Raw genomic sequence first — 242,981 nt, 5'->3', positions numbered from 1 at the left:
ACGTGAAAGAACTAAAGTTGTTTCTGAGGCTCTTCTCACCCTTTTTCTTTCTTTCTTTCTTTCTTTCTTTCTTTCTTTCTTTCTTTCTTTCTTTCTTTCTTTCTTTCTTTCTTTCTTTCTTTTTGATATTTTATTTATTTATTTGACAGAGATCACATAGGCAGAGAGAGGGGAGGAGGCAGGCTCCCTGCTCAACAGAGAGCTGGATGCGGGGCTTGATGCCAGGACCCTGGGATCAGGAACTGGGCAGAAGGCAGAGGCTTTAACCCACTGAGCCACCCAGGCACCCCATCACCCTTTTTCTTCTCTATCTTACTGCATCTCACTAATGAAGGGAAGGTACGATTCAATAACAAAGTTTAAATACTAAATCACAGTGCATAGTTTTGCCAAAGTAGATTTCATTTAGAATCTCTAACCATCTGTATTTGCAAAGGCAGTCCTAACAAAATGCCACAGATTGGGTGGGTTAAACAACAGAAATTTATTTTTTCACAGTTTCGGAGACTAAAACTCAAGATCAAGGTGTCCACAGATTTGCTTTTAGATTTTTTGTGGCCTGTAGATGGCTCTCTTCTCTCGGTATCTTCAGATCCTTTGCACTCTGTAGCTTCTGAATCTCAATCTCATTAAAAGGACACAGTCATTTTGGATTAGGGCCTATGCTAATGACTTCATTTAACCTTAATTGCCATTTTAAAGATTTTGTCTCCAAATACTGTCATATACTGAGGTATTGGCGGTTAGGAATTCAACGTGGGGATGCATATATCTTTTTGAGTTAGTAGGGTTTTTTCCCCCTTCAGATAAATACCCAGCAGTGGAATTGATGGAGCATATGTAATTCTATTTTTAATTTTTTGAGGAACCTCCATACTGTGTTCCAAGTGGCTGGATGAATTTACATTCTTATCAACAGTGCACAAGGGTTTTCTTTTCTCCACATCCTTGCTAACACTTGTTATTTCTTGTTGTGTTTTTTGTTTTTTGTTTTTTTTTTTTGATACTAGCCATTCTGACTGGGGTGAGATGATATCTCATTGTGATTTTGATTTGCATTTCCCTGATTATTAGTGATGTTGAGGATCTTTTCATGTGTCTGTTGGCAGTCTTTATGTCTTCGTTGGAAAAATGTCTAGGGATGCCTGGGTGACTCAGTTGGTTAAGCATCTGTCTTTGGCTCAGGTCATGGTTTCAGAGTCTCTCCTCAGGAGAGAGTCTGCTTCTCCCTCTCCCTCTGCTGCTCCCCGTGCTTGTGCTCTCGCTTGTACACACTCTATTTCTCAAGTAAATAATTGAAAAATCTAAAAAAAAAGTCTGTTCACATCCCCTGCCCATTTTTTAAGTTGGGTTGTTTAATGTTTTGCTATTGAGTTATATGAGTTGTTTATGTGTTTTGGATATTAACCCCTTATTAGATATATGATTTACAATAATTTCTCCCATTTAGTAGGTTGGCTTTTCATTTTGTTGAAAATTTCCTTTGCTATGAAGAAGCTTTTTAGTTTGAAGTAGTCCCACTTGCTTATTTTTAGAGTCAGATCCAAAGAATCATCACCAAGATCATTGTCAAGGAGCCTACCACCTATGTTTTTCCCTAGGAATTTTATGGTTTCAGGCTTACATTCAAGTCTTTAATCCATTTTGAGTTCATTTGTGTGTGGTGTAAGACAGTAGTCCAATTTCATTCTTTTGCATATGACTGTCAAGTTTTTGTAGCACTACTTATTGAAGAGACTGTCCTTTCCCATTGCATATTCTTGGCTCCTTTGTTGTAAGTTAACTGACCATATATGCATGGGTTTATTTCTGGGCTTTCTATTCTGTTCCATTGATCAATGTATCTGTTTTGTTTATTTTTTTTTTAAGATTTTTAAATTTATGTTAGAGAGGGGAGGAACAGGGAGAGGGAGAATCTCAAGCAGACTCCCTGCTGAGCATGGAGCCCAATGCCAGGCTAGATCTCACAACCCTGAGATCATGAAATACCTGTGCCAAAATCAAGAGTTGGGTGCTTAACCAACTGAGCCACCCAGATGCCCCCGTGTGTCTGTTTTTATGCCGATTTCTTACTGTTTTAATTACTATAGCTTTGTAATATAGTTAGCAACCATGGTGCAAGAGGTCTCCAGCTTTGTTGTTCTTTCTCAAGATTGCTTTGGCTATTTGGGGTCTTTTGTAGTTCCATGCAAATTTTAGCATTGTTTGTTTTAATCCTGTGAAAAATGCCTTTGGAATTTTCACAGAGATCTGTCAAATCTATAGACCGACAGCAATCTGTAGATTGCTTTGCATAGTATGGACATTTAAACAATATTCTTCTAGTCAATGAATGCAGAATATCTTTATATTTACTTATATCATTTTCAGTTTCATTCATCAGTGTTTTATAGTTTTCAGTAAACCAAGGTTTTCCACCTTCTTCACTAAATTTATTTCTAAGTATTTTGTTTTTTTGATGCAGCTGTAAATGGAATTTTCTTATTTTCTCTTTGTGATAGTTCATTATTTATATATAGAAGTATACTTGATTTTTACATAGTGATCTTGTATCCTGCTACTTTACTGAATTCATTTCTTCTAACAGTTCTTTTTTGGGTGGAGTCTTTGGGTTTTCTATATGTAATATCAGGTCATCTGCAAGAAATGACACTTTTCCTTTTTCCTTTCTGACTTGGATGCCTTTTTTATTTTTCTTACCTACTTGCTTTTGGCAAGGACTTTCAATACTGTGTTGAGTAGAAGTGGTGAGAGTGAGCATCCTTTTTTGTTCCTGATCTTAGAGGAAGAGCTTTTACCTTTTCATCATTGAATATGATATTAGCTGTGGGCTTATTATATGTGACCTTTACTATGTTGACATATGTTCCCTCCATACATACTTCCCACCTTGTTCAGTTTTTAATCGTAAATGGGTGCTCAATTTTAATATATTTTCAGGTGTAAAAATACTATTCAGTTTTGAGTGCTTTGCTTGAATATCCCTTGTTGTTTGAAACTTTTCATTACTCTAACTGAATTTGATTTCCTTTTTTGACACACTATAGTACTTGGATTTTTCTTGTGGTATCTTTATTATTTTATAAACGCCCTGTGAAGGACTGTGTCTGACTCTTACTTAAAGTGCCTGTCAGGGGCACCTGGGTGGCTCAGTGGGTTAAAGCCTCTGCTTTCGGCTCAGGTAATGATCTCAGGGTCCTGGGATCCAGCCCCACATCGGGCTCTCTGCTCAGCAGGGAGCCTGCTTCCTCCCCTCTCTCTGCCTGCCTCTCTGCCTACTTGTGATCTTTGTCTTTCAAAATATAAATAAATAAAATCTTAAAAAAAATTAAAAAAATAAAGTGCCTGTCAGAGTGACTCATATTAAATAAGCATGGAATTGCATTATGGAATGCTTTGAGGCAATCAGTATATGTTTTAAGGAATTGAGAAAGTTTTATATTTATTTTGAAAAGCTATTTTTTACCAGGAGGTGGAGTTTGATCCCCTTTCTCTCCTCCAACACCAAATTGAGTATGGGCTGCCCTTAGAGACTTGCTTTCAAAGGGTAGGGTAAGACAAGAGGGGGAAAGTATAGCTGTATGGTGGAGAAATATAGCAAACACTACCTAGACCAGGTGATCAATAGTAACAGAGTGTGAGAAGTCACAATGATAGTGTATTCCTTGGTAAGATGTGATGAAAACATTTTTTACCGCTTTTGTGTTATTCTTCCACAAAGCCCTAACCCTAGTCAAACCATGAGAAAAAATATCAGACAAAATCAGTTTGATGGACAGTCTACAAGTTACCTAACCAGTACTCAAAATTGTCATGGTTTTAAAAAATAAGAAGTCTTTGAAACTGTCACACCAGAGGAGATGACCAATAATGCCTAAATGTAATGTGGTATCCTGGCTGGAAACCGCAAGCAGAAAAAGGACATTTTTGGAAAACTAGTGAAGTCTGAATAAAGTGTGAAATTTAGTTAATAGTAATGTGCCAATGTTGACTTCTTAGTTGTGATGGATGTATATAGTATTGTAAGATCTTAAGAGTAGTGGAAATTGGATGAGGGATACTCCTGTGTACCATTTTTTCAACTTTTCTGTAAACCTATAACTGTTTTAAAATAGAGCTTAATAAAACAATCATAACTTTCTAATCTTTAATTTTTGTTTTAAGACAAGTTGTGCTTTAGTGATGGTTTCTATATACTGTTAGTGTGAAATTTGTGGCTGAGATAGTGATAATCCGTATTTGTGGGCATTTGAGATGAAGCCTAATGAATTTAGCCACTGTTTCAGCCAAATCTTTAAGACTTAGAATACTCAGTAGACATGTAATAATATATAGAATTTAAAAATTTATTGTAAATGAAGGTTGGTTTAAAGATTTTAAAGATAGAATGCAATGTTAGAACTCTAAATGTTGGTGGGACAATGCTTTGGTCCTCATTTGATACACTAAATGAAACAGCTCATTATAGAATACTCATTCAATTATGCTACTTCTCCCTACTCTATTTCCTTTTTCCTTTTGTGGTTTTAACTGTAGTAATCCTCAGAGAAGCAAAATTAACACAACTGCACATCTCTCATGAATGTTGAAATGAGTGGGAGAAAATACCAGGAAATGGCCTGTGGATGTATTTTCATTTTAAGATACTCAGGGAACCTAAGCCTGCAGTTGGGTTGTACTAGTAATGTGATAATGCTAAGAAAATTGTAATAAAACTACAATGTCTAGAAGAGAGGAAATGAGAGTTCTCCTCTATTTCTACTGGAATATGGTTTTTGGTTCTGAACACTTTGTTCAGTTGTTAAACATCTATAGGACTCTCAAATGTTTATTATGTAGATATGAGCCTTGCCTAAAAACTTCAATGGAATTGAGTAACTTATAATCAGTGATGTCGCCAAATTATTCAAAACTCAAAGCCTAGGAGTCAGCTTTGATTTCTCTCCATCCTTCATTTTCTTTTTTTAGATTTTTAAAATTTATTTATTTGACAGACAGGGAGCACAAGTAGGCAGAGAGGCAGGCAAAGAGAGAGGAGGAAGCAGGCTCCCCGCTGAGCGGAGAGCCCGATGTGGGGCTCGATCCCAGGACCCTGAGGTCATGACCTGAGCCAAAGGCAGAGGCTTAACCCACTGAGCCATCCAGGCGCCCCCCATCCTTCATTTTCAAGTTTTAGTGTATTTCTGTATTAGTCCATGTATTAGTTAGTTATTACTGTGTCTCAAATTAGCCTAAGCATCATGGATTAAAACAATAGGATTTATTATCTCACAATTTTTGTGGATCAGGAATCCAAGAGCAGTCTGTCTTAGTGTATGTATCTCATGAGGTTGCAGTCAAGATATTGACTGAGGCTGTAGGATCCTCTCCCAAGGTGGCTTGCTTATAAGCTTGCCAAGTTAATGTTAATTGTTGGCAGGAGGTCTCATCCTCAGCTTGTGGATTTCCTTTAGGCTGCTGGAGTGTCCTCATTGTATGACAGCTGGCTTCTTTCAAAGTGAGTGATCCAAGAGAGGAAGTACCAATGATTTTATGACCTAGTCTGAGAAGTTAACATGGTATCACTTGTTTGAAGTAAGTTATTAATTCCAGCTCACACAAAAAAGGAGAGAAATTAAACTCCATCTCATAAAGGGGGGAATATAAAAATTTGTTGACACACGTCAAAATGTAAGAATGGATGAGGTTATGTTACAGTTACAAACAATCTAAAATCTTTGCTGTTTAAGACAGCGGGTGTTACTTGTGGTGTTCTCCATTTTAGAGACTCAGGCTAATGAGGCCTTCACCATTTGTAATGTTTCTAGGCAACAGGAAGGGAGATGGGAAGATAGAGAATCACATACATGTTTTTAAAGGCTTCCATTCTGAAGTGAGAGTCTTCACATTGCATCATACTGCGTGGACAAAAGCAAGTTGCACAGTTACACCTAACTTTGAAAGGATGGGGAAATGAAATCCCACTCTGTGCTTAGAAGGATAAGAATCAGAACAATCATTGAACACCACTATTGATTAATGCAGTTGCCATCTTACCACTTTTGGGACAATTATTTTTAGATTTACCTTTTCCTTTCCTATCCTCTATTGTCTTAATCTAGGACAAACCAAAGATAGCTTGTCTGAACTATCTTCCTACTTTTTAAATTCCTCCTTTCCAGTCAACCCAGTATATTTTTGAAAGATTAAGTTTCCTGAAATACCATTTTCTTCAGATTAGTCACTTGCTACAGAAATTGTAATAGGTTCCTACTTCTTATCAGGTTAAATGTCTAATCTCTGGACATATTGCCATGCATGTTACACTTAGCATGCCCATTCTTAGTTTTGTTCATGCTGTTTTTAACCTATATTTCTCATTTTTCCTATTCATCCATTAGGACACATCTCAGTTCTTTTTTTTTTTTTTTAATGTTTTTGGTAAAGATTTTATTTATTTATTTTTCAGAAAGAGATTGAGAGCACAAGCTGGGAAAGTGGCCAGCGGAAGGGGAAGCAGGCTCCCTGCTGAGCAGAGAGCCCAATGTGGGGCTCAACCCCAGAACCCTGGGATTATGACCTGAGCCAAATGCAGTTACTTGATTGACTGAGCCACTGAGGCATCCCCAAATCTCAGTTCTTAATTATTTTTTACAAGAATCTTTCTTCCAGGGGCACCTGGGTGGTTCAGTGGGTTAAAGCCTCTGCATTCAGCTTAGGTCATGATCTCAGGGTTCTGGGATCGAGCCCTGCATTGGGCTCTCTGCTCAGCAGGGAGCCTGCTTCCTTTCTCCTCTCTTTCTGCCTGCTTCTCTGCCTACTTGTGATCTCTGTCAAATAAATAACATCTTTAAAAAAAAAAAAAAGAAAAAAAGAATCTTTCTTCCAGAGCATCAGTGAATATTGGCTTGTTCCCTTTCTTGCCATCTTTAATATTTATTTTTTGTGCCTTTGTTTTTAAAAGTTGTTCATCACTAAATATTTAATGTTCCTACCATGTGGTTTTCTACTGTATGCTGAGCCCTGTTCTTGGTGTTGGGGCAGGAACAGTAAACAGACAAAATTTCTTTCTCATGGAGTTTATATTTTAGCAGTACAAAACAGACATAATAAGAGTATTAGAGTTATATCAGAGGAGCAGAATTACTAGGATATCGATATTGATATATCAAGTGTAAAGTCAAACATAGCTGTCAATCAGGAAAACTGGCAACTGCAACAATGAACTAAAATCCATGAAACTGTGGAGTGGAATCTGCATTGATTTCTCCGTGCTTGCAAGGTTCAACTTTGATAAGAGAGGTGATCTGTAGGAGGAGCTGGTCCATTGTCACAGACCCATGAGTTGCAGAAGGTACAGATCTGGCTGCAGCCCCACATGGACAAAATGAACTAGCAGACTAAGTGACAACTTACATAATCCATAACATTGCCTCATGCTCTAAACTGACCTTCCAAGTGTGAAGGTATATGACAGCTGTTTCACTCCCAGCTACTAGGCAAAATGTCTCTTGTGGCCTATGATAACCTGTAACTATTTAGGCAAGGAAATGGAACTACAGTACTAGCTTAGCTAAATTAACAAAATCGAAATCAACCACAATAAGTAAATTGTAAGAAAATTTAGAGTCAGTGCTATGGAGAAAAATAAAGAAGGGGATGAGAAATGTTTGCAGTGAGGATGGGAATTATAATAAAAAAAAAGAATTCAGGACAGATCTCCTTGAGAAGGTGATATTAGGTCAAAATGACTGGAAGAAAGTGAAGGAATAAAACATGTTGATATCTGGGAGAAGAATATTTTTTTTAAAGATTGATTTATTTTGGAGAGAGAGCGTGAGTGGGGGAAGGGGCAGTGGGAGAGAGAGAATATCAAGCAGACTCCATGTGAGTGTGGAGCCTGATGTGGGGCTTGATCCCACCACCTGAAGATCACCACTTGAGCCAAAACCAAGATTTGGACACTCAACCAACTGAGCCACAGATGTTCCTGGAAGAAGAATATCCTAGGTGTCCACTGCTTCCTGAGTGGCACCATACCTGATGTGATTGACAGCCTTTTACAAGACCCCCAGTGACTGCCACATCATGTTACCCCCTCCTTTATGTAATTCCCTTCCCTTGAGTGGCAAAGTGATGAGATGTACCTTCTGAGGTTATGATATAAAAGACTGACTTTTTTTTTTTTTTTTTTTTTTTTTTTTGCTACCATTCCTTTTCTTGTCTTTTTGGATTGCTTGCTCTGATGAAGCAAGCTGCTACATTGGAGAGACCTATGTGGCAAGGAACAGAGAGTGGTCTCTGGCCAACACCCTATAAGGAACTGAGGCTGTCAGACCAATAGCCCCTGAGGAAGTCAATCTTGTTAACAACCATGTAAGTGAGATTGGAAGTGGATCTTTAACCAGTTGAGCCTTGGAATGACTACAGCCTCAGATGTTGATTGCAGTGCAGTCTGCAAGAGACACTGAAGCAGGGAATCCAACTAAACCAGATAATACTGTTTTAAATAAGTACATGTATAGTTTGTTATTCAGCAATTGATAACTCATATATGTGGCATGTTCAAGGAATAAAAATGAGACCAGTTTGGCTGGAGTGGGGTAACCAACTAGCAAGTGAAGTTAGAAAGGTAATAGCTTTCCTAGAGACTTATGAATCATTAAATGATTTTTAGGTTTTTGTTTTGTTTTGTTTTGGTTGTTGTTGTAGTTTATTGTTTGTTTTGGAGTGAACTTGGTAGCTTTTGGAGAGTTTTGAGTAGAGGAGGGGCATGATCTAACTTAGGATTTATGATTGATGATTTTTTTCCCCTCAAAGCTCTATTGAGAAGACGCATAGTGTCTAGGGATAGGGTTTGAGCAGGGAAACCAGTTAGGCTAGTGCAGTGACACAGGTGAGAGAATGGTGATGAGAGAGAATGATCCCAGTAGAGGAAATAAATGATTCAGTTTTTGATATATTTTATGATAGGGTTGACAGAATTTGATGATTGGTTTAGGTCATAAGAGAAATGGATATAGAATATGAGAAAAATAGTTCAAAGGTTTTTTGTGAATATTTGCTGAGATGGGGATGACTTCTTCAGGCATGGGTTTTGGGGGAAGTAATATGCAGGAGCACAATTTTGTATATGTTAAGCTTGATATATATTTTAGATATCTGAGTAGAATTTTGGAGTAGGGAATTTAATATAGGAGTATGGAGATCTGGGGAGAGGAATGGGCTGGGAGCTGTCAAAGTGTAGAAGGCATTTAAAGCCATGAGATTTTTTGCTAATAACACAGGATTAAAGGATAGATAGAAAATAGATAAAAAATTTAAGAGGGAGGGTGGGGAGTTGTGGGGGTCAGGGAAGGAAAAAATCAAACAAGATGGGACCAGGAGGGAGACAAACCATGAGAGACTCTTAATCTCACAAAACAAACTGAGGGTTGCTGGGAGTTGGGGACATAGTGATAGGGTGGCTGGATTGTGGACATTGGGGAGGGTATGTGCTATGGTGAGTGCTATGAAATGTGTAAGCCTGATGATTCACAGATCTGTACCCCTGGTGCAAATATTACATTATATGTTAATAAAAAAAAAAACAGGATCAAAGACTGAGCCCTTGTACATTCTAAACACTTACCTACTGGAAAGAGTAGCAGGAAGCCGCAAAGGATATTGAGAAGTGAGGTAAGGAGGAGAGCAATTGGTATCCTGAAAGTCAAATAGAAAGTTTTTCAAATAAAAGATGATTCATGTTCATGATAAAAGTAAGATGGAAGTTGAGAAATCGCCATCGGATTTAGCAATATGGAGGTCATTTGGGATCTTGTTGAGAACAGCTTCGTAGAGAATGGGAAGACAATTGGAGCCCATGGATTTGGGTCACCCATTTGCAGAGTTATTCTAGAAAAGGGAAAAGAAATGGGGAAGTATCTGGAGAGGGATGGGGATCAGGAGAGGACTATTTTTTTTTCTTTTTTCTGGAGGTATCATAATCCCAGATTTCAAGATACAGTACAAAGCCATAGTAATCACAACAGTACGGTTCTGGCACGAAAAGACAAGGACAGAACAGAGTTCAGAAATAAACTCACACTTTTATGGTCAATTAATCTTAGACAAAGGAGGTAAGATGTCTCTTCAGTAAGTGATGCTGGGAATAGTGGACTACTTTCTTATACCATACACAAAAATAATTAAAGACCTTAATGTGATACCCGAAACCATAAAATTCCTAGAAGAAAACATAGACAGTAATTCCTTTGACCATAGAAATAATTTTCTAAATATGTTTCCTCAGACAAGGGTACTGGGACTATACCAAGATAAAAAGCTTTTGCACAGTGAAGGAAACCACCAACCAAACAAAAAGGCTACCTACTGAATAGGAAAAGATATTTGTAAATGATATATCTGAATAGGGGTAAATGTCTAAAATATATAAAGAATTTATACAATTCAATGCCAAAAACCCCATGTAATCCCATAGAAAATGGGTAGAGGTCCCGAATAGACATTTGTCCAAAGAAGACATACCGATGGCCAACACATGAAAAGATACCCAACGTCACTAATCTTTAGAGAAATGCAAATTAAAGTCACAATGATATATCACCTCACACCTATCAGAATGGCTAAAATAAAAAAAAAAAAAAGGCTAAATAAAATAAAAAATTTCCTGCAAGTAATAGCAAGTGTTGGTAAGGATGTGGAGAAAAAGGAACCCTCATGCAATGTTAGTGGGAAAGCAAACTGGTGCAGCCATTGTGGAAAACAGTATGGAAGGTCCTCAAAAAATTAAAAAAATGGAATTACCATTGTAAGGGCCTATTTAGCCAGAGGTGCCCCACCTTGGTTGAACAGCCATTTGGTAGTTTATGCAGTAAACTTAAATTGACCCTGCCCCCCCCCCCCCCCCCATTACTTAAAAGCAAGACCGGGAAACCAATCCCAGGTAACAAAGCCCAAATACAAGGGTGGGTCAGGTCAGGTGGAGATAATGGCCCGAATGCAGGGATGAATCGGGTCAGGTGGAGACATCCAATCACTAGAGCGCCAAACTGTCTCCCTAGCTACCAAGGAGTGTGGGACCCACCTTTTGGGCGCCAATTCTGACCAAGGTGATAGGCTAGTTCAAATAGCTACTATGAGGTGAATTGTAATTCAACTGGCCACCTGGGTGGGACCTAGCATGACTGTGCAGCTTTCTCTGAGTGTTACAATCTCACTGGCCACCTGTGTGTGGCCAGGCCCAACCACATGACCTTTGCTCTATAAAAGTTAGTCTATAAGGCAGGGAGTGGTTGCCTCTTTGCAAGAGATGTCCCTGGCCAGTCAGTTCGATTCTTGATGCTTGGCACGAATTAAAGCTTTGCTTGACCTTTGCTTTGTAGCAGTCTTGTTCCTTTGACCATGGACCCAGTACCATATGATCTAGTAATTCCACTACTGGGCATTAGTCCATAGGAAATAAAAACACTAATTCAAAAAGATGATATGCACCCCTGTTTATTGCAGCATTATTTACAATAGTTAAAATATGAAAAGCAACTCAAGTGTTCATCAGCAGATGAATGGATAAAGAAGAGGTAGTATAAATATAAAATGGAGTGTTAGTAATAAAAGAACAAAATATTGCCATTATCAACAATGTGGGTGGATCTAGAGGATATAAGACTAAGTGCAGTGTGTCAGAGCAAGACAAAAACCATATGATTTCACCCAAATGTGGAGTTTAAGAAACAAAACAAACAAACAAAGAAAAAAGAGACAAACCAAAAAACAGACTTTTAAATAGGGAAAACAAACTGGTGGTTGCCAGATGGGATATTGGTGGGGGGATGGATGAAATAAATAAAGGGAATTAAGAGTACATTTATCTTGATGAGTACTGAGAAATGTATAGAATTGTTTAATCATTATATTGTACACCTAAAACTAATATAACGTTTAATCATTATATTGTAACCTGAACCAATACAACTTTATATGTTAATTATACTTGAATTTTAAACAAAGGAAAAAGACAAGTGGATTATTTCTTAATAAAGTAAGAAATTGGGAGAATGTAAAGCATGCTTGTGTTCTCGGAAAGATCCAGTGGAAATAGACAATAGGTGCTGTAGGAGAGATTGGTGAATTTCTTATGCAATTGCTTGTGGGATCTTATGCACAGAATAGGATTTGACCTAAAATGGTGGTTCCAGCAAGTTCATCTACAGAAACAGGAGTATATGGGTGTCTATGCTGGTAGGTGAGTGATGTGGTAGTGTGACCTTTTGAATATTCTTTTATATTAATGTCCCCACAGTAATAGAAAGTAAGGTCATCAACTGAGAAGTTGGGGGAGGGAGTTTTGGATATTTGAGAAGGGAGGAGAAGGTATAGTCAAGAAATAGTGTGAGTAGACTAGGAAATGTAGGACTCCTGGGACACATTCAGGAGCCACTTGAATTCTCATAATGAACTTAAGTTCATTTAAATTAAAATACTAGTGTGATTGTATATTTTCTCCACACCAATCTTGTTTGCATAGGTATAGGTGTAAAGCTGATGAGGAGTTGGAATTAAGATTGAGGTTTGCCAAGAAAGTAAGCAAGGTGAGCAGTGGGAAAGGGACTGTATGAAGGCTGTGGTCATATTGATTTGCTATGGAATTTAAACTAGATAAGGAGCCATGATAACACAACAGAGTAGTGCGGGACCTGAAAATGTTAGTTGAATTAATGAATTTCAAGGTAATGGTGAGTCAAAAGAAGTTTGGAGCTTGGGTGCTAGAGTAAATGACACCATGAAACATCTGTAGTGTGTATATTTATTGGAAAGTATAGCAAGCAGCATACTGAGCCCTTTATTGTTTAACATAACAAGTTGTGGAGTTGCCCAGTTGTTCTCTGATCTTAAACTGGACTTCATCACCTCAAGAGTGATTGCTTGGCTTGGCTGTAGAAATGCACATGTCAATGAGAAGTTGTACACATATTTCATTAAGTATTTAAAATCTCAAAAGTCCAACTTTTTCTTTTATCCCTTCCCAGGTGGCTTGTGATCATTGCTCTTCGGTATATTTACTAATGAGGCATTATTTTGGGAGGACTTGCATGCATTTATGCAAAAGAAGATGATTTATGTAATAATATGGCAGTATAGTACATTAAAATGGAAGGTCTTATTACTGTCTTAGAGTATAAACTATATTTATAAAATATATAATGTAAGCTGTATACACATATTAAAGCAATTTGAAAATTTAATAATCATTGGCTAAAATTCTGTTTTTATTTTCTCCTGTAATACACTTCATAGATGTTTCATGATGTCAAACAGTTACTTTAGTACTTGGACCCCCATTTTTTTTTTCAAAGATTTTTTTGTATTTATTAGAGAGGGAGAAAGAGAGAGAGAGAGAGAGAGCAAACACACACGAGCAGGGGAAGGGGCAGAGGGAGAGGGAGAGAAGGAATCTCTCTCTCTCTCTTAAAAAAATGATTTTATTTACTTATTTGACAGAGATCACAAGTAGGCAGAGAAAGAGGAGGAAGCAGGCTCCCTGCTGAGCAGAGAGCCCGATGTGGGGCTCAATCCCAGGACCCTGGGATAATGACCTGAGCTGAAGGCAGAGGCTTTAACCTAATGAGCCACCCAGGGGCCCCAGGAGAGATGGAATCTCAAGCAGACTCTGAGCTGAGTGCAGAGCCTGACGTGGGACTTGATCTCACTACCCTGAGAGCATGACGTGAGCCGAAGTCAAGAGTCAAATCTTAACTGACTGAGCCACCTGGCACCCCTCAGGCCCAAAATTTTTATGATCTATCATCCATAAGAATTATAAATATCTATGTTAGTGAAAAGATAAACTTAATGGAATGAAAAAGTTAAGAAGCAACCAATTTTTAGAATGTGCCACTAGGTGGCTCTGTTACCCTATTATTTAAGTCTATTTAAAACCCTGGAAGGTTTTAACTTAAACACATTATTGTCAATGAAAGTATAAGTGTTATAGATAATAACATGAAAATGTCATCATATATAATGGGTCTATCAGCTATCCTCTGGACTCCAGTTTTGTATAATAGTCATAGTAAATATTGGAGACTTAGATTCTACTAGAAAGGAACGACTTTCCCCTAGATGTAGATTCTAAGAATATGATTGAAAAAAATCACAGACCTTTTTTATATTTGAACTTGATGTATAAGTCTTTAAAAATACTGAATTAATCAGGTAAAGATTTAATTCATTTCCTACTGTCTGAAGTATTTAAGTTGACATGTATTTTAATGTGGAGTGTATCAAAGTAGACAATGATTGTATTGGAGGAATAAAATATTTCTGCCCAAACTACCAGAGGACAAAGATATAATCATATTCATCTTAGCTATAGCAGTACTCGGTTCATGGTGCATGCTCAATGAATGTTTGTTGAATGAGGAAGCTGGCATGATAAAAGCGAAAAAAAAAATCTGGGAAATTAAACACAATGTTCAAAAGGAAAAATGAATTTTAAGTTAGTATTTTTTTGAAAAAATTTTCTTTATGTATTTGACACAGAGAGACAGCTAGAGAGGGAACACAAGCAGGGGGAGTGGGAGAGGGAGAAGCAGACTCCCTGCTGAGCAGGGAGCCCGATATGGGACTCTATCCCAGGACCCTGGGATTGTGACCTGAGCCGAAGACAGATGCTTAACTGACTGAGCCACCCAGGTGCCCCATAAGTCAGTATTTTAAAACAAAAATGACAAGTGTTTTTTTGGTCCTGGGCATACCTAACCTCTGTCTTTGCCAAAAATTTTAAAGTGAGATTACCCCCCCCCCACCCCCATTTAGGGATATATTTTAAATCTTACAATGGAAATCATTTCACAAAGAAAATTTTATGACAAACTTTGAAACTGATCTTTATAGGTCCATATTTGTAATTGTAATAGTCTTTACTATCTTCACAATCTTGGTATTAGAAGTTTATATTCATTAATTCATTAATGGATTTCTATTTGACTCTCAAACAAATGGCAGGACTTGTATAATTCTCTGAAAAATTTTCGCTTGAGCTGAATCTAGAAAAATTGTAACATTCCTTTTTTAGAACTAAAATCCTAAAACTATAAAACACTGATGTAAGAAATTGAAGATGACACAAACAAATGGAAGATATTCCATGCTTGTGGATTGGGAGAACCAATATTATTAAAATCTCCATTCTACTGAAAGCAATCTACAGATTCAATACAATCCCTATCAAAATACCAACAGCATTTTTCATAGAACTAGAACAAATAATCCTAAAGTTTGTATGGAACCACAAAGGACTTCAGATATCTAAAGCAATCTTGAAAAAGATGAACAAAATTGGAGGTATCACAATCCCAGATTTCAAGATATACTACAAAGCTGTAGTAATCAAAACAGTATGGTGCTGGCCAAAAAATAGACACATAGATCAATGGAAGAGAATAGAGAGTCCAGGAATAAACCCAGGCTTTTATGGTCAAGTAATCTATGACAAAGGAGGCATGAATATGCAATGGGAAAGAGACAGTCTTTTCAATAAATGGTATTAGGAAAACTGGACAGCTACATGCAAAAGAATAAAACTAGACCACTTTCTTGCACCATGCACAAAGATAAGCTCATAGTGGACTAAAGACCTAAATGTGAGACCTGAAACCATAAAACTCCTAGAAGAAAACAGTAATTTCTTTGACATTGGTCATAGAAACACTTTTCAAGATATGTCTCTTAAGACAAGGGCAACAAAAGCAAAGTTAAAGTACTGGGACTATACCAAAATAAAAAGCTTTTGCACAGTGAAGGAAACCACCAACAAAACAAAGAAGCAACCTACTGAATGGGAAGAGATATTTGCAAATGATATGTCTGGATAGGGGTAAATATCTAAAATATAAGGAAGTTATATAACTCAATGTCCAAAAATAATCTCATAAAAAATGGGCAGAGGAGTTGAATAGACATTTGTTTGAAGTGGCCATACAGATGGACAATAGACATGTGGAAAGATGCCCAACATCACTAATCATCAGAGAAATGCAAATTAAAGTCACAATGTTGTATCACCTCACACCTGTCGGAAGGGCTAAAATAAAAAAAAAAAAGCAAGAAATAGCAAGGGTTGGTGAGGATGTGGAGAAAAAGGAACACTCATGCACTGTTGGTGGGAAGGCAAATTGGTGCAGCCATTGTGGGAAACAGTATGGAAGTTCCTCAAAAAATTAAAAAATGGAATTACCATATGATCTAGTAATTCCACTACTAGGCATTAGTCCATAGGAAATAAAAACACTAATTCAAAAAGATGATATACACCCCTGTTTATTGCAGCATTATTTACAATAGTTAAAATATGAAAAGCAACTCAAGTGTTCATCAGTGGATGAATGGATAAAGAAGAGGTGGTATAAATATAAAATGGAGTGTTAGTAATAAAAGAACAAAATATTGCCATTATCAACAATGTGGGTGGATCTAGAGGATATAAGACTAAGTGTAGTGTGTCAGAGCAAGACAAAAATCACATGATTTCACCCAAAGTGGAGTTTAAGAAACAAAACAAATGAGGAAGTGTGCTTGGGTGGCTCAGTTGGTTAAGCAACTGCCTTCAGCTCAGGTTATGACCCTGGAGTCTTGGGATTGAATCCTGCATCAGGCTTCCTGGTCAGTGGGAAGTCTGCTTCTCCCTCTGCCCCTCCCCCTTTCATGTTGTCTCTCTCATTCTCTCTCTTTCAAATAAATAAGTAAAATCTTAAAAAAACAAAACCCAAAAACAAATGAAGAAAAAAAGAGACAGTAATCCAGACTCTTAACTATAGAGAACAAATTGATGGTTGCCAGATGGCAGGTTGCTGGGAGAATGGTGAAAAAGCTGAAAGGTGACTATCTATCTATCTCTCTATAAAAGGTGAAGTAAAAAACTTAAAATGAGGATGCCTGGGTGGCTCAGTTGGTTAAGTGACTGCCTTTGGCTCAGGTCATGATCTCAGTGTCCCGGGATCGAGTCTCGCATCAGGCTCCCAGCTCCATGGGGTGTCTGCTTTTCCCTCTGACTTTCTCAGCTCTCATGCTCTCTCTCACTCTCTCTCTCTCTCAAATAAATAAATTTAAAAAATCTTTTAAAAAAAAGACTTAAGATGATATACAAGAATGCTCAAAGTAATATATTAGATATTTTAATAGTTATTTTAAAATTCTGAATAAATTTATAGAAAACCAAGTAGAATTAGAACCAGAGAAATGACGTTTATATTTCTCTAATTTAAGGCACTTTTATTTGTATAATAATTTAGGTAAATGGAAATGGATAGTATGTGGTAGGTAGGAAGGAGGGCACGCATTGCATGGAGTGCTGGGTGTAGTGCATAAACAATGAATCCTGGAACACTGAAAAATAAAATATAAAAAAAGTAATCAAGAATTCTAAAAGAAATCCTTGGAATTCAGTAAATTTGATAAAAGCAATAAGAGTTTTTGAACATTCATCATTCTTTAGGGCACTGGCAGTAATTGAGAGGATACAAGAAAAATTATACAAAATGAGCAGAGAAAGTGTTTCTGAAAAGAACAATTAGTTACTATTCCCTCAGTAGGTAATAATCAATGATAATGGTAATAGCTAATGTCTATTGAGTACTTCCATACTTAACTCATTTCATTCTCACAACAATTGTACAAGGATATACTATTGTTATTTCCATTTAACAGATGAGTAAATTGAGGTACAGAGTATGAATATAAGATTAGATCTAGGATTTGAGTGTTGTGTCACTGGCACAGAGTTCATATTCTTAACTGGTGTGTTATAAAAAAGGAAGAATGATATTAGGTATAAGATAAAGATAAATCTTCAACTTTGCTTCCTATGGGACCTTGGGGAAGCTAGCTATCTTTTTTTTGTTTGTTTGTTTAAGATTTTATTTATTTATTTGACAGACAGAGATCACAAGTAGGCAGAGAGGCAGGCAGAGAGAGAGAGAGAGAGCGAGAGTGGGAAGCAGACTCCCCACTGAGCACAGAGCCGGATAACAGGGCTCCACCCAGGACTCTGGGATCAAGACCTGAGCTGAAGGCAGAGGCTTATCCCACTGAGCCACCCAGGTGTCCCTTAAAGCTATCTATCTTTATCAAAACTTTTTATTCATTTGTAAAAGGGGACTAGTGATATTTCCCTTTTTAGTATTTTTATGAGAATATTTTACATGAATAATGTGGCAAATAGCACTATTCAAAGATTGGTTTTGTTTGTTTTACCTGTAAACATTATTTTACTAATTTTAATTCTTTGTTAGAAATTCATTACTATTTAAAGTCTGAATTAGTTTATTGTCATTTAAAAATTTTTTTGAAGTTTTTATTTATTTGAGAAACAATATGCATAATCAGCAGGGAGGGGTAGAGGGAGAGGGCAAGCAGACCTCCTGCTGAGCAGAGACAAACTTTCCCCCACTCCCTGAACCCCCTATGCAGGACTCAATTCTAGGACCCTGGCATCATGACCTCTGCCAAAGGCAGGCATTTCACAGACTGAGCCCCCCAGGCACCCTGTTTATTGTCATTTTGAAGAAAGCCCTGGAATTATAAATTTTTGCATGATTGGGGAAATATATATCTTTCTTATTCAAACTTACTGGTTTGTATATTTTTCCTAACACTTAAATGTAAGAACACATGCAATTGTTTAAATTATAATCATTTGCCTTTTTTCCTTTCCTAGTTTTTATTGCCAAATGAATTCATTCAACAAAGTATTTATTGAACACCTATTATGTGTCAGAGACTAGATATGTAAATGTGGGGGTACCCTGATGTAAGAAAACTGATGTGAGAAACTTACTTGAGTAGAAGACAACAGATACAATAAAGTTGTTAATTATATAGTTATGAGATCATAAATCTAATGGTAAACAATAAAATTAGGGTAATGGGAATCAGGAGTGCAGGGGAGAAGGAAAATTTTATAGGTAAGGTGTTGGCCTTTTCAAAAAAATAAATTGCAGGGGTTAGCCATGTGGGCATTTGAGGAAATGTCAGTACGAAGGCCTAAAAATAGTCAGCAAAGAAACCAGCGCAACTGTTGCGTAATGAGAGAGGGGGAAGAAGAACTAAGATCATAAAGGCAATGGATGTCAGATCATGTAAGTCATACTGTGACTGGAAAGGAGGGCTATTACAGGATTCTTAATAGAAGATTGCTTTGACTTACTTTGTGAGATGGTTCCTTTTGGATGTTGAGTGACAGTAGATTGTTGGGCTTAGAGATAGAAGCAGGGAAGGTATCCAAGATAAAGATGGTGTTATTTCAGAACAGGGTGGAAGCAATGGAGTTGCTGAGAAGTGGTAGGTTTGGGATAGACCTGAAGATAGAGCCCACAGGTTCTTGACAGAGTGTATGTGGGATGTGCGAAGAGTGACTATCCTTTTTAAAGATTCTACCAACTCTCCAGGCAATTTTATATGAGGGCATGACTCTTAGGGTGTGTCCACCACAGGATGGAACAGATTACTTTGGAGGAAGATCACAATTGGCAGATGTGTTCCATCTGTACATTCATGCCTACTACATCACTGTGCATGTCCCCAGCTCTTCTTAGTTGAGGCTGTGTCTCTCAGTCTGTCAATAGTCAATGCTAGTTATTGCCTCTTTTTCCATGAGTTTCTCCATTGTTGCTAATTGAACCTGAGATGTATGGGTATATATATGAGTATGAATTCCATAATCCACAACCTGTGCAGAATGTAGTTTTCAATAATTGTCCCCACTTGGGATATATTTCATCACTGGGAATGTTTAGGTCTATTTCAGGAAATAGTCAAATTCAGGATTCTTCTATCCTTTTCTTCCCAAGGTGGTCATGATAACGGACATGAAGTGAGAGGGTGACATCTGGGCCTCAGCTGCAATCTGTCATATGCTGGCATTGGGTGAACTTTCTCAAGTTCCATCTTTGGTAAGTGACATCTAGCTTCCATGGTCTGGGTTCCTCTCATGCCTTACAGTCATCAGTTTGGGAAGGTCATTAGGTGTCTTCCTGGTTCTAGCTGCCCAGTCTCTTTGGATCTAAAAGGCCTGTTAGTGATTTCTGCAATTTCCATAGAGAATGGGAACTTTTATGTTCCTGTGCCATCCTAGGTCATATATGCTTAGAACACCATGTGCTGTTTTAACTATTTTGCTCCCACACCACTGAGAGCAGAGCACATAGAAGAGGTGGCTGCTTTGCAGAGTTTTAGATGGAAAGTAGGACACAGCTTTCTCTATTCTTGGATCCTCAGATCCCTAATCTTTCATTTTCAAACTCACTTTCATGGCAAGGAGAAAGGGCAAGGGGAGAAGAATCTCATTCTCAGGTGTACTTCTCTCTTTTCCCTTTTCAGTATTTTAAAATTTCCAGCCAGGCAATTTCTAGTCTGGGAGTGGAATGGTAAGGTGGTAGGAGGTATAGTTTGGATTTCCATCTATTTTCCTTCTAGTCTGTTGTTTATGGTGTAAGTCTTGGCTCATGGTACTTAAATTACTTCCAACTCCTATGTCAGTAGCTTTCACAATTTTTGATGTGAAATCCCTTTATATTTAAAAAAATTATTGAGGACTCCAAAGGGGTTTTGTTTATAAGGGCTATATCTATCAATATTTACTGTATTAGAAATTTAAATTGAGGAATTTTAGAGTATTACTTAATTTAAAAGTAACAAGAACAAACCCATAATAAAATCATGGTTTTAATGAAAATAACTGTTTTCCAAAACAAAAAAAAAGTAGTGTTTTTGTGTTACATTTTTGCAAATCTCTTTAATATTTGGCCTAATAGAAGATAGGGGGATACTGATACTTATTTTTGTATTCAATCTATTTTGATTCACCAGTTTTGTTGATGAAGAAAATCTGACCCTACACAAATATGTATTTGGGAAAGGGAACTGTATATTTATAGCCTTTTCAGATTATTGTAGATATTTTTCTTTGATTCTACACTTAAACTTGATAGGTAATATTTTCTTTCTTTTTTTTTTTAACCATCTTACATCCAGTTTTTATTTTTATACAACTCTTAGCAAAATATTATAGGTGGCTACTTCCTTAATATCTTTTTAAAAAATAAACTTATAATGTATTTTTTATCCCCAGGGGTACAGGTCTGTGAATCACCAGGTTTACACACTTTACAGCATGATAGGTGACATTTTCTTGAAAGATATTTGTAATATAGAGTTTGAAACCAACATAATAAAGTTTTCACATTCTGCTACATTTAAAACTATTGGTTTGTCTTGCCCTAAGGATTGAACTTTTACTGTTTTTTAAAAATATTTTATTTATTTATTTGAGAAAGCATGAGAGAGAGAGAGAGAGAGAGAGAGCATGAGCAAGGGACAGGTTTAGAGGGAGAGGGAGAAGCAAATTCTGTGCTGAGCAGGGAGCCCGATGCAGGACTCGATCCCGGGACCTTGGGATCATGACCGGACCAGAAGGCAGATGTTAACAGGCTGAGTCACCCAGGTGCCCAAACTTTTACTATTATAATGATGTACCATGAATAATGATTCTGTAACTTCATGCATAGGTCATTTGGAAAATATTGGTTCACTGAATTATTCAGGTCTTCCAAATGTTAATGTTTCATTATATAATATTAGAAAATAATATTTGTTAATATCACCATCAACCTCATCAGAAAAAGTATTTAGATGTTAGTCTGCTTTTAGCATCTTAGTAGCAGATACAAGTTCTACAAACTTTAAATTTTCACTTGAAAGTTCAAGTTTAATCATTGGCAATAAATACAGTCAATTGTTTTTCTTGAAGTGACAGGCTCACTTTGTTCATTTTCAAAAAAAATCTTTACCAGTTACTGAAGTCTGTATAACCAGAGTTCTCTGTCAGTCATTTTTTCAAGTAAAGATAATCCTCCACAAATGAAGTAGCTGGTTTTCTTTTAGTTTCGATATATTGAATAAAAATAAGAAGAAAACGAAGTAGATCGTTCAATTTGCAGCTCAATTGCTCAAGTGCTTTTGCCTGAGACAACAGTACTTCGGTAGGTGGCAGAAGTACTCTAAGCTTACTTCCCGTTTTGTCACAGTGAGTATTAAAAAGACAGGTACTCAAGGTTGAAATTTATTAATATTAATAATTCTTACTGCTTCATCAGGACATTCTAAAGTGCAGCTGAATTTTCTTTTTTTTAATGAGTGTGTGTAATTGTGAAGAATATAATGACTACTAGTACAGATTAATGTCACTATCTTAATTTATGTTAAAGTACCAACAGTTTCATCTATTATTGCTATTGTAGAATTGGGGAAAGATCAATAAAAAAGGGGATATAATAAATTAGTATTTTTATAAAGATATTTTGACTCTGCAGACCCCCTGGAAGAGACTTGGTTTGGCCAGAGGTCCACAGTCTCTATTTTTATTTTTATTTTTTTTTAAATTTTTTATTTATTTGACAGAGAGAGAAATCACAAGTAGGCAGAGAGGCAGGCAGAGTGAGAGAGTGGAGGAAGCAGGCTCCCTTTGGAGCAGAGAGCCCGACGCTGGGCTTTGATCCCAGGACCCTGGGATCATGACCTGAGCCGAAGGCAGAGGCTTTAACCCACTGAGCCAACCAGGCGCCCCCGGACTCTATTTTTAGAACCACTGCAGTAATGTTCTATGTAAGGCTATGCACTAAGATGGAGGTCTTACCTATTACTCAATCTGGGTAATATCCAGTATCTGATGTGCTGAAGTCAGCTGCTGCTTAGATCTCCTCCTCTGTCATCTTCCCACTAAACTGGGTCCTGAATATTTAGACTTTTTAAGAAAAATGGTAGATTGGGGCACCTAGGTGTCTCAGTGGTTAAGTGTCTGACTTGGGCTCAGGTCATGATTCTGTGGTCCTGGGATCCTGCCCCTCATCAGGCTTCCTGCTCAACAGGAAGCCTGCTTTTCCCTCTCCCACTCTCCCTGCTTGTGTTCCCTCTCTTGCTGTGTCTTTCTCTGTCAAATAAATAAATAAAATCTTTAAAAAAATGATAGATATTGCTGTTGTGATAAAAACAGTGCCTTTACTTAGAATAAAAATTCAAATATTTCTCCCTTGTCCCATAATCTAGTCCCACTTAATAAAGGTAATTCCCTTTTACCTTTTCTGTTCAAGTTATTGTTGATTATCTCCATAATTCTGATTATCTTCTACCTTAATTTCTTGGTTTGCCAACTTTAAGCAATATCTGTTGGTTTCCCACTGAAGGATCATTTAGCTCATTTATATTATTCTTCTTATTTATACTTTTTTTTTTTAAAGATTTATTTATTTATTTATTTGACAGAGAGAGATCACAAGTAGGCAGAGAGGCAGGCAGAGAGAGAGAGCGGGGAAGCAGGCTCCCTGCTGAGCAGAGCGCCCGATGCAGGACTCCATCCCAGGACCCTGAGATCACAACCCGAGCCGAAGGCAGTGGCTCAATCCACGTGTTTCCTTATTTGAGAGACAGAGACAGAACACACAAATGGGGGAAAGGGCAGAAGGAGAGGGAGAAGCAAACTCCCTGCTGAGCAGGGAGCCTTATGTGGGGATTGATGCCAGGATCTTGGAATCATGACTTGAGCCAAAGGCAGACACTGAACTGACTGAGCCACCCAGGTGCCCCCTTCTCATTTATACTTGTTCATCCTCATAATTTTTGAGATATATTCATATTTTCATTTTTGTTTCTAAGTTCTTTTTGTTGTGTTTGTGGCTTTAAATACTGTATTTAAACATAGAGTTCTGCTGAAATTTCTGCTGTGAAACCACAGGCCACAAGCAACCCAGAGTGTTCTCCCAAGAGAAGTGAGGGGTGACAGGTTAACCTACTTCGGCCCAGTTTCTGCTTGCAACTTGACCACCTAGGTCATTCATGGCTCCTGCCTGGTGGGAGGATATGTGAGAGACAGAGAAAGCCAAATGTTATAATAACTAATGATAAAGCAAGGGGAGAACGGGTTTACAGTGATCACATTTGACTTCTTCCATTAACAGATGGAGAAATTGAGGCAGCAAATGTAAAAGTGACCTATCCAATGATATTTAGTTAAGGATAGATATTGGACTACAGTCTGACCTATCCTCACTGCTACTCTAGTTGTCCTGAGGATATCCCTATAATAAACTGGGGATAGAACAATATGGTTTTATCAAGTTGATCCTAGATGGGAGTGAGACTTTCTCAATATTATATTTTCCTAGCCTTTTGTTATTTTTAAAATGATAATCTTTAACTCTGTAAAAGTTTTTTGAACATATTCATTTGTATGGGATAGACTTTATTTTCTGATAGTAGGTTTTGTGGGCCTTTAGGAATTGTGTTTGTTTTCATAATTATTAAACTTGTTCTGGTGATCTGTGATCAGTGATTATGACTTGCTGAAAGTTCAGATGATGGTTAACATTTTTTTTATCAAGAAAGCACATCTTAATTAAGGTGAAAATAAATAAAAAAAATAGTTGTGTTTGCTTTAAAGGACATAAATTTCATAAATTCTGAAAAGATACATTAGAACCCTAGGAATATATAACATTTTGAGCTTGCATTTCTGTATAAAGTGTCTGAAACTTAAAAAAAGAATCAGATTCAGAATATTATTTACCAAATAGAGAAAAAAAGAGCAATCTTCTCTGGTCCGACTGTACAAATTATGCATAATATTTAAGAGCAAGATCTGGTTTGCATTTTAGTTATTGATTTGAAATAGAGCATTTTGGCTTCAGATATGTAGACAGCAGGCAGTTCCTGTACTTAATTTATCCCCTCATCACCAAGAAGCAGCTTGATGTAGACAGTTTTATGTAAGGTTTGTCACAGATCCTGTGTGCTTTGGAAATGTTTCACATTTCATTAAGTTTAATTCAGTTTTCTGTATGATAAAATGTGGGTAAATACATTCTTCCTAACAATATCTTGGAGACTTTATGCTGCGGGTAATAAATTTGTGAAATTTTTTTTTTCACTTCCTTGAAAGGGATTGCTAGGCAAGTAAAATATTTGCCTAGATCTGGAAAGTAAACGTCTTTCTTTAATACTTACTGACACTAGTCATGATTCCTTTCTCTAAGAGGTGCTCCAGAGGAGATGGTGAAAATATAGTGGGTTCCAATTTTAAGATTTACTAGTCTTTATAATTATAACTTTTGGGCAGAGGCTGAGAAATTATAGAAACTCACAGATTGAGATTGATATATGATTAATGGAAGAAGGTCCAAGGGGGTACCTTTGAATAATAATAAGGTACGAGGAGTACAATTCGTATAATAATAAATAAGTGAAGAAATTCTTTGTGACCTTTGTTGAGAGCAGTGAATGTATAGAGAACTCTATCAGACAATTTATTGAGGACAATAAATGGCAAGAACTAGTGGTAGCACTGGGTAGTGGGACGTGACCCCCAAATTCTGTTAGGTACCCTTGGCTGCAGGTGAGTGGCATACTCAAAGTGGAGTCTAGGTTTTCTTGAGAATGGAATAAATGTCACACTGTCTTGGCTTGACCAAGACATGGCTTGACCTTGTAAATTCAGTCTGCTCTTAGGTAAAGTAAGTGAAGAGAAGGTAGATATTTCTATCCAACACAAATAATTTCTTAAGTATTCATTGCTCTCTCCATGACTGCCAGCTATTTCAGGATGGTGGTATGTGTACTTGGGGTGGGATGGGCAGGAAGAAGGCAGCAGCTATGTCGTAGGTGGTAGCCAAGAAGAGTCAGCTTTGGGAGAATAGAATTCAGTGATAGAATTTAATTTAAAATTAGAGAAATTCCTCCATACCAAACGTATGAACAGTTCAGTGCCTCCGCATTAGTTAGACTTCGGGTTAAAACATCTCTCTTGGAAATTGCAGTACTGATATCTCTAGAAAGCATAATATTTTAAGTCACAAAAAGCCACTAACATTGATGCAGTTGGCTTATTAGCCATCACCAGTTGGTCTTGGAGTAGATGGAACATAGGATAACATATTTAGAGAGAAAATGAGTCGTCCGATGTATTCCATTCTAGAGAACTCTGTGTGTGGGAGACAAACCTATGGGGAAATGGAATGGTGCATGTATTTGGGGGTGGCTGGGGGGCCTTGCAACATGAGAAAATCTGATTTCTAGGGAAGAAAGGGGCTGGAATAGAGGAAAAAAAGTTTGTGGAAGATCTGGATAAATGGCTGCCTCCCCGCACATCTGTTTGTTTGTTTGGTTTTGTGTTTTTTTGGGCAGAGATTTTTTTGGATAGATTTGTAATAAAAGAGAAATTAGTTGACACCTTTTAAAGCTCTAAAGAAAGGAGACCATTTGTGGGCAGCAGAACAGAGTACTGGAGGTAAGAAACACTGTAATCATTCAGGTTCTCAAGTTTAAGTAACAGCTGTTTCTCTTATTCTCTGACTCTAGGATCCCACAGTGACCCAGTTGTTGCTTCTTATCTATTAGAACTAAAAAAAAAAAAAAAAAAAAAAAAAAAAACGGCTACTATTGATTAGAGGGATCTGTGCAGGGTTATATTATTAAAAATAAACTTACCTATTTTCTAATTGGAAGTTTTCCATGCGTCTCTCCATTTTGAGTTATATTAGTGGTACTTGGGTTCTATAACCACCTCCCACTCTGTCCCCGGCAAACACAATCAATCAAATACCTGCTTATTACCTAAAATCACCAGGCCCAAACTTTTCATTTTCTTATCACAGTTTATTGTTGTACATATGAGGTACCATGCTACTATCAGAATTATATTCAGCTTTTTTATTTTAAAAAACTCAGAGAAAAAATGTTTCCAGTAATTTTCATTCAATGTGAATGACAAGAATATCATAGCTATAAACATTGAAATAACCATTTCATTTCTTCCTGAGGAAGTTCCAATTTTAAGCAATGAAAAAGGAATTCTATACAAAGCCAGTTTTAAATCACATTAGCTCTCATTCTTTTCTCATATGTATTTATGTTACTTTTAGAATATCTTAATAACCAGCTGGAGTATATAATGTAGAAAGTATGTATGTACTCTAGAATTTGATGTTGCCTCCAAGATATATTAAGTGGTCAAAAATCCTTTCAAAGGTTTGCTACTATAGATAGCATAATGCCTTTCCTGTGAATGAGTAAATTTTGGTATGATCTTTTCCTTTTTCCTTCATTATACAAGCATCCAGTATGTTTTTTAACATTTATCTTAAAGGGTATGATGTTCCCTTGACTCAGTTTACCTAGACAAAATTGTGCCAGGAGCAGCTTTGTTTAGAAATTTAAATACACGTCTCATCATTAAAACACAAATGTATCATTTTTTTCTTTTTCTTTTTTTTTTTATCAGTAGAAATGCCAAAATAAAACCATGATACTGTATATAACCGCTGGGGCTTACTCTCACTATGTGTGCCCCTCTTAAGCCAGTTTTCTTAAATTAGTGGAGGTGAAACACTACATTCATTTTCCTACCATGCTGGGCAAATGCTGCTTTAAAAAGGCTAGCAGTAAGCATGAAGATTGAGTTCACCATATTTGTCCAAATGACTTTGATATTGCTTTTACAGTAGGGGTCTTGAAAACTTTTTCTTTCTCCAGTTCTTTTGGCTATTAGAGTATTTGTTTAAAACAGTGTATCATTTGGGAGCATAAGACCTTAAAAAATATTTAATAACTATAATGTAGTAAGTGGAAGGGTCTCAGAATTTGTTTTCTAATTAGTGAGTAATTGATAGAGTTTAGTTTCACACATTATAATGACCAAGAAAATATTTGGGCTATGACTTTTCCTTGCATATCTTTTTTTTTCTTGATCATACTTATGATAACATTTTATAATGGCTTATGTAATCATAGCAGGGAATTTGCTACTTAATTTTTTTATATGTACAGTGAATTTAAAAATTAATTAAATGTAAGCATAGGACAATAAGTATGATTCTTTTCTGAATACTTTATTAACCATATGATCAATTAAAGTTTAAGTTAAGGAATCATGTCTGCCTCATCTTTGTACTTCCTCCATTTAATTTGGTAGATAATCTTTATATTTAACTATGTTTTATTGCCTTTCATGAGAGAACATACAAAATATTCTAAAAAAAGGGAGACATGGCCCTGGCTTATTTTCTTCTGCCTTATATTAAAAGTATCATGGGAAATATGAGATTAAAAATCATATATCAATTTGTTTTTTTGTTATAAATCTCTACATTATACAATTTCATTTTGAACTATCTGGAAAGATGCAATTTTTCTATAATTTAAATGTGAATAACATCATCTAAAGACACTGTGCTTAGTTTTCATTTAATAGGTCTTGTTCTGGAGAAAATTTTTAAAAAAGTTTTTACTTTTAAAAGTCAGTATGTTTCTGGAGATGACACATAGCTCACATTCTATGCAAGTGTTTCTGTAGAACCAGTGAGAACTATTGGAGTAGGTTTGTAGCTCACAAAAAGAGAATACAAGTTGTCAATGATAATATCTTCAGACCCCTGCAATTTCTCCCTTTTAGAGGATTTCGTGAGTACAATTTACATTACCATTTACTGTTTTAGTATATTCAGCATGTTTCCATATACGTTTCGATGGCTTTACAACATATCTCAGTATAACAATTACTACAGAGGAGTTAGTAATTTTTACATAAATGCACTAGAGTATGTGTATGAAAAATCAGGTTTTTTTTTTTTTTTGCTATAGCACTTACCTTTTTATTTTGATATAGATAAACCTCGTAGAGAACTTTTCCACTCTCTGATCTAGCAACAAATTATAATTTACAATTCTTTCTAAGTATCCAGTGGATTTATATCTTGGCAAGCATTCTTCATGGGTATTACGCCTTTGGCATTTTATGCTACATTATGATGTTTATTTTGCTTCTTGTTTTGTAGGACACTTTATAGGATCAAAGAATAAGAAAACATTTTACAGGCAAACAGTGATCTAAAAATCTACAGAGACACAATTTTAGTTGATATATAAAAGTGTAAATATTACTATGAAATGGAACAATTCTGCATTTGCATCTGACACGTATATTGGTTGCAGTTGACTTCCACATGAGTGCACAGTAGTCTACAATAATCCCACAGGCTCAGATATGGATTAAGAGAAAGGCCATAGGCCTCAAGGCTTGTAACAGGTATGTTTTCTTTCTTTCTTTGTTTTTTGTTTTTGTTTTTGTTTTTTTCCCCCAGTCATCCACATGCCAGCACATGGAAGGAACTTTGTTCTTTTTTTCTTATTTGAAGAGGTATATTTTTAAACAGCCTTTTGGTAGCTTCTGGAAGCTTTGTGAAAGGTGAATGTTACATGGCAGATGGATTCTCGAGATGTTTTCTCAGTGCTATCTCACTTTCTGCAGCTCCTGTCTCAGCCAGGATGGCAGAGGCTGCCCCAGTCTGTGTAGCAGTTTGGACAGTTCCACATTGTGATCTCGGTAGTAGCTTGACAGAAATGCTCTGCTCTGAGGTGGGATATAAGAGGACATTTCACTTTGAGGATTAAAGTATATTTCATCTACTGTGATGACATTTAAATCTGCATCAATTATACCATACCTGGGTTGAGATTTATATTAAGCATGTGGGCTATTTATTTAGCACAATACAAACACAGCGACTCTCTTCTTCAAAATAGATGCTCTAGGTACATACACTGTTTTTAGCAGGGAAAGAGATTTTGTAGTAAGCATGGGATTTACTTGATTGTGCAGAATTAAATGTTACAGTAACTTGATTGAGTTGCTAGAAAAGTAGCTGTGACTTCAAATCACTTCTGCTTTGGAAGATGTTAGTTTGGTACATGCACAATATCAAATACTCCTTGGTCATCATTAATTTACGTTTAGATTTTGAAGGTATGTAATACTTTCTTAAGAGAGTTTTAAGGTGTACAAAGGCATACTGCTAAAACCAGTATTGTGGTAGGCTTGAAAATGCAGTAGGTAAACCAGGTTAACCTCTAGCTTGCTGTATTTATGTGATTTGACCCAAGGAAGGAAAAGAATGCCTTGTAAACTATCTTGACTTGGAGGGAGGTAGATTTATCTTCACTAAAGAAAAGGTTTTAATAATTGAATTTGTCAAAACTGGAAAGGGCTGTGCTGTGAGATGGCATTTAGTGGCATTCACATATAGTTGGATGACTGTTGTTAGGAATGTTGTAAAGGGAGGATTTCTGCCTCTGTATCTGTACCTCCAGGCTTTGTACTACTCTGAGATTTTCAGCAGAGTTGAACCTTTAAACATTTTGTTATTTAATTCCTTGTGTTATTCTTTTAAAATGTCATATCTGGTACTCGATTTTAAATGCCATAGAAGAAAGTCTCATTTGGTATGGATTGATGTAACAGTGATTTTTGTAGGAATCATGATCACTGGAATTAAATAGAATAGTTGTGCTAATTCTAACCACTACCGGGATCAAGGGAGAACCCAAACCACTGTGTGATTTGTGCCTGTCTGTCTCATTTCTGTTTTTGGTCTTCCTCAGTCATTAGCTCTAAAACCACCGACAGGCTGAGCTGGCACACTCAGACAAAAGAAAACAGTACAGATAAATTTTATTTCCCAGATACTATATCTGGGAGCCTGATCATTCTGTGCCTCCTTTGCTGCCAGCCAGACCTGGAATCTAGGGAAGAACCTTACATCTTTGTCTCTGAGTTTCTGTACTTCCCCATTTTTTTCTCTCTTGCCAGCTTGCACCCAATATTTTCATATGGTAAGTGATTGCACAACATCTTATCTAGGTCTAGGATTGAACTTCCTGGGATCCATTTCTACTGTCCATCCCTTTGGTGTTTGAATTGAACCTCTGATACTGAGGATTATCTCAACCTTACCTCTACCTTTTGGGCATCATTTTCAAACCTGTCTGCCTGTGTCAATGTGCCATTGCAGACAAACTTTGTCCTGTGTCCTATTGTGTATATGCGTGTCCCCGTAATCATGTCCACTTACTCAAGTACCCTTTCCTCTTGTTGCTTTGCTCCCTCATTATGGCAAGAAAAATGAAACGAGATTTGCAATGTATGATATGTTCTATTTTGGAGTCTAGTATGTTCAGGCCAAAACTTACTAGGATACAACTTTGTGGTATGCAGAATTTATTGAACATAAATTGTTATCTCACAGTCATTCAGAAGGGGGGATATTTTAGATAAAACCACAGATAGGATATATGTGAATGTAAGTAAATGTAATCTGACTACTTCATACAAACTCATGTAAAATAATGTAATAAGAGGAGATAATATATACATTTATAATATAAAAGTATAAAAAGAAGGAATCATATAACACCTTCAATATCAGGTTATTTATTGGCCTATTATTAAATTAAAGAATCTACTACATACTTTTGATCTGGAGAGATATTAGATTTAGTGGTTTCTTTTTTTTAAGATTTTTATATACTGAGGATTATCTGAGGATCACAAGTAGGCAGAGAGGCAGGCACAGAAAAGGAGAAGCAGATTCCCTGCTGAGCAGAGAGTCCGAGACAGGCCTCAATCCCAGGATCATGACCAAAGCCAAAGGAAGAGTTTTTAACCCACTGAGCCACCCAGGTGCCCCTAGATTTAGTGGTATTAATTTAGAATGTCAGGTTTTATTCTTCTACACTGTTATTTTCATAAACAAAGTAAAAGTAGGAGTAGGCCAACAACTTTCTTAATTTACCTGGATTAAATGCATTCTATGATGTTTTGGTGAGTTGGGTGCTGGCATTTTTCTGTAATAGGGGGAGAAGCAAGCAACGTGATAATACTGCCTTCTCTCAAACATTCTCACATTCGTGTTTCTGTGGTCTTTAAGAAGCCTTCTTTACTTTACTCTTGCCTTCTCTCTGGTCTCTATTTGCATAAAATCAACCACTCTACGCCTTCAAATAAATCCAGTATATACTTGATATTGTGACATAATAAGAAATATATATAATTGGTTTTCATCTCAGGTTCCTGGCACAGAGCTTCTAAAACCATTTTTTTTCCTCAGTGATAGGGGTGAAAGGAGTGTGTTTTGTTATTCATAATAAGCCCTTTAAACCATACCCAAGTTTATGCTAATGAGGTGACTCTTGGTGGGACCACAGATAGTGTCAGATGGAGAGGGTGGGATGGTAGTTGCTAGAGGAACCAAACATAATATTAGAGGTTGGGAACTCTCAGCTCTATCCTTTGACCTCCAAAGATGGGAAGAGGGACTGGGAATTGAGGTAATGACTAATGGCAGGTGATTTAATCAATCATGCCTATGTTAATGGGACACCCGTAAAAACCTGAAGTGAAGATTCTGGAGAATGTCAGGGTTTGTAAATGCATCCGTGTGCTGGGAGGGTGGCACACCACAAACTCTACAGAGACAGAAACTCCTGTGCTTTAACACTCTTCTGGACCTTGTTCTATGTGCCTCTCACTCTGGTTATTCATTTTTTATCTCTTATAATAATAGAAAATAAAGTGTTTCCCTGGGTTCTCTGAACTGTTATAGCAAATTTTAAAACCTGAGGAAGGGGTCATGAGAACCCTTGATTTATAGCCACTTTGGACAGAAGTAAGTAACCTAGGGACCTGTTACTTGCTATTATAGTCTGAAGGAAGGGAAGGCCTGTGGTAGTAAGTCCTTTACCTGTGGAGTCTATACTGGTTAGTGTCACAATTGAGTTAAACTACAGGGCACTTAGTTGGTATCTGTAGAAATCTGCATACTTGGTTGGTATGAAATGTGGCACATTTGGTGTCAGAAGTGTGAGTTAATAAACTCTTGGAATGTATTACACAGTAACGTTTCTGGAGTATCAATATGGAAGTACTGATATTCTTTTTTTTTTTTAATTAAATTTTTTATTTTTTATTTTTTATAAACATATATTTTTATCCCCAAGCGTACAGGTCTGTGAATCGCCAGGTTTACACACTTCACAGCACTCACCAAAGCACAAACCTTCCCCAATGTCCATAACCCCACCCCCCTTTTCCCAACCCGCCTCCCCCAGCAACCCTCAGTTTGTTTTGTGAGATTAAGAGTCACTTATGGTTTGTCTCCCTCCCAATCCCATCTTGTTTCATTTATTCTTCTCCTACCCACTTAAGCCATCCATCTTTTTCAAAGAAATGGAACAAATAATTCTAAAATTTATATGGAACCAGAAAAGACCTCGAATAGCCAAAGGGATATTGAAAAAGAAAGCCAAAGTTGGTGGCATCACAATTCTGGACTTCAAGCTCTATTACAAAACTGTCATCATCAAGACAGCATGGTACTGGCACAAAAACAGACACATAGATCAATGGAACAGAATAGAGAGCCCAGAAATAGACCTTCAACTCTATGGTCAATTAATCTTTGACAAAGCAGGAAAGAATGTCCAATGGAAGTAGTACTGATATTCTAAAATTTGTTTTTCTTATCTTTCTCTACCACAAAATCTAATATTATGTCTCATTATGTCTGTGTTTGATAGGAGTAAAATAAAATGCTAAGAAAGATGTTCTACAATGTCTTTTAAACATTTTAGTTTAATAAATAGAGAAATAGCCTGGACATAAATGAAAGTGATGTATTTTATATTACTTTCTTGAAATACCATGGAAATACCATGAGTTTCTATTAATGTGTAATTATTAATTAGTGTGTATTAATGTGTAATTATTAATGTGAAATACCATGGAAATACCCTTGAGTTTCTATTAATGTGTAAGGGTTATTTTTATAGTGCTCTAAAGTAAATTTTAATAATCATCCAAAGAAAACTGTTAAAGAAATAGTATTATGCAGACCACATTTACTACTATAGGATGACTTAATGGGGGAAAAAATAGAAATCTTTTGGTCCTGTTCTTAATTTCCAGTTGATGTATTTCCTGTTTTGGTTTAAATTAACATTTTTAGTGCTAAAATTTCTATGAATGTATCATTCTTTTTGTAATCAGACGTTGCCTTCTATGTTCTGCTTCAAAATAGAAAATTCTGTTGTTTTCCTTTATTCCTGCTTGACGTGTGTAATTGGAAAAATCCAAATAAACAACCTAGATACACTGAAATCCACATGTCATTTGTAATTTTTAGAAGGCCTAATTTTTTATTTTAACCACTTTTATAAGAAAATACATATTATTTATTAGTTTGCTTATTAAGTTTGTATTTATAAGCTTTATACTTACATCAGGATCCATTGGAGGGTATTTTCTTCCTTTGCTCTTTCCTAGGCATTTTGTTTTACCTTCTTCCAATAATTGACACCAGAAACCTTTATGAGAATCAAACCTAAAAAAATTAAAAACACAAAACACAAAAAAGTATTTTTAAAGAAATTTATAAGTTATAATGGCCAAAACCATGAATATATTTTTGGATCTTAATCTATAACCAGAGAAACTGGCATATTTTTTGACTAAGTCACTTTGCATAAATTCTTTTGGTATACTTCTGAATTCTTAGTCCATCTGTCATATTTGTAAGTTTGCCAGATTCCTAATAGAAAAATTGTCAGCAGAAGGTCTTCTATTAATAGAAATTAATAAGCCTACCTCCTTCAGCTGGAAGGAAAAAGTTTTATGAATTTCAAGTCTGTTCTTTTCCTTTGTAGCGTTTAAAAATGACAAGTCATGTTTCATCCATATCTATGGACTTAGGTAGTATTTATACCATACAATTACAGAATAATAGAAGAGAAAGTGTTTGGTGTGCCATGGAGTGATTAATTTTAGGATTCTTCAGCTGTCATCCACTTAATTTTTTTCCATAACCCCTTTCTTATTTTGGTATGAGCTCTGTATTAAAGTCACAATACCTATAAATGTGGATTTTCATGGCATAACTATAATCAAAATAATAGTAGCACATTACATTTATATTTTATTTATTTTTAATCTTTCACATGGTATTATTTATTATTTAATATTTTCTTACATTTTAATTTTAATTCCAGTTAGTTAACATACTAAACTTATATTTTAGTTTGCCAAAATGTATTTTTTTAAGATTTTATTTATTTATTTGAGAGAGAGAGCCAGAGAAAACAGGGGAGGGTTAGAGGGAGAGAATCTCAAGCAGACTCAGTGCTGAGCATGGAGCTGAATGTGGGCCCTATCTCATAACTGTGAGATCTTGACCTGAGCCAAAGCCATTGGATGCTCAACTGACTGAGCCACCCAGGTGTCCCAGTTTACCAAAGTATTTTATGTAATTCTTTTTCCTTTTGAGTTTTCATTAAAATCCCTTAATAATATGGAGTACAGGATTCTTCCCATTTTATGGCACTTAACGTGTTTTGGCTTTTCATCAATGTTCACTAAAAGTTAGCTGAATTAAAAAATGAAAAAGAAAAAAATGTTTGTCAAGGTTTATTTCTCTTGGACTATATATTTTTTCCATACCCGGGTCATGACTTAAATCTAGGCCTCCTTACTCTAAGTCCAGTGTCTTTTCTTCTCCACTGGTCTCTGGTTACATTTTATAGTATTATTCATTATGAATAAATAGTAATTTCTATGCTTGAATATAAAAAGTAAGAGTCAGCAATGATAATTCTTTCACATTGCTTTTGTAATTTGATAATTCTATTGCCTTACTTTCTTCTTCATTAGAAATAATTATCACTTGGGGTTACTTTTTCATTTTGTTTTAAAATCCACATTACTAAAAATATTGTTTCTGACTTTTTCTTAAAATTATAGTGTGAGCAGTGAACAACTGGCAACTGAAATAACACATTTAAGTTAGCCTAAAAATGTGAAATACCTAGGGGAAAAATTTAACAAAATATTTGCAAGATCTGACACTGAAAACTATAAAACATTGTTAAGAGAAACTGTAGAAGACACAAACAAAGAGGCTAAACCATGTTCACAGATCAAAACAATAAGTATTTTTAAAGTATCAGCTCTCTCCAAATTTATCTATAGATTCAGTGTGATTCCAATAAAAAACCCCTGTGGATTTTGTAGGAATTGTAAGGATCATTCTAAAATGTGTATAGGAATGGAAAGGACCTATCAAGCTATAACAATTTGAAAGCACTATGCTAAATTAAAGAAAATAGATGAATGTTTGCTGGGGATCGGGAGTGAGGGGCAAAGGAGCATGAAGAAACTTTTTGGGTAAATGGAAATGTTCTGTGTCTTGATTGTGGTAGTATAGACAACTGTAACCATTTGTCAAAATTCATCAGTCTGTACAGTTAATCCATCCAGGCATCTGTAGGCATAAGCTCACAGGCAATGGCCTAAGTGTGTTGGAGTGGAAAAGGAGAGGAAGGCAGAAGAGCGATCATGTTTATTTTCCAGGTGACTTGTGCTAGAGGTGAAGGGATTGATGTTCACATTATGAGTTGGAAGACATCAGCAATGCAATTTCAGAGTTCAGGTGAAGAAGCTTGACGTGAAAGAGAGAAAGATCTCCCCGTATCTGTTTAGAATATTACAGTATTTCTCTTAAGATTACCCTTGGTACCACTGGTATCTGGTGAGACAATAAGAAACCTTTCTTTGGGTAAGCACTCAGTAGTCATGGCTAGGACCTCCTTTAGAGGACTTCAGGAAGTGAACCTTTTGGGGGAAATTTTTTGTGTTGTTTACTTTATCATATGAGATCCTGTATCATTGTATCCAGAGTCTTGCACATAATAGTCATCCAATAGAATCTTGTTGAATTAGACTAAAACAAGAATGAATTGGTTCTTCTCTCAATCAAATAAATAAAACCTTAAAAAGGTGGGGGCACCTGGATGGCTCAGTCTGTTGAGCATCTGCCTTCGGTTCAGGTCAAGATCCTGGAGTCCTAGCATGGAGCCCTGCATTTGGCTCCCTGCTCAGCAAGCAGAGTGCTTCTCCGTCTCTCTCTGCCCCCCTCCCCCCACTGTGCATGCTCTCTCTCAAGTAAATAAATAAAATCTTAAAAAAAAAAAGAATGGATTGGTTCTTAAATTTCTATAGAATATCACCTGGAGATGTCTAGAAATAACTGGAAGAGACTTGTAGGCAGGGACAACTGAAATTCTCCAATGATTCAGCCTCCAACTGGTAACATTTGGGCAGGTGAATCCTAGGGAATATTCAGATTATACTTAGAAGTTCAAGTATGTTTAAAATAACTTTAGATTGAAATAACATTTCCATGGGAGAATAGTGAGTTGCAAACAGTGCTGGTAAATTTCAGAATCAAAACACCATCATTCAGGTGTCACTAATATGGAACAAACACGGAAGTTAGTTTTTGTTTGTTTTTGTTTTTTAAATCAGTTCCCTCTCCACAAATATGCTTTTATGATTTAATGAACCACTTTGCTGATACCTGTTTTATTTGTAACAGTTTTTTTAAGGTATAATTTACTTAGAACACCCATCTTAAGTATACAATTAGGTGATTTGTAGCAAGTTTATATAGTTGTATAAGTATCACCACAATCCAGTATTAGAACATTTCCATAATCCCCCCAAATTCCTTAGAGCCCACTGGAAGCAATCCCTGCTGTTACCTCCAGGCCCAGGCTAGCACTGATCTGCTTTGAGTCTGTCTTTTCTGGACACTCCCCCCCCCTTTTTTTTTTTTTTTGGCTGGGGTGGATATGCCAGATTTTGTTAATCCATTTACCAGGTGATGGACATTTGGGTCAGTTCCAGTTTTTGGCATTCATTCATTCATTTAATTATTTATAATTTTTTTTTGTCATTTCAAACACATAGATTTCCTTACTTCATAAGAGCATTCTAAAAGCAGTATCAATAGCATAAAATCACAATGCTGGAGAACATTGACTAAGCATGAGCCTTAAAAAAAATCACAGGGCAGGCAATGGGATGATAAACTGTTAATTTAAATTTATGAAGTAGAGTCCAACAAAGTAGGAATCACTTGTGGTTCCCACCATGCGGTTATCAGTTTCTGGCTATTATTAATAATGCTTCTTTGAACAAGTGTTTCTTGGACACAGGTTTTCATTTCTCTTGGGAGTGGCATTATTTGTAAGCCTCTGTTTAGTTTTTAAGAGAATGCAAAGTTGCTTTTCCTAGTGGCCATATATTATACATTGTCATCTGCAACATATGAGGGTTCCAGTTTCTCCACGTTTTGGCTAACATTTGGTATTGTCTTTTGGATTATAGACATTCTAGTTGTCTTTCAGTGTGATTTTAATTTGCATATCACCATGATCGCACATTTACTATGCCAAGTGATTGTGTGTCTGAAGATGGATTCTTTTTATAAGAAAGCCTGAGGCAACTTAAAAAGCTCATTTTAAAGTTTCAGTCTTTTAAAGAAAATACTTCCTGTTGGTATACTAGTCATTAGTCACAGTTTACAGTATTGTTTTTCTCTGGTTCTAACATCTTGCGCCAACTTAAAGAGCTTAATAGATTGGCAGCACAGTTCAGTGGGCTGATTGAATTTTAGTCCTGACTCCTCAATTTATTTGCTGAGTGACTTTTGGCTTAGTTTTTTCTGTGCTTGTTTTCATTTTTGTTTTTGTTTTTTGTTTTTTTTTTTAGCTGAAAAATGGAGCTAATAGTACCTATCACATCTGTTGGTAGGAAGAGATATATGTAAACATAGAAATGTAGAATATATACATGTATATTGATTTTCAAATGTTATAACCAACCACTTTTAAAACAAATTAATCTTTAGAAATTGGGACACACTATCTTTTTCACTACTTACCATTGTTAGGTGCTTCTTTCATGGGTCATCCAGGGAACCAACAGATTTTAGCTACTATGGCTACTTTTTCTTTTTTTTTTTTTAATTTTCTTTTTGCTACTGAAAAAGTTTTAATGTGGCACCTTTTTACTCAAATTCATCTAGAATGGGATAGGAAAGACTTCCTCGGGAATATAAATTTGGTTGCTAGGGGAAGTGGGATGAGACACAATTGAAGACCTTCTTGAATTCTAAAGCAGCTTTGATTCTTTATGACTTAGTTAAGCCCTACCCACAGAACAAAACAAAACAAACGCATTATCTTTATTCAGGCCCTGGCCTTCAAATTCCTACTGTTCATTTATTGAAGTTTCACAGGAAATTTCTATTAAAAATTCATATAACTCAATCCAGTTTCATCTGTGTTAACAAATAGGTTAACTGACTGAGAAATAAAGATGTCAGGTGCAGGTGTTTAACCAGTATTTCCACATATGAAACCTCTTGTTATGGTCATTGGTGGCTATGTATAATTGTGAGTTCATAGTTCATGGAAAAACAAAAAGTTTATATTTTTCGTAAATTAGTTTATACAAATTAGTACAGTTCCACGCTAAACATGATTTTTGCTGGTTTCTCTCAAATGATCAATCAGCCTAAAACATATGTAACATATAACATGAAAGCTAAAATAGTTTGATTATATCAATCCTATTTACACTTTAAGCATGACGGTTATATTGAACAAGAATTGTAAAATACTCATTTCCTTAATTGATTTATATTAATCATTTATATTGTTAAAACTTTTATATTATTTAAAACTTTTCTGCTTATTTAAATCACATCCATCCTGACCAAGAAAATCAGATTTTTTTTTTACATATTCACTGGTCATTTAAAATTCATTATGCCAGTACTAATTCATATTAAGACATCATAGACTATCCAATGACTGCATTGAAATTTGGAAGTCGTGAATACGTTTTTTTAGCAATTGCAGAAAGGAATAAAGAATACTCTTACAATAGAAACTTACTGCCATTTTTCTTGAAAATAGTTTTGAAATTGGAACTGTTTTTATATTGAAGAGAATCAGTTTATAGAATGCTTAAATTGGCGTACTTTTTCATGCCAAGACTGTATAGTAAAATCTTTGTGTAGACCTAGTTTCATTCATTTATTCTTCTATGTGGAAAAAAAAACCCTGGATTTATGTGGTTAGTTGAGAATTCATATCTCTGTTTGCAGTTCAGTACATTCTTAGAGGATTTTAATTATTTCTTTTTAAGTACTAAAGAGATAGTCTTCACTACCACTAGCAGAAAAAATATGAAGCAATAAATTACATTCCTGAGGACATACATTTTGTTTGACTCCTGCTCATCCTTGATGAGAAAAAACGTATCAGTATAGTTACTTTAACAAGAGTAACTAAATGATCAGGGCAGGATTTGGAACTGCAAAGGGCTTGGTGAAGGAGGATATGCATCAGTTCAGACCCAAGACAATGACCTGAAATTCCAAATACTCTACAACAGCTCCAGGGCTGATGTGTTTAAGGCCAACTGATGATTGACAAGAAAATATAAAAAGAAACTGAATGGCTGTACCTTATCTCTATCAGCAGGGTGAGAGCTTGGGCGGCCCTGTAGGGCGAGAAGCTGTGGTTTCAGAGACTACACATACCTTATCTTGCTGCTTTACCCACTGAGCCCCATACCAGGCTAGAGCAGCATATAACAGGCAATTTCAACCAGATACAACCCAGGTGCAAAGTGATCCAAAGTTCTTTGTATAAAGTATGTTCCTTTGATACTACTTCTCTTAAGTTTACACTCCCTTTTCTCGGCAGTGGAGGTGAATAAAAAGCTTGCCACTGAGCTGGATACAAAGGGGACAAATAACACAGCATGCAGGTCAAGGACCATTCTATAAAAAAGGAGATTATGTCTTTATAGGATACTTCACTTCTTTTTTCTGAAATACAGTGCTTTGCTATATGCTCTATAAAAGAGACCCAAAGATAAACCAACTTGAAATAGAAAACTGTTTAGAAAATAAAAGCTTTCTTTTCTGAGAGACACTTAAAAAAGATATAAAGCAAAGGGGACTTGAATTTTTAACTGCAAACTACAATCACTCAGGTTTCTTTAAGGTCAAGCTGAAAGTTAAATACCTAAGGCGAGTAGTGTCTCTGTTAGTTAGTACTCGAACTAAGCTCTACAAAGCTCTAACAGTTCTCGTAGTATAAAAACACCGAAGGCAGAAGGTTAATAGTAATAACAAAGTAAATGGCTCTTGGGAAGGAAGCTCAAAATCCAAGTTCCTTTGTCCTCCATACCAAAATGTCTTTCTTACATATGTCGCTATATATGATTTGTTCAAGACATAAGCAGAATTTGATGTTTTTCTGCCAATCTTTGTTGTAAGGGATGCTGAGAGGTAAAGGAATCCTCCTGCCTCTCACAGCTTCTAACTTGCTATATGATGCAGCACACAATGAAAAGAAAATCAGTTGATCTATAGAAGTGAGTTTTATAGGGAGAAATACAATGGAAGAATTCCATAACAGTCCTTTTCAGTTTCTTTAAGGTTCAGTCTATGACCCTAAAATTAAAAAAGAAAGTGTTATAGTGGGGGTCAGGTCCATGGCCCATCCAACTCAGTATCTTCCACTTGCTCTAGGGGTGTGAAATAGGAACAAAAACAACCCTCAGAAATTTGATTGCTGACCATAATAGTGGAGAAAGTAAGATGGAGGTCTTATTTAAAACGCTAAATGGAGGCCAAAGTCAGGATTAAGGTAAGAGAGGGACATGAGGTGCAAAGATTTAGGAGGCACCCATGCTCAGGCATTTGCATGGACCTGAGAGTGAGTGCCTCCTTAAATCCTAATGCTTCTCTTGTGTTATCCTAGTCCTGGCCCAGATGGAGTCAGCTACCTAAGAAAATCAGAAAAAAAGAGGAAAAGAAAACCAAACCAGAGCTGTAATTGCTTTGGCCCCTGAAGAGCTGATGGGGTCAGATAAACAGTGAGTAAAAACACAGAAGCAAAAAGCAGAAGCATGTGTAAGAGCACATCTCCCTCTGACAATTCAGTCACCTATTGGGTGATTTCTTGTTGCTTGACTTTGGTTTTGAAAATTGCACAAAAGCCCGTAGAGAGAGTTCATAAACCATCTAGTTAATCATCTCTTTATGCTTCCACCGAGTTCCCACTATTGTCTGTTGAACAGGCTCAGGACTTACTGACTTAAGTAGCCTCTTTTGTGGTTAATTGTTGGTTTTAAGATTTACAATTATTTTGCTTTCCTACTTTCCTTCTAGGGGAAATTTTTCATAGTTAGATGTCAACAGAGGACTTAGGACGTTTCTTTGCTACACTGTTGAATTTTGTTCCCAAGTAGTTGATGTCAGACTAATCAGAAAATAGTCAGTATGTAAAGAACAGTTAAGACAATAGCTGCATCACCAGTTTTTAAAAAAACCAATTCTCTCCTGAAATTTCAATAAGTTAATTAGAATATAAACTTACGTTAAAGCTTCAGAGTAATTATAATGAGGAGAGACTCCTAGAAATTTCTGTACTTCATCCATCACTGTAGCAGGATCCATCCTTAGCTGTTGCCCATCGATAATTAGCAACTAAATTACCGAAAAGGAAAAAAAAGACAATGCACATTGAAAAAAGATGTTTAACTGTATAATAAAAAAATAAAAAACTCTTGAATTTATTCAATGAGAGAAATTCTACTGAGGGGATTTGCACACGTTGTTGTGTCCTTCAACAGGCCCTTTCATTAATGACCTGGAATAAGAAATAAATCACATTAATTGAATTCAGTGATGTTTTTGTAATCTGAGAAGTCCTGAAAATACTATGAAAACAAAAAAATTGGTTTTTTGAGGGAACCAAAAGAGCTTAAGAAATGTGCTACACAATCACAAGTAGAAACCAAGCAAACAGTGATTCCATCGCTCAAGCTGGGAAGGAGCACTGTAGAAAAGAAGAAAAGTTGGAATAAGACCAGGTGTAATGAGGCAGAGGACACGTCATTCTCCATGAGTCCATTCAAAGGAGTAGCACTGTAAAGTTTTAAGAAATGATTAGATAACCCATTTGGAGAAGAAGGCAAGACTCCCAGAGAACCTGAATGTGGACAGCAGTCCCTCAGTTGACTAAGGGGAAGAATTTGCTTGTTACTCTAAGGAAGGAGACAGGTGGCCAGAAAGATAAAATGCCAGGAGACCATGATGGAGGACCACAAAGTGACCACACTCTGTTCTTCCATTTTGCTCATCCCTCTTCTCCAGTATTTCTGTCTAGTCTAGACTGACATTGTTCACTAGGATGTTTTGTGACTATGGGCATCTTCTACAGTTGTGGAATCTAACAGGTAGCTATTGAGCATTTAAGACATGGCTAATGTGACTGAGAAACTGACTTCTTAATTTCATGTAATTTTAATACAAATTTAAATAGCCAGATGTAGCAGCAGCTGTCATGCTGGACAGCATATCTAGACACATAGGCATGCACCATGTCTGAGTGACTGGACTGCTTTATGCAATCCAAAATTGGGGCTGAGTTTGTAATCTAGGTTGGTGCCTGGCAAAAGAGAGAAGCAAGGAAGGCAAGAAAAACACATGGGTCATGAAAAATTCAGCAAGATGGTTCAAAGGGAAATAATGGCACTTAATTAAGCAAAACAATATTTGCCTTATTTGGTTAAGAGGTTCTCAAGCTTTACAGGCAGACTAAGAATCAGGGATATGAAGCTTTTGAAGCACTTTACAATCAGGATGGGCACGCGCTAGAAAATGCAGCAGGGAGAATTATCCTGAAATACTTTTAGAAAGAAAATTAAGCAGTTTGTCTACCTCTGCCTAACCAGTATTCTTTGCCACAGTCTTATTTACAACTACAGAGTAAAAGCTAGTAATGTTTTAATGAGTAAAAATTTCCTCTATCCTAGAGGCAAAGTCATCAACTTAATGAGATTGTAACATGATGTAAATTCTTATTGCTCAGTACCTGAAAGGAAGGGAAATAAACAAGCCATCTCTCGATGTGGCTGGCATACCACCCTGGGACCAAGCATCTCTTCTGCAAGGCTCTAAGCTCGGAGGGTGCACGGGGCCCAGCTGAGATCACTTCGTAGAAGCTAAACTTCAGAGCTGCAGGGTCTTCATGTGATCGCTGATGCTATGATGAAAAGGTGGATAATTAAACTAACTTGAACCACAGGCATGAATAATTAAAAACCAATCTCTGTGACAGGTCTTGAAGCTAAAGGAAGGAGCGACTCACTGCTGGAGAGTTATTTGTTTCGCTATTAATAAAGGATGAAAATGTTTGCTTGGAGCCTCAGGATTTAAAGTTATGATGCTGATGAAGATATCTTTTTTGAGAACTTGTTTGGGAGAGGCTGAATTCTTATTGATAGGCCTAGTTAACCAAACTTACTGAGTTTTTCCCCTTAGTGTATGTATCTATTCTGAAAGTAAACTTTTCAAAGTTGCATTAATGCCCCCTTTGCAGCCCATAAGCAAACCATTTGTTATGTCCATTGAATATCCATAACACACAAGCACTCTGCTAGTTCTGCCATATAGTTTTGCTCCATCTAGTAACGCAGTTTTAGATTAGGAAAGCCCTACTGGCTATTTTAAATGGAGAGACTACTGAAAACTCTGACATGTACATTATCTGAAATCCACAGCTTTTATCACATACCACCTAGCATTTAAAAGCCAAGATTATTGTACCTAATGGTAACCTTCCTTTGTGATGAATCAGAATCATTTATTGTACAGAAATGCAGAAAGCAGCAATCCAAATAGGAAAGTGTTTCATAATGGCTCAGGCTGAGGCCCATGGGTTTGAGGAAATCACCTTTTCCCTAAATTGACCAATAAATATTCAGGCTTAGTGGTAGGTTTGTGGATGTTTACCACATCTAGTTGAATAGCAAATTTGCTGCAATTGAGATTCAAATTACTATAGTACAACCACTACTAGACTTTGTTAAAGCCTGCATTTTGCTACTATAGAGTGATTTATTTGTAATATTTAGGACATTTTGTTAGCTTACAGCCTTGAAATCTCCCTTTATGGTAAATTCTCAATTTTTCAGGGGCTAAGCGGTTGCCAAGTTCCAATTTTCTTTTCTCTTTGAGTCAATTAAGGCTTATTTCTCTTTTTCTCTAGATACCTGGTGGAAAAGGTAAAAGACCCAGAATCTAATCAGTCATTTTGCAATTTGCTATATACTGTGATTTAAAAGATGGCTGTAGGAGTTTGGCATCAATGCTTAGTGTGGAGTTGTGGATTTCAGCTTTCCAGGCTGTCTCACTTCCTATTATGCAGATTATTACCAACATGCCTATCTAAGATCCCATCTGTTTTATCATGACCTTTTCCCACCCTGTCCCGGGCGCAAAACCTTTCCTGACAATCTGTTCTTCCTTTTCCAATCTGGAAAAACTACTTTTGTTAAATAACAAAAGGACCTGTGGTGAGAAACTTTATTGTCTAATATCTTAGATTGTCATGAATTATCTTTTTGAAGTCCTATCAGTGGGAATGGAATAGACTACACTTGTCTGGAAGATCAGAGCTATGTGCATTCACTTTAATACAAAGAGGCAGCCTTATTTCCAACCCAGGTACAGAGATTCAGACAAGGAGTTTTTGGTTTTGTTGTTTTGCTTTTGGTTATTACCTTTGTCATTATGCGGTATCCTTCTTTGCCTCTTTTTGTCTCTTTGTCTCTTGTTTTAAGGTTTATCTTGTCTGATATAAGAAGCATTGCTACCCCAGCTTAATTTTTGCTTTTTGCATGTTAAATGCTTTTCCGTCCCTTCATTTTCAATCTGTATGTGTCTTTAGGTCTGAAGTGACACTCTTGCAGGCAGCATATAGATAGGTCTTGCTTTTTTATCCATTTATCTATTGATTAGAGCACTTCGTCCATTTACATCTAAAGTAATTATCGGTAGGTGTGTACTTATTGCCATTTTATTACTTGTTTTGCGATTGTTTTTGCAATTCTTCTCTGTTCCTTTCATTTCTTGCTGTCTTTCTTTGTGGTTTGATAGCTTTCTCTCTTGTTATGCTTAGATTCCTTTCTCTTTATTTTTTTTGCATATCTGTTACAGGTTTTTGATTTATGGTTACCATTAGGTTCATACGTAACATCTTATGTGTATAGCAATCTATATTAGGTTGATGGTTGCTTAAGTTTGAGCCCATTTAAAAAACACTAAATTTTTATTCCCCCATCATGTTTTACGGATATGATATCTTACTCTACATCCTTTTATTTTGTGAATCCCTTGACTGATTTTTGTAGGTATAATTGACTTTACTGCTTTCGTGCTTTAACCTCTATATTGGTTTTATGAGTGGTCAACCTACTATCTAAATTGTATATTTTCATTTACCTGTGAATTTTTTCCTTTCATAAGTTTCTTACTCTTGATTATGGCCTTTTCTTTCCATTTTTGAGTGGAATTCCCTTTAATATTTCTTGTAAGGCTGAATTAATGGTGATGAACTCCTTTAACTTCTGGTTGTGTGGAAAGCTCTCTCTCCTATTCTGAATGATAAGCTTTCTGGGTAGAGTATTTTTGGTTGTAGGTTTTATTCCTTTTAGTGCTTTGAACATGTCATGCAACTTCCTTCTGGCCTGCAAGGTTTCTGCTAAAAAATAAGCTGATTGACTTATGGTGTTTCCCTTGTATGTAACTATTTTCTTTTCTTGCTGCTTCAAAAATTCTCTATCACTACTTTTTGCCATTTTAATTATTATGTGTCTTGGTGTAGACCTCTTTTTAGAAGCTATACTAGCCTAATAGCAGGTGAGAAGTTTTTGAATACAGGTTTTCACATTTATCTCAACTTTATATTTTCCAAGCAAAAGGGACCCTTACTCTATTTTTCAGTCTATTTTTTTGAAATGTAGATGTGTAGAAGCATAGATATACATACATGTACATACTATTTTGTTATATTTTCATTTAATTAATATATTTTATTAAATTAATGCAAAATTAATAAAAACTTAAGGAGAAAGTTCGTTTCTCCAGAAACAACGAAAACTCTACCCACTTTTATGCAGATATACAACTAGCAAATCTCTTTTATTGAGACTTGAGGTGGTTGCTATTGCTGTAAAACATCCTCCCTTCTTCATACTCTCCTTCTTACCTGTTAGATTCTGTCTGTATTTTTCTTACCTGATACCAGGAATATGCTCGATCTGAGGGGTCGATGAGGATGGTTATGATCTTGGCTTTGGGCACCAGAGAAGCTGCTCTTTTAGGAGCTTCCTCTGAGTGGAAGTAATTGGCACTCTTTTCAAACAGAAAGTCAGTGGTGACATTAGATGGGACTGGGAAGAAATCCATATACCTGGAAAAGGAATATTTCTCAAAATAAGACTGGTTTATACTCATACTCTTGTGATTATAGATGTCAAAGGTATCCCACAAATTCATTTGTTTCCTAAACAAAAGCACTTTTCTATAAGGCATATGTTCTATATAGTTAGCAAGGGAAAAGTATACAGGACACTAATAATGTATTTTGAGAATGCTTCTCTAAATACATTTTCTTTTTGTTTTGCTTACTATCAGGAAAACAGGTTTGGGAGATAACAAAAATGTAGACATAGAATGATAGAATTGGACCAATAATCAACCTAACTGTGTAAAATGTATGTAAATGCAGAAATATTTTACAGAGAAAAATGTGAGTGCTCAAACAGAAGGAAAATTTGATCAAAACAGATGATAGGTACATTTCAAAGACATTTAGAAAGGACTTAGATAATTTTTTTTTTTTTTTTACTTTATCACAAGTGAAATAATTTCTTTTCCACTAATGTGCTGTGCTGTGGTTATATTCAGCTATAAAATGTTAAAGGGCAGAACACATCTGGGTGTAAATATCACCTATTTGCTTAACCTTTTTCCCATTTAGAACCAATTATATTCTTTAGAGTATTTATAAAAGTTTAAAAAGTATGTATATTTCCACATGTAAAATCCTATCAAATTTCCCAATATCTGTAAGTGGGCTGAGAATGTAAATCGCCAGCAGTGTGAACACAGGAATACCTGAAGCCTTAAGCACAGATATGTAGGACATAATTGATTTTGTATAATGTCCCATCTGTACAAAAGCTGTCAAACATAAACTAATTCAGCATGTGATACCATATATTTCTGAGGCCCTAAGGCCAAACTCTTGAAGGAAAAAGAGCCTTTTTAGAGAGCATATGCAAATTTAACTTCTAGGATTTCTTACATTTGATCATAATGGCTTCTTCATCTTCCACTCCCACCCTCTTCAATTATAAGTCACCAAAACTTTGGGCTACCAAAGCAGTCACTCAATAATTAATTAAACAAGAGAGAGATTAACATTATGTGATGACTTCTTGATGCAGTATGTTGTTTTCTTTTGCCATCTCACATGTTAAAGCTTCTGGTAAGATTCCAGTTGTTAACATATTGAAAAATTTGGCTGACACATCAAAGTGATGTCTTGAAACCCAGGACAGTAAAGAAATCCTTTTATATTTTCTGGAAATTGCCTTGGTAATATGTCATTCTGGTATCCTTTTACAGGGAAACAGATAAATAAACATTTCTGGAAAGTTTGATCTGCTATCTGTTCTTGTGTATAATCTATTTACAGAAAGTGCCAAATTTTAAGGTATTTCTTAATTTAGATGCTCACCTTGGTTCCAGGGATGCTAAGGTTATGCCAAGTGTCTAGTGGTATCTTATTTGCTCTAAGCTTGTCTTAGCCATTCTTATTCTGAGAAAGGCTCTGAAAGCCACAAAACAAGGGCATAAAACACTGAATTTTGGTAACTTAGTTCCTGAAAGTGGTCCCACTTTCTCAGCAGTCCTATCTATAGCTGGAGCAGTTTTGGCCTTAAAAACTTTCTCATGCAGTTCTGGATCTTGGATCTATAATGTGTTGATCTGGCCTGGCCCCCAAAGGCTCATGGAAAAAGCAGGGTTCAGTTCTTGTCCAACTACTACATTCCTTTCCATTTTTAAAGCAGTTTTTCATCACTCCCTTTTGTCCTGATGTTAATATAGTTTTATTCTACCATATACAGGCATATATATTTGAGTCACTGGTCAAATAACCACTGAAGTAGTTGATGCTTTCTTAGTTCTCACAGTTGTTATCTAACACCACACAATTAATCAATATCAAGTTCTGTACTGAATTGGCAATGAAGGATATTACAATTAGAATATCTGTAAATCCTAGTAGCTGCTCAAATTATTCTCAACTCATTTCTTTCCTTTTGGACTACACACAAGCAACTCTCGAGGGGGTTGGTACTGATAAAATTGAGATCATGCAATCTGACAACAGAAGTTAATATATAACAACTCTTTATGCTAAAATACATGCAAAATGTTTATGTTTATGCTCTAGAATTATTACAGTAATTCCACCCTTTGAAATCACTTTCTGTCTAGAATTTACACCTTTAACAGCAAGACTTATAGATATATTTTATTATTAACATGTTCATGTGCAACATCTATTCCTACTATATTACTGTATTTTGTATATATTTGATATTTTAACTTTAACTATTTTCCTCAGATCATTGATATAGTTCCAATTTCAATTCAAAGACCAAAGATTAAATTTTGTATATTATTGATAGTTTTTTTGTTTTCATTACTTATGAAATATATACACATTTCTAGTTCTAGTTGTTTATTTACCTTTTATGACAAAGCAAAATAGAAAATTATGTACGTGGACTGTAGCCTCACTGTAATGCAAAGCATTCAAGAAGAGAAAGCTATGAAAGTGTTTTCTTAAGAGTAGAGAGGAACGAAATTCCTGGGTCTTATGGTATTTCTCTGACTTTATAATTACCATCCAAGATAATTAATGCAAATTGAAATTACATATGGGCCCCTTGAGGTGACAAGTCCCTTAATAAACTGAGAAAAGTTTCTTATGAATAATTTCTGTGCTTCTTGATTTTATTCAATCCATTTCCAAGGCACAGAGGATAACTTTTATTTGTGGCTACAAACTTATATGTTTATAAATATTAGCACTAATTTTAACTGTGCACAGTACATATACTTTTAGATTTATACTAATAACCCATCTTACCAATCAATCCCCCTGTGGTAGTTATTTCTATTAAAGAACTGTACCTCCTCAAAGGTTTTTGGGCTGGGGGAGTTACTAAAGATGGAAGGATGCATAACCAGGAACAAATACAAAGCAGTGGTTCCTGAAAAGACAATAGAGATTTAGAAATTAATGAAATGAAAATAAAGTTTCCTATTACTAGCATTTCAAAGTCATTAATAAACTAAGTATTGTAATGATCCAAACAGATACGTATTAGTACTCCTTGAGTTAAACTGAATAGATAACCAGCATTTTAAAAGAAGCAACTTCTAAAAAACTGGAGATAAGTATATTGTGAGGAGAAGAGGCCCATTGGGGGGACTGTTTGACTGCATCTCTGTCACTGATTTGGTTTGTGACTTTGGCTTTTCGCTCCTCTTTGTCTTGGCTTTATCAGTGGAAAATCACCTGCCTTGCTCATTTCATAGGCTTTCTCTGAAGATGAAATGACATTTTGTGCCTGAAGATATTTCAATTTTAATCAAGAATTATATAAATGAAAGATCCCATTGTCTCATATAAGATATTACATCACCAAAACCAGTACTTGGGTTCTATAAAGTTCTTCTAGAGGCCCAAGAAAGCTTATTAAATTTGAGACAGAGTTTAAACTTTCAACAGGTCTGTTTAAATTTGAATGTACTTACCTATATAAAAAGGGGTGTCAAAAATAGTTTTAAAAAAATTTTTGTCCTTTCCTAGTGACACAACTTACAAAATCTGCACTTTTGGAAAGAGAATGGCCTATCACAGGTGTCCATATAGATTTGTGACTATTGGGAATCAAAGGTGTGATTTTTTTCAAAATGAGCAGTGTTATAAACTGTAGAATTAGTATATTAGAGCCTAAATTAGTTAAAGGGCATAGCTTAGATTGCATAAGAAAAAGTGAGGCAATCTGAGTTCAGTTTCCCTAAAACTTAATCAGGTGCTTGTAATTATAACTATATTTATAAAATCATAATATAAAAATATTTCTGGTCCAGGTATTTAGGATTCCCAAGATCCTAGTTTCTACTTCTCTGCTCTAATATGATTTACATTATTATGCAGTCTGAGGGAGTGGGACCTGTTAATTATATTCCAGGCCAATAGCTAGCAATGGTCTTCAGACACAGCCTTATAATATTTTTCTCATTTGGAGAAATCACTGCTCTAGTTTTCTTTAGTAATAATATTATGTTGGAGCCTGTATTAAATTTTGAAAATTCTGGTTTCTCTGACCAGCTTTATTTAATATTGTATTTAAATCTAACATACCAACACAATAGAAAAGTTGTTAAAATAACTCTGTCAATAGCAAAATTGTCTAAAACAATGAATTGAAAGAGGCTGTGTTCCCAGATTAATATTTTCCCAAACAATGAACATTTTATCTCTAAAGATGGGTAACTATAGGGAATGAAACATAGTAATCTGTGGTATGCAAAATAAAAATGCTCTTCACAAGCTTGACTTAAAACAGTGGTTCTCACACTTCAGCATGCCTTAGATTAACCTGGAGGGCTTGTTAAAACAGAGAACCTTATCCCAGATTTTCTGATTCAGTAAACTTTGAGAATCATGACTTAAAAGAAATCTGGAACAAAAGCTAACACTTACTGGGGGAAAAATGTTCCATACTTGAAATCCAGAGTAGAATAAAGCTTTCTTGAACATGGTCTTTAAAGTTAGGTAAATTCTAGGATCAGGATTTTATTATAACACTTATCAATTGTGTGAATGTGAACAAAAACGTCTAATGTGAGGCTTAGTTGTCTCATTTGTGTTGTGGGGGAAAAATACTTAGCTATCTATCAGGGTTTCAGGAGGGTTAAGAAAGATAACCTATATGAAATACCTAAATAGCTTCATATCTCAGTATTAGTAAGGTATTCATTTAATTTTTATATTTATTTATTTATTTACTTGAGAGAGAGAGAGAGAGAGAGAGAAAGAGAGGATGCATGTAGTGAGGAGGGGCACAGGGAGAGGGAAAGAGAGAATCTTAAGCCTAGCACTGAGCTCCACACCGGGCTCTATCTAACAGCCGTGAGATCATGACCTAAGCCGAAATTGAGAGTCAGATGCTTAATGGATTGAGCCACCCAGGCACCCCAAGAATTATTTTTTAAATAACAGCTTTTATGAGATAAAATTCAGTAATGCTTTAAAAAAATTGAAAAGAATGAAGTCTTTGTAAGGATAGGAAGTATGACCATTGTAATGTGAAAAAAGAAAACAGAAAACTTCCTCTCATTGATCAACTGGAAACATACTTTTCTGAATCTTATTTTTTAAAATTGTATTAAATCAAGTTGTCTGCTTTTAATGGCATGACCAGGATCAATAAGCAAACTGAAAAAATGTTACACGGTCAGTAAAAGTCATAATGTAATGTATCAGTGGCCAAAAAATTGTTAGATTGTGGTTTCTGAATTCTTTCTTTACCTTCTCACATCCTTGGGTCTGAATAAACTGTCTGGTGTGTGTGTGTATGTATGTATGTGTGTTTGAATGTATATAATGTATGCATGTGTATAAAACAACCACCTAATCATAGACACACCCATTCAAATAACCATCCATAAATCTTGTTTTATTTTTTGTCAGTTTCAACACTAAAAATATTTGAATGTGCAGAAGATTATACATCTATGCAAAATTATTCAGAAAAATGCCTTTGCTAAAAATTGAAGTTAAAATGAAGCTCTTTTATTTTTATGAAACTGATCAGAAGATGTTTCTCCACTTAAAATATCAATTTCATAAAATATTGCTATACATAGTAACATGGATGAATCTCAAAAGCATTATCTTAAGTGAAAGAAGTCAAAAACAAAAGATTGTACATTTAATGCTTCCATTTATATGAAAGTCTAGAAAAGGCAAAACTGTAGTAGCCAAAAGTAGTTTCCTGTGACTGAGGATGGGGAGGGGCATTGACTACAAAGCATGTGAATGGAGAAACCTTTTAGGGAGACAGAAGTGTTTTTTTTTGTTGTTGTTTGTTTGTTTTTGAGATAGAAGTGTCAGTGTTGTGGTGGTTATACAACTGTTCATGATTGTCAAAATTCATAAAAATTTGCACTAAAATTGGTGAATTTTTTTACATGTAAATTATATCACTACAAAACTGGGGAAAATTTAGTTTCTATAAAAAGGAGATAAAAATTTTTCTTCCAAAGTTAAATGTCATATACAATTGTAACTAAACATTTGGAAATCCAACTGAGTTTAAGATGGCAAATAATGGTTTTGCCATCTATCCCTGATTTTAAAATGTCTGCACATCTAGCAGGAAACAAGAGGATGTACTTCCTGTGGGGCTTTCTGAAGTGAATTTGATATGCCAAGCTTCAGGAGATGTGATCAGTAATTACAGTGGGAGTTCCTGAAGAGACTTCAGTTTAAATGTTTTTCTAGTTGTCTCTTGACTTTAAATAGATACAGACAAATAAATAAGGATGAGAAGAGTTTTTTTTTTTTTTTTTTTTGGATTATGGTGTATTCTTTTTTTTTTTTTTAAGATTTTATTTATTTTATTTGACAGACAGAGATTACAAGTAGGCAGAGAGGCAGGCAGAGAGAGAGAGAGAGGAGGAAGCAGGCTCCCTGCTGAGCAGAGAGCCCGATGCGACACTCGATCCCAGGACCCTGAGATCATGACCTGAGCTGAAGGCAGTGGCTTAACCCACTGAGCCACCCAGGCGCCCCGATAAGAGTTGTTTTTTTTTTTTTAATCACATTTATTATTGTTTTCAAATTGATATTGGCAGATGGGACCAAGAGAAAATGAATAGGCTAAACTTTCTGTGTACATTACATAAAATCTTCTCTAGTTATTTTTGGACAAATGAGGAAATGGTAGGTATTCTCCTCAGAATGGTATATGGCTGAAATGGCTGTTTTCTGTGAAGCCAGAATCCAAGAACCCCAAATAATTTATCATACAGGATACAGCATGGATGTCTGGCATTTTAAAGTTTCCACTGGGCTTCATTTTAATACTGATTCTTAAAGAAACAAGAAGTTTATGGAGAAAAAATTGCATGACAATTTAAGAAAAGGTGCAAAAGATTTCTCCTGGGTGTGAGTAAATACCTTTGGTTAGCACAAAGTTTTGTTTATGTCTAGAATTCTGCTTGTCAAACATCCTTTAGATTTTTAGAAAACAGTCATCTCTGCAAAAAATAATTTAGAAATAAACTACATCAGGAAGATGGCAGAAAGAGGCTGTTTTTCTGGAAGGGATTGATTATAAAGAGTTGTAGATACTTATATGTATCTGCCTTGACTCTTGATGAATTCCTTTAGATGTGATTCATTTTGATTTTAGAAATGTTAGCAACAACACCTTTCAATTTAGGTCTTAGGAAAAAAAATTAACATTTGCTGTCAAACTGACAAACATCCAAACCACATGACACTTATTTTCATCGTTTTCACTTAAAAAAATTCCTTTACAAGCATTTAAGTACATTATCAAGCTAAACAGATTATATCAGAGAACAAAATGTGTTATTCATTCATCAGTACTTATAAGAATTTTGAAAACACATTGTGACTTGAACTCACTGTCTAGTCATTGGGAGTTTTGCACTGTTTGGTAATCATAACAAAAAGCTCTCACCAGTTTTCTGGGGTCCTATTACCAAGAATTTTGGTAAGCGATCACAGGTTTTTTCTTTTGACCAAATGTCTCTGTGGCGTTTGTCATCACAAGGATTCTAAATGGGAGAAGAATATAGAGATGTGTTTTTTTGGTGAATGTCCAATTGTGCTAAGAGTTTCAACTTTTTCTTTTTTTTTAAGATTTTATTTATTTATTTGACAGAGATCACATGTAGGCAGAGAGGTAGGCAGAGAGAGAGGGAAGCAGGCTCCCCGCTGAGCAGAGAGCCCGATGTGGGGCTCGATCCCAGGACCCTGAGACCATGACCTGAGCTGAAGGCAGAGGCTTAACCACTGAGCCACCCAGGTGCCCCGAGTTTCAACTATTTTTTAAAAAAAAGATGTACTTATTTATGTTAGCGAGAGAAACAGGGAGTGAGTAGGGGGAGGGGCAGAGGAAGAGGGAGAGAGAGAGAATCTTAAGCAGACTCTCTGCTGAGTGCGGAGCCCAAGGAGGGACTCGATCTCATGACCCTGAGATCATGACCAGAGCTGGAATGAAGAGTCAGATGCTCAGCCAAGTGAGCCATCAGGTGCCCTGAGTTATTCAACTCCTGTCCTTAAAGAGATATTCCAGGAAACAGAGTCATGGTCATGTGTCTTCTTTTAAATGAAGGCCTTGAAGTGGCATCAGGGAAGCTTTCAAGTAACTCCTTTCCATCCTGAAGTTGAGTTTCTACTGAGGTGTTGGGGGAGAGGAGGCATTTCCACTGTGGGTAACAGCCTCCTAGCACTGAGGATTTAATATTTCTTCTGCTTTTGGCAGTTCAATGTCTTAATTGTGTGTGTGTATGTTTTAAATCGTGAGCCCCAACACAGTGCTGGGCAGAGATTGTGCTTCCTGCTAACACGAAGGAAGGTATCCTCTTGCCATTCAATAATAACTGAAATACAAGGTGTAAGGTTTTTATTCTGAGTAACTTTGAGTTATCTTGCTGCGCTTCAAAGAGGTACCCATCTGGCCATAATAAAACTATTTAAAGAGATAGCAAAGACTTTTCAGTTGCCTTCAGAGGTTGGTAATTGTATATAAAACTATAACTTTACAGATTATAATCTAAAAAGCACCAGATTTTGGCAAAAAGGGTAAAATGAAGGTGAATTACCACCTCAGGGACCTGCTTTTGGTGTATAGTACCTGAACCAAAATGACTACATAAGATGGATCTAGTACATCCTTAATTTAGTACATCCTTAATTTCAACCACAAAGCACACATTATGTGAAGAATTGAAGTACCCTTTAATACTATTTTAGATATAGCAATCAGGACAGTCCTCTATTTCTATTAATATTACGGATGTATGTAGTTAAATAAACTCTTTGGTTATTTACAATAAGCAACAGATTAGTTAAGACTAAAGTGAGGGTGTTCTTGTTGGCTGCTGTTCTGGAAAAAAAAAGAGTTGTTTCAAACCTGTCACCTCATAATGATTTCAGTTTAAAAATAAGGTATTGAGGTGCCTAGGTGGCTCAGTCTTTTAAGCACCTGCCTTCAGCTCAGGTCATGATCTTGGGGTCTTGGGATGGAGCCCCTTGTTGGGTCCCCTGCTCAGTGGGGAGTCTGCTTCTTCCTCTCTCTCTGCTCCTCCCCTTGCTCATGTTCTCTCTTTCTCTCAAATAAATAAATTTTTTAAGGAAATAAAAAAAAATTAAAAGTGTTAAATCCGCAGGAAAATTGCATGTCTTTCCAGTGGCTAACATTTGGTGATATTTTGTAGTGGTTAAGAAAAAAAGACATGTGTTCTAGCAACTGCAAAGTAATATGTACTGATAATTCCACAAGCATCGACTTCCACATTCTAAAATGTATAGTTAAGTCTCCTGGAGTATCTGTTTGTGGTCAGGCAGCAATCAGATAGATTACATTCAAAGCTGAATGAGCTGAGTATATAGTTCAAAGCTTACTTTGACTTCAGTCTGTGAAATTTACTCAGTTCCACTTCTGATGATTGTTATTATCATCAGCTCTGTTAGTAACTCTCTAGTAACTCAGTAACTCTTGTTTAGAAGAGTGATTAAGAGCACAGCCTCTGGAGCCAGATGGCCTGGAACTTGCCTAGAATCCAACCTGTTTACCACTCTTCTACTCTTTTTAGCCGATTGCAATCTGCAGATTGATCCCTCACTCCTGACTGAAAACACTGCATCTATGAAACCCTTAGTGGAGGTTTCAGAATTTCATAATTCCTAATGGGCAGAGGGACAGAATTTTGCCCACTATGAAGCAATAATGTAAGACTGCAATTCAGGAAGAAATCGACTAACATTTCCAAAATGCATTATTTGTTTTTCCCCCAAATGCCTTTACTTTTCAGATTTGGATTATCTCATTGAACTCCAAGATATGTTTATGTTTATGGGATTAATTAATTATACCAATTATTGAAACCATTTTACCTGCCAGAGAGGGTCTTTTTGATCAGGAAAGAGCTCAAAATACTTGTGAGCCAGCTGCGCTGGGGGCAGGGTCTGAAGTCGCAAGTTGGTCCAGCTCTGCACGAAGTTGGCCAGATTAACAAATGTATATAGTCCCAGGCGGTCATTCCCATAGTTGGACAGATGTGTCATGAAAATGCTGATCTGAAAAAGGCAAATGACTTCAGTGTAAACACGAGTTATTTTAACCCTAGGGGGCAGCGCAATCATAGCAATGCTAGTTTTTTTTCAGTAGTCTTTGCACAGGGTTTCAATTCATGTTGTATTTCTGAATTGTGGGCATATCCCAGATACTCTCATTATATTAATGCACATTAGAGGATGTGTTATTAATAAGACTTGGTGAACACTTTTTTTGAGATTTTAATATATTTCATAACAACAACAACAATCAAAACAAGTCCAACTGCCATATATCCATGTTGGTGCAATTACTTTGATGCTGAATAGCATCCTAGATGCTCACACATAATTGCTTCATGATATCAGTGACCTAATTTATAATTTGTGGCAGCAGAATCCCAAGAGATTGGAATTTTATAATTTCAATCTACTTAATTTGGCTTATAAGGTAGTACTTCCCATTAAAGAATATAAGTAATCAGAGTATCACCATTATTAGCATGAACTGAATATCGTCTGATTTGTATTTATTAGAGACCACAATGACACCAGTCTAGGGACTGAATTTTTCCTAAAATAAGTATTGACTATTTTCCATCAATAACACTCTCAAACCCATTTCCATAGTCATTGGGTCTCTTATTTCCAATATCAGATACCTCCTTTAAGACAAGTGTTCAGTGTTTAGCTAGATAAAATCAACTCTTCCTATGAAAGCAGCTGACCTAGATTGAATTCATGCATTGAAAACAAAATCACAGCATTTTCTTCATAATAAAATAAATTTAAATTCTACAGGTTTGATTAAATTGGTCTGGAATGTAGAATGGGCTTTTTGAAGCTATTGCTTCAAGTGAATGCAAATAGTTTTTGCTGGTGAAGTGCTGACAAATGGAAATAATTCTGCATGAAATTTTCTATGGCAAAGAAACCACTGTCGCATTTATGCTGCTATGAAAAAGATCATAAAAATAATTCATGTGATAATAGTACTTTCTTAAAATATATAATGTCGTGTGAATGAATAGTAATAATAGTTATTATAATCATTATAATAATGAATATAATAGGTTCATTCATTAGAGACTGAAAGAAATGTTCAAGGAAATTTATTGAGGTAAAGTAGGAGAGATGAGAGAATGGTTACATTAAGATCTGATACAATGAATCAGAAAAAATCTAATTACAACTATGAATAAGAGGAAACAGCGATATCCTTTATTCTATAGAATAAGTCCTGTTGGCTTTTATATGAAAAGCTTCAACTGTGATCAAGAATATTGAACTGTATTTCTATTCACTCTGCCTGAACATATTTTAAGTCCTAGAACTTTCACAAATAAAATACGTTGAGAGTGACTTTAAATAGCTACCAGGGAACTGATGCAGTCATGGAATTGATAAACAAGACTTTTACTATATTGGGTATTTCTGAAAAATGAGACTTCTAAAATTTAACCTTCTGTTTATTTTTATAGTAGCTTCAGTTCTATGTGTTGTTCCCCTTTCCTTTCTTCTCCAAAATTTATCAAAAAATCACCTGTTGAGAGACTCAAGACAATCATGTTACATTTGAAAATTCCTTTCTAATGTCTGTTAGAGGCAGTCTTTCATCATTTGTTTGTTTGCTTATTTATTTATTTGACAGAGAGAGAGAGAGCGCGCACAAGCAGGCAGAGAGGCAGGCAGAGAGAGGGAGGAAGCAGGCTCCCTGCGGAACAGAGAGCCTGATGTGGGGCTCTATCCCAGGACCCTGAGATCATGACCTGAGCCGAAGGCAGAGGCTTAACCCACTGAGTCACCCAGGCGCCCCCATCATTTGTTTTATATGCCACATTTTTCAAGTAGCTCAACAACAGCAGAGTACTTCAAGTTGCTTATTAAATGAAAAAATGTTAACACAATGTAATATGTATATATATATATATATATATATATATATATATATATATATAAATTAATCTACTTATCCACTGGTTTATATTTCTTGCTTTATTTGTGAGAAATTTATCAATTCATCTATGTGTCTCTATTTTCACTTGAATAGCATCTGCATTGGGCATAAAATGGGATATGTGGAGATACTGTGTGACTTTGTGATACTAACACATTTGAACTCTCTTTGAATTTACATTTCAACCCCGAAAACATTTTACTCTGACATTTAAAGCAGAGTGTCACTGTTTTACCTATATGAGTATAGAAAGTAAAAAATGCTACTCTGTCTACTAAAGACAGAGGCACTCCAGAATGAGCTGTGAGCTAGTTAATGACAATGCTTTTGATGAAAGTTAACCTGATTGGAAAAAATTAAGGTAATACTTTTAAGGTGTTAGACTTAATCTTGTAAAAGAAAAGCTACTTAGCTGCTAGCCATGGAACCTTCCCCAGGTTTTCAGCTCTTCTTTTGTATATCTCATTAACATAATGCAAAGTGCATCATTAGCAAAAGGACTGTTTCAATGTGATGGTTTTGTAGTATGTGTTACCTCAAGACATTTTCAGACTTTGAACTCAAGCCTGGGATTGTTTTGTTTTTCTAAGAAATACAGGGTCACGGAGGGAATATAATTGGTCAGAACATAAAATAACTTCTTTTTAAATAGTGTGTCTGTAGGGTGTGTTTGTGTGTGTGTGAGTGTGTATCGCAATATTCTCTCTACACATGGAATATTCTATATCTCTTGCTGAACATGTAACCTCTCCAAGTTTTCTTTATTAATTTTTAGTTAGGAAGGTATGCACTACAAAACAACAGGACTAGTGAGAACAGATGTGTAATGACAATATTTTGGTAAAGTAATTAGTTTGTTTTCCAGACAGTATTTCTTTCTTACTCTTGTTCTGACCTATGACAACTGTAATGTCGCTTTATTTCTTGGCAATAGTTTCTGCTGGAATAGAAACAAGGAAGCTTGAAAGGGTTACCAGTTCAGGGAAAATAGATACTAATCATTCCCTAGAGAGGATGCCTTTATAATTTTTGAGTGCTTCAGAACTAAGGATTTGTTTGTCTTTTTAAAAAGTGTAAATGTATCAAAATAAATTATCTTTATCCAACATGTAGAATCTAATAAGAAAGAAAACGTCATGAAGTTACAACTGCATTTCTACAACAGTTTTTGTTTCATGCATACTATAAGTAATTGTTACCAAAAGGACTAATTAGCTGCTTAAAACTCAAATCATTGGAAACTCTGGAAAAGGTATAAATTTTGTTTAACAGTTGAAAACATTCTTTCTAGCCTGATAGACACAGACATGTTTAACAACATACTCACTATGATTATTTTTCTGTAAAAAGCAAAAGCTAAATGCCAAATAGCATATACAGTGGTATTTATGGAAGAGGAAGCAGATTATCATTTGTAAAAGTGTGGCTAAGAGAAAGGTGTGGGCAGCTTTATCTCACTTTCTAGCCTCAACCATATGAATCTAGTAAGTTCCAGGTACTGGAGATGCATGAATCACTACCAAGAAGAATAAGGAGCAAAACATGTGTCCTGGTGTAAAAGCAGTTGACAGCACAGTAATCTGTTTCTTTTGAGGTCAAGGGGAGGGGAGAGGAAATAGGGTTGTAAAAAAGTGTGTTACTTCTAATATTTATTATAAACCATGCCATTTATGACCAAATCCACAAACATTTTTCTTATCCTACTGTTAGAAATGCTCTGCCGGGTCTGGGTGTGAAAATATAAATATGTGATGCCCATTCTTGTAAGTAGTATTTGTGGAAAAATGCAGAATTCAAAAGGCACAGAAGAATTTACAGTGAAAAATGTCTGCCTCCCACTTCTGTCCTTCAGCCAAGCAGTTTTGTTTGGGTATTCTTCCAGTTGAGCAAAGAATCAAAAGCCTGAACATATATAACAGATCCCATAGGCAGTTTATAAAAGTTCAGGTCACCAGACCTTACACTCAGTGATTCTGATTTGCTAGATCTGGAAGATGCCCTGGTACCTGCATTTTATTTTATTTTATTTTAATTTTTAAAAAATATTTTATTTATTTATTTGACAGAGATCACAAGTAGGCAGAGAGGCAGGCAGAGAGAGAGGATGGGAAGGAGGCTCCCTGCTGAGCAAAGAGCCCCATGCAGGGCTCGATGCAGGGCTCGATGCAGGGCTCGATCCCAGGACCCTGAGATCACGACCCGAGCTTAAGGCAGAGGCTTAACCCACTGAACCACCCAGGCGCCCCTGGTACCTGCATGTTTTTAGATCATTCCCATTGTCTTGATGCAGGTACCACTGAAATATAATTTGAGGAAAACTGGCTAGACCCATTGTTTTTTCTCATAGAAAAGATTCCATTTGCCAAAAGCCATTGTCTTTTTGTAGTTTGTTTTGAATACTTTTTAAAAACAGACGTGTCCTGTTAAGTCCATAAGTGTAATTTGATGTCCTAGCCTCAGAACTATCCCTAGCACAAAGAACTTGATAAGTGCTCTTGGCCTGCCTTTTGAGGGTTTCTGTACTGCTGACATATGTATGTAGATGCACAGAAAGCTGATTAAAAAGAAGAGAGAGAGAGGGAGATCTGGCCCATATAGACATGTGCAACTGGTTCCTAATTCCCCTTCAATCCTATGTTTATTATTATTACTATTACTATTTTTTTTTAAAGATTTTATTTATTTATTTGACAGACAGAGATCACAAGCAGGCAGAGAGGCAGGCAGAGAGAGAGAGAGGAGGAAGCCGGCTCCCTGCTGAGCAGAGAGCCCGATGCGGTGCTCAATCCCAAGACCCTGGGATCATGACCAGAGCCGAAGGCAGAAGCTTTAACCCACTGAGCCACCCAGGCGCCCCTATTACTATTATTTTTTAACCAAAGCAAAATTTTTCTCCATTTCCACATGTACTTCTCAGATTCTTTTTTTTAAATTTTATTTTTTTTATTTATTTTCAGCATAACAGTATTCATTATTTTTTTCACCACACCCAGTGCTCAGATTCTCATTACCTTATCACGTCTCCATTGAAAAGACTGATTTGTATATTTATTTTTACTTTTTTTCATGGCATTTAAAATGTTGTGTGGCAGAGGACAAACATACAGTAATGCTTTGGAGAAAAAAAAGGAAAACAGTTTATATTTATGAGGTAGTAATCAAACTCTGGGAGTTCATTTTTACTATCATGAAAATATATGAGTTCCACCATGGGCAAGATTGCCCTCCATTACATAAGCACATGTCTTTCTGGAAAATAAATAAATAAAAAAAAATCTGGATTAGAAGGCTATTCTAATGATGGTTTGAACCCACAAATAGTTCCTCATTGCCTTCTGAATTAAATAAAATTCAGGATGTCATCCTTAGTGATGACATCATTCCAGGTGACCTTTACAATCTTCCCTTGTATCCTGGTTCTGTTCCTCAGGCACCAGTCAGCTTGCCTTCCTTACTCCCTGCCGGTGCTTCCTGGTCTTGCCTACGTCTTGGCCGACCTCCACGGCTTTGTTTATGCAGTTTCTTCTGTCTGCACTTTTCTACCTATCTCAATTCTATATATATATCCTGCTTCAATTCTATATATATATATGTAGATATAGATATAGATATATCAATTCTATAGATCTATCTATCTATATATATATCTCTACGTCTTCAGATCTCTCCAAGCAAATTCAGTCTTTTAACAAAATGAGCTCCAGAGCACCACTGTTAGGTCTTTCCAACATTTTCTTACTCTGGCTTGTATTATCCTTTTTAAAAAATTATTGCTTTATTTGTGTCTAGATTGCTAACTTCCCTGGGGCTGACACAGTGCCATTTCAACTTTATTCTCCGAACTACTTGTGATATTTGGCATGTGCCTTGAGTTGGCACCACTTGTCTCATTTGTAAGGTGGGGAAAATCTAGGGTTAGTTGTTTTTTCAGTGCCATTCGTTCTGGTAAATCCTTAGCACCATTCAAATTGTGGCCTTCTTAATGATTGATTCTCACCTCTTCTAACTTTATCCCTGTTTACCTGTAGTCCTCTGCCCGAATCCTGCCTAGTCTTCACTTACCCGACCACCATCCTGCTTCTGTTTCCTGTGAAACTTCCTTTGTAAATAAACTAGATCTTTTAGGCCTTTGACTTTGGCCTGCACAGTGGTTAAGACAAACCACAGAGGCCCTTAACTCTAGGAAACAAACTGATGGTTGCTTGAGGGGAGATGGGTGGGGGTTGGGGTAACTGGGTGATGGGCATTAAGGAGGGCACTTGAAGGAATGAACACTGGGTGTTTTATGTAAGTGATGAATCCCTAAATTCTACCTCTGAAACTAATGATACACTCTATGTTAACTAAATATAATTTAAATAAAAAATGTATAAAACAATAAATAAAAATGCCCAATTTTCATTTAAAAAATGGGTTCTGCTACCTACTGGTTTGTTGATTTTTAATTTACTCGTCTAAAAGAAAAAAAAAAGATATAAAAAAGTAACTACCTCACTGTGTTGTTTTGTTAATTGAGTTCAATAAAACAAAACATTTAGAGAACTGCTTGACACATAGTAATTGCTTAATAAATTATAGCTATTTATTGTTGTTATTGTCCATATATTATTAGTATTTTGGAGGAATACCATTTCTCACTTATATCTTCCTTCCAGCGGTTCATCAACCGTATCTATATCTCTAGGATCTTAATTCTCTCGTTTTTTTCTGCATCTGTCAGGGTCCATCTGATCACTTGCTCTAGCAGGCAGGATTCTGGGGTGAACAATTAGAACTTGTCTCCTACTATCACATTCAGATATCCCAAATCATCTTTTTATATCAATTTTTCATTCAGTTCTTTCAGTTTCCACATTCCACGTATAGATTGTTCAGCACGCTAGAGAAAAGAACACATAATGTTTCAGGACACACCTCATGCCCAGTCTCAGTGACGCCTCCATACTCCTGGAGATTCTTACTCAAGATCTTCAGTTCCCTTCAGCGGCTCCTTCAATCTTCCCTCCTGCCCTTGAGGCCTTCCGTTTCACCTCCACTCTCCTCAACCTTCCTAGGTATCCCTCGCATGATCAGCTGGGAGTAATGGTCATCAGGCAGGAGCTCTTTCAACTTTCTAGTGCCCTTAACAGACATTCGTCCTTTTCCCCCAGTTTTATTGAGAAATAACTGGCATACATTATTGTGTAAGTTTGAGGAGGACAGCGTGATGGCTTGATTACATATATTGTGATATGATTACCACAGGAGGTTCAGCTAACACCCATCTTCTCTTATAGATACAATAAAAAGAAAAGAAAGAGGAAACAAATGAATGGAAGAATTTTTTCTTGTGATGAGAAACTGAGGATTTACTCTCTTAACATTTTATTTACCATCCAGCAGTGTTAGCTCTAGTCATCATGATGTACTTTACATGCTTAACACTTATTTATTTTATAACTGGACGTCTGTACTTCTTGACCATCTTTCTCTAGTTCCCACTCCTCCCACTTCCTGCCTTTGGTACTCTGGTAACTACAAGTCTGATCTTTTTATTTATTTTTTTTCTATGAGTTTGTTTTTCTTTTTAGATTCCACATATAAGTGAGATCACACTGCATTTGTCTTTGACTGACTCATTTCACTTAGCCTAATGCCTTCAACATCCACCCCTGTTGTCACAAGTATTAAGATTTCCCCTTTTTTGTGGCTGAATAATATTCCAGTGAGTTTGTGTGTATCACGACTTCTTTATCCCATTCGTCCATCAGTATATACTTAGGTTGTTCTCATGCCTTGGCTATTGTAAATACTGCTGCCATGAATATGGAGGTACAGACACCTTTTTGAGTTAATGTTTCATATATTCCCAGAAGTGGAGTTGCTAGACTATAAAAATTAAAGACTGTCTTTAATTTTTTGAGGATTCTTCATACTGTTTTCCACAGTGGTTATATAAATTTACAATTTACACAGGGGTTCCCTTTTCTCCACATCTATGCCAGCATTTCCTATGGCTTATTCTTTTGATGATGGTCATTCTAACAGGTATGAGGTGATAGCTTTTTGTGGCTTTGACTTGCTTTTCCCTAATGACTAGTGATGTTGGCATCTTTTCGTGTACCCATGCCTTTCATATGTCTTCTTTGGAAAAATGTCTATTCAGACCCTTTGCCCATTTTAAGTTATTTTTATTTGTTGTTTGTTTTTCTTTTCTTTTTTATATTTATTTTCTATTGAGTTGTGTGAGTTCTTTAAATGTTTTGAATATTGACTCCTTATTAGATATATAGTTTGCAAATATTTTTTCCCATTCTGTAGGTTGTCTTTCCTCTTTTGATGGTTTCTTTTGCTGTGCAGAAGCTTTTTAGTTTGATGTAGTCCCATTAGTTTATTTTTGATTTTGTTGCTTGTGCTTTAGGTGTCCTATCCAAAAAATCATTACTGTGACCGATGTCAAGGAATTTTGTTCCTCTGTTTTCTTCCAGGTCTTACATTTAAGGCTTAAACCATTTTGGGTTAATTTTTGTGAATGGTGTAAGAAATAGGTTCACTTTCATTCTTTTACATGTGAATATTCAATTATCCCAACATCATTTTTTGAAGAGACTCTCTTGTCTCCACTGAGTATTCTTAGCTCCCTTGTCAAATATTAGTGGACTGACTATGCTTGGCTTTGTTTCTGGGCTCTCTATTCTATTTTGTTACTCTCTTTGCCTGTTTTTATGCCAGTACCATACTGTGTTCATGCCCATAGCTTTATAGTACAGCTTGAAATCAGGAAGTATGATACTTCCTGCTTTGTTCTTCTTTCTCAGGGTTTTCTTTGGCTATTTAGGGGCTTTGTTCCCAATAAATTTTAGAGATTTTATTCTACTTCTATAAAAAATGGCATTGAGGCCACGATTGCCAAACTATGGAAAGAGCCAAGATGCCTTTTAGCAGATGAATGGACAAAGAAGATATGGTCCATATATTCAATATTCATATATTCAATGAATATTCACATATTGAATGGAATATTATGCCTTCATCTGAAAGGATGAATACCCAACTTCTATATCAACATGGATGGGAGATTATGCTGAGTGAAATAAGTCAAACAGAGAGAGTCAATTACCAGATGGTTTCACCTACTTGTGGAGCATAAGGAATAACATGGAGGACATTAGGAGAAGGAAAGGAAAAGTGAATTGGGGGAAATCAGAGGGGGAGACAAAGCATGAGAGACTGTGGACTCTGAGAAACAAACAGGGTTTTGGAGGTGGAGGAATAGGTGAGCCTGGTGATGGGTATTAAGGAGGGCACGTATTGTGTGGAGCACTGGGTATGGTACATAAGCAATGAATCAGGGAACACTGAAAAAATAAAATAAAATTTTAAAAAGTGCCATTAAAGGCACCTGGGTGGCTCAGTGGGTTAAAGCCTCTGCCTTAGGCTCAGGTCATGATCTCAGGGTCCTGGGATGGAGCCCCACATCAGGCTCTCTGCTCAGCAGGGAGCCTGCTTTCCCCCTCTTTCTCTGCCTGCCTCTCTGCCTACTTGTATCTCTCTCTCTGTCAAATAAATAAATAAAATCTTAAAAAGAAATGCCATCGAAATCCTGATAGGGATTGCATTGAATCTGTAGGTGGCTTTCAGTAGTAGTGACACTTTAACAATATTAATTAATGGAATCCATGAACATATGGTATCTTTCTATTCATTTGTGTCTTCTTTGATTTTTTTCACCAGGGTCTTGGAGTGTTCAGCATAGAGAAATTTCACCTCTTTAGTTAAGTTTATTCCGAAATATTTTATTGTTTTCGATGCTATTATAAATATGTGACTTTATTTCTTTTTCAGAAATTTTGTTAGTGTATACAAATGCTACTGATTTTTGTATGTTAATTTTGTATCCTACAAATTTACTGAACTCATTGATTATATTAACTTTTTTTTTTAAATATTTAGGGTCTTCTCTATATAAAATCATGTTATCTGTAAATAGAGACAGTTTTATTTTTTTCTTTCCAATTCTGATAACTTTCATTTCTTTTTCTAGCCAAATACTCTAGCTAGGACTCCTAGTACTATGTTGAATTGACGTGGTAAGAGTGGGCACCCTTGTTTCTAATTTTAGAGGAAAATTTTCATCCTTTCACCACTGAGTATGATGTTAGCTCTGGGCTTGTCGTATATGCATGCCCCTTATTATGTTGAGATATGTTCCTTTAATGCCTAATTTGTTAAGAGTTTTTATCATGAATGGATGTTGAGTTTTGTCAGGTGCTTTTTCTGCATCTATTGAGATGATCGTTTTTTTTTTCTTTTCTTTTATTCTGTTACTGTGCTATATTAATGTGATGTGTCACATTAATTGATTAGCTTCTGTTGAGCCATCCTTGCATCACAGGGATAAATCCCACAAGATCATGGTGAATGATCCTTTTAATGTGCTGCTGAATTCAGTTAGCTGGTATTTTATTGAGAATTTGTATATCCATGTTCATCAGAAATACTGGCGTATAGTTTTCTAGTAGTGTCCTTTTCTGGTTTTGGTATCCCCTTACTACTTGTCTCATAAAATGAGTTAGGGGTTTTTCAAAAAAAATTGAGAAGTATTAGTGTTTTTTAAGTGTTTGGTAAAATTCAGCAGGGAAACCATTTGGTCCTAGGCTTTTCTTCATTGGGAGATTTTTAATTACTGATTCAATTGTCCTACCAATAATTGGTCTATTCAGATTTTTAAAATTTATTCCCGATTCAGGTTTGGTAATTGTATGTATGTTTTTAAGAATTTTTCCATTTCTTTTTAAGTTGTCCAGTTTCTTGGCATATAGTTCTTCATAGTACCTCTTATGATCCTTTTAATTTCTGTAGTATTAGTTGCAATGTCTCCTTCTTCATTTACAGTTTTGTTGATTTGGGTCCTTTCTCTTTTTCCTTGGTTAGTCTAGCTAAGGCTTTGTCAATTTTATTTATCTTTTCTAGAAACCAACTCTTGGTTTTCTTAATATTTTCAAATTTTTTCTGTCCTCTATTTTATTTATTTCTGTTCTAATTTTTATTATTTCCTTCTTTTTGCTCACTGTGGGCTCATTTTGTTCTTTCTTTAGGTTTTTTGAAGTATAGAGTTAGGTTATTTGAAAACTTTTGCTTCCTAATATTGGTGTTTCTTGCTATAAATTTCCTTCTTAGAATGCTCTTGATGCATCGCATAAGTTCTGGTATGGGCACATTTCCACTTTTGTTTGTTTCAAGAAACTTGTTAAAATTTATTTTTAAATTTCTTATTTGATCTAGTGTTTGTTCAGAAAAGTATTTTTTAGTTTCCTTGTGTTTGTGAATTTTCCAGTTTTCCTCTTGTTACTTATTTTTAGTTTCATGCCATTGTATTCAGAAAAGATACCTGGTGTGATTTCAGTCTTCTTGAATTTGCTAAGACTTGTGGCATAACATATGGTCTGTCCTAGATAATGTTCCATGAATGCTTGAGAAGAACGTACATTCTGCTATTGTTGGGTAGAATTTTCTGTATATGTCTGTTAGATCCTTTTGGTCTATAGTGTTGTTCAAATCTGGTTTCCTTATTGATTCTCTGTTTGGATAATCAATTCATTATTGAACGTGGAGAATTAAAATCTCCAACTATTATTGTATTACCATTTAGTTCTCCTTTTAGCTCTGTTAATTTTTGCTTTAAATAGTTAGGTGCTCTAGTGTTGGATGCAAAAATATTTACAATTGTTATGGCTTCTTGAGTTACTGGACCTGTATATAGTGACCTCCTTTGTCTCTTTTTACTATTTCTAGTTCAAGTCTACTTCACTGATGTAAGGATAACTACCTCTGCTTTTTTTTGTTACCATTTGCTTGAAATGTATTTTTCTATCCCTTCCCTCTCAGCCCATCCATGTCTTTAAAGCCAAAGTGAGTTTTTTTGTAGGCAGCATGCAGTTGGATCCTGTGGTATTTTTTTTTCCCCCCTAATGGAATCTTTTCTGTATCTTTTGATTAGATAATATGCTTATGTTTAAAGTAATTATTGTTAGGGAAAGACTTTTTATTGCCATTTTATTCATTGTTTTCTAGTTGTTTTGTAGATTCATTTTTCCTTTCCATTTTCATTTTCCTTCCTGTTGTCTTTTTTTTAATGTGTTTTGATCTCTCTTGATATGACTATGTTCTGGCTTCTTTATCACCTTTGTGCAATTATTGCAAGATTTTTCTTTGTAGTTGCCATGAGGCTCAATAAAATATTTAAACTTATAACACCCTATTTTAAACTTATAATAACTTAAGCTCAATAAAATTCATATACTCTACACTTTTACTTCTCTTCAGCATATTTTACATTACTACTGTTACAATTCACTTGTTTTTCATATTGTGCAATTAATAACAGATTATAGTGTTTATGCTGATTTTTGGTACATATATATATATTTAAACTTTTAAGCTAGAATTGTGAGTTATGCACCACTGTTGCCATATTGCAAAATCTAACTTTGACATATATTTGCTATTACCAGTGAGATTTATGCTATCTTTTTTGTGTTTTTAGGATATTAATTAACGTTTTTTACTTCCACTCAGAAAACTCCCTTTAGTATTTCTTGTAAGGCATATATGATGGTAATGAACTCCCTGTTTTTGTTTGTTTAAGAACATTTTTATATCCTTTATTTCTGAAGGATTGTTTTGCTGGATATACAATTTTTGGTTGAGTTATTTTCTTTCAATATTTTGAATATGTCATCCCATTTTCTCCTGGCCTGAAAAGTTTCTGTTGAGAAATCCACTGATAGCCTAGTGGAGGTTCCTTTGAATGTAACTTCTTTCTTTCTTCTTGCCCCTCTTAAATTCTTTCTTTGTCTCTGACTTTTGATAATTTAACTGAATGTGTTTTGATGTATCCCTATATAGGTTTAACCTATTTAGGATTCTTTGGGTCTCACAGATTTGGATAGCCTTTCCTTTCCCAGGTTTGGGAACTTTTAAGGCATTATTACTTTAAATATATTTTCTGTTCTTTTCTTATCCTCTTCTTTTTCTGGAATTCTCATAATACAAAAATGTGTTTCTTTTCATTGTGTCCTATAATTTTCATAAGTTTTCTTCATTCTTTTTCATTTTTTCTTTTGCTTCTCTCAGTAATTTCCAATGTTTTATACTCTAGGTTGCTAACTCTTTATTCTGTGAGGTTGAGTGTACTTTTGAAACTCCATTAAGTTCTTCAGTCCAGTCATTGCATTTTTCTCTCTCTTTTGATGGTTGCTATTTTTTTTGCCAAGCTTCTCATTTTGTCATGTACTGTTTTCCTAATTTCCTTTAGTTGTCTATCTGTGTTTCCTTGTAGTTCACTAAGATCCTCAAAAGGATTATTCTGAATTCTTTTTCTGACAGTTCTTAGAGTCAGATATTGGAGATTTATTAGGTATCTTGTTTTGTTTTGTTTTTGGTAGTGTCATATTTACCTGATATTTCATGGTCCTCGATTCCTTGCATTGTATCTGTATATTTTCATAATGGGACTCCTCTTCCAGACTTAACAGTTTTCCCTGGCAGAGACAGTTCTTCACTAGCCAGCTCAGTTTGGGTTTCTGGGTATGTTTGTTGGTAATACCTTTGGACAAGTGGGGCCCGCTATGGTCTATTTGTGGGTGAGACAACTGTTGAAGCCCTGAGAACAGGGATGGGGGATTTGCCAGTAGTTGAGAACAGCTGGATAATCAAGTTGGCTTACTTCTATACCCAAGAAAGGCTGTAGGTTGGACTCTGCAGTTGCCTGAATTCTCTGGTCATGTTTACTAAATATTTGACACTGAGTACTACATTCAGTAGTGGATAGGGCTGTGAATTAGCTTTCCTGCCCTGGCAGGGCAGCAGGCCAGGGCCCAGGGCCTATACTCATTGTTAGGGGGCTCCAATCAGATCTGAGTGTTCATGGAATTCCCTGGTCTGAAGAAACTACCAGTTTTTCTCTGTAGACAAGGCAAGCCACAGGCTGTGCTCTCTGTTCAAATTCCACTGTACATAGGGCTGTTTAATGGTCTGTACAACTTCCTGTTCTCTGATTAGTTTCTCCAGTCAGATAGGCTGAAGGATTTATTCAGCAATGAGTGGAGCTATGAGTTAAATTCCCAGAATGAGAGCAATGGAATAAACAGCTCTAAAACTGGTAGAGCACTTTGTTGTTATAAGTTCCCTGGCTGCACAGGGCCACTGGCTTTGCTCAGTAAACCATTGGTTCTGTCTGTTCTTCTCTTGGCTTGAGTGTCCCTAGGCCTCAGAGATTTCGGGTATTTTTGTCAGTCCTTCTGGTCAGATGGGGCTGGAAGATGGTTAGCTGGGGCTTCTCAGTGTGTTGGGCTACATCTCAACCCCTTGTCTGGGTTGAAGCCCCTTGTCTGGGCGACTGCAGGCTACTCTCAATATTCTAAATAGGCTGTCTAGTTGGGATGGGCCAGGAGACACTCTTAGCTGTGGCTATGAATTAATTCCCCTGTCTGTGCATAGCATGGAAAGTCTCCATATCTGGTACTGGCTTTGCTCTGAGGGTGACTGACTCTGCTCTCCTACCTCTTGGCTCAAGTACCACTGGTCACATAGCTTCCAGGAGTTGTCACCAGCCTTCTGGTCAGTGGGGCTGAAAGGGACTCTTCACAGTTGGTGAGGAAGTGACTCAGCACTTAGCCTGTGTGGGCAAAGCAGGCTGTAGGGCTGGTAGAACTCTTCATTTGAAGATCTGAATCAGGCAGCTTTGTATCCTGCCAAATTCCCTGGTCAGAATGTGCTCCCAACTTGGTCCTGCATATGATCAGAGCTATGGGTGGGGATTACTACTTGGGTACTATAGGGATGAACTTGGACTACCAGGATCTGTATGCTGGTTGTTCCATTTTACTCCCCACTTCTCCAGCACAGCCAGATTTCCAGTGGCTGGGCCCTGCAGATTATCCTGCAGTCCCTATGGTATGAGATCAGAATAAGGGCTCCCACAAAGTGGCCCAAATGCTTGTGCAGGTTGGTTGTCATCTCTGGGTTCTCTTTCCCCACTAGGGGAACTGAAGTGTTAGGAAAGACATCTCTATGAGGTGATATGCTATCCTGTGGGAGGAACAATGTGGCAAACATATGTCACTTCCTACACCAAGTGAGGATGCAGTCTCACTTGGTCTATAAGGTATAAGGCTGTGCTTCAGCCTCACTGCCATGTTCTAGGATTCTCTCAGTGGTGTCTTGCTCTTGAATAGATGTTAGTTGTTCTTGTGAAAGTGAATGAAGTCAGGAATGATCTATGTTGCCAACATGGTCAGCCAGACGTGTTTTATTTTGCATCCAGTACTAATATATCTCCCAGTGCTTTCCACTCCATCTACTTTCAGCTCCCAAGAGATCTCATTCTATCACTTACACCTCTGTTTTCCTCTCTTTTTAGTTCTCTCTACTTGTCCCTCCCTTATACCTGAAAACATGCCTCAATTCCCTCTCATCTTAGGCTCTCACCTCAGTGCTTATCTTTTCTAACTACTGTCCATCCCAGCCAAATTCTTCAGAAGAGCAGTGTATAGGTGCTGTCTTTAGTCATCAGTTTTGTCTTCCAATCTGGCTTTTGTCCACACCATGCCACTAAAAATGCCCTGTCGAAGACGAGCAATGGCCTCAAATTACATAGTCGTGTGGATATTTGGTAGTTTTAATCCAGGCTGCTGTATTTGGCAATGCTCCATTCGACCACACATAAGTTTTTCTCTTTTCTTGTTTTTTTTGGGTCTGTTTTCTCCTATTTCTCTTTTCCCGGATTCCTCTTTCTCCATGTTCCCCTTGAATAGCTGGTGTTTCTTAGGGTTTTATTTTTTGCTGTCCTTAGGTGGAAGCACCATAATGATTCTCAAATCTCTAACTACCATTCATATATTTGTCCTAAATTTTATACACAAACATCTAAGTTTTTAGTTAATCTGAATATCCCATAGCATCTCACTTTAAACATGGCGAACTTGAGCTCACTATATGCTCACAGGAAAGTGGAAGTAGGTTCTAGGAGAGCAGAGCTCTCATTTACTTCATCATTGCTAGATCCCTGGTACCTAACCACTGGCAGGTATTCTGTAAATGAATGTTTGAATAAATGAATCTTTACATCAGGAGTTTGTATCCCCAGGACCTCGATCCCAGGATCATGACCTGAGCTGAAGGCAGAGGCTTTAAACCACTGAGCCACCCAGGTGCCCCAAAGAGTAGCTACATTATTCTGTTTTGTCTTCTTAGAGCAGAGGAAAAAAAAATCAGTTTTTTTCAGAGATAGCCAGTCTAGTAGTTGTTGTTTATTTATTTGACAGAGATCACAAGTAGGCAGAGGCAGGCAGATAAAGAGAGGAGGAAGAAGGCTTCCCACTGAGCAGAGAGCCCGACGCAGGGCTCGACCCCAGGACCCCGGGACCATGACCCTAGCCGAAGGCAGAGGCCCCAACCCACTGAGCCACCCAGGCGCCCCAAGAGTTTGTATTCTTTTTGTACTCTGTTTTGTCTAAGGTCACTACTTATCATATTGTCATCAAGCCAAAAAGCTTAGAGTATTCCAAATACTTATAGCTCCTTTTCATAGTTAGCTTATCTGCTTTGTCAATATAATATTTTTTTATAAATCTATTTCTTCATATAAATCTATTTCTTCCTCTCTATCCCTATGTGTACTTGCCTAGTTCAGCCCCTCTTTGCATTTTGTTCTGTGCTCTTTAAAAGCCTTCTAACTGGTCTTCCTTCTTTCAGTGTTGTTCTCTTCTAATCTGTCCTCTAAAAAAGTGCTGTCCCACATAAATAATTTAAGATTTTTAGTAGTCATATTACAAAAATGAAAACAATGGAAATTGTAATAATATATATAATCTGGTATATTAAAAATATTATCATTTCAGCATGTAGTCAACATAAAAATTATTAATGAGATTGTGGCATTTTTTGGGGTAGTCTTCAAAACCTGGTATGTTATTTTTATACTTCCAGTATGTCCCATTGTGGGATAGCCCCATTTCAGGTGTTTAATTGTCACCTGTCGTTTGTAGCTACTATACTGTAGAGTGCAGCTTTAAAGTCTGTGCCCTTAATGCTTCTAGAGTCCTTCTTCTCATTTCGTATCTTTCCGTTTGCTTTCATTTACTTTCCATTCCAACAAATGCCTCCATGCATTTGTAGATGTTTCTTCTTCCTCCTACCTGGAATACCCTCTTGTCTCTTTCCAATCTGTGACATTCCCAGTTTTAAGTGACCGCTACCTCTTATGTATCTCTAATGTATCTTGTGCTGTTTTATAACAACATTGATGTAAGTTGCCTTTGCTCCTTTATGTTACTCTGGCTAAACTGTGAGCTCACCAAGAGCAGGGACCATGTCTTTATAGCTATATGCATGTTTCATTAAAGAAACATTTGTTGAACTTAATTTGATTACAGAATAGACTACTAACGAGTGTTTGTTGAATTGAATTGAAGTCCACCTCATTATGGGTGGGTTTTTTTGGCTGTTAAAAATTACATGTTTAGGGACGCCTGGGTGGCTCAGTGGTTTAAGCCGCTGCCTTCGGCTCAGGTCATGATCTCAGGGTCCTGGGATCGGGTCCCGCATCGGGCTCTCTGCTCGACAGAGAGCCTGCTTCCCTCTCTCTCTCTCTGCCTGCCTCTCCATCTACTTGTGATTTCTCTCTGTCAAATAAATAAATAAAAATCTTTAAAAAAAAAAAAAAAAAAAAATTACATGTTTAATGTAAGAAATTGGAAAATTTTTAAAAAAGCTAGAAGAAGCCAAAATTGCCTCAAGTTCACCACCTACCCGGAAAGTAATCTATGTTTGCATGTATGTGTGTATGTTTATATATATATGTGTGCATATGTATATATATGTGTATATACATGTATATATATGTGTATACACACGTGTATATATACATATACATATATATGTGTGTATACACATATATATACATGTATATACACATATATATACACATACATATATACATTCACACATACATATTTGCAAAATTTGCATGTACTTTTTAAAATATGGCATAATTTGGTACCTAGTGTTTGTTACTTAGCAGTATATCTTTAGCAGCTTACTACATCATTAAAAATGTTTCTGAAATATGTATAGGTATATTTTAATGGCTATATAGTAACCTATCTTATTAATCATTGCATTTTACTTTCTACTATTGGCCTTTTGGGTTGTTTGTAACTTTCCCTATTATAAACAGCAGTGGATTAGTTATCATAGTTGATATATCTTGGTTTGAATCTTTGACTACATTCCTAGGAAAGTTTTTTTTTTTTTAAAGATTTTATTTATTTATTTGACAGAGAAAGATCACAAGTAGGCAGAGAGAGAGAGAGAGGGAAGCAGGCTCCCGCTAAGCAGAGAGCCCAATATGGGACTCGATCCCAGGACCCCGAGACCACGACCCAAGCCGAAGGCAGTGGCCCAACCCACTGAGCCACCCAGGCACCCCCTTAGGAAAGTTTTTTTTTTTTTTTTAAAGATTTTTTATTTATTTATTTGACAGAGAGAGATGACAAGCAGGCAGAGAGGCAGGCAGAGAGAGACGAGGAAGCAGGCTCCCTGCTGAGCAGAGAGCCCAATGAGGGGCTCGATCCCAGGACTCTGGGATCATGACCTGAGCCGAAGGCAATGGCTTAACCCACTGAGCCACCCAGGCGCCCCAGGAAAGTTTTTAATGTGGGTGAAATTACTGAGTCAAACAATGTATATTTTAAAAGCAGATGTCTTTTGAGTTACTTGACTTATATTCAGCACTGTGGTCCAATTCCCTGGGCTTTATTCCTATTCACCAGGAACATCAATAGAAACAAAACAGGAGAGAGGAAGCTGTCTAGTGGAGTTCATGAATGACGATAGTTTATGGTTGAGCTCTGAGGAATACTGCCTTCTTCATGTCAGTCAAATCACACCTCATTTTGCCAGATTCTCACTTCTTGGGAAGAATTATTCAGACACTGGTTTAGTTTTGACTATATAGCTTTAAATTGGTAATGAGCTATGGGTGGGGGAGGTGGGAGGAAGAGAAACCAACTGTGAATGAGGAATAATAAGGAAGGTAGAAGAATGGTCTTTCATCAGATTGTGGAGGGGGAAAATAGTTACTTCTAAATATCTCCAGTTAAATTACTTGGAAGGCTTCAGTGAGATAATACATGTGAAGGCCTCAACATGGTATCTGACAACAGAGTAAGCATAGACATATGTTACCTGAAAAAGATGCAAGACATAATTTCACTGGGTAAAATATGATATTTAGATTGTCTTTAAATTCTTGTCATCAATTTTAAAATTAGAATTGTTAACTCTATGTGCATATATTTTAGAGTTCTTTTTGGTTCTTGCCTCATATGTAGGAAAAAGAAGTCAGCATTCGGAGCACATTTAATTTTTTATATTTATTTTTTAAATCAGGTTGGACTTCAAAGTGGTAGGACTGTTCTGCTGTAAATGGTCATATATACTCTCAATGTCATGTTATATGATTATCAGATATTATATTGAGTGTAAGAATGTATTTTGAGTACAATAATGTATTTTGTCTCCTTTAGCATCAGAGTCTACATGTCTCTATCTGCTCTATTTATAAAAAAGAATGAATGTATTTCACTTTATGGCATATTTCTTTATCAGGTCATCACGAAAACAAATATAATATCTATGTTCTTTAAAATCCTTGTGTAACTAATACACATTAAACATTTAGGATTCATGGGGAGTAACCATTAAAGTAACCTTATTACTTTTTTTGTACACTCGCTTTAAAAACTATGCAGTGTCGGTGGTTTTCTCCTTATCTCTGAATGAAGGCTAGGGCTGGCAGCATGGCCTCCTTGGTTTCTTAGGTGACAGAAAGTTCTCCTGTAGCTTTAAGTTGCTAACAGTGACTTGATTTAGTAGTTTAAATCTCTTGGTTCAGGAAACAATCAAAACACCAAACTAGTTGCAATATTAAATCTTCTCTCTCCCAGCTGTGACCTGGTGTTAGGGAGAATCTGTGAGAGGGGCTGGGAGGAGAGGCTGATTGATTCTCCAGTGGGTGATTTTATTCTTTGTCTTGCTTCCTGAGGTTTCTGACCCCTTAGTGTTTGGGACGTGGAGATGAAGGAAGGAAAATGATGCAGGGAATTATCAGTTGACTTATAGATGGCATATCTTTAAAGCCATCTGAAATTTTTGGGGATACTCCTTCTAGGCCCCACCAATGCAATTTCCTTTAGTAGGCTAGTGCTTTCCCCAGTCCTTTTGAGCAGGACCCCTTTTAAATGGATTCCAGGGTAACATTCCTACTAAAAATTCCACAGCTGGATCTAGGATTTAGGGGCCTTTGTTTTGACTTTGGAAAAGACGGTGCCCACTTCCCAGATGTATCCTGTCTTTTCCTGACACAGACCATTTTAGCCAAACTCTCTCTCATGCTCTATAGTCTTACCAGTCAAAAGGCAGACACCAGCCTAATATGTCCCTTTGTGTGGCGGAACCCACATCAAGCTCTGTGATGGTTCCAGTGATGCTCATGCCAGAGCTGAGATGAGCAGCAGGGCAATCATTCACCTCTCTGCTCTCGCACAGATAGAAGGCAGTGGAGATTGTGCTCACTGCACAGCACAACTCTTTGTGAATATCTTCCTCCTTAATTTTGAGAAACTTGATCATTTTATCCTGGGGTGTAGGTGAGACATCTGACATTTTTGCATGGTGATTCTGCTCACAGCTCATTTTGGTGCCTGACGCCTTTCAAATTTTTGTGCTATTACAACAGCTTTGTGTTAAAAATTACTTTCATTAGTTTATTACCATGTCTAGTGGGAGAAAAAAGATGTCACTTTCATATCTAAGGCTTAAATTCATTGAGTACTGTTTTTCTACCTGACTTGTAGCTTAGTCATCATTTAAAAACCCAAAGGAAAGCTCAATTGCAAAACAATTTGGCAAAGGGCTCTTAACATTTTGAATGTGGGATCTGATGGGTTTTAAAGGAAACCTGGAAGGGTAAATCAATTGCTCTCAATTAGGGACAGGTTTCAAAGGTACACTGATGAGGTCAATGTAATTTAAAGCAATTGAGCTTAGATCATTTGTCTTTCTTTATCACATGTATGTCTCTCACTTAATTTTTCTGGCTATATGTTCAGAACTGCGAGTTCAGCCCTTTTTTATAAGCTAATGATTGATGATCAAGTAACCTTTCTGTTAGGTGCCGGAAGAAGTAATTCTATTGGTTTAATTCATTGTCATTACTTCAGGTGCTGAACAAATGTTTGCATGTCACGTGGGTGTCTCCAACTCTCAGACCACTAATTTTTGATTAATTTTGCACTATGTACCTCAGATGTGCTGTTCTGATGTTGTTCCTACATTACTCTGAAAGAAACCTGTTGCAGTTAGTTAGAGCCCCCAAACAGCTGTTCTTGTTCTATTAGACTCAGAAAGTGACAGGTTAATGATACAGTTATAACTTATGATAGATTTAAAACTAAGAGAAAACCCGATTTAAGTAGCAGTGTTGCACAAAGGTAATATTCAATTTTGCACTGAAAGCACTTTTTTTTTGGTAAAAAAACATTCTTTTAAGTACTGCCTCCATCACATAATGAAAATATATAGAGAAAATGAAATTAAACTTCCCTGAAGGTGTTTACCTGAAAAAACGTTATAGAATTGAAAAAAAAAAAAAATCCTTCAAGTAATGGACCCACATGAAAATCTGATTTGAGCTCACATGTGAATGAATTAAATGTAGGTATTTACAAAATCAGCTTCATCATTAGGAAGTTTCAATTAATTGTATTTGCTCATAAAGCTGAATTTACTTTTGTTGGGTTGGGGGTGGGGAGAGTCACTAGCTATTAACAAAGTCACTCAGATATCTATACCTTCAATAAGAAGGAATACAGTAGATCTTGACTAGATATACAAAGTCATACCTTACTGTTTTGATTGAAAAAAGATATTTTAAGATATAAAGTTTGACACAAGATAATATAATCGAAGTAGTTCTTTCAGCTTTGAAGGGATAAGAAGACTGACCCAGATACATGAGCCAGCTAAGGTACTCGATAAAACTTAACTACATGCTGCGCGCCTGGGTGGTTCAGTTAGTTGAGCGTCTGACTTGTGATTTCAGCTCAGGTCATGATCTCAGGGTCATGAGATTGAGCCCTGTCTGGGGCTCTGTGCTCAGTGGGGAGTCTGCTTGAGCTTCTCTCTCTCCCTCTGCCCCTCCCTTGGCTTGCAGGCACTTATGCTCTCTCTCAGAAAAGGAAAAAAAAATTAAGGGCAAGGTACCTAGAAGGTACAGAGTTCCTGTATCTGTGGCTCAGGGTCCCTCCCCAGTGTTAATGTCCAATGTCACCAGGGTATAGTTGTCACATCCGAGAAACTGACATTAGTATGTTATTATTAACCAAACTCCAGTGGTTCAGATCCCACCACTTTCCCCACAGACTCCTTCTGTTGCTCGGTCCCAACCAAGGCACCTGGTTACAGGGAGTGGGTATGTGTTTTAAATTACCCATTAAACCACACAATCAGGAGGAAAAAAAAATTAAAAAATTAATTAAAGGCAAGATACCTAGAAGGGCATTTCCAAAGAGATGGGGGAAAAGCAAATACAAAAGATTCCAAGCATTATGGATCAGCACAGCTAGAGGCACAGATCGCCAAAGCTGCCAGCAGCTGGAAGGGTTAGTTCGATGTTTTGGTGAGAACACTACCATGACAGAGTTTTCTAATTCTAGAGATAAAAGGTGAAAAGGCCACAAAAGATTGCAACTAAACCAGATATCTATGTCAAAAAGTTTTTTGTAGTAGAAGCCCAGCATTAGACCTATAATTTTGTTATTCTCTCATTAAGCTGTAAGTCCTTTAAAGTAACTCATTTATAGATAAGCCAATCAATAAGTAATACTGTTACATAATGAGGAATTACATTTTCTTAAAGTGAATTTTCTTAGGAACTAGGTAAACTAGCTTGTTAAAAAGAACTAGAGTTTATAAATGTTTCTGTATCAAAACTGGCAATCCTTTCACATAGCAGCAACTACCCAGAGCTGAACCTAACAGATACAAGGAGACTGGATGAGGTTTTGAAATCTGAAGTAGGTTCCAACTTCTATTAAAGTTCAACATTTCCATAGTGACTTAAGGGGAAGCCTAAAAATATTTGCTTGGATATTATTATTATTATTATTATTACAGTAAGGCAAGCCTTGGACACATTAGAATTTTGGAAGAACTGCACAGGTTTTTATAAATGGTCTCATTAATACCAATGTATAGGGAATAGTGCCTGCTGAATAAGAAAATTTGCCTTATTAGGGAGGTACGTGGGTAAAGGGGAGATGGGAGGAGGACAGGAATCTTCTGTCCCTTCCTGCTATGAAGGCAATTTTCTATGCTTTTCTAAATACCTCTTTAATTTTTTAAGCATTTTATTAATTTATTTGAGACAGCTAGAGAGAGTGCAAGCTGGGAGAGGCAGAGAGGGAGGGAGAAATAATCTAAAGCAAATTGCACTGAATGGGGAGCCCAATGCAGGGCTCAATCCCACAACTGTGAAATTATGACCTGAGCTGAAACCAAATCAGATGCTTAACCAAATGAGCCACCCAGGCGCCCTTGTCTCTTAAGTTTTACTTAGAGCTCTACTCTGACACTCAGTGTGCTACTTTGGGTGAGGCAATAAACCTCCAGGTGTTTAGGTGCCTCATCATTAAGTTGGGATAATAATTATATTCCCCAAAGGCTCTTGCTGTAACACGTGATTTCTTAAATTCTCTTTCTGCCTAATGCACATGAACCTTTGGTTCTCTACTTTAGGTTGTGTTATAACATGATACAATATTATTCAGTACTAGGCTTTCCACAAATTTCTGTTTTTATATGTCCCTATTCTTCCCTTATAAATATTTGTCCCTCACTATAAACTTTTGATAGGTCATCTCTCCAACCCTATAGCTACCACTATGACCTTAGGTCTCATTAATTTTAAAACGTATTTTGGTCTGACTTGGGACTTAGCAACTTTTCCTGAGCTTTTGTTACCCTTCCCTCCTGAGGCAAGGGAAACAAAAACAAAAATAAACTATTGGGACTACATCAAATAAAAAGCCTCTGCATAACAAAGGAAACAATCAACAAAACTTAAAGACAACCTACTGAATGGGATAAGATATCTCTGATAAAGGGTTAGGATCCAAAATATGTTGAACATCCAGAAGGCCAACAGACACATGAAACGATGCCCAGTACCACTCATCATTGGGGAAATACAAACAAAACTACAATGAGATATCACCTCACACTGGTCAGAATGGCTAAGCTCAAAAACACAAGAAACAAGTGTTGACAAGGATGTGGAGAAATAGGTATCCTCTTGAATTGTTAGTGGGGATACAAACTGGTGCAGCCACTGTGGAAAACAGTATAGGTATTACTCATAAATTTAAAAATAGAACTACTGTATGATCCAGCAATTGCACTACTGGATATTTACCCCTGAAATATACAAACACTAACGTGAAGGGATACATGCACCTCTATGTTTACTGCAGCATTATTTACAATAGCCAATTTATGGAAGTTGCTCAAGTATCCACTGATGGATGAATGGATAAAGTAGAAGTGGTATACCTATACAACAAAATGTTATTCAGCCATAAAAAGAATGAAATCTTGCCATTTGCAACAACATTGATGGAGCTAGAAGAGATAATGGTAGGTGATATAAGTCAGTCAGAAAAAGGCTAATACCATATAATTTCACTTATATGTGAAATTTAAGAAACAAAACAAATGAGCAAAGGAAAAATATAGACTCTTAACTACACCAGAAGGAAGGTGGTGGGGGGATGGGTAAAATAGGCGATGGGGATTAAGAGTACACTTATCATGATGAGCAGTGAGTAATGTATAGAAGTGTTGAATAACTGTATTGTACACCTGAAACCAATATAACACTATATATTAACAATACTGGAATTAAAATTAAAAGCTTAATAAAAAACATTTTGCATGGGTAATATTGCATCATATAAGATTCTAAAGGTGCAAGAAGGTACACAGTGAAACATATTCTCACTTTTGTCCTTCAGCCCCTCAGTTCTTTCAGCAAGAAGCCACTAGTACCACTGGTATGTGTGTGTTCTTCCAGAAATATTCTATGTATATAAAAGCAAGTATACATACATATTCCTCCTCTTTGTAATATTGACGGACATATGTGCCTTTCTAATTGATACATATGTATATTGATACTTGTGCCTTTGTAATATTGATAAGTATTGCCAAACTGCCTTTCACAGAGATTGTAGCAATGTACATCTCTACTAGGTAAGAGTTATGCCTTATTACTTTTTTGCCTGAATGATTCTAGTAAATTCCTAAATGATTTCCTCACTTTTGTTTCTCCCAACTCTCTTATATCCCAAATGCTAACACAGGAGAAATCCTCCTAAAGCAACACTCCTTTGCTTAGAAAATACTAACTCATTTTCCACTAAACTAAACTCCTTAATTTGGCACTCAGACTGCGTAACAAAATAGGCCCATACTCTTTCTTGAGTTTTAGCTTCCGCCACATATACTCACTAAGGAGTAAGCTGAACTACCCCTTATTCCTCAAGTGCTCATGTGTTAGGCCTGGTATCCATTTCCTCTACAAAGTGTGCTTCTCCACTTGTAAGTCTTCCAGGCTAAATTCTATCTTTCAAAGACCATCTTAAATATTACCTACTTAAAGTTCAGAATAGGTCAGCCCTTAGATTTATGTTCTTTATTCTTCTAATAGTGTCCACTTAGAATAAATACTTCTACAATAATCGTTGCCTTTTGGTTTAGCTGTAATTCAATCCCTTTTGGTTGTGTAGTTGCCTAGTTCATAGATGACATGTAGGAAGAGGTCAGAAGTGCATAGGTGCAAGGTTTTTGGTGTGAGTGTTGTAGAGGATGGTAGCAAGGAACACTACATCTTAAATGTTCAATATGTGCCAGGTACTGTAACTTGTTACATGATGATGTAATTTGCATCACTCATAAGAAGCATTCCTGTGAAGTTAGATGTAATGGATCTTTATTTTATAGTCAGACAAGCCATATAGCTCGTAAATACTGGACTTAGCCCCTAAACCCAGGCCTGTCTGTATGCAGAGCCTGGACTCTCTCATACGACACTGTGTGGACATATCTGGAAGCAAGGAATGGCTAATATCTTGTATCTCTGAAGACAGAGAAAAAAAAACTCTACAAAAAGCTGACCTATGAATATTAGTGTACTGACCAGAACTATCTAATGTAGAGGCAGGTGCCCTACACTCTGGATGTCAGTGTATTAAAGCACAATGAAATCAGTAAATCATATGCAGAATGGTCTTATTTAGAAGGCAGGGAAAGGTTTATTATATCTAGCAAGACTTTCATTCTGTTCTTTAAAGTAACGTAATTACGGGTCAACTGTATTGGAAAATGAATGTACTTGTATAATGTCTGTCATTTTGTAAATAGAGGGTAAAACAGGAGTGTGTGTGTGTGTGTGTGTGTGTGTGTGTGTGTATGTACACACTTTGATATTTATCTCTTTGTCTTTGAGTTTGTTTTTATGTCTTGAAGTCCATTGCCATCAAATAAAATTCTACCGTCTTTACAAATGGACTGACATTACTATAAACTGGGAAATAAGGCATGTTCAACTCTGGAGAAATGTTAAGCACACAGAAAACAGAAACAGTGATAACATTAACAATATTATTATTAAATTAAAAAGAAATTCAACAAAATTAAAATATTTTTTAAAAAAATTAACAATTTTGGAGTTAACAGTAAGTAAAGTTAAAAGCTACTTTAGTATAATAAATAAGCCAATCAATTATACACAGGTACAGAGTGAATAAATGCTCACAAACCACTAAGTTTGTGGACTCTAATTTCAGATTAAACATGATATAGACAATTGTACCATGTAAGAGTTAGTTCCACTAATTCTTTCTCTTTTTTCCAAACCTAACAAATCCATTGCTCTTAGGCTCTAAATGTTAGGCAAAAAATACTTTAAAAGGGCGCCTGCGTGGCTCAGTGGGTTAAAGCCTCTGCCTTCAGCTCAGGTCATGATCCCAGGGTTCTGGGATTGAGCCCCGCATCGGGCTCTCTGCTCAGCGGGGAGCCTGCTTCCCCCTCTCTCTGTCTCTGCCTGCCTCTCTGCCCACTTGTGATCTGTCAAATAAATAAATTAAAAAAAAATATTTAAAAGAAGGGACAATGTCTTAGGATTTTTTGTGTCTATAAATAAATATGTCTATTTGCTCATCTATATACATGTTTACACACACATAAGCATATATTATAAAATTATAAATAATTTAAAATAAATATATGAGATATAATAGGATTATTTACCATTTTGATTTAATCTTGTGCTTACTGGCTTTAATTTACAGGGCTTTATCACCATTTCAAATCTTATGTATTGTGCTAAGTTTGGTTCAGTTGATTTATTTTCATGTTAAGGCAAACTAAATTTGGTAAGCTTTTCTTATGTTTATAAAATAATTAAAATGAATAGAGATTATTAAAAATGTTTTATTTTGCATATACATATGGCATGAAGTAAAATGCTTTCTAAAATATTAAATAATGATAAAACATCTCATTTCTCTGAAATCCAATAGGAATTTAAAAATATACTTTAGCATATGTATGTATTATATTTCAATTACATTTTAATATTTGAGTTACAATTAAACAGCTATTTCCCATTTCATGTTTCCATAGAATTTTTCCTTAAGAATATTTCTTAAGAAATATAAGAAACCAACAGGATATTTTGTACTGAATTTGGTAATTTATATTTACTGTCCTTGAAATAAAGTAGATAAGTCTTATTCATTTGTGCCTCACTTCATTGTGCAAATTGAGTAAGAATGCAGGAAAACAAATAACTGATAGAAAACACACACTTCATGGAAAATTTAAAGACCTAGAGATGGTTTATAAGCATTCAGCTTTCACAGTCAGAGGGCACAGATGGGAATGCAGACCACAAACAGACATAAACATGCTTAGAGAAGGCAAGTATAATTTACTTCTTTGGAACATAAAAGTATACTTATACTAATCAGTTATGCACACTTGATATTATGTATTATTTCAAAGTATCAAGAGTGTGTTAGTGTATTAAGAGGGGTTTTCCAGAGAAAGAGAAGTAACAGGGGGTGTGTTTATGTGCATGTGTGTGTATGTGTGTGTGTTAGACTGAAGATTCAGGGAAGAGTTGCAGTTTCAGTCCAAAGACAGTGTGCCCGCAGAGTTTCTTCTTGTTGCAGGGATATGTCTTTCTCTATTCAGGCTGTTAAATGATTAGGTCAAACCAACCCATATCATGAAGAATAATCAGCTTTACTGGAAGTCTACTGATTTAAATGATATCTAAAAATAAATCTTCTTAGAAACATCTAGAATACTGTCTGACCAAATGTCTGGATACTGTGACCTACCATAGAATTTATAAAATTAACCATCACAAGAGAGGATGAATATTATTTTTTTAAAAGTTTCATTTTGGGGGCATCGGGGGAGGAGCTCAGTTGGTTAAGTGTCTGCCTTCAGCTCAGCTCATGGTCCCAGAGTCCTGGGATCCCTATGTCAGGTTCCCTGCTTAGCAGTGAGCCTGCTTCTCCTTCTCCCTCTGCTGGTCCTCCCCCAACTTGTTCTTTCCTTCTCTCTCAAATAAATAAATAAAATCTTAAAAAAAAAGTTTCATTTTTTCAGTACTGTGTGTAACAAAACAATTTGTTAGATTATTTTGTGTCATGTGCATTCTCCTTACACCTAGTTTTTTGAGAAGATTTTATTAGGAAAGAAGAGGGAGAGAGATATGAGACTCTGCAAAACTAAGAATAGGACCGAGGTTTTTGAAGAAAGGGGCGTGCCTTAGCCACCCCTTTGACTATTCTGGGTTAGGGGCAGTACCTACCATGTGAGTGAGTGCTTCTGTGGTACATCTACACAGGCTGGGTTTTAAGCCTCTGAATTTCCAAACTCAGTCCAGATTCCTTCATCGGACAAAAATAAAAGTTACAGATTCTGCTGGTCATAACAAAGCCATGCAGGCTTAGCCAATGAATAATTAAGAGGGTGTGAAAATGCTATTATTTTAGTTTGATTTTCAACTGAGACCCAAAGATAATAGCTGTTAAATCCTAAATTCCAGAGGGAGGCTCCGAACCACTTGTCTTTCAAAAACCTTTAGCCATTCACCCACTTGAAGATTAATATATACTAAAGAATTGGACTGAACTTTGTGCCTGGTTCCCGGGAGGAAAGTTCAAAACCCTTGCAATTTCTCAAATGATTCGAGTTCTTTGTTAATTTGTGGGTCCTAATACTTGATGCTAATGAGACGACACAGGATATGCATAGATTGAGCCAGAAAAACCAACAATGTAATTAGAAGCTGGAGTTTTAAGCTGCAGATAGACTGAACTCTTTTTAAAAAAGAGAAAGAAGGGAAGGGCTGGATACTGAGTTCAGTCATGTGACCAGTGATTTAATCAATCATGTCAAGGTGATGAAATGCCAAGAAAATCTCTGGACACCAAAAAATTAAAAAACAAAACAAAACAAAAAAACTTCTGGACACTGAAGTCCAGTGGAACTCCTTGGTTGGTGAATACTACCAGAAGGGTGATGTGCCCTGATTCCACAGGAGTGGGCATAGAATCTCTGTTATTTCCCAGAACTTGCCTACATGTATCCTTTGTAATAAAACTGTAATCATAATCATAGTACATTACTGAGTTCTGTGGGTCATTCTAGCAAATTACTGAACACAGGATAGTGGAAACACATGGAATTTATAGCCAGCTCTTCAGAAGTACAGGTAGCCTGGGGATCCCCCAACGACTTGTGGCTAATATCTGAAGTAAAGGCAGTTTTGTTGGGAACCATGCCCTTAAACCTATGGAGTCTAATGTTATGCCAGGTGGTTTCCACTATTCCCTGTGCTTTTGATTTGCATTTCCCTGAGGATTAGTGATATTAAGTATCTTTTCACATGCCTGTTGGCCAGCTGTATATCTTTGGAAAAATACCAATTCAGGTTCTCTGACCATTTTTTTTTTTTATGATCAAATTATTTTTGGGGGTGCTGAGTTGTATGAATTCTGTACCTATTTTGGGCATTAACTCCATATTGGACATAACATTTGTAAATATCTTCTCCTGTTCAGTAGGTTACCTTTTTGTTTTGTTGATGGTTTCCTTTGCTGTGCAAAAGTTCTTTAGTTTGATGTAGTCCCAATCATTTATTTTTGCAATAAAAATATTTCCCTTTATTATTTCCCTTGCCTGGGGAAACATATCCAGAAAATTATTGCTAATATTGATGTAAAAGAGATTACTTTTTTTTTTTTTTGAGATTACTTATTTTTTAAGTGGCTTTATGGTTTCAGGTCTTACATTTAGGCCTTTAATTCATTTTGAATTTATTTTTGTGTATGGTATAAGAAAGTAGTTCAGTTTCATTCTTTTGCATGTAGCTGTCCAGTTTTTCTATTACCACTTGTTGAAGAGACTGTTTTTTCCCCATTGCATAGTCTTTTTTTAAAAAATATTTTTATTTATTTATTTGACAGACCAAGATCACAAGTAGGCAGAGAGGCAGGCAGAGAGAGGAGGAAGCAGGCTCCCCGCTGAGCAGAGAGCCCGATGTGGGGCTTGATCCCAGGACCCTGGGACCATGATCTGAGCCGAAGGCAGAGACTTTAACCCACTGAGCCACCCAGGTGTTCCTCCCCATTGCACAGTCTTGCTTCATTTTATTTATAGATTAATTGAACATATAAGCATAGGTTTATTTCTGGGCTATTTTGTTCCACTCACCTTTGTATCTGTTTTTGTGCCAGTACCATAGTGTTTTGATTATTATAGGTTTGTAGTATAGAAATCTGGGATTCTGATACCTCTATCTGGGATTCTGATACCTCTAGCTTTGTTCTTCTTTCTTAAGATTCTTTTGACTATTCGGGGTCTTCTGTGGTTCTATACAGATTTTAGTGTCATTTGTTCTAGTTTTTTGAAAAATGTTGTTGGTATTTTGACAGGGATTGCGTTAAATCTGTACATTGATTTGGGTAGTACAGACATTTTAACAGACAATATTAATTCTTCCAGTCCATAACCATGATATATATATATTTTTAAAGATTTTATTTATTTATTTGACACAGAGAGCGAGAGAGCACAAGTATGGTGGACAGTGAGGAGAGAGAGGGAGAAGCAGACTCCCTGCCACACAGGGAGCCCAATGCGGAGCTCAATCCCAGAACCCTGGGATCATGACCTGAGCTGAAGGCAGACACCTAGCTATATGAGTCACCCAGATGCCCCTGTAAGCATGGTATATCTTTCCATTTACTTGTGTTGTCTTTGATTTCTTTCATCAGTGTCTTGTAGTTTTCAGAGTATAGGTCTTTTTGCTTCTTTGTTTAAATTTATTTCTAAGTATTTTATTCTTTTTGGTGTAATTATAAAAGGATTGTTTTCTCAATTTCCCTTTCTGCTATTTTATTAGTGTATAGAAACACAACAGACTTCTATATATTGATTTTGTATCCTTCAACTTTACTGAATTCCTTTATTCTAATAATTTTTTTTTGATGGAGTCTTTAGGATTTTCTATATAGAGTATCTTTTCATCTGTAAATAGTTACAGTTTTTTCCTTGCCAATTTGGATGACTTTTATTTCTTTTTCTTGTTTGATTGCTATGACTATGACTTCCACTAGCATATTGAATAAAACTGGTGGGAGGGACATCCTTTTCCTGTTCCTGATCTTAGGATGTTAGCTGTGAGTTTGTCATATATGGCCTTTATTATGTTGAAGTACATTCTCTCTATACTAACTTTGTTGGGAGCTTTTATCATGAACGAATGTTAAATTTTGTCACATGCTTTCTTTGAATCTATTGAAATGATCATATTATTTTTATCCTTCATTTTGTTAATGTGGTGTATCACATTAATTGATTTTCAGATATTGAAACATCCTTGAATCTCTGGAATAAATCCCATTTGATCATGATGAATAATCTTTTTAATGTATTTTTGGAAGTGGTTTGCTATATTTTGTTGAGGATTTTTCCATATATGTTCCTCAGGGATATGGATCTGCAATTTTGTATTTTTGTAGTGCCTTTGCCTGGTTTTGATATCATGGTAATACTGGCCTCCTAGAATGAATTTGGAAGCATTTCTTCCTCTTTTATTTTTTGGAATAGTTTGAGAAAGATAGATCTTAACTTCTTTAAATATTTGGTAGATTTCTTTGTGTCTTCCTCAATTTCTTTCATGAGTACTTTATAGTTTTCTGAGTATAGATTCTGTGCCTCTTTGGTTAGGTTTATTCCTAGATATCTTATGGTTTTGGGTGCAATTGTAAATGGGATTGACTCCTTAATTTCTCTTTCTTCTGCCTTGCTGTTGGTGTAGAGAAATGCAACTGATTTCTGTGCATTGATTTTATATCCTGACACTTTACTGAATTCCTTTATAAGTTCTAGCAGTTTTGGAGTGGAGTCTTTTGGGTTTTCCACATATAGTATCATATCATCTGCGAAGAATGATAATTTGACTTCTTCTTTGCCGATTTGGATGCCTTTAATTTCCTTTTGTTGTCTGATTGCTGAGGCTAGGACCTCTAGTACTATGTTGAATAGCAGTGGTGATAATGGACATCCCTGCCGTGTTCCTGACCTTAGCGGAAAAGCTTTCAGTTTTTCTCCATTGAGAATGATATTTGCGGTGGGGTACTGGCACAAAAACAGACACATAGATCAATGGAACAGAATAGAGAGCCCAGAAATAGACCCTCAACTCTACAGTCAACTAATCTTCAACAAAGCAGGAAAGAATGTCCAATGGAAAAAAGACAGCCTCTTCAATAAATGGTGCTGGGAAAATTGGACAGCCACATGCAGAAAAATGAAATTGGACCATTTCCTTACACCACACACAAAAATAGACTCAAAATGGATGAAGGACCTCAATGTGCGAAAGGAATCCATCAAAATCCTTGAGGAGAACACAGGCAGCAACCTCTTCGACCTCAGCCGCAGCAACATCTTCCTAGGAACAACGCCAAAGGCAAGGGAAGCAAGGGCAAAAATGAACTATTGGGATCTCATCAAGATCAAAAGCTTTTGCACAGCAAAGGAAACAGTTAACAAAATCAAAAGACAACTGACAGAATGGGAGAAGATATTTGCAAACGACATATCAGATAAAGGACTAGTGTCCAGAATCTATAAAGAACTTAGCAAACTCAACACCCAAAGAACAAATAATCCAATCAAGAAATGGGCAGAGGACATGAACAGACATTTCTGCAAAGAAGACATCCAGATGGCCAACAGACACATGAAAAAGTGCTCCATATCACTCGGCATCAGGGAAATACAAATCAAAACCACAATGAGATATCACCTCACACCAGTGAGAATGGCTAAAATCAACAAGTCAGGAAATGACAGATGCTGGCGAGGATGCAGAGAAAGGGGAACCCTCCTACACTGTTGGTGGGGATGCAAGCTGGTGCAGCCACTCTGGAAAACAGCATGGAGGTTCCTCAAAATGTTGAAAATAGAACTGCCCTATGACCCAGCAATTGCACTATTGGGTATTTACCCTAAAGATACAAACGTAGTGATCCAAAGGGGCACGTGCACCCGAATGTTTATAGCAGCAATGTCCACAATAGCCAAACTATGGAAAGAACCTAGATGTCCATCAACAGATGAATGGATCAAGAAGATGTGGTATATATACACAATGGAATACTATCAATAGAAATGAAATCTTGCCATTTGCGACAACATGGATGGAGCTAGAGCGTATCATGCTTAGTGAAATAAGTCAAGCAGAGAAAGACAACTATCATATGATCTCCCTGATATGAGGAAGTGGTGATACAACATGGGGGCTTAAGTGGGTAGGAGAAGAATCAATGAAACAAGATGGGATTGGGAGGGAGACAAACCACAAGTGACTCTTAATCTCACAAAACAAACTGAGGGTTGCTGGGGGGAGGGGGTTTGGGAGAAGGGGGTGGGATTATGGACATTGGGGAGGGTATGTGCTTTGGTGAGTGCTGTGAAGTGTGTAAACCTGGTGATTCACAGACCTGTACCCCTGGGGATAGAGTATTACGCCTCCATCAGAAAGGATGAATACCCAACTTTTGTAGCATCATGGACGGGACTGGAAGAGATTATGCTGAGTGAAATAAGTCAAGCAGAGAGAGTCAACTATCATATGGTTTCACTTATTTGTGGAGCATAACAAATAGCATGGAGGACATGGGGACTTAGAGTGGAGAAGGGAGTTGGGGGAAATTGGAAGGGGAGGTGAACCATGAGAGACTATGGACTCTGAAAAACAATCTGAGGGTTTTGAAGGGACGGGGGGTGGGAGGTTGGGGTACCAGGTGGTGGGTATTATAGAGGGCACGGATTGCATGGAGCACGGGGTGTGGTGCAAAAATAATGAATACTGTTATGCTGGAAATAAAAATAAATAAAAAAAAAAAAAAAAAATAAAAAAAAAAAAAATATATGATAGTAATATGATACTTAAGAAAAGAATGGAAGTAAATGGAACTAAGAGCAAAAGGAGCTTTAAATTACTCAAAGCATGAATGTGTGAAAACTAAGCAAGATTAAAGTGGGGAAAAAAAAGAAATTGGGAGAAAAAATAATTCATGGTATTATGGTTAAATGGAGTTTAGTTGGATGTTGGTGAGGTTGCAGAGAGAAGGGAACCTTCTTACACTGTTGTTGGGAGTGCAAACTAGTGCAGCCTCTCTGGAAAACAGTATGGAGTTTCCTCAAATTTGAAAATAGAGCTACCCCATGACCCAGAAATTGCACTACCAGCTCTCTGCCCCAAAGATACAAGGGACACCAAAGAATCACCTGCACCCCAATGTTTATAGCAGCAATGTCCACTATAGCCAAAATATGGAAAGGCCCAGATGTCCATCAACAGGTGGATGGATAAAAAAGAGCTGGTGTGTATGCATATATATATATATATATATATATATATATATACACACACACATTTATATATGAATATTACTCAGCTATCAAAAACAATGAAATCTTGCCATTTTCAATGATGTGGGTAGAACTAGAGGGTATTATGCTAAATGAAATAAGCCAGTCAGAGAAAGACAAATACCATATGGTTTTAGTCATGTGTGGGACTTAAGAAACAAAACAGATGAACATAGGGAAAGGGAAGGGAAGATAAAATAAGATGAAAATTGAGAGGGAGACAAACCATAAGAGATGCTGAACTCTAGGAAACAAACTGAGGGTTGCTGAAGGGGCAGTGGGTGGGGGATGGAGTAACAGGGTGAAGAGCATTAAGGAGGGCACTTGAAGGAATGAGCACTGGGTGCTACATGCCACTGATGAATCACTAAATTCTGCCTCTGAAACTAATAAAAAGTATTATTTGCTTTACCCCTGAAACCAATAACACACTGCATGCTAACTAAATTGAATCGAAATAAAAAATTAAAATATTTTTAAAAAGGGAGTTTAGTTGTAAATACTGGCATGCATAGGCTATTAGATAAAAAAATATTCTGATGAAAAGTTTTTTGACTCCTTTCTGTGAGGCAAGAAAACAATCAGGGAAATCAAGGCTACATGTTGGAGCATTGAATTGATGAAATAAGCAAAAGGGTTCATAGTCAAGTCTGAGTGCTGCTGGTAAAATAGGGGCATTATTACAGGTAGCATGAAGTCCTCTGAAGACTAATGAATGATCAGGGTTCTGATCATGAATGTCAGCTGTTAGTTTTATGAGGGTCATGGAACAGAGTGAAAGGAAAAGATGGCTCTTATCATAGCACGCTGGTTTAGAGCAAAAGAAATACAAAATTATAGGTAACAACAGGCAGGCAGTCACAGAAAGGAATTCTTACAAAAGCTACTGAAGATGAACTCAAGGATACTTGCACCTGGGTGAGGGACTCTGGAGAGAATTCTTTTGAAGCTCAGGGAGATAAGGAGCAGTAAAAAATTAGAATCAGAATTGTGCCAAACATCTTGTGAATGCTCATGAGATTTCCTGAAGTGGTGGGAGCGTTTAAACACAAAAATTACATGCAATAGAATTGTTTAAGTTCGCAGCATGCTATCGAAATATTCCATCTCCTTTCGCTTGGAAATATAAATGCCTAGCAGCATGCTGGGCAGCACTGTTGAGACCTTTGTACACTGATAGCTCACTGTCCAGTCAGCCGTTCAGAATTATGAATATATATTTTAAAATTGGGAACAAAATGGGGCATTACTTTCTGTATCGTTCATCAGATCTGATTTCTCTTGTAAATATAAGTAGGGATCATTTGTAAAATAACAGAGTAGAATTTCCTGTGAAGACAGATGCTTTTTATATTTATAAAACTTGAGTTCCTTTTTTCTTTTTAATGCCCTGGGAAACTGCAAGCTGATAGGATTTTTCATATCAAGTTTAGTTTAACATATGGCAGAAATCTCTGTGAGACTATCTCCAAACTTTGCAGTTAACAGTTTCCAGCCTACACAGGAAGTGAAGCTGTGCTTCTGACGCATTCCCATTATATGGGAAGACCGCAGAGAACAGCCTCAAGTTAAACCACAAAAATTATGTTTATATAAAGTGTAGCATTCAGTTGAAACCACAGTTGCATAGAAAGCTTCAGTTGGTGCTTCAATTCCATTTTTAAGTTGTCTAGCAAAACATTTCAAGGCATAGGAATAACCAAGTACCTATTAAGTCTTTTCTTCAGCTTTTAGATAGTTAGATAAGCAAAAATGTTCTGAATCTGGATATTGCCAATTTTGAGGGGCCTCAGTTTAGTAACTGCCTTGTGTTTGTAAGTCTTCTACTAGATTCTTAAGCATAACCAAACCAAACTGATGAGCACCTCCTCTACCCAGAACCCATGGAAGAGAGGGCTAAGATGACCTTTGTGCAAAATAAATTTTAGGTGTTACATTCCTCCTATGTTACATAGTATATGGAAAATAAAGCATTGCTTTGATAATATGTGTGTGTATATATATATAACATATATATAATATATATCTCATATAATAATTACTTCAGCACTGCATAGAATTGTATGTCTTGTCACAGATCATTCCATTGCTACCATAGAGTTATGCTTCTTGAGTTCTTCTATGTTTTTTAAAAAGTTTTCATTTCAATTCCAATTAGTCAGCATACAGTGTAATGTTAGTTTCAGGTGTACAACATAGTGATTCAGCACTTCCTTACAACACCTGGTGCTCAGCAGGAGTGTGCTTCTTAAACCCCATCACCTATATTCCCCTATTCCCCCATCCACCTCTCCTTTGGTAACCGTCAGGGTGTTTTCTATAGCTAAGAGTCAGTTTCTTGGTTTACCTCTCTCTCTGTTTCCTTTGCTCATTTGTTTTTTAGGTTCCACAAATGAGTGAAACAATATGGTATTTTTCTTTCTCTGACTGACTTATTCTTGTAGCGCAACACTCTACAGCTCCATCCACCCTATGGCAGATGGCAAGAGTTCATTCCTTTTGATGGCTGAGTAGTATTTCTTGGGAGCTTTTTAATAAATGTTTTGTTGGGGTAGGATGTCTACTTTTACCAGCCTTCCCGGTGTTACTGCCCTAGCCATTCTTTCTCTCCTTTGTCTCCTATATCTCTTAGATGAGGGACCAGATTAAGAAATGTGGCTTAATTCTGCTAAAAAATGAGGCTTGTCAAGGCTATGGGTGTGGGCCAGGGAGATGCTATCAACAAAATACAACGACAGTAGAAAGAATGAGGACCATTCTCTTACTTGTTTCCCTTTGGCCAGATTTCCCTTTGGAATCTCTTTGAACCCCAGTTTCCTCATCTGTAAAATGCCTCATAGAATTGTTTTTTCAGGTCAAATAATATACATATAAAACCTCACAGAGTAATTGCCCAAATTAAATAAGGTCATGTATAAAAAGCACGGAGCACATGGCCTAGCACAAAGTAGGTTCCCTTTGTCTTCTTCCCTCCCTTGTCAAGGGCACTTTATTGCTTACTTCCCTGTTCTTGCTGCAGTTATTAAAGGAAAAAAATAGAATTACAGTTAATTGAACTATTATTATTCTGTGGAATTTTAGAAGGTCTTAATTTCAAAGCCCAAACAAAAGGATATTTTAGATACTCAAAAAATATTGTTGAACTGAATCTCTTAATACTTTGTCTTAAAATAATTATATAAGTATGAATAATAAATTATATAAGTATTAATTCATAGTTAGACTGGTTTGATAATTTTTTGCAAATAAAAGCTCTTATGTTAGCAAGTAAGTTCTAGGCCCAACATGGGGCTTGAAATCATGACCCCAAGATCAACAGTTGCATGCTCTACCAACTGAGCCAGCCAGGAACCCCTTGTGATTTAAAAATCAGTGCTTTACTACTCTGGTAAAGAAGTGATGGAAACTCATTAAAGGAAATTTGCAAAATATACAAAAGCAGAAAAAAAATACCTATTTCTCAACATTTAAAGATGCATTTCTTTTCAGTATTTTTACATATAATTTCTTTATTTATTTTTAAAGATTTTATTTATTTATTTGACAGAGAGAAATCACAAGTAGACTGAGAGGCAGTCAGAGAGAGAGAGAGGAGGAAGCAGGCTCCCTGCTGAGCAGAGAGCCCGATGCGGGACTGGATCCCAGGATCCTGAGATCATGACCTGAGCCGAAGGCAGAGGCTTAACCCACTAAGCCACCCAGGCGCCCCATATAATTTATTTAAACAAAGTTTTGATACTTTATATATAATATTGTATCCTATTTAGATAAAACAAATGCCTCCCTTTTCATGTTATTGCCAGATTATTCACAGGCATAAATTTTTAAATTTGTATAATAATATAAGTGGACATAATTTATTTAAACATTTTCCTTCAGTTGGACATGATTTGTTTCCATTTTATCTCCCCATTACAATGTATTTTTCTGAATTTAGTACTCTTTCCTTAGGATGGATTCCTAGAAGTGGAATTATAGTATTAAAGAGTATAAAGACTTTTTTAAAGGCTTTTGCCAAGTTGGAAAATGGCAATCTCAGAATCATAATTTTACTTCAGAGGACACCTAGCCAAGCCTTCCTGGCATTTAACTGTCCTGTTTCCTCCAAACGAATGTGTCAGCCTTTTCTGCTTCACTATCCATAGAGAATATCACCTGGGGTTTGCTCACTTTACTCATGATAGTGCAGTGAGTATTCAGATGGCCTGATAATGGTTTTTGAACCTTGATTTATAATGTCTATTAAATATCTAATTTCTAACAACAAGGACCTGTGTTATTATTATTACCTCTAGTATTATTGACATTTTATAAATGAGCACATGGAAGCACAGAGCAAACTCTTCAAAATCAAGGGGAGCATGTCCTTTCTTTGTTGTCTCAAAACCTACACTGGTCATTGGCCCCATGTCTGGCTGTGAGCTGCGGACACACTGAATTTACCAACCAGCCCTAATTTAACACAACGTTCACTGATTGGAAGGGAAGATGTGGCAATCCCCCTCATCTTAGAAACCTGAGGGCCCAATTATTTATGTGACTAACACCTCCCCTGAAGGCTGTATAACATGACTTTCAGAAAGAATCACAATTCAGCTGAGACCCACGGCCAAAACATCGGGAGCAAATGTGTCCGAATGCAAATATGGCTCCAATGAGGGCCTCGATCCGAGACAGGAAATTACTAATGTCTGCATCAGGCAGCACCATGCTTAGGGCCACAGACAAGTGAAGTCTGACAGAACACTGAGTAGTAGCCAAAGGCAAGAAAGCCAGTAGATTAAATCCTGCAAAGTACAATCTTGTTAAGACCTACTCGTTATTACAGGGCAGGCTTTGGCAATCTAAACCTCAGATATAATACAATACAGTGTGCCCTGGCGGGGAAACTGAAACTGTGTATCTTACTTCCTGAGGGGAATACCAAATTGGTGAAATCCCAATTTGAATATAACTGGGAACCTTCTTAAATTTTCCTTGCTGGCCCAGATTTCCCATTCCTAAGCCAAATTCTCAGGACTCTTTGGGGGTAGTGAAAAAGGATCTGGCTTTGACTGAGTTCATTTAGGACTGTAGTTCTTATAATCAAGAAAGAAGTGAATGGGCAGGGAATTGAGGTTTCACATCAAATCAGAAGCTCTCCAAGAATTGTACACAAGGATTTATGCATGCGATGTATAAGAGCATCAATTAAAATGGGATATCATAAACAACTTGCTGTTTCTAAAATGTGCAAGCATACTTGTGGGGCTTTTGTACTTGCTGCTCCCTCTGGGGAACAAGGGTTATGTTCCCTCCTGGGGAATAGGAGGTAAGGGCTATGGATCACACAGAGTCCTGGAGGTCTTGGTAAGGAGTATGGCTCCTACTCTGAATAGGGAGGTTTAGAGGATGTGGGCAGAGAAATAATGTAATCAATTTATATTTTATTTCCTCCTCAATTATTTGAGAAGCATATATTACATAGAGAAAAGAAAACTATTAGGACAAGGAATATCATATATCCTTCATCTTACTCTCTGATAGCTTACATTTCACTACGTTTGCTTCATATTTTGTTTCTTTCTCTATTTTATTTTAAAAAATTTAAAATTTATTTATTTGACACTGAGAGATTGAGAGAGAGAGAGAGTGTGTACAAGCAGGGGGAAGGGCAGAGGGAGAACCAGGCTCCCTGCTGAGCTAGGAGCCCAAGGCAGGACTCAATCCCAGGACCCCAGGGATCATGACCTGAGCTGAAGGCAGACATTTAACTGACTGAGCCACCCAGGCGCCCTTCTTTCTCCCTTTAAATGTCTTTTATTTTGCTAAATCATTTGAAAATAAGTTGCAGATATCAAGACACTATTGCTAAATCCTTTAGCATCCATCATCTAAGTACATGTATATTATAAAATCAAATAGCATTATCATGCCTAGGAAAACATTGTTAATTCAATATTATCTGCCATACAGTCCATATTTACATTTCCCCAATTTTTCCTAATTATGGCAAATTATAATATCCAAGGATAGCCACCACAATTTCTCTATCTTCTAGAACTTTGTCCCTCCCCTGTAAAGAGGTGGAGTCTAATTCTCCTCTCTTTGAATGTGGGCAGGGTTTTGTGAAGCATGAATGATGCTGTGACTTTTGGATCCAAGGCATTTCTGCTTCTGCTTTGCTTGCTGTGACACTTGATGGAGCCTTAAGGCTGTATGATTGCCCTGTGGTCATCCTGATGTGAGGAAACCCCTAGAAGCCCATGTTTATAGATCACATAAAAGGCCCGAGACTGATGCCCAGTCAGATCCCTGCTGCTCTAGCTGTCTAGTGTTCTAGTTTCAATTATTATTAGAACTGTAACCTCAAGAGAACCTCAAGGTCAGAATCACCAGTTTAGCCCTTCCTGAATTCTGACCTACAAAACTGTAAGAGGTGATAGAAGGATTAATTTTTTTTCTTCAAGACATTATATTTTTGGTTATTATGTTACCCAGTAATAACACCTAGAAAAATGAATTATTTAAAAAGATTCAGGATCCAATGAAAATTTAAACAATCTACAGATTTAAAATTAAATTAAATTAAAATTTAATTTAATTTAATCTCTATCAAAATGCCAACCTTTTTCACAGAGCTAGGACAAATCATCCTAAAATTTGCATAGAGCTACAAAAGACCCTGAATAGTCAAAGGAATCTTGAAAAAGAAAAACAAAGCTGGAGGTATCACAATCCCAGATTCAAGTTCCATTGCAAAGTTGTAGATATCAAAGCAATATGGTTCTGGCACAAAAATGGACACATAAGTCAGTAGAACAAAAGAGAAAACCCAGAAACAAACTCACAATTCTATGGTCACTTAGTCTATGACCAAAGAGGAAAGAATATGCAATGTGGAAAAGAGAGCTCTTCAAAAATGGTATTAGGGAAACTGGAAAACTACATGTAAAAGAATGAAGTTGGACCACTCTTTAACACCACACAAAAAAATAAACTCAAAATGGATTAAAGTCCTAAATATGAGATGTGAAACCATAAAAATCTTGGAAGAGAACACAGGCAGTAACCTCTTTGACAAAGGTCACAGCAACATTTTTCTAGATATGTCTTCTGAGGCAAGGGAAATGAAAGCAAAAATGAACTATTAGGACTAGGTCAAAATCAAAAGCTTCTGCACAACAAAGGAAACCATCAACAACACTAAAAGACAACCTACTGAACAGAAGAAGATATTTGCAAATGGCATCTCTGATAAAAGGTTAGTATTTAAAATATATAAAGAACTTACGCAACTTAGCACACCCAAACCAAATAATCCAGTTAAAAATGGGCAGAAGATATGAATAGATATTTTCCAAAGAAGACATTCAGATGCCCAACACTTACGTAAAGATGCTCAACATTGTTAACATTGCTCAACAATGTTAACAATTAACATTGTTAATTTGCAGGGGAATGCAAATTAAAACTATTATGAAATATCACCTTAAACTTATTAGAATGGCTAAAGTTGAAAAGTCAAGAAATAATAAGTATTGGTAAGGATGTGGAGAAAAAGGAACCCCTGTACACTGTTGGTAGGAATGGAAATGGTTGCAGCCACTGTGGAAACCAGTATGGAGTTTCCTCAAAAAATTAAAAATAGGAGTACTGTATGATTCCAAAGTTCCACTATTAGACATTCATGAAAACACTAATTTGAAAAGATATATGCATCCCTATGTTTATTACAGCACTATTTACAATGCTAAGATATGGAAGCAACCTAAGTGTCCATTAGTAGGTGAAGGGATAAAAAAAGGTGTGGTATATAAATACAATGGAATATTATAATGCCAGAAAAAAGGATGAGCTCATGCCATTTGAGACAGCATGGAAGGACCTAGATGACATTATGCTAAGTGAAGTAAGTCAGACTGAGTAAAACAAATACCATATGATTCTACCCATATGTGGAGTCTAAAAAAAAAAAAAAAGTAAATGAATAAACAAAAAGCAGAATTAGATCTGTAAGTCAGAGAACAAACTGGTGGCCAGAGTGGGGGAGGGTTGGGATTGGGTAAAGTAGGTGAAGGGGAGTGAGAGATACAGGCTTCTAGTTATGGAATAAGTAAGTGACAGGAAAAAAAGGCACAGTATGAGAAATATACTCAATGATTCTATGATAGCAGTTTATCAGGACAGCTACAGTTGTGGTGAACATAATGTCATAATGTCAAATAAACTTGTCAAATAACTAAGTTGTACACTGAAAATATTGTGACATTGTTTTTCAGATGTACTCCAGTAAAAAAGTATTGTCAAGAATACAAAAAGGTATTTTTAAGGTTTTTTTTTTTTTTTAAACTCTGGTAATAAGTAACATGAATTTTGCTCTGTTAGCAACTCTTGAATGTACATTACCGTATTATTAACTACATACACATTGTCGTGGAGCAGATATCGAGAATTTTTTCATCTTACATGACTGGAGCTCTATACCCACTGAACAGCAGCTCCCCAATTCCCCCTCCTCCAACCCCTGGCAGCCACCATTCTGCTTTGTTTCTAAGAGTTTGCCTACTTTAGATACCTCAAGCAAGTGGAATCATGAAGTATCTGTCCTTTTGTGGCTTATTTCATTTAGCATAATGTCCTTGAGTTTCATCCATGTAGTAGCATGTGACAGGATTTCCTTTTCTTTTTAAAGTTGAATAATATTCCATTGTACACATATACCACATTTGTTTATTCATGCATCTGTCAATGGACATTTATTTCTACTTCTTGGCCATTGTGAATAATGCTGCCTGGAACACAGGAGAGCAAATATCTCTTCAAAATCCTATTTTCAGTTCTTTCAGACAAATACCCAGAAACTGGATTGCTGGATCATAGACTAGTTCTATTTTTAATTTTTGAGGAAATACTATATTGTCTTCCATAGCAGCTGCATCATTTTAAATTCTTGCATTAGGGACCACTTTGCACAACCACTAGGATATATGAGAATACCTGTTTTTCCACAACATTGTTAACATATTTTAGCAATATTTTGAATTTTGGTCAATATGGTAGATAAGAAATAATATCAGTATATTTAACTTGCATTTTTCTTCCCATGAATGAAACTGAGCATCTTTCATGAATGAAATGACTTTCAGAAGAATCTGTCTGGATGCCATGTTGGGAGATCATTCTGCCCAAGTAATGCAAACTCTCTTGAATAAATTCTGTGATTCTGTGATTAGGTACTTTCCAGGCAACCAGATTTCTCTTCAGATTCAAAGGATATGACATATACAGACATCATAAATTAATTCACTGTCATTTACTGAAAACTATGTGCCCCCAATTTTGCAGCATACTGTGGTTATAAAACAGAATTAAGACATGATGTCTTATGGACACCTGGGTGGCTCAGTGGGTTAAGCAGCTGCCTTCGGCTCAGGTCATGATCTCGGGGTCCTGGGATCGAGTCCTGCATCAGGTTCTCTGCTCAACGGGGAGCCTGCTTCCCTCTCTCTCTGCCTGCCTCTCTGCCTACTTGTGATCTCTGCCTGTCAAATAAATAAATAAATAAAATCTTAAAAAAAAAAAAGACATGATGTCTTATATCAAGGAATGCACAAACTATTGGATGAGAAAGATTACTGGTTAAGGTGCTATGGCCAGGTTATGTTAGGGTTATGCCTGGGTGCTATGAGAATACAGAGGAGAAACTGGAGAGTGGCGGGAAGTCTTCTATAAAAAGATGATATATGAACTCAGATTTGCTGGAAAGAATCAAGTTGAACCCAGTAGTGTCCTTGAAGGTACAGAATGAAACAATAGGTCCTATTTAGGGAAACTATGGGTGGAGTGAAAGATGCATGTATGATTATTGAAAGAAGGGGAGACTATCAAAGGATTAAATAAGGAATAACAATATTCATTTCTTTAACTTAATACCTATTTTTTATTTCTTAATATCCATTCCAAAGACTTAAGGATTTATCATATTTCTTTTTTTCTTAACTGTGGATATCAAAAGGTCTTAACCATGCTTTCTTGTAGTATGTTAAATCTCACAGTGGCAAGTAATTATGTAACTTGCAGTTAGTTGTGAAGAACATTACTGATAGAAAAATAGGGCTGATATGGAGGATAGCAAATAAATGAAATAAAATAATATGGCTTTACAAGTTTAAAAGTCTTATCAATTTATAAGTAGCATCAACTAGATAAAAAGTGATTCTTTTATTATTTATGATTTATAGATCTTTAAATGAACATTCAACATTTTCCCTTGGCTATAAGTGCTTATTAAAGCCTTTTACAAAAGCACTTTTTTTTGTCTTAGTTTTTTTTTTTTTTTAAGATTTTATTTATTTATTTGACAGACAGATCACAAGTAGGCAGAGAGACAGGCAGAGAGAGAGAGGAGGAAGCAGGCTCCTCTCTGAGCAGAGAGCCTGATGTGGGGGTCCATTCCAGGACCCTGGGATCATGACCTGAGCCGAAGGCAGAGGCTTTAACCCACTGAGCCACCCAGGCAAATTTCAGGTGTGTAGCTTTATAATTTGACATCTGGACACACCACAAAGTTATTACCACCACAAATCTAGTTAACATCCATCACCATATAGTTGACCCTCTTTGGCCATTTCACCCACCTATGAACCTCCTTTTCCTTTGGTAACCACTAGTCTGTTCTCTGTATCTTTGAATATATTTTTATTTTTTGTTTATTTTTCTTAAATTCCACATTTGAGTAAAATCATATGGTATTCGTTTTTCTCTGACTTATTTTACTTAGCATAATATCCCCAAGATCCATCCATGTCGGATTTCCATGTCAGAAATGGAAATATTTTATTCTTTTTTATGGCCAAGTAGTCTTCCATTATATAAGTGTACCACATCTTCTTTACCCATCCATCTATTTCTGGACACTTAGGTTGTTTTGGTATCTTAGCTATTATAAATAATGTTGCAATGAACAAAGGAGTGCATATGTCTTTTCAAATTAGTGTTTTTGTATTCTTCAGATAAATACCCAGAAGTAGAATAGCTGGGTCATATGGTAGTGTTATTCTTAATTTTTAAGGGAATCTCCATACTGTTTTCCATACTGGCTGCATCAATTTACAATCTCACTAACAGTGCATAGGGTTCCCTTGTCTATATATTCCTTCTAACGTGTGTTATTTCTTGTCCATTTGGTCACAGACTTTCTAACAGGGGTTAGGAGATAATCTCACTGTGATTTTGATTTGCATTTCTCTAACATCAGTGCTGTTGAGTATCTTTCCATGTGCCTGTTGGCCTATGCCTGTATGTCTTCTTTGGAGAAATGTCAGTCCCTGAGGAGAGTCCCTGCTGTCCTGCCTCTCCAGTGGATGCTTTAAGGGTTGTAAATGAGTGTCCTTTATCTATCATCTATGTGCTTTACAAATTGGGTGTTTGGGGCTGGTTTCTGGGTCAAGTGCATTTGCACACAAGCCATTTAAGAGTGGGTTTTCCATTCTCCACAGTTTTGTAATTTTCCTGAACATAATTCCCATTGGTTTTCAAAGTCTGTTGTGTGTGGGGGCTGTTTCTCCTGTGTAGGATCTGAGGGTTGGAATGCCTCATGTGGAGCTTTGATCTGCCACTTCTCAGGAAAAAGTTCTGTATCCTTCATATCCCTCTTGATTGTGACTTGCTGTGGCTGGGGTGTTTTTATTCCCTCAAGAATCCATGTCTCTGCTTCTGTTTCCCTTGATGCTACCCTTTTATTGGCTCAGGTCATGTACATGTGTGTGTACATATATATACATATAGTGTATGTGTATATGTGTGTGTGTGTGTGTGTGTGCATATAAAATATATATATATATATATAATATACATATAATGCCCATGCTATTGGGAAATAAAAAGAAAATTGGGTTTCTCAACAGAATACTACAGAAAAATTAGGTGGTTGAATAGATAAACTCTGTGGCTTTCTTCAGCTTTAACTGTCCACTGTTCCATGTCAGGCTAATTCATCATCATGTGTGAAAACTTACCACCATTAAGGGTCAGTTAAAAATTTCCTGGATCATGAATTTCACTTAGTTATAAGCAGAGAATCTTCCAGAATGTAGTCGTATAAAACCAGTCTTGTTATTATTCACCTTTGGATATACTGTAAATCAAGCAATGCTCCTAACTATTCATGTATTAAGGCAATCATTTTAAAAAAATTAGTGACCTCTTATTACATTCAAGAGATTGATCTAGACACAGTGGGGAACACGAAAATGAGACACACATAGATCATTCCTGCAAGAATGTCTCCTTATATTAAAAAAAAGATGAAAACTCAAATAATCAAGTGATCAGGTAGGTGTTAGGTGACATATGAGACTTACAGATAGAGAACAACTGGAACTGAGTAAATACTAATTCTATCCTGGATAGGTCATAAATAATATAACATAAATTATGTTTTTAACAGCTGAATGTATTCTATTATGGGGAAACATAATTTGCTTTACCAGTACCCCATTTCCCCCTTTTTGGTCAATTAAGTTCATTCATTTATGAATTTTTTTTTCTTAGTGGAAGTCATAAATAAGCAGCACTAGCAGAGAAGTACTTTATAGTCTATAGAAGACACATTCAGACAAAGGAGAAGAATTTGAGCGTTCGTATTAAAGCATGATGGCAAGATCTGGATTAGTAATTCTAATGTTTATGGACCCTAGAGTTGCTAAGACTCAGAAGAACACTTTAGGTCCCATGGGCCCTGATTGTTCAGTTGTCTGCAGACAACACACCCATTGCTTGAGGTAACCTGAGTGAGTCCCTCATCCTTACACCTGAGGAGCTCAATGAGAGCAAGTCTTTATAGTGAAGAGAAATTACATATGTGAAACACAGTATATAACAGTATGTAATTTAGCCCCAGCCAACTCATGAAATAGGTCCTACTTATGTTTTTGATTTGAGAACTATCTTACTAGCATGCAGATTTCCTTTCTTTTTAGATTCATTGTCTTTTTTTCATAGCAGGTTATTAGAAGAGCTAGTTTCTCTTTCTCAATATATGTTAAATAAAAATTAGGTATAGGACATCATGTTTAAACACGGGAATGGTTTTGGAGATGAAAGACACATTTTCTACCACAAGAAGCAAGCAGACTAATAGTAAACCCACAGTTACAGTGGTACTGTGGAGAGAGTCTGCAGAGCATGCTATGGGAACAGAAGGCTGGCCAGAGTAGATTAGAGGCCGGCTTAGCTTTTTAAAAGCTAAAGTAGTTACCTCTACTTTAAACTCCAGTTCAAGTTAGAGTTCTCTGTTCCCTAAGAAAAAAATTTATTATTCTCATTGTTTTTTAAATCCTACTGCAGATCTGAGTTCATTTTCAATTCTGATACCTTGATCTTAGGTCCATGATTTTTATAGCAGTTTTTAGTAATTCATGATTACCAACATTATTTTTCCATTTTCTTCCTTCGTAGTATTTCCCAAATCTGCCTGATCTTAAGAATCAACTGAAGCTCATGATAAGTATTCAGGTACCCCAAAACGTTCCCTGAAGATTCTGATGCATTAAAGTTTGGATTTTTAAAAAATCAAGTGTCTCAGGTAATACTCATTATTAGGCATGTTCAGGAATTATTTTTCTACTATCTAAAGTTGTTATTATTATCATTTATTTAATTTTTAATAATGGGTTTTCTGTTACCCTTACAATTTTTTGCAGGATTAATAAATAATTAGGAAAGAAACAAAATTTCCCATTAGGAAAAATAGTTGCTTCCTTTTAGATGACTTTATAGATAAGCACACATAACCCCTACTCATATAAGTTATAGTTTTAAAAATATTTTTCAGTGTGGGTTAATTTCTGCATTTGCAGCTATGTTGTGTGAATTTTGTTTAACTTTCATTGTAATCCACTCAAATATGGCTTTTTGTTCCAAATAGGCTTTTGTTCCATTTGAATTCCAAGCAAATGTGGTAGGAGCATGAAATCTCATGACTCTTTTGGATTAATAAGTGAGGCAAGCACTGACTTATTATCAAGTATGTTTAAGGGAGGCCAAGCATCCCACAGATATCCATTGTTAATGACTCAATACCTAGCATCTGTTTATTAAATAAGAGCAGAAGCAAAGACTCAGAACAATTTGTAATTAGAAATAAGGACACTGGAGCAGGAAGGTGGTATCTTTTTTCAGAGCTATACAAGATAATATGGCTTCCACAAGAACAATCATGTCTAATCTAGAACTATCCCATTTGTCACACCAGTTAGGTATTTTTCTATCTTCTTAAGATAGGTGGAACAGGAAAATCATGTTAAAATATACAGTATACTCTTACTAGCTCCTTTTCTATGACAATATCTGTCATAGATTTATAGTATTTGTTGAGGGCAGTGTAGTCACTGTTGATGAATATTTTTTGTCATCTTCATAAGTTTCAGTTCTTAATATCCTTCTCCATAGTATCTTATAGGTATGTAAAGTAAGTAGACTTTTTAAAAGGGTATAGGAAGGTACTTGTAGCACCATGAATTGATCAGGAATATTTGTGTCTGAGTATAGTGTATGCTTGGTAGAAATTTTGTCTATAGCTAACAGCAACTCCAGGATAATTCCAGTGTCTCTCTCCTCTGGTATATCCATAAATTCATTCTTGTTACCCTCCTGAATCAATCAAAAAAGAGTTCAGAATCTGCTGCTTAGCAAATGGGCTCCAAAATCTGATTCAGTACACTGACAGAGAGCTCCCATTTCTTAGTGGTGTAGAGTCAAATTAGCAAAGACCATGAAATTAATAAATAAGAATAGAATGCCACTTATTAGTTTAACATGGAAAATTGTAAATTATGGAGGGGCTGAAATATTAGAATATGTACAATTGGAAGGGATCTTCTTCTGGTAGGCAGGTTACACAAGAAATATTCACCAACTGAAAGATCTATAATAAAATTGCACTGCAAATTACTGTTCTAGTGAGTTCAAGTTCTTATGATTGACATATTCTTTTCCTATAGGAAAGTGAACTATAATCAAGAAGTCACTAGGGGCGCCCAGGTGGCTCAGTGGGTTAAGCCTCTGGCCTTTGGTTCAGGTCAAGATCTCAGGGTCCTGGGATCAAGCCCTGCATCAGGCTCTCTGCTCAGTGGGGAACCTGCTTCCCCCTCTCTCTCTGCCTGCTGCTCTGCCTTCTTGTACTCTCTCTCTCTCTGTCTCTGTCAAATAAATAAATAAATAATAAAATCTTAAAAAAAAAAAGTTGTCACTGGGTGAGTTTAGAAACAGACACACACAGAAAAGAAAAAAATTCTTAATTTCTTTGTGGTCCTTGGGTCAGATAGCCTGATGGGCCCACCTCCCAACTGTACCTAAACTTCAAAGTCAATATATTAACCAAAATCTCTGTATCCAGTGCATATAAGAAGAGGTGTCTAGGCCTGTGATATTGGAAATATCATTAGGAGAAGGCTGAGGTTTTCTCTCTCTTAGATATTGCTAATATTTGTTTTTATCTATATTAAATTTATTTGGTGAGGACTTTTTTCTTAAACAATAAAAAATACTTTGGTAACAGAACATTTCAGGCTTGAGTGTTATTCTGTCTTCGCTGTGATCTATTCTGTTTTAACTCTGAGAGGTGCAACTCTGTTGCAGCTACCTCTCACCCAGATACTGGCAAAACTTACTGTAGCACCTTGATACTATGTTGACATGTGGGCAGAAAACTTAAAATACGCTACTAAATTCCTTAAAGTTTGTATTTTACTTAAAGTTTATATTTTAAACTTAAACTTATATTTTAAACTTAAAGTTATATTTTACTTAAAATTTATATTTTCTTTTTTTAAAAAATATTTTATTTATTTATTGGACAGAGAGAGAGGGATCACAAGTAGGCAGAGAGAGAGGGAGAAGCAGGCTCCCCGCCAAGTAGAGAGCCCGATGTGGGGCTCGATCCCAGGACCCTGAGATCATGACCTGAGCCAAAGGCAGAGGCTTTAACCCACTGAGCCACCAGGCACCCCTGTTTATTTTCATTTCATCTCCAGTGTATTTGAATATATTTGAGACATAGGTATGTTTCAAATACACCTATGCCTTTTTGCATGTTGGAAAACTCATTCAGCATTCTCAGAAAATGGCACTTCTAATCAAGGACTAGGGTATTACTTAAGCTTATAATGGCTATCATTCAAATCCACTATAATTAAATTTCATATCTTTCCTGCAGCTAATACGTACTATGGTTCCATCAAGGTTTTCTCATTCTTATTCTGACCTGGAAAAGAGTGCCATCTGACAAATCAGTAGCATGCCTCACTGCACCTGGACCTCTCTTAATTTTAACACAGATTTACCCAAACATGTAATTTTGGGATGGATAATTAATGTGAAACAGGTCACTCCTCCTCAATCTGCTCTGCAAGGCAAACATCACTAACTAATGATAGTGGTCTTCTCTTGGGTGAGAGACTTGGGCTAAGTTTTAGAAGTGGGCTTCTCAACCAGAAATCTCCGGGTGACACTAGTTGCTTCCAAAAATTGGAGTTGGCATATCAGATGAAATTAATTTGGATTCCTTCCCTATCTTATGGTGTCTGACAAGGATCTTTCAATTTTGAATTCCAGCATTTATCCGAAAGTAATTGTCTACTGAAAGTTTTCTGAATCAGGAAAGCACAAGTTCTCTGAAAAATTTTTTTTCCTCCCCTTTATTCCCTGTGGATTTTCTCATCAAGAAAAACAAAACTGCCAATATTATCTATAAAGGCCTGAAAAGCAGCTAGGTTTGCTAAACATTTAAAGCATTTGCTCAGCTAATTATCTCAAATTAGTATCCATGATTCATACAAGATTTACTGTAAGATTTTTAAAAAATAATTTGGGGGGTGCCTGGGTTGTTCAGTTGTCAAGCATCTGCATTTGGCTCAGGTCATGATCCCAGAGTCCTGGGATCAAGCTTCTTATTGGCTCCCTTCTCAGCAGGTAGTCTGCTTCTCCATCCCCTTCTGTCCTCCCCGCCGCCCCGCGCTTGTGCACTCTCTCTCTGTGTCAAATAAATAAAGTAAAATAAAATAAAATAATTATTAAAAAAAGAAAAGAATTTGGTTTTGAAACAGTGAAAAACATTTCTTATAAATCTCTTGTATATGAATGATCTAATATTGAATTTCTTCCATGTTAAATGAAACTAATTTCCTCTAGGAAGTTCAGAAATTATAATACCACTAGGAATTTCTTAAGCACCAAAGCAACAATTGGGTCAAAGAATCAAAGAGGGGTCACCTGGGTGGCTCAGTCAGTTAAGTGCCTGACTCTTGATTTTAGCTCAGGTCATGATGTTAGGGTTGTGAGATCAAGCCTCAAGCCAGGCTCTTTACCGGGTGGTGGAGTCTGCTTAAGATTCTCTCTTTCCTTTTGCCCTCACTCCCACCCTGGCCTCCAGGCCTGGCTCACGCTCTCTCTCTCTCTTTCTCTCTTTAAGAAAAAAAAGAAAGAATCAAATAGACATTATCTGTTCATAGTCATATTGCTCTATGATGAAAGGAAATATAAAATGTAAGAACTGTATACTTTACAGATTAAAGGGTCTTAAAATAATTAGTGAAAATTTTAACTTATTAAAAACATTTTAACTTAGTCTTTAGTTCATAATCAAGTATTTGTTTAACTCTTTTACCTGTGTATTACTGGCTGAGTTGACCAAAAAAAAAAAAAAAAAGGGGAGAGAGAGAGAGAGAGGAAGAGGAGGAGGAGAAAGCCGTAAGAGATGATTCCAAAGATGCTTCCATTTGTAAAGAATAGATATGTTAGAAAAATCAGATTACTTCTGATGTATAAATCAGAATTGCTTACATTTTGGGGGTATGAAGATGGATAAACTTGCAAAAGGGGAAATGGCATACTGCCTGAAATCATCTTGAGTTTTGAATACACATGATGATTTTTCCCAAGGATGTGTCGCCCTTATGTCTAATCTCATTTTCTAGAAGCCAAGAAATAAATATAGTCATTAAATACAAGAAGATGATGAAAAATACCTGTAATTTTATTTGCAAGACCTGTAAAATTAGGATCCAGAATGGGGCTTCTCAAATTTTATTCTCTTTATTTCTATCTTCTTCAACTTTTATGCTAACAGGCTTTTTTCATATTTGGAAAATTATACTTTTTCATCTTTAATATTGCTAATGCCAGAGGCAAACCCATACAACTGATAAATAAACCTATTTTATTTTTTTATGTTAGTGATATTCAGAAGGGAAATAAAACCCCTTCTTTTCCTTATACACCTTACTTCAGTTAGTTCGTCTTTTTCTACACAAATTTATCACACTAGCCTCCGGCAGATATATGCGCAAATGGTTATTGTAGCGCTGGCACACAAGTATTAAGAAGTGAAGGAAGAAGAGCAGCAGCCAGTTAAATAGGCTGCTCTGCCGGGCCTGAGAACTAACAAGACAAGCTCTCACATAAATGTATCCAAAATGACCATATTTACTCACCTAATTCCTCTTTCACTTTGCTTATACCTTTACTTTAAATAGGAAGGGGAAAAACAGAATCACAGTGTTAATGGTCATTTAAATGAGAAAACTGGTCCACAGTGGGAAGAGGAGAATTTTGCAGGTAAAAAATCTTGTTCTTTGAAAAAATGTCTATTCATGTCTTCTACCCATTTTTAATTGGGTTATTCATTTTTGGGGTGTTGAGTTTTATAAGTTCTTTATATAAAGAAGACAGACAGATGGCTAATGGACATATGAAGAGATGCTCATCATCACTAATCATCAGGGAAATACAAAACAAAACTACATGAGATATCACCTTATACCTGCCAGAATGGCTGTAATCAACAAAAGAAGAACCAACAGGTGTTGGTGAGGATGTGGAGAAAGGAGAACCCTCTTGCACTGGATGCAAAATGGTGCAGCCAGTCCCTCTGGAAAACAGTATGGAGATTCCTTAAAAAGTTAAAAATAGAACTAACCTATGATCCAGTAATTATACTACTAGGTATTTACCCAAAGAATTTAAAAATACTAATTCAAAGGGATACATGCACCACAATGTTTATCAATGTTTATAGCAGCATTATCTACAATAGCCAAATTATGGAAAGAGCCCAAATGTCCATTGATGTATGAATGGATAAAGAAGAGGTGGTGTGTATATATACTGAGTAAGATATATATATAATATATAATATATAATACATATGTATATATATACATATATATATGACTATTACTCAGTTATAAAAAAGAAGGAAGTCTTGCCATTTACAATGATGTGGCTGGAGTGTGCTCGCTTCGGCAGCACATATACAATGATGTGGCTGGAGTTACAGAGTATTATATGAAGTTAAATAAGTCAGAGAAAGACAAATACCATATGATTTCACTCGTGGAATTTAGGAAACAAAACAAAGCAAAGGGAAAAAGAGAGACAAACCAAGAAACAGACTCTTAACTATATAGAACAAACCGATGGTTAGCAGGGTGGAGGGCATCATGTGATGAGTATCAGGTGTTGTAGGGAAGTGCTGAATCACTATGTAGTACATCTGAATAACATTATGCTCTTTGTTAACTGAATTTAAATAAAAACTTTTAAAAAGATCTTGTTCTCCATAAAAAAAAGAAATCTTTGAATTCTGAACACTTTTCAATGCAAAGGAGGTCCTGGAGCACTCTCCTGGCTTTCCATAAGTTCCTCATGTCACTGCTACTTGTAGAATGAGTTTGCCTCCTTCTCTAGATTTGGTTCCAAATTGAATTTTTTTCTGTTTTGAAGCTAGAACTTCGTATCGAGTTGGCTGAAACTACCCAAACTCTGGCCTTTTTGTCAGGGTAATTTTCAGCCACCTGATCATTTTTCACCTTTAAAAAATTTTTTTTTGTTTTTTTTTATTTTGAGATTAACTCAAAGTACTTACTGGATTGAGAACCACAGTGAAGAAAAGTTCACCTCCTTGGATACTCTTGTCCAGCTCTTTAGGACCTCCTGGATATTCCTTGTAGAAAATTGTGTGAGTGAAAAGCCCACAGGTTTGTCTTGGAAGAACCTGAAGGAAGAATAAACAAGTAAGGAAAAAGTCCCTTCGACCAATTAATTTGTTGAAACTTGGGTTTTTTCTCATGGGAGTTGTTGATGCATAAGCTGGTGTCATTTTATTCAACTCTTAACTAAGACCCAGAAAATCCTTCACACTCTAGGAAAGCAAGAATGACATCAGCACAGAAAGAATACTGAAGAAAGTTGAAGAAATATTTTAAAACTAAGATAGACTTTGAATTATTTTAGCCACTTATTTTAAATCTCCAAGTCAGTACTGCTGCTATGAAGCCTAGTATGTTCCAGCATCTTAAGAAATAAAAAAGAAGTGAAAATGAGACTTTAAAAATATTGGAATTGTCTACCCTGTAATCTAGTAGGCAAAAATTTTAAGGATAATACTTTCTGCCAAATTCTACACATGCACTAGAAAATGAAGTCAATCATTAACAATCTGATTCTTAAGAAATGGCGGTATTACGCTGAGCGAAATAAGTGAATCAAAGACAATCATCATATGGTTTCACCTGTACGTGGAATATAAGAAACAGGGCAGAAGGCCATAGGAGAAGGGAGGGAAAACATGGGAAATCATCAGAGAGGTAGAAAAACCACGAAAGACTCTTAGCTATAGGGAACAAGCTGAGGGTTGCTGGAGGGGAGGCAAGTGGGGGGATGGGGTAATGGGGTAATGGGCATTAAGGATGGCACATGATATGATGAGCACTGGGTGTCATGTGCTATCGATAAACTATTGAACTCTACATCTGAGACTAATGATGTACTATATGTTGGCTAATTTAATTTAAATAAAAAAAAAAGAAATGACATTTTAAATTAGAACAAATATTTGAGACACAAATCATAGCATCTTTTCTAGTCTGGAAGAACAACTGCCCCAGATTTTAAGTCTGAAGGCTGCCAGTTCCAAAAGTTAAAAAGAGATTATGCTTTTGACTATTAACTTTTATAAGCCGCCATAAACAAAATGATAAATCATCACTTAGGAGAAAGCTTTGTTTTCATCCTTTGTATATGAAAACCATTATTTGTTTCAATTCTACACATTCATGATAAGGATTTTTTTTTTCAATTTCTCAAAGCTTTTCTGGTAAAATAACAGTGCAATTATAAAAGAAAGTGTGAATTAATGCTGTGCAGGATGGTACAATCTTTAGCTATATCTTATATAATGACTTTGTAATGACCTGTGTTTCTCACTATATACTTGAAGGAATAGTCAATTAATGAATATACTTTGGAGAGATACCGGCTTACAGAATCTTAAATATGCAAGTTTTCTGCTTATTGTACTCAGTAAATTGATCTTCATTTTTTGGTCTTTATTCTTAAAGCACATTTGGCTCCGTAAGTGCTTTCAAAATATTACCTATGTAGGACTTTTCATGCTTTGCAACCCTCTACAAATATACTAGTTCTTTTTCTTTAGTTTCTATATTATAATAAATTTCAATCTCGTCCTTGAAAGTTTTCTTACAAAAAACACAATTCTTAGCTCAATCAGTATATCATACATTGCTGTGTAAATTGGAACTTCATATATGCCATTTATTTTTGTAAACTGGTCAAATATCCTTGAGAGCTGTTCTATCTTGATGAAATAGTTAAATGAACTTCAATTTATTGCTGAGTATTAACTCTGGTGATATTTATGTTTAAAAGTACCACATTCTTACAATGTTATGCACAAAATCAATGGCAAACAAGAACCCAGTGCAAAGATATCCTAGCTGAATTAAATATATTCCCTAAAAATTCATGAAAATATCATTCTCCAGGAAATCAAAGCTTTATATAGCATTTGTTCATTTTTAAAAACAAGTACATATTCTTAAACTCTATGTAAGTCCATGTGGGAGAGCACAAAGATACATTCTTTCTACTCCCGAAGAATTTAAGGTACACTGGAATAAAGAGAAATACTCCAAAGCTAAATAAATACCCACAGGTGATTAAAAGGTAGGCTAGTTTTACATTTTAAAAGTGCATGATTCTGAATCACTTTCGGGATTCAGCTTGAGTATCTTGCCTGAAGAACTCTGGAAACATAAAGAGCTATCTTTGGGACTTGATTGTCTCGCTGATTCTATGCAAAATGGAGAGAGAAAAGAAATTGGGATTTTGTCTATTTCTCAAATTATTTGAGTTTGAACACAGAGAAGAGGACGTGCAAAGGCTTTACCCTTCACCTCTGGGAAGGATCGCACCTGCCGAGAGGGTAAGAGCTAACGTGAGCCCTCGGATGATCAGCGGGCCACCACAGGAGGGTGAGGAGATACTCAGAATGTGACAGGGTCATATTCCATTGTCTAACTCACTGAGCTCAATGCTACAGGACACTGAACATATTCCTTCAAATAGCTTTCTTGTGTTAGAGAAGGAATGAGAGAGGGTTTGTTGATTGTTTGTTTTTTGTTTATTTTTAGGTGTTTTGCTAGGGACTGTCCTCTAGAACTGATTCTAGGAGTGTGACATTATCAAATTCAGCTTGGAGACATTGAGGAGACTATGGAAACCTTCCTGACAGTAAGTGGGAGATGGTTAAGAAAGCCCTAACCAACAAGAATCTTGACCAATTGGACCTGAAGCCAATACCCTGTACTTAAGGCCTAAACCTAGAGCAGCTGTCAACAAATGCTTTTAGGAGTTACCATTTAAGACCATCCAGGAGGCTTCCAGCAGGGTTAATAGGAACCTTTATCAATGGGTATCTCCATTAGAAACAGAAAGCGGACAATCAGGATCTGTAGTCTAATTGTTTAGAGGGCTCTGGCTTTCTCCAGAGAGTCACATTTAGCAACCAGGGGTTAGGGTAGAGAATCCTGGTTTTTCCTTAATTTCTTACTGAATGAAGATCGAATTTGTCCAGCAGACAGTGCACTAAGACTGGAAACTCAGAGACTCTGGTTAGGGCACAAATGCCTTGAAATGTCATAGGCTTTTATATTTTTGTGGAGTTATAAAACGATCTGTTATGGGAATTCACAGGAGAGCAGGCTTGAGCTGCTCAGCTGTTGTACACCAAGATGCTTTACAATAAATTATAGGACATGGAGTTGATATTGAGGAATAAAGGGAATAAGAGTAGGTAGAGAGTGGTCAGAAAATCTTTTGAGGAAGAAAAAATAACAAAGATATGGACACAGCAATACTGTTTTAAAATTTTTGGCTGGAGTGAGTCTGTATTAGCTACAGGAAAATAGAAGGTAGAAAGGTAGATTTAGACTAAATTGTTTTCAAGTACCTGAAGAGCAAGTTAAGGGGTGTGGAGATAATTGGATGTATCAAGGTTAGGAAGACCAAAATGACAGCAGTGTTCTAAAAAGAATTAAAAAAAAAAAAAAAAAAAAAAAAAAAAGACTGGCAGTATCTGTGGAACAGGCTATAGTGTGGGGGGTAAATGGAAGCTATAAACAAAGTAGGAGCCAGCAGCACATTTTACACATGAAACCAAGGCAGTGAATTAAGTTGTGGGAAACTAAGGGGAATAAAAATGCATTGTAAAGGAATTATTGTTGGAGTGCAGAGGCTGGAAGTTGGAGGGCCGTGGCCAGCATCATGTCCGAGTTGCAGAACTGAATCAGGAATAGCAGGATCAATAACAGCTGGCTTGAAGGGAAGTAATGCGTTCAATTTAAGGCCTTTGGGATTTGATTTATGAATATTAAAAAAAAGTTTCCCTCATCTCATAAAACAAAATATGGGTGTGATTTTTTTTTTTCTTCTTTTCATTGTCTTCCTAGGAGAGCATACCGGCTCTTGTGGTCTTACTTGCATCTCTGTTTGGATGACTCCAAGCCATGTTCTCTCTCTTTTGCTGCACAATCAACGGCCTGCTGAGCATTTCCCGCTTGAAAATTCTCATCCAAGAGCCCACAAAGCAAATATAGAGGGTTTCCATGGATTGCTACACAATTGGAGCCATAGGAACAATTCCATCAAAACAGAGCCTTTATTACCTGTAAGGTTTGTGCATTTACAGTACAGTTAAAATATGTTTTTGGGAGAAACAAAAAATGAACATATCCCATGGGACACAGCCAAGCAAATTTTCTGGCAGTATTGGCAGAAACAGAAACAAAAGAGGACAATGTTTAATAAAATCCTTAGAGACTTAGATTCACTGTTCTACCAACACTGCATATGATTTAAAAATGGCAGGAAGTACTGATACTCTTCAATTATAACCCAGGTCTCCTAAACGCTCTCTGGTCAACAGGCTGGCAGTTGAGTCATAGTGAGTTTATCTTCAGTAAAGAAGAAGGGCAGACTGGGATGAAATAGAGCCATTATGTCCCCATCTAGCATTTATAGCAGTTTTTATTGAGGGAAAAGTCAAAATGGGAGATGATCCAACTTAAATGTCATCATCCATTCTGTAATTTTTGCAGACATTGGAAAACTGTCTGAAAAGAAGTCAGTTACTCCTAATTCTAGAGTAGAGATCTGGTCAGACATAGTCTGACAGGGTGTAACAATGCTTCATCGCACAGTGTTTTTCTCTGTAGTATTCCTTCCCAGGATGAGTCGAAATCAGAGAGCCCCTTCCTAATGTCAAAACTCTTTGGGTTTTCTAGTATGGAAAAAAAGTTGGATTTAGTTCCTTTGGAAGGCCTCACAAAGTATTAAGTAATAACATATCTTGACAATAGGCATGTGTCACCATTGTAAAACAAAACAAAACAAACAAAAACATTAGGGAAGCTTTGGAGAGAATTTGACAGTGGATGAAAATGACTTAATTAACATCGTCTGTTGCATTTGTACTCTATATTATGATCTGTTGGTAATTACGCAGGGCTTCATGTGTGGCTTCTTGTTGTAAGTAGTCGAGTTTTTCTTTGTTTGCTTGGTCTGACATGATAAAGAGAAGAACAGTTTGACTTGTAAAAGAGCAGCACATTAACATAGGGAGAGCTGGTTTTCGTTTTACGTACTAAATAACTTAAAAAAAATTTTTTTTAAAGATTTTATTTATTTATTTAACAGACAGAGATCACAAGTAGGCAGAGAGGCAGGCAAAGGGAGAGGGGAAGCAGGCTCCCTGCTGAGCAGAGAGCCCGCTGCAGGGCTCGATCCCAAGACCCTGAGGTCATGACCTGAGCTGAAGGCAGAGACTCAACCCACTGAGCCACCCAGGTGCCCCTATTTTATGTACTAAATAACTTTTTGAAGAGATGGTGGCTTCCGTAAATTACCAGCAAGATATGTTGTTTCCTTAGTATTTTCACATCAGTTTCTGGTTAATAGTATCAGTTTAAAAAAAAAAAAAAGAAAGAAAGAAAGCATTTTGTATTCAAAGAATTGTGCAGAAGTGACTTTAATTAAAACATCCTCTGCTTAGATGCTTAGATATGAGAAATATACTTCCTGCAGTAGGAAGCTTTTCCTATAGTTAAGAGCTCAACATTTTGCTCTTCCCTTTTGTTCTTTCTTCAAATGAAGAATGTAAATCTTAAAAAATTAGTTCTACCCTATGCATACCAGAGAGGCTCACCATGATGTTTTTGTGGATGAAGCCCCTCCGGTGTCTGGCTGGTTTCAGATGCGGATATTCTTCTGTGCTGGTGATTCTAATATTCCAAACCTTCTTCCAAGCCTCGTAAAGCTGAACATGTACAGGGTAGACGCCCGAATGGTGAGGGGCCACTGCGTAGCCCATGTCGGTTGGAATGCCGTGCTCCTGAGACCAAGCAAATATTGATTAGAATGTGGGAAGATTTACCTTGATCCTATTTTTACCCCCCCCAGATTTTTCAAATGTGCTATAAATGCATTTGTTTAAATGCATCATTACTTAATTGCATTGTAAAATTAAGGTGACAAATATTATAACCTCTAGGCGTCATGAAGCCTGGTAACCTTTCCACTCGTCTTGATGTTAATACATTTGTTTTTAAGAGGGGACAGAACAGGATGATGATTTTAATGAATAACTTGAAAGAGTCTGCACTTAGTACATCTTGTCATAGTCACCCGTCCTTCTTTCTGTTCTCACAATTTCAATAAATTAAATGATAGGCACTTGCAACAAACAACACTCAGCACTCCCCACAAAAATAAGACCAACGTTTATTAGAGGGATAGAACATTAGATTTCATTAGAAATCTAATGCTAAGGGGATTTTATTTTGCCTATTTCCCAGGTCTACCAAATTTGCCACATTTCTGCTAGTCCTTCAGCATGTGGGCCGGTAATAGATTATGTTCCCTGCCTTGGAAGAAGCAGGCACCTGCAATGAAGAAATGTATTAAATCTTATAGAGCAATTTTCTTTGAAGTTGAAGTCCTGGTTATATTAAAAGTAGAAGGTACTGAAAGAGCCAAATAATCTGGAAATTTCGTTGGTGTAAAGTCAAGATTTTGTGTAGAAAATGAGTCCAGTTATAAAGAATAGTTTTAAAATTGCACATACAACACATGTGGATACCACTTGGCCCTGACTGGGTCAGAAAATTCCAAAAATAAATTTATGTGTTATCTGGATATATTGGAGGATGTTTGGGGAAAATTTGTATAATTGTCATTGTTCTTCTTCATTTGAGTTGGTCCCTTAATCCTGATACATATAGGCATCTTGGCACACAGGGAAATTGCATAGGCGTAAAAGATGAAACATCTTTTATAAAAAGAATACCCATGGCTTCAGCAGTAGACGTGTATTTTTTTCTCCTGAAAACTAGTTTATTTTTCTATCTGTATTTTCAATTGCTTTATAGTCTTCAAAAGTTCCACCCAAATAGGCCTCCTTTGAATTAGTCATGGCTTTTCTTCATGCCAAAGGACAATTTCACATACAGAGAACCATAGTTATCAGGCTTCTAAATGTATTGAGTTACAGAAATACGCTCCAAATGGATGTGGGAAAAGAAGCTAGCTTTGTCTGGCTAATTTGTAAGGCTAACTTTTTTTTTTTTTCAACTTAGATAATGACAGGAGGTGAAGGAAGTATATGAAGTCCCTGAAAGAAAGAAAATGGGTTGCCAGTGGTTTCTTGTTCCGTAAGTATCTGTCCGACTCCCTCACACAGCGTAAAAGGCCCTCAACATTTGGTCCCTAGCCCGTCTACACAGCATTATCTCCTACCAGCATTCATCCTCCCCACCCACAATTTCTGATGATTCCCTTTAAGTCTTTGCTGTACACCGTATACACTGTCCCCCTCAACTGAATGTCCTTTGCCCCTTATCTTGTAAATTCTATTCATCATTTAAGAGTGAGTTCAGTCAGATAGAAGTACTGGGATTGCTGAAAAGAGAAGCTGCCACATTTGTACCATGAGAAAAGAGAATGAGTACTATTAGTGTTGAGTGGCCCATGTCTGTGTTTCTGAAGGATGACAGAGAAAGTTTTGTGTTTTTCATTGTATTTGCATCTTTGTGGAGCTGGCCATATTTAATGGAATTACTATTATATCATTTAGAATTTTGCTAAAAACTGAGCTGAAATATCTCGCTGCAGTTCTTTTACTGGTTTTTAGAAACTCAAACTAAAGCAAATTTTTTCAACTAAAAATAATTCGCCAGTGCATACTTTGTGTTAGACTAGGTCAGTGAAGTATTCATCTAATTTGGTTTAAAAATAGGGGTGCAGTGATCATGGACCAGATGAAAGAAAATGAATTTCAGTCATTGAGATTTAAAGAAAAAAAATTAACAATTACAGATTAACAGTTTCTTAAGAAGCAAGGATGAAATTCACAATGATAGGAACTGTACTTTAAATTCAAATATCTCTAAATTTGTAAGAAATTATGCTGATAGAAAGCTCAAGGTAGTTTTCAATGCCCATAAGTAGTAGGTTCTGTGTTCAGGAACCCCATATAAGAAAAGGATGGCCCTGCACAGCAGGGACACTTCCCTCCTTTTGGAATATTCCCAAATATTTGGGGACCAATGTATGTGCAATTTTGTTTTTATTTCCAGCTTTTAACACTGAAGAAATACTGAGGCTTCTTAGTCTCATCTTTGTGTGCTGGTGCCAGTGTGTCATGATGGTAGAAAACTCCATTTCTGGAGTCAGATCTATCTGGCCATTTCACTCTCCCATTTTCTACCTGTGTGGCCTTTGGCAAATGATTTATGACCTTATCTAAGCCTCATGTCCTGTTCTCAAATGCTAATCATGGGGTGATTATCTTGAAGGAGTTCAGAGTAAATTAAATAATATTACACAGGGAGAGCATTTAGTGCATGATACACATTCAATGTATGTTGTTTATTGTTGTCATTATTGCCCTGCATCCATTTTTTTTTTTAATAAGCTGTGATCCTACTACTCAACTCTAATATGGAAATTATGAAGCCACCAGGCCATCTTTTTTCTTTTAATCAGTAAAAGAGCTATTACACCCTCTTTTCTGCTTTCACTGTAGGTTTTGGGATTCTCTCATGTGAGGATTCTGTGACTTCTTAGTGTCCTGTCCCTGCTTCTCTTCTGATCTGTCCATATAGTCGCAACCAGCACCATGTGGCTCCAGGCTATAAATTGCTGGAGAGCTAGTTAGTAGGAAATCTTTTAAAAGGGCTTTACATAAAGGCAACATAAATTGGCCCCCAGATTGCATTCAATACCAGAAAGAACACAGATTGCATTCAATACCAGAAAGAACACTAGAAATGTTCTTGCATAGAAAAGTTTGGGCTAAAATGTAGGTAGTGTGTTTTGGAAGGCAGACTATCAGGTTTTAGAGGGTTTAGCCACAATGCTTAATTCTTAACTGATAATTCTATTCCAAATCTTTTAATTTGAAATTAAGCATGTATTATTATTATTTTTTTTATCTGGGGCCAAAGTTCTAAAATACTATCCATGTTAGCTTAAAAAGTTAATTCTTCTTCAGTAATCCTCGACTGAAAGTAGCATTTTAGTTCCAGGAACCTATAATTCATATCAAGATTTTTCAGTGGAGGACTTGGACTGAAAAGGCTGGGAAATATGGCTTTGTTACTATTAAATATAAGTCAGAGACTTTGAACAAAGTGGGATTAATGATTCTCACAACTGAACTCTTCATCTCCACCTCTCAACTCTACTCGATATGCCCTTTCCCCAGGGTTCCTCTATGTCGTTGAATGACACTGTCAGCCACAGCCAACTCGGCCATGTAGGAAAAGTTAGAGGTTGTTCTTGACACCTATTTCCCTATTCTGTCCTGAATCCAGTCTATTATCATAGCCTATCAGTACTACCTCCAGGATGTATCTTAAATCTATCCACTTTTCTCCAATTCGGTCATCACCATTACCCTGGTCTCATTTACCATTTCATCTCATGGGCTTGTAGCCCAGGTTCCTAACTCTTCTATGCATTTCCTCTCCTGCTACATCCATCCATTTTCTATACAGCAACCACAGTAATACTTTAAAGTCACAAATATGATCCTATAACATTCTATTCAAAATCTATCCTTGATTTCTCCTTGAACTTAATGATAAAATATAGATTTTTTAGGATAGTTCCAAGTGTTGCATGGTAGGACCCTTGCTTCTCTCTCTATCCTGCACCCTTCACTGTATGTTAGTTATGTTAATCTTTTCCTAAAATCCACCAAGTGCTTTCCTACTTTAGCACCCTTCTCTATCTGGTTTTCTCAGCCTGGAATGTCCCTACCCCAACACTTCCTGTGGATAAATGTGATACCTCTTTTTCATAATTTATTTTTGTCATGTCTACAAAGAAGGCTTTACTGACAAGTTCTGATCTAAATTATTAGATCATATTAAGATTTTGCCTTATAGCCTTCATTTCTTCTTCATACACAGCACAACTTGCAAGTGAAAAATTTTCTGTATAATTAATCTTAATCTCTATCTTCCTCACTAAACAATAGACTCCACAAATTTTGGGTTCTCTTTCATCCACTTCTATATGCCCGGTATCTTGCCAATAGCAAGCATGAAATAAATATTAGCGAGTCAGTTTGTGAGCTGATTCTGACCACTTTCCTCTCATGCTAACTTTCTCAATGATCTCAGTTAAGCTCTCAATTCACCCACAGACATGGGTAACTCACAGGGAAATTTTATTAAAGTAATATTTGAAAACACTTTTGAGACTATAGCTAAAAAATATTATTCAAGTGTAAGACATATTTATTATTATGAACTTAAATATTTAAATTATAGAATAGAAATTATAAGGTTTTCAAAAATTATGTATTTAAAGACTTTCAGATCGATGTGAGCATAATACATTTTTATCAAGCAAAAAGTTACGCTATATTCTTTAAAAAAATTCCCCAAAAAAAAAACTAAAAGAAAGAAGAGAAAAATTAGTATTCAGGTATTTGAGCAACACTGAAGAATCATTGTTTATTATAATCTTTGATAATATTTACTTAAATTCTTGCTAGTATAAGAATGTACTTTGCTTTTTAAAATTTGAGGATAGTTTACACAGGATGTTACATTAGTTTCAGGTGTACAACTTAGTGTGACTCGACAGGTTTATACATTATACTATGTTCACAAGTGCAGCTACCATCTGTCCCATTACATCACTGTTACAGTATCATTGACTCTATCCCTTCTGCTCTGCTTTTTATTTCTGTGATTACCCATCCCATATCTGCAGGCCTGTATCTCCCACTCTCCATCACCCATTTTGCCCAACCTCCTCCCTTTCCCTCTCCCCTTTGGCAACCATCAGTTTATTCTCTGTATTTATAGTTCTGATTCAGCTTTTTTTTTGTTGTTGTTGTTGATTCTATGTCTTTTTATAGATTCTATTTATCAGTGGAATCGTATGGTATTTATCTTTCTCAGTCTGACTTATTTTGCTGAGCATAATAGAATAGTACTTTACTTTTAGATTTTTCTCTGTTTTAACCTTTATAAACAGAACCTTTTAAATTTCCATTTATGACTAGACTTGTTGCCTATTCCCGTGTTTCTCAGATTAGCAACTTTAAAAACCACTATAGTTAGAAAACCCCACAATGGTAGGTAACCAAACAGACATTCTACACACTCTGTAGTAGAAAAAAATCTAAAATTTCATTACAACGTAGTTTGGAAAAAATTTGTGTTTCTCTGCAGTTCATTTTGGTTACATGTCCCACTTCCTCAGCATATAGACTTTCTTTCTTTGGTTAACCATATCATAGTACTGAGAATTTACATTTATAGTTTACATGGGTTTATGATAAGGTAGTAAGTTTTGGAGTTGTTTCTAGAAAAAAAAATTGTTTTGCTTTGCTTCTTAAAGTGGCTTCCTGAAAAGCTATTGCTTTTCACATAGAAAAGACTACATTTTTCCAGATGACAGGAGTATGTTTGAAAAAAGAAATTAGAACCTTTTAACATAGAATACATATGAGTGCACACATACTCATATATGCACACAGTATATATGAAGAAAATGATTTCTGAAACTAGGCCTTTAAATTTGAGGAACATTTTAATGTTTCTAAAAACAATGTTTTCCTAAAGTTAAACTAATGGGCCACACAAGAATGTTAGCTTATGAGAGCCTACAGGGCCTGTAGCATCTGGAGGAGGTCTGTAGCAGTTGCTCTGACAGGGGGAAAGTAAGAAATGGCAGTGCAGGTGGCCCAATATATGTAAAATTACTATCCCAATGAAGCTGACTTTCTTCTTCACTTAGAACAAAACCAGGCAAGTCAGGATTGATTTTTAGGTCAGGGAATTATGATTTGGAACTGAATGCTAACATTATCAATATTAAAATATGTTCCTGTGACAAATGATGTTATTTCTGATATGGTTTGAAATAAAAGAACCTGAAAGAAATAATTACCTGAGTATAGGAATCTGATTTTTACTGTTTTTTTTTTTTTAATTGTGCAAGTAGTTACTAATGTTCAGATTTAAAATTCTGTGCTGCTTTGATATAACCTGGGTGGCTTTAGAGTGGTTTTATATTCAGGTGCTAAATATAAATGCACTGTCTTTAATCCATGGTCTAATCTTGAACTAACACGTGTAATTTTCCACCTATAAATTTAGGGAAGTAATAATCTCCTAAAATGTAATTGGCACATTAACACAAATTTGGTTAATATTTATAGATTTGACCAGTAGATTTATTTCTTTGTTTTTTTTTTTTAACATGGTAATATTTAATTCATCATATAAATTTCTGTTTGCTGGTTGGTATGTGAAAACTCTGCTGTGATGATCATGTTGTTTTTAATACATTTGGTTTAAGAGTTTAAATTCATCCTCTGTCAGCAGCTATTATATAATAAAGAGTTTGGCTGGTATTCATCATCCCTGGTTCCTGGGAGATAAGCCTGAAATCCTCAGATTTTTAGAGCGATAGGAATGTCTTTGTTATTGATGGTGGGCCCCTGAGACCATATCTGAGTCATGCTAACAAGATGACTCAGAATGTGGTTTGGCCATGCCAAAAGGGCCACCCATGAAATTAGAGAGGAAGGGCTTTGAGCCAGGTGATATCGGCCTGACTTCCAGGGAGTGGAGGAGACCTAGACGTTGAGTTCAATCCCATGACCAGTGATTCAATCAATCGTGCCCCAATAAAAACTCTGGGCACCAAGGCCTAGGTGAACTTCCCCGATTGGTGATTTTCTTATGGGTTCAGAAACCCCAGGAAGGTGATTTCTTTGTCTCATAGTTTGGATTTAAAAGAAGCGTGCTACAGTAACAGGAGTCTTTGGATTAAAGTGTTAAAGATGGTAATAACGAAATTTTGTGAAATAGAATGACATTTTTGTAACTCCTAAAAGAGAAGTATGACCTTACTACTCTGAAGTTACTCAGCTCTGGAAAAGAATATATAGTGTTTCATCAACTATGTAGTGAGAAAACAATCTTATTCTTCCCATATCTAAAGATACCCAAATCCATGACAATGGTGTCAACCAAGAGTCTCAGGGATAGGGAGAGCATAGTATCATGGAGAAAGCACAGATGTAGGAGTCCTGGGCTCAATCTCAGTGCTACCCTTCATACATTGTGGGACTTTGGGCAGGTCTCACTAAGCTCACTTCCTTTGCTTGCCAAGTAGGGGTAATAAAATTATTTATAAAGAGTTGTAGAGAATGACAGATATAATATAAACAACATTATTGGTCAATTACTGTGTAATTTCCTTTCATTTTATTAACATTATTCTCTTTGTGTTTTAAAAAACAAAAGGACAAGGAACAATGGTAAACTAAGAATCCTTCTGCATCACTTCTACCCTTCAACAAACTCTTTGGGGCGCCTGACTGGTTCAGTTGGTTAAGTGACTGCCTTGAGCTCAGGTCATGATCCTGGAGTCTCTGGATCGAGTTCCACATCCGGCTCCCTGCTTAGTGGGGAATCTGCTTCTCCCTCTGACGCTCCCCATTCTCATGCTCTCTCTCTCTCAAATAAAAGAAAATCTTAAAAAAAAAAAAAAAACTCTTCAGAATTCTTCTTCTTTTTAAAAAAATTTCACTTATTTATTTGACAGAGAGAAAGAGAGAGATAATGCACAAGCACAGGGAGTGGCAGTGGGAGAGAGAGAAGCAGGATCCCCGCTTATCAAGAAGCCCCATGTGGGGCTTGATCCCAAACCTTGGGATCATGACCTGAGGCAAAGGCAAATGTTCAACAGACTGAGCCACCCAGGTGCCCTGAGAATTCTTATTTACGAGTAGACATTCCTTAAAGTAGATACAATATCAGAATCATCTTATCTAGAGAGAGTTTCACAAAAAAGTATGTATTTTTTTTTCTGGAAAAAATAATTGATACTAGGTATAAAGTGGGAGGTAAAAATACACCCAGCAAACCATAAATTTGATAAGGCTGTAGTAACAATATCAGTAAAAACCCATCTTGACAATACATAGCCCCCTTCAAGTGCTACTCCAAGTTAACAGCTTAGTTATTTGAAAAACTTAAATGAAATTTAGTATACCCAATGCATTAAGAAATTCCAGTAATGAAAGTTAAGTTAGTGATTCAGTACCAATACTGAAATTTAATCTTCATTTTCCCTGGTACCCTCTAAGAAGGGATTATCCAAGGGAGACTGACAGATTTTCTTCTAGTCGTCCCTAATAATTATGTAATTCATTTCAAGTAAGTTTCTATTTAACAGAGCATGCTGTTTTCCTCTCTTCAAGTTCCCTTCAGAATTTTTGAAGTGTCGTCATATCATTGTTGAGTGCTTCATAAGTAAACACACCACTAACGGGTGTACTTTTGTAAGAGTACTCAAAAGAATGATGTAAACACTTGTACCTTGCATAGGCTAGGCTCATTTTTTTTCAATTGCTGGCATTTCTTCAAGTAAACACGTGAAGGAGTTTGTAGAAATATAAAAAATGAATTTATGAATTTTTTTAATGCTATAGCAAAATAAACAAAAATAAAATTATCTGGAGACACAGTAGAGGAATTGGGAGGGTTTAGTTCAGTCCAGCTTTCTGGAGTATGAAGTGATGAGCCTTATGTGGATCCATGGGGTCCTTGAAAGGTAATAAAGCTATAAATAATTCAGAGACAGGCTTACATTCCCAAGGTACTTGCAAGCACATTAAATCTTTCCGAAAATCCACAGGATTGATTACAGTCGGAATCTTTAAGTCTGCATTGTACCAATTTTAATTTAAGTTTAATATTCTAGAAAGAAGAGAAAAGTTGGTATTGCTCTTTGTTGTAACTACTGCTTACCCTCTGGTATTTAAAATAGCCACCAGGATGGTTAACACTTGTGGTGCTGGCTGCACAAACACAGGAAATTACATAAATTACATGAAAAGCTATTTAAAAGAAAAACATGGTGAGAAGTAATTCTCATTATAAGGTTTTGGTAATAGCATAAGCCATGCCATTGATACTGATATTTGACTGCCGTTACCAAAACCTTATAATCAGAATCTTATTACTTCCCTAGAGAGTTATTTTTAAAAAATTCAGAATATTAAAATCTGACTTTTTGGGCTTTAGAGCTTGATAGCCCTGGGGTCAAATCCTTTCTCAGCTTTTTACTGACTGTGCGAATTAAGGAAGATTATATAAGTGCCCCAAGCCTTATTTTCTGCACTTACAATATGGAGCTGGTCAGCCTCGCAAGTGGTTGGGAGGATATTAACTGAGGACACATGAAAAGCACTAAGCACAGTGTCTGGCAAATACCTGGAGGCTCAAGTTTCTCTTCCTACATTTCATCTGGGTTCTAGAAACTTTCTAATTGAAATGCAAGGTCCTGTTTCATGCAGGAACAGAATCATAGAATTTCAAATTTCAAATTTGATCTGAGCACAAATTAAAGGGAAAAATGGAGAATTAAGAAGGTTAGTTTGGATGTTGCTGCAATGACCAAGGTACAGGGTGAGAAATGTGAAAGTGGAGTGGTAATAGAAAGTATCCAAATGGAGCAGGATATGGTGCAAAGAAAGAACTCACAGAAATTGTTGAATGACTGTGGACATGGAGTGGGAGATAGGAAAATGCCAAGCAGGTGCAAGATTAGCATTTGAGCGGACTTGACTGTCATTTCTTCTTTTGCCGTCAGTATCATCATCCCTGCCGTGTTTATAATCACCTCTCGCAAAACAAGTGCGCCTTCCATTTTAACTAAATGTAAGACACTCAAGAAGGAAGGAGCAGTCAAAATTTAGTAGCAGCATGCATGGATCTGGAAATAAACCTTTCCCCGGCTCCATCCCCACATCTGACTCCAGCCCACCACTAAGAATTTCTTGGAGAATTCATAAAGGCTTTGAGTTCATTTTGTGTCCAAATAAATTTGGGCACTGAGGGACTATTTTCATGTAGGACATATACTAAATTTATCTTTCTTTTTACAAAACCAGTTTAAATCACCCTATATGCACTGGAGAGGCAATGTAGATTTTTTTTTAGAGGGGAAAAAAAAAAAAAGGAAAGGAATCGAAAAGAGTAGTTTTCCACATTCTCCAGCTTGTTCGGGAGCATGAAGTCTTCCTATAGAATAGAAAAAAGTAATCTGGAAAGGCATTTGCAAAGAAAAGGACTAAGATCCTGAGGTAATCAAAACCACTTTCAAAAGTGTAATGATGTATCCAAATGAGAAAAAAAATGCTGTGCCACTATGGGAATGGACAGGGGCCAGTATCTTCATGTAGGTGAAATCCAGAGTTTCTAAGGAAAAGCAGCAGGTCATACTTGCATACTTTAAATAAGTATGCGTACATAGAAAATTGGGAGGCTCAAACCTTGATATTAGTTTTGACCTGTTATTACCTTTTGCTTCCTCATCATCCAAATAAGAAGCCCTATTGATTCTATTTCAGAAATAGTTTTCACATTGCTCTCCTTTGTATTCTCACTGCTGTCGGTTTAGTTAAAGCCTGTCTTTATTTCCTCTTCCTTAATCACTTTCATAGTAATCCAATTTGTCTACTTCCCTCTAGTCTCTCTGCTTTTCTCCATCCTCAACACTCCCACTCTAATATTCGGTGACTCTACAGTCTATGTGGAAGTGACAGAACTCTGGGAAGGAGATGACAGTGTCACCGTGGAGTTCAAAATGCTTAAAATATGTAATTCTTGTAATTAGATATGAAATTTCAATTTAGGAAAGCAGATTCTAAAACACTCTGATGAGAAAAGGTGAAATAATTTATTTTATTTTTATTTTAATAATTAATAATTATTAATTATTTTAATAAAAAATAATTGATGGCCAGAAATAAACTAAAGGAGTACAACTAAAGAAGGATAGCTTCTTTAAAAAAATGTCATTCTTTTCGGAGAATTATAATTATTCAAAACAAGGCAGAAAACATCTATTTAACATAGTGATTAAGAGTCAGAAACATCTTAATTCAAGTGCCAGATCTGTTGCTTAGCTGTGTGGTTTGGAGGAATTACTAAACCTCTTCAAATATCAGGTTTGTTTTCTATAAAATGGAGATGACATCAGTAGGGCTGTCATGAGGATTAAATTTTTTTTAAGACTTTTTATTTATTCACTTGAGAGAGAGAGAACATCAGCAGGGGCAGGATTAAATATGATTAATAAGAGAAAAAATAAGATTATTAATTAAGAGCTCCAGCCACATAGTGAAGGGTCAATATTATTAGCGATTGTCTAAAGAAACTAACTATGCCAGGGCCCTCACACACACAAGGGTTTAAAACAGGTACGTGAAATGAAAGGAAGTACACATAACAAAGGATGAAAACAATTAACAAAACAAAATAAACAAAAAAGGTTAAAAAAAATGTGAAGGAGGCTAAAGTTCAAAGTGAGTTTTTTTCCATAAATTACTAATTAAAAGTAATTCTAATCAGCAAAAGATACATAAGTAATATTATTCCATGTTCACAGTAGGAGAGGGGAAGGCTGAAGTACTTTGATGATCTGGGTAAAAAGCAGAAATGTCCAGTATCTCTTCTGATTCTACTTTCCCTATCAAAGGGAACAGCTTTTCAAAATACATATGATGGTAAATACGTAAGCTTAGATGAAAGACACGATGAACTAAATTGTAAAGTATTTCAATATTTTCGAGGTTCAGAAGAGCACATGTTAAAGTAATTAAAAAAACCAATTTGTAGATTTTTAATTAACTTAAGATGTGTTCTTCTGAGCCTGTTCAACTTGATCAATAACGATGAAGATGTGGAAGTCATACTGACACAATATACTTGCAAGATATATGTATGACACAAAGCTAGGGAAGATGTAATGCATGTTAAATAAAGAATCAGCCTTTACAAGAACGTTGATAGACTGAAATACTGAACACATAACAAATAGGAAATGTTAAAGGGACAGTTTTAATCTCAAAGGTAGCATTTAGTTAACAAAATCTATCGGACAAAAACAAATACCTGAAGGCTTACTAAATAGCTCATGGACAGAAGGTCTGGTAGACACAGATGTTATGTGATGGTTTAAAAAAATGTGGTCTTTGGCTACATAAATAGATATAAAGTGTACATGGGGGGGCCTGGGTGGCTTAGTGGGTTAAAGCCTTTGCCTTTGGCTCAGGTCATGATCCTGAAGCCCTGGGATCGAGCCCCACATCAGGCTCTCTGCTCATCTCCTTCCCTCTCTTTCTTTCTCCCTGCCTGCCTCTCTGCCTACTTGTGATCTCTGTCTGTCAAATAAATTAAAAAAAAACTTTAAAGTGTACATGAAGGGAAAAATTATTTTGCTGTTTTCTGTTCTAATAATGGTCAGATTAGGGCAACATATATTGGGAGGCAGAATGACAAGTTTGAAGTTGTACAAATATGGCAACTGGGATGATGAAGGGATCTGAAAACCTATGGACTGCTTCAAGATCCATAACTTAGACAGAAGCATATGTAGCGGTATTAATCATGTCTCTTTATTCTCTATATTTCTGATACTTTGACATCTGAGACCTTCCTGACCCTGCAAAGACTGCCTCTCCCATGGCTGTCCAGTTCCTGGAGATAATTAAACACCTACCCAAGAGCATGTTCTTCAAGCACAAAGCAACCAGTTCAGGCTCCCTCCTCTCAACCACTTCCTCCTCCTTCTTCTTTTTTTTTTTAAATTGTGTTATGTTAGTCACCATATAACACATCATTAGTCTTTGATGTAGTGCTCCATGATTCATTGCGTGTAACACCGAGGGCACCATGCAATCAGTGCCCTCCTTAGTACCCATCAACCACTTCCTTCATAAGCTGAGTGGCTTCATCACCTCTGCGTCAGATATGGCACAATTAGAAAGAATCCCTTTACAACTGTGATTGCTGAAATTGTCATCCAACCAGCCAGTCCTAAACCTGTTTACCCTGCTTTGTCTTGCCTCTCCTGTAGAAACCACACTAAATGCTCTTGCCTACCCCCTACTCTGTTTCTTGTCTGACTTTAGTGCTACCCCATGGTTTCCTGGATGGTGTGGTGTGCTCTCTTCTCTTTGGGAACTGAGAGTGTCAAGCTCTCTTTCCAATGGCAGTCCTCTCCTGATCTGATGATCTCACCATACTCAAATAATAATAAAACCTACATTTTTAAACAGTAATGATAAAATCTTAAGATCCAGAAGAATATTTATTTATATTTTCATCTACCAAACATTGAGGACCTACTAGGTGTCAGTCACTATTCTGTATACACAACTACCTAGCTTAGCAGAACAACTCTACTCAAATGTGAGGGATTGTCTTCCTTCTTCTAGAGTTTACCTTCTGAGTAACACTCATTGTAAATCATACAATTGATTATATTCAAGGGGTAATATTCAAAATATTTACCAGTCAGCATTCTATGCAACTGATCACTCAAAACTGCTGCTAAATGTAGAGCTGGAGATGGATGCTGGCCACTCGGAGCCAGGCTTTGTTAGTTGCTGAGCATTTGGGAGCTTTGAGACATCCTGGGGTAGGGTCTGAGGTGGTAGCGGGGGTAAGGGTAGTAGCACTGACACATTTCAATATTGGAATCACTGGCATGGCCACACTAGTACTTTTATATTGAATATCAGTCTTGATAATATATCCTTTGGTCTCCTCTTGTCTCTTCTCCTTACCAAGTTCCTTCAGCCATTGTTTTTATGAAGTAAATTATAGGCTTCACCTTATTAGTCATTGTGCCCTGAATAATGGCTAATGTCTTTTTTAAACTGCACTACTTGGATAACTCAGAAGTGGTTTACCAGCTCAGGGTAGACTTTTCTATCTTGACTTGAACTCTCTTTCTATTAGGACCACTAGAATTGTGCTTTGTTTTCAATATCAATAAAATAAAGATCTAATGTGTCTTTTTTATAAGGTGCTTCACTGAAGTGAAGATGATGGAATTCATTCATTCTCCAGCTGGCAAGCAAACTAATTAAAAGATTATCATATATTCCTTAAGCCAGCAAGTCTTTCAATATATTTTAAATTACATTTTGATACTATAATCTTTATTTCCATATTAGAAAAGTTAATGTGCTCACTAATCTAAAAAGTTGCTCACTTGACAATAGACATTTCAGCTAATGTGAATTAGCAGTTCTGCTGAACTTGGAAAAGAAGGGGGCCAAAGGACACTATTTGAAGGAATAATGATAATGCAGTAAAAAAGTACAATCCTTGGCAAGATTTTATGTTTTCAGGATCAGAAACATTGTTCTACTACTACTAATTTTAATAATATTGTCTGTAACCGTGTTAAGTATTATCTGATATTGGCAGTGAGTTCTACGGTAAAAATTTCTACTAATTATTTTTTCATTAAAATTAAGCCACCATAATTTACCAAAAATGTTAGATCTAATTCTTCAATTGAGCGTATATTTCTTGATGATTTTTTGAGGCTTAACTGCAATGTTATTTACTTACTGAATGGAATTTTGTCCAATTTTAAAAGCTGTACAATAGATATTTCAAACTGTGTTGTAGGTCATTAACAAATGTTATAATTAATTCTTGCTTCAGATATGGTACCTTTCAAAAAAACCCACCCTTGTTAACATTTCATTTTAATACCTGAATTAGCTCATATTTGATAACTAAAAATATTTTCTAATTAGCCTTTAAAGCTGTATTTCCTGGTGGCTGTAACCATCAAATGCAAGTTTGCTTAAAGGATTTACTTGACCTTCCATAATAAGCTATTAGGCAGAGCTTTCAAAGCTAAATTAAAATGGACATCAAATTCTCTTGTGAGACAGAAGTGGCCACATTGTGAAAAAGGATAATAGATCAGATGCATTTGCTAATACTCAATGAAAATAACAGGTGTTTGGCTGTATAGATGGTGATAGAGAATGCTCAAACAAAAGAGTTTTATGTCATAGTCTCAGATTCTCTTACTTGAAAACATACTTTAAATGTTTTCTAAGTCAATCACTTATTTGAATGCTGAATTTCATCTGTGAGCTCCGATCTTGTTTGAATGCCCAGTTGCTCCTAGAGCAACACTTTGGTTCTTTCTGTGTTCTTTCATTTCCTTAACTGGGAGAAACGCTCCTGCTCATGTTAAAATTCAGAGCATCCAAGCTGGTGGAGAAAGCAGGATGTTGCCTAATTTAGACGCGTGCTATTATTAGTATGGGGTTAAGCTTTTGCCTATTTCATCTAGTGAGTTGATCGTTGATGCAAAATTTCCTCCAGAATAGTTTCCACTGAATTAAAGTAGCCTCTCTATCTGTGATAAGAGATACTTATTCTTGTGGAAAGTTCCTCAGATTTAGTTGTTTGTTTCCTTTCCCAACATTCCAGAAACTGCCCATCTTAGGGAACCTCAGGGAAAGATGCCTTAGGAGACCAACCTGTAGTTCTCGGTTTCTCTTGTGTTTTCAGAATTACCAAACATGCCTTTGGATTACCAGGCAGAAGTGAAACCTAGACCTTCTCCTTTGAGTTGGGTTGACAGGCTAGTGAGAAAGCCTGGGGGGAGAGGGTGTGTCACAATTCATACAATTTTAGAAGACCTAGATTTCTGGGCTTAATTCTACCCCTACTGAGCTTTATAATCCTGAGTGAGTCACTGTATTTCTCCGATTTTTAGTTTCCTTATCTATAAAGTGAGAATAAACATACCTACAATTCAAGGTTGTTATAAGAATAAAAGGGAATAACACTATATAAAAAACTAAAACCCTTTTCTCCTTACCTCTTTACATTTAGCAGCAAAGCTGCTTTGTAACCATAATGCCTTAATGAGAAGCGAAAGAGTTAACATTTGTTTAGAAAATGTGTAGAATTCACATGAACCAAATGTCATTGCAATACAGAATAAGCTTTTAACCTTGAGGATTTTGTGTCTCCTACCTGTCACCCTAAACACCTGAGAAGCCTAGGCAAAAATTGAAGAGGGCAATTTTCTGATACTGAATATGAATGATGATAAAAACAACAACCGTCATCTTCTGTTTGTTAGGTGCTAATCACTGTTTGCAATTACTTTACATGCGTATTCTCTTTCGTGTGGTTATGGCTGGAAGGGACTGGTCCTGGGTTTAGTCTTTTTTTCTTATCTGTCCTTTCCTGACAAAAAGAAATCCATGGATCCTATATTTGATTAACATTAAAGAACACATTTTGCCTTATTTCTGAAGACCCTCCATGACTGTTCTCTATGCCTCGAGGACCATAATTTGGGTTGTCAACCTGTAGTTAGGAAGGATATTTCAAAGAAAATGTCCTTTGCCTGGCACTTGAGTGAGGAATGAGAATGACCAAATTTCACTTCTGAGTTATTCTTTTAATTCACGATGCTTTTTAGTTGAGAATTCTTAAAAAATGTGTATAATTCCTGTGCATGTCTGTTCTTGCTATGTGTACTTTCAAGAATTTACACTTGTTTTAAGTACAAACATAATATTCATTGATTCATTCATTCAGGTAATAATAGAATACCTATTATCTAGATACTTTCTTAATGGCAGAGGAATATAGATAGCAATGAATGTTATGTCATTCATCAAGTCTGCCTTGAAAAACTATTTTCTTTTGAAAGCAAACAAAAGCAACAGCAAACAACAAAAACCTAACTGCTCAGTTACCAGTTTTAAATTTCTTATTAGTACGTTCTTTCATTCTATTTATGTATTTTCTTCTTTCACAAATTCTTTTCTTCACAGATTAAAGAAGAAAATACAAAGTAATTTTCTTGTTCATATCCTTTCTTGCTGATTAATATTGCTTATATCAGCAAGTCTTAGGCTTCTGAAGATGACAAAATTAATGTTTGCTGTGTTTAGTGCTCTCTGTTAGAAATTGAGACATTTACATACTCTTATGTGCTGTTTACCATTTCTGTTTCTATTCTGTGGAGGGAAAAGGAGGCTCTCCATCTCACAAGAGTTTGAAAATTCTATCAGAACATTTTCACAAGACTGGTACGGAGGACACTGTTCTCATCTTCTTGACAAAATGTCAATGCATGGCCATGGTGCACTTGAAGCCGCATATCTATTTTGGGCAGTCCCTGAAGTTGAAAGACAAGTATGGGCTCCCAGTGCTATCCATAAAGTGTTTGGTCTTCTATATCCTCAAGAAAAAAGCACATTCTTTAAATTCTAACCTTTTCTTGTACACATTTAAGTAAGGTGACGTGTAGATTGATTCCCCAAACATCTTGGCTTTGGAAGTTTATACGGAATACCACTCTGTGGTAAGTGAGTCCAGTACTCTGAAACACTGAGTAACCAAAAAGCCAACAGTTATACGGCCAAGTGGCCAGCCTAGGGAGACATAATCCTTGCTCTTGTTTCCACAGATTGACAACTGCAATCTCTTATACCATTTTAGGGTGAAATATGTTAGGGATAGTTGTGTGATAAATAGAACTATACAGTCTAAGAACATAAAATACTGGGAGCTATGATGCTTAAGGACGATAATGTTGGGAAAGGCATATATGTGGGGAAACCTCAAAATTGAGGAGTCATATTTCAAATCAATCATTTCTAGTTATGGGGTCAGGACTTTAAATCTCTGGTAAAACATTTTCTGTTTATCAAGGGAGCAATGGTATTTTAGAGTTTTTCAAAGTCATACTTAAATTAACCACAGCTGTGTATTTTAGTTCATTTTGCATACTGGGATAAGTCTACTATTAGTAGGATTTGCTTAGAAACACGATTTGGTGGGTTTAGAATTATTCACATTATAATTTATGAACATTGTAATATCAACCTTGTGGTTTGCAAATAAGATAAAAGGCTATAACAAATAAGATATATTACATTTCAAATCTTTTTGAAAATATTTTATTCATTTATTAGAGAGAGAGGGAGAGAGAGAGAAAGGGAGACAGAGAGCATGAGCAAGGGGGAGGGACAGAGGGAGAAAGAGAGGCAAATACCCCGCTAGGGGGTAGCTGAACATGGGACTTGATCCCGGGACCCTGGAATCATGGCCTGAGCTGCAGGCAGATGCTTAAACAACTGATCCACCCAAGTGCCCCTCAAATCTTGTTTGAGTGGTAATTTCTGTTGCCTTGATCATTTATGCTTCGAATACTTACAGAGTACCTTCATGATATAGGAACTGCCATCCTGTGATGAACAAAATATAGTTCCTGCCCCAAGGCACTCCCCACCCAGGGTGGGAGAATGCTGGGTAAATAGACAATTGCCTGTCTCGAGTTCTCCCATGTGTTTCTGTGCCCGTTACTATTTTTCATAGAAATACAAATACTGTATGGGCCTGTTGATCACCATATACCATCCCTGCTGACTACATGCACATTTTCTTGAAAACTGTACTTATTAGAACTTTTACTATAAATTTCCCTGTCAGGAATCAGAAACCCTTCAGTATAAAACAGTGTATGAAAATTAAAAAAAAAAAAAAAGTGTATGAATCACATGAATGTCCCATCACTATAACATGTGTGTTTAAACGATTTTCTTCTCATTTCCATTGCCTCTGTGGCTTGAATCTTCATTACCTAATCCCCACATTATGGTCTCCTCATCCTCACCACACTTCAGTTCTTCCTGACATGTACATCTTATCCTTATTTCAGGTATATCTAAATCCCATTGCCGTAAGTGCATTTTCCTGACCACTCCCAGTGACACTTATTTATCTGAACGGTGGGGTTTTACATCTGTACAGTTTGGCACTAGGTCATGGAATATCTCATTTTGTTGGAGGATTGTTTTATGTGCATATTTTGCCTTCCTGGTATAACAAAAATCTCCTTCTGGATAGGGAGCCATGTCTTATGGGTTCTGACTAAACTGTCATGTAGGTTAAGTCTTGTGAGTGTCTTATGAAGTTTCTCTTTAAAAAAATTTTTTAAATTCTTTATTTAAACCCAATTTAGTTAACATAAACTGTATTCTTACTTTGAGGGATAGAGTTTAGTGATTCATCAGTTGCATACAACACCCAGTGCTCATGAAATCAAGTGCCCTCCTTAATGCCCATTACTCAGCCATTCCTTCCTCCACCCACCTCCCCTCCAACAACCCTCAGTTTGTTTCCTAGAGTTCAGCATCCCTTAGGGTTTACCTCCCTTTTTATTTCCATCTTATTTTATTTTCCCTTCCTTTCCCCTCTGTTTTGCTTCTTAGATGCCACATGAGTGAAATCATAGTATTTGTCTTCCCCTGATTTATTTTGCTTAGCATAATACTCTGTAGCTCCATCCATGTCACTAGAAATGGCAAGATCTCATTCTTTTTGATGGTCTGAGTAATATTTCAGTGTGTGTGTGTGCGCGTGTGTGTGTGTGTGTGTGTGCGTGTGTGTGTCTGTGAAGAAGTGATATGTATACCACCTCTTCTTTGATCATTCATCTGTCAATGGACATCTTGGCTCTTTCCATATTTTGGCTATTGTGGACATTGCTGCTATAACCTTCCACTCTTCTCTTCTGCTCCTCCTCTTCTGGGACCCCTACTACCTAGGTACTGTTTCACTTTATGGGATCACTTGGGTTCTCTAAGTCTCCCTTTGTGATCCAGTACTTTTCTTTCTTCTTTTCAGCTTTCTTCGTTTCCATCATTTTATCTTCTATATCATTGACTTGCTCTTCTGCCTCATTCTTCCTTGGTTTATATACTCCATTTGGGACTGCATCTCGATAATAGCATGTTTAATTTTGGCCTGACTGGATTTTAGTTCTTTTATTTCTACAGTAAAGGATTCTCTAGAATCTTCTCTGCATTTTTCAAGTCCAACCAGTATCTTTATATTCATTTTTTAAAACTCAAGTTCAGACATTTTACTTATATCCATATTGATTAAATTCCTTGCAGTGAGCACTACCACGTGTTCTATTTTGGGGGGGGGGGTGAATTTCTCCATCTCATCATTTTTTCCAGAAAAGAATATAAGACAGAGAAAAAAAAATCCGATAACAACAATAGGAGAAAACAAAACAAAACAAGAAAAGAAAAACAGGAAACATAACAAAGTAAAGAACTAGGGTGTGATTTGGTCTGCTTGTTAAAAGAAATGAGATCCCAAAATAAGAAAGAAAGAAGAAGTTATATATATATATACAAAAATAAAATAAAGTACAATGAAAGGAAACAAATATATGTAACACATATATAAAAATAAAAATTAAAAAGAATAAAAAAATGAATTGAAAAAATAATAACTGAAAAATAACACTGAAAGACTAAAGAATTGAAAAACAACAACAAATGCTATATACTGTTTTCCCCAAGAGCTGAAGTTTTGCAGCCCTCTATGATCAGTAACCTGTGTGAGCCGGTTGTTCCTGCTGGTCTTCTGGGGGCGGGGCCTGTTGCACTGATTCTCAGGTGCACGTGCCGTCTTGCACATGTGCCTCTGTTGCCAGGAGGCTGGACTGTAAGCAGCTCCAAATTCCACTATGACCCTGTTTTGTTACCTGAGGGCTTTCAGCACGGATGGGTAGAATGAATATGGCAGTGTCCAGCTCTCTAGCCCGGGAGCTGAAAATTTGCAACCCCCCTTTCACTGAGCCCTCACAGAAAAGCAATCAATCACTCTTCTCTCCCTGGTCTCTGTCTCAACTCTGTTCACCCAGCCTGTGACCGAGCATTTTTATCTCAGGCACATGACTGAGTTTCAAAACTCTAAATTTTATAGACTCCTGTAGTGTGGACCTGTGCTGTTCCTCCCGGGGAGGGAGGGGTCTTGGCACGCATCTGCCTTTTGCTGGACTGCTGCTAGGAAAGTGGTCACATGACTGCACAGTGGTTTGCAGTTTATGGCAACACTGATCAGAGAGCTTGCATCTAGACTCACTGTTCTCAGTTGCTTCCCCACTCCTGTGCCTGGGAACTCTGCAGGACCCAGGCACCCTCATTCTTCCGGTGACCCCAGGGTTCCTGAGACCATGCTGTCAGACCAGGATTCCAGCCCGCTTCCCCACCTGAGCACCTTTATGCCCAGGACATCCCCCACTGTAGCAGATCCTAAAAGTTTTGCTTTTGTGCTCCGCTGCTTACCATACCTTACGGTAGCCTCCTTAAGTACCCTCCCTCCCCTCCGCCATATCGTCAGATGTAAAGCCCCATATTCAAGTCTCTGCACCTCCTATCTTCCATGAAGTGGTCACATTTCTACTCATACGACTGCAGCATTTCTTTTCTCAGATGTCTCCAGTTGATTTTGCAGGTATTCAGAATGATTTGATAATGATCCAGCTGTATTAATTCGAGGGACCAGACAAACCTAGGAACCCCTACTTTTCACCATCCTAACTCCACCCTTGTGAAATTTTTCTTAAATTAGACCCTCAACGCCTTAGGCATAGTATTGAGGATCCAATACAAATTCAAAAGTCACATCCTTGAAAGGTTCCAATACCAAGTTTTTCTAATGCCAGTGTACACTACAGTTCAATGTAATATTCAAAGTGAGTTACTTACTAAAGCAAATTTTTTGTTGAGAATCATCTGCTCCACCAAAGATGACTCATTATGGAAGAGGTGAGGTTGCATATGGCTCCACATATGAGGAAACCACCAAAACTCATCCACAGACCCCAGAAGATGGTCATCTCCTTCATCTTCCTCTTCAGTTCCTTCAGGGGAAAAGGATTGTTCAGTTAATTCCAGTTACAACGATTGCCCATCACACCCATGTATGTATTTAGAAGACTCCATTTATACTTTCTTTGATACACAGAAGGCTTTAAACATGAAATGTAACAAAGAAAAACCCGTTCCTCAGAGAACAGCCAGAGACTGTGACAAAACTCTTTTAAAAAATTTTCAACATGAGCCATGGGTATAGAATTACTGCAAAATGGAAATACGCAACCATTCCCAAGGACATTAGAACTCGTCCAGTGTCTGTATAATCTGTAGTTTAGAGAGAATGGGGGGATAAGTAGGAAATGGAATCAAGAGAATGTGTATAAAGAAATGAGTGGCAGAGCTCCAGCAGTAGGTCATTCTGGCATGGGTTGGGACACCAAAGTCACAATAAAGTAATTCCATAGTTTATTTGGGTTCCTCATTAGCTCTGAGAAGAAGCTACTCAGTAGTTAGTGAAAACTAAGGCATAAATAAGGAGGAAAAAGGAAATGTAGGAATTGTTTTTTGGGAGATTAGAGAAAATTGAACGGAAGAAAGGAGAAAGGATGAAAGTGAAGGAAAGAGGCTGAGATGTGGTAAAGTCAGAGTAAACAAGTCACGCTGCTCCTTGACGGTACTCAGGTTTCTCATGATTGTCCTTTCTCTCAAGTTCTAGAAGCAGACTTTCTGTCAAGAAACTCTTGTTTCCTGTTGTCAATGACAACTCCTGTTGTCGTTCTTTTGTTTTTTCCTATTCGGGCACATTTTATTTCCTCTGTTTTCCCTGCAGTTTAGGTGAATGGGTGAGAAATTCCTCAATTTTAACTGGAGGGGGATAGGACTCCCTCGGTTTCTTTACCAGAGCCTGGAATGAGAGCCGCAGAGGTTGCCTCACTACTATCCAGGTGTATCATAAGATGATATTAATCTCCACAAAATTACACAACCACACTTAAATTTCAGCCACAACACTGAATCTAACAAGCTGCTAGGATATAGAATAGTAGGTTCTTCCAATGATGTTCCCTCTATGTGGAGAAAATGCTCTCTTGTATTTTCAAAAATTTCATTTTTCTGATATGACTGGTTTCAATAGTGCCCTGTGGGCTAAAGAGGGAGGGCAGACTGCTCTCCTGGCCCAGCAGCAGTGCCTGCCACTACTGCTCTTCTCTTCATTTTTCCCAGGGAAGGAAAGCAGAGCCCACTGGAAGGAAAAGAATCAGATCCTTTGATTTACTGGGCGGTGAAAGGGACTTACCAAAGATAAAGGCATAGCACGAGGCTGCACAGTCCTCATTTATATAGGGACAACAAGGATTAGTAATGTAGAATGAGTGGAATGACATAATTCTTCAACAAGGACAGACTTTAATTTCACTTTTATATGGTTAAATACTCAGCTGATACGAAGAAACTTTTTTTCCTTATATATGAAGAGCACCTTTAAATTTAATCTATTATAGTTCCCTAATTTTTTCCTCTTCATCACACATTCATGTTACCAAAATGTAGTGGAACAAGGAGAGCCTTTAGAGTTAGAAGTTTTCAGTTTATTTGTAGCTTCCACCATCACATTTGAATTGTGTGATTGTGGGCAAGTCACATACCCCCTTTAATGTCTGTATTTATGCAGGTAAACAATGGATAGCAATACCGATTTTATTCTTTTGGGGAAGGAAGTGGCACTATAATCCCGACACGTATTAGGTAATCTGAAGTGCCTTTTTCCTTTCATTTTATGTTTCTTACCCTTGTTCTCCTTGTGTCTTTTGAGGGCCTCCTTGTGTTTTATTTTTTCCACGATGATACTGCATGATGTGTGGGGGAAGATCTCCCTTGGGTGTTATGTGGCAGATGGGACACTGCTCAAGAACTGACCATGCCATCATATTAACTGACTGACCTGATTAGTGAGTCACCGGCAAAAGCATTCTTGGGGCTTCTGAGTGATTATTTTACAGTTCAGGGGAAACGTCTAGAGAGGAATCCAAGGGAATATGAATATATGGATTCAGGATTTAGAGTCTCTGATGACCCCAATCATTACAGGGTCTTCTTGGATCCTGCTACCTTTTAGGTGATAAATATGGTGGCCATGGTGAAGAAGCATTTGTTACATTGACTGGTGTCGTTTAAATATGTGGTTTTTTGACATAAGGATGATGTCATTTAGTTTCCCCACAATTAAACATCTCTACTTACATCCAAGAGACTGTCCTCTTTTCTTAACATTTTGTATGTCCTCAGGACACCATATTAGTTAAGATTACCATTGGTTACTTATGGCAGTTTTACTTTCCATTACTGAAAAGAAGCACAAGTCTCTGGGGTTTCCCAGTAATCAATGCATTCCTGACTTCCACCTTCTCTGGATAAAGTGAATGTGGGTAGAGTGAGATGAGATTTCCTAGATTATGAAAACTCACCCCTCTACTGCTTTAAATCTCTATCCCTTATCCCCTGTAACTCCTATCTTTCCCTGCGACTTTCTTCTCATCTCTCCTTTGTGCATTTTTCTAGCTGGACTTTATCCATAGTTTCCTTATCAGGACAGTGGAAAGGTAGCTTTGGAAGGAGAGCTCAGGCATTTGTTGTCCTTTCCTGAATATCATGGTGCCATCTGTTAATAAAATAGTCATACATTTGAATCATGCAGAAATTAGACAAATGATGGCTGCCCTTTGATAGATTTATATAAATTTATAGTGGGCATAAATGTATGCCTTTCCCCTTTTCCTTTATAACTCTGATATGATTTCATTTAATCCTACTTTGGGGATGTTTTACATAAGAATTAACTATATTGAGAACAAGTGTCTATTGCTTATTACTTTAAACAGTATGATAAAAAGCAGTTGAAACATAGCTGTGGTTGGATGTCCTGGATGCTTGCCACCCCGTGATCTCCTAATTTTGCCCACCTTTGTTAGAGCTGGAGGAGGAGAGAACCAGAAATTAAATTCCTCAATTTTAAGTGTCATTTTTTAAAGTGTTAGAAAACTATGCTGAAATCTTAGAGTTATTGCAAATTATTATTTTATTATGCATCTATTTAAATAACTTATGTCTCATCAGTATCTTATCTTCTGTTTTTCCTACTTTGATATTCAAAATTGTCATTGATTGAGACTCTACCTTTTGTCAAGCATTGTGTTAACTGTTTTATAAGCATCGTCTCATTTAATGCTCACTAAAACCTTGTGAGATAAGGGCCACTGCTAACTCTATTCTTCAAATAAGGAAACTGGTATTTGGAAAGGTGAAATAATTTGTCCCACATCACTGACAAGGTTGGGACAGAACCTGGTGTCTTACTGGGAATTTTTCTTCTGAGTTGTAGGAGGTACCCAAGTAAGGAAAGAGGAGAAATCTTTCAGAAACAACAAGGAAAGGCAGCAACTGGCTAGAGTCATTCTTTAGCATTCAGCATTGGACAAAAAAGTGAGTTGCCAGGAGTACTTCTGTATTTTTCGATTATGTTTGGGAAAGAAAGCTTTTAATTATTCTTAGTTTTTGCAGTGATTTTCTTTCACAACAAAGCATGGTCAAATTTTATTCTCTGACTTATAAATTCTAAACCAAATTAAATAACTCCAAATTTAGGGCCCTTAACTATCATGAATTGACCAAACTTGGAATTTAGAAAATAAGATCATCATTTAATTCAATATAATATTACTCTTCACATTGGTAATTAATTCTGTGGTACAGTTAGAATTTACCAAAATTGTTGGTTCTCCAAGGTTTGGGGAAATACACAAACCTAAAGAACGTATAGATAAAGAGAAGGAATGCTTTGCCATTCAGCTTCCTTTATCTAGGATTGCCAGATAAGCAATAAAAATCCAGTTTATCCAATGCATAAGACTTGGGCTCTGCCTGACCTAACGTTGAAACTATTTTTGACACTTAACTAGCTATATGACCTTGGGCCCTCTAAATTTCTACTTAGAAAGCAAGGGAATATACTCTTTAACGCCTAGGCTTCATTGAAAAGGTACATGAAAAGTGCTTAGCTAAGTACCTACAATACAGTGTTGCTCACTAAAAGGGAACTATGATTTTATTTCCTTCATCTCTTATGTTTCTGCCCAAACCCTTCAAAAACTAAAATAGACCAAACAAGATGGAAACCCTCTCTGGAAAGAAAGTGTTACTGTGATGATAGTGCTGTTTTTCTCCTTCCCTTCAAGATTGAATAAAATAGAATTTTTAATAGGAGAAGGAATTGCTCATTTAGAAAGAAGACAATGTAATTCAATTAAACATTATAATTTCTAACTTTTGAAAGATTCAGAGTATTAAATTTTACATCTTTTCCCACTAAAAAGTGATTGTATTGATTTTAGATAACCCTAGCTAAGTTTTTGTGGAAGCTATCATATCATACACAGATAATAAGATCTGTTAAAGCCTTGGCCTTAGCTTTATTCTGTGTTCTGCTTTCCTTGGCTTAGGTAGTAGACATCCTTACTGTGAGCTGTGGGAAGTGTCCAAGTAAGGAAAAAGGACAGATCTTTCAGAAACGATCTTTCAGATCTTTCAGAAACGAAGGAGAGCAGTTGGCTAGAGTCAAGTTTAGCATTCAGCATTGGCCATAAAATAAGTTGCCAGAAGTGTTTTCTCCTATTTCTATTATGTCTTTCTTTGAAGTTTTTCTTTCTTTCTTTCTTTTTTTTAAAGATTTTATTTACTTGAGAGAGAGAGACAGAGAGAGTGACAGAGATAGTGAGACAAAGCAGGAAGAGGGAGGAGAGGGAGAAGCAGACTCCCCACTCCTCCCAACGTGAGGCTTGATCACAGGACCCTGGGATCATGACCTGAGCCGAAGGCAAGCACTTCAGGGACTGAGCCACCCAGGGGCCCGAGAAAGAACATTTCTAATTATTCTAAATATTTAGAGTGATTTTCTTTTACAACACAACATTGTCAAATTTTGTTCTCTGAAAAATACTAATAGTTAAAATAAAAGTGATTTTATTTTCGCTCAGTCATTTGTTCATTAATTCATTTTCAGTAGCCACTGTCCTAGTTGCTGGTGTTACAGTAGTGAAGCCTTCATGGAGTGTTCATTTTAGTAAGGGAAGAGAGACAACAGAAAAATAAAGACAAAGTGCATTCAACACCCATTTATGATAAAACTCTTAGCCATCTAGGAATAGAAGGGAGCTCCTTTAAGTGAACAAAGAGGGTCTAGGGGCACCTGGGTGGCTCAGGTGGTTAAGTGTCTGCATTTGGTTCAGTTCGTGATCTCCAGGTCCTGAGATGAAGCCCGTGTTGGGCTCCCTGCATCTCCTCTCACTCTGCCCCTTCCCCCTGCTCATGTTCTCTCTCTCTCAAATAAATAAATAAATAAAGTCTTTTTTTTTTTTTAAAGGGTGTTTACAAAATAGTCTATTGAAAGGATTCCCCTTGAGAATGGGAAAAAATCTACTGAGAGATTTCCCCTGAGGTCAGTAATAAGACAGGAGTGTTATCATCACCACTTCTATTTACTTTTGTACTGGAGATATAAGTTAGTGCAATAGGTAAGGAAAAAACAATTTGTAAGGCTCAGAAAGGAGGAGGGACAATTTTTAAAATCCAAAAATGACACAATGTATAGGTAGGAAATCCAAAAAGTGTCTACAAACGATAGAAATAGTAAGTGAACATAGCAGAGTTGTTAGATGCAAGATCAGTACACAAAATCAGTTGTATTTTTACATATCATCAACAAAGAAATGGAAAATGAAATAAAAACAAGACACCATCTGCTACTGCATCAAAGAGCCCTCCAAAGAATAAATATAAAACCAGTAAAGTTTTATTATGTATAATTAAAGATAACCTAAATGTGTTCAAGGATTGGAAGACTCAGTATTTAGGATGGCATGTCTCCCTCAAGTCAATAGATTTAATGCAATCTTAATCAAAATTCTAGCAGATTTCTTTGTCGATACTGGTAAACTGGTTGTAAAATTTATATGAAAATGCAAAGGGCCAAGAATTTCTAAGGCAATCTTGAAGAAGATGAACACAATTGGAGAATTTACACCGGTAGATACTAATATTAGTTATAAAGTTCCTGTAAATAAGAGTGTGATGTGGCATGGATCCAATGAGCAGGAGAGTCTAGAGTCCTCATATATGGTTATATATGACAGCTATGACACTATGGTGCAGTGGGAAAAGGAAGGTCATTTCAGTACTTGGTGTCGGTTAGAGAACTTTGTGGGAGAAGAAGGTATCTTGACCTCTGTCTCACACATACACAAAAATCCATTCCAGGTGGATTTCAGATTTATAAGTTTTAAGAAAGTAAGAACATATTTTTATGATCTTATAGTATACAAAGATGTCTCCATAAAGATACAAAAAGTTGACCACTAAAGGAACAAAAAGATGAGCTGGACTACATGAAGTATTTTTGGTCACCAAAAAACACTATTAGAAGTGTGAAAAAACAACCCATACAATAGAAGAAAGTATTTGGAACACATATCATTGACAAAAGGCTCATTAAGAACATGTAAAGGAAAAAAAAAGGAGAAAGAATATATAAATAATTTCCACAAATCGATAAGTAAAAGCATACAATGCTATAGAAAAAAATCTCAGATAGTTCACAAAAGAAGATATCCAAATAGCCCATAAATATATGAAACATGTTCAGTTTTACTGCTCATAAGAGAAAAGTTCCTTAAACATAACATATCTCTACAAGGTCACCAAAAAGGCTAAAATTAAAAAGACAAATAATATCAAATATTAGTGGGAATGTAGAATAACAGGAAAACTCATATACAGTTGAGAATGTAAATTGATAAAACCATTTTTGAAAAACTGTCATTTTCCTACTAAAGTTGGCCATAAGTGTGTTATATAACCAAAAATTTTACATCTAGTTGACAGTCAACAGAAAAGAGTAGTTATGTTCTCTGAAGGATGGTACAAAAATGTTCTTAACATGATTATTAAAAAAAAGAAAAAAGCTGAAGACTAGAAAAAAACCCAACCGTCTACATTGGAAAGGAGCGGAATAAAGAAATTTTGGTATACTCCCAACAATGGAATGCAACACAGTCATGAAAATGGAAGAAGTACAGTAATATCTGTAAAACCAGCATAATGTTGAGTGAAACAAGGTGGCTACAGAAGAGTCCTTCCTGTATGATCCTTTTACACACATCTCAAAGCCATGAGAACTAGTTTGTGATATTAGAAGTCAGGGTAGTGGATTTCTTTGAGGGAAGCTAGTGGCTGTGAGGAAGCACAAGGTGGTTTGTGGGGGGTGGGATTTGGTACCATTCTCTCTCTCTCTTTTTTTTTTTTTAAGATTTTATTTATTTATTTGACAGAGAGAAATCACAAGTAGTCGGAGAGGCAGGCAGAGAGAGAGAGGGAAGCAGGCTCCCTGCTGAGCAGAGAGCCCGATGCGGGACTCTATCCCAGGACCCTGAGATCATGAACTGAGCCGAAGGCAGCGGCTTAACCCACTGAGCCACCCAGGCGCCCCCATTCTCTCTCTTGATGGGCCTGCTGCTTTGTGAAAATTCACTGAGCACTACATTTAATACTTACGCACATTTATCGATGTAAATTACAGTTCAGTAGAAAAGGAAAGCTGTTAGGCCATTAGAACATGGTGAATAAACTTTCAAAACATCCACATTTTGTAAATGTTAAAAAATGATATATTAAGTAGAGTTGAATAATATGAAGAAAATAAAAATGGAGAGAGACATGGAATGTACGAAGGTATGAAGAGAAGGAGGCACAATTTTTAAATAGAGTAGTCAGAGAGGCCTTATGAGAATAATTAACTTCTGTTTTCTTACCTGTATGGTAAAATTTTCCTGAAAATCCCAGGTTGAATGTAAAATTTGTGATTTGTGCACGCAAAAGATTCTGAGTGTCAAGCAGGGCCTGAAATACACAGTTTAAAAAAACCCCACATTATCCGGTTAGAGAATGGTTTTGAGAAGTTTTAAAAGATACCTTCCTTTTGCACTCAAAGAGTAAAACTAGTCTTTTATACATGAGAGAAAATGATGGAAAGTAGTGTCTTTACCATTTTACAACTAGAGAGATGCTTTCAAGATTGTGTAAACATATACATATATTTACCCTTTAGCTTGCAATAAATCAGCAAAAAGTGTCAGCTAGAAAAAGGAAGTTACATGAAAAGTTTATTCTGCCTATATTAAAGGAACTATTATCTAGTACATAAAATACATCTCCTTTCACTTCTCAGGGACATAGATCACCAATTGTCAAAAGAAGGACACTCTTTAAGTGTAACTATATAAGAATGTATGTTGAAACAATCATTGTTACTTTTTGCATATGTCTTTGTTCTTCAAAATCCAAGATGTTTCAATCTTTGAGTCTTAGATTCCCATGAGGTAGTGATCGTTCTTCAAAAGGGGATATCACAATAAAGTAAATCTCCAATTTGGGTTTTCATTAAAAAACAAACAAAACCCCTACTTCTGATAGTGAAACTCTTAAAACAGGGTCATCTTATAAAGTATTTACCATGCTATGAATTCTAAATTTTAAAGTCCATGCTATGGACTTCTTTTCTTCCTTCTCCTTCTTTTCTTTCTCATTCTCATTTAAATTCTTATTCTCATATTCTTTCTCTCCCTGCCGTCCTCCCCACACAGACTATGGTATCTGAGTACTCACTTCAACTAGGCAGAAAGTAACACTAAAGGTTAGATTTGTAAAAGATTTAGTTAACACTTCTTTTACACATAGGAAAACTAAGGAGAGATGACTTGCCCATTTTCACAGATAAAATTAATGGTAAATCGTAGGTTGAGGATATAGATTGCTTGATTCCATATTAGGTACTCTTTACCCCCTTTCCATAGTATATCTGGGCCAGCAATAAGACCTTTTTCTTTTTTAAAGTAGCATGGCTGACACCTGGAAGCCTTGCCTGTTCAGGTTTAAGGTTTCAATCTTTTTTTGGCAATATAAATAGATATACCTTTTATTCAGAGATTATCCCATGATTGATTGTATGCATTATCTGTGCATATATGTGATTCTTCTTATTGTGTAAAAACAGAGGAAGAGGACTTTTGAATCTCAAATTTAAGTTCATCTGACCAATGACAAGTTTTTGAAATTCAGGTATCTAAATCTTTTTATATCACTAATCTGTCTACTTGAACAACTTCCTTTGCTTGCTCAACTGAACTTGGAAATATGTGGGTCCCAAGGGCACTCAAAGATGGAAGACAGGTCTGTTTGTGGATTTCCATGCCTAAGTACCAAAGCAACAGTGTTAACAATGGCAATGTCATTGGCAATGGCAATTTTCATTAAATTCTGGCATCACAAAGCCTGGACATGGGTTGAGCAGGGGAAGAAGAATTTGGCCAGTTCATCAGTGACAGAGTAAATAGTGGGACCCAGAATTCTATTGCGTGAAGGGGTGGGGAGTGGTGTAAGGTGTGAGCCTTTCTCTTTCTCTCCTAATGGAAGGAACATAAGGTATGGAGTAGGAAGGTATGGATTGAAGTGCCAGCTCTGGGACTTAGAGAAAAGGCATTTAAGACTTGGGAGTCAGATTGCTTCAGCTGGAATTCTGGATCTGCTTCTTCTTCTTCTTCTTCTTTTTAAATTAAATTAAATTAAATTAAATTTAACTTAATTTTTTCAGTGATCCAAAATTTATTGTCTATGCAGCACACCCAGTGTTCCATGCAATAAGTGCCTTCCACAATACCCACCACCAGGCTCACCCAACCCCCCACCACCCCCCTCCAAAACTCTCAGTTTTTCTCTCACAGTCCACAGTCTTTCATTGTTTGTCTCCCCCTCCGATTTTGCTTTTCTTCAATATTGGGCATGTTATTAAAGTTTTCAAACCTCAGATGCATCACAGGTAAAGTAGGGATAATAATAATTATCTCATTCCCTCTCTCTTTCTCTCTGCCTGCCTCTCTGCCTACTTGTGATCTCTCTCTCTCTGTCAAATAAATAAATAAAATCTTTTAAAAAATAATAATTATCTCAGAGCACTGTTTTGAGGGTGACATACTTTTATGCTCTTGGCACAGTGACTGGCACATATTAGGTGCCCGACAATTATTAGTTGCTGCTCCTCTATTATGGCTGCTGCTACTATCGCTATTATTAATATGGTTGTTGTTATTGGCAGTGATGTCAGACGATTCGTATTCTCTGAACTGTTCCCTTTATTTATTGGAGTGGAGACAATGATCTAACTCCTAGAGTTGTGATGAGGATTATAAAAGAGGTAATATATGAGAGGACTTAATAAGCATTTTAAAAAAGTGGCATAAATATTAGGTGTTGATATAGTTATCAACAGTCATAATATATATGTATATATATTTTTAAAGATTTATTTATTTGAGAGATAGAGAGAGCATGAGCGGCGGCAGAGGGAGGAGAGTGCGAGTACACAGGTGCATATTAGTGGGGGAGGAGCAGAGGGAGAAAATCTCAAGTAGGACCCCCCCACCCCCACCCCAGAGCATGAAGCCTGGTGCGGGGCTGATCTCAGGGTCCTGAGACCATGACCTGAGCCAAAATCAAGAATCAGATGCCTAACTGACTGAGCCACCCAGGTGCCCCTTATATATGTATAGATTATATATTACTGATAATTATATCATCTATCTCATTTACTTAAAGTTGTTTTTCTCATTTTATTTGCCTTCAGTCTCCTCCAGCCTTTCTCCCTGCTTCTTCTTTTTCACTTCTTCTCCCCAGTTGAAGATTCTAGCTGGCTCTTCCTTCCCTTTTGATTTTATCTTCTTTATCCATCTTACTTATTTCATGTGTTCATTCTACTTACTTTACTTAATGGTTAAAATATGGATTTGAAATCCATTTTAAAATAATTTCTTGTGTGTTCAGTGCTTTAAAGTTGGAAGTTTTTCTATCTCTTTGAAAAAAAAAATCCCCAACTAAACTTGAACTTTCTGCTTTGTGACTTTTGATTGCCTTTTAAAACTTAAAATACTTGACAAGAAAAAAAAAAAACCAACAAGCCTATCCTGTTCTCTTAGGCCTTAGAAGCTAAATAATGTACCTGTGAACTAACCTCTAAATCAACTAAAATACATTGATCTAAATTATTGAATTAGACCTGAGTATGCAGGTTTGAGTTGGCATGTTACATATTTATTTGACATTCTAGAAACAAACACACACATAAAAGATACTGAAACAGATGGTAGATACTAACATTATGCCTATATATGGTGAAGAGGGAAATTTATTTCTAGATGATATTTTATATACTTAAGATAAGCAGTAATATTTCTTATCTTTTATATATATTTTTTATGAACCAGGTTTTGGGGGTATCTATGAGAACAGCATTATATATTCATCCATTACTTCCATCTTTTCAAAATATGCTTTTGTGCTAGAAGCTACAGCACCCAGAATTATTCTTAGAGGATACTCTTTTCATTAAACTCTTCATTGCTAGAATGATTTTATTCAACATTAGTCTTTTTAAAACTGAGATAGTCTATTATTACTATCAATAAAGTATTCAAAACTGATATAAATGACACTTTGCTTTACTCTTTTTCTGTAACGTGTCAAAAGTGGTGTGATAATATTTAAAAAATCTAATCATAATAAGCCAAATCAATGTTCTAATACCAAATTCAGAAAAACATATGCATTTTGCCCAAGCAAACCCTCTGTGATGTGCAGAGTACTTTGGTCATGGAGATGGGAAGGAATCACAACCACCTGGAGAGGTACCATCTAATGGTCTCCTCCAGGCCAAGAACCCTAAGAACATAGATAATCTACTGTCAGGAATGTTTGATTATTGAAAAATGGTACTTTTATTTTTAACTATTTCAAAACTTTTTATACAATAGCAAAGTAATTTATAATTCCATGCATCAGTAATTATCTTTTTTCTAAAGATTTTATTTACTTAGAGAGAGAGAGAGAGACAGAGTGAGAGAGAGCATGAGGGGGCTGGTCAGAGGGAGAAGCAGACTCCCATAGAGCTGGGATCCTGACTTGGGACTCCATCCGAGGACTCCAGGATCATGACCTGAGCCGAAGGCAGTCGCTTAACCAACTGAGTCACCCAGGCATCCGTCAGTAATTATTTTTAAAATAACATGTTACTTTTTCTAATTAAAAACTCGAAATCACTAAAAAATCCACCTCTCAGGATAAGTTAATATTATGATGGAATTCTTTCCCATTTTTACCAATAACTATCTAAATATATGCAGATCTATATAGGTATAGGTAAGTGAAATTAGAGCCATAAAGCAAAAGTTAAAACTATACCAATTATTACTAAAAATACAGTTTTAAATTTTGCCTATTTATTTATTTATCTATCTTTTAAATGTTTTGTTTGCTTATTTGAGAAACAGAGAGAGAAAGAGAAAGATACAAGCAGGGGCAGCAGCACAGGGAGAGGGAGATGCAGACTCCCCATCGAGCAGGGAGCCTGATGCAGGGCTTGATTTCAGGACCCTGAGATCATGACCTGAGCTGAAGATGGATGCTTAACCAATTGAGCCATCCAGGCATTTCGCCTTTGTCTTTTAGTAGTATATTATGAGCTTTTTCCTGTCACACTAACCTTCCAAAACCAAATTTGTTAATGAGTGCAGAATACTGCATCAAATTGGTGCCCTACAATTTATTTAGTGATTTCATCTTACTCTTGTACATTTAGGTTGTTTGCATTTTTTGTGTAATATAAATACTGCTCTGCATATCCATACATATTTATATAGCAATGAAGTAGCCATTTCTGCAAGAGGATAAGAATAATTCTACTCACTGTGGCAAACAAAACAATTTTTTAGCAAATTTGAAAATGCTGTGAAAGTATTAAAAGAGAGCATAACATCCACTTAAAATTATACAGATTAATAGATTTAATAAAATTAAATAGAATTGACCTATGAATATAATTTAACATGAAAATTTGACTATTTCCAAAATGATTATTTTCAAATCTTAAATATGAATGCTCTCCTATAAACTTAGTTTTTTGAGGATTTATTCCACAAAGCCAAAATCCCTTGCAGGCATTAAGAGATCCAGTTGAAGGCCAAGAAGATGTAATTTAAAGAAATTGAGCTCTAAGAACTGAGCAACATGGGAGCTTTTATGTATCATTGGGCTTTCTTTAACTTTCTTTAACAGAGGGAATATATCAATTAAAGTAAATAAATCAAAGACAAAATTTAAAAATAATTACAAAAAAGTTTTATATGGAGATTCATGTTAGTATTCATCACATGTGTGACATTCTTTGAGAGCCCATTTACTAATTTTGTGTTTCTTATCTGTGTTTCCCAGATGATATTTTGACCTGTTTTATCTTTTATAAGGTAACTAAAGGAGTTGGTGAGCCAAATTAAAGCTGGGGAAAACATTTTATTGCTGGTTGTGGTTTTTCAGCAGCAGGCAAAAATAGTGTTTCAGCACAGAATTTTTAGTCAGTGTTTTCTTGATCAGTCAAATACTAGTTATAAACATATGTAATCTCCTAAAGTAAGTGAAAATGACTGGGCAGCTAATTGTGGGATCTTGTATCTATCTCCTCACAAACGTGCACACTCTGGCATCATAGGCATTAACTTAAAAGATGATTATTCCCCCTTCAGACCGGATGCATGATTTATATAGTTGAAGTGACTTCTCACAGTCACAAAGTTAGTTAAGTGCTGAGGAAGTGATTCAAGCAAAGATTTTAGATTTCAAAGCCCGCTGCTTTTGTTGTCCACAGACACAACAAGAGTATTAAGGTTGAACACTGATACCGGTGATGCACAGAGCCATTGGTGACAAAATCCACTAGAAGGGAGGAAAAGGTGGTTTTCGTATCACTTTCACTCATTGGTTGCCACTCCTAGTTTCCCAAACACAAAGGTGTGAGGGGGATGGGAGGACTAGGTTGGTCAGTGAATAGCCAGCCCAACCAGGAATATATACCCCCCCACCCCTTGCGTTCATAGTGAAAAGCAGTCCCTCGTGTGGAGCGGACTGCAGGGTGGTGAAGGGCTGAAATGCCATAGCTGGCACCTTGGTCTCCTCCTCACAGGTGCAGAACTAGGAAAGCTCTGTTCCCAGATCAGGAAGATATGAAAGCCTGCTGAAAACAGTTAACTGGGCATAACATTAGAGTGAAGCCATCTTGCATAATTAGAGGGAAGGCAGCTTTAGAGGAAAACAATGAACAATAAGGCCAGGGCCAACTATACTATTTGAACTGCCTACCCAATGCCACTGGGGTGGGAAATCAGAAGGAAATGCAGGCAATTGGGTCAGCAAGTGGAATATATCAGATTTGGCCACTTTTTGTAATAGTATTTAAACTCTCTTGATAAGAAATCTGTAGATCTAGAGCTGTACTACCTGACAGTAACATTCCTAATGGTAAAACAGCTTTTAGTTGTCTAAATTTAAAGTCTACACACAAAAAGGAAGAAACTATGTTCATCCCGCTAACTTAAAATATAAAGACCAAAGGGGTGCCTGGGTGGCTCAGTGGGTTGAAGCCTCTGCTTTCAGCTCAGGTCATGATCCCAGGGTCCTGGGATCAAGCCCCACATCAGGCTCTCTGCTCAGCAGGGAGCCTGCTTCCCTCCTCTCTCTCTGTCTACTTGTGAGCTCTCTCTGTCAAATAAATAAATAAAATCTTTGAAAAAAAAAAAAAAAGACCAAAGTTTGGAGTGTGTTTTCCATGATTTACATGAGCCCTATCACATTTGGGAAAATTGATAGGGAACTTTCACCTAGCAATTTGCTAATTAGAATGAGGTGTTTTAGAGATTATCTTGCTTACTGTTGACATTACCTTAAGCCATGGCCACCATATACTGAATGCTTAGACCTTGAGGGTGGCCTCACTAACACGGCATGATGAATGCATAGCAGATTTGGAATCAGAGTGACTTAGGAGTCTGACTCAATCATTTGACTACCGTCTAAGCCTGGCCAAATTATTGATCCTCTCCAAATCAATGTCCTCCTCTAGAAAATGATAACAATATACTGCTTCTGGATTTGGTATAAAAATCAAATGAGAAAATGGACATATGGGCCTAAAACCTTCCTTAGGACATAGAAGTGTTTTAGCTCTGTGAATGAAATCATTTGTCCCTTTCTCAGAACCTTAGAAACTCCTTATCGTCCTATCACAAAATTCTGTCTTCTATTTCTCACTGTGACCTATCTTGAGTAAAATCAGGCATATGCCTAAAATTTCAAATGGTATTTTCAAATTTCCTTTCTAAGTAACTTTAGTGAATTCTTCATTCTCCAACTCAATGTTTACATATTTTATTGTTTGCATTGTAGTAACAGAGTAAGGACAAAGGTTTGTGTGAAAGCAAGGAGAAAATAGCTATATAATAATCTTAAATTATTTCTGTTACATATTTAAACTGGTTCAGACCATACATTATACATAACCTCTAAATTATACAGATGAGAGATGGTTTTGCCAGAACATCTGTTGACACGAAATTGGCAAATAATGATATGTGAGTAAGAAAATAGAGAACAATTAAGTAAGCGCTATTATAAGTATTCACTTGAAATTGTTAGGCATACTCCGTTTAGCTTATGGCTAAGTCAAAATACTAATGTACTTTTTAAAAAAAGAAGCATGAAAGTAGTTCACAGTATCTTACAATATAGTATCTTTAGGAAGCGGTAAGTTATATCTCACTCATTCCATTATACAGGAAAAATTTTTATGTGTTGTAATAAACGTAATTTTAACACCTTAATAATTTAAAATTCTTGCTTTTAGCAGCAAATCAGAGAAGGAAGCAGATATGTAGGATTCCATACCAGGGGACTGGGGCATTTCGTTCCACATATGAATGAAATCATATGGTATTTGTCTTTCTCTGACCGAATTATTTCACTTAGCATAATTATTTCACTTAGCATAATGTTCCATCCATGTCATTACAAATGGCAAGATTTCATTCTTTTTTATGGCTAGTATTCCTGTGTGTGTATGTTTGTGTGTGTATGTATGTATGTGTATATATATATGTATACACACACATACACACACAAACACACACATGTGTATGTATGTATATATACACACATATGTGTGATGTATGTATACACATATATGTGTATATACACATATATATGTATATATATGTATGTGTGTGTGTGTGTGTGTGTGTGTATATATATATATATATATACACATATACCACATCTTTTTCCAGAGATCAGTCAATAGACATGGGCTGCTTTCATAATTTGGCTATTGTAAACATAGCAGGGTCCATGTATCCCTTTGAACTGGTGTTTTTGTGTTTTGGGGGTAAATACCTAGTAGTGGAATTGAAGAATGGTAAGGAAATTCTAATTTTTAACTTTTTGCGGAACCTCCATACTGCTTTCCACAATGGCTCCACCAGGTTGCATTTCCCACTAATAGTACAAGAAGGTTTCTCTTTCTCCACATCCTTGTCAATACTTTTTGTTTCTTTTTTTTTTTTTAAGTTTTGATTTATTTATTTGACAGAGAGAGAGAGATCACAAGTAGGCAGAGAGGCAGGCAGAGGGGGGAAGCAGACTCCCCACTCAGCAGAGAGCCTGATGCGGGGCTCGATCCCAGGACCCTGAGATCATGACCCGAGCTGAAGACAGAGGCTTACCCCACTGAGCCACCCAGGCACCCCGTTTCTTTTGTTTTTGATTTTTAGCCATTCTGATAAGTGTGAGGTGGTATCATCGTAGTTTTGATTTGCATTTCCCTGGTGATGAGTGATGTTGAGCATTTTTCATGTGTCTCTTGGCCATCTGGATGTTCTTTTTTGGAGAAATGTCTGTTTGTATCTTCTGCCCATTTTTAATTTTTTAATTGGATTATTTGGGTTTTTTTGGGTATTGGGTTGTATCAGTTCTTTGCATCTATGTTCATCAGGAATATTGGCCTGTAGTTATTTGTATCTGTGGTATTGGTTGTTATTTCTCTTCTCTCATTTGTGATATTATTTATTTGGGCCCTTTCTCTGTTCTTCTGACTAGAGTCTGGGTAGAAGTTTATAAATTTTATTAATTTTTTTCTAAGAACGAGCTCCTGGTTTCATTGATATGTTCTTTTTTTAAATATCTATGTCATTTATTTCTGTACTAATCTATATCATTTCCTTCCTTCTGCTGGCTTTAGGCTTTATTTGTTGTTGTTTTTTTCTATCTTCTTTAGGTATATGGTTAGGTTGGTTATTTGAGATTTTTCTTGCTTCTTAAGGTAGACCTGTATTGCTATATATTTCCCTCTTATGACTACTTTTGCTACATTCCAAAAGCTTGGACTGCTGTGTTTTCATTTTCATTTGCTTTCATGTACTTTTTGATTTCTTCTTTGATTTTTTGTTGACCTATTCATTGACTAGTAGCTCTTGCTTCAGTGAGGGATAAATGGGGCTCAGACAGAGCTCTGGATGCTTCAGGTAATAAAGTCAAGTTTTGTTCAATGAAGAACCTCTTAGTGTGGCTTTAAATCAGATTATGGATCCTTTTTGGAGTGGACTGAAATGCTTTATGACTTTTTCTTTTTTTTTTTTTTTTTATGAAAACTGGAGTAAAGATGCAAGTGTATACTTTGCCTAGCAACTTTAGTCTGCTGGAAACTAACTGTAAATGCAGAAATAAGAAAAATGCTTAGGAAATCAGAACAGCTACCCAGAATCAAGTATTAGAGCTATTGAACATTCTTTAAGAAAGGGTTTCATGGGGCACCTGGGTGGCTCCGTGGGTTAAGCCTCTGCCTTCGGCTCAGGTCATGGTCTCAGGTTCCTGGGATGGAGCCCTGCATCTGGCTCTCTGCTCAGCAGGGAGCCTGCTTCCCTCTTTCTCTCTGCCTGCCTCTCTGCCTACTTGTGATCTCTCTCTCTTTATAAAGAAAAAAAAGAAAGAAAGAAAGGGTTTCATGCTCTCATTTGGAATCACTTTATTTTACATATGGGTCTACAGACTTTGTCATCTGGATTCCAAAAATATAGCAGATAAGTGAGCCTACAGAAACTGACCACAAGAAAAGATGCTAAGAACTTAATGGAAGAATTAGATGGAAAAAGTGCAAATCAACACAAAAACTAAATATATATACATATTAGGTTGGAGGCAAAAGGCTGAGTGCACCACCATAGCCTCTGAACCTTCACAGCATTAAATCCAATCACTGATGTTCAGTAAAAACTGAATACGATAAAGTTGAAAGTAAAAATTGTGCTGTTGAGTTAATTAATCAACTCATTAATCAAGTATACATTCACTGGGTATGCACTATGTGTCAGACCCTTTGCTGGTTGCTAGGATAATCAATTTACATCCATCCCTCAGTGACAAGATGTTTCAGGAAGAAAAGAGCTATCTGAGAAAAGTTTTTTGTTCTCTAAAGTGGTAAACAATGTATAAAAATATAGTCTAAAATAAGTTTTCTGGAAGATGGTTTAGTCAAATCCCATTACTGAATGACTTAGAGATAAGTCAAACAATTTTAGGCATCAACTCATTCTTTGCACTGAGGTCCAGCCCAAAGACCTTCTTATTGTTAGGGAAACACTCCAGAATTGTTCTTACTTCTGGGTCTTTGCTCTCAATGTTAGGCCTGTCTTTCCCAGATCATTACATTTTTACATTTTGCGTTTCTTTTATGTCTCTGCTCAAATATTACCTTATCAGAGAGGCTTTTCCAGACCATTCTTATAAATTTGGCAACAACACACCTCCACCTCCTGAGGCCCAGACTTTCTCATCTTCTTTGCCATACATTACTTTCTCCACAGCATCTGTCATATTATATTGCTATATTGTATGTGTGTTTATTTTATTTATTTTTAAAAGATTTTATTTATTTGAGAGAGAGAGAGAGAGAGGGAGAGAAAGAGAGAGTAAGAGAAGGGGAGGGGCAGAGGGAGAAGCAGACTCCTTGCTGAGCAGGGAGCCCAATATGGGAATCAATCCCAGGATTCCAGGATCATGACCTAAGCCAAAAGCAGATGCTACCCAATTGAGCCACCCAGGTGTCCTCTGTATACTTGTTTATTGTTGTCTACTCTCACTGAACTTAAGAAATATGAGAGCAGGGACTTTGTCTGCCTCATTCACTGAAGACTGGTCAGTGCCTGCAACTTGTAAAATTTGCTGAATGACTAAACAAATGAATCTATGCTTCTGAATTGGAACTTCAGGTAGTTGAGCCTAAAGCTGAAGTACAATTCTGGAACTCAAAAAGTAACTAAAATTGAGAAAAATGAGTTTTTTAGACCAGGCCAGCTTCTCTGGAGCAGCAGTCATAGCAAAAAGGATGGTGACTCCAAACAAGGAAAGAGAGAAAAGGCCAGCCAAGAAGATACCAGAAATAGAAATGGTCTAACGTCTGACAAAGACTTCAAGTCAAGTCAAGCTACCAGAATTATTTACTATGACTTTCTGACAACATTCTAATTGGGAGGCTATTAAGAAAGATAATAATGTGGTTTATGAAGGGAAGGTCCCAGGGCTTGAATCCCAATCCAAGACACTGAGTAACCTTTCCTCTAGCCTTTCCTAAGCCTCAATTCCCTTATTCTGAAAAAAAAAAAGGGGGGGGGTGGTGACAATACCTATCTTGTAGGGTTATAAAGTTATATAATGTTATAAGTTCTGGATGATGTTGTTTATGTAAAGCTTAGTGCCTTGAACATGATAATCACAATAAAATTTTAATATCTTATCCTAGTTCCAAAAACTATGTATAACACTGAAAATGATGAACATCAGACATGAGTTAAAAAAAGTTTAAAAAAGGAAAAAAAATGATAGGAATATAAAATGGAGTCAACTATAATACAAATTTAAAAAATGAACAATTAATATGCTGGGCACTGCTATTAGTTCTGTTTTGGCTGTAGTGCACTGGACATGGTGGGGAAAACATATTACTACGACTAGAAAAGGGGAGGGACCCCAGGAGTTCTTTCATGGAAATGGTCCTCTATTTCCTCAGGGGATGATAGAAGTATTTGGTGACCAGAACCTGACTAGAGCGTCCTCTCCTTGGGATGGAACTAAGAATGCATGATAAAGTATGATAATCACAGGGTAGAATCACAGAATGTTAGAGGTGAAAGATATTTTAGAGATTGCGGAATTGTTGCACTGAAACATCTGTCTTTGAACAGGAGGATAAACATATAACTGCCCTTCCCTCATATTCCTGAGACTTTGCTCTATATATTGACATAGTTCCTATAAAGAAAAAGATTTTTTGTTTGAGTCTATGCTTAACTGAAAAATCCAAGGAGATTTTTCAATAATTTACCTTGGTTTTGACAGAATATTTTTAATTGTTCACCAGCTAAATTAAAAAAGCTGACCAAAGCAAAACAAGGAAAAATTGCTTTTTGTTAATTTGTAGAATGTAATTCTACTCATGTATATTATTTTAACTTCATCTCTTCTTAGCTGATCCAATCAGACCTTCTTATAAAATTCTTGTGCCTCATAAAACCTCTAGAATTTTGGCCTGGAATTATTCTTGACTAAAGAAGCCTTTTTTAATAGAGGGACGAACTAGGTCACAGACATTTGAAAATTACTTATGTTTGACTAATTTACCTAAATGGAAGTATTTCCTTCCTTTCCTGATTTATTTTTCCTTTAGAGTGAGAAAAGTTAGGAAAAGTTATAGGTTTTAAAGAAATAATAAGATCAAAATCAGTCGGAAATAGTGCTTGCAGATTTTAATATCTGGTTTTATAATATTTATTTGTTAATGAGATAAATAGCAGCTTGTTCATATTGCTCTCCCAGTTTGCATGATTTCAAGCTTCTCTTGCAAACAGAAAGTTCATTTGGCTATTTTAATTAATTAAAGGTCAAAGAACCTACAGCCAATTAATGTCAAGTTAAAAAGCCCATAACTGCTAACTTCGTATTTATCCCCAGGGGATTTAATAAGATGGTGCAGTCCATTTCATTTTAGAATGCACCTTTCAGTGGTTTATAATGCCCCCCAAACTGATTTCTGAAAGCAAATTTGCTTTGATTTAAATTAGTTTTGCTCTCAAACTTTTGCACACTGTTTAAAATATCTGACATTCACCTCTTTGTGAAATGTGGAATCAAATGAAGGATGGCTCAGTGCCCTAGCAGGTTTTCTCAGCAGGGTTGTGTTAGCTGTATAGGTGAAGGAGAAGGTAGTTTAGGTGACTTCTTATTCCTAATGGTGAAGTAAGGGGTCCTGTGAGACAATGCCATGAGGATCAGATGGTCCTTTGTCACAGCTGCTCCAAGGGCCAGGTAGGTAGTTAATTTATGAATTTGTGTTTGTGGCAGGTGGTCTCTTTCCACTGGTGTTCTAGCCCTGTGTGCCTTTTCTTTTTAGGCATGTTCTTTGAGCTACAACAGGGATAGCCTTTATGTCCATGATGGACTTAGCCTGATGTGTCCTTTCTTTTTTGGCTAGACTTTCCCCCCCTAGTTATCACTGCTTCTACCTTGTTCTCAAAGTTTACGTCTTACTCCTCATTGCTCAGGATCAATAATGAGCTCCTAGTTACATGAAACCCTTTTCATTTTTAAATATATCACTTGTTATAAAATCCTCTGTCATACGCCTCCTGCTTGGAAAGAAGGTGGAAATACTCACCAGATGCTGATGTGTAATTGGCATGTGGGTTTCACATGTACACAGGCAAAGCACAGAATAGAAATTTCAGTGCTTTAGTCTTTGAAATCATTAAACAGAATATCAAAGATCCCGTTTGCTACATTGTGGCTTCAGACCATTCCCAGTATCTCTTCTAACAATATACCCTAGGCTTGATTTAAATTCTGAATTACAATTGGTAAGTTGGCTCAAAACTGGAAAAAGATGCTGCTATTTTTTCGCGCCCCTCCCCCCAGCTTTGTTGAGGTTATTTTATTCGATTTAGGTCACCAAACAGTTGTTTGTTCCCCGTGACCCAGTGCAGATGCAAATCAATGACCTAGAAGGGAGGGAGCCCTCTTACTGCTCCAGAGGCCAGGGCAGCATCTATTCAGTTCCCTCATGGGAAATTCTTTTCTCTACAAATATAACTTCACATAAAACTAACATTAAAGTGTAATCAGTGATAGAAGTGCCTGGGTCCCATAGGTTCTACAACACTCTCTGCACATCACTAAAAAATAACACATATATCCCATTACTAAGGAAGAAAGGGATTTACACATCAAATTATTTGACATATTTCTGCATGATTGATTAAAAACATTGAAAAAAATTTAAAAATGTTCTTTTCCCACAAATGCTTCCAATATTATAAATTCCAAATAAGTGCTCCACTTGTTATTCCCTGAACCTATGGAAATCAACCGCCTTTGTCTTATGTGCCATCTCCTATGATCACAACAGAGGTGACGTGACTGGCTGTCATGGAGCCCGCACGGCCTGGACTTAGAAGCTGTGACTTCATACCTAAACTCAAGCAAGAAACAACTGAAGTGTCAAGGAAGTTACCACCTACTTTATTCTTCTTACTCTGTGTGAAAATACACACAGTGTTGTTGTTGTTTTTTTAATATGTATATTTATTTATTTGACAGAGAGAGGGATCACAATTAGGCAGAGAGGCAGGCAGAGAGAGGGGGAAAGCAGGCTCCCCTCTGGGCAGGGAGCCCGATGCGAGGCTCGATCCCAGGAGCCTGAGATCATGACCTGAGCTGAAGGCAGAGGCCTAACCCACTGAGCCACCCAGGCACCCCCCACACAGTGGGTTTTAAAAGTGGGTTTTGGAAAGTTAGTTCAAATGTAAAACATTTAATAAAGTTATACAAAGTCAACCAAAACCAAATTGCAATTTCTTCATTTTTGGAAGCTTGTTATGATGGATTGTGTAAAATTAACATTCCAAGAGACATTGTAAAGGCGCTAAGGAGACTGAAAGTCAAGTGTTCTTTCTTCTGGCAGCCTGGGGCTGGGAGCAGGCGCCATGTACAACCAGTCAGGCTCAGGCCGCTCCGAATTTGAGTTCACTGAGAAGAGCAATGCGTGTGCATTTTAGATACTTCTGAGTTTCATATTTATTTGTATGCTGTGTTAGCTTGCTTGTTATCCTCCATTAAATACCCTAGGATCAACACAGGGAAAAACTCATATTCTATTTTGACCATGGTTGTAGTAACTGCTGATAACCTTAAACATCTGCCTTCATCGGATTCTCAGTAGTTATTATTTTGATAAGGAATGGCTTAAAATGTTATTCTCAATTCCCTCATTGCCATTATCTTTATTCTCAATCTTTTTTAAACTGGATACCATTGGGGCTTACATAGATGTCTATCATTTCTGTTATTTGACTGGTACTTGCACAGAAAACCCGAGTGGTGACTAAGGTTTCTGCCAACTGTTCTGCTTATTTTTCAATTTCACTGTGAACAAGGGTAGGAACCGAAACCAACGAAAGAAAAAAAAAAATTATGTAACGTTGTAATTCTCCACCACCCTAGTATGGTGAGTTTCCCAGTACCTGAAAACATCCCATATTCCACTGTGTCTAACAACATCCCACAGGTTCTACTTGGGGAATCCTACCCTAGTAGAGAACTGATAAGGTCAGCCTGCCTTGCATTAAAATCCAGGTTCAGAACTTGGAACTGTCTCTTGGGAGAAGTGCAGTAAAGTCTGTATTTGGCCTTAAGTATGCATATTTTGTGTGTTGTCCTTTGTAACAGAGAGAGAGCCTATGCAAACTGGAAAAGAATCCTTAAAAAGTCATCTTTCTCACAAAGATAATAACTTAGGCCTTTCAGAGACACATTCTCTTATCTCCACCTCCCCCCACCCCCCATAATACCGGCCAAACAGAGCCAATGTAGAGGCTCTAGGTTTGCAGCCAAAATTCCAATTCTATAAGATGGCACTGAAATCCAAGGATAGACTGGAACTGAATAGGGTTATTCACGGCTGAGAGAAATCCTCCCACTCTGAAATATTATGACAAGGTTACAGTTCCATGAATCTGTGAATGTATGGGTGGGAGACTGGTGGTAAGAAAGGAAGGGAATATGGAATACAGAATACCTTCTAGGATTCTCTTCATCAGGTAGAAAAAATTATGACTTTCTCACCTTTCCCAAGGGTCTTGCACTACAGCAGCCAACTCAGGGGTCCCAAGTTATCCCTGAAGAAAGGCAAGAGCTGCAGAGCCTCTAGCAGAAATGGCGAGCTGGCCCTCCAAGCATGTACAAGTGCTTTAATGGAGCACTATATTTTGTGCTACCAAGAGAATGATGAGGATACTAGAAAGCTGTAATTCTGATTTTGAGATAAAAATTATATAACTTTACATTTGTATTGCATGTAATCACAAAAAGCTTCCAATATCATCTCATCTGATCCTTACAACAACTCAAGAGAGGCAAGGCATAAACTATTAATGCTACTGTACATTTAAGGAAACCAAAGCCTAGATAGGTTAAGTAACTTGCTTAAATCCACAGTAAATAAGAGGCAGAATAGGGGATTTAAACCCATATCTCCATATGGTCCAAGCTGTCTTGTCTAGAAACAAGAAAACTAAAAATATCTTGACTAATATACTTTCTAAGTATAATATCTGATATAGACAAGTTTTCAATTCTTTTTTTTTAAGAATATAAAACAACCTTTCCTGACAGAAACCAAGATAATGTGTCTTATTCATTTTATGTCTATTTCTTAATCTACATTCTCCCCCCCATATATAGATTCTTGTGTGTATATGTATATACATATACATGTGTATATATTACATATCTACGTAATCTTTCATGGATATGAATTAACCTTTCATTTTTCTCTTAAAAAATATTTGAGGCATTTAAAGCGGATTTAGTATTATTAGGCCAAGAAGTTTAGGCCACACTGATGAAACTATAGCATTTATAAATTCATTCATTTACAGTGGAGAGTGTAGATTAAGGCTTGCTATCCTGAGAGTTAAGGTCTTAAAAGTGCTCTCCTGTGATTCTCCAGAAGCAAGAATGACTTTCACGTTGACACTAAATGTGATTTTCTGTCCTTAGGCCAAGCTGGTTGGCAGATTGCTTTTATGTAATTCCTGTGAAGCTGGCAGGAGGTGACTCATATACATAAATGCCTCTTTCAATCAGGAAGAAGGTGTCAGAGGGCGGGTGGGTGGTGTCTGAATGACTAAGTTTTAAGATGTTAGGGGTACTGAAAAAAAACCAGTTAAAATGAGGGTTTCTAGGGAGATGCACACATGAGAATCTCAGGATCATGTCAATGAATCAAAGGAAAACTTTGAAAGGATCCTACTACAGTACTTGAATCTTAGTGCTCATTTCATAACACTATGCAAAGACAAATTCCCAAAACTACTTGTAAGTTAAAAACAGTCCAGAATTTAAATAAGTTCTAGGAATGAGACTTGATTGCAAGGTGATAAATTAGGAGATTAAGTACCTTGTAAGAAAGGGACAGAGGAGTTGTGGGTATGAGAAAGTTATGAGGAAGTCCCAGAATCTTTCAGAAATCGACACAGTGGAGGAGTGAAGTACATCCCTGAGAAAATAAAGTGCCTATCACATTTAAGTAAAACAATGAAACTTTCCTACAGTGGTAGGTATGGGACAGAATAAAAATCGCTGTTGAAATCCTTGAACTGATTTCAGAGAAATGCAAAGTAACAGGCCAGGTATCTAGGTGGCAGTTCATAATAACCAATGTTCTCAGTAAATGTCCAGTGGAACAGAAAAAGGCCAGTATGGTAACTGATTTCCTAGGGAAAATCAACCAGGTTGACAACGTGAAATTCTTCATTTCATGGCTTTGTGTTCTGGATTTCTCATGAAACTATTCCTACATATGTTTTTTTCTTCCCCTAAAATTTTTAAAGGGGTCAGAGCAAAAAACAAAAACGAAAAACAAAGAGTAGAGCATGTATGAAATTGTTCATAATAACCAAGAGTGATCAACATGAGCAAGGAGACTGGACTCAACTATGTTATCAACAAAAGACTGCAACACCTTTTCACTCACTATTACTCTGCATAGTGTGTTGGTCTATTGGCTTTCCCTATACTACAATATCAATTTATTATTTTTAGAGACTCCATGTTTACTTTCAATTATAGCACCAGAACAATTTCTATCAGTACTTTTTTTTCCTTTTCATTTCAGTTTAAGGACTATATGTGAATTCTAAATGTCTCCAGGAAGTTCTGGGACTGTTGTTTGAACTCTTCTACTATTAGGCTTTTATTTATTTATTTAAATTTTTTTTTTAAGTCTTCTTGATGTGATGAGTTTCTGAGCGAGCTAGAAGCATTATTTCAGAATACTTTTGATATGGTCTGCTCTTGCCAGTAAACTTTTCAGAAAATAAAGAATCTTAATTCTGTAGCAAATCTAAGCAAACATCATTCTAGTGTTCAGAAGCAATCATTATTTGCCCCAGAGTGATTTTTATATGAGTTGCTTTGAAGAATGTATAATCAATTTTCTGTGCAGAGTTGATAAGAAAGAAAATTCCTATGGAACTAAATAAAGAAAGGCATGTTTTCACCTTTGTTTGTTTTGGTGTAGCCTTTAGAGTGTATCTTCTAAAGTTAAAAGTGAGCTTATATGGTTTATCTGAATGAGTGTTTTGTTACTATCATAGGCTTACTGTAATTTACTTTTATAATTTGTCAAATGAAATGGCTCTTGAGAAAGCCATCATACCACACAAGTGTTCATACTTGCATTTCTTGAAGATGTCATACTGTCACTAAGGTTCCTGAGAGAGTTTTGAAAGCGACCCAAACTAGAAATCATATATTCAAAAGAGTGAGAAAAACATCTTAATTGAGCCTATAGATCTGGCAATAGACTTTGGTATAAACAATAACCTTTGGGACACAAATACATATTGTGTATATTATTTTCCCAAAGGACAGATAGTGGGGAGAAGTAAGATTGAATGGTTCAAAATTTAAAAGGCAGTCAGATAGGGTTGGGCTCCTACACTTCCATTTACATGCTGTACAACCTTGGGTAACGTCCGCATCTTAGTCTACTCATCTGTAAAATGACACCTTCTTTATGTGACTGCTGAGAAGAACTGACTGCAAATAATACATAAAAGCACTAGATAAATAATCAACTTAAAACACACAATAAGTCTTTCAAAATGTTACTTCCTTTATCTTTACCTTTTCCTCATGAATGCTTCCATAGCAACGAAAAGCAAATTGGCACTCCCCAGGTACATTTTAAATCGGGTCCAATGTTGGTTTAGTAAAGTGGGTGTTTTAAGTATCTCTCATCAAAGTGTACTTATAGCTAATTCTAATTAAAGCTAACATTTATTGAGCAATGGGCATTTAATGTTTACTAGGGTCTGTGCTAAGGATGGACAAGCTCATTTCACCCATTGAACAACTCGCTGTAGTTTTTTTTTTTAAGATTTATTTATTGAAAGATACATTTGTTTATTTGAGAGAGAGAGGGAGAGAGGGAGAGAGAGCAAGAGCCAGGGGAGGGGCAGAGGGAGGGAAACCCAAGCAGACCCTCTGCTAAGTGCAGAGCCTGAGGCTGGGCTCAGTCTCATGACCCTGAGATCATGAACTGAGCCAAAATTAAGAGTCAGATACTCAATGGACTGAGCCGCCCAGCAGCCCCAAAGACTGATTGATTTATCTGAGAGAGAAAGAGAGGGAGAGAGGGCACGCGCGAGCGTGTGCTGTATGGGTGAAAGTGGGGGGAGGGGCAGAGGGAGAGAATCTTCAAGCAGATTCCCGGCTGAGTACAGAACCCTACCAGGGCTTGATCTCACAACCTACGGGGATCAAGACCCAAGAGATCACAAGCTGAGCGGAAGCCAAGAGCTGGTCACTTAACCAACTGAGCCACCCAGGCGCCCCAACAACTTGTCATATTATCTCAATCTATTCAACTACTCACTTGAATTAGGCTATTTAATTTGTTTTACAGATGAGGAAACTGAGGCACACAGAGGTTAAATAAATTGATCAGAAATTAAAAACTGAATTTTAATTAATTAAATAAATAATATATATTTTTTAAAAGACTGTTCATTTATTTGAGAGAGAGCAAAAGGGATCCCAGAGGCTGAGGGAGAAGCAGACTCGCTTCTGAGTGAGGAGCCCAATGTGGGGCTCAATCCCAGGATCCTGAGATCATGACCCAAGCTGAAGGCGGATGCACAACTGACTGAGCCACCCAGGTACCCCAAAGAACTGAATTTTAATTTAGTTTTTAAAAAGGAATATGAGGTTTCCTTTGCAAGAGCACTGTGTGATTTGGGGATTACATGCTCATAGTACTAAATCCATATTACCTTTCAAAGCTTCTGTTGAGGGCTCAGTGGGTTAAGCCTCTGCCTTCAGCTCAGGTCATGATCTCAGGGTCCTGGGATCCAGGCCCACATAGGGCTCTCTGTTCAGTGGGCAACCTGCTTTCCTCTCTCTCTCTACCTGCCTTTCTGCATACTTGTGATCTCTCTCTCTCTCTCTCTCTATCAAATTAATAAATAAAGGGACGCCTGGGTGGCTCAGCTGGTTAAGCGGCTGCCTTCGGCTCAGGTCATGATCCCAGCGTCCTGGGATCGAGTCCCACATTGGGCTCCTTGCTCAGCAGGGAGCCTGCTTCTCCCTCTGCGCCTGCCACTCTGCTTGTGCTCACTCTCACTCCTCTCTCTCTCTCTGACAAATAAATAAATAAAATCTTTAAAAAAAATTAATAAATAAAATTTTAAAGAACAAAACTTATATTGAAAGCATTAATAAGCTCTAACACAATTCCATGAAGAAAATCTATGGTACAATTCTCCATAGTACTCCTAAATTCCTGCATGTCTTGTGAGAGGAAGCACTGACTGTCTTCACTTTGTACAGTCTTTTCAAGGATGTTTGTAGAGCAAACAACCTTGTAAGACAGAGATAGTCTTCTTCAGAGCAAAGGGCAAGTTTGCTTACTTTCCAGTATAAAAAGGACTGTTGCCTTGGAGGCAAAGGTCATGCTAGCTTTAGACCCATTATAAAAGATTCATTTCCTTAGATGAGGGATCCTCTTTGTTATGCAACCCACTGCATGTGCAGATATCAATCATCTGGAGCTCTTCCCATCACCCTTCAGGAACTGGCACGTGGAGAACCAGCTTCAATGTGGATACTCTGGCTACTGCTATTGCTGTGAATAATAAACTACCTTTCGTCAGCATCCATGAAACCGTGGCAGGCTGACCTGTAAATGTGCAAACGGGGGTGAAATCTCAGACTGCTCATAGTTCTTAACACATGGCAAAAAGGAAAATTGTAAACATGCATGGACAGCAAAAGATCCAGTGTATTATCTAAAGCAACTGAAAAAGGATGTGTGTGGGGGGGGTGGGCAGGGGGTGGGGGGCGATAATCATTCCCAAAGGCTTTGCTTTATAATGGACCAGAGAAGCTTTGGGATAGGAATTTGTGTATGTATGTGGAAAAAAAGAAAATAGAGGGCATATTGCTTGAAACCATGGATAAAGAATAAATATACATGGCTGTAAACAGCTTTCTGAAGACAGGTACACTGTGCTGCACATGATTTATATGTTTGCTTCTGGCTTGAAAATGAGTACTGATACTAGATTCACAAAAGCTGTTAAATTCTTCTAAGGCTGAACACTGAACACTGCAGGAAATGGTTTCCTGTCTGTATTCTTACAAGCCCAATAAACTGGTTTGTGCCTTTATGCAACTATTACATCTAGCAAATTGGGTGGAGAAAGAAGGGTTAATTTACTGTGAGGATAATTCACTGTTAATAAACTGTAACAAGCATCAGTAAGTAAAGAAATGGTAGCTTAATGGGGATACAGTAAAGAGGAATTTTCTTGCTTTAAGTGTACTTAATTAACACAGTTCATCCTCTGGGGGGCAGGAAATAATGAGACCATAACAGCCCTTGCCTCTGGATTTTGCTAAGTCTGTATAAGAGCAACAAATTATTTCACATGTAGCAAATCCCTCCTGTTACACGTGGAAGACCTTGTCATACATACATTTTAATTTAGATATAAGTAAATTTGTAAAAAACTAAACAGCACATTTTTATAACTCAATCTACTTTAATATTTACAGATAACACAATCTAATATTTGCATTTACATATTATTTAAAAATAAACTGAATTTTACATGCACATAATTGTGTACTGAGAATAATGGATGCAAAAGTGTAAAAATCTTCCTTAAAATGCAGTATAACTTGTAGGAGATAAAAGGGAACCAACATGTAAATATCCAATGACTGCTAGGGCATGACCTCAGACTTTTTCAGACTTCATGAGGTAGATATTATCATCATCCGTATTTTAAAGATGAGAAGACTGAAGGTTCAAATGGGTTAAGCAACTTGTTCAGTGTTCACAACTTGTGTGGACCCGAGTGTTGAACCCATGTTTGCTCAAGTCTGAAGCCTTGTTATCTTTTCACTTTACATCTATTCCTTGTGTGATAAAGATAGTTTCTAGGAAGATAAATTCATTTATTATCCTGGATTCATATTATTCATCATAACATCTTTAAGTAATTAATCCAACATATATTTATTGAGGGAGTGGGGACAGTGAAGGACATTTAAAAATGCCACATACTCTTATTAGGAGGAGTCTATAATCTGATGGAAAAACATATACATGAAATGAATGGAGAGCATTTTGTGATACAGAACTTCAAATGAGACTTTCAGGAATTAATTTAGGAAGAGGACATTCCCTAAAAATAATGAGATAAAGAATTCATTCAGCGTCTCAGCCATTTCTGTGACATCTAAATATATCTCAGCCATGACCTTAATGATGAAGTGCCCCAGGGCTGGTCATCTTTTATTCTTTCTCTCCCATCTCTTCCTAGGCGCTAGGGCTTTATCTCATCCAGTGCTAGGGCTTTATTACTATCAATATGTTAATGACTTTTCAATTTATATCTTTCCATGTGACTTCTCCCTGAACTCTAGACTTGCATACCCAACTGCCTGCCCATTTCCACTTCGACACTGAAAAGGCATCATACACTTAATGGGTCTAAAAGAGAACTCCTGATTTTTTTTCCCCCTTAATAATAAGTAACACTATGAGACAGGCACTGTCCTAAGTACTTTACATGTGTTTAATCATTGAATCCTTGGGACACACCCATGAGGTAGCCGCTATGACAGTTCTAATTTTACATAAAAGGAAACTCAGGCAGAGAGGCTAAGTAACTTGGCCAAGGCCAGTAAGTGATGAAGATGGGATATCTATTTCCACAGTATATGCTGTCACAACTACTTCAGGATACTTTCACCATCTTTTTTATCACCATCATTACTTACCTGACCTATGATGACCATCTAGGCTGGGTTCTCATCTTCCATTTTTTCTATAGTCCCCTCTCCATATGACAGGCAGTATGTTTTTTTAACCTGAATCAGATCTTATCACTACCTTGGCAAAGATCTTCAGTGGCTAGTTCCTGAAATTATATAAATTCCAAACTTCTCTCCATGGCCTACCTGGCTAACTTTCTGAACTACTCTCACCTTGGGCTCCTTCATATCCACTATGCTCCACTCACGCTGGCCTCCCTTTTCTCTCGCTTAACCACACTAAGCTGTACTGTAGGGTACCTTGTGTGGAATCTCTCTCACCCCAGATCTTTTTATTCATGGCAGGCTGGTCTCTTCTTTCAAGTCTCAGCTCAAATGTTATATCAGAGAGGATTTCCCTATCCAGTATCTCCAAGTCAGAACTCCCCTGTGCCAGTACCTTCCACCACTCTCGCGAGCTCACTGAATGCATTTCATTTTGTTCATATCTCTCTTATCTCTATACCCAAGATTTTGTTGTTGTTGTTGTTCATTCGTTTTAATGTTTATTGTCTGTTTCTTCTCATCAGAGAGGTGAGAGGTATGCCAGTGGTGAACTTGTCTGTCTGGGCCACCACTATATCACCAGATCCTGCCAGAATGCCTGGAACATAGCAGACACCTATTACTATTTTCTGAGTGGGTGAGCAAAAAAAAATGGTCTCATATTTTTCTAGCTGATCTTATACCTCTACGTTATTTAGAAGAACTAATTTTACTCATGTTAGAATTCTTTCCGAAGTGCCGCTCAAATATTCTCTCCCAAATTCTTTCCAAATTTGCCCACAAACTTACTGAGGGCATCCTGGAATTAGGTATTTGGCAGATACAGTAATTCTTACAGGAGACATACATGCTATGAAGTTGGTATTGTTCTCATTTTACAAAGATGGAAACTGATGGTTTCAGAGAGGTTTAGAAGATTGCACAGAGTTACTCCCTAGAGAGGGCACAGTTGAGATTTGGACTCAGGTTGATTGGTCTGACTTTAGCTCCCACATTATTTTCAGCAAATATTTTATGTTCAGCTATGCAACTGGCAAAGAAAAGTAAATAATCCGAAGATGAAATGACAGACAGCTTTCCAACCTATATAAGTGTGAAAGCAGGGAGGAGGGTGACTGAGGTCTACGAATGGTTGAGGTTAGAAAGAATGGTCAAAGGTTTTGTAAGAGCTAGGGGCTGGGAAATTTATTTCAAATTAAAAGTAAGCTTATGAGATGTATTACAGTAGCAGATGGTGGAGAATAATTAGATAATTATCTTTTAACTATTTTAATAAGATTTGTTATAGATGGATCCTACGTTACTCAGGGAAACCAGTGTGTCTTGGAATATCCTTCACCTGAAATACTAAAGTCAGAGAGCTCAACCACAACTTCTCACAACGTGCCTTTCATTAGAGCTGTCAGGCAAAGCACAGCAGGTGGGCTGATGATTCTAAGAATTTCTAAGAATTCTTAGAAAAGGGTGTTCTGCTCACACTATTTCATCATACACTCACTCTGCTCAGATCAGTCGGTGCTGGGCTTTCCTTAGTAATGTTTGAAAGACATTCATAGTCTGAACTGAAAGAAACCTTAGAAATGATTAAATCCAACTCTTTCATCTCAGCAAAAGAAACTAAACCCAGGAACAATAATTTATAACTTGTAAAGTGCTTCCACATTTATAGGTTCCCTGCATTCTCACAATGGCTCTCTGACCAAGGAGGTGCATTATTTTCACTTCCGTCTTTACGTGGGCGAGTGAGGCTCTGAGTGGTTACGTGTAAGCTGGTCACTACAGGAATAGTGTGTGGGGTGCTGTGGCTTGGTATCTTCTGAAAAAGGCTGCATAAGCATTCTCCCTCTATGGTATTAATGAGGTTTTTTAAATTTATTTTTTAAATTTTTATTTATTTATATTTTTTTAAGGTAAACTCTGTGCCCAATATGGGGCCCGAACTCATGATCCTGAGATTAGGACTCTCTTGTACTCCCAACTGATCCAGCCCCAAGATTCTTTTAATTTAATTCTGATAATGTTCATGAGGCTTTCTGGGAATATCAACACATAAAGGCTATATATCAACTCAGAAATATACTGTTCTATCTATGGAAAGTGAAACAGAAGAGAAAATGTTAACTGACTAGAGAGACTAAAAGTGTAAGGAAACTAAATCCTCACTTTAGCTACATGAATGAATGAAAATAATTTCTGACGTGTTAAAATGGGGGCAATAAAGTGCAGAGACCATCACCTTCAACTGGCATATGTCCTTTTCTTTGTAAAAACACAGTATTGTATAGACCAATAATGACAATTAACATCCCAGTGGAAAAATGGGCAAAGGGCGATTCTCGAAAGAGAAGTAGAAATGGGCCATAGACATATGTGATCATCTTAACCTGCTGCCACAATTACATAAATGTAAAAATTGATGAGATAGAAATTCTTATTCATCAGATTTTCAAACGTTAAAGAACGAGTAAACCCACTGTGTAGTGGGACTTAAGGGAATTTTTTTCCTTCTCTTTCTTCTTTGTAATTGTCTACATTATTAAAGTGCATATGAAAAACAAAGTGTATATATTATTTTACATATTTGAAAACCATGAAAATTTATTTTCATTTAGGACAATACAAACAAACCAGCCTAGCTCACATTAATTGGAGTTTCTTAAAGACAAATGTTTAGAGCTTCTAACATAAAATTTGTTTCCTTCATTCAAAAAATATTCCCCCTCAAAATGTTCCTCATCTGATGGGAAAACTCTATCCCACCTACAACTCAAGAGAAACCTTTGTGATTTCTTGGATATCACATTATAAGCACATTCAGTTACACTTAGAACACATCCCTTCCTTTCCTCCCATCATCCCTCCCTCCTTCCCTCCCCACCCCCCTCTCTCTGGTCCTTCTTTCCTCCCTACTCTTCCCCTCCCCGCAAATACCACTTCTCTATGGTAGTTCTTAAACCTCCTGCTCAGGGACCTCTTTGCCTTAGGAGTCTTTCTTCTGACTGACCTCATATTTAGGTTCCTGAAAGATCAAAGAAGCCATGCACCATGCAAAATTACCCATTGTCTTCTTAATTAGCTTGAACTAAGCCATCCATTTGTTGGAATCATTTCCTCAAATCCTCTGCTTTTCTGCTTCTTTTGCCTTCATGTAAAAGCTACTCTATGTCCACAAGATGTTTTACATATGTACACATTTGCTAAAATATTGTCACACAGTCTTGCTACATGGTAAGGCTAAAAAACAAGTGAAAATAAGAATTCTTCCAGTCATAAATCAGTCTTCCAGTCTTAAAATCAGTCACAAAAACTATTCTAATTCTATTATGATCGCTTCCCATCGTATATTTGCTTACATACGTGGAAATATATACTTTAATATAAAATCATTTTCTCTACAGAGAAAGATCATAGGACCCATGTCTTTGTATTTTGCAGTAATATTGAATACACTTTATTTAAATCATTAAGTCCCCAAATGTGAATGTTTATCAACTGCATTAGAATCACCTCCATGAGCATATTAAACATAAACATTCCTGGGCCCTCCTCCCTAGATCTACTAAGTCAAAATCTGCTAGTGTAGGACTGGGAAATTAACATTTTTAAACAAGCATTTTAAAATGATTATTTTGCCTCTTCTGTGATTTGGAAACTCATAAAGATAGTTTCATCTTGATAAATGATTAAATACATCTAAGTATCTCTAAGTTGAAGACCGTTTAAGATGAAACTAGTGGCAAATTCTTGGATTGTTACTCTAAAAAAATACTGTATCACCCTGATTTTTATTCATTTACAAATTACAAGTTGATTCATCACTGATGACTTTAAATACATCTGTGTCTTAGGCTCAATCAACAATAAAAATATAAATTGTTGAATATGGAGCTGAGATGTCACAGATGACGATACGTTAGTGACTTGAAGCGGTCGCTTGAATTTAATAATGATTCTGCTCCTTAGAGACATTCAGTTAAGATAGAGAACCAGTCTGAAAACTGTTGCTGGCTTGAAAATAAAGATGCGCAGTTAATTATCTTCCCAAGCTCTCCTTGTTCTTCGGGATGTTGCATTGACATTATGTCAATTTCTAAGTGCAGAGCATTGAACACTGGGCCTCTGCTTAGGTTCTGAATTATCCCAAAGGGATGATGAACAGCCTCCTGTCACTGGCATCCATTAGAGACTGATCCCATTTATGGAAACAGGACTTTTTTGAGTACAATGAACAACTGGGTCTTCTCTGAGAACGACTACTGAATGCTAATTAGTTCTTACGAGGTTATAACTGACAATGATTTTGGAGATCTGGTACTAGCAAGAAAGTTCCAATAAGAATGAAAAATATGGATTTCCTTTTTCATTGTTCATCGGTCCCTCCATCAGATCAATGACAATGCCCCTGTATCAGATAAGAAATAATAAAGAAAGATTGGGAAAATGTTTTTCCCTTTATTCCCTTAAAATGCTTATGACATTTCTGTAGTAGATTAGCAAATTATGCAAAAAATCTACTGAATGTTAAGCTAAGCTATTTTTGTCAAAGCAAATACATTAGAGTTAAAATTAATTTTTATTATAATACCTTCTTGCTTTTGAAAATATTGTCAGATAATTGTTAAAATGTTACACAAAATTTCAGTATGTCAGAAATCCAAGTCTGCCAGGACACAGCAACGAACTATTTTGATGACAGCAACTCTAAGGCTTGAAAAGCTTATTGTCAAAACCACTCAATTCAATTACTCAGTATCAAGGAAGTTGTCTTTCTAAGAGATGAACTCAAATACCTTGTCTCTTAGGGTTCCTAAGGAATGTCTGTGTTATCCGTTGTTTTGGTGTAGTAGATTATTTCATTCAAGATAAAGATAGTGAAGAACCACCCCCCCACCCCCCTTTTTTTGATAGATGATTGTTCAGTGCCTCAACCAGCTGGTTTAATTTCTACACACAATGTTTCTTCTTTTTCTCTTTTTCTTTTCTCGGAAAGCTGATCCTACTCAGTATATATAGTTCAGAGAAAAAAAAAAAAAAGAAACAGTGAGTTACGTAAAAATAAGTCTGTAAATCTAAATGGGGAAACAAGAAGCAATGCTGTACAAATCCAAACACCAGAGAATCAAAGGAGGGGTAGCAAGAGTGAGAACAGATACACAGATGGAATAGAACTCTGCTGTTTTTGGATTAGGGTAATTAGGGTAGGGGATTCCGAAGAGGGAAAGACTGGTAAAATAAAACAAGGGTACTGAATCTGAGGTGGATACAGAAACACAAGATAAGGTAAAATGGAAAGAGGGAAAAAAAAAGCATAATAAAAGCCTTACATAATTGTGTGCTTGAGTAACTGTGTGGTAGTTGTAATGAACCGGCTTTTACATTTGGTTTTTAATTCACCTAATAATGGATGCACTTCTAGAAAAATGATATTAGAAACTAGTGAAGTAGTCAGTTGATGGAGGTCACAGATCTTATCCTACTGAGTAATCTTTGGAGAGCTACCTTTCTTAAACTACTGAGGTGAAGGTGCTCATGTTAACTTTAAGGGTGTAAGGGATAGAATGAGTTTCAGAACATGATAATCTGGTTGTCCTCAGTTAATTACTACTGATTCAGAGAGTAACATATATATATATATATATATATATATATATATATACACACACACACATATATATATGTATAACATATATATAAATATAACATATATATGTTATATTTATATATATATAACATATATGTATATATATATGTTATATTTATATATATATATATAAAATGAAAGTTTCATTTTCCAGTGAGAACAGTAGTAAAATTCTTGGGGGAATGACTGGCATGAGTAGAGGCGCCGGGGTGGCTCAGTCAGTTAAATGTCTGACTTTGGTTCTACTCATGATCTCTGGGTCCTGGGATTGATCCCACTGTCCAGCCTCCTGCTCAGCAGAGAGTCTGCTTTTCCCTTTCCCTCTGCCCCTCCTCAAGCTTGTTTTTTTTTTTCTCTCTCTTTCTCAAATAAATAAAATTTTTAAAAAATTACTGGCAAGATTACATAAAGAGCATAGCCTGTGGTAGGCAGAAAAAAAGCCTATTCTACCCCTGCCCCCCACCCTGCCCCCAAGATGTTAAAGTCCTAATTCCTGGAACCTGTGAATATATTACTTATGGCAAGTAGGATTTTGCAGATGTGATTAAGTTAAGGATCTTGAGTTGAGGATTATCCAGGTGGGCCAATCTAATCACAGAAGTCCTTAGAAGTGGAAAACCTTCCCAGTTTTAGCCAGAGGGGGACAGGGCTATGAAAGAAAGGCAGAGAGATGTACAGCACTGCTTACTTTAAAGATGAAGAGAGGGAACATTAGCCAAGGAATGTGGGTGGACAGTAGAAGATGGACAAGATGAGACAATGGGTTCTTTCCTAGAGCTTCCAAAAGGGGCACCACCCCACCAACACTTTATACTTAGCCCAGTGAAAGTGACAAATTAGACCTCTGGCCTCCAGAACAGTAAAATAATAAATTTGGGTTGTTTTATGCCACTAAGTTGGTGGTACTTTGTTACAGCAGCAACAGAAAATAAATATATAGCTATTTTAGTAATTGGTGCAATTAATAATTATAACTACTAACTATAATCATTGAATTATTAATATGAAAATGAAAAACCACTTGCTCTTTTAAGGTAAAACTCTAGTATGCACCAAATGAGTCAATTTTAATACTTTTAAAATTTTAGTCCACTTAGAGGCTTAATAAAACAAGTTAACTATTTCCTTTGTCTATAAACAGTCCATAAATTATGTCAAGTGTATCTCATAATTTATTTTATGTCAACATTATGATTTTAAGACCTATTTTGTATCTCAGGCTACAGTTTCATTATGCATAAATGGCCTATAAAAGTTAAGAATAAAAAGTCCTTTAGCTATTAATTCATGCTTCCCAGAGACTAAGAGACAATATATCAGAACTTTTTGAATTTTTATACACTTTAAAAAATGTTAAAAATGCCTGTATAAAGCACATTAAAACATTATAGGGACAGTAAAATCTGAGCACATACAGAAAGAAAAAAAGTTAAAATATCTAAATCATGGGCAGTTTCTATTCTTTAATTAATCTAGTACCAAAAGTGTCTGTCGTATGCCAGTTTAATTCACTACAAACTGCTAAGCTGATTAACCAGAATTGTAGGCAAAATGCCTATGTTAACTCAAATCTTAAAGTAAAATCTAGCTTGTTCATATCATTGCAGTTATAAAGTCCAAGGCACTCTAAGGGTGTTTTGTTTCACATTTATAATTAAATCCACAGCAAAGCTTCAGATATGACCCATTAAGCTATAATAGACTCTGTCTTGGATGCAATCTGCTATAAAGTAGAATTTGCTAGGGAGGACTTGATATGGACACCACAATACTGTGTTAGGTTATAACTGGGAAGCAGCATGAGGTGGAAAAGTCTGCTGTGGCAGCCAGGTAGACCTGCATTTTGTATTCTGTGATGGGCACATCCTAGTTGTAAGATCTTAGGCAAGTCAGTCTTAGTATATGAATCTCAGTTTCTTTGCTTAAAGTGATGGTACTCATAGTCATTGTTTTATAGGATTTTTGTGAGAGTGAAGTGACAATAAATGTGAAACACTTAAAACAATATATGAACTCAGTAAGTATTAACCTGTTTAAGGAGCAGTTAAATACCCCCAAACTTATCATTATAAAATAACCACATGTTCTATAGGCTTAACATTATAAGTCATCATCACAAAAATACAAATGCAGATCCCTTTATATTTGGAATTACTTCTTAGAATTATGGAATATTAAAAAAATAAAAACTAACTCAACTCTCAATCCACAAAAGGACATACCCAGTAATCAGCAAACTGCAAAATTTTCTCCTTTTTTACTTCTTTTGTTAAAAAAAATGTGTCTCATTATTCATCAATGTACCCCTTGAAATCCCTATCACAGCACTTTGACAGAATAGATGTTAATAATTTTCAAAACTGAATTGACTATCTCTAGAATCCAAGTCTTAACTCAAGAGTTTTGGTCTTCTAATCTGCTGGCTAGTCTAGCGTGTGAAGGTTGCCATGACCTGGTTGAGCTCTAGAACCATCTATAATGGCTCTGCTCTTTGTCATGCTTGGAAAGGAGATTCACTGTATCAGGACTTTAACAATGTAACTAGTCCCCAAATATTTTGTTTCTAGATTCATATAGTGTTCCACACACGTTTGTCTCCTTTAAATGATTTAGAACTTATTGTTTTAGAATGTCATTGTGTAACAAATAACTCCTTAATAGTAATAGTAATAGAAATACATTCTATCTCACAATTTAATAAATTTAATAAAATGCATTAAGTGTAAGTTGATAATGGATATGAAATAGTTTTTTTCCCTTTGCCTAAACTATTATCTTATTTCCCCATGATAAATTATTGCCAAAAACTATTTCCAGAAAATTATTTCCTTAAAACAACTATTTGTATAATTGCTAACACACTATGTCTATTTGAGTTTGATAAGAATATTGAGAGTGATGCATATTCCTGTATATTATAAATCACGTTATATCAAATTTAGAAATATGTATTACATCAAACTGAAAGAGGAACATTTCATAGACATACATAGACATACAAACTGCCTAACTTTTTGACAGTTCTAAGATAATTAGAGACCAGTGGATTCTCTCTCTCTCTCTCTTTTTTTTTTTTTTAAGATTTTATTTATTTATTTGACAGAGAGTACAAGCAGGGAGAGCGGCAGGTAGAGGAAGAGGAAGCAGCAGACTCCCCATGGAGGTTGAGCAGGAAGCCCGATATGGGGCTCTATACCAGGACCCTGAGATCATGATCTGAGCTGAAGGCAGACGCTTAGCTGACTAAGCCACCTAGGCGCCCCAGAGACCAGTGGATTCTGACATATTCCACTCCTACAAGCATGAAGGTGACTTCTAGGGATCCCTAATATTCCTAAGGTGGGCTACAGATGAGGGAACTGTTAACTAAGTGTTGTAAAATCAACAAAACTGTCTTTCAAAGATGAGGCTGAATAAAGGCATTTACATTCCATAAAAAAAAAAAAAAAAACCTGGGAGAGTTGACCATGAAGAGACTCTCATTAAAAGAACTTCTAAAGGATGTGCTTCAGGACAAATGAGATTCACTCATTCAACAAATACATACTGAGCCAGGCATACTTCTAGGTGCTGGGGATCTGTCAGTGAACAGAATAGATGCGAAAATCTTGACTTTATGGAGCTGACATTTTAGTAACCAAAGTTACAAAGCAACATAAATAAGTAAATATGTATGGTATGTCCAGTAGTATGCTGTTAAACCTTTACCAACTGGCTCTTTGTAAGGGGGGGGAGGAAGCCTGCATCTGTGCATTTGCCAGTTTCTGCGGTGTAAATGCTACCTCCACGCCGAATTTCAAACTGCTGGCTAGTCCTGAGGGAAGAAATGAACCCAACTGTCCCGCTGAGCCTGTGTGAACTGATTTGAGCACAGCCCTGAGGATCCCAAGTGCTAGGGAGAAAAACGAGCAGGAAAAGATGGGGAGATTTAGTAATTGCAAACTAAAAGAGAATGGCCAGAGGAATCTTCACCCAGAAGGTACAATTTGAGTAAGGAACGGAAGGACGTGAGAAAGAGAGTTATGCACCCAAATTTTGGAGAAAACCGTTTTAGGCAGAAAGAACCACAAGTACAAAATCCTGAAGCAGAAGCTGGGAACTGCAGAGAGGCTACCGCAGAGTGAGAAGTTCAGGTGGTTAAAGGCAGGGTGTACAAGACTGCAAGAATTTAGGCTTAGCGCGAGATTGGAAGTCACTGGAGTGTTCTGAGGAAGGACAGGATCTAAATTATATGTTAGTGGCCTCAGTCTGGCTTCTCTGCTGAAAAGGAGTAAGCCAGGATAATAAAGCTAGGATGGTAGTAAAAATAATAATGTCTAAGATCTGGGATTCAACAACAGCAACAACAACAACAACAACAATGAGTTAACATCCAAAACAAGAACAGCTCATCAGCCAAAGGAGAGTGGGCATGACTAGGAGATAAAGTAACTGCATACTTTTTGACTGAGGTATGAAGACATTGGTTATTAGCACTCGTTTAACACATATGTTTAAATATCTGGAGAAACTCCTAGAAGAAAAGAAATAAAATCTATACATTTCAAACCAGGAATGGGTAGAAAAAAGAAGGAAACTGACAACAAAGGCAAAAAAGAAACAGAGCAAAAACAGAGCAAAAAAGAAGAAACTGAACAAGTGGGACAAATATAAGGCACAAAATAAGATAGCTAAAGTCAATCCATACACACTGATAATCACATCAACTGTTTGTAGACTGATCTTGTTAACTAAAAGACAAATATTGGCAAAGTAGATAAAAAGAAAATTAATTGACAAGTTGTTTTTTTAAACTAATTTATAATGTCAAGACATGCAGAGAAGACGGAACAAATATAAAAACGAGGTAATGTGCAATTTTTAAATAGTAACCCACCAGAAGCTGGTTAACTATGTTAGCATAAGGTAATGATAAAATTTTCAATTAATATATAAATATATATGTAAATATAAATTTGTATATATGTATATATATCCTTAAATAACATAGCTTTAAAATATAGAAGGTGATAATTGACGGAAAAGCAAGGAAATATTTACAGCCCACTAACAGATTTAAAGAATTAAACACACCTCTTTAGAAAACATCAATTAGTACACCCCGTTCTTCCCCGTGCCTCCACAAAAAGATAAAAACAGTAAGAACATAGAAAATTTGAACAACATAGTTAACAAAATTGTGCTAAGTGGAGAATATTTGTTTTTAATCAAGTACACAAGCAATAGTATATCCAGTCATAAAGTGATCCTAGCAAATTTAAAGTTATTTGTTTCAAGCAGATACATGCTTCCAGAGCAAACTGCATTAAAATGAATATCAGCAAATAAAGATGAGAAACAGCACAGAAAATGGAAAGGAATTAGAGAACTATGAGGGAGAAAAGAGGAAGTGTGTGTGTGTGTGTGTGTGTGTGTGTGTGTGTAGGGGGAAAAGAATTGGTGCTGTGTAGGTTTTGACATCCATTCGGGGCACTATTAATAGTGAACTATCTGGAGAAATTTTTGTTGCCTTTCTATTTTTACTTATGACAGAATAATTGATTGCAGTTGCCTTCCCGCCCACCCCCCCCGACATTTGGCACGTTAAGTTCTTTTTCAATGGTTTTATGAAGCCTCTGGCTTTACTTTAGCTGGGGTAGTGGATATTCTGATGAGAGAGTGAAGTCAGGCAGATCACCTTTACACTCCAATTACAGTCTCCAAGGGTCGGCCCCTAGTGAGACTGAGAAATCAGCCAAGTCTGTCTTCTGAGCCTGATACCACTTATTTCTTAGACCTTTATGGCTTTTCCTACTTCTATTTTCAGTTCTTTCTTTTCCCTAGGTACTCTGGGATCTTTAGTTAGTGAGGAAAATAATGATAAAGTCACTGATGACATTGTATCAAGATTTAAGAACTGCCCTCTCCTAAGGCCACTTTTCAAATGTAGATATCTTGAGGGGACAATCTACAACAGCCAAATTAAGGAACAGTGACAGGTCAGAAACTAGTGGGAAAGACTGGGGGTGGTGTGGAGATGGAAGGCGTCGCTGAGCTGCTAACCTCCAGCCACACGGTGGGCACCTCTGGTGTGCTGATAATGTATGGCTGCACTGGTTCCTCATTTTCTTCTCATGGATGTTAGGAAGTTTGGCAAGAAGACAATGTGTGCCAATCTTAGGAGGAGGAGGAGGGAGCAACAAGGGAGGAAGAGAGTGATATGTAGCTCTTTTATTTGTTGACAGTATAACCACACATAGTTCCATAAAACTTTGAAAGACTCCCTTCCGTCTTCCACTTCCCGAGTGTCTTAGGGGTGAAATGTTAGAGGGAGTGGTCTAAGTCTACAGCTATAATGGATCTTAGGCCTAGAGTGAATTCATTCTTCTAAGGGAGAATGTGAATTGTTAGTCCTCATTTGGTCCTGCTGTGCTTTCATGGATAGCTTTAAAATACTGTAATGGCAGAAACATCTATTCATAAACCACTTTTCCTCTCCAAAACCCTCTCCGTGCACTTAGTCTCAGGAAGTCTGAGGACAGGTCCTAGAAAACTAGGAGCTTGAAAATCACAAAGCTAGTCCACGGTGAATTTGAGATAAGTCTTGTCCACACAGTTCAATAAAACACACCCACACCCCTTTTTCTGACTTCAATAGGACAGAAATGAGCATCGACACTTTTGGAAAACATATTAATTGTCTGAACTATATGTTCTTTGGTTCTCTAAGGGCTACGGCTGATAGTTTATAAATTCTGCAACTAAAACGGACACCTTAGGTCTATATTTTTTTCTTCCTCATGAAGGGTCATATGTTTTGTGCCATGTCAGCTTCTTTCGCTCCTTAAAAAGTGCTCGTGTTATTCAATAGCTATTTGCATTGCTAATTCTAATTTTCTAGTTAAGTAAGAAAACACGTTTTTTTTTTTGTTCCACATAAAGAAAAAAAATAACATGTTTGCAGTGATTAGTATAATAATTAAAATTTATGTGCTACACACCATCCTAGTTTTGCAAGAAACATTATATGTTGCCTTCAACTGTCTCACAATCTTTTCAATTTTCCTAATACTTTAAATAGGGAAAATACAATAGTCTTCATAAGGGGTAATAAATAAAAGAACTTGATTAAAAATATTTCTATTAAGGGGCACCTGGGTGGCTCAGTGTGTTCAGACTCTGCCTTCAGCTCAGGTCATGATCTCAGGGTCCTGGGATGGAGCCCCGCATCAGGCTCTCTGCTCAGCAGGGGGACTGCTTTCCTCTCTCTCTCTGTGCCTCCCTCTCTGCCTACTTGTGATCTCTGTCAAGTAAATAAATAAAATCCTTAAAAAAATATTTCTATTAATTAGGTACTTTTAATTACCACATGCACAACATTTTCTTGGATCACACATGCTCTTTAATCCCCCTTCCAAGGAAAAAAGATAAGGTAAGTTTCCTAACTAGGTTAATTAACCCTGGTTAGTTAGAAGACTTATTGCTCCAGTTTGCCTGGGACTCTTGAGTTTTAGCGCTGAATGCTCGCAGTCCAGGGAAACTAAGGTGGTTGGTCACCCTAACTCCTGTTCGTCCTCCAGCTAATTTCTCTTCTATCCTTCACATCAAAATTTCTCCACTGAATATCCTACACTCTTCTTCTCCATGTCTTAACTCTCTCATTTACTCCTGAACTTATTGCAACTGTGCCTCTGCCTCGAGGCATGCCTCTGGCTCCATGCCCCTGGAATTTGCAAGCCGCTCCAGTGACCTTCATCTTTTAGGAAAGGAGACTTGTAGTTCTTACCTCAGTGGCCCCTGCTGCTGGATTTTATACTGCAGTTCATACCTTCCCTGACATTCTTTATTCCCAAGGCATATATGGTAGTCCCCCTTATTCACAGGGGAAATGTTTCAAAGCCAACAGTGGATGCCTGAGCTTGCAGATCATACCAAATCCTACATATGTTTTTTCATATACATACATCCCTATGGTAAAATTTAACTGATAAATTAGGCACAGGAAAAGGTTAACAACATTAATAAAATAGAATACTTATAATGAGATACTGTAATAAAAGTTATATGCATGTGGTCTCTCTTTCCAACATCATATTGTACTGTACTCACCCTTGTGATGACATGAGATGACAAAATGTCTAATGAGGAGATGAAGTGAGGTGAACGATGGAGGCATTGTGACAGAGTGTTAGGCTACTATTGACCTCGTGACCATTTGTCAGGAGGGTCATCTGCTTCCTGACCATGGCTGACTGCTGGTATCTGAAACTGTGGAAAACAAAACCACAGATAAGGGGGCACTACTGTATAAGGGCACAGCTTCTTAGTCCCTGACACGGTTCTCTTTGACTCTTAGTAATGAGATCAACTCTCTCCAATTGTCTTCCGAAAGATGATTTTCTTCAAGATTCTATACTATACTCCATCTTTCCCCCTTATCTTCTATAAGCCCTTTCCTTGGCTGAACTCACATACTTTCATGCTTTGAGCCATTCCCTCCATTGAATAGTAACTTTAGAACCTATGCTTGCCATCCAGACTTTTCTTGAGAGCCAACTACCTATAAAATATCTGTACCTGTATGTCTCAGATGCACTTCAATAATTTAACATTTTTAATATGGCCTCTAATTACCTTCACTATGATCTTCCTGTTCTCTGGTTTTTTGTTTGTTTGTTTTGTTTTTGCAGATTTACTTATTTATTTGAGAGAGAGCACAAGTGGGAGGGGCAGAGGGAGAGGGAGAGAGATTCTCAAGCAGACTCCACACTGAGCACGGGCACCTGACATAGGGCTCAAACTGAGATGTCACCAAGAGTTGTACATTTAACCAACTGGGCCACCCAAGCGACCCTCTCTCCTCTTTCTTTGTTTTTGGAATAATCAACCATTATTTACGTAGCCAAACATCTTAATTTTATCCTTGAGTGTTTTCTCCTTCATCTTCACTGACCCAATAAGTTGTTCGATTTTACCTCCTAAAGAGTTCTTAAACTGGTCCTTCCTTCTCCATTCTTTTTTTTTTTTTTTTAAAGATTTTATTTATTTATTTGTCAGAGAGAGAGAGCGAGAGTGAGCACAGGCAGACAGAGTGGCAGGCAGAGTCAGAGGGAGAAGCAGGCTCCCTGCAGAGCAAGGAGCCCGATGTGGGACTCGATCCCAGGACGATGGGATCATGACCTGAGCCGAAGGCAGCTGCTTAACCTACTGAGCCACCCAGGCGTCCCTCCATTCTTTATCATTTCCTAGTTTCAAGAAAATTCCTTTTGTCTGAAGTATCCCAGCTATAGCCTCCCAAATCATCTTACTGCGCTAGCCCTGCCTTCAAAATCTGTTCTGCTTAATGGGGCTTAATAGTTTCAGGTACACAGCACATAGCAGTGTTTCCCAAGGCAGTACTTACATAAAAGGAAGAAAAGAGAGAGAGAGAGAGAGAGAGGAAGGGGGGAAGGAAGGGAGAGAAAGAGAGAGAGAAATGAAGGAAGGAAGGAAAGAGGGAAGGAAGGGAGAAAGTAGAAGGTGAGGGGGAAAGAAGAAGGAAAGAAAATGTTTACACTCTCAGGGTAACTGCATACAGTAAATTAGTGTTTTGAGACACAATTACAGATATAATGTAGAAGTAGTTTAAAAGCCCAAATAATTCAAAATATACTTTCTTTTAAGCCTTCGGATTGGTTAGAAAATATATTCCCATCTAAATGAGCAATTCATTAAATTTTTTATACATGTTTAATTCCTATTAAATGTACTCAATTGTAATGTGTTTTTTAAAAATATTTAATTAACTTATTTGACAGACAGAGATCCCAAGTAGGCAGAGAGGCAGGCAGAGACAGAGAGGAAAGGAAGCAGGCTCCCTGCTGAGCAGAGAGCCTGATGCAGGGCTCCATCCCAGAACCTTGGGATCATGACCTGAGCTGAAGGGAGGCCTTAACCCACTGAGCCACTGTAACATCTTTTTTTTTTAATACCCCTTAAAAACGGTTTAATCTTAAGAGCACTGAAGACATTTTATATTTTGTATAATTTTAGAGGATATAGTAGGGTTTACATATAAAACTTAGGCTTATCTAGCACATTTTTAAATGGCATCACAACATATTTTCTCAGTTTTAAGGAATTATAGTTCAGAAATCAAACCTTAAAAACATGTTTTATCATAATATTTTGAAATGAAAAAATTGGAAGAGAAATATATACTTTTTGTAATTTTCAAGTACATAATGTTTAAGCTACCAACTTGATTTTAATTTAGCTACAATTTTCAAGTATATTTCATAAGACTTAATGAAAACTTAAGCACAACTTCATGTTAATTAATTTTTATTGAGTTAAAAAGAAGAGTCTAAAATACTGTCAAAAAAATTTTTTTTCTTCCAGTTTTTACACTCTCTTATGGTAACATTTAATGGTCCTTCTGGTATTCTTAGCTCATTGACTAGTGTGATTAACATTACTATTATTTGCCAGATGAATAGTCTTTATAGAAAAGAATGCAATTTTCAAGATTTTTTCCATCTGATTTAGTCCTTTGTATTTTACCAAAAGGTTAAAGCTGTACAGAATAAAAAATGTGTATCAAAATCTCTCCTTTCACTTTTATGAGAAATCAATCTGTAATATAAGAAAGATAGAATCCTATAGTATTCTGAATGGAAAAGTAAGATAAATGTAGATAATTTTAATTTCTAATTTCATTAATATTAAACAATCAGTTGTTTATGTAATACAATTCATTCACAACAATCAACTATCTGCAAATAATTGTTTTTTACTTAAGGGCAACAGTTTTATACAGCGAGAAATCTAATACCATTTAATACAGCATGATGAGCTTCATATACGTATCAGAAGTGTTCAATGAATTTTGGAAACTTAATTTAAATCCTTATGTTTGTGTGTGAATAAGTATGCTTGTATATTCATAACTTTCCATATTTAGCAGTGCTGATTTTAAGAGTTTCAAAAAAATATAAGAGAAAATGAGCTGCACATTTGACTTCCAAAAATATCTGAACTTGCTACTTATGAGATCTTTAATTCTTGAAAATTTGTGGGAGTATTTATTTTCATTAAAACAAATTTACTTTGATTTCATATTTAAATGAACTGAAGTCTTAGATTAGTAATAGTTTTCTAAGGTAGATGGTTTCTGGAAAGTTAATTAAGCAAGATGATTTCTACTCTGTAGCTGTATATACACATAGAAAAGCATTTCAGGATCCTGCCACACTCAAGTCTTTAGCACAGTCTTCATTTTTCTGGATTCAGAGAGATATAGCCCTATATTTCAAATATAGCTATGGGAAGCCATCTCATCCCAGTTTGCCTGAGATTTTCTGATAAAATGAATATCTCATGTCCTAGGAAATCCCTTAGCCCAGAAAAACTGGGACCATTGGTAAACCTACTGAAAGACGATCTAAACTTTGAAACTGAGTTAAAAAGGGACTTACCTTAACATCATTGATGTTCATTCTTGTTCCCTCCTTTCCCACAAAAATATCATCAATATCCACAAGAATGTACCTGTCCAAGGACAGTGTCAGCCTCTTCCCTGACAAGAAGGAAACAGCGTCTATGAAGATGAGCTTATGCAACCAAAAGTTCAAGTTGTTGCCAAAAAAAACTCTCTGAATTCCATCATGAAGCCCCAAGTCATGTATGACAGTGGCGTAAAAAGCACCTTTAGAGATGGGAGGAGAAAGGTTCTCTGGGGTCTTTACTTTGGCAAATATTACTGGTTGGTAGGCTGAGTGATTAATCTGGAAAACTGTCCAGTCTGTTCCAGGTAAAGAACCTTTCTCCAGCTTGGAAGATTTGGTCACATGAAGCAATGGAGAATGAGGGTTAATACAACAATCTTTTACTGCAATGTTTCCATATATGGAGAAAGGGAAACCTTTCAACTGAAAGCTCTGTAGACTCTTCTCGCTAGTTTTGTGGAATCCAATGATACCCACACCATATTCCACACAGTATTTATCTAAAAGGCTTCGGTTCCAAGAGTCCATATTTATATACTTTAATATATTCTCATAAATAATGAGAACATATTTGCCTTTAGTTTTTTCTGTAAGTGCTGGGAGATCCCCCTTTCCAGGAGCAATTTCAATGTGATACTGAAATCTACTGGACTCTAGAATCATAATTATGTCTTGACCAAGTGATGAGTATTGACTCTCCACAAACACCAGGACTGTGGGGTCTGTCCTCGAGGCATCAGAAAGCTTCATTGTCTTGACTTCCATAAGCCTGTATGGTAGGTGCTGGAAATCCCCACAGTCCACTTCGGACATCATCTCAGAGGGTTCATTTTCCTGTTTGTAGCCACTGTACAGGTAGTATGCAGATATAATAATGCTCACCATACAAAATGTGGCGAGCAGAATAACCGTCCTTTGAAAGTGTCTGTGAAGCTTCATGATAAAACTCATGTTGCATATACTTCCCTCAGACTGTTCCCAATAGAAGCACCATAAAAAAAAAAAAAAAAAAGAAGAAGAAGAAAAAAAAGAAGGAAAGAAAATATAGTATTCGGCTACTTTTCCAGTCTCAGTCGATAGTTTATGTCACCATCGCAGCGCATTTGTGTCACTTGATCAGGACTCACAGAAAATATAGCCTGGAAAGTAGAATAAAATAGAACAGAATATCAAACATTCATTCTGTGGCATTAAAATGAACCAGTTTCCTCCTGCCTATTGGCACAAGTGGCGACCTGTTTGGCAGATGAATGGGTGTACAGTCTGTACGAAAGCCTCTTTTTCCTCCTGCCTGGTCTGGGTGAGGACATGGGAGGGAAAGAAATGGGAAGAGGGCTCCATATAACAGAGGCTCTCTATCCTTCATATAGAAAATACACTGGACTAACCAGAAATTTCCTTTTATTGACTGAGCTTTGCATCAAATTTTGTAGATAAAACATACCTAAGATCACAGAGAGGTCCCCTGAGCCGTGCACAGCCCTATCATGTAATGCATACACGATGCACATGTACTGAACATTCATAAAAGTGTCGTGTTTCATTTGGTGCTGTAGTTAAGACACTAGTTTCTGCTGTTTGGAAAAGAGCACAGTAATTACATGAAAAAAGTAGTATAAAAAGTAGTATAAAAAAAGTAGTATAAAAATGTTTTTTAAGAACAATGAAAATAACGAAAACTCCATGAAACACCTTGTTATGCTATAATTTTAAATCCCTTTCAAGACTTACTAATCTTAGAAAAATTTAGTAACTTTTGAAAAACAATAAGAAAGAAACCCAAGTGCTTCTTAGAGCAGAAATTTATTAGAGTCTTATGGTGCTGCCACTTTTTTTTTAATTTTTTATTTTTTATAAACATATATTTTTATCCCCAGGGGTACAGGTCTGTGAATCACCAGGTTTACACACTTCACAGCACTCACCAAAGCACATACCCTCCCCAATGTCCATAATCCCACGGTGTTGCCACTTTTTGAGGAAATATGCACCATAAAAGAATTAAGGAAGGTCTTCTTATTGTCCAGAAGGCAGGCTGAAAGGGTTCACTGAACCTCTACCTCTCATTAATTGTGTCACTTTGGCCCCAGTACCTTTTAAGTAAAATGGTAAGGTTAGAGTAAATGATCACCAAGAACATTCTGGCTCTAGAATTCTGTGATATTCACCTATGAAATAAGCAATGAACAATATTTGGAATAATATATGTTTATCTTTATGAATAATACATTCTGGCTTAGGGGTGCCTGGATGGCTCAGTCATTAAATACCTGCCTTCGGCTCAGGTCATGATCCCGGGGTCCTAGGATCGAGCCCTACATTGGGCTCCCTGTTTGGCAGGAAGTCTGCTTCTCCCTCTCCCACTCCCCCTGCTCATGTTCCCTCGCTCGCTGTGTCTCTGTCAAAAAAAATAAATAAAATCTTAAAAAAATTACATTCTGGTGTATAACTGCAGGATATTTACAGAACAGGATACTTATAGATAGGTTATTTATCCTTTAAATTATTCATTCAAATATTTAGGGCATCTATATCATTCATTCAAATATTTATGGAATAACTATCTTTCTATTTAAAATATAAATGATCAAGAGAGTGAATTTCCTTAAGTTTCCAAAATTAAAGAGACAGTGACTAGCATGACAATAATAAATGATTGTTGATTAGAGACAAATGCCTCTGATGGGATGAGAGAAGTGACTATGGCAAGTGGGGAAGGCTGAAATGATGTATGATTTGGGTAGAGCCTTGAAGGTGAGGGTAATGTAAGTAGGCATGTGAGATGGAGGGGATTTATAGACACAGGAGTGAGCACAATACTGGGCAAGGAACACTCTGACAAAGAATGGAAGACAAAGGTATGAAGTCCCTCCCCCCCAAAAATAAATTTTACAGAGTATGGGTACCTTAGATTATGGGGAGACTTGATAGCATACAAGTTCATGGTTGAGAAAACTCATCGGGAGCCATTCTACTTTCCCACTTTGGGGAATAACATGGTAAGGATGAGATTTTTCAGGAAAATGAACTAACCAATAACATGGAGGGTATTCTAGAGCTGTTAGAAAGTAAAGGCTGGCAAACTGGTACAGGCTCGTTTCTCACAATCAAGTCATAAACTGTTAATGATCTTGGTCATAAGTCAGGAAGAATGTGGGAAGAGGCAAGCAAATCAAAATTAACAGGACAACACAGAGTTTCCACTGAAATTGTAGTTATTTCGTTTTGGAAAGTAATTACAATTTAAAAGTTATGTGCATGTTTATGAATAACATAATATTCTGGAGTATAAAAGTGGGATATAAAATCTCATATCTTTCTATGCCTGTTTCAGTTTTAGCTCTGAGGTGTTTTTGACTGGATACAAAATGTATTATTACATTTTGCATTTCAGATAGCAGCGTTTCATAGTTTATTCTTGTTGTCAGAAGTGAATGGCATGTAACTCATACTAATCTTATCTGTGATGAGGCAAAGTGGTGAGGAGGACTTGTTCTCACTATATAGGATAGATATTAGGGACCTAGTAAAGCTACCTTCTCCATTACCTGGTATAAAATACTGAAAGACCTCTCTTTTATATTAAACTCTTCAAGTTTCCTCTTGAAGCTAAGGGAATTCCTGTGTATGTCTCTGAGGGTAGGATTTGGTTTAAGATAGTGAAATGGACACATTAAGATTCTCCAAGTCTTCTTCTTCTTCCTTTTTTTTTTTTTTTTAATTATTTATTTATTTATTTGACAGAGAGAGAGATGACGAGTAGGCAGAGAGGCAGGTGGGAAAGCAGGCTGCCTGCTGAGCAGAGAGCCCGATGTGGGGCTCGATCCCAGGACCCTGAGATCATGACCTGAGCCGAAGGCAGAGACTTTAACCCACTGAGCCACCTAGGCGCTCCCCTCTCCAAGTCTTCTGTAAGCCTTTTTTGATAGCACACTTCACTGTGACCAAATTTGGTCCCTGGTATAGACTCTCAAAAGTTACTGTTCCTACTGCAACCTCATCCACCCCAACTATTTCCCATTCTCTCTATGTCTGTTGGCTTTGAAAATCCCAGAATGCAGTGAACTGTTGCTGTCCCTCCTGCGTGGGATGGTGCTCTAGCAACTTCTCCTTCACTGAGGGGGTGGGGGGGTGGGGGGAATCACTAAGAAGACAGGAACATGTGGAAAATGAAGCTCCTCTACACAGTTCCCCTGTGAAACCTTCTCAGATGGAGCTGACCTTCCAAACCTGTGGTCAGACCAGCAGTGACATGTACTGTTATAGAAATGTTATCTTCTTTGTAATTCTTGAAACTATTGTAATTAAAATTTTGTTTATTGTTAGTCTGTCAGTTTCTCTTATCCAACTGTGAAACATTGTAAGAGGGTAGAGATAAGGCCTCTATCCTTGAGCCCCTAGAGCCAGTGACAGAATAAGCACGCAGGGACTGTTCGTGGAATTGGTCAAATACAATGGCCTATTAACCTTCCAGGCTAATTTGGCAATTCTACTTTATTCTGATTTCATAACTGATTTTTAAGGTTACATATCACTATTAATATGATTATAATTATCTATACATGTATAATTATCTATACATAGAATTATCTATACATTAGCTGGATTTAAGTCTCTGTTTTATTTAATTCTAAGAAAATATAATCATACTATCCTGACATAGGATAAAGGAAGGCACTATGGTAGATATTGTATCTTCACCCGCCCAAAGATACCTATCAATTAATCACCCTGCCATTGGTCATCAGGTATTTGTTGAACACCTAGTTTGGGTTTAGGTGCAGGGGACACCACAGAGATAATATTAAGAGTGATTCTGGTCTGTGGAAGCATGGTCTCTGTTGTGGGAAATGACTTGTGAAACAACAGTCAACACTATGTTGTACATAAGAGGTAGTGGTTAAGGCTGTACAGACTAGATTTGTTAAAAGTTTCAAAACAAATATTATTGATTAATTAAAGATTAATGACATTTAGGAAAGCAGTTTCTGCAGACATGATGCTGGAGGACATAGCATGATGGGCAAGATTTGGATATGAGGGTGGGATAAACATGTTAGGCAAAAGCACCTGGCAAGGATGGGGGGGGTCCCTGGCTGGCTCAGTAGGCGGAGAGCATGTTACTTGATCTTGGGGTTATGAGTTCAAGCCCCACATAGGATCGGGGGAGAGCTTACTTAAAATACCTGGCAAGGTTGAAGAAATGAAATGGTTACCATATGTTTATCTGAGAGTGAGACTAAACTGATACTATGTGTTAAGTTGAAAATGGAACTAATATTTCATTCAAGGAGTCCTGCAGATTAATATATGTCCTTGGAAGTGACTGTGAAGCACAAAAGTGTGGAGTTGGAAACATACAGCACTAGATGAATCTGAACAGAAGAGAGACAATAAAAATAATCACATTTACAGGTGATGAGTGTAGCAGCGGCATCCAGAATGGGCAAACAGCAATCACATGAACAGAAAGAGTATATGCTACATTGTACAGAGTGAAGAAGCAGGTACAGTCAGGTCAGTCCCACTGAAGGAGCTGCTGCGCCATCTAGGTGGGGGATGGTGGGGGTTCAGACTAAGGTGGTTATCAGGGAGAATGAAAATGAAGCGAGACAGGAGAAAGACAGAAAGGAAATGATTACTGATAAATTATGCTTGGGGACTAGAAGAATAAAAGTGCCAGTATTAGAAATATACAAACTTAGAGTGGAAATTGGCTTGAGCTAATCATGTTCACCTAAGGTGTAGACAGGTGACTATATGATGCTCAGGGAGATAGCAAGATCACAATGTTCTGTAAAATAGGTGGATGTTGACAGAGGGGATAAGGAAACATTTGAAATTAATGGGTCATAGGTGAATCTGGATATGCTGCACAAACTCAGTTCCTCAGGAAATACTTTTCTGACCAAGTTTACTCCTCCCCCTTTAGACCAGGTCCCCAGATGATGTAATCTGATTATAATTACAGTTTGTTTCAGGCTTTTATCACAACTCTTACTAAATATTATTAGCAACATTATTTGTTTAATGTCTCTCTTTCTTGTTAGACTGTAATTTCCAAGGGTATAGGGTTTGTGTCATTCCCAGTAATCTTTCAAACAAGAAACAGGATAATGACATTTTTAAAGGCCAATGAGAGCAACAGGCAAACACTTCAGTATAGTAATTATTGTATTTTTTAAAAAAGATTTTATTTATTTTGAGTGAGAGAGAGAGAGAGCATGCACAAGGAGGGGGAATGACAGGCAGAGGGAGAAGGAGAAGCAGGCTTCCTACCGAGCAGGGAGCCTGATGCAGGACTCCATCCCAGAAATCCAGGATCATGACCTGAGCTGGAGGCAGACACCCAACCAACTGAGCCACCCAGGCACCCAGTGGTTGCATTCTCGAAGTGCTCTCACAAAAATACACTGAAAATCATGAATTTTTATATGATCTGAAGAATTCTCTGAATGACTAAAGAACAGGCACACCAGCCTGCATGTCAGTGAGTTTCCATGGACACGATCGTCTTTACTACAAGCAGAGAGCTGACAGGTGTGCTTGCATTAGGAGACCTATGATGAGTAATATGCTGAATAACCAAGGAAGTGTAAGTTAAATTAGAAAATCAATAAATCATTTAGGCAGGCATTTTGGGAGAGCTGGAGTAGATACAGGAAAATTTCAAGGTTGGACTGGTTATAAACATCCCCATGTCACCAGGATTTCCTATCAGGCATGCCGAAGGAAATAACATCGTAGGGGAAGGTACAGTAATAACAACAGCAACACAGCTAAGTTAGTGGACACCTACTACATGCTGACCTGGTGCTGGGCCTTTCAAAAGCTAAGTAATTGCCGATAGCTAAGTAACACCTCATAGTGGCTGAACACAATTTGGAGCTCCACAGGCTGCAATGAAGATACCATATGCCCAAGAAAACAACTGCAACACTTTTCAGGTTAGGACTATGTAGGAAATGGGCAGTGGGTAGCTATTATCTTTAGATGCTGCAGTTTCTGCATATGAAAGTGGAGATAGTTGTGGTACCTATTAGTAGGGTTTTTATGACGAGTATGAGGTCAACTATAAAAAGCTCTTAGAAAGTGTCTGGCACATAGAATGAATATACTAAATGTTACCTGTGATGATGATGAGGAGGAGGATGGTGAAGATGGTGATGATGGTGATGATGATGGTGATGGTGATGATGATGACAATGATATCAATAATACGGGAAATGAGAAATATCCTGAAGATGGACAATAAAAATTCACTAAGGGCTTTAAAGGGACAGCTTCAAGCATTCCAGTGTAAGCAGAGTTGTGGGAAGAACAGGAAGTCCCCCTTTGATGCAAGAAGCTAAAGTCAGAGCAGAGGAAGAGACTCAATCAGAGGCATAACCCAGCATCATGTCCATCCTTGGGCTTCTTCTCATTCCTCCCCATTACTCCAGATAAGCTCACATACTCATTGGCTTTCCCTACCATCTATGCTCCAGTAAATGCCAAATGTTTATTTGTAAGTCCAACCTCCTCCTTCTGAGCTCTAGGATTGCAAATTGAACTATCAACTTGATATAATAACAATAACTCACAGTAACTGTATTCTTCTTATTATATACCAGCCACTGGTCAGCTCCATGGGATTCATGTTACAAGAAAACTCAACCTGTCTAAAATGGAATGTATGATTTACACTCTAAAACCATCTTCAGCTTCCCACGGACCATGTAGTGGCTCATCCATGACACCTTCTTTTCCTCTTACCTCCGCTTATCTAAATAAACCCAAGCCCTCTCATTTCCATTTCCCAAAACTCACCTCACTTCTCCAGTATACAGCCCTTTCCTAGGCAACGTCCCTCTCACTTGAACTACTGCACCACTAGCCTCCTCATGAACACTCTGGGCTCCCTTTATACTTTTCTCAGTCTAGCATCAACGTGCAAATCGAATTGTTTCTTCCCAGCAGAAAATGTGTCCCAGTGGCTGCCTATTTCACTTATTGATTAAAATTCCTATATATGCTCTAGAAGACACTATGAGGAACATTTCCTACTCTTACACCTCAGGACTGATGCAGTGGTGTGCTCCTCTCTAAATTCCAGGTAAATGAATTTTCTTTCCATTCCCAAAAATTAACCACCTCTTTTTCTGACTGAGGGTCTTCTCACATGCTGTCCTCTTTGGAAGGACTTCCAAACTTCATCTGGAAGTTTTCTCCCAAGTCTTCATCTGGCTTCATCCTCTGAATCCTACAGTTCCTAGCATAAATGTTCCTGCCTCACAAAAGCCTCCTTGATTCCCAAATCTGTTGGGTGTCCCTCTTTACACTCTCACATCGCCATCTACTTTACCTCCACAGCACATTCCATAGGGATAATTAGTCATGCGGCTTTTTGTGTAATATTTCTCCAGAGATTGCAAGCATCTGTCAGTACCCGTTCACCTGTATATTCTAGATACCAATACAGTGCTTGACGTAAGGACATCTTGATGAATACTTGTTAAATGAATGGAAAGAGAGCCTGTACTAACTTTTACAAATAGCAGCTATCTTCACAAATGAGGGCAGTCATTAAGTCAAACTGTCTTCTGTAAATGCATACCTCCACCAGTCACATTGGCCTCAAATAGTCAGGGTGATAATATGAACACTGTGAATGGCAGTGACCACCTTGACCGCAGTCGTAAGTCAGACACATGCAGAAGTTACTTGTCACTGAATCTTACTCAAACACCTACTTTTCCCATTCTGATATTTTTCAGAAATTGGCATGGCTAGAGTTGCTTTGTAATGCATCTGTTTTTTAAAAAGGAAAACATCTGTTTTTTTACCAAGGAAGCATTAGCGGTTATTTAATTATATACCATTAACAAAAGGCAGAGGGAGAAATTATATTTTCAAATCATAGCCATTCTGTATATATAGAGAATTGAATATATACAAACATACATTTTGCAAAGTATTTTGATATCTGCAAGGGGCAGCACCTACTTGTCACTGTAACCTATCTTTTCTCTTCCACTAACACCCACCATCATCCCAAAGTAAAAATCAATTTCTAAATGCAATAGAATCACGTTGAAGTTGGCAGTACAAGAAATGTTGAAAAAAAGATTGCCATCTGGAAAATGAGTATTAATAACTAAAGAACTTCAGGTTCTAACATAAATGAAAGATATTTAAAAGATCTTGACAACATTCCCCTTTCACAAAATTAACTGTATTTTATAGTGTTGAAAATGCTTTGGGAGGCTTCAAATACATTACATGAATTTGCTAAAAGTAATTTAGTAGTATTAAAAATTGACTAAGAACACATTCTTCTCTGGGAAGGAATGTGTGAAACTGTGTCATGTTAATTGAACCCTGATGTGGTGGGGAAGTCAGATGCTGATTTGCATGGAGTATGACCAAAAACACTACTCCATCCCTAGAACTGTGGTTTTCCTTTGGGATGGATGGGCAAATAGCTGCACTTGGAGGCACAGGCTTTGTTTGATACATTACAAGGAAAAATGCCTTTCTATTGCAATTTTCCCTCCTTCTTTGAATTTAGAAATTATCGAAGAAAAAAAAATATTTTTCACCTCTCTCAGTCTTATGCCAGCCCGTGAGGCAAGACAAGAAAACTACCCCACTACTGCTTGCTCTTTGTTCTGCTTTAAAAGAGAAAGTGTCTGTTCTGACTTAGAGGAGAAAATGTCTCCCAAATCCCCTTAAACTGAGCTACAACGTATGCATCCATGTCTGCTGAATAGCAGGGCATTGTGACGACTGCTAATGCAGCTTTCAGGATCTAATATAACCTTTGTTGTTTTTATTTCTTCTTCAGAGTCATGGGAACAGAAGTATTAACCTAATCTCTCCTTGTTTGCCTAGATCATACGATGTAATGTTACAGATCAGTTTTGGCTATGTTTTAGGGAAGATTATATGAACCAGAGAAGCAGAGGCAGTCAATCTGCAGTGAGGATAATGTCAAAAGAGCAGAGAAGAGCAATGAAGAAAAATGATAGGGAGTCTTAGGGAGTCTGAGGTCTTGCTCTATTACTCTCCTATGGATGCATCAACAAAGTCGTCAGACATATTCTTCCTCTGTTACCTTAGGCATCTTTTTGAGCAAGTGACATTCAACCCAACTGGGCTATCATGGGAGAGGAAAGAAATCACCTAAACTGGACTGTATACACTTGCTTGGAGAAGGTACCACATGTAATGGTCTTGGGCACTGGTTTAAGCCTGACACAATAATAGGTGCTGAGTAAATATCTCTTGAATGAATAAATGATCATTTCATATGTAGCAGTACATAAGGGTAGAAGTGGTGGAAATGATTGAAGTGGTACATGAATTGCCTGGAGGGCAACTGCCATTCTATGAGGAGGCATATCAAGCACAGATACTTGAAAACCTATAGAGAGACAATGTAATATGGTGGTTCAGGGCATGTGTGTTAGAACCAGACTCCAATTGAACCCCATCTTTACGATTTGCAAGTATATGATCTTAGAAAGGTAAGTAACCCCTCAAGGTCTCAATTTCCTCATTTGTGAAATGAAAATAATTAGAGCATCTAACTCAGATAATCTTTTTGAAGATTACATGAACTAAAAATTAATATATGTGTGCTTAGAACAGTGCCTGGACAAAGTAACCACTTTATGAGGGTTAACTGTTATTTTGAAAACTTTCATGTCTATTACTAAATATTTAGACAACAGTACTAATCAACAAGTTTTGCATTATTCTTTTTTTTTTTTTTCATGTCCATTTGTCCTGTCTTTCAGAACGATTTCTATAGTGTTGAGCAACAAAGAAGATAGGAAAGGATCTCTGAGACTGTCACTGTCCAGGTAAGGGATCGATGCCCAGAGCCAGAAAGGGAGTTGTCCGAGAGTATGTCTCTCAGGGCAGAACAAGGCCTAGAATCCATATCTTGCTTTATGTTATCCTCAAACATTATAAACAAAGAAAAGAATTAAAAATGAAGTGTATGTAAAATGGATACCCGTCACTGAAATGCTATAATGTTTAGTATGAGACTTTAATGCTTAAGTTTTTAAGCTCATGCTTGGCAACAGTAATCAAGAGTTATATCCCTCAGTAACTTTTAGGAGTTTTTGTGAAAAAAATTTGTTATACACATTAACTGTAGAAAAGCCTGAATTTAAAAAAAAAAGAAAAAGAAAAAAGAAAAGGCTGAAAATATTTTTCTAGTTACACAACTTACAGAAAATTGATGAAGAATGTTTAGAGTAATGTAAAGGTCACTGTGACATCCCAGAACCTAAAAATATAGTTTTTATTAAAAACAAGCAAACAGACAAAAAACCCAATTGGTTTTCTACAACCAATTATTGGGTACTCTAAGAAAAAATTCAGTTATAAAACAATTTTGAGCGCTGTTCATACTAATTATCATTATAATGTAGGCTGTTGCTTTTGTGGCCTGGCAGCATCCTCTAAACTGGACAGGTGTTTAGAGTTCATGCATGGCAGTGTGATGCTTATCTTCAATAGCCGCACCTCAGGAAAAGCAAAATTCCACTGTTTTTCCCTATTGTCTAAACTGTTAAGCAATTATAAATCCAAGACATTCATTTAGTTGAGAAGAGTGTTTTTATCACCAATTCTATTTCTCTGTTTTTATAGTGCATATAAATCACAAAGTAAATACAGTTTTCTTTGGAGATATTTCATACCTCAAAAATACATACGTAAGTTTACAAGTTGGCACTAATCACTAAAGAACAACTGAGACTCAGTCAGGTTTCAAGGAAGTCATGCAGGATTCCCTGAATTGAAAGAAAAAATTGTAATTTCTTTATGGTTTTAAAATTCTGAAACAGCAAGTTGACCATGATTATTTAAATTTTAGCTCATAACAACTCTTTCAGCATTGAACTGAATATGTGTGAATATATATTCTATATGGTCCAGAAAAATGAAACTTACTGCCTAATTATCTCTTGTACTCTATATTTTTTTCAATAAGCCTTTCAGTTACATCACAAATTACTCTAATAACTTGCTGTAATCTTCAGAAATAATAGTTTCATCAAGAAAATGTACTGAAAGAGAAGGTATACCATAATTCAACTATAACAAATCTTTCTAGAAAGAGATAAAAGTTTTGTTTTATTTGAAACACTTTAGTAACCTAAGAATCTTTTATTCTAAAAACTATGAAGAAATTAACTCATGTGACCAGTTTAATAGTAATATTTACTTATACAAAGAGAGAAGCCTTCCATTTTACCATTAGGAACTATAAAGAAAAACAATAAAAATATGAGAGCTGGTAGATACTGTGTTAACTGAGAAAGAAAAAAAGAGCTTCTGTTAGGGCAAACCTCTTGATATGTTCAGTACTATTTTTCAAAAGAGTTTCTTTCAAATTTATTTTTGAAATCTCCTTCTCAAATTCAATATTAATAGGAAGTACAGCTGAAGGAAAAGGGAAAAATGCCCTCCAGCCGACTATCAGATGTTTGAGAGTTTGTCCTCCATATCATTCTGCTCTGTGGTGAATAGCATTGTTCAATAGTTGATAATATGGTATTTTCTAAGGACAAAGAAAAAGTGGGTTAAAGATGAGTTTCACATGTATCTGAATACTTGATTTCTATTTTAATCTAATGTGAAGACGTAGTGTTTACAAATACTTAGGAGTGATTTTCTTAAAACTCTTCCCAGATTACATATGTTGCTGTACTTCAATGTGTTTATAAAGAATAGGAATTAAATTTCAACTTTAAATGAGTTTGAAGCTTCAATAGTTTCCAGATAATAGAAGAGCTAGTTGGAAGATGATCTAGGTAAAGCTTTTAAACAATGGTCACTTCGTTCTTTTGAGGAAAAAATGTGGTTATATTAAATGGAAGATACATGTATTTTCTTTTAATTTAAGACTTCTATATTCAATACATAGGCTGATTATTTCTTTCCAGTTGCATGTAATTTTATTAACTGTGTAATTTAAAATAATGTTTATAAAATGAATTGCATCAAATAGAAAGACTTGTTGAGGATCATTACTGTATAGACAGACAGGTAGTTTTAGTTTAAATCTCTAATGTTGCTTACAAGTTTCTAGTCCATCAAGCAATACACATGTGTTCTGTTTAACAAATCTGATGCAGAATAATTACAACTTGTTGGTGGAGATCTTAAACAATTATAAGGGATCATCTCCTTAATACTTCAATTTTATTTAAGAGAAAATTAGGGGCGCCTGGGTGGCTCAGTGGGTTAAAGCCGCTGCCTTCGGCTCAGGTCATGATCCCAGGGTCCTGGGATCGAGCCCCACATCGGGCTCTCTGCTTAGCGGGGAGCCTGCTTCTTCCTCTCTCTCTGCCTGCCTCTCTGCCTACTTGTGATCTCTCTGTCAAATAAATAAATAAAATCTTTAAAAAAAAAAAAAAAAAAAAAAAAAAAAAAAAAAAAAGAGAAAATTAAAATTACCCCAGAATGATATTTGTGTCTCACTTAATTTAATTAAAATGTTCTATTTCTTCTACAAGAATAAAATGAGGCACTTGTTCAATCCTGAAATTCTTAGATTCATTGAAAACAAAGTTACCATCTCTACCTAAAAGCCCTTCTTACATTTATGGGTGAGCATTAATGGATAGTGTAAATAAACAGATGTACTTACCTGGAATTAAAGTTGGAAGCACCGAAAATGCTTGAGAAACTTTCAACAGATATAAAAGAAACTCAAACAGCAGCATCCACTGCCACCGGCTCAGGCTTTTTGGCTTCACGAGCGGCAGCAATACCAGTTCTGGCCCAGTACCCTTGTGTTATGTAACATCTTATTAATATTAGCCATCAAACTGCTACCAAGCTGGTGAGGCACTAGAGGGCAAGAGTGTCACATGCAAGACCCGTCGCCAAGGGACAGGCTTTGGTACCGCTTCGGGAAGACAGATGCTAACTAAGCTGATAAATAACACGATGCCTGAACGCAACAGCGAACTTGTAATGTTCCTCAAAGAATATTTTAAATGTCAATTTTCTGCCTAGCTGCAGAGTTAAAGGTTAATAAATATGCATAAGCAAATAACCACACCATGCAAAACTTTCGGGATTATATTTATAAACCTACAGTCATCCGGGAGGCTATTTTTTCCATTGTCTAAATAAACTTATTTAAAACACAAGAGGAAAGGCTAATCAAATAATAACTAGTGACGGTTTCAGGACCCCTTCAAACCGCGAGAAACTTGTCCTGATCGAGAGTGCGCATTCTGGAGTCCGCATTCCGAGCCCCCGGGGTCGGGCTCCTGGGCGAGGACCGGCCCCGTCCGTCTTCCACGGTGATTACCTCGGGCTGCAGGCGTCCGTGGGATCCTCCTTCCCGGGGTGCTCGGCCTCAGCGACTCCCGGGGGCAGCCCCGCAGTCCGGGTGGCGTATGGAGGGGACTCAGTGCTGGGAGCCGAGCGGGGACGAGGCGGACGGCCCTTCCTCTCCCGCCCCGGGGCCCCGCGGACGCCTTCGGTGGGCTACCCGGGCTGGTCCAGAGCGCGGGCGGCGCCCGGCTGGCAGCGGCTGCGGGGCGAGCGCGGCGGGCGCGCCGGGGACTCGTGCGCTCGCTCCGACGCGCACCGCGTCCCCGGGACCCGCCCGGCCGCGCCGCCGCCGCCGCCCTCCCGCCGCCTCCCCGCTCCCGGCCCGCGCGCGCTCCCGGCTGGGGAAGGGGTGGGGATGGGGGCGGGAGCAGGGGTCTGGAGGAGCCGCCATCCGCCCGGCTCGCGGCAAGCCAGGGTCTACCCTGAGGATCCGCCAGCCCCGGCCTCTGCCTGGTGACCCCGGGCGTCCCCCCCCGGCCGGCGCGTTCCGACGGCCGCCGCTAGCAGAAGGTGGGGGCCGCCAAGGATGATACTGGTCGCGCCGCCTGGGAAGTGGCTGCATCGTTCCCTCTGGTCTTGCTCTTGCTGGTGGTCGTGGTGACACGACCTGGCCGCAAGTGGCGGGCGGCTTCCGGGTTGTGAACCAGAGTTGGTGCCTCTGTTTGCCGGCTTTCCCAAAGACCAAGTGCTCCAGTTCCTGAAGACAAGTGGAAGACCAACGGGGGAAGCGACATTTTGGATACAAGGTGTGAGGTTGCACTCCTTCAAAACTTAAGTCGAGAATCGAATGGTTTTTTTAAAAATCATATTTTGATCCACTAACATAGCATATGTGAGAGTTTAACAAGTCGGGGAGGTTGGGGCTTCTAACGATAACTTGTAGTGGCTGTCTGTGGTCTTTTGTCCCAACTACTCACACCTGTTTATGGAAGCAGTACACCTGTGATTTTGGAGGTTCCAACAACACAGCCTCACGCTTTAGCCCATTTGCTTCAGATCAATAGCTACTCTCACTCACTGGGGGACCCAAGACTCAAGTCTCACCATTGGAGGTGTTGTGTACTCCCGGTAGCTGGGATTACTTTACAGAAAAGTATGTGACCGAACCTGGCCAATCAGAGACAAAAAGCCACCGTCCTAGGATTTTTTTTTGGCCACCACCTCCCACCCCCCACGTAAGGAAGTAGACTCTTTTCTATGCAGTCTTTGCAGAATGATGTGTGAGGTTGGAACTTCTTGTATCAGCATATGAAGTTTGAGAATGAAGCTAATACTCAGGGAGGCATGCCTGGGAGTTGGAGGAAAGTTAAACCACAGATGGGGAATATTTGAGCTCAGAGTCCAGCTATGGCTGAAACAAGATCTTACCTTGTTTTTCAGTATTCAAATATGAATCAGTAGTTTGCTTTGAAGCACCTTGAGTTGAAATTTTTGTCCATTGGAATTGAAAGACCCAAATAAATGATACAGGAATTAAACACTTTGACCATTTATTAACTTTTTGAGGGCATTTGGATATTGTAGAGCAAGACCTTTAATTAAATCCCAGTGTTCTGAAAGTGTTAGTTTGGAATTTTAAAAAGCTGGGAAAGTTGCATATTCTTTTTGCTCTACATGATGGAGGTTATAGAAGTGTCTGAACCTATTACTTCTTTTGGAAGACTACAAAAATGTCAAGATGGTAACAATCTCTGGCCAAATGACATGTACTAAATTGGTTTATTTATTTATTTTTTTAGCTGGTGCCCCTTGCCCCTGCTTGGTGCCATTCAGCAATTTTAAGAAACTGGGTTTATTGTTTTACACTCCTTTCAAGAGAGCCTGCTCTGTTATCCATATGATATGTTGTCCATATCATGCATTCATCATTTCAATCATAAAAAAAAGATAGAACATTGATGACATGGCTGTGGGAGGACGGTAATAATTTAAAAAGAAAAGCAAAGCAGGAAACTTCTCTGCCCTTCAGGGTACTCATGCGGGAATAGGAGGCCATACTCTTCTATAAGATTTTAGGAAACAGACAAGATTCACGAGTCCATATATGCTGAATGGCATTGACTTCTTTCTTCTTCTATCTTACATGTACAAAAATAAACAAACCAAAAAATAGAAAACCTCTTTTACAGAATAAGATACTCAGTATTTTTAATGGCTGTATTCTGGCATTTTCTTTAGCTGGATGTGACAGAGACACAATTGAGTTTCCTGATGCTTTGGGAAGAACTGCTACTTCCAGTTCATGGATGACGGGTACTTCCAGCCATCCATCTGAAAGTGCCAACTTTTCCTAGGAGATAGATCCCATAGCCCTATTTCAGAAATTTCTATCTGTGCACCTGGAAAATTTAGGCCAGTGTTTTAGCAGATTGATATGCCACCTATATCCCTTTCTCTTTACCTGCCCAGCAGACAGGTAAAGACAGAACAGATAGCTCTGTCAACCATTGCCCCTCTAGCCTTTCCTTCCTATCTTCTTTCTCTAACCCAAGAATATTAAGGCCAGGGAACAGTTTTTCCTCCAGACTGGTATTCCATTTAGTGTAACAAGAGTTATAGACAATCAAAAACCTGTGACAGTGGGTGAGGCAGAGGTGAAGAAAACAATGTAGTCCAGGGCCTCACATTTCTGAAGCTTCTCAAGTTAAATTATCTCCAAATGAGGTGATACTGTATTTTTGAATGTGACAAATGTGCTAGTTTATACTTTAAGGATATACCACAGTTTTTGTAACCACCTTTAGCTTATTACCTATTATTACTATTTACATACATACTGGGAACCTAAAAAGAAAAAAAAAAAAAAAAGGAAGTTCAGGCTTCTAGCAGCCTCTGAGAAGCTTTGAGACAATGTGACATATTTTTTGTTAGATGCATAGCTTCAAATGCAAAAGGAAGAGTCTGTAAATTATGTATCTTAAGAAACCACTAAGAAGAGAAAAAGAACAAATCTAAATACTTTTGTAAATTGAAATAATTATTGTATTTAGTGACTTTGAAATAAGGCTTTGAATCACAGTGATGTAGAGATTCTAAAAATTTTAATAGGTTAAAAATTATTTATATTTTGATAGGTCTTTGGCCTTCATCTAAATGCTTCTATGTGGAGGGTGATGGTTATAAAAGAATTTTGGGAAAGGTCATTTCTATTTTCAGAGTTGTCTTCTATTTTTCAATGTCTAAATTAAAGCAATATATTATTCTAACTAGTTTCTAAAAATGTAGGGGTTTATAAAGAACACATCAGTACTTCTGGTCTGAAATAGCTAGTAAGTGTATTACTTTTCTTGAAAAATATTCAGCTTGAATTTATAGTGTAGTAATTAGTGACACTGTTAAGCTGAAGATAATGGAGTGAAGATTTCAAAGAAAACATGTTTCTAGCTGGGAACTGCTAACTCAGCTCAAGGAAGTGTACCCCAGTTCTACTGTCTTAAGAGATATTAAAGTAAAAATAGATCAAAACCAAAAATCTCAGCAAAATGATTGGTGAGGAGGAAGCAAAGTGGAATCAGGTATTTGGCTTCTTGAAAACCACAGAAAAATCACTTTTACTGGCTTCCAAGTCTCGTTGCAAACATTGCCTCTGAAAAGTATATAAGGTTGAGTTAGTGGGATGAAGATTTCATTTTCTATAACATTGCTTTAAAGCTTCATAGACTAGGTTGGAACAGTGGTTCTCAAACTTAAGTTTATATCAGAATCCTCTGGAGGACTTACTAAATCACAGGTTGCTGGGCCCCATTCTCAGGTTCTGATTTAGTAGAGGTGGGTGGGGCCTGAGAATTTGCATTTTTAACAAGTTCATACATGATACAGATGCTATTTACCTGAGACCACACTTTACAACCCTCTGGTTTAGAACATTATTGAGAACACTGGTTGTCTTATGTGGTCTGTAAGAATGAGCATTTATTATTATTATTATTATTAAAGGTTCATTTACTTTAGAAAGAGAGTGTATGTCCAAGATGTCCAAGTGGCAGGGAGGAGCAGAGGGAGGGGGGAGAGAAAGAATCCTCAAGCAGACTCCCCACTGAGTGCAGAGCCTAATATGGGGTTTGATCCCAGGACCCTGAGATCATGACCTGAGCTGAAATCAAGAGTCAGATGCTTAACTGACTGAGCCACCAAGGTGCCTCTGAACACTTATTATTATATAAATTATTTGGTTTTCAAAAACAGTATCTGTTTTTATGTTAATCATAATAAATATACAATAGAGTCAGTATTTTAATTGGTTCTCCATACAATCAATTAAGTAAATTACCAAATAAAAAAATTTTTTTTAAAGTAAAATAGCAAAATTTGGAAACAGGTAAATGGCTGCAACGCTCTTATGTCCTTGAGGGCTGCCTCCCTTACTGGTTCATTTAGTGTTTTCCACTGCCCTAGGTCCAGGGTCTGCACAACTGTGGTCATTTAAAATACACTAAGGAAGAGAAAAAAAAAATTTCTTAGCCTAGTAGGTAATGTTTTACACTGTCCCTGATAAAGGAAATCATTTTATTTTATCCTGTCATTAAATGTTTTTTATTCTTGAGCCAAAGAATTCCTCTACTCATTATTTTCTATCAGTTCTGTGTAATTTCAAATGCTTTGTCCTCAAAAAATAGTTTTTTCTCTTTGTGCAACTAGTTTAAGTTCTTAGGTGCGAGGCATAATGTTTGCAGAGTTAATTACAAGCCTGGGGTGATGACTGGCAGTATAAACGTATTCGTATCTATAGGTTTAGCATACACTGTTGAAATAACTGTTGTTTTGTTCCACCTTATATGGGGAAATACAAGTAATCATCAGATTGTAGAACATGCTCTGTTGAGTCTTCGAAGCTATTCTTAATATTCAGGCAGGACCAAACTTCATTAAGGTGTTTCTTTGAACTTGCTTCCAACATTAAAACATCGTTTTATAGTTTGGCCTCATGCCATGTAGTACCAGACAGATTCATTGTGAGAATAAAGTGGGTGATTCTGTTCTCAAATTGTGTGAAAACAGGCTTCATAAAGAACTCAGAATATATTCCCTTCCATCTCAGTATGCTATTTCTCCATTATATCTGATCCTTGGATTTCAAGAGGTTGAAGAAAATAATAAATATTCAAGGAGTAAGAGGTGTATGAGTTAATTTTGTTTTGTTCCTCTGAAAGTATGTCTTTGAAATAGTGATATGAGAAGTTGTTAGAGAAAAAAGAAATGGCAGAGAAAATTAAGATGCCCTGTACAAATGGATTGACCAATCCAATATTCTTAGGCTGGAGGCTTTTTGACTGACTTCACCAAACACTGGAATTAGAGAACTGTGAGTATAAAAAATGAAAATTTAATTGGTAAAGGGAAAATTTATGCATACAGTTTTGTGTTTTGTTTTTTGTTTTTTTTTTTTTTTTTTTTTTTACCCTCAGACATGAACAAGTGCCCTCAGTGGTATAGAAGAAATGGAAATGGAAACTCTGCTCACCTGGCATTAAATTTAGGTGTTTCTCAGCATCTTTGGCATTTGGAGCAAAAAGGTAATAGATGCTCTCCTTCAGTTTTCTTAAAATCAAACTTCAAATCAAACATATAGATGAATGAAATTACGGGAACTTACTGGTTAAGTTCAAAGTATTTTTCTCCAAAGTCTCATTTTAATTGCTGGGATTCATGATCATTTTATTTTTCTTCTGTAAGATAAAGTGCAGTTTTCTGACAAAAATAAATAAGTGTTGCTTGGACAAATGAATCCAAATCTGAAAATGTTCTTTTTTCTTTTTTAAAGATTTTATTTGTTTATTTGACAGAGAGGGAGATCACAAGTAGGCAGAGAGGCAGGCAGAGAGAAAGGGGGAAGCAGGCTCCCCGCTGAGCAGAGAGCCCGATGCGGGACTCCATCCCAGGACCCTGGGATCATGACCTGCGCTGAAGGAAGAGGCTTAACCTACTGAGCCACCCAGGCGCCCCTGAAAATGTTCTTTTTTCTTAAGCCATTTATGTAAAGTATAAGAGTTAACTTTTGAAAGATTCCGTTGGTCATTGTGCCTGTGGTTTTATATTTCAACTATATGTTTAGAACTTAAAATGTAACAGCTTTGTATTTACACACACAAAAAATTTTTAAACTTAGTTAAAGGGCTTGGGGTGGTAACAGAAATATTTTTCATTCAAGCTTCACTTCTCTGGGAGCAACAGTTTTCTGGCTCTTAAGAATCATAACTGTAACTAAATATTGAAAACTATTGTTTTTCAGTATAAGATAGAATTTAAACCAAACGAAGCCAGGAAAACCATATCAATTCAATTTGTAATACTTTACAAATAATAAACTATATATTATCATTCCTTTACATCAGACTTGATCATTTTATGTATATATCTATCTGTGTCTGTTTTACAAATCCTTTACCTAAGAACTTAGCCATTTTGACAAGTAGTAATAATAGAATCTCTGCACAGTAATAGCAACAGAGATGCCAATGAGACAGAAAACATGACAAGCACTTGCTACAACTTGGGGCTTTGTATATGCTGTGTCGTGTAATCTGTATGAGAGCTCAACAAAGTATCATTATAATTGTGTAGAAGTCGAAAACCAGGTTTAGGAAGTATAAGTCATGTTCCAGAGTCTATCCACTGATGGTGGATGACCTTTAAAGCTGGTTAGTTGTAGGGTGGGAGGAGAGAAAAATGAAAAAAAAAAAAATGATGATAGGCAGAAATTTAATTCCAAAACTCATGCTCATTTCATTATATTGTGATGCTTTCCCAGTGAATTTGTTATGTTTAGACCATCAACAGTTATATATGGGGTGTCTATGTATGTGTATATAATGTGCTGCAGAAATATAGGCGTGAGCTAGACCCTGACATCCTGATTTTCACATTATTATTACACAGATCTTATTTCACACTTAATTTAATTACATTACTTACAATTATCAGTTACTAGTATAAGTCCACAATGAAACATAATGGGTAATCAGAGTGAATATCAAACAATCTGACTGAATCTGGGGAGGAGTGAGGGCATGTAAAGGATCGCAGAAACTTACCTCTGAGACTGATCTTTAGTGAGTCATGACACTTGGCCCAATTTCTTTCTTTAGTTCTCCAGAAACAAAACAAAACAAAAAAACCCACAGCCACAGCCATAGTGGGTCTAGGGTACTAGAGAATGAAGGGTGGAGAGTGTATGTGAAAGAGTTTAATTTTAATAGCCTAGCAATAGCCTGTTTTGGAAAGGTCTCAGTGTTTGCAACCATCACATTTCTGAAGGACTGGATTCACTTTGTAACTAATAATTTTCTTGACTTAACAAATTCTCTTTGGAGTCACTTATTGCAATGTTAAAGCTCTTCCAGTGGGACAGGACCCTTTAGTAAGCTGCTGTCTCTCTCTGTCTGGCCTGCCTTCCCTTCTTTCTTCTCTCCTTTTCATCAGTCCTTTTGGTCGAGGCTATCTCAAACACAGCAAAGGGACCAAAACAAGAATCTGTCAATTATCTGATATTTCCATATTTCTGGAACTTAACCAGCATCTCATCTAGCTTTTGTTCAAATGCTTAATATCTTGCATTTTATTCTTCAGTGAAATTGATTTCTTGACATTATGGTGTAGTAGAATCTATGTAGAGGTATATGACCTGTGCATTAGCTTGGCCTGTGCCATTTGCCAGTTACTGAATTTTTAGCCAGTCACTTAACTTGACCTGCTAAGTGAGAGGAATGGACACTCTTTGAGAAAACTGAGAATAAAATACAATACGTGAGAAAGTCCTATGAAAATGGCAAAAGGTTATACAGATATATACTTTTTAAAAATGAGGTTATCTGGTTAATGGTGTTTATAGGAATGAAAGCTGTAAGACTGTCTTGAATTAATTTACCTGACAATTAAATCTAGGGGTACTAGTTAATTGAGCATGATTTTCTATTCAAACACTTTTCTACCTTTAACAGAATTTAATTTCTATTCTAATAATCAAACTACAAATTATAATCAGAGAATGTCATCTGACTGTTTACTAATCTTACTAGATGCTGTCTTGTTCCTTATTTCTTGGATTGCCACAGAAGTTCTAACTGGAAGTTCTCTGATCGGAAGGCAGTCTGCTAGTTGTCTCCCAAAATTCACTCTCTCCTTCTTCCACAATAATCACATTGGTATTAGGGGCACATGGCAATCTGGGGTAAAAAAGTCTGCATCTTCCAACTAGATGTCGTTCAGCTTTAGCTAATGGGATACAAGAGGGAAGATTGTGTGATTATGTCTGAGAACCTTCCTGTAGTAGACAGATGAGAGGGAGAGAAGCCCTTATTATCTTTGTCTCCTGTTGCTCAGGAGACCTCTCCCTGTATCCTCTCCCTCCCTGTGAGAGCGGGCAGGATCAGTGATGTGCTGTAAACCAGTCAACTATGACAGAGGTGGCAGGATGTTATTCTCATGTGTAGGTGATGTCCTGAGTCGACTTAGAAATGGATTCTTCCCCACTTTGCCCCCAGATGAGAATGCTGTTCAGCCAATATCTTTGTAACAGCAGTGTGCAACCCTAAGCAAAGGAACTACAAGGCTGTGTCTGTATTCCTGACCCAAGGAAACTGTAAGATAATAAATATCTGTGTTTAAGGTGGTAAGTTGATGGTAATTTGTATGGAATAGATGAATAATATACTCCTTCAGAGACCGCCGACACGAAACGATATCTTTTTCTTTTTCATGTCCTTCTCCATTGTATTGCCTAAAACTCAGCTACAACTTTACTTTACTTTACTTTTACTTTACTTTACTTTACTTTACTTTACTTTACTTTACTTTACTGGGCCAAGAGGTTGAGGGCCACACTTTTGGGATGGTGGAGCCTTGAATTAGACAAGGTTTATGTTCCTTGGAGGGAGGAGGGATATTTATGTGAGCATAACCATTTATCTTGTTTGGTCCATTATTTTGTCTTTTCTGCTTTTTTATCATTTAATGCTGAAATTTTCCAAATAATTCTCTAAGTATGACTAACTGGAATTTGTTTCATTTTACTCTTTACTACTGTAAGTATTCAAGTTTAATTATACAGAAGAAGAATTATCATTCATTGCTTTACACACAGAGACCGTAACCATTAGCATTTGGTGTGTTTCTCTTTAGTATTTTAATCTAACGTTTTGTAAAAGAATACCTCTATAGCAAATATTTGTGACATTTAAATGTCATGACTTCTCTGTCATTAAGATTAAAGTGTACTGAAATTACTTTAAAACATCTGTTTGCAATGTAAAAAATCCAATCAAATAAACATGTGGCATGAAAGAGAAAATATCCTATCCACTATTCTCATTAAATTTAAGTTTTTATTTTTTAAAAAAGTCAACTTAGGCCATCTATTTTTGTGTCAGAAGTGTCACCTCAATAACTAAACATATAGGTTGGATTCCCAGTCTTTGGCTGTTGATATAGAAGTTTATTTTGGGTACCTAAACTATCTAGATTTTTTTTGTTTCATTCACTGATGAATCTCAGATCATTACTTAACTTCAGGCATATATAAGTTGTGCTTTTGCTAATCTTTTCACAGACTTTATATAGTTCCCTCCTCCACACCTTTACTCAACTCTCCACCTGTACTTATATCACCTGCTTTGCTCTTCACCTAAATGGACCTTTCCTATACAGTTCAGTTGAACCCTCAACTTCTTTATGGAATGTCTCTTAGATCAGGTTAGACCTCTATGATTTCTCTATCCCCAACCCAGATCATTCCCTCTCCACACCAATCAGATAACATTAAGAACCTGCTACTTTCTTATTTATAATAAGACTTTCTTATTGCCACTTATGCTTTGCTGGTCTGCACAGAGTAGAGATTTAGTAGCGTTTTTGTTGGACAGTTAGCCGATAAATAATTTAGTAACATTTTTCTTGGACAGTTAGCCCAAATACTATTAACAGCTGTATTTTCCATTTATTAAATAAATAAATATTTATTTATTTAGATAAAGATTTTATTTATTTATTTAGAGAAAGAACAAGGGTGGGGGAGGGGCAGAGGGAGAGTGGGAGAGAGAGAATCTCAAGCAGATTCCATGCTGAACTTGGAGTCTGATGTGGGGCTCCATCCCACAACCCTGAGATCATGCCCTAAGCCAAAATCAAGAGTTGGACACCCAACTCACTGAGCAACCCAGATGCCCTATGAAGGATCATTTTCAATCAGAGGTCTGTGAACTTATTTCATACATGGGAAAAATTTAAGAACAATATATTAAATGAGGAAACAAGCCAAAATTTTGGAATTTTATAGCAACCTCACTTTCTGAACTGAAGTCACGTTAAGAAGGTATGGCTTGGCTCTGGTCATTGTGTTTCATGTACACTGTCCTTGATGTGAGCAAATTTATCCATGTACTCTTGCTGTGTTAACTTTGGAAATGAGGAAAACTCAGTACAATGATGTGAGGAGTACAACGTGGCATTTAAAAAAAAATGATAATTTGTCAAGACTCTCCAATTCAAGATGAAAGTGTCAATTAACACTCAGAAGCTTTCATGTTCAAGAGCACTTCACAGAAAATAGGTAACCAAATTGAGGTGCTCCTCTTCTGAAATGCTCCCAAGGTATTTAGCTGTGCTTTTATACTATACAAGAGCACTCATGGCAAGATCCCATGACATGCATGTCAGTGTATTATTGACCCTTGAACAACATGGGTTTAAATTGTACAGGTCCATATATACAAATTTTTTTTAATAATGCAGTACTATAATACTATAAATGTGTTTTCACTTCCTTATGATTTTCTTAATAACATTCTCTTTATTTCTAGCTTACTTTATTGTAAGAATATAATATATAGTATGTATAACATACAAAATATTTATTAATCTGCTCTTTATGTCACCAGTAAAGCTTCAGGTCAGTAGTAGGGTACTAGTTAAATTTTGGGGAAGTCAGAAGTTATATACAGATCTTCAACTGCACAGGGTTTCGGTGCCTTTTCACCCCTGTATTTTCAAGGGTCAACTCTACTTAATGGAGTGAGTTGTAATTTTTTAATTTAGCAAATTAAATCCTCAAGTTATTTTAGAGACTTTTAAAACACTGAAGTGGATTTCCTAATTAGAAAATTCAAATATAAATGGGATGATAAAGGGTGATTTACGGTTTGCAAAATCTTTTGTAATCAATTTCATTAAATTCTTAGATGATTCATTATATTACCTACAAGTGAAGCAGAGGTTCAAGGTGTAGTCTTTTTTTTTTTTTTTAAAGATTTTGTTTATTTATTTGACAGAGATCACAAGTAGGCAGAGGCAGGCAGAGAAAGAGAGGAGGAAGAAGGCTTCCCACTGAGCAGAGAGTCCAATGTGGGGCTCGATCCCAGGACCCAGGGATCATGACCTGAGCCGAAGGCAGAGGCTTTAACCCACTGAGCCATCCGAGGCCCTCCAAGCTGTAGTCTTTAATAACTTGAACCTCTTAAAGAGGTTCAAGTTAGTGATAGAATGAAACCTTCAACTCTGATTCTTTAACTCCTTTAAATTAAACTTCTCTCATTCCTGTGAAAAGGAAATTTTATTTGTGGTGGTCAGTGTTCTAAATCCATACCAGGTAATTAGCTTAAAGAATAGAAAGCACTTTATGACTTAAATTTCAAAAAAGTTGATAATTATCCTAAATTGAACAACTATTTTCTTTCCCACTTTCTGGGGGAAAAAAAAAGAAATTTTCTACAATGTTTTTTACATTTGGCACAATTTTATTTTTTATTTATTTATTTTTTAAAAGGAAAGATTTTATTTATTTGACAGAGATCACAAGTAGGCAGAGAGGCAGGCAGAGAGAGGCGGAAGCAGGCTCCCCGCTGAGCAGAGAGCCTGATGCGATGCGATGCGGGGCTCCATCCCAGGACCCTGGGATCATGACCTGAGCGGAAGGCAGAGGCTTTAACCCACTGAGCCATCCAGGCGCCCCATTTGGCACAATTTTAGATTTAGTTGCTTTTCTGCTTGATCAAGGTAGAATGGGTAAAGGATATTCCCTCTAGGAGGTTAAAGTGGAAAGCTGGTGAAAGGTGGAAAAATTTATCTTTTCTTCTTCCTTAGCAAGTTGCTTTGTAAATTTGATGAACAAGTCCAGATTTTATTTTGTTGCAGTTTTATTTACTAAGCTTCTGTGTAAGGTAAAATAGTCCAGGGGTTTGTCATTTTAAGAATAATTTCCAATTTCAGAGAGATGCAGCACTTCTTTTTTTGTTTTTAAACCAGACCACATTTAACGATGGTAAAACAAATGCTGCCACTCAGGTGTTCCCAGGGTAGATTTTTTTCAAAGTGACGATGTCCTTGTAACTCTACCACTAGTCAGTGGTTTTGTTCCAACCAGAGGGTCATGTTTTGAGTTTCCATTTATATCTTTGACCAGAAAACACGTATCAGATCTTAGTCATCCCTCTCTATAGCCAGAACCACAGTAATATGGAAATAGTCAAAGTGATCTCAGTGTAGCTAATTAGGTACTCTCAGGAAGAAAGGATGACATTTCTAATAGTAATTTCTATAAATCAAGGTCAGTTGACTCAGTGGACACTTTGGATTGATTGATAATTCCAGATATTTGCACAATGGGGCACCTGGGCAAGCTCAGTGGGTTAGCCTCTGCCTTTGGCTCAGGTCATGATCTCAGGGTCCTGGCATTAAGTACCTTATTGGGTGCTCTGCTCAGCAGGGACCCTGCTTCCTTCTTTCTCTCTGCCTGCCTCTCTGCCTACTTGTGATCTCTCTCTGTCAAATAAATAAATAAAATCTTAAAAAAAAAGTCAAAGATGTTGTGGTATAGCAGAAACAGTATTTAACTTGGAGTCAAGGGCCCTGAGTTCTGCCCATTTATTCATGTGTTTCTCAAACAGACTCTCTGAATCTGTGAATCATTGGGAATATTTGCTAAAATGCAGATCCCCCAAATTCTGCCCACATCTATTAAATTACAGTCTTTAATGATGGCATATTGGGAAGCTGCATTTTATCAATCACCTGAAATGATTCTTATGTACTCTGAAGTTCAGTATTCTCTGTTCCTATTTCTGTTTTTGAAATTTTCCTTATCCTCAAAATGAAAACAAAATATTTCAGAATTTTAAGTTTAATGTATTCCCTAGCTCTGTTGATTCCTTTCATCCTTAAATACCATGATTTTGGGCATGAAAGTTATTTTGTTTAAAATATTATCACCTGGGCACCTGGGTGGCTCAGTGGGTTAAAGCTTCTGCTTTCGGCTCAGGTCATGATCCCAGGGTCCTGGGATCGAGCCCCACATCGGGCTCTCTGCTCAGCAGGGGGCCTGCTTCCCCCTCTCTCTCTGCCTGCCTCTCTGCCTACTTGTGATCTCTCTCTGTCAAATAAATAAATAAAAATCTTAAAAAAAAATTATCACCTGTATCACTGAAAAAAATTATAATTTATAAGTATAGTTAATGATTATCCTTAAGACATCGTAGCCATCTTTTACTTATTTGTGAAATTTTTTATCTAAAATTTCAGAATTTAGTGCTGTGTGATTTCACTTGTTCTTGATCTTAGCACACAAAGAAAAATATTTCTTCCCATAAAAAATACAGTATTAGTGTTATGTTACGCCCTTTAAAGAAGTTGTATGAGGGAGATGCTCACACAATTTTAATGACCGCACTGCCAACAAATCCTGTAATGATTCTACAGTCAGGTTTTATTTCAGCAAGATTTTGGTACTAAAGAAAAACACTGAAAATAAAACTGGAATGATTGAAAGGCTTTGAAGAGGGATGAAGAGAATAATAAAGTGAAATTATTGAGTGAGGTACTAAAATCAGAGATGATGATGAATTTTTACTCCTTTGTAAGTAATACAAGCTTCATAAGGGCAGCAGATTCTTATAAAATTCCTCTGAGTAGCATTTCAGCTTTTTTTTTTTTTTAAATTACTGCTCCTTATTAACATTTTTTAAAGCCTCCCATGGTATCCTGACTGAATTGCAGGAGGAAAACACATAATTCCTTTCTAAAAATAAGGAAACTATGGTGTGAAAGAATTTATTTTTTTAATGCACAGGAAGAAAGGGCCATATAGACCTAACTCAAGTATGCTCTATGTGGTTATCTAAGATAATATTAGAGGCCTGGGACCAATCACACTGTGTTTTCCTGTTCCCATGCCCCAAATATCTGCATATGTCGTATGCTAAAAGTTTTACACTGAAAAGATCATATTTAAATTTTTCATCAAAGATAATATTAATGGGAAAAGAATAAAAACAGGACATTCAGCTTGATGGCTTTAGCAGGAGCAGGAAGAAAGAATGTAATGACTTTTGTTTGGGAAATAATGTGATGTATGTAGATTAGCCATTTGTAAAAAGCACTGGCTGAACATTAATCTCCCTTTTCCCTCTATCATTATGGTACTCTCACAACCTGGACTCCTGACCTTGGGTTAGATTTGCAATTTTAGCTTTAGTAATTGGCTTTCTATTTAGAAGGAAATTATTTGTCTTTTTTTTCAAATTTTTGTTTAAATTCCAGTTAGTTAACATATAGTGTAATATTAGTTTCAGGAATAGAATTTAGTTTTCTTATCCCTAAAATACATTGTTAAAATAATAAAGAACTTAAATGAAGACCATGTATATGTATGTATACACACACACACACATATATATATGAACATTTCAAGGTGTATTTACCACTGCTTAAATATTGGCTTGTAACAACCAATTGAAAAAAATCACAGCTCTAGAGTTGTCATAATGTCAGATGTTAGTAGCATTTGTTTTTGAAAGTAGATAAATAATTATAAAATATTTGTAAGAACGCATAACATTGCAAAAATCAAACAGATTTGAGGTAACTTCTCCAATCGGCCCAATCTATGTGACCTCTTTATTAGACACATTACATTGTTCAGCATGTGCCTTCTGTGATGTATTTTCTTTGAATCCTCCTCATCATAGTTTTAAAACAGATAACCAAGGAATTCTCTAGCCAAAAGATGGAAGTATGGAAAGAACTTGGGATAGACACTTAAAATACAGTTTCAAATAAATTATTAGTTATTAGAAAATAATTAATGTACAGTCTACTGTTTGTATATGTTATCTGCAGGATGAAATTGTAAGTCTCCTCCAAAGGTGAATGATTGAATTCGTCTCTACTGTTACATTGCCTAATAAAAAATATTACTTAAAGTACATTTAGAACAGCTAGAATTTGAAACACTTTTGTTTCATGTTTACTAAGCTATATTGTTTACTAGTGTGAGTTTTTTGAGCATGAAATTTCTAGTTATGTCATGTGGAATTTTTCTAATTCCGATAGCCATTTAGAACTTGTTCCTGATTATAGATTAGTGGAGGTGAATTCTGTACCTTTAGGAAAGGAATATAACCTTATCTTTGTCTAACTGCTGTGATATTCCTTCTCTTTGACATCAACAGTAGCCAGAGTACTCCTACTAGGCCACATAGTGTGGAACAAACACAAATGGAACAAACACGAAATGATTTATGCACACTTAAGTGTGTCCTATATCTTATTAAGTGAAGATGAATTACTGTGTTATGAGGGGGCACATTCTCCCCCTCCCCCTCTTCATTCTTTGTAGATTTCAAGGGCTTGGTTTTAGGCTTATTGAAAATGTGTTTTAATGTATTACCACTGTTTTTGCACTTTCTGATGTCTGCTATATGATTGATCATTGCAGTGTTCCTGAGGAAATCTGGGTTGGATTCCAGTTTGGATGGAACACAGCATATACAGGGTTTAGATTTCTCTTTGTATTACTTGTTCATATGCGATTTATATTGAAAGATTTCCAGTTGTGTATGTCATATTCGAGATTTTGATATAGATGATTTAAGTCTCTATTTTCCTTTTGCCTGTGTGTCATTTTATGAGGTCACTAATGAACATTCTATTAAGGCACTTTGGTTAAAGCACTTTAGCTCAAAGAATGGCTTTTAGGGATCAATAATTATGGTGAATAAAGTAATGCATAATACAGAAAGGGATCATTTGTCATTAACTTCATAAATGCACACTGTCTTGTGGTTTAATGGACAAGCTTGCTCCAATCTATCACTCTATAGAGTATTGCCATTTATAGTCTGATTGCTGTTTTATCAGAAAGTCCCAAGGCAAAGAATTAAAAGAGTTTTTAAGAAGCCAGAGAAAGGCTATGAGATCTCACCCTTAAGCCTCAGGGAAATATTTTGCATAAAATCTGTTCCCTGATGCTTTTAAGTTTAGAATTGTGAAAGTCCTTTGATTTGTCGTAATTTGATTCTGCCAAAGTGCTGAAAGGTCAAATGTGAAAGACAATTAAGTAACTTGGATACTGAAAGGCTTGTTGTTCCTAAACTTAAGTGGTGTACATTCCACTGATAAAAAGTGCATAGTTGTTCCTATCTGTGTAGACAGAAAATTTTGAGAAAAGACTGTATTGCAGTGTTTTACAGTTACGGCTTATGTAGCAATATAATTGTCAATCTATTTAGAAGTCAAAGATTTAATTTTAAACTACTTAAGAAATCTTTTAATCTGTTTCTATAATTAAATGGTCAGAAAGTAGTCTGATATAAACAGAAGAAGCCTTCTAAAATTTTTGCAGATCAATGAGCAGGACTTTCTTTTCATAATATTTCTTGTTCCTTTTGTAGCAGAAAGAGGGGATCCAAATGCTAAACTTGTTATCTAGATCCTATCTCATTTTAAAAATGAAGTCACCAAAGATTTGAGATATTAACCAACTTGCTGAACTTTACATGAATAAATGATAATACAATTCAAGTATTTTGATTTGGAAAGAAAATCTAAAAGTCACAAAAAAGAGGAAATTATAGATGAAATAATTCCCAAATCCAAAATAATAATACAATTTTTGTCTCCAGTTGCTTAAAAAAACCTATCTACTACTTTCATATATTCTGGAAAATTATCAATTCTTAAGTGTTCACAACAAGTAAAGGATTGCCTGCTTTATGTAATTATGTGTATGTTCTAAAATGAATCAATAACATTAAATCAACATTTCAATTTCAGGTAAATTTTTTACTGCAGAATTTTTTCTTTAGGCTCTCAAATATTTTCTATTTATTTTGATTGATATTAATATTTACTAATAATTATTGATTATAATTTCCTTGAACCTATATATTATTTGCAGATAATATATTTAGTGCTTTGCCTTTCATTCAGGAATACACCTGTATTTAATTTAGTCTTTTAAAACAATCTCGTTCAAAAAGGTTTTTATGTTTTCTTCATGTAGATCCTTCAGATTAAGCCTATGTATTTTTATATTTCATATATTTTTACTATTGTGAATGGGGGTCCTATTTTTTTTTAGATTTGTATGTTTAGAGAGAGCACAGAGGGGAGAGACAGAGAGAGGCAGTGAGAATCTTAAGCCAAGACCAATGCGGGGTTTGATCTCATGACCCTGAGAAGAGAACTGAACCGGAACCAAGTTCCACATTCAGATGACTGTGCCACCCAGATGCCCAACGAATCGGGGTCTTTTAAAATGGTTTGTTACTGATTACTGTTATCTAAATATTTGGATTATTTCTGCTTTTTCTTCCTGTGCTTTGCAGTTAGGTTCTTCTAAATCTGATGTGGTTTTAGAATATAGGTGTGGTTCGGTGGGATGAGGTCTGGAGCCAACCACCAAGAAAGAATTCTTGAGACCTCTTTGGTGTAAAATGGTAGTTTCATTAAAGCACGGGGACAGGACTGCTGGACAGAAAGAGCAGCTGCACTGAGATTGTGAGGGGGTGACTGATTATATACTTGGGAGTTGGGGGAAGTAAGGAAAAGGGAGGCCTTGCCATTGTCAAGTTAAGGTTTTGTTCCCCCCTTGCCTTCCCCCAAGCAAGGTATTAACATTAAGATAGTTGGGAGAGTCCTGGAAGAATGTCCCTCCCCAAGAGTGGAGATGGGGGGGAGGTTGCAGGGTGTCCATTTATGCTTTATCTTCAGCTAGCCTTCTGCTCCTTCATCAAATCTAGTTCTTTGGTTTATTAAATTATATAGAATATCCCCTTGATTTCAGGTGCCTCAGTGGGGTACAGTTGGTTAAGCCTCTGACTCTTGGTTTCAGCTGAGGTTATCATCACAGGGCCCTGATCTCAGGGTGGTGAGATTGAGCCCCATGTCCAGCTCTGTGCTCAGCACAGACACTGCTTCCGACTCTATCCCTCTCTCCCATCCTTCTCTCTCTCTCCCTTTCCCTCTCTCAAATAAATAAATAAATCTTTAATAATTAAAAAAAAAAGACTATTTGCATGATTTCGACAAAACCTATTTTCCTGTTTATCTATTTCAAGATAAGATTTTAGTGTTGAAATGTGACAACCTTGACTTGCTTGCATTATGAATGGGAATCCCTTTGGTATTTAGCATTGGGTAATTTTTTAATAAGTTGTATTTATCACATGGTTGGCTCATTTTATTCCTAGATTAACTTATTTTATTTTATTTTATTTATTTTTTTTTTAAGATTTTATTTATTTATTTGACAGAGAGAGAGACAGGCAGAGAGAGAGAGAGAGAGGGAAGCAGGCTCCCTGCTGAGCAGAGAGCCCGATATGGGACTCGATCCCAGGACCCTGAGATCATGACCTGAGCCGAAGGCAGCGGCTTAACCCGCTGAGCCACCCAGGCGCCCCAACTTATTTTATTTTTAATCAAAAGCCTTTTCACCAACTGGGATAGTACTATATTTTCAAACTTGACCTATTAATGTAATTATTATATAAATAACTCTTATTTACTGGAATAATCATTTCTCCTTTCGTGTTTCCTTCCTTCCTTTTCTCTCTGCTTCCTTCTTCAGTGAACATACATTATGTGCTTGTCATGGATTTTTTTTTTTTTTTTTAAGATTTTATTTATTTTTTTGACCCAGAGGGAGACGGTGAGAGAGGAAAGACAAGGACTGGGAATGGGAAAGGGAGAAACAGGCTTTCCGCTAAGCAGAGCCCACGTAGACTTGAGCCCAGGGTCCTGGGATCATAAAGTGAATGGAAGGCAGACTCTTAACAATAGAACCACCCAGGTGCCCCCCCCCCTTTTTAAAAAATTGAATTTTAGTTAGTTAACATACAATATTGATTTCTGTAGTAGAATTCAGTGATTCATCACTTCATACAACACCCAGGGCCATCACAGATGCTCTCCTTGATACCCATTGCCCATTTAGCCCGTCCTCCACCCTGCTTCCATCAGCATTCTGTTCCTTAACATTAAGAGTCTCTTATGGTTTGTTTCCCTCCCTCTTTTCTTTTCCCCCCTTCCCATATGTTCCTCTGTTTTCTTTCTTAAATATGGATTATTCTTTTAATGTAAAATTTAAAATCTTATTATAATGTTAGTTGATGAAGTGGAGCTTTCATTGGATAATATTTTCTTTAGAATATTCTTCAAAAAAGTATGTGAAATACTTAATAACTTTGTTTTTTTTTTTTTAAGATTTTATTTATTTACTTGACACAGAGAGAGAGATCACAAGTAGGCAGAGAGGCGGAGGGGCGGTAAGCAGGGTCCCTGTTGAGCAGAGAGCCCGATGAGGGGCTCAATCCCAGGACCCTGAGATCATGACCTGAGCCAAAGGCAGAGGCTTAACAACTGAGCCACCCTGGGGGCTCCACTTATTAACTTTTTAAAGAAACTGTGTTCTGTAATACAAATAGAAACTAGCTTTGTAGTATCTGGCAATTCTCCCCAAATGCGGTTAAGCCATATTTCACAAGACACATGGAAGTCTACTGAAACAAAAATAAGGAAATTTCTACAAAGTAGTTGTTAGTGTGGAAACCAACCTCATTTCCCACAAGAGAAAGACTTTTAATATAAATGTACTTTAAAGCACTATTTTAGAGAAAAATAATGGGAAATAGTTTAGAAAACTAATTTTAACACTTGCACAGGCTTTTTTCGAACAGTAGAACTTCATTTCGTGACAATTATCCTAAGCATGTCTCTATTGTTTAGTTATTATTTATCATCTATTATTTTAGTTAAGGAAAACTACACAGAAAAATAATTTTGGGACATCTACAAATAATCTTTAGTGTGACTAATCCTTTTGGTAGGAAGCACACCCCTCTCACAAATTATTGCTAGTCAAAATTAGACAAATGCATTAGACAATGCTTCTTATTTCTATGATTTAAATATACAGAGCTGTTTCAGAACTAAATGAAAATATCATGAACAAAGAGTTATTTGACAATTGAGTATATTTAGAATATAAGAATGTCCTGTTATAGATTTCATCTGTAGGAAAATAATTCCACGTGGATAGGTGATTTCATTATGTTGATGGTAATGTATGTTGGGATAAACTGAGGAAAGTTGCTTCACATCTCTTTTTTTCAGTATTCCTATAGTGTTAAGACTCATGATGAGGGTATCTCACTTCTGCTTTTTATTTGGGAAAAGAAAAATTGATTACCTAACCATTTGATCCAGTATATTGAATCCCGTGGTGAAATTTTTGGTATTACTAATATTCAAAGAAATGCAAATAAGCAATAATGAGGCAATTTTAACATCTTTTAAATTAGGTATAACCATTAAAACTGATAATAGCTTAATGCTGGCAAATTCCCAATAAAGCTAAAACATTAAATGTGAATTCATATACGTCTTGAAAACAATTTGGTGATATATGTCATAAGCCATAGAAGAGTTTACACTTTTTGACTCTATAATTCTACTCTTGAGACTTTATCCTAAAGAAACTCTTCAAAAAAAGGAAAAAGAGCTAGGGGCATAAAGAAGCTTATTACAGCAAAGAGTATAGTGAAAAATGGAGAATAAATTTAACACTAACATGGAATGATTAAGTAAATCACATTATGGTGTTAGGTAAATATTATGAACATGGTTCAACATGGAAAAGTGTTTGTGATATCAGGCTAAGTGGCAAAAAAGTAAAAAGCAAAATTCTGTGTACCTGTGCCTAGAAACCCATATAGATAATACACTGGAGAGAAAAGTTAAAAAATGGAAATAACTGGCTTTAGATGTATAAATTATAGATTTTTTCTTCTAAAATGTATTTTAATGTTTCAAATGTATGTCTTGCATTTTAGTGGCTAATTGGCTAATGGTTATTGATGATGTATTAAAATATTCATGAAAAGCTAATTCCTTCCTGCAGTTCATAGTTTAAGCCCCATCCATTTCCTGTTTAACAGTACGGATTCTTAGCACTATCTGAAACATACACAGCATTTGATGGTTTCAGTGAATCTGCTGTGGAGGTAAATATGATCTAGTCCATCAGTTAGGTTTGTTTAGCTGATAAAATATGTTCTACATATTTCATCTATTTATATAAAAATAATTTACATAATTCCAAAATGCATCTCTATTTGCTTACAACAGTAGCATATGTATAGTCACAAAGGTGGTTAAACTTTGGAGTTGTAAGGCTAGGGTATATTATTTGATAAAGAAAAATATATACCATGAAAATAAAATAGGGAATTAAATAAATATGCACATATACACATGAATCTCTATTTTATCCTTTTCTCAGTATATATTCAGGGTACTTAGATATTTTGGGAGCTTAGCAATCATGCAGATCAAGGGTTGTAAATCCAAGTCCTGTAAGGGCCAGACAAAGAGCATAAAAAAACAAAGGGTTTCACTTACAGTATGTGAGCTGACCAAAGAGAGCAGCAGTGGCTCAGGTCTTGCTGTTTGCTGTGGGACAATACAGGTAGAGTATTCAAAAGAAGCCAGACAGGTACCTTGAGTTTTATGTAAAAAGTCTTTTTAGCATCGAAATTAATTCATATTAAGGAATTGAAATCACAGGGAGTCAAACAAAATCCATTTATTTGCATGTCATGTCCAGCTTGGAGTAGCCAGTTTGTGGTTTTAGTATAAATCATTTTATTTTATTAATTTATTCTGCTTTAGAAATAAAGCATGAAACTCAAAGAAGTGAAATGACTTGTCTAAGATTACAGCAAATTGGTCACAGATCTGCCTCAGAACCAAGTCTTAATTCATCTGAGCCTTGGTTCTTTGTCTTTTTCTGGCAAGACTGAATTTTTTTTTTTTTTTTTTTTTTGTGGTCTACTAAGGAAGAATTCTTTAAATACCTTTAAATGTCTGTATGGAAAGATATAAAAGTATTTATAGCTACAGAAGATAGGGAATATTTTATTTGTCTAGAACAATTAATTTTAGTACTATGCTTCTAAAACTACTTTTGCACAAATTTTCTTAAGCTCAAATTTCCCCTGAAAGTCAAACAAACAACTACAGTCCCTACTTCTCCCTCAGATAAACAGGTACAAACAGCAATTGTGAAGCATTCTGCCAATATTAGAGTAAGTGATTCCTCTTAAAAAGGGGCATCATAAAGAAAAGCAGGAACTTAGTCATCTTTTTAAACCCCAAGTGACTAGCTTTTGAGACACTATTTTAAATGGAATTGTTGAGCTGCCTAGCTCATGTATCAAATCTCCAAGAAAGAAGGACTCAGAACATTGAGCCCTGGATCTGGATAAGTACCTTATTCTGAGTCTTCCTTTTTTTGTCTTACTCAGTCTAGTCCATCTTCCTCATCAGAGGTGAATGTCTAAACCAAAGGCCTCCAAATGAGGAGCACCCAGCGTACTGCTGCCCATTCACAACGATACCACAGGATTTTTGTAAGAATTTAGAGAAGTGCAGTGGACATCTTCCAGGCATTGTCAAAACTACTATCTCAGGGTAGTTCACAGCTTTAGTATTAGATTATGCTACAGTTCCTTTTGATGATGACATCTTATCTTTTCATAGGTGAGTTTTCAGTAGTGACTGTGACAAAAAGCATGAAATGAAATGGGACTTGAAATGAGGGTGGTAGCATCCAGTGTGATCTTGACTCTTGAGTAATAGCGTGGTGCCCATCAAGTAATATACATCCCATTGGCAAATAATTATGGTTGCTTATGAATGAAATATTATGCATTTTTTCTTCAAATGTATGTATGATTATTTTTCAAATGATTACTGACTTGTTAGGACATAAGTACTTATTAAGTTGTTTGAACCTAATTACTTAATAAATGGAAATCTTAAGAATTTCTTTTGGTCTAAAGGTATCAGGAAAAAAATTACTGAGATACAAATGGTGCCATGAATCCAGGAGACTTGGGACTATCTGGATAAGCCTTTTAGCTTCGATTTCAATATTTAAATGTTCTCCCAATTCTTTTTAACTTATTTTAGACCATTTCCTTATTTTAATTCTCTATTTTCTGTAGAATGGTAATCATTATCTCTTGATCATGGTATATCCAGTTGGTACTTTGCGGACTTACTTTCCAACCTGCGATTTTATACATATACTTTCCACATGTGGCAGTATAATTTGTTGAGATACTAATTTGTGTTTTGTTACCTCTTTTCCCCCCTCCCTTGTCCAAAAAGGTTCTCAGACATTTTTTGATCTTTGAATAAGGGAGTGGGAGTTTCTTCTAATCAAAAAATAGAAGCCATTGATAGACAAAATGTTTTCCTGATTTTATTTTATTCAGAAGGCCAAAATCCTTGAGAGATGTGTTTAGGATTGAAGGAGAGCAAGAAGGGGACTGTGTTGAGGGTAGGGAGGAAAGAGAAAAGGAGAATGCATTGGTTCTCTAGGGCTACTGCAAAAAATTAACACAAACTTGATGGGTTGAAACAACAGAAATTTATTCTCTTACAGTTCTGGATACCACAAGCACAGAATTCATGTGTCAGCAGGGTTGCTTCCTTCAGAAAGCTCTGAAGGAGAATCTGGTTCCACACCATTGTCCTAGCTTCTGGTAGTTGCTATAGTTCTTAGGTGTTCCTTGACTTATAGACACATCACTCCAGTCTTTGCTTCCATCATCCCATAGTATTCTTCCGTTTCTGTGTCCTCTCTTCTTCTTATAAAAGCATTTGCACTGAATTTAGAACTCACCCTAAACCCAGGATGATTTCATCTTGAGATCCTTAACTAATTATATCTGCAAAGACCCTATTTCCAATTAAAGTCACATTCCAAGGGCTTGGGTGGACATGAATTTTGGGGGGACACTATTCAACCCCCTACAGAGAATCATACCAAGACTGAGAATGGAAGCAATTGGCAAGTAAAGAATACTGTGGATCTATACTTTCTCTTTGGCAGTGCCCACATGAGTGGGGAACTGGGAAAGGGGGTGAAGGGGTTCCTATTTCACCAAGTTGGAGAAAAGTTAGGTATCAGGGGTGTGGCATAAACCAAAATTCTCCTGCCCAAACTTGGCACAGAAAGAGTAATCCCCTGCATCAAGGGACCACACAAGCTTGAACTGTATTTGATTTGAATAAAGTAATTTCACAATTTTTGCATATCCAAGTGTGTAAAACGTAGTGTCATTACAAACACACTTATTCCACGCATTCTCCAAGGCTGAGCTCAAATTCTTTTTCCGTCACCAAACCAAGCTAAAGTTATTCCTTTCTTCTTTGTAGTGATTGTCACTTTTGGTAGTTAATTTTGTATTGCCTCATATCCTTTCTCCCTTCTCAATACTTGCATTTTAAGCAGGTGAAGCTATTTGTCATTTCACATCTTTATCTTGTTTTGCTACTATATTAGATTTTAGTTCCTTTAAAGAAGGGATTCTGTTTTTCAGTCTTGGTAGCCATCACATTTCTTATCATCATACGCTCAATACATAGGGATTTAATTTTGTTTATTGCTTGTACCTTTTGTTCCTGGTATTCATACCTCTCCCTGTTTATTCCTTAATATACTTTAAATATATATTTAAAAGCATGATAGTCTCTGGTATTTTTCCAATGCAAGCAAATTATTTGCATTTTTATAAGAGCGTGTTCAGCTGGAAAATATTCCTTATGATTTCAACCAACCCATCCCAAGACAAATGACAAGTGAAAAAAGTAGGTTTTGCTTTCTAAGTCCCTAGGCATTTCAGGTGCATTAGGATTGCTTCCTTTTGTGTTGAGCAGCATTGCTAGCCAACCTTGGCAGTTTCTGAATTTCACAATCTAGTTTGCTTTATCAGCAGTATATGGCAGTGAGCTCTAAGTGAGAAATAAATTACAATCTGATATACAAACAAATCCTCTGGGGCTCAGTAGGTGTTCCTATAGGGAACTGATTTCTTTTCCTTGGTGTGTAACTTATATTGGAACTGGAAATAATTCAAAATTTAGGGAAAATTAATCTCAAAATACTTCAGTCATTTTCAAAGAAAACTCAATTAGTCTTTCACATCTAAGACAAGAGAGCATTTTCATTTTTTTCTGTTTGGAAACAGCAGCAGACTTAATACCAAGTGAGAACTCCTGATATCAGTGAAACTTTTCTTCAGATCCAAAATATTCCGTGCCCAGAGTGGATTTGAATAGCTCCCAGGAAATCTATATGTCATGTTCTATGGGTAGACCATCAGATTTCAGATCTGGCATTATCTTTGACTTGACATGTATATTTCTTATTTAAACCTGAGAAACTTAAGAGTTGGTAATATGCTTTTTAGTTATCCAATTGTGTTTATTTAACTGAACTTACTCAAAATGACTAGTGTTAGAGTATTTTTAATCAACTTATAAGGAAAATAAGTATCTGAGATTTTCTTCCCAAATTATACATTCTTTTTTTGTCATGTTTTGTTTCAAGTTTTTATTTAAATTCTGGTTGGTTAACATATAGTGTAATATTGATTTTTAGGAGTGGAATTTAGTGATCTGTCACTTACATACAACACCCAGTGCTCATCACAAATGCTCTTACCCGTCACCCATTGAGCCCATCCCCCCACTCACCTCACCTCCAGCAACCTTCAATTTGGTCTCTGTAGTTAAGAATCTCTTATGGTTTGTGAATCATAAGAGATTCTTAACTACAGAGACCAAATTGAAGGAGTATGCTGAGTGAAATAAGTCAAGCAGAGAGAGTCAATTATCATATGGTTTCACTTATTTGTGAAGCATAACAAATAGCATGGAGGACATGGGGACTTAGAGTGGAGAAGGGAGTTGGGGGAAATTGGAAGGGGAGGTGAACCATGAGAGACTATGGACTCTGAAAAACAATCTGAGGGGTTTGAAGGGACGGGGGGTGGGAGGTTGGGGTACCAGGTGGTGGGTATTATAGAGGGCACGGATTGCATGGAGCACGGGGTGTGGTGCAAAAATAATGAATACTGTTATGCTGGAAAAAAAAAAAAAAAAAGAATCTCTTATGGTTTACCACCCTCTCTCTTTTCTTCCCCCTCCTCTTCCTCTACATTCATCTGTTTCGTTTCTTAAATTCCACATCTAAGTGAAATCATATGGTGTTTGTCTTCCTCTGACTTATTTTGTTTAGCATAATATACTCTAGCTCCATCCATATTGTTGCAAGTGGCAAGATTTCATTCTTTTTGATGGCTGAGTAATATTGCAATATATATGTATATATATGTGTGTATGTGTGTCACATATCGTTAGAACTGGAATACCACATGTGATAGTGTGTGTGTGTGTGTATATATATATATATATATATATATATATATATATACTGCATATATATATGTACTTCATACACACACACACACACACACACACACACACATATACATATACTTCTGTATCCATTCATCAGTCAGTGGACATTGGACATTCAGACTCTCCATAATTTGGCTATTGATAATGCTGCTATAAATATCAGGGTACATGTACCCCTTCAAATCAATATTTTTTTTTAATCATTTGGGTAAGTATCTAGTAGTACAATAGCTGGATTGTAGGCCAGTTCTGTTTTTAACTTTTTGAGGAAACTCCATACTGTTTTCCGGATGGCTGCACCAGTTTGTATTCCCACTAACTGTGTAAGGGAGTTCCCGTTTCTCCATATCCTTGCCAACATCTCTTGTTTCCTGTTTTGTTAATTTTAACCATTCTGACAGCTGTTAGATGGTATCTCATCGTAGTTTTGATTTATATTTCCCCAATGATCTGTGATGTTGAGCATCTTTTCAGGTGTCTGTTAGCCACCTGGATATTTTCCTTGGGAAAACATCTATTCATGTCTTGTGCCCAATTCTTAACTGGATTATTTTTTTTTTAATTTTTATTTTTTTGGGGGGTATTGAGTTTGATAAGTTCTTTATAGATTTTGGGTACTAGTCCTTTATCAGATATGTCATTTGTGAATATCTTCTCCCATTCCATAGGTTGGCTTTTGTTTTGTTGACTGTTTCCTTTACTGTGCAGAAGCTTTTTATCTTGATGAAGTCCCCATAGTTCATTTTTGCTTTTGTTTTACTTGCCTCCAAAGATGTGTCTAGTAAGAAGTTGCTGTGGCCTCAACAAAGTTGAGATAAAGAGGACATATCTTAACATCGTAAAGGCCGTTTATGAAAGATCCAGCTAGTATTAGCGTCAGTGGGGAGAAAGTGAGAACTTTTCCTCTGCATTCAGGAGGAAGATGAGGATGTCCACTCTCACCATTGTTATTTAATAAAGTACTGGGAGTCCTAGACTCAGCAACCAGAAAACAAAAAGAAATAAAAGGCATCCAGATTAGCAAGGAAGAAGCTGAACTTTCACTATTTGCAGACAACACAATACTCCATTGTAAAGAACCTTAAAGACTTCACAAAAAATGTTGCTAGAACTGATACATGAATTCAGCAAAATCACAGGATACAAAATCAATGTACGGAAATCTGTGGCATTTCTATACACCAATAATTGAAGCAGCAGAAAGAGAAATCAAGAAATTAATCCCATTTATAATTGCACCAAAACCCACAAGATAACCTAGAAATAAACCTAACCAACGAGATAAAAATCAGTACTCTGGAAACTATAGAGCACACCATGAAAGAAATTGAAGATGACACAAAGAAACAGAAAAACATTCCATGCTCATGGATTGGAAGAACAAATATTGTTAAAATGTCTATCCTGCCCAAAACAATCTACACATTTTATGCAATCCCTGTCAAAATACCACCAGCATTTTTCACAGAGCTGGAACAAACAATCTTCAAACTTGTATGGAACCACAAAAGACCTCGAATAGCCAAAGCAATGTTGAAAAAGAAAATCAAAGCTGGAGGCATCACTATTCTGGACTTCAAGTTCTATTACAAAGCTGTAGTCATGAAGACAGTGTGGTACTGGCACAAAAACAGAAACATAGGTCAATGAAACAGAATAGAAAACCCAGAAATGGACACACAACTCCACAGCTCTAGGACAACTAATATTTGACAAAGCAGGAAAGACTATCCAGTGGAGAAAGAGAGTCTTTTCAACAAAGGGTGTTGGGAAAACTGGACAGCAACATGAAAAAGAGTGAAACTGGACCACTTTCTAACAATACACAAAAACAAATTTAAAGTGGATGAGAGACCTAAATGTGAGATAGGAAACTATCACAATCCTAGAGGAGAACACACAGGGAATCTCTTTGCCAAATTATACATTTTTAATTGCCTCAAAAAAATATAAGTATTTCCCCGTCCTTATCATAATATAAAAAGCCATTTCTCCCTTAAATTAGGAAAGTGAATCTATTTCTGTACAATTTGCTTTTTTTTTTTTTTTTTTTTAAATGTAACAACTTCCCTTAACTTCTGCTCCTAATAGTGAAATCTGTATAGCTCAATCTTTTAGCCTCTGACTCCAGGATGAGCAGTGCCTCAGTTTTGAATTTGTGACCAATAATGAATATTTGGTAATTTTACATGAAACTTATTTTCTTTTTGGAAGTTGGAAAATCCAAAATTGTATGGTCCACATTCCCCAAAACATCAATCTGACAGAATTATCCCTTTAGATGGTTTCTGAAATACATTTTGAACTTAGTCCAGGACTCTAGGTTCATTTCTGTAAGGCTTGTGTTTTCTACAGAAGGTAAGAAGACATGTCTTATTTCTAAGAACAGCTATGCCTTGAGGACTATGGTTTTAGTAAGTGGTTTTTGTTTTAGTAATCTTAATGATATCTTGATAATTCGTTTAGTCCTTTAGTTTCTTTGTATTCCCATAGAACTCAATTTTGGCTACTGAGCTCACTATATCTACTTGGAGTTCTTTGATGCCCTGTATTCCTGGTCTCTGTATACGGCCTTGTTAGACTTCCCTACCCCCACTCCTGCTGCACTCGGCCTCATAATGACTTTTTTAGAATTGTTTCTATTTTGTGACCGCAACTTCATTCTGAAACTCAATTAAACTTACAGAAGAAATGAGGAAAATAGAACCCAAAGAAAGGCAACAAGTGAGGGCACAGAGTAGTAGGATATGAGAGCAGATTCTCTAAATTCAGAAAGATTCAGTGGGTAAGGAAGCAACCCACATTAGAACAGGGGTGGTCTTCTCACTGTTGGCATTGCTGGTTTCATGGTTTCTACAGCTTCCATGGGGCCATCTTTCACTTTCCTAAAGACTGCATATTTTCCATCCAGCTAGCCAGAAGGACCAATAAAACTCTAAAAACATTTGTATTGGGTCAAAACATTTGCTTAGACAAGGTGCTAGGACTGGTGTGCTTCCAAAGATGCTCTCAGCAGAGTCTTTGTCCTGGAAGATGGCTTTCCACCAGTGTCACTGTTGCATGTGAAATGAAATCATCACTCATGTATGAAAACAGAGTAGTCATTCTGTGAATATAGAAATCGTGTCACATAGCCCTTTCCCTCTCATTCTCAAAGACCAAACATTTTCTGCCACTTTTAGAATTTGTTTGAAAAGAGCTTGAAACAAACAAAAAATCCACCAAAACAAGGTCCATTGTCAATCATTATATCAAATTGTTCAATAGTAAGTTGGTCCTAATGGGAACCAACTCAGCATTTTCATGGTGGCAGCTCTAAGAAATAACATGTGCAAAGTGCCTTGACCCACCCCTTCTTTGGATCTGCACCTAAGTCTGTTATCTTCTTTTGGATGTTGTACATCTTTCTGCCTGGAGTCTTACAACCTGAGGGTGATTCATGATCCTTAGCACTGCTATTTCCCTAGTGGGGGAGGTGGTCTCAGGCTCAGACCTCCCCCATCCACTGTGAACTATTGTGTTGTGCACTTGGTCAAGGGATTTAGCACACTTTATGTCCCTAGATCTTGTGTTCTGATTTAGAATTCGAAGAGATGGATCCAATGACACTGATTATGGGAAAAAACCAATTATTTGGAGAATGAATACATTTACAGTAAAGATAAAGAAGTGGAGAAATACAAGAGGATTCTTTTTTGTGTATGAAATAAAAAGTGTCAGACTTTGTTTCAAATGATTACCTTTGTAATTAAATGTGTAGTTTAGTATAATTACAAATGATTAATTCTGAAGCCTAATAGGATTTCTTATGTTCACGCAGTGAGTTTTGGTCGATGTTCCAACTGGTATGTCCTGGACTGGCACCCATTCCTGCTCTCTTATTTAGAAGACCAGTTTTTCATTGGTGAGGAAGTATTCTCTGTGCGTATCGTTCCAATTTTAGTATATGTGCTGCCGAAGCGAGCACTCTCTGTGCGTAAAAACTGAAAAGTTTTAATACAAAGAAGTGATAACAGAGTGTTGATATTTTGGCTTTTATCGTCTCATCTTCTCTTCCTATATAAGATTTAGAGCTTGCACAAATTGAATGAAACTGAGTTTAAAGACCAGTACTGAAAATCTCATGTAAAAATCTTGGTATCTGTCTTCTCTTGAGAAAAGTGGAAGCAGAAACCATGCTTGGTTGACATTCCCAGGCTCTTAACCTGCTCCCTTTAGGGCAGAGTGTTGTGGTCTCTCTTGTCCTGAGCACCACAGCCCTGGAAACTTTTGTTGTCTCTCAAATTGTTCTTACATCTAGCCTGTTTCACCTACATATGTTACCTTTAAAGCCCTCAGAGACATTTGGGAGCCAACTTCGTCATGTTAGCCTCCTGTTCTCTCAGAAAATTCCTCATGGTACATTTTGCTTCTATAATACAGGCATTGCAGAAAACAACAGCATCCTTAATATAACATAATACCCAGAACCTGCAAGCTTTGATAACCTCCTGGGAAGAGGAATCAGATGCCCATGGACCCAGCTTTTTCCTTGTTATTCCCATGCTCTAATGACTAGTGCCATCACTACAGTGACTGACCACATGGCACACAGCCCCTCTTTTAAGTGGGCACTGATCTTCCTGGCCACTTACATTGACTTGAATCCTGACTTTCTTTTTTTCTTAATACAACTGAGAAAACCTGAGGTTTTCAAACATCTTCCTCAATAGTGAGAAAGAACAAAGGAAAATAGATGCAGCAGAGATGAAATCTAAACTTTCTTGATTACAAGAGAGCTTGTTCCTTGGAGGTAACAGACCCCATCGGATTTGATATGAAGTGATAATTGCAACTCCTGTTTCCTGAGTGCTTACCACCTGCCAGTTGCTATATTGGAGTGAACTTTATCTATTTATTTTTATTAAATCATTACAAAATTTCTGTAAGGTAAAGGTATTTTTCTCTCATTTGCCAACCGGGAAACTGAAGTTAAAAGTTAAAGTAACTAGCAATACGTAACACACCTTATTAATCAAAAGGCTGGACTTTAACCCTAGATCTGATTGTGAAGCAGGCACTTCCGTTATTTTGCAGTACTGAGAAAAATATTACTGTAAGCCTTTCCCTTCTTTGCTACAGGCCCATTTCCTCCAAACTGTCAACCTCTTCTTTAACATCTGTTCCTCATATGCCAGCTGGTATGTTGAAATCCAGAATGAATGAGGTTTCACTCTTCCGTAAGAGTCTTTCCAGTTGTGTTCTTTAGATTAAGATGCGTCCTTTTCGACTGCTCTGTGGGTGAACTTCCAGCCCCACCTAAAGGAGATTGGCCTCTTATGTTCCTAATATCTTACAAGTGCAGTGTTGGCCTTTACATTGTGATAATGTCACTGATGCTGAAATATGTGGGAAATGTTTCTTCACAGGATCCAGAGTGGGAGAGAGTAAATCTGTCCATCCCATGTGAGAAACCAGGGTGGGCTATAAGGGAATGTGACTGTGTCACAGGAGGGATAAACCTTAGTTGCTGAGTTCTCTGTCAGCGCAGGTGGGGAATGTGGAGATGGGCTGAATAGGAGAAACATATTCCCTCTGGGAGGGTCTTGGAGCTTCTGAGTTTCTAGATCTTAGAAGGATATGACACAGTAGCAGAAGCACTGTGTCCTAGCAATGGGAAAGCACGTTTTATTTCTGTTTCTTTCAGGTGTATGGTTGCTATGGTTTATGTTCCCCCCAAATTTCTATGTTGAAACACTAACACCCAATATAATAGTATTGGGAGCTGGGACTTTTGATTAGTGTTCTTATAAAAGAGACCCCACAGAGACCCCTTGTGCTTCCAGCAGGTAAGAACACAAGCAAAAGGCACTGACTCTTAACCAGGAAAAGGGCCCTCACTCAACCATGCAGGTCTCCTAGTCTTGGACTTCCCAGCTTCCAGAATTGTGAGAAACAAATTCCTGTTGTCTATAACCTACCCAGCCTATGGCATTTTGTTTTAGCAGCCAAATGAACTGAGACAGTTAGTTAAGAGAAATAGTCGTGCTGTTATCCCAATGGAACTTGGAGCTATGCTTTATCATTCAGTGGATAGGTATGGAGAAGTAATAATTTCAGCAATACTTAGACCATATTGTGGCTGAAGATTCCCTGACCAGAATGTGACTTTTATGGTTAGGCTTTTCACATCTTTGCCTCTCCAGTAGAGGGTGAATGCTGGTGTCTTTAAGCAGAGAATCAATGAGAAAATAGGGAATATGCTTAGAGATAAATAGCAAAATCCTGTGCTGGGGGCCCACAGGAATATTGGGGTTGATATAGCATTGATAACATGGACTATTATCATGGCCATTGTGATGTGCCACCTAGATTTCCACTTCAGGATTGAAAGATTACTCCCCAAGTTGCTAGGAGTGCTGTGAGCAGGAAGGCCTCCGCTGTCATCCTTCTACAGAACATGCTTCTGCTGAAAAGCAACTCACCCAAGGTCATACTTCATTTCTGGGGTGGCCTGTATGCAGTGACTAATCTACCCGAGATATAAAGTTTTGGCTTTATCTCCTTAACTCAGGACAACTCTGAAGATTTATATTCCAGCTTTTCAACTTTCCAGAATTGGCTAAGGTCTCCATTGAAATTGCATCAATAGTCAACATCTCCTTTTGCCCATTTCTGATTTTTTCCCACTCCTTCCATAGATATTGAGCCTACCATTAATTCAGACAACTGTGTTGTACACTAAACTCTGTCTCAGAATTTTCTTCCTAGGGAAGAAAATTTCTTCCTGGGGAAACTGACATGTGACAGCTATCAGTAGGGTGTGGAAGAGAAGGGGCTTCTCCACTCACAGCTGGATAATCTAATGACCCATGTGGATTGTTCTGGTAAGGAATTATCTATTAGCTAAGAGTTGGAGGGGATTTAAGGACAATACTGCCTGAAATTATTAGAGTGGCAGGGGTTTTAACATTGCTGTAAAGACCTTTTCTCATTTATCTTTTCTCAATAAAATTCTGAGGATTTTGAAAATACATGGTAAATTTATATCTTGGTTTATTTAGAGGCCAGTGGACCTCTCTATAGGTCTACAATAGATTTCATCTGACAAAATGATTTTCTTCTGATTACTCAACTAATGCTATTTTTTTTTAAATTTTCTAATTCTGCACCACTTACTTCATTATTTGCCCCTTATCTCTGGGCTTCTGCTCTGTTGCTCTACTGTGAAGTCTTGTCTTCCCAATTATGTATGCATTTCCTAAGGATTGCAGTTGTATCATTTAGGTTTATACCCATCGTAACACATAGCGCAGACTGGACACAGAAGAGACATTAGTAAATATCTTCTGACTGAGCTCAGATGAAGACTCATTAATAGACTGAACAATGTAGGTATGGGAGTCAAAAAACTATATTATGTTGGGAGCAGAACTGAGCTCTTGTGGCAGTGTGTTGAGGAAATGGCCTTGGACCATTTCAAAAATATATTTCCAAGTTGCTATTGCTTTCTTTCTCTTCACCTTTGTCTCTGTTACAAATATTTTATTTCATAAATTATGGAGATTTTAAAAATTTTATTTATTTATTTTAGGGGAAAGGGCAGAGGAGGAGAGAGAGAGAGAGGGTTGGGGGGGAGAGAGAATCTTGAGCAGGCTCTATTTTCAGCATGGAGCCCAATGCTGGGCTTGATCCCATGACTCTGAGATTAGGATCTGAGCCAAAATCAGGAGTCAGATGCTCAACCAGCTGAAACACCAGTAACACCTTAAAGATTTTTTTAAATACACACACAAACACACACACACACACACACACACACACACACACACACACACACACACATCTATATTACCGCAACAGAGAAAACCATTATATTTTTCCAGAGATTTTTCTATTCATGGCTCTGCATGTTTATATCTTGTACCTGAAACAATTTTGGGCATAGTTACCCTCATTCATCTTCACTAAGACTGGTGAAAAGTAGTACACCATCATATGATACTCTATTTCTTTTTTTACTGATAAAATTAAAATTATTTATCATGTGTTTATTGATATTCCCTCCCACTTATTGAGACCCTAACTCACTGGATATCAATTGATATTCCCTCCCACTTATTAAGACCCAGGTAATGTGCTAGATATCCCACACCTGTTAACTCATTCAATAGACATACCATTATAGGTTTTAAAATTTTATCTCTATTTTATTAAAACTGAGGATTTAAGTATCATGACATAAGTTATAGGAGTAGTAGGAGACAGACTTTATCTACCTGCATCCATCACCTCTTGGGATTCTATGCTCTAGACCACATGAGAGGAGGAAATAAAAGCAGGTCTGACAAACAGTTTAAAGAACTAAAAAACAATGAAAACAGATGGAGAATTTGGGCAAAGGTACAGTGCAAGAAAGGGAAAAGGAATGGTCCTACGTTGAGTATATGGTGAGAGTATATTCCCTTTTCACTGGCCTAGTATACCTATTCACTTGCTGGATATGTTCTTGCCTTATGTAGCTGATGTTCCTTTATGTTCATTCATTGGGAACTTTCTTTCCTCCCATGATGCGATCTGGTAATACAGAAATGAAAGGTGCGATACATTTTTTTTTCTCCTAACAACCAAAAAAGCCTGCTCCACTTACTGTGACCTTAATGAGTCTTGTAAAAATGGAAGTTCTCTTAGGGGTGAATTTTGCCATTTTCCTTTTTTTAACATTTCAAGAGATTGAGCCACAGAGAACATGAAGACCCAAGATGCTGGGACTTGTGGTGGCTGAGAGTAACATCCAGGCCTTCTGGTTGCTGGTCCTGTCTTCTCTCTGTTACATTTTTCCTTCTTTATACACAGAGATACCATCCAGAGACTGGCTGTAGGGAAGTCATGAGATTAAAATTAAAATAACCATCATGAATAAAAAAGATGAATTCAATTATTAAGGAATAACCTGGTATCTGAGTAGCAAGAGCTCTTTGAAGGTCGTGCCTTCTTCATGGCACAAGCGGCAAAGCTTGTTAGATGGAGAAATAGACATGTTATTCAGGATGGCAGAGACAAAAGTTTTAAATGGCCTTTAAAAAATATTGTTTTCCCAAACTCACAGAAAACATTTGTCAAGCAGCTATTGTTCTTACTTTGGAAAACTATAGTTAATAAAAAACAGGAGTAAATAATTTGCATATTAGAAAGGTTATAAATCAATGGGTAGCAAATAAATACCAGGTAGTACATATTTATCTTTTGGCTTTTCCCCCACTCCTTTCCCATATCCAATTAACACCCTGATTTTCCTGGTAAAGATATGAATTTCTTTTACCTAAGTACTAGCTTTCAAATTTTTTCACTGTAGTTCAAAGAAAAAAAAATTACATTACTACTCACCCAAGACATTACGCATTTATATGGAACTAAGCAATTTTCAATAAAAAAATATCACTAGTGGTGATACACTCTGATATTTCTGTTTCTATTCTGGTCATTCTTTAGAAAAATTGCTTGCAGTCCTTTGTATTGAGTGTATGGCCCACCAATGAGATATTATCTACCATTTGAAAAATACTCATCTAATTCAGTATGCTTCAAGTGTGGTTAAATTGAACTCGGGAGTGGCCAAATTACTGACAGTAGAGATCCACTGAGGGATGGGTAAATAACCCAGGCAGAGCAATTGAGGGGAAGGAAACTTTTGTGGGATATGAGGATGTGAATTTGATAAACCCACAGGGGTTTTAGGAGTGCACAGACAATCACTGTAGGCCAGTCACCCTGTGGAACCTGATGCTGATGATTTCTCTGCAGAAGCAGACTTGGAAAGCAGCAGATACTGGGTGCTGTTGTTGGAGTTACTGTATCAGATCACTTTATCAGTCATATTTCTAGACGGTTCAGTTTATGTAAGCCAGTAAATTCCCTAGATTGTTAGGCAGTCTCACAGGATGAAAATTTACATTTGTAAACTTGATTCTAAAAGGACTGAATTATCAGGATCTAAATTGTGACTGGGAATTACTCACAGGAGGTGGGATTGAATGATCCATTTCAATTCATCGCTTGCCTCCCTGAATCCTGGATCAAAATAATCTCTGTGACATTGACAGCTTAAGCTTCTGAGGAGGGACATATTCTCCAATGACTGCTTCCCAGGACAAGTGAGAGTTCTCTTCTGAGTACAGGGTTCCTATCTCTTTGGAATGAAGGTGATGCCACACTCGACATTCATCATGGACAGTTCAGGAAGATTGTCTGTGTGCTTCTAAAGTCTATGCAGTAAGGCTTTACTTACCTTCAGCTTCAGAAAGAGGAACATTTGATCTCATTAAGGGACAATGCCCAGTGCTGGGATAATGTTTTTGAATGGATTATAGATCTGCATGAGACTTTCAACCTAACAAATGGTTAGGGACTCTTTTGAGGCTTAGGACACTGGGAAGTTATAAAGGAGGATGCATGGCTTTGTGCAAATGAGTGAAATAACTACTTTGTATTCCAAGCTGGGTGGAACAAAGTTTAGACATATGTACATAATTTTCACTTCTACCAACACAGAACAGTGTAATTGAATTTGGTGATTTAGATCGTGAAGTGAAAATTATGTTTGAAATCTGGATGTCATATAGGAATGAGGATGTTGAGGTACTGGATCCAGTACTTACTAGTTCATAATCTTTGCTTAATTCCAGTCTCTAATAAACCAACCAGATATATCTATTTATAAGGGTAGGGTGCTTATCTTCTAGAGACTTTCTGGGAAAGCAACACAAGATATGGAAACCATGCTTGAAGTTAGAAGTCCTGGTTTTGCTACTTACTGTCTTCATGCACTTAGGGCCTCCTCATATTGCCATATAGGAAATGAGGGTCATACAGTATCTGTTCTGCTGATTTTATTGAGGTCGTTATGGCAATTAGATAGAAAATGCACATAAAAATACTTTGAAAACCTTGAAAGTACTGCATAAGTATGGGAAGTTATTTGTCTACATAGAAAGAAACCAGCCTTGCTTTTCAAAAATGTCCTGTCCATATTAAAAAAAAAAATTAAACTACTTATTAAAGAGCTCCAGCAATTAAAGGGTCTCAGTTTTTACCAGTTCGATATCCTGGATTTTATCTGATAATATGAGTTTGTTTTGATATCTTTGTTTTTAGGCAACTTTGTAATTAATCTTGGCAGTTAATTACTGGAAGTGTGAGAGTCAAATCTCCTCAAAGTGTGACTATAAGTACAGAAGTTTTTATCTATTATTCTGTTCTAGTCAAAGTGCAAATCACCTCACATTAATCAATCCTAATGATGTTAGAAATAGAAAAAAAATCAGTAATTGTTGAGATCACTAATCCACTCTCCTCACTTTGAAGATCAGAAAACTAATGTGAAGGCAGTTAAGTGAATTGTCTAAAAATACAGAGTTAGTGTTTGAGAGAGGTAGAATGTTATGCAGGTTTTTTTGTTCCTGGTCTGATACTTTCCTCAAAGATCCACCTTGATTCTCTAGAGGAAAACAATATCCTAGCTACAAGGGCTTCAATTCTTGAGTTCCTCAAACCTAAATACATATGTTGTTTCTACTGTCAGAGGAGTAGCTGAGTTATAGAATGAAGTACTGTCATAGAAGTTGTGGAAAACTTCTTCTACGTACGTCAGCTCTAACAGAACTCGTGATCGTGGGACTAGGGAGAAACGTTTTCTTAGAAAACTACTGATCATAAAGGCACTTCAATCTCAGAATATAATGAAATAAATTTTTTTAAATGATGGCATCACTCATTTTCTTTTCTTTGCTCCAAAATTTAGTTTGATGATTATAATCGAACTTTCCAATGGTAGGAACTGAAGGCTGAAAATGAGGAATTATTGAGAAGTCCAAAAATGTCAGTTAGGCATCCTGGTCTCCTCCAGTATCCTAAGCACATAGAAACTTGTCCCTCAATGATTTTGGCAGGAATCTGGAGGTTTCTTGTTTGGGAAAATTAAACTAAGAGACTCCAGGCTAGAGACAGCAGGCACAGCAGAATATAAGAGATGGCATACCAAAAAGAGAAAATTATGTAACCCCCCACATACTGAACAGTGAGACCACCTGGACCTCTTCTATGTTTTGGACTTGTGTCTTTTGGCACAGCATTGCTAGTAGATTAAAGTTACTCAATGGATTCTTTGCTTAAGTCATTGTATAGCTCCTCCCGAAGAGACATGTAGTTGCTGGCATCTGGGGATATCTAAACAAATTGGCTGCATTCTACTAAACAAAATGCACCCATGGATGGAGAACTTCCGACCTTGCCATTATCATCTCTTCAATATTTTGAGATTAAATAAATAAAAAATAAATATTTGAGAGATGGCTCCAGCGTGAAATACTGAAACCCAAACCAAATCAATAGAAAATGAACTCAGAGAAAACAGACAGTTCAGGGAGTAGAAGAAAATGTTAAAGGAGGCAATACTTATTCATAAAAAATTAAAGAAAACCCACAGGGTTTTTTTCTGGTTGGGGGATGCTTACATATTAAAATATGTAACTAACCTAAAAAGTCTAGTCTGAAAGTCTAGACAGATAATATCAAAGCCATCTCCCAGAAAGTAACCAAAAATACAAAGAGATCTAAAATTGTAGGAAAAGATAAGAAATTTAGAAAATGAGGGGCGCCTGGTTGGCTCAGTGGGTTAAAGCCTCTGCCTTCAGCTCAGGTCATAATCCCAGGATCCTGGGATAGAGTCTCGTATTGGGCTTTCTGCTCAGCAGGGAGCCTGCTTCCTCTCTCTCTCTCTCTCTCTCTGCTGCCTCTCTGCCTACTTGTGATCTCTATCAAATAAATAAATAAATCTTTAAAAAAAAAGAAATTTAGAGAAAGAATTTCAAGACATTCAATACAAAGTTATTAGGGGTACCAGAAGGAAAAAAAAAAGCAGGAAAAAAGGGGAGAGAAGTCTATTTAGAAAAATATTCAAGAACTGAAAAACATTTATTTTCATTCTCAGAATGTTCATCATTCATATCATGCCATCTCATCACACAATTTCATAGATTTGTCAATATCACCATTAATTTAACCAAAGTTTATTCCATGTCCACTTTGTACCAGGCCCTCTACTAAGTCCAGGGGATGAAATGCAAGCCACATTAATGGGAGCCTGCCCTCATAGAGCTTACCTTGTGGTGAGGCAGAGAGACAGGAATAAATCATCCCACCAGAAAATGTAAAACTGATTATGAAACACGATAGGAAGAAGTACATGGTGCCAAGCAAGACTATTCTAGGGGTTCTGACACAATAAGAGATTAGGAAAATGAGATGAGCTAAGTCTGAAGGAAAAGTAGATGTTATCTAACCAAAGTGGGCAGGGACGAGCATTCCAGGCAGAGGAAAGTACACTGCTAAGGTCCAGTGAAATAAGGAAGCATGGTGAGTACAAAGGCCTGAAAGAAAGCCAATGTGGATCAAGTGGGGACAACAAATGGGCAATTTGGGGTAAAATGAGGCTGGAGATAAGAGGCCAGTGGAGTGTTGAGTAGGCAAAACTTTGTAGGCCATTCTAGAGGTTTGCCTTTCACCTAGGAATGCATAATTGAAACTTACTGAAATGTTTTAAGCTGGGCTGGAGACAGAGCCAAATGTGTGTTCTTGTAAAGATCACCAGCCTGCAATGTGGAGAACGGATTGGAGAAGGGCAAGGAGAGATGCTGCTGCAGTGCTGATAGGGGGCTTGCACGGTGCTGGTAGCATGGACAAATGTGATAATGATGATCATGGGGAAAAATGCAAGTTCTTAAGAAATACTTAGTGAGTTAGATCAGCAGGACTTTGTGATATTATATAAAGGGTTGATTACATATTCTAGGAAAAACACATTGGCTAGTCTGACCAAAAAATACAAAGAGAGGGAAATATAAATTAAGAGCATTAGAAATGTCAAAGCAAATATGTCTACATAAAAGAAAAAGATAAGAACCAAACAAGGTTTTGGCCTAGAATATGTGCACGGGAAGTGGAGGCATGTAGGTAGATTGATTTGGAAGATGTTAAGGAGGTAAAATCAATGTCCCCAGTGGTTTCTTTTTCTCTCTAGGTCATGCAGGTCTCCTCTGATAA

At 36.7% G+C, this 242,981-nt stretch overlaps 1 protein-coding gene and 1 long non-coding RNA gene across 7 annotated transcripts; one reads left to right on the top strand and one right to left on the bottom strand.

Moving 5' to 3' along the window:
- Positions 1-26,671: 26,671 nt before the first annotated feature.
- NDST3 (N-deacetylase and N-sulfotransferase 3) lies at positions 26,672-202,644 on the bottom strand. 5 transcript variants are annotated; one of them, XM_032333268.1, is made up of 14 exons: positions 201,670-202,644; positions 187,989-189,157; positions 147,359-147,446; positions 139,389-139,543; positions 117,645-117,830; positions 112,008-112,136; positions 56,860-57,042; positions 54,419-54,515; positions 49,783-49,906; positions 46,854-47,028; positions 43,648-43,818; positions 42,148-42,257; positions 34,133-34,235; positions 26,672-29,431 (listed from the first exon to the last, which is right to left on the bottom strand). In XM_032333268.1, the coding sequence occupies exons 2-14, from the start codon at positions 188,967-188,969 to the stop codon at positions 29,312-29,314; spliced, it is 2,622 nt and encodes an 873-aa protein (XP_032189159.1). In that variant the 5' UTR covers positions 188,970-189,157; positions 201,670-202,644; the 3' UTR covers positions 26,672-29,311. The 5 variants fall into 5 exon arrangements, with proteins under 5 accessions (XP_032189159.1, XP_032189160.1, XP_032189161.1 ...); XM_032333269.1 differs by having other exon boundaries at positions 202,342-202,644; XM_032333270.1 differs by lacking the exon at positions 201,670-202,644 and adding an exon at positions 195,147-195,184.
- Positions 202,645-202,913: 269 nt separating this feature from the next.
- LOC116584635 lies at positions 202,914-232,800 on the top strand. Of its 2 annotated transcripts, none has more exons than XR_004283267.1 (3): positions 202,914-203,113; positions 207,773-207,880; positions 232,723-232,800. It is a non-coding gene; the product is annotated as an uncharacterized LOC116584635 (long non-coding RNA). The 2 variants fall into 2 exon arrangements; XR_004283266.1 differs by lacking the exon at positions 232,723-232,800 and adding an exon at positions 210,848-210,930.
- Positions 232,801-242,981: the final 10,181 nt, after the last annotated feature.

This window comes from Mustela erminea, chromosome 2 (genome assembly GCF_009829155.1).
Source record: "Mustela erminea isolate mMusErm1 chromosome 2, mMusErm1.Pri, whole genome shotgun sequence".
Taxonomy (NCBI): Eukaryota; Metazoa; Chordata; class Mammalia; order Carnivora; family Mustelidae; genus Mustela; species Mustela erminea.
Note: the sequence above shows the minus strand (reverse complement) of the source record. Positions and strands in the feature narration are given on the sequence as shown.

Excerpts from the sequence above, each read along its gene's own strand:
- NDST3 (XM_032333268.1), bottom strand. The coding sequence starts at position 188,969 with ATGAGTTTTATCATGAAGCTTCACAGACACTTTCAAAGGACGGTTATT. Across the intron at positions 49,907-54,418 it reads AATAGGACCCCAGAAAACTG|GAACCACTGCTTTGTATTTG; the intron begins GTGAGAGCTTTT and ends TTGTCTTTTCAG. Across the intron at positions 43,819-46,853 it reads GAGCATATTCCTGGTATCAG|CATCAGCGATCACATGAAGA; the intron begins GTAAGAAAAATA and ends TTTTCATCATAG.